At 36.7% G+C, this 234,414-nt stretch overlaps 33 protein-coding genes, 1 long non-coding RNA gene, 1 other non-coding gene and 10 pseudogenes across 47 annotated transcripts in view; 14 read left to right on the top strand and 31 right to left on the bottom strand.

Moving 5' to 3' along the window:
* Positions 1-2,877, top strand: part of LOC147297276 (dihydroceramide fatty acyl 2-hydroxylase FAH1-like) — a 3,295-nt gene extending 418 nt beyond the window's left edge. The window contains exons 2-7 of one of the 3 annotated variants that reach the window (XM_086241928.1): positions 661-727; positions 1,268-1,360; positions 1,529-1,725; positions 1,838-1,943; positions 2,272-2,418; positions 2,545-2,877. In XM_086241928.1, coding sequence (XP_086098054.1) covers positions 677-727; positions 1,268-1,360; positions 1,529-1,725; positions 1,838-1,943; positions 2,272-2,418; positions 2,545-2,664 — 714 coding nt within the window. In that variant the 5' untranslated portion in view covers positions 661-676 and the 3' untranslated portion in view covers positions 2,665-2,877. Of the gene's footprint in view, positions 1-657; positions 728-1,267; positions 1,389-1,528; positions 1,726-1,837; positions 1,944-2,271; positions 2,419-2,544 lie in introns of those variants that run through there. The other 2 variants (XM_086241923.1, XM_086241934.1) reach the window with 2 other exon arrangements.
* Positions 2,878-4,204: 1,327 nt separating this feature from the next.
* Positions 4,205-11,462, top strand: MEE22 (maternal effect embryo arrest 22). Of its 2 annotated transcripts, none has more exons than XM_086229872.1 (9): positions 4,205-4,333; positions 4,547-4,602; positions 4,700-4,814; positions 5,200-6,500; positions 7,300-8,873; positions 9,054-9,181; positions 9,306-10,138; positions 10,552-10,664; positions 10,932-11,462. In XM_086229872.1, the coding sequence occupies exons 2-9, from the start codon at positions 4,549-4,551 to the stop codon at positions 11,239-11,241; spliced, it is 4,428 nt and encodes a 1,475-aa protein (XP_086085998.1). In that variant the 5' UTR covers positions 4,205-4,333; positions 4,547-4,548; the 3' UTR covers positions 11,242-11,462. The 2 variants fall into 2 exon arrangements, with proteins under 2 accessions (XP_086085998.1, XP_086085999.1); XM_086229873.1 differs by having other exon boundaries at positions 7,366-8,873.
* A 1,986-nt stretch (positions 11,463-13,448) lies between these two features.
* Positions 13,449-14,473, top strand: LOC147297278 (uncharacterized). The gene is made up of 2 exons (XM_086231156.1): positions 13,449-14,250; positions 14,343-14,473. Exons 1-2 carry the CDS (start codon positions 13,449-13,451, stop codon positions 14,471-14,473), a joined length of 933 nt encoding a protein of 310 aa, XP_086087282.1.
* Positions 14,474-19,206: 4,733 nt separating this feature from the next.
* On the top strand, positions 19,207-21,388 carry LOC147297279 (putative protein phosphatase 2C 28; annotated as a pseudogene).
* Positions 21,389-22,036: 648 nt separating this feature from the next.
* On the bottom strand, positions 22,037-23,680 carry LOC147297280 (berberine bridge enzyme-like 22). The gene has a single exon (XM_086235885.1). The coding sequence runs from the start codon at positions 23,627-23,629 to the stop codon at positions 22,037-22,039; it is 1,593 nt and encodes a 530-aa protein (XP_086092011.1). The 5' UTR covers positions 23,630-23,680.
* A 1,190-nt stretch (positions 23,681-24,870) lies between these two features.
* On the bottom strand, positions 24,871-26,481 carry LOC147297281 (tetrahydroberberine oxidase pseudogene; annotated as a pseudogene).
* Positions 26,482-27,251: 770 nt separating this feature from the next.
* LOC147297282 (monolignol oxidoreductase AtBBE-like 15 pseudogene) lies at positions 27,252-28,892 on the bottom strand (annotated as a pseudogene).
* A 1,647-nt stretch (positions 28,893-30,539) lies between these two features.
* Positions 30,540-32,456, bottom strand: LOC147297283 (monolignol oxidoreductase AtBBE-like 15 pseudogene; annotated as a pseudogene).
* A 1,245-nt stretch (positions 32,457-33,701) lies between these two features.
* LOC147297284 (monolignol oxidoreductase AtBBE-like 13) lies at positions 33,702-35,630 on the bottom strand. The gene has a single exon (XM_086236700.1). It carries the CDS (start codon positions 35,550-35,552, stop codon positions 33,903-33,905), a length of 1,650 nt encoding a protein of 549 aa, XP_086092826.1. The 5' UTR covers positions 35,553-35,630; the 3' UTR covers positions 33,702-33,902.
* A 7,233-nt stretch (positions 35,631-42,863) lies between these two features.
* LOC147297285 (berberine bridge enzyme-like 26 pseudogene) lies at positions 42,864-44,640 on the bottom strand (annotated as a pseudogene).
* Positions 44,641-47,139: 2,499 nt separating this feature from the next.
* LOC147297286 (tetrahydroberberine oxidase pseudogene) lies at positions 47,140-48,746 on the bottom strand (annotated as a pseudogene).
* Positions 48,747-49,341: 595 nt separating this feature from the next.
* On the bottom strand, positions 49,342-52,444 carry LOC147297287 (berberine bridge enzyme-like 21). 2 transcript variants are annotated; one of them, XM_086247865.1, is made up of 2 exons: positions 50,747-52,444; positions 49,342-49,496 (listed from the first exon to the last, which is right to left on the bottom strand). In XM_086247865.1, exons 1-2 carry the CDS (start codon positions 52,362-52,364, stop codon positions 49,393-49,395), a joined length of 1,722 nt encoding a protein of 573 aa, XP_086103991.1. In that variant the 5' UTR covers positions 52,365-52,444; the 3' UTR covers positions 49,342-49,392. The 2 variants fall into 2 exon arrangements, with proteins under 2 accessions (XP_086103991.1, XP_086103999.1); XM_086247873.1 differs by lacking the exon at positions 49,342-49,496 and having other exon boundaries at positions 50,453-52,442.
* A 3,352-nt stretch (positions 52,445-55,796) lies between these two features.
* Positions 55,797-57,657, bottom strand: LOC147297288 (berberine bridge enzyme-like 8 pseudogene; annotated as a pseudogene).
* A 742-nt stretch (positions 57,658-58,399) lies between these two features.
* LOC147297289 (tetrahydroberberine oxidase pseudogene) lies at positions 58,400-60,299 on the top strand (annotated as a pseudogene).
* Positions 60,300-60,741: 442 nt separating this feature from the next.
* Positions 60,742-62,310, bottom strand: LOC147297290 (berberine bridge enzyme-like 14). The gene has a single exon (XM_086243422.1). The coding sequence runs from the start codon at positions 62,308-62,310 to the stop codon at positions 60,742-60,744; it is 1,569 nt and encodes a 522-aa protein (XP_086099548.1).
* A 990-nt stretch (positions 62,311-63,300) lies between these two features.
* Positions 63,301-70,704, bottom strand: LOC147297291 (berberine bridge enzyme-like 4). Its single transcript, XM_086231455.1, is given in 6 exon segments — positions 63,301-63,557; positions 63,560-63,865; positions 63,868-64,064; positions 69,624-69,994; positions 69,996-70,378; positions 70,677-70,704. Coding segments are annotated over 6 exon segments (1,533 nt in total). The 3' UTR covers positions 63,301-63,309.
* A 1,231-nt stretch (positions 70,705-71,935) lies between these two features.
* Positions 71,936-73,540, bottom strand: LOC147297292 (berberine bridge enzyme-like 7). Its single transcript, XM_086250402.1, has one exon. The coding sequence runs from the start codon at positions 73,538-73,540 to the stop codon at positions 71,936-71,938; it is 1,605 nt and encodes a 534-aa protein (XP_086106528.1).
* A 1,942-nt stretch (positions 73,541-75,482) lies between these two features.
* On the bottom strand, positions 75,483-77,274 carry LOC147297293 (berberine bridge enzyme-like 8). The gene has a single exon (XM_086239642.1). The coding sequence runs from the start codon at positions 77,243-77,245 to the stop codon at positions 75,635-75,637; it is 1,611 nt and encodes a 536-aa protein (XP_086095768.1). The 5' UTR covers positions 77,246-77,274; the 3' UTR covers positions 75,483-75,634.
* Positions 77,275-81,388: 4,114 nt separating this feature from the next.
* Positions 81,389-83,582, bottom strand: LOC147297294 (Sec14p-like phosphatidylinositol transfer family protein). Its single transcript, XM_086249091.1, has 4 exons — positions 82,409-83,582; positions 82,193-82,317; positions 81,952-82,096; positions 81,389-81,857 (listed from the first exon to the last, which is right to left on the bottom strand). The coding sequence occupies exons 1-4, from the start codon at positions 83,438-83,440 to the stop codon at positions 81,600-81,602; spliced, it is 1,560 nt and encodes a 519-aa protein (XP_086105217.1). The 5' UTR covers positions 83,441-83,582; the 3' UTR covers positions 81,389-81,599.
* A 1,436-nt stretch (positions 83,583-85,018) lies between these two features.
* On the bottom strand, positions 85,019-97,567 carry LOC147297295 (toprim domain-containing protein). The gene is made up of 21 exons (XM_086249079.1): positions 97,112-97,567; positions 96,748-96,881; positions 96,121-96,176; positions 95,975-96,032; positions 95,753-95,863; positions 95,190-95,273; positions 93,896-93,976; positions 93,242-93,307; positions 93,038-93,154; positions 91,277-91,324; positions 91,105-91,190; positions 90,932-91,022; positions 90,222-90,404; positions 89,574-89,705; positions 88,132-88,193; positions 87,477-87,560; positions 87,085-87,216; positions 86,412-86,508; positions 86,200-86,334; positions 85,945-86,012; positions 85,019-85,519 (listed from the first exon to the last, which is right to left on the bottom strand). Exons 1-21 carry the CDS (start codon positions 97,368-97,370, stop codon positions 85,480-85,482), a joined length of 2,124 nt encoding a protein of 707 aa, XP_086105205.1. The 5' UTR covers positions 97,371-97,567; the 3' UTR covers positions 85,019-85,479.
* A 1,096-nt stretch (positions 97,568-98,663) lies between these two features.
* Positions 98,664-101,342, bottom strand: CLPP4 (CLP protease P4). The gene is made up of 2 exons (XM_086229897.1): positions 100,845-101,342; positions 98,664-99,361 (listed from the first exon to the last, which is right to left on the bottom strand). Exons 1-2 carry the CDS (start codon positions 101,246-101,248, stop codon positions 98,878-98,880), a joined length of 888 nt encoding a protein of 295 aa, XP_086086023.1. The 5' UTR covers positions 101,249-101,342; the 3' UTR covers positions 98,664-98,877.
* A 1,182-nt stretch (positions 101,343-102,524) lies between these two features.
* LOC147297297 (primase homolog protein-like) lies at positions 102,525-104,906 on the bottom strand. The gene is made up of 9 exons (XM_086231566.1): positions 104,823-104,906; positions 104,307-104,387; positions 103,984-104,064; positions 103,756-103,821; positions 103,551-103,664; positions 103,409-103,456; positions 103,244-103,329; positions 103,095-103,155; positions 102,525-102,643 (listed from the first exon to the last, which is right to left on the bottom strand). Exons 1-9 carry the CDS (start codon positions 104,904-104,906, stop codon positions 102,560-102,562), a joined length of 705 nt encoding a protein of 234 aa, XP_086087692.1. The 3' UTR covers positions 102,525-102,559.
* A 1,106-nt stretch (positions 104,907-106,012) lies between these two features.
* LOC147297298 (primase homolog protein-like) lies at positions 106,013-110,400 on the bottom strand. 4 transcript variants are annotated; one of them, XM_086249752.1, is made up of 14 exons: positions 110,191-110,400; positions 109,955-110,091; positions 109,713-109,768; positions 109,555-109,606; positions 109,345-109,449; positions 108,597-108,677; positions 108,355-108,393; positions 108,105-108,185; positions 107,920-107,985; positions 107,717-107,830; positions 107,534-107,581; positions 107,363-107,403; positions 106,933-106,993; positions 106,013-106,406 (listed from the first exon to the last, which is right to left on the bottom strand). In XM_086249752.1, the coding sequence occupies exons 1-14, from the start codon at positions 110,357-110,359 to the stop codon at positions 106,317-106,319; spliced, it is 1,140 nt and encodes a 379-aa protein (XP_086105878.1). In that variant the 5' UTR covers positions 110,360-110,400; the 3' UTR covers positions 106,013-106,316. The 4 variants fall into 4 exon arrangements, 3 of the variants coding, with proteins under 3 accessions (XP_086105878.1, XP_086105871.1, XP_086105885.1); XM_086249745.1 differs by having other exon boundaries at positions 107,363-107,448; XM_086249759.1 differs by lacking the exon at positions 106,013-106,406 and having other exon boundaries at positions 106,931-106,993; positions 107,534-107,585.
* Positions 110,401-111,951: 1,551 nt separating this feature from the next.
* On the top strand, positions 111,952-112,990 carry LOC147297299 (basic helix-loop-helix (bHLH) DNA-binding superfamily protein). The gene is made up of 2 exons (XM_086231671.1): positions 111,952-112,671; positions 112,793-112,990. Exons 1-2 carry the CDS (start codon positions 111,952-111,954, stop codon positions 112,988-112,990), a joined length of 918 nt encoding a protein of 305 aa, XP_086087797.1.
* Positions 112,991-116,585: 3,595 nt separating this feature from the next.
* LOC147297300 (Leucine-rich repeat protein kinase family protein) lies at positions 116,586-118,650 on the top strand. Its single transcript, XM_086229726.1, has 2 exons — positions 116,586-117,964; positions 118,062-118,650. The coding sequence occupies exons 1-2, from the start codon at positions 116,704-116,706 to the stop codon at positions 118,418-118,420; spliced, it is 1,620 nt and encodes a 539-aa protein (XP_086085852.1). The 5' UTR covers positions 116,586-116,703; the 3' UTR covers positions 118,421-118,650.
* Positions 118,651-119,063: 413 nt separating this feature from the next.
* Positions 119,064-122,861, bottom strand: LOC147297301 (alpha amino-terminal protein methyltransferase). 2 transcript variants are annotated; one of them, XM_086244478.1, is made up of 9 exons: positions 122,844-122,861; positions 122,442-122,687; positions 122,170-122,317; positions 121,829-121,887; positions 121,490-121,609; positions 120,804-120,905; positions 120,584-120,638; positions 120,299-120,396; positions 119,064-119,377 (listed from the first exon to the last, which is right to left on the bottom strand). In XM_086244478.1, the coding sequence occupies exons 2-9, from the start codon at positions 122,568-122,570 to the stop codon at positions 119,252-119,254; spliced, it is 837 nt and encodes a 278-aa protein (XP_086100604.1). In that variant the 5' UTR covers positions 122,571-122,687; positions 122,844-122,861; the 3' UTR covers positions 119,064-119,251. The 2 variants fall into 2 exon arrangements, with proteins under 2 accessions (XP_086100604.1, XP_086100596.1); XM_086244470.1 differs by lacking the exon at positions 122,844-122,861 and having other exon boundaries at positions 122,442-122,829.
* LOC147297302 (Pentatricopeptide repeat (PPR) superfamily protein) lies at positions 122,858-126,154 on the top strand. 2 transcript variants are annotated; one of them, XM_086244455.1, is made up of 3 exons: positions 122,858-125,373; positions 125,466-125,751; positions 125,847-126,154. In XM_086244455.1, exon 1 carries the CDS (start codon positions 122,894-122,896, stop codon positions 125,285-125,287), a length of 2,394 nt encoding a protein of 797 aa, XP_086100581.1. In that variant the 5' UTR covers positions 122,858-122,893; the 3' UTR covers positions 125,288-125,373; positions 125,466-125,751; positions 125,847-126,154. The 2 variants fall into 2 exon arrangements, with proteins under 2 accessions (XP_086100581.1, XP_086100587.1); XM_086244461.1 differs by having other exon boundaries at positions 125,860-126,154.
* Positions 126,155-126,476: 322 nt separating this feature from the next.
* On the bottom strand, positions 126,477-129,424 carry LOC147297303 (NAD(P)-binding Rossmann-fold superfamily protein). Its single transcript, XM_086229097.1, has 6 exons — positions 129,069-129,424; positions 128,390-128,539; positions 127,952-128,045; positions 127,724-127,806; positions 127,077-127,230; positions 126,477-126,843 (listed from the first exon to the last, which is right to left on the bottom strand). The coding sequence occupies exons 1-6, from the start codon at positions 129,240-129,242 to the stop codon at positions 126,608-126,610; spliced, it is 891 nt and encodes a 296-aa protein (XP_086085223.1). The 5' UTR covers positions 129,243-129,424; the 3' UTR covers positions 126,477-126,607.
* Positions 129,425-133,873: 4,449 nt separating this feature from the next.
* WRKY14 (WRKY DNA-binding protein 14) lies at positions 133,874-138,218 on the bottom strand. The gene is made up of 4 exons (XM_086239042.1): positions 137,497-138,218; positions 136,570-136,710; positions 134,090-134,555; positions 133,874-134,041 (listed from the first exon to the last, which is right to left on the bottom strand). The coding sequence occupies exons 1-4, from the start codon at positions 138,216-138,218 to the stop codon at positions 133,874-133,876; spliced, it is 1,497 nt and encodes a 498-aa protein (XP_086095168.1).
* Positions 138,219-148,718: 10,500 nt separating this feature from the next.
* Positions 148,719-153,834, bottom strand: LOC147297305 (uncharacterized). Its single transcript, XM_086236895.1, has 14 exons — positions 153,708-153,834; positions 153,356-153,584; positions 153,101-153,275; positions 152,920-153,003; positions 152,451-152,692; positions 151,976-152,213; positions 151,197-151,276; positions 151,033-151,117; positions 150,667-150,798; positions 150,470-150,583; positions 150,104-150,151; positions 149,769-149,853; positions 149,434-149,490; positions 148,719-149,335 (listed from the first exon to the last, which is right to left on the bottom strand). Exons 2-14 carry the CDS (start codon positions 153,562-153,564, stop codon positions 149,193-149,195), a joined length of 1,692 nt encoding a protein of 563 aa, XP_086093021.1. The 5' UTR covers positions 153,565-153,584; positions 153,708-153,834; the 3' UTR covers positions 148,719-149,192.
* Positions 153,835-154,341: 507 nt separating this feature from the next.
* TRNAG-GCC (transfer RNA glycine (anticodon GCC)) lies at positions 154,342-154,412 on the bottom strand. The gene has a single exon. It is a non-coding gene; the product is annotated as a tRNA-Gly (tRNA).
* A 4,849-nt stretch (positions 154,413-159,261) lies between these two features.
* On the bottom strand, positions 159,262-160,344 carry LOC147297307 (protein G1-like1). Its single transcript, XM_086237298.1, has one exon. It carries the CDS (start codon positions 160,098-160,100, stop codon positions 159,348-159,350), a length of 753 nt encoding a protein of 250 aa, XP_086093424.1. The 5' UTR covers positions 160,101-160,344; the 3' UTR covers positions 159,262-159,347.
* A 3,884-nt stretch (positions 160,345-164,228) lies between these two features.
* Positions 164,229-164,888, top strand: LOC147297308 (uncharacterized). The gene is made up of 2 exons (XR_015120061.1): positions 164,229-164,429; positions 164,531-164,888. It is a non-coding gene; the product is annotated as an uncharacterized LOC147297308 (long non-coding RNA).
* A 2,372-nt stretch (positions 164,889-167,260) lies between these two features.
* LOC147297309 (protein CHUP1, chloroplastic-like) lies at positions 167,261-170,854 on the bottom strand. Of its 2 annotated transcripts, XM_086228884.1 has the most exons (8): positions 169,885-170,854; positions 169,381-169,741; positions 168,794-169,350; positions 168,391-168,522; positions 167,965-168,146; positions 167,773-167,884; positions 167,551-167,694; positions 167,261-167,447 (listed from the first exon to the last, which is right to left on the bottom strand). In XM_086228884.1, the coding sequence occupies exons 1-8, from the start codon at positions 170,671-170,673 to the stop codon at positions 167,367-167,369; spliced, it is 2,358 nt and encodes a 785-aa protein (XP_086085010.1). In that variant the 5' UTR covers positions 170,674-170,854; the 3' UTR covers positions 167,261-167,366. The 2 variants fall into 2 exon arrangements, with proteins under 2 accessions (XP_086085010.1, XP_086085009.1); XM_086228883.1 differs by having other exon boundaries at positions 168,794-169,741.
* Positions 170,855-171,348: 494 nt separating this feature from the next.
* On the top strand, positions 171,349-177,520 carry EMB2279 (pentatricopeptide (PPR) repeat-containing protein). Its single transcript, XM_086248938.1, has 9 exons — positions 171,349-172,641; positions 172,725-172,916; positions 173,551-173,632; positions 173,757-173,948; positions 174,484-174,597; positions 175,426-175,516; positions 175,591-175,748; positions 176,199-176,630; positions 177,087-177,520. Exons 1-9 carry the CDS (start codon positions 171,623-171,625, stop codon positions 177,486-177,488), a joined length of 2,682 nt encoding a protein of 893 aa, XP_086105064.1. The 5' UTR covers positions 171,349-171,622; the 3' UTR covers positions 177,489-177,520.
* A 423-nt stretch (positions 177,521-177,943) lies between these two features.
* LOC147297311 (large ribosomal subunit protein uL2x-like) lies at positions 177,944-179,768 on the bottom strand. Its single transcript, XM_086240969.1, has 2 exons — positions 179,269-179,768; positions 177,944-178,529 (listed from the first exon to the last, which is right to left on the bottom strand). The coding sequence occupies exons 1-2, from the start codon at positions 179,706-179,708 to the stop codon at positions 178,187-178,189; spliced, it is 783 nt and encodes a 260-aa protein (XP_086097095.1). The 5' UTR covers positions 179,709-179,768; the 3' UTR covers positions 177,944-178,186.
* A 5,217-nt stretch (positions 179,769-184,985) lies between these two features.
* On the top strand, positions 184,986-191,259 carry MUR4 (NAD(P)-binding Rossmann-fold superfamily protein). Of its 3 annotated transcripts, none has more exons than XM_086253706.1 (11): positions 184,986-185,282; positions 186,075-186,225; positions 186,605-186,729; positions 187,224-187,337; positions 187,438-187,545; positions 187,639-187,730; positions 188,953-189,094; positions 189,195-189,289; positions 190,081-190,210; positions 190,406-190,550; positions 190,663-191,259. In XM_086253706.1, the coding sequence occupies exons 2-11, from the start codon at positions 186,165-186,167 to the stop codon at positions 190,899-190,901; spliced, it is 1,251 nt and encodes a 416-aa protein (XP_086109832.1). In that variant the 5' UTR covers positions 184,986-185,282; positions 186,075-186,164; the 3' UTR covers positions 190,902-191,259. The 3 variants fall into 3 exon arrangements, with proteins under 3 accessions (XP_086109832.1, XP_086109823.1, XP_086109840.1); XM_086253697.1 differs by having other exon boundaries at positions 184,987-185,165; XM_086253714.1 differs by lacking the exon at positions 184,986-185,282 and adding an exon at positions 185,320-185,471.
* Positions 191,260-191,984: 725 nt separating this feature from the next.
* LOC147297313 (Coatomer epsilon subunit) lies at positions 191,985-194,950 on the bottom strand. Its single transcript, XM_086244503.1, has 6 exons — positions 194,569-194,950; positions 194,308-194,459; positions 193,678-193,813; positions 193,433-193,588; positions 192,976-193,055; positions 191,985-192,298 (listed from the first exon to the last, which is right to left on the bottom strand). Exons 1-6 carry the CDS (start codon positions 194,830-194,832, stop codon positions 192,205-192,207), a joined length of 882 nt encoding a protein of 293 aa, XP_086100629.1. The 5' UTR covers positions 194,833-194,950; the 3' UTR covers positions 191,985-192,204.
* An 800-nt stretch (positions 194,951-195,750) lies between these two features.
* LOC147297314 (CASP-like protein 1B1) lies at positions 195,751-196,629 on the bottom strand. Its single transcript, XM_086229727.1, has 3 exons — positions 196,397-196,629; positions 196,168-196,291; positions 195,751-196,061 (listed from the first exon to the last, which is right to left on the bottom strand). The coding sequence occupies exons 1-3, from the start codon at positions 196,627-196,629 to the stop codon at positions 195,843-195,845; spliced, it is 576 nt and encodes a 191-aa protein (XP_086085853.1). The 3' UTR covers positions 195,751-195,842.
* Positions 196,630-197,483: 854 nt separating this feature from the next.
* LSD1 (LSD1 zinc finger family protein) lies at positions 197,484-202,225 on the bottom strand. The gene is made up of 8 exons (XM_086252109.1): positions 202,157-202,225; positions 201,995-202,068; positions 199,887-200,000; positions 199,113-199,223; positions 198,431-198,543; positions 198,161-198,241; positions 197,979-198,050; positions 197,484-197,786 (listed from the first exon to the last, which is right to left on the bottom strand). Exons 3-8 carry the CDS (start codon positions 199,996-199,998, stop codon positions 197,745-197,747), a joined length of 531 nt encoding a protein of 176 aa, XP_086108235.1. The 5' UTR covers positions 199,999-200,000; positions 201,995-202,068; positions 202,157-202,225; the 3' UTR covers positions 197,484-197,744.
* On the bottom strand, positions 200,222-202,213 carry LOC147297316 (Ubiquitin carboxyl-terminal hydrolase family protein). Its single transcript, XM_086252106.1, has 3 exons — positions 202,157-202,213; positions 201,995-202,068; positions 200,222-201,782 (listed from the first exon to the last, which is right to left on the bottom strand). Exon 3 carries the CDS (start codon positions 201,651-201,653, stop codon positions 200,520-200,522), a length of 1,134 nt encoding a protein of 377 aa, XP_086108232.1. The 5' UTR covers positions 201,654-201,782; positions 201,995-202,068; positions 202,157-202,213; the 3' UTR covers positions 200,222-200,519.
* Positions 202,226-205,112: 2,887 nt separating the features above from the next.
* LOC147297317 (lysine-specific demethylase JMJ18-like) lies at positions 205,113-211,357 on the top strand. Its single transcript, XM_086237113.1, is given in 13 exon segments — positions 205,113-205,246; positions 205,778-205,822; positions 206,302-206,373; positions 206,461-206,538; positions 206,669-207,163; positions 207,266-207,490; positions 207,609-207,770; positions 208,071-208,439; positions 208,599-209,700; positions 209,815-209,918; positions 210,067-210,264; positions 210,740-211,087; positions 211,089-211,357. Coding segments are annotated over 12 exon segments (3,222 nt in total). The 5' UTR covers positions 205,113-205,246; positions 205,778-205,780; the 3' UTR covers positions 211,116-211,357.
* A 1,517-nt stretch (positions 211,358-212,874) lies between these two features.
* Positions 212,875-213,687, bottom strand: LOC147297318 (uncharacterized). The gene has a single exon (XM_086231775.1). The coding sequence runs from the start codon at positions 213,685-213,687 to the stop codon at positions 212,875-212,877; it is 813 nt and encodes a 270-aa protein (XP_086087901.1).
* Positions 213,688-216,391: 2,704 nt separating this feature from the next.
* On the top strand, positions 216,392-216,876 carry LOC147297319 (large ribosomal subunit protein uL15x pseudogene; annotated as a pseudogene).
* Positions 216,877-223,922: 7,046 nt separating this feature from the next.
* Positions 223,923-224,407, top strand: LOC147297320 (large ribosomal subunit protein uL15x pseudogene; annotated as a pseudogene).
* The last annotated feature ends 10,007 nt before the right edge of the window (positions 224,408-234,414 follow it).

Below are 234,414 nucleotides of genomic sequence, written 5' to 3' on the forward strand. Positions count from 1 at the left end.
TTTTGAGATTTTGTATGGTGTTGTCTGAGATATTCTGTTTGGCTGCTGGTAAATAGAAGGAAAAGGAATGACAGAGTGGGTTTTCAGTTTTGTAGTTGTTTTGGTTTAGTGGAAAAAGAAAAAAAAAAAAAAAGAATGGATCCCATCTTAAACGAGTTTGCTTTGTTCTCAAGATTCTTCTTTGTTTCTAATCATTTCCTTTAAAAACTGATTCGCAGAAAATGTTACTTTAGTTTGTGGTGCTGGTTAATCCTTCACCGTAATAAGAAAAATTTTGACAATTTGAAAAGTAATAGTTGTGGCCATTAGGCAGGTGTTAGTTTTCAGGTGGGAACAAGATAATTTTACTTTAAATTGTCCTTATCAGTCCCCATTAGACTAAGCCTCTGATAGTTTAATTATTGTAGCTCGAAACTAAAGTTTGATATCAGATAAACCCTAGATCTAGTATCTTGTAAACAAGATGATTTTGATGGTATTTTGTAGTCAATATAATGCCTGAAGATGTTTTCATAAAGGGATTTCTGTTGCACATAATAATGGATATCCACTTACAGTAGTGTTGCTGAAATTGGGCCAGAGATCATAACTTATCACATCTTACAAAGTCCTTATTTGTTCTTATCCAATCTTTCTTTTATGTGCTTGCTCCTTCAGCAGTGTTATAGGTGACAAGATGGTTGCACAGGACTTTCAAGTTGATTTGAATAAGGCCCTTGTATTCCAGGTAAGGTTGCATTGTCAAATGTTTTTAATTTTTTGTATTTGAGCCAATTATGTGCTTTTAATCACTGCATTGTGATGGACTGAAATGACTATATTGTTACATATATGTCCATTTAGATCTCGGAGTCATAAATATCGGAAATACCACTTTCATTGATTCTCAATAATGATTTTCAATTTTTTTCCTCAATATAAATTTATAATTGTGGATAAAATATTGAAAAATCTGCTAAGCAATAGCGGAATGGGTTAAGAAATACACAAGAATATGAAAAAGGCTTCACCTAGTCTGAAGATTTTCAGTCTATTTGCACTCCAAAAGTGATTGTTCGTCAATTCCTAGGGACATTTACTGCATATATTTGGCACCTCCTTTTCCTTCTTTGGCAGTTCCAAACGTGCATACATTTTCTCTTTAGAATTGCCTTTCTTTTTCCATAAATCTTGAGCAGCATGCTCTCTTTCCGTCTGTCTCACTTTATTGTATTTGATGGTTGTAATTAGTTTTATTATACATTTAACTATTGACAATCTTTCCCAGGTTGGCCATCTTGGAGAAGCGTATCAGGAGTGGGTTCACCAACCCATTGTTAGCAAGGAAGGCCCTCGATTTTTTGAAAATGATTTCTGGGAGGTACTGCCTGCCTCTTTGTTCATTGTTGGTACATAGTAATCCAATTGGCATAAGGTCATATGCATTTTCTCTATGTTTATGGATGTGCTTAGTTACTAGCTTAAACTATACTTTTTACTGAGAATTTGTAGAGCTCCACTTCTGACTCATTTTTACTGCTTGAAACAGTTCTTGACCCGCACGGTCTGGTGGGCAGTTCCTACCATATGGCTGCCAGTTGTGCTCTATTGTATCTCCATGTCTGTGCGGATGGGTCATACATTTCCTCAAATAGCTCTGATGGTTGTCGCTGGAATTTTTGTGTGGACATTGCTTGAATACACATTGCACCGCTTTCTCTTCCACATCGAAACAAAGAGCTACTGGTTAGTTTCTTATCTCTCTCTGTTATTCTTTTTTATATATTTTTTGTGTATATATACATACATTTTAAAAATCTTTGAGAATAATGTTTTAATTTTGTTCATATTGCTTTAGGGGGAACACCGTACATTATCTTCTTCATGGCTGCCACCATAAGCACCCAATGGATGGCTTGCGACTCGTTTTCCCTCCAGCTGCAACAGCTGTTTTATGCATTCCAGTATGTCTTTTCTTCCATATCCTTGTCACTATGCTTTGTTTAAGAATACAGTGGCAGACATGGTTAATGAACTTCCCAAGTCTTTGAGTAGTTGAATTCATTATTTTTTATTGGAAAGAAAAATTACATGCCCTACGTGGTAATATACCATGATACCTTGCCTTGAATTTGATTATATAGGATAGCTGAATAGTCTTCAAGCTTAAGATTGCATAGTATAGGTATGAAATTGTTCACTTGTGCTTGTATGAATTTTCTTTCCTATTGTTTAATCAAAAGAAGAAAAGAAAGCATTTCCAATTGTGACTCTACTTTGAATTGTTGCCAGTTCTGGAACTTGGTTAAGCTGATGTCCTCTCCTTCTGTTACTCCTGCTTTGTTTGGAGGTGGTTTATTGGGTTATGTGATGTATGATGTTACCCATTACTACCTTCATCATGGTCAGCCGTCAAGTGAGGTCCCTCGAAATCTGAAGGTAAAGATCAGTACATGTTTCATGTTTGCAGTAATTTTTAGTCTTGATCAGAAATTATAAATCTTTTGAGGGAACTGGTCAATGCTGACATGAATGAGGTGGTGTTTTGTTTGCTTGTTCTTGCAGAGATACCACTTGAATCATCACTTCAGGATCCAGGATAAAGGCTTTGGAATAACTTCAAGTCTGTGGGACAGGGTGTTTGGAACACTTCCTCAATCAAAAGCAGCCGGGAAAATTAGATAAATTTTGCTAGAGTAGCATCTTGTAATCGGTTAGGATAGCAAGAATCAGGGAATTCAACATATTTCGATTGCTAAATATTCTTATATAGTTGCTGTCTCCTAAATTTATTTGTCTCCAGGGTGGCATGTTATGGAGGTGTCAATTTTTGTGCTGCTGTCATGTGTAAATTACAATGATTCATTGTTTATGGAGGAGACTTGTTCTAGTTGTTTATATATTGCCTTTAAGTTCCTCTTCTTGCATTGCATGTTTTCTGAGACTTTTCCCGAAGTTTACTTTCTTGTATTTTTTGCCTTGGATTTTTGGTTTGACTTGTATTATGTTATCAGTGTCGGCCCTAAGTAAAACGATGATCATTGAGAATATTATGGCATATTACTAAACAAAGTCGTTCATTTAACTGCAACGAAATGCATGCGATTATGGGTTTAAAAGCTGCCCTCCATTTGGGTTTTCGTTATGTTATTCTTTAAGTGGTGGCTCCCAAGAATCAAGATGAGAATGAGTGTCTGATGGGAGAAATTCTTGAATATGATACAATCGTACATATTAAATTCTTGTCATATTGTATTTTGTGTATGTAATCAAGCGGTGCTTAGTAAGAAGTGCTTTGAGGATGGTTTACATTCCTGAATAAAAGTATAATTTCTCTCTTGATTAAAAAAGTGTGAAACATATCTCAAGTTCTCAACACTCAGCCATCCATATCTGATATATTAATCTAAATTATTAGATAATATATCGTCCACATTAAAAATTATTATTATATGCAAAACCGGCCTCAAATATATTTTAGGAAAAATTACAGTTTAGTCTTTCTAACATTTTTTATTTGAAAAAAAAACTTTATGACTTTTTTTTTTTAAAATAAAGTCCTGATTTTTTCTAAATAAAATCCTTTGATCATTGCCTTGTCAAAAAAATATGTTATTATTTTTTTTATTTTTTGAGGGTATAGGGTACGGGTTAACCTCATATATTCTTAGGGTATAGAATAAGGTTTGTGGAGATTGCATATTAGGTTTTAACCGCTCAAAATTTCAGAGTTAAAACTTAATATAAAACCGACAAACTAGGACTTGACAAATAAGTAAAAATGCACTGCCAAACAATCGAAAATGACCGTTGACCGCTCGGCGCCTGGTATGTGTGAAAATAATAGAAAATAATGGACTAATATTGTGTAACATGGAATAGTTATAATATTATTGAATTTTAGTTAAAATTTTAAAAGCCATAAGACTTTATTCAGTATATTATAAAACTAAATAATCTAAATAGAAATCTCCCTAAATTTTAATGTCGACCCATATTGGGCTTGGGCTAATGAGTGCCGGTCTGCGTTCGATTTAGTACTCCATGGCCTGATCCATAAGATACATGATCTTTTGGGTTTCTTTTTTAAAAGATCCAACACAAACTCCTAGAGAATGAAAATTGAAAAGACGAGGGATCAGGGGTTTAAGGATCCAAAGGATTCGGGCTACCGACCCAAATAATTAGGGTTCCTTGCTCTGCCAGTACTCGTAGTAATATAGGCGTTAACTTCTCTTCTTCTTCGCTTCTTGCTCTCTTTGCGTTGAGAGATTAATGAAAAGCTTGGGGTTTTAGGGTTTTGTTGCTCGTTAATGGACCACTTCAACACCTTCGTCCCACTGCAATAAAACTAGTACGACTTCCTCTCTCTCTCTCTCTCTCTCTCTCTCTCTCTCTGTGTTACTGATATAGCCCTGTTTTTCTGTTTGATTTTTGATAAACTGACGGAAAACCTACCATTTCAGAGAAGTGTTCGAAACTTCCTATTTTCTCTCTTATTTTTTGTTTTCATTTCTTTGCTTGACATACAAATTTTTTTTTATCCTTTTGCTTTGCCGACTTGTAGCAATGGCGGCAGACGTGCCAGTGAAGCCTGATGTGGTCAATTCGTGCTGCACTGCGGTACGGATTTCAATTTTTTTTTCTTAATATTAATTTGAATTTATGCAAGTGGTATTTCGATTTTGATATTCAACTAATTTTATGCTTGCTATTGCAGTGGATAGAGAAGTACTCGAGGCTTGAACAGCGACGGTTAGCTCTGAGGAGCGCTGTCGATATCCTTAAACCACAGATTGAAATATATCACGCCGAGAATGAAAGACTCAAGAAAGGTAACTTCTTGTAGGATCTTTCAGATTTTAAGGAATTCATTATTATTTAGCAAGCTGTTGAAATGATAATCATGTCATAACTTGATTCAATGGGATTGTGGATGTTAAACATGGCGGTGCCATGTGTAAAATTTTAGAATCAGAACACCGTTACCCAAATGTATTTTTAATTGAATGATTAGAATAAAAGAGTGCAATGCTAAGATATGGAGAGGCCAAGGTGGCAAGAGTAGAGTAAAAGTTTTTTATGAAATGATTTGCTGAAGCGTACTCGTTATGTTATGCTTTATTAGGTAGTGTGTTCTTTCTCTGTTCGAGAGTGTGCTTGTAACTTTGCTAAGTGAAAAATCTCATTTTCTTCCCTTTTTCAACTTTGTACTTGCAGCATTGGAGGAAGAGCAAGCGCGAGCAGATATTGAGAAAGAGGAGAAAGTCAAAGAATCTGCTGCTAGGGTATCTTTGGAGAATGAAATTTCCAGGTTGATGTCTGAGATACTTTCTCTAAAGCAGGGAGGAAATGCAGATACTCAAGATAAAAATGAAGCAAAGCTTCTTAAAGCTCATGTCTCCGAAGGGGAAAAGGAAATTAATCACCTGAAGGAGCTTCTTGAGAGAGAGAAGAAAAGGGCAGACTCAGAGAGTAAGAATGCAGAAGTGGAGAAGAAAAAGGCTGCCGAAGCACGGAAAGCTGTAAAAGTTGAACAAAGTAAGGCTGATGAAGAAAGGAAGCGTGCCAATATTGAAGGAGAGAAAGCTGAGAATTATAGGCTCCAGTTGGAGGTATTGAAGAAAGAAGCTGATAAAGCAAAATCTAATTTGGCTTCTGAAACATTAAAGCTTGTAGAGGCAAAAAAAAAGCTTGAAGCAGAGAAACAGAAGGTCGTCAAGGAGAGAAAATGTGCAAATTCAGAGATGGCCAAAGCAGAGGAGCAAAAGAAGCTTGTGGAAGCCAATAGTAAGAAAGCTATGGAAGAAAAATGTCATGCTGAAAGTTTGTCTCTGCAATTGGTTGAGAGCAGAAAAAGGATTGATGAATTAAAGAAAGAGATAAATGAAATTAGATGTTCTAGAGATTTGCCTGAGGCTCCTGGTGGCACACCTGAAAATAATAAAAAAGGTTTAGCTTCCAAAGAGATTTTAATGAGAGACGCAGATGAATTGAAGTTGGTTTTGGAGCATCCAAAATATAAGGAAACAAAGAAAAGGTATGAAACTGAAAAACAGAAGGCAATCAAGGAGAAAAAACGGGCAGAGTCAGAGATGGTGAAAACTGAAAAGCAGAAAAAGCTTGCAGAAGTGAATTGGAAGAAGGCCATGGAAGAAAAATCTCGTGCTGATCAGCTGTCTGGGCAGTTAGACGAAGCTAAAAAGAAGATTGAGGAATTGCAGAGGAAGATAAATGAATTTTTCTCTTCTAGAAAATTAATTGAGGTATCTGCTGTTGAACTTGACAAAGGTATGGGGGCTGAAAATGCAAAAGTGAGACTTTTGAAGAAACAACTAAAGTTTGAGAAAATGCAAACAAAGCATGCTAAAGAAGTGGTCAAGCTGGAAAAAAGTCGTAACAGCATCCTACAACAAGAATTAGGTCGTTTGAAGTTGGAGTTGGATCAATTTTCACAGCGCCTGGGTATGCTAAATAAATCTTTGTCACATAGTGCTGAAGGTATAGATGACCCAGAAAAGGTTAGTTTCCTCTGTCTAATCTTTATAGTTGTCATGCCTCAATTTGAGTTTGTAGTTAGTAACTTAATGCTGCTAGTTTTGGTGATATTGGTGAGAGAATCTAAACTTGAAATATAGCATACATATTTGGCATTTGCTACTTTGCTTTGCTTCAGGTTGATTTTTTTTCTTTTTTCAGGCGTGGTTGATGACAAATGAACCTTGTTCATCTGATGGCTTTTAGTGTTGTAATCTGGTGGGTAGAGCATAAGCTTGCTCGTTATACTACTTTAATGCATGAAAAGTTTTAAAATAATACCAGAAGAACACTAATAAGGTTTAAACTTCAAAAAAGTTGTCTTAGTTGATGAATCATTTGTTTGAAGTGCACCCTTTAGCTCTGCAACATTTCTCCTACCACCACCAAAGAATAAAAAGAGGAAAAAAAAAATTCCTTAGCTTCTCTCTATCATTCTCTTTTATGTCTGGTGTGCTCAGATTGAACTGAGGTTTTAAAATAATGGGAAAATCATCACACTTTTACTCTCACACCTATCCTGCTAGTCTAGTCAGAGTTTTGTGTTAAAGAGTTGCATATTTGCTCTTAGATGTGACTTACGTCAGTTAGCCTTTCAATTCTTTAGTTTGGCTTACAAATACATGGTTTTTTAATTTTAATTAAATTTATGAGAAATTCTTATCGTTAATAATCATAATTTTCTGTGTCTTGGATCTTTTACATCATTTACCCAATGTTATAATACTTGCACAAGTTTCTAGTCCTATTACGCTTACTGAAATGGCTTTATGCAATTTGCAGACCTGGAACATGATAAATATGCAAAGGTTAAACATGAAGAATTATGATGGGTTAGACTCTTTGCAGATGAACCTTCGAAGCGGAATTGAACTTCTGAAGCCTTCCTGCCCAGTTTCGGATACATCTGATCTATTCAGTGGAGCCCTGCAACATGCACCATTTCTTGCTTTATCTGGAGGAAACTGCACTGAATCTATTTCAGGTATTGATTCTAAATTGGAGTCTCTAGTCAGAGGCTCTAATAGAAAAATGTTACAGAGTTCTGCAATAAATTCAAGTACGGCATCTTTTTCTGATAGACAGTTGGTGGGCTCACAGGAAAAGGGTGCTTTTTCTGTTACCGCATCGGAAAAATTGGTTGAAGAGAATGTGCAACCAACAATATCAAACTTGTCTGCTGAGGTTACAAAAATGAAGTGCAATGAAAATGTTGCTGTGGTGGCTGAAAACAGTGTCAGAAGTCCTGTTAGAACTGATGGGGTTGGAAGAATTAATGACCATAGCAGGAAGAGAAAGAGGATAATTGACGCAGTTGAATCAATTGAGGATCTATATTGTGAGGGTAAGAAGTTGCACCTGCAGCTAGATGAGAAGCTATCTGTTCTGCATTGTTTGTTGAGCAAACAAACAGTAAAACCCTTTGAAGAAGGAAGATATCTGCTTCTTTGTCCACAGGGTAATTCATATGCAAAGCATGAAAGACTATATGAGAAGAAGGCAGTTCTTGAAGAGAAATTAGTAATGCAGAATTGTGCCGACAGTAATGAGCAAAAGAAGGCAGATGGATTTGAAAATGAAGTCTGCGGATGTGCAAATGTCTACCAAGAAGTTTCAGAAAATGCCAATGAGCTGATAGGGATTGCTCAAGCAAGCAGAGAAGGCATAAGTGATTTCGTTAGTGATTTCGAAACCATGACAAATTTTGATGAAATAACTGATGGGAACTACCTGAAACTGTTGGACTTGGATAATGCTGCTGATGAGGAACGCTACAGGATGGCAATGGAAAGGCCATTGTCTCCAGCACTTCCTGAGATCAAGGTTCCAGGTGTTGAAGCATCTGATGCAGATTATATCAAACCTTTAATAAAGGAAACCTTTTGTGAAGGATTGTCAAATAAAGAAGAAAAACAGTCACCCCCTTACAGCTTTGATGTAATTGATGTGGAGATAAATTCAAATAACTTGAATAATTCATTATTCGGTAAGAATGGAGGCCACATTGTTTCTTTTGATACATTAGGGAAGAATGGAAATGGTTCCGGTAATTCTCTAGCAATGGGAAAAGCTTGTGATCTCCAGGTCCAGAGCTCTGGTGCTGAACTGATGTCTGATGCACTTATTTCGAGAAACAAGGACGCTATATTCCCATTTGGAGTTGAAGTTGAATATGCGGGTGACAGTATTCTTAAGTGCTATGTTGCGTTTTCTAATATAACAGACAGTAGCAGCATTTCTAGGATACATTATGCTTCCAGAACTTGTATTACACAGTGCTCTTTGGCTACTCATACAGAGTGGATGGTGCGAGAGATTCTTTTTGCTCTTAATACAGAAGAAAAACTTTCCCACAAGTAAGTAATTAAGGTCATTTTATGGATGGTGCACTTTGTTCATTTTCTGATAGCTCCTCTCTCTCTCTCTCTCTCTCTCTCTCTCTCTCTCTCTCTCTCTCTCTCTCTCTCTCTCTCTCTCCCCCCTTCTCCCTAGTGGATATTTGTGCTAATTTATTCATTTTTGGTTGTCTTGTTTAGGGAAAAGGTTAGTGTATTCTTCTCATTGTTGCTGCTTAACTTCTCCACTGTTGCCTCGAGTAAATTTGGCAACTTGAATTGGAATTCCAACCCCTGCTTGGATTCTTTTGCTCAACACATGTGCTCAGGTCTGTTGATTTGTTGCTTGATCATGTTATATTTTAAGATAGAATGTGATTCTTAGTTTATCCTTGATTTTGTTCATTAACCTCCTGTTATTTTTGGTTATTTTTTTCTTCCCTTCTTGTGCAGTGATGTCTGATGCGGAGGTTAGGAGCATTTTTGCAGAATTTGGTTGTTTGGATGAATCGCTTAGTCTCATTGAGGATTTCCTAATAGATGGAGAAGTTGTAGTGTGCAAGGATGCATCTTCTGAGACATCGGTCAAATGTTGTTCTAGGTTCAACATTCTACTTGATGGCCTACATATATCCTCTCGATCAGCATCAGAAGATGATTTGGTGGCAGGGAGCATTGTATTGGCATCAATATGTTCAGCGTTTGACCAAATTGGTTTTATTTGTGAAACATCCTACAGCATTTTGCGGAGTAGCAGGTTTAGTCATTCATTGGTTCTGACTATTCTGCATGTTTTTGCTCATCTGGGTGGGGTGAAGTTTTTTAGTTTTAGCAACAATTTAATGACTGTCATGAAATCTTTAGTTACATTTCATGAAGGAGTATGCTTATCAGATTCTGCTGGTCGTTGTATTCCATCTGTAAGGAATTCTCGAACTGAGTTCTGTCCATGTGCCAAATGCCCATTTTCTGAGGATGCTGTATCTGTAGATACTGCTACATCATTGCTTCTAGAAAAGCTCCAAAATAATGATTTGTTGGGAACCATGTATCAAGATGTGCTGATATCAGGCAATTCGAATTCAAATTCCCGTCTTCTGTTCAACAAGTATAAGGCTGAACAAACTGCAAATCCTGATAATTGTAAACTTGATGTGCAATGTGATGTGTCCTGTTGTTTAAACAAGCATCCAACGTCAGCTATTCAATCGGACTCTTCTACCAATTTCACTCTGTGCAACCTCAGTGATCTCCTATCATTGGTGGAGCTGATTGCGTTCAACATGGTATGTTTTAACACCTTTTTTAGTTCACTGTCGATACTGTTTCCTCCCTCAATTTCCTACTCTGTTGTGCTGATGACTTTAGAGATTGATCACTAGTAGCTGCTTTGCTTGTTGGCCTTCAAAAGTGATTGCCAATTCCCATTTTCTTTAAATTGAAATATCATCTTATTTTTAAAAATAAATTAAGTTATCATCCTAAGGGGCCTTACACTTGATTATTCAGCTTTAACTTAGTGCGATCAAAGGTTTCAATATATTTATTGCTGCTGCCAATAAGACTTAATTTTATATTAGGAGTTCAGTAATTTTTTCATCTTGTGCTTGTCTTTTCGTTCTTGAAGAATGTATTGTTTCAAATGGTTCTTAGGGACTAATATTTGAACTTATCTGCCTGTTTTCCTCTTTTTTTGCAGAGCTGGGAATGGACAAATGCCAAAGTTGTCCCTCGGCTTTTGAAAATTTTGGAATCATGCGAGGGTGAGAATGTCATTGCTGGAATTGTTGCTCTCCTTGGTCAACTTGGGAGGTATGTTTTCAATTAATTTGCTTTGCATTTTCTTTTTTCTGCGCAGGCTTTGCATCATATCTTGACATTTTATGTTATTGAATTTTGAGTTTTTACTTATCAACTGTGTTTTCTATCTTGGGAAGATATGTTAACATTGTTAACATTCTACTTGTTGTGTGGAGCTCCTTTACTGTCGTTCAGTCTTATATTAGGCCAACTTTGTAATGCTACTGGTGCCTCTGTTTTTTATGTGTTAAGTTTTAACAATATGTTACTAATTTTCAGGCTTGGAGTTAATGCCCTTGGATATGAAGATAAAGGAGTAGAAATCTTGAGGCTTGAATTGTCTGCATTTTTATGTCGTGATGCTGCAATTAGTGTGGGTCTTCCAACTCAAATTGCCACTGTTACGGCTTTGCTGGGTCTTATGTCTTGTGATTTTGAAACAATTGTTCACAGTAATGTGAAGCCTCCAGTTGTTGCAACTCAATCTGGTCCGGCTCAGACTATAAGGAAGTGGTTTTCTTTGCTGCCAAAGAAGCAACAAGACTTGTCTTTTAGCCTCTTAGATACAGCTGGTGTAAATAAGACCTGAGACTTGTTGCAAGTTGTTATATTAATTAAGAATATTTCTGTTTGGGAAATTGAGAATTATTAACAGAGGGTGGGAGATTTTGTCAATTTCCACCATTTGAGTAGGCTTCTATCTTGTAGAAATCTGACTTGTAGGTATTTTTGTTATCTGCCCTTTCATTGTAGAACTTGTAAATTTCTGAGCCAGCTATTGTTAATGCGCCACGTCAGTTCATGTTTTTAGCAGTTTGTAAATTTTCTTATGAAAACATTGTTTCAGATCAGCAAATTGTTGTTGTCTTGTGACCCCTCCTGCAAAGATATGTGAGATTTCAAATGCATATTTATATGTTGGAACACAGAAAAATTTGTTTATTTTCTTTCATATAGTTGGAAATGTCTTAAACAATTGAAGACAACAGAAATTTGATAGTTAACTAGAAAAGAAGAAATTCCTTCTACAATAAAGGATTATAAAGAGGTACAAATTTTATTTATAAATAATTTAGAGGGTAAAAAGAACAAAGAAACAGAAAAAGAAAATCGAAGCAGTTCATACATGTTTCTCATCAAAATATCTTTCGCATTATGACAGAATTGAATATTGCTTAGTAAAAGAAACCTCGTGGTTTGGGTTTCTGTTTCACCTTTTCCAAAAATACAGCCAGTGTTGTAAATATATTGTTATATGTGGCTATTCCTGTAATTAGTTGTAGGGGCATACTAGTAAATATTCTAAACCTAGTAAACCCTACCTCTATATAAGGATATTTATAAGATGAATAAGAAGATGACTGATATATTCTCTCTGCCTCCTCTTTTCCACAAACCCTAATCTCTACATATTTTACAACACGTTATCAGCACGAGAAGCTCTTTGGATTGTGGATCGCTAAACGAAAGAGGATCATCATTCAATTTGTTCTTCAACCAAGTAGGTTTTATAAAATAATTTTATGTTCATGATTATTTAACCTTGATTGATTGAAAAATCCCCATGAAGCATGAACCCTAAATCTATGTGATTGATTTATTTGGGATTACATATATTTTATTCATGTATTTGGGTTGAATGATTAAACAATAAAAAGAGGAAATTTATTGGGGTGATCGGACACCACCCCGCGCGGCCAGCAGCCGCCAGCCCCCTCACCCACGCGCGCTGCCTGCAGCAACCCTTCGCTGCCAGCAGCAGCCTTGCTGCTGCCTTGCGCTGACAGCAGCAGCCAGCCCTCGCGCGCGCAGCATCTTGCAGCCTCTCAGTCCTTCGCTGCCAGAAGCAGTCCCTCGCGGCAGGCCTTGCTGCCTTGCAGAGGCGCAGCCCAGCAGGTCTTGCAGCAGCCCAGAGGCGGAGCCCAGCAGGCCTTGCTGCAGCTCAGCAGCGCAGCCCAGCAGGCAGCCCAGCAGGCCCGTGCAGCCCAGCAGGCCCGTGCAGCCCAGCAGCCTCGCAGGCTCAGCAGGCCTCCCACGCTAGCAGCCCAGTAGGCCCGCCATGCAGGCGCCACGTCACCGCCACGCTGGCAGCCCAGTAGGCCCGCCACACAGGTGCCACGTCAGCGCCACACTGGCAGCCCAGCAGGCCCACCACGCCACTGCCACGTGGACGCCACGCAAGCGCCACGTCAGCTGCCACGCGGACGCCACGCAGGCAGCCAAGCCGCTGCCACGTCAGCGCCATGCAGGCGCCACGTCATTGACACGTCAATGCCACGTCGCTGCCACTCCCACGCTGACACATGGCGAGCCTCCTGAAACTTTGTAAAAAGGAGATGTTAATTCTTGCCATGCCTGGGGTTTGAACCCATGACCTCTTGGGTACCAAGAGTGCACCTTTACCACTGTGCTGCTGATAGTTTATTGTTAGTATGCAAACCATTTAAGATATATACCCTAAATGCTAGAAATTTTTATTCAAATAATTTTGTGATATTTTTCTGTTCTACTTGGGTATATGAATATTTTACTTGTTTAAATTTTTGCACTAGAGTATATGTGTAGAAATTGCAGGTAATTAATGAACCAGTAGTTCATACATAAATATTGAACCTGTAGCTTCAATAATGCCATATAAGGAACCTGAAGTTTCCTTTATAATTTCACCATACATGATAAAACCAGTAGATTTTACATGTCTATACCATGTTATAGAACTTGAAGTTCTTATTTATTGTTTATGGATATTATTGCCCGAAGCACTAATCATGATTATTTGTTCATTTCAACCAAAGAATGTCAAATCTCAACAAGCTTGATTTCGTCGCTTTGGAAGTTTCCGGAAGAAACTATCTAAAGTGGACTCAATATGTTAAGCTTCATTTGACTGCCAAGAAGATGAGATCGACAATCAATGCAGACAATGTTGTCGCAGAATCTCTTAAGGCAAGTGCCATGATCTTCATTAGGAAGCATATGGAGGAAGCGCTCCAAGTTGAGTACCTCGCTGAAGAGGATCCACGAGCTCTTTGGGTTGCTCTGGAAGAGCGGTTTGACCATCAAAAGACCATTTTCTTGCCTGAAGCAAGACATGATTGGCAGAACATTCGTTTCCAGGATTTCAAATCCGTGAATGAGTATAATTCGGAGATCTGCCGGATCCGGTCGCTCCTCAAATTTTGTGGGGAGGAGCTCACCGAAGCTGACCTATTGGAGAAGACTTTCTCCACCTTCCCTGCCTCCTGTTTGGTCCTGCAGCAACAATACAGGGAGAGGAATTTTACCAAGTTCTCGGCATTGATCACCACTCTGTTGCTCGCTGAAAAGAACAACAACTTATTAATGAGAAATGATCAAGCCCGACCTGTCGGTACTAAAGCAGCACCATTGCCTGAAGCAAACGCTGTTGCTTATCGCGATTCAAACCGCGAAAGAGGATACCGAGGTCATAGAAAGGACGCAAAGTCTGACCGCCCGAGATATGGAAGGAAATGTTCTCAGAGGAATGGCCTGTATGACGGAGGCCAACGTGGCCATGGCCCACGTGGTAGAAACCACGGTCCCTCGGCCCTAAGAACTCGAAATGAGAGGAACACTGGTCCAGCCCGTCGCCACCAGAATCAGAATCAGAATGTCTCTGTTACCGATGTGGAGGAACTGATCACTGGTCTCGCACCTGCCGTGCATCAGCGCAAGCTGTAAATGAGTATCACGCCAGTCGCGGAACTCGAGAGACCAACCTCATTGAGGGATCATGTCCTATGGATACCACCTTAGAGGTCACTGATTTCCAGACTGCTACTGGACACTTTGAGGACTAGAAACTCGATGACATGGATATGATCGGCGCTTGTGCCGTATTTATTTTCTGAATAATGTTTTTCTTATTCATATTATTTTGGTGATTTATGATTTGGATTCTTTGTTTTGGAAATTTGGTTATGCTCGAATATTATTTAATTCAATTAAGTTATTTTCATACATGTGATCTATTGAATTAAATTTATGAATAAGCATGTTTAGTGGGGAAGTTAATTTGTTGTCTGGCAGACAGTGCTACTACGCACACCATACTTCAAGATCGGAAGTATTTTTCAAACTTATTGCTTACTCATACCTCTGTGACAACCATATCAGGCCAATCCAACCTGATAGAGGGCCATGGCAAAATCCCATTTTTATGTTGTCCAATGGTACTGAATTACCATTAATGAGGCCTTATATTCTCCAAGTTCCAGAAGAACGTTGTTGAGTTATAAGGATATTCGAGCCAACGGTTATCACGTTGAAACCACTGAGGAAAATGGAGTGGGATATCTTTGCATAACCTCCAATTTGTATGGCCAGAAGCGTACATTGGAGAAATTGAAATGTCTATCGAGTGGTCTCTATATGACCACCATTAGATCGATTGAGGCAAATCACATAGTTAACCAGAAGTTAACCAATTCGAGCAGTTTCTTTCTATGGCATGACCGGTTGGGATACCCAGGTCAAAGTATGATGCGCCGTATCCTCAATTCATCACACGGGCATCCCCTTACTAATAAGGATCTTGTGTTTAGTGACACACTATGCCAAACTTGCTCGCTTAGAAAGTTGAATACTAGACCATTATATGCAAAGACTAGTAAAGACTCCATCCTTTTCCTGCAAAGGATACAAGGGAATATTTGTGGACCTATCCAACCACCATGCGGACCATTTAAATATTTTATGGTTTTGGTTGATGCATCGACAAAGTGATCACATGTTACACTATTGTCCACAAGAAACGCTGCTTTTGCTAAACTTCTCGCCCAGAAGGCTCACCACACGGATTATCCTATAAAGTCCAGAAGATTTGATAATGCCGGAGAGTTTACATCGAAAACTTTCGATGATTATTGCATGCTCCTAGGGATTAATGTTGAACATCGAGTTCCCCATGTTCACACCCAGAATGGTCTCGCAGAAGCGTTCATTAAAAGATTACAAATGATCGCACGAACCTTGGTTATGCGCACCAAGCTTCCAATTTCTGCGTGGGGCTATGCAATCTTGCATGTAGCCATGTTGGTCCGGTTGAGGCCCACTGCTACCCAACCTTACTCCGCGTTACAGCTGGTGACTGGGTACGAACCTGACGTTTCGTACTTACGCGTATTTGGGTATGCAGTTTACGTGCCAGTTGCGCCGCTACAACGTACCAAAATGGGTCCTCAACGAACGATGGGCATATATGTCGATTATGAATCCCCATCCATTATACGCTTTTTAGAGCCCTTGATAGGCGATCTCTTTACCGCTAGATTTGCGGATTGTCACTTTGATGAGACAGTCTTCCCGCCGTTAGGGGGAGATATGAACGTCACCGTTCCTGAAGAACGACGTGAATTGACGTGGAATGTCCCCACTATGTCTCATCTCGATCCCCGAACCGCACAATGTGATAGTGAAGTGCGGAGAATTCTAGATCTACAGAGTATAACTCATAATATGCCAGACGCATTCTCTGATCTAGCTAAAGTGACGAGATCACATATACCTGCTGCAAATGTGCCTGCAAGGATATTCGTCCCCGAAGGACGTGTCGTCCTAGGAGGACGTGTCGTCCCAGATGGACGAGGTACAACAATAGTGGCTAACTAGTCATATGTCCCTGCCCAGAAGTGAGGTTGACCACTAGGTTCGATGGACTCTTATCCCCGGAAGAGGATACATTTGGCACAAATGAGTCCCCTTGACATCGCGATCTCAATCGATCCATCTCACGAAATAGTTTCGGATTATGGGTCCGTCCCAGAAGAGACGACGTTGGGGGACGCTCCAACGTTAGAACCCACTCTCGAGAACATAGAGATCTCTATAAATTATGCATGCTTAAGTGAGCTCTGGAATCGAAACGAGATTATCATCAATGATATATTTGTATTCGCGGTAGCTACCGAAATCATAACTAGCGATGACATCGAACCTCACTCCGTTGATGAATGTCAACGTCGAGACGACTGGCCAAAATGGAAAGAAGCAATCCAGGTCGAATTAGATTCCTTGACAAAGAGAAAGGTGTTTGGGCCTGTCGTTCCTACACCTTCCCCATGTTAAACCTGTAGAATTTAAATGGGTATTTGTAAGGAAGCGTAATGAGAAAAACGAGATTGTGAGATACAAGGCTCGTCTAGTGGCGCAAGGATTTTCTCAACGCCCTGGGATTGATTACGAGGAAGAGTATTCCCCCGTAATGGACGTCATAACGTTCCACTACCTTATCAGTTTGGTAGTTTCCGAAAAACTGAGTATGCAGCTTATGGATGTGGTCACTGCTTATCTCTATGGGGATCTTGATACAGAGATATATATGAAAGTTCCCGAAGGACTTAAGACACCCGATGCAAATAGTTCCAGACCACGGAACACGCTCTCCATTAGTTTGAGGCGTTCACTTTATGGATTGAAACAATCTGGACGGAGGTGGTATAACCGTCTAAGTGAATATTTGATCGGGATGGGATATGTGAATAATGTTCTATGCCCTTGCGTGTTTATTAAGAACAAGTTCCGGCTTTGCTATTGTAGTTGTTTATGTCGATGACATGAATCTAATTGGTACTCTTGAAGAGATCAAGTAAACAACTAAACACCTGAAGTTGGAATTCGAGATGAAAGATCTTGGGAGAACGAACTTCTGTCTCGGCCTGGAGCTCGAGCACCGTGCAGATGGAATTTTGGTCCATCAATCGAATTACATCCAGAAGATGTTAAGGCGCTTTAATGAGGATAAAGCGAAGCCTTCTAGCACGCCCATGATCCTCCGTTGTCTAGATCCTAAGAATAATCTGTTTCATCCCGTAGATGATAACGAAGAGATATTGGCACCAGAAGTCCCATATCTAAGTACAATAGGCGCATTATTGTACTTGTCTCAATGTACTAGACCGGACATATCATTCGCTGTGAACTTGTTAGCTAGATGTAGCTCTGCGCCAACACGCCGCCACTGAAATGGCATAAAAGACATTTTCCGCCACCTTAGAGGTACGACGGATATGGGCTTATTCTATCCCTAGCTACGCATCAAGGAATGAATCGAACCCCCTCGATCCTCGGAATGATGCCCGCCTTTTGGATATGCTGACGCAGGGTATCTATCAGACCCGCATAAGGCGCGTTCTCAAACTGGTTATGTCTTTACCATTGAGAATACAACAATATCTTGGAGGTCTACGAAACAGACCTTTGTTGCTACCTCTTCGAATCATGCTGAGATTCTAGCCCTTCACGAAGCAGTTCGTGAATGTATATGGCTAAGAGCAGTTTCCAAGCATATTCGAACTACGTGTGGGCTGAATTCCACCACTGATGAACCAACGATTATCTATGAGAATAATGCCGCTTGCATCCAGCAGATGAAGACAGATTTCATCAAAGAAGACAACACCAAGCATATTGTACCGAAGTTCTTCTTCAATCAACAGCAACAAGAGCATCAGATGATTGAAGTCAAGCAGATCCGATCTCAAGACAACCATGCAGACCTCTTTACCAAGTCACTGCCAAAGTCCACGTTCTTGATGCATGTTCGAGGTATTGGGTTGCGTAGATTGGCTGATTTACCTAGTATGTAGTCTTCAGGGGGAGTCGACATTAGGGGGAGTATCCTGAAGCATACTCGCTTGACCATCGTGTACTCTTTTGTCCTTCGTCCAGGGTTATTTTGTCCCACTGGGTTTTGTTACCTGGCAAGGTTTTAATGAGGCACATCTTGGCATGGTCACCCTACTCATACTACATCCTGAAGATGTGTTGATCTGATATATATGCATTTGCTCATCTTTTCCCTTCGACCACGGGTTTTTCCCATTGGGTTTACCGGGCAAGGTTTTGGTGTAGCAACTCTAATGCACCCCGCTCCCATTGACATACTATTTGCTTATGATCCAGAAGATATGACTTCACCTACTTTCGAGGTTCTGATGCGACTACTCCACACTCATGCGCGTTGCACTCTTTTTCCTTCGACCAGGGTTGTTTTTGTTCCCACAGGGTTTTTATTACTTGGCAAGGTTTTAACGAGGCAACTTAGAAGCGCATAGCAGAGACAACACTAATGACATGGAATATCCAAGAGGGAGTGTTGTAAATATATTGTTATATGTGGCTATTCCTGTAATTAGTTGTAGGGGCATACTAGTAAATATTCTAAACCTAGTAAACCCTACCTCTATATAAGGATATTTATAAGATGAATAAGAAGATGACTGATATATTCTCTCTGCCTCCTCTTTTCCACAAACCCTAATCTCTACATATTTTACAACAGCCAGCAATTATTCAATGGCCACTTGTAGTCTCGCACACAAGCGGTGGGGGACACTTCTTCTTCTTCTTCAAGAACCCTCGTGCGTGTCTCTTTCTTGCCCATTGTGTTGACACGTTGACACAACAACAATTAAGCTAGCCTTCCCTCTCTTTGTACAATCTCACTCATACAAAATCCAATTGTGTGTTTTCAGTAAGTTTAGATTATATGTGTCACCTGCTCTCTGTTCTCAAGTAAACTGACCAAACAGAAATGAAAGTAAGTCCATTTCCCTTAACTAGTGCCTTGATGTATTCAATCTTATTTGATTTAGTACTTTATTTTATTTTTTTTCCAGTTTTCCTAAGTATATATTACTGTCTACTCTGTGACAATGATGCTAGTATATAAACTTCCGTGGTTCTTATCAATCTTTGTTCTGATAACTGTATTCTATAGCCTTCCAAGTTTTATGTTCTAAAAGAGCTTGTTGTTATTTCTCACTCAATGAAAAGTCCCAATACGTTATACTGTTTTGCAAGGCCATGGCTGGATGAGAGAACAGGAGGAAAGGAAACTTTGCCTTATTTGATTGCATGGTTGTTTCCTTATTTTAGGGTCCAAATGTTAGCTAGATGCTAGAATAAAAGTTTTACTCAAACTCTATTAAGTGCATTATCTTGTTTGCAGAGGAAGTCAAGCTTAAAAGTTGACGAGGACTCCCATAAGGTGAAGGTACACAAGTTTCCAGTTTTTCCATTGTGGTATTATACATACATACATATACGTGATTCAGTGATTATATACTTCCTAGCAAAAATGTAATAGTTAGGCTAGGTTGTAGAGGTGCCACTGTGTTCCTATAATTGGCTAACTATTATTTATGAACTTGAGTTGAGGTATCGGGTCAAAGTGTACTTTCAGAGACTCATAGTGTTCCTATACTTGGCTTGCTATTTGATAAAGGATATGATCATAATTGACAATCATCATACATTACTGTATGAATTCTCTCTATATGATATTTATAATAAGATGCCTTGCAATTGCATGCTTACTTAATACTAGATGCTTTTGCTGCAGAGTACAAGACATTCTTCAAAAGCTATATTATTGAACAAGATGATGAAGGTATGTCCTCCTATATATGTGATTACATGCTCTGACCTTATACTGTAAAACATGCATGTTTTGCACAGTTAAAAGGGACAAATTTTCTTTTTGACTGTAAGCAAATAAACTGGTTGTCCAGGGTATAATCAAATTAATTGTTTGCTTCCTGTACTACAATTCATAAGTACTAATTTATTTGAGGGCAGCGGTTTCTCTCTCTCCATATTTTTATTTTTATTTTTCTGAGAATTAATTCTCCATTCAATGAGGATATGCGTGAGTATATGTGATTGTAGGAGAAACCAGGACGTGAATTGTCTAGGGAAGACGCAAAAGATGATGATAAGCAGCCTACTAGTAGAAAAGTCACCCATGGAGTTCATTTGGTCAAGGGAAAAATGGACCATGGAATGGAAGATTATATTGTGGCAGAAAAGAGAAAAGTGAATGGCTATGAGTTGGGTTTGTATGCAATTTTTGATGGCCATTCAGGTCGTGAAGTAGCAGAGTACTTACATGGCCATCTATTTGATAACATATTAAGTGAGGTATTGACATTTAGTATTGTCAATTTTTATCCTTATGCTATTTATCTGCAATATACTTTTAACTGGAGACTTGTGTCTTTGCAATATGCTATGAATTCATAGCCTGATTTTTGGACAAACCCAAGACAAGCAGTCAAGTGAGCTTATAAAGCAATAGATGATGAGATTTTGGAGGTGGTGGTCAGTTCACGAGGAGGCTCAACAGCTGTCACAGCAATAATAATCAATGGAGAGAAGCTACTAGTAGCCAATGTCGGGGACTCTCGGGCAATTTTATGCACAGATGGTGTTGCAAAACAGATAACTGTGGATCACGACCCACAGAAGGAGAAGGATCTTGTTGAAAGCAGAGGTGGTTTTGTATCTAAGAAGCCAGGAAATGTTGCACGTGTGGATGGCCAACTAGCAATGACAAGGGCATTTGGGGATGGAAAGATAAAGGAACACATAACTTCAGAACCTGATATAAGGGTCAAGAAGATTGACAACAAAACAGACTTCATCATTTTGGCAAGTGATGGCTTGTGGAAAGTAAGCTTGAGATTTTCTTTTCTTAAAGGCTCTAGCATAACTTGCATTGAATAGTAGAGATTTTGGGTTATATGTTGTTGGTGAAGGGAATGTGATCCCAAGAAACTATTTATTTGTTTATGCAGGTGATGTCAAACCAAGAAGCTTTGGATTGCATTAGAGAATTTGATGATGCTGAAGGGGCAGCCGTGGAGTTGATTGAAGAAGCTTTATCTAGGAAAAGCTATGACGATATATCCTGCATAGTAGTTGTCTTCCAGTGAGTAACATGCCCTTCTCTCAGCAACTTTTGTCTCATAAAATGTAGTAGCTGTCATAGCATAGTTTTGGCTGTGTATCAGAAATATATTCTGAGAAAGAGAATATTCAGTTGGAACTTATTTGGCGTGTCAAAGTGAAGAGAATAGTCAGTTTAAGTTTCCAATTTGCTGCATTTTGATATTGTAGCGTGTACTTCTTACACCATGGTTAATTGATAAACCAGAGCTACAATTTTTATAACGCTCTATTTTTTTAATGTGGGACAATGCGTGTGACTAATTGACAATTGGCGAAGAAGTCCAATATCTTATAAATTATTATAAAAGGCTATATTTTTTGCAATGTGGAACAACAGATAAAAGGTTCAAAAATTATGTTTAAGCATAAACATTAAAGTATTAACATTGCTGGTATATGTATATCGTATATTATAGCTGGTTATATATAAAAGGTGAAAGCTACATTACCCTTAAAATAGCTGAAAGCTACATTATCCTTGAAAAAGCTGAAAGCTACATTAGCCTTGAAAAGGCTGAAAGCTATGATGACTGATGAGAGGCATTGCTTGTTGTTAAGCTTACTAGCCGCATAGGAAAGAGCTCTTAACTTCACAAAAATTAGAAACCAAACCCAGAAGGAAGTTTTGGTGCCTAAACTTCATTGATGCTAAACAATGCAGGAAGAGGTGGAATACTCTGTTCATTTCTGAAGAAGTTGCCTGGATCAACCCTGTGCTTGACTTGTGCAAGTCTCTTGAAGTTACCCTTGAAGTACTTTGTACCCCAACCACTTGCTTCTAAGTAGCTTGTGTTGTGTTGCTTGTTGCTCCCCAAATCAAGGTCCTTATAGTTGATATAGGCACCCCTTGGAGACCTGGAAACATAAGGCTGCATGAACCTGTAAAGCATTCTGATCCAGTGCACATGCCTTGCCTCAGCCTCATTTGCACCCCACTTCACTATGTACTGTATGTTGTACAAGTTACCTTTTCTATGGGGAAAAGGAATTTCACATTCTGAAATCTCACTCATCTTTCCACCATAAGGATCCATTATCATGAACACAAGTTCTTCTTCCAGAAACCTCTTCCAAACCCCTTCTAGTACAAACTCTGGTATGGGTTGTTGCACAAAGTCAGATTTAGCTTTGAAATTGCTCTTGTATAGGGCCTCCCTGGACAGCAAGACCTCTAAGGACTGGTCTTTTTCATATCCAGCAAAATACAGGGTAGATTGGCCCCAACTCATTTCAATGCAGTCTTTGGCCTGCAATGCCAGCTCTGGAAAGCTCCAACTCATCATTGGGATGAGTCTGTCAATTCCTCCAAGAAACAGTGAGTTGAAAGATGCTTGGACGGTTTTCTGATTCCCACTGCCTACATTTTGAATGATGATTCTGATGAAAAGATCTTCATGTAACTTGTCTGCAATGTACTGCCACCTGTGGATAAGGTTGGTAGCACCTTGAGCCAATGTTTTGTGAACTGTGAAACCAGTCACCATTTCTGGGACCCTGACCAATTTGATTTTCCATGAGAGTATGATCCCAAAACTTGCTCCACCACCTCCTCTAATGGCCCAAAACAGGTCCTCACCCATTGTTTTTCTGTCAAGGACTCTTCCATTGACATCAATTAGTTGAGCATCTATGACATTGTCAGTTGCTAGGCCATACTTCCTTATCAAGGTACCAAACCCACCTCCACTGAAGTGCCCACCAATCCCCACAGTGGGGCATAGCCCTGCTGGGAATCCATGGATTTTAGTACTTTTCTTAGCAATATTATAATAAAGCTCACCTAAAGTAGCTCCTGACTGAACCCAAGCTGTTTCATCTGCAACATTGATATCAATGGAACGAAGATTGATGAAGTCAATGATGATAAATGGGGTTGCACAGAGGTAAGATAGGCCTTCATAGTCATGACCTCCACTTCTGACCCTGACTTGTAAGCCAAGTTTTTTGCTACAAAGAATGGCTGCTCGGATTTCAGACTCATTGAAAGGTGTAACAATGAGAAGAGGTTTTGATGTGGAATTTAGCCACCTAGGATTTTGTTGTGAAGATTGCAAGAGAGATGAATAAAAGGATGAGTTTGAGGTGTGAATAATTTGTTCAGAAGCTCTGGTGTAGGTACTGAATTGGGTTGTCATGCACAGCCTGAAACTTTCACTACTTATGGAACTAGAAGTTGCCCATGAAATTGAAACCAAAAACAAAGAAACTAGAGCAATGAACTCCATCTCTATGAGGAACTTAGGCTTCTAGATTTGAGCTTGAGTTAGAGTTTGGCTACATATATATATGTATATATATTATAACTAGTCTTGTCTTGGTAGGGTGGAATATTTGCCTAATCAGTAGATATTCTTAATTCGGCTGGGTTAGTTCTACGCTTAGTGTCCTCTGTCCTAGTGTGCAGGGTAGGAGAGTGACGTAGTGGTGGATATAGGCCTTGACTTGGAGGTCAGAGGCTGAGTTGATCACGTGACGAATTTTGCGCATCAACATATATTATAACTAGTCTTGTCTTGGTTGGGTGGAATATTTGCTTAATCAGTAGATATTCTTAATTCGGCTGGGTTAGTTCTACTCATCTGCAAACAACAAAAAGAACAGTAGTGATGATTCCCATGGAGTGGATGAAAGCTCTACCACATTAATACCAATTTGTCTTTCACATTTCAGTTGGCACTCGGCAAGTAAAGTTGACACTTGCCGTTTTCTTGTTCATGTGCAACTCACAATGTGTCAAGACGTAAGTCACCCAAGTCCCAACATTTTTTCTTTTTTCTTGCCATTTTTCGTGCTATGTCGTAATCGTAAATTGCAGAGGAGTCAATTGAATGCATTCTTATTAATTGACGTAGATGCCCACCCACTTCCTCTTATTTTTGCAATTTGGGTAATGCATGTGGGACTTCCATATGCTTTGCGTTGCATGGTTGCAATGTGCCAAATACCTATTACACCTGCCACCTTACAAAACTCCCCTATCAACATAGTTTAATAAGCTCTCTCTCTCTCTCTCTCTCTCTCTCTCTCTCTCTCTCTCTCTCTCTCTCTCTCTCTCTCTGTGCTGAAAATGCATGACTCTATCCTCTGTTTTTTTTCTAGGCTTCTAGGATCGCATGTGTTGAATGAGTCATACCTGCTGACATTTGCAAATGTGATGTGGCAGCTGATGTGCATGCCATATCAGTTAATGTAGTTGATTATATTCTTATTTCTTAAATTCAAGCGTTTCCAACCCTTTCTTTAATTTTCATCTAGCATTGAGATGCTAGAGAAAAAAGGTTTTCATGAACAACACTATGTATTTTTCATGTATTTGCTTGAAAACAAATAAGAGAATAAAATTGATGGTTCCAAATCAAATATAGTTCTTGCATGAATGTGGAAAATCTGTGTTCTGTCTCATATCATCTTATTACGTACTACAAATTACAATTTTGATTCTAAACTCCAACCAAAAAATGTTTTCTTAAAGAGGAAATGCTACAATACTTTGCTCATTCTTGAAGAAGTTTTCATGATCAACCCCACCTTTTATACGTGCTAATTTCTCAAAATTGTGCTTGAAGTACTTTTCACCCCAAACCTTGGCTTCTGAGAAAGTTCCATTGACATTTTTCCCGATGTCCAAATCCCTGTAGTTGACATATGCAGTTCTTGGGTTTTTGGACACAAAAGGACCCATGAAGTTGTAAACTCTGTAGATCCATTCCAAACGCCTCTTCTCAACCAAAGCTCCCCCCTCTTGCCACTTTGTGAAGTACTGGATGTTGTATAAGACCCCAGCTCTATGCGGAAATGGAATTGAAGATTCTGATATCTGACTCATAATTCCACCATAAGGGTCCCAAATCATTATGCCAGCCTCACCTTCTAGCATTACCTTCCATATGGCCTCTAAATTTGTTTCTGGAATGGGTTCAGTCACAAAATCTGATTTGGCTTTGAAGAAGCCCTTTTGAACATGGTTTCTGTCTAACAAAACCTCTATGGCCTCTCCTGGGTTTCCACCATTAGAGTACAGAATAGACTGAATCCAACTCATTTCCTTACAGTTCTCAGGCTTTAAACCCAACTCAGGAAAACCCTTTTCAATCAGTGGGACTAGTTGATCAATGGTTCCAAGAAACAAGGCATTGAAGTTGGCCTGGATTGTTCTTCCACCATTAAAATCCTTGCCCACAAACATGATCACTCTTATAAACAGATCTTCATGCAACTGATGAGCAATCTGTTGCCACCTGTGAATCAATTTGGTTGCATTTTGTTCAAGGGTCTTAAGGATGTTGAACACAGTCACCTTAGGAGGAACTGAAACCAACTTGATCTTCCATTCAACTAAAACACCAAAGCTTCCACCTCCACCTCCTCTAATGGCCCAAAACAAGTCCTCACCCATGGATTGCCTGTCAAGTATGTTCCCATCAGCATCAACCACAATTGCATCTACAACATTATCAGCTGCAAGACCTAATTTCCTCATCAATGTGCCCTGCCCCCCACCACTGATATGCCCACCAGCACCAATTGTAGGGCAAAGACCAGCAGGGAAACCAAGGCCTCCTCTGCTCAAGGCTTCCTCTGCTCTTGGTTGCTACATTATAGTAAAGCTCACCAAGTGTAGCACCAACTTGAACCCATGCAGTGCCATTTTTGCTGTCAACTCTAACACTACTAAGGTTGACAAGATCAATTATGACAAAGGGCACATCTGATTTATAAGACAGGCCCTCATAGTCATGACCACCACTTCGAATCCTGACTTGCAGGCCATTCTGTTTACTGCAAATCACTGCAGCTCGAACGTGAGAACAGTGATACGGGGTAATGATATATTGAGGGTTTTGTTTGCAGTGCTGTTAGTGAACCTGAGGTTTTGTATAGAGGACTGAAAGACTGATGAAAATGAAGGGTCATCAGTGGTGTACACCAATTTTCTGAGGTTGGTTAAATGAAGTAGAGAAGAGTAGGCTTGGGAGGCAATGCAATGAAGAAAGTTGTGTCCATGGATGAGGTCAGGTGTTGTAGAGAAAACTGAGAACAAGAGAGAAAATGTTGCATAGGTTAGAAAGGAAGCCATTTTTGCTTCCTCTCACTGCAATTCATTAGGCTGTGACTAATTTATGGTAGAACAAGAACTCGTTTCAAACATCCTCTTAACTGTCATTAATTTCTCTCTTAATTAGCATCCAGTAAGAAATTGTAACCGGGAGGAAATCAAAACAAATGAAACTGAAAAAGTCGTAAATCAACATTAATGATATTCATTTAAACAAGGATTCTGATTTTATGTTATAGCTAAAACGCCACTAGAATGTAAATATATACCCATCTTTTCCTTATTTAAATAAGAATTGGGTCTAGGAAGAGACGGGATTGAGCCTCACAAAGTTAGAGCAGGGTTGGGCTAACTCAACCCATTGAAATAAAAAGAGAAATTTGAAAAACTAATCTATTTTAGTTGTTATTAAAGACTTTTAACGCTTTTCAAAATTTTAACTCTCAAATAGTGCTTGAGGGATGTTCGAGCACTTCTCGAGAGAAGCTCGAGAGTCAAAATTCAAAAATTTAAAAAAGAGGTTAAAAGTATTTAATTAACTTCAATTGAATTAGATTAATTTTTCAAATAAAAATTAAAGAAAAGAAATGATTAACTTATTGCCTTAAAACAGGTATATCATTTTAAATTCTAAACCTAATATCATATATACTTTTCTAGAGCAGTTGAATGTTGAACGCTGAGAACAAGAGGATTTTATTCCAGTACATGAAATTTGACAAACATTCTCTTAAACTAAGGACATTAGGTCAAACCAATTAAAGCCTTACTGTACAGTCTGTACTCAAGTTCTAGACTTTCTTGCCGAGTGGAAGAGGAGGGATGCTCTGTTCATGCCTGAAGAAGTTACCAGGGTCAACTTTAGTCTTGATGTTTATCAACCTGTTAAAGTTGTCCTTGAAATACCTGTTACCCCAAACGCTTGCTTTAATAAAGCTTATGTTGCTCTTCCTGTTAACACCCAAATCAAGATCCCTATAATTCACATATGCTTGCCTTGGGAACTTTGTAACATAAGGAGCCATGTAATTGTAAAGCTTCCTGATCCAATCCATGTGCTCTACCACTTTTTTATCTCCATCTTGCCATAATGTGAGGTACTGAATTTTGAAGAGAACTTTTCTGTGAGGGAAAGGTATTGCAGACTCTGAAATCCTACTCATCATTCCACCATATGGGTTCCAAATCAACAGAGAAGAGGGTTCTGCCAGCATCCTTTTCCATAGCCCCTCAAGACCAGTTTCTGGAATTGGGTCTTTGACAAAGTCTGATTTGGCTTTGAAGTAAGTCTTGGTTGTGGATTTTCCTTGAAGCAAAACCTCAGGAGCAGTTCCACTTGGGTAACCTGCTATGTACAGCACAGATTTGATCCAACTTGTTTCAGTACAATCCTTTCTTGTCAAACCCAGTTCAGGGAGGCTTGTTTGCATAACATGGAGGAGTCTTTTAGTACCTCCAAGAAACTGAGCATTGTAAAGAGTTGTGACAGTTCTCTTACCACTTTTGCTGTCAGCTGATACTTGTATGATGACTCTAATAAAGAGATCTTCATCAAGCTCAGTTGCAGCCACTTGTTGCCATCTATGGAGGATCTTTGTGGCACCTTGTTCCAAGGTCTTAGCAACTGAAAAAACTGTCACAGTTGCTGGAACAGGAACCAACTTTATCTTCCACCAAAGTATGATACCAAAGCTTGCTCCTCCACCTCCTCTAATTGCCCAAAACAGATCCTCTCCCATGGCCTTCCGATCAAGAACTCTGCCGCTAGCATCAACAATTCGAGCATCAATGACATTGTCAGCAGCAAGACCATATTTTCTCATCATACTACCATATGCACCTCCAGTTATATGCCCTCCCACGCCTAAACTCGTGCATAGCCCGGCAGGATAGCCGTGAGTTTTGCTTTTCTCTGCAATTCTGTAGTAAACTTCACCAATGGTAGCCCCAGCTTGAATCCATGCACTGCCGCCTTGGATATCAACGTTGACTGATCGAAGCTTGGCAAGGTCTACAACAATGAAAGGTGTTTCAATTTGGGATACGTAGGAGAGGCCTTCATAATCATGCCCTCCACTTCGGACCCGGAGATGTATTCCAAGCCTGTTTGAACAAATAACAGCAGCTTGGACATGGGAATCATGCACTGGTGTGAAAATAAACTCAGGCTTTGGCATTGAAGGGGCCAAGTACCTGAGGTTTTCTGCAGTTGATTGAAGGACAGTAATGAATGTAGAATTATTTGGGGTGAAGAAGGCTTTAGAGAATGGAATGGAAATCTTAGTATTATCTGTGAGGCACTGTTTAAATTTGTCTTGGATTGAAGATGGGGGATGTGCCCATGAAACAGATGAAAGCAGAAGAATAATAAGAAGAAGAACAAACAGTGAAAATATTGGAGATTTTGGAAGCACCATGCTGCCTTGTTTGTGTCTCTTTAGGTGGTGATGTTAAGGAAGCAGCTTAGTGTGTGTTGTTTTATAGAAGCATGAACGTCTATATGAGCTAATGGGAACGTCATGTGGGGATGGGATCATTTGGGTTAATTGTGTCCATTTTAATTATGCAGTGTGTGTAGTGGAATGTGATGACTCATATCATATATAATCGGAAAAAACCTCCCTAGCAGGCTAGCACATGATGAGAGATAGACCAAATGTGTTTATACACCCCTTATGTGGAATTTTTACTCCATATGACTCATACCATTCGCCTCCTCTCAACCACAGCTCCCCCCATTGACCACTCGGTGAAGTAATGTAGGTTGAATAAGACTCCAGCACTATGCGGAAATGGTATTAAAGATTCTGATATCTGACTCATTCTTCCATCATAAGGATCCAAATCATTAGGCCTGCTGCCTCCCCTTCTAGCATTACCCTCCATGTGGCCTCTAGATTAGTTTCTGAAGAAGCCCTTTTGAACATGGTTTCTGTCTAATATTCCCATTATCAAAGTATAGAATACACTGATATCCAACTTATCTCCCTGCAGTTCTCTGGCTGCAGATCCAACTCATGAAAGCTTTTTGCAATCTGTGGGACTAGTTTGTAATGGTCCCAAGAAATAAGGCATTAAAGTTAAACTGGATTGTTCTTCCACCATTAGAATCCTTGCCTACAATTATGTGATTCTTATAAATAAATCTTCAAGCGACTGGTAAGCATCTTGTTGCCCCCTGTGAATCAATATGGTTTCATTCTGCATTTTCTTTAACACAATCAATGATCAGTGAACTGGGCATGCATGGTGTTTAATTGAGAACAGTTTAGCAAGTTGTGCAAAGAGAAGGAAAAAAGGTAGAATTTTGTGATAATCCTTTGTTTTATAAATGCGTACTTTTCCTTAGCCAGAGTGAAAACTTTAGTGAGATTACAACTGTAAAATAAGTCTAGAACTGATCATTTTTAATTTTAACTTAGTTTTGGGTTTGACTTTCCCACATACATAGAGACATTATTCAAGCTGCATAAAATTAATACCATCTGTTCCATATTTATATCAGAAATTTTAGGTAATTCTGACTGCATATAAAAAGGTGTATCTATATCCCAAGAATTTCAAGAGACAACTAAATTCATGCCTTACAAGTGCCACATACAGAATCAAGTTTGATACCTGGAAGATTCTGAATACTCCTTTCAAGAGACACTTTATGTAATCAATGGCTTCTTTCTATTTCCTTAGAAACGCAATGTTGTGGTGATTGTTTGTAATGTAATGCTCTGCTGTTAAGCAGTTTCACTGTTTGTTCTATCTGCTTTTGCAGACTGTTTCTGTGGTACAATGAAATCAAGAATTCATTCAACCTACTATTTGACTACAACCCTACATGTACAAGTTTATTTTATTTATTTATGAAATTAGGTTTTGTATAAGGTGCAACCCTACATGTATTAGTTTTTTTTTGTTTTTAGTTTCATTTTATTTATGAAATTTTTTTATTCATTCTTCTGAAATTATTTTATGACTACAACCCTACATGTACAGAGTTAAAGAGCAGGGTTCGCCTGATCCAACCCACAGAAATAAAAATGAAAGAAAACAAAAGATCAACACATGCCCTCAAAGAAGATAATATCATATTTAGATTATCTCCTATATTACACAAATATTGAAGCACCCACATCAGTTGCATTACATCACTTTCTCCAGCAGTTGAATCTTGAACATTGAGACCAAGAGAATTCTTTAACAAGTTTATTCCACTATATGAAATTAGTCAATTGTCAGAGATTCTCCTAATAAAAATACACTGGTTTGCAAACATCACATATCCAGCTCCTGGCTTTTCTATGATGACCTCAAGTTCTAGATTCAGCAAGAAGTGGAAGAGGTGGGATGCTCTGTTCATGCCTGAAGAAGTTATCAGGATCAACATTGGTCTTAATCTTTATCAACCTGTTAAAGTTATCCTTGAAATACCTGTTACCCCAGGCACTTGCTTCAATAAAACTTATGTTGCTCTTCTTGCTAATCCCCAAATCAAGATCCCTATAATTCACATATGCTTGCCTTGGGAACTTTGAAACATAAGGAGCCATGTAATTGTAAAGCTTCCTAATCCAATCCATGTGCTCTGCCTCATCTTTATCTCCATTTTGCCATCCATTCAGGTACTGAATTTTGAAGAGAACTTTCCTGTGGGGGAAAGGTATTGCAGACTCTGAAATCCTGCTCATCATTCCACCATATGGGTTCCAAATCATCATAGAAGAGGGTTCTCCCAGCATCCTTTTCCACACCCCCTCTAGCCCAGTTTCTGGTATTGGGTCTTTGACAAAGTCTGACTTGGCTTTGAAGTTATTCTTGGATGTGGATTTTCCTTGAAGCAAAACCTCAGGAGGAGTTCCACTCGGGTACCCTGCTATGTACAGCACAGACTTTATCCAACTTGTTTCAGTACAATCTTTTATAGTCAAACCCAGTTCAGGGAAGCTTGTTTCCATAACATGGAGGAGTCTGTCAGCACCTCCAAGAAACTGGGCATTGTAAAGAGTTGTGATAGTTCTATTCCCACTTTTGCTATCAACTGCTACTTGTATGATAACTCTAAGAAAGAGATCTTCATCAAGCTCAGTAGCTGCTACTTGTTGCCATCTATTGAGGAGCTTTGTGGCACCTTGTTCCAAGGTCTTAGCAACTGTAAAAACTGTCACAGTTGCTGGAACAGGAACCAACTTTATCTTCCACCAAAGGATGATCCCAAAACTTGCTCCTCCACCTCCTCTTATTGCCCAAAATAGATCCTCTCCCATGGCCTTCCGATCTAGAATTTTGCCTCTAGCATCAACAATACGAGCATCAATGACATTATCAGCACCAAGGCCATATTTCCTCAACATGGTGCCATATGCACCTCCAGTTATATGCCCTCCCACGCCTAAACTTGTGCAGACCCCGGCAGGATAGCCGTGGGTGTTGCTCTTCTCGGAAATTCTGTAGTAAACTTCGCCAATGGTTGCACCAGCTTTAACCCATGCACTGTTGTCTTTGATATCAACATTAACTGATCGAAGCTTGGCAAGGTCTACAACCATAAAATGTGTTTCAATTTGGGATACATAGGAGAGGCCTTCGTAATCATGCCCTCCACTTCGGACCCGGAGATGTATCCCAAGCTGTTTTGAACAAATAATAGCAGCTTGGACATGGGAATCATGCATTGGTGTGAAAATAAACTCAGGCTTTGGCATTGAAGGGACTAAGAACCTGAGGTTCTGTGCAGAAGATTGTAGGACAGTAATGAATGTAGAATTTTTTGGGGCGAAAAAGGTTTTAGAAAATGTTATGGAAACCTTAGAATTATCTGAGAGGCATTGGATGAATTTGCCTTGGATTGAAGCTGGGGGATGTGCCCATGAAGCTGATAGCAGAAGGAAAAGAAACAGTGAAGAAATTGAAGAGTTTGGGAGTATCATGTTGCCTTGTTTGAGTCTCTTGGGTGGTGCTGAGGAAGTAGCATAGTGCCTGTGTTGCTTTATAGAAGCATGAAGGTCTCCCTCTGATAACATCGTGTATTTGAGCTAATGCTAACACCACTCATTTGGGTCCATGCACTCCATTTCAGTTATGCAGTGTGTTTTGTGGAATGTGATGACTCATATCATATGACTAATAGTCTAATACCATACTGTATGTAATTATGGAATTACCCTCCATGTGGCTGTCCTGGGTTCACATAATCAAAGTATAGAATAGACTGAATATCCAACTTATCTCCCTGCAGACCCAACCTCGGGAAAGCTTTTTGCAATCAGTGGGACTAGTTGATCAATGTTCCCAAGAACAAGGCATTAAAGAATCTTCAATGATGATTCTTATAAGCAAATCTCCATGCGGCTGATAAGCATTCTTCTGCCACCTGTGATCAGTGAGCTGGGTATGCATGGTGTTTAATTGAACAATTTAGCAAGTTGTGCAAAGAAAAGAAAAAGAAGTATAAGATTCTGTGATAACCCTTTGTTTTATGAATGCATACTTTTCCTTAGCCAGAGTGTGAACTTTAGTGGGATTAGAACTGTAAAATTAGTCTAGAACTGATCATTTTTAGTTTTGACTTAGGTTTGGGTTTGACTTCTCCACAAACAAAGAGACGTTACTACTTATCTCTTTTTGGTCAAATCAGCCGTACAATTGAAGAGGCATAAAGTTTTTACCATCTGTTCGATCCATATTTATATTAGCAAGTTTTGGTAATTCAGGCTGCATATATAAGTTGCATCTATAACCCAAAAATTTCATTCAAATCATGCATGGAGTCAGCTAAATACAAGTGCCACATACAGAATCAAGTTTGATACCTGGAAGAATCTGAATACTCCTTTGAAGAGATAATTTATGTAATCATTGGCTTCTTTGTATTTCCTTACAAACGCAATTGTAATGTAATGCCTGTGTTATGTTAAGTAGTTCCACTGCTTTTTCTATCTGCTTTTGCAGACTGTTATTGTGGTAGAATGATATCACTAATTCATTTATCTTACTATGTGACTACAACCCAACATATACTTATTTATTTATGAAATTAGTTTATTTATATACTAAAGTTAACTTTTTCTTTACATAAGTTAGCATGGTGATTATGCCCTGTGGCCTAGGCAGAGTCAGGCCTGGGCTTGACAAAGTTAGAGCAGAATTGGTCTGACCCAAGAAATTACTAACTCTTGTCCTTTAAAATGTAACATAAATTTTTTTTTTTTTAAAAGGTAATATCATACTTAAAAGTATCTCCTATAAACTATAAGAAACCAATTATTGCAGCACCCATATCAGTTACATTGCATCACTTTTCTACATAATTTGAATCTTGAATGTTGAACAAAGACACTTCTTTGACAATTTTATTCCAGTATATAAAACTAGACAAACATTCTCTTAAACAGAGCACATTGGTCAGTCAAACCAATCAAAGCCTTACCGTGCTGCAAACATCATTATATCTAATTCCCAGATTTCTTATGATGACCTCTACTTCTAGATTTTCTTGCAGGGAGTGGAAGAGGTGGGATGCTCTGTTCATGCCTGAAGAAGTTATCAGGATCAACTTTGGACTTGATCTTTATCAACCTGTTAAAGTTGTCCTTGAAGTACCTGTTACCCCAAGCACTTGCTTCAATAAAGCTTATGTTGCTCTTCTTGTTAACCCCCAAATCAAGATCCCTATAATTCACATATGCTTGCCTTGGGAACATTGTAACATAAGGGGACATGTAATTGTAAAGCTTCCTAATCCAATCCATGTGCTTTGCCTCATCTTTATCTCCATCTTGCCACAATGTGAGGTACTGAATTTTGAAGAGAACTTTTCTGTGAGGGAAAGGTATGGCAGACTCTGAAATCCTACTCATCATTCCACCATATGGATTCAAAATCATCAGAGGAGAGGACTCTTCCATTAACCTTTTCCATAGCCCCTCAAGCCCAGTTTCAGGAATTGGGTCTTTGACAAAGTCTGACTTGGCTTTGAAGTAATTCTTGAACGTGGATTTTCCTTGAAGCAAAACCTCAGGAGGAGTCCCACTTGGGTACCCCGCTATGTACATCAAAGATTTCAGCCAACTTGTTTCAGTACAATCCTTCTTTGTCAAACCCAATTCAGGGAATTGTGTTTGCATAACATCAAGCAGTCTGTCAGCACTACCAAGAAACTGTGCATTGTAAAGAGTTGTGATAGTTTTGTTCCCACTTTTGCTGTCAGCTGATACTTGTATGACGACTCTAATAAAGAGATCTTCATCAAGCTCAGTAGCAGCCACTTGTTGCCATTTATGAAGGATCTTTGTGGCACCTTGTTCCAAGGTCTTGGGAACTGTAAAAACTGTAACTGTTGATGGAACAGGAACCAACTTGATCTTCCACCAAAGGATGATTCCAAAGCTTGCTCCTCCACCTCCTCTGATTGCCCAAAACAGATCCTCCCCCATGGCTGCTCGATCAAGTACTCTGCCACTAACATCAACAATTTGAGCATCGATAACATTATCAGCACCAAGGCCATATTTCCTCATCATGGTACCATATGCACCTCCAGTTATGTGCCCACCAACCCCTAAACTTGTGCAGAGACCAGCAGGGAAGCCATGTGTTCTGCTTTTCTCTGCAATTCTGTAGTAAACTTCGCCAATGGAGGCGCCGGCTTGAACCCAAGCGCTGTTGTCTTCGATATCAACATTGACTGATCGAAGCTTGGAAAGGTCTACAATAATGAAAGAGGTTTCAGATTGGGAGACATAGGAGAGGGCTTCATAGTCATGGCCTCCACTTCTGACCCTGAGATGTATTCCAAGCTGTTTTGAACAAATGACAGCAGCTTGGACATGGGTTTCATGCATTGGAGTGAAAATGAACTCAGGCTTTGGGGCTGAAGGGACCAAGTACCTGAGGTTTTGTGCAGAGGATTGCAGGATGGTGGTGAATGTGGTATTGTTTGGGGTGAAAAAGGATTTGGAGAATGGAATGAAAATCTCAGAATTGTCTGAGAGGCATTGGATGAAATTTTCTTGTCCTGAAGCTGTTGGATGTGCCCATGAAATTGATGAAAACAGAAGGAGAAGAAGCAGTGAAAAAATTGAAGAGTTTGGAAGCGCCATGGTTGCTTTGTTTGTGTTGTGTCTCTTTGGGTGGTGGTGTTGAGGAAGTAGCTTAGTGTGTGTGTTGCTTTATAGAAGCATTCAAGCATGGAGGTCTCTCTGTGTGACACCAACGTGTATTTGAGGTAATGCAAACGTCATGGTGGTGATGGGATGGTTTGGGTCAATATTGGTCTCCATTTTAATTATGAGTGTTGTGGAATAAGGATCATATAATATGAACTTCTGCTTAGACTGCTTGGACTATGGAGTATGGGCGAATTCATCGGTCAGCTTCTTGATGATGATCTACCAATATTTCTATTCAATCATGTTCCTTCAGAATTAATGTCACAAGTGTACAAGCATTGTTTTGTAATGTTCTTACTTTAAATTAAAGTTCACGGGAATTTTCCAAAGGGGTTTAGTACAATAAAAAAGAACTTCGAAGCGATAGAATTGTCCTTTGGATGAACGTGTAATATACTCAATCTATATCTATTTTGATATATCTTTTATTTATCTAAAGGTTTAAGTTTTTAAGCTATAAGAATACTATAGGATTCTTTATCTTGATGTTTCTACAATCAAGATCAAATGAATTTTAATTTTATGACAGTACTGTATATTAATAGTTTGGTTTAAAAATAAGAGAATCTTAATTTTAAATTTATAATTCACAATATATGTAAATTTTATTATTTACAATATATAAGTCGACTTGAACCCAAAACAATTGATAATTAGACAAATCGAGTTTGTGTTAAGTTATTTAATAGAGTTAATTATACTTACACCCTCTGAGATTTATCGTCTTTTCACATACACCTCCTAGGGTTTCAATAATTACACATACACCCCATGAGGTTTTGAAACTGTTACATATAACCCCCTATAGTGAGACGAAAATGATGAGAAATTATACAAAAAAGCATGTTAAGGGATTAAATAGCCTAATAAGATTATTCAAGGTGTAAGGTCTAACCTGAATATAAATATTTTCTTATTTATTTATTTATTTATTTTTTCTTGTAGGGGTTATATGCAACAGTTTAAAACCTCAGGGGTGTATGTGTAATTATTGAAACCTCAGGAGATGTATGTGAAAAGACGATAAATCTCAGAAGGTGTAAGTGTAATTAACTTTTGTTTAATATAATTCGATAAACATGTCCGTTTTAAGATTATCTAATATACATATCCCACATAAACTAGAAATGACGCAATCCAAATACGATCTCATATGATTAAATTGCTATTCCTAGTGTTGGAAACTTGTGAGGCTTAGCATATTCACGTTCATGTTTAATTAGAATATGGCCTAATAAATACATAATTAACACCGTAGATTATGGATATACTGGGAAAACTTTACCACATATGTAACACACAAAGGATTCCCACGAAAAAAGAAAATCCCATACAAAAGATTAAAAAGAATTAAAAAAGGTAAAATCAAGCAATAAATATGGTTGTTACTCAGAAACAGCCCCACTTCGATCATAAAGCAAAATAAGGAACATGAAAAGAAGGAAAGAAAAAGATAGCGATAGGAAACCGACACATTTAACAACTTTGACAATTCTATCGTAGCAAAGAAAAGAAACTTTCACAATTGGAGATTTAATTAAAGAGTGTTGATATTTGTACATTTTTTTTTTCTTTTTATACTTTTTTTTTCTCCTACACACCCCTAATTTTTCTAAAATTTAAAATTTCTCTTAACACACCTCTCCAATTACCTTAATACTCTTATTTTATTTATTTCAAAAAATTTATCAACACAACATACCCCATTAACTCAAAAAAAAAAAAAAAAAAAAAACCACACATAGTCCATTCTTCTCCCTCACCCTGACCACCTCACCCCCTCCCTCACCCCGACCACCTTACTCCCTCCCTCACCCTCACCCTCACCACCTTCATCCCTCCATTTATGTCTCTATTCGGCGACAGCAACCTCGACCCACCCCTTCCTAGCCCCTTCTTTTCCTTCACCCCGACCACCTCCCTCCCTCTCCCCCTCCCCCTCCCCCTCCCCCTCCCCCTCCTTCATTTTCTCTCTGTCCAACTCCAGCAACAACCCCGGCCCACCCCCTCCCTGCCCCTTCGGTGACCACCTCTCTCTCTCTCTCTCTCTCTCCACCTTAAAAAAATAAAATTGCAGGTGGTGGCTGGTTTGGCGGGCCAGTGTCGAAACCAGTGGTTTCGCTCGACAGGTACCCGCCGAACAAAACCATAGGTTCCGGCGAGTTCATCGTTTCCGGCGACGAGGAAGAAGAGTAAGGCTTGGGAGAGAGAAAGAGAGTGGGTTCGGGAGAGAGGAAAGTGAGGTGAGAAAGAGTGGGTTCGTGAGAGAGAAGGAGAGTGAGGGGAGAGATTGGGTTGGGGAGGGAGGTGGTCGGGGTGACTGGTGAGGGAATGGGAGGGGTTGCTGGGTTAGGTTTGTGTTTTTTTTTTTTGTCTGAATTGATTGGGGGGGGGGGTGTGTTGGGTGAGGGAAGGAGAGAGTAGGAAAGAGAGGGAAAGGTGTGTTTGGTTTTTTCTCTTTGATTATTATTTTTTTAAGGAAAAAATACATTTTTAGTCCATGTGTTTTAACTTGCAATCAATTTTAGTCTTTGTGTTATCAAAATTGTCAATTTGGTCTATGTGTTTATGTTTGCAAGCAATTTTAGTCGACCACCACCGATTGTAGCGGCGGGTTTACGGTGGATTTCACACATTATGCCCAAGAGAGAGAGAGAGAGAGAGAGAGAAAGAAAGCTGATTAGGGGAAAGAGGGATGGAGGGAGGGTGAGGATGGTGGTGATGTGTTGTTGTCAGTGGTGGAAGGGAATAATAGGATGATTTTGGTGGTGGTGGACTAAAATTGCTTCCAAACATAAACACATGGACTGAATTGGCAATTTTGAAAACACAAAGACCAAAATTGATTACAAAGTAAAACACAATGACTAAAAATATATTTTTTCCTTTTTTTAAATGGAGTGTACGAAAAGAAAAAAAAAATGCAAATAATAGCTCTCTAACTAAATTGACCATTCGGTGTCAGTGTGTCACCACCATGCCTCGTTTGGAAAAGCATTGTCCTTGTCAAATTGTACAATGGGGGTGCCCACAATCAATTTCTCATGTGGGCTCTTAATTTAGCTGCGAACCAAATTAACGGTGTGTTAGAAGCCATTTAATTAATGAAATCTGCGCGTATTATGAGATTCATATCAATATGAATATTTCAAGATTATTATTCATGCGTACGTATATAAACGACTATGGGTAGCATTTTTTTATATGACTATATTACCCAGCTTTTGATGCCACGAGAAAAGAATTTCTGAACTTTGAGAAAGCAGGTATCTGATTAATAAATAAAAAAGGAAAGACTTTGAGAAAAGTTGGTTTAAAAGAGAGATTGTGTTTCGATGTGGCATATCTTAAAAGATGTGTGTAAATTTTACCAGTGCATATATATATTTCCACAATGGAGATCGAGGGCATTATGTCAACCTTACGTAATCTATGTATCCCCCATTACATGTTTAAACACATGATTAATTACTTAATTACTCGCTAATGGGAGACTTCTTAATCCTCTTTTTTTTCTTGTCAAGTCATAAGGTGGAATATAAAGGTAGAATATAAACTTGCACGACAGAATTAAAACAGCTGATTTTTTGCTCTCTATTGCTTGAGGCACCTCTTATTGCCAATATATGAGCCTATGACTTGAAGCTTGAGGCACCTCTTTATCGCGTTCACTCGATCTTAAGGTTGCTTAATTATTTGCTCAAGCTAATTAAGCTTCTAGCTACCTTTTCATATAATTGCTTAATACGTACGCTTGTTTGTATTTGGTGATCGAGCCCTTCATAATGTAAATTGTTGCTATGTTTATTAGTTTTTGACAATTATACAGTCATTACCGACATTTATCCACAAAATACTATTATTTTGACCCCAAAAAAAAAGTTTGGCCCAAAAATTCGATCATACTAATTTACCATATCGATCATATAAGGACCGGTCATTTCTTCCAAACTCAGTGCGACATATACTGACATGTTATTACGGTCAGATAAAATATTTTTTTGTAAAACTATTATTTTTTGAATGAATCCTAATAAATTATATATCCTCACGCGCGCTAAATCTGGGCGCTTAATGCGCAAGAGTACCGGGCAGACTCTATTTGTGGAAAAAGCTTTGGTCGTCAAACGCTGAATTTGCGCGAAAAGTATACACTGATGAGCGATCGAGAGGGTCCAAACTCCAAAGGAAGCTTTTCTTTGCAGCCCTATTAGCCACAAAATATCTGCATCATGCTCCAAATGTCAAATAAAGCAACTCCATCACTTACCCAACGCATAAGCTCTGCCTGATATTTATGGTGAAAATTAATGGTTTATGGCCCAACATACCAATACTTCAAATCCATCTTCAACTTTATTTAATTGGGTTCGTGTACTGGCCACTTTCCAGTCTTTTAACTGGTCAATGCATATGCTTTTAATTTGTTACATCTATATTTATCACCATGGAACAAGTCCAATATATATTTTGTTTGTGTACCTACCAATGTTTCCCAATATTACATATACAGATTTTAGATCATTGGATCGATCGGAACTGTTATCTTCTTTGAATTATGGCATATATGGCCACTTAATTGCTTGGATGTCACAGTGGATCGAATAATATTTAGTGGATAGTTATTGGGAACAAAATTCCACCGGGGTATATTAATAATTAAGCTTGGCACACCAAGTTAGAATCAATCAACTAATATATGGTGATGCCAGATTTAATTCATCAGTAGGTGAATTATGATCGAATATGGACAATAGCTAGTTTATAATGTTTCCGTAACTATGGTAGATTAAATTAATTTTTTTTTTTTTTTGACCAATGGTAGATTAAATTAATTAGTTACTTTTTTGCTCTTCATCTGCTCCCACAATAACCTTCAAATTAATCATTTCATGCAGACTCGTGAAGGGTACTTAGAAAGCTAAAGCACTGCTTTAAACATTAGTTAATTCCTATTGATTGATTAACAGTCCATACAGAATGTAAAGAAGAGCGTTCGCCCATGTGATCATCTTTATTAACTTTTTTATATTACTTTGATCTCTCTGGATTAATATTGGCTTATTTACTATTTTATCCCTGAAATAACTTCTAATCTAATTTTACCTCCTAAGGTTTATTTTGTATCACATTATCTCTTGAAACTAATTCTCATGTATCATTTTGTTTACTTTTTATTTTTACAAACTTTGAAAATTAATTAAAAAAAACTCCGGACTCAAAAAAATACATGGAAAATTTTTACGGATTTGTCTTGACTAGTATTAATTTACTATGAGGTCAAATTACCAATTTTTCATCCAAATGTTTCTAGAAAATTAAAATACATTTTACTCTTTAGAAATTCATAAGATAATCTCCTGAACTCCAAAAAATACGAGGTTTACACCGTTGGTCTTCTAAACATTAACACTACCTTTCTTGTGAACACTTGCTACCCAAAAGACCTCTCGGTTTTAGAGGAAAATAAATTTCCCTTTATAAAATAAATTCTAGAAAATTCTAGAATTTCCATAAAGTCTTGGAAGAATTCTCTGAAACAAGTTTTTGGTAATTTCCAAAAAATTTTGAGAATTCATCCGAAACTTTACATAAATTTTAGAATTTTTATAGAGGGAAATTTATTTTAATTTTCTAGAAATAAATTAAAATAAATTTGGATTTCCCAAATTTTTTAGAAACTCTCAGTAGACAAATTGATAATTTGACCCCATAGTAAATTAGAACTAATCAATACGAGTCTGTAGGAATTTTTCATGTATTTTTCTAAGTTCGGAACTATTTTTAATTAATTTTCAAAGTTTATAAAAATAGAAAATGAACAAAGTGATACATGAGAATTAGTTTCAGAGGATAAAGTGATACAAAATAAATATTAAGGGGTAAAGTTAGATTAGAAGTTATTTCGGGACAAACTAATAAATAAGCCATTAATATATCTACAATGTGATCACCAACTTTGGCTTTGATTTCAAACAAAAAAAGACATCTGTATACATATTACTTGCTACCTAATCTATAATTGTTTGGAAGCGAGATTCGTGGATTTGTTAGTATCGAGGTGATGCCATGACAAAGTACGTGTTTAATTAAAGAGATAATATTAAGTGGAAAAAAAAGGGGCAGGCATTTCATCTTATTGATTGATTTCTTTGCTAAGGTCCAGAGGGTTCCCGATCGTTCAGTTGTTTGATGAGACACCCTCATCATTTTATCACTTTTATCCCATTCTATACGTTAAAGAATCACAGAACGTGTTTTGTACCAAAAACAATTAAAAAAAGGAACAACATAATTAAAGTGCTTTAGATTAGCGCACGTATGATATGCATGTTATGCATGCATAATATACGTCACATCATAACAAGGTCTGATTTGTTATAAGATGATCAGTTAAATCGTAGTTATTATTTTCTCTCTTTTTTTTTTTTTAGTAAAAAATCGTAGTAATTCATATATATGTGATTCCAGGCTTCCCGCTAGTTAATATCAACAGTTACCATCAGGCATCAGCAACTGTTAGAACTTGCAAGCAAATAATATACAGCGATAAAAAATAAAAAAAAAGTTAATGACCATTTGGTTGGGAAGAAAACTTATCTATAACAGAGATATTGACTGACTTGATATTCCAAGAGATAGATTTTACCTTGAAATTAGAGAAATTGTTATATGATAAAGTAAAAAAGCATAGATGTCATCATGTTATTGAATTGAGATAACAAATCAGTCAAATACATGTTGTACGAAAGTTTTTCTCTTGGTCTCATAGATGACACTCAATTTTTTTTTATCAGAGTAGACCCTGAGTTTAAATCTTATTAACGACAATTAATTAATAAATTAAAAAACAGAAAAAATATCATATTGCGGGCCTGGAAAATAATGTATGGGTTGCGCATTTGGGCCCTTGGTTGTGCTGCTGTCCACTTTCTCACAATCTCAGCGTACTGGACTTTTTCTTACATTTATAGTGCTTTGTGTTTCTGTTTGGGCTGTGCCTTGTCGGGCTTTGCTCTTTCTATTAGTTTGATTGGGGTTTTTGTTTTTTTTTTGAGAACTTGATTGGGGTCTTTTAATAAATTCCTCTTTCTTAATATTATATAAATTGTAATTTGGTTCCATTTTCTCTGTTCTGAAAAAAGAGAATTTACCTTAGAAGATAGTACCAAACAAGCCTTGATTATAAAGAAAAAAATTAGCTTGGTAATCAAAGCAAAAAAAAAAAAATCTAGAAACTGGTTGCCAATAAAATCATACTATATATTAATTTGTAAATGAACCTTTTTTTTTTTGTAAGTTGTAACATGATGATGAAAGGCAACAATGGATCCGATTTTATTATTCGTTAGTATGAATGAATGAGAAACGGAAGCCCAACCCATCTATTTATTTGTACTTACCCAAAAGAAAGCCCTCTATTGCTTCCTAGATGGCAAAACAGGGATGCTCTGTTCATGTCTGAAGAAGTTACCAGGATCAACCAAGGTCTTCACATGAACAAGTCTCTTAAAGTTATTGTTGAAGTACTTGAAACCCCAAATGCTTGCTTGTGCATAGCTTGTGTTACCATCATTGTTGTTCCTCCCCAAATCAAGATCCCTATAGTTCAAATAGGCACGTCTTGGGGACTTTGACACATATGGTTTCATGTATGCATACAGCTTTCTCATCAACCCAATGCGCTTCTCAGTTTCCTTATCATCATCCCAAAAGCTCAAATACTGGATTTCAAATAGGTTTCCTTTTCTATGTGGGAAAGGAGTTTCTGAGTCAGAAATCTCAGACATAATTCCACCATAAGGTGCCATTATCATCAGAGCCTCAGTTTCAATTAGTGTTTGCCATAAACCCTCCAGGCCAGCCTCGGAAGTGGGTTGAGTGACATAGTCTGATTTGGCTTTGAAGAATCTCCTGGATTGCTGAGTCCGCTGAAGCAGAACTTCTGTTTCGTTTATTGGGAGGCCAGCAGAGTTAAGAACAGACTCAATCCAACTCATTTCAGTGCACTTGCTGCGGTCTAAACTCAACTCTGGGAAACTCTCTTGCATCAAATGGAGAAGTTTCTCAACCGACCCCAAAAAGAAGGAAGTGAATTCAACTGTGATAGTTTTGCCACCGTTTGTGCCTGCTTTGTTTGAAACACTTAAACCCAAGTGTAGCAAAAGGTCTTCAGGAAGCTTATCTGCAATGTGTTGCCATTTTGAAACAAGTTTTGTTGCACCTTGTTCTTTGGTCTTCACAATTTTGCAAACAGTTACAGATGGGGGAACAGGAACCAACCTAAGCTTCCATGCCAGGATGACTCCAAAACTTGAGCCTCCCCCTCCTCTAATAGCCCAAAAGAGCTCTTCTCCCATGGATTTTCTGTTCAGAACTCTGCCACTGACATCAACAATCTTCGCATCAATGACATTGTCAGCTGCTAGACCATATTTTCTGAATAGGCCCCCAAATCCACCTCCACTAATATGTCCCCCAACACCAATAGTGGGACAAGACCCTGCTGGGAAGCCATGGACTTTGCTCTTTTGTGCAATTTGGTAATACAACTCTCCAAGAGTGGCACCTGACTCCACCCATGCACTCTCATTCTCTATGTCAATATCAATGCTTCGAAGATTGAAAAGATCAATGATGATGAAAGGAGCATTGGATGCATAAGATAGGCCCTCATAGTCGTGGCCCCCGCTTCGGGTTCTTATCTGTATGCCCTTTTTGTTAGAGCAAATTATGGCTGCTTGAACGTGAGAATGGTGAAGAGGAGTAATGATAGCTTCTGGTTTTGGTGTTGAATTGTTTAAGAATCTGAGGTTCTGTATTGAAAATTGCAAGACTGAGGAATAAGCAGAGCTGTCTCTGGTGAGAATGATTTGGCTTGAGTTTGAATGGCTCTGTATGTGGGAGGAAAAACATTGAAGGAAGCTTTCAGAAGTTGATTTTGAAGATGTGGACCAAACTAAGCTGAGAAGGATAAAAAGTAGTGGAAGTGGTTTTACTTGTAAGAGGGCCATGTTTATTTCCTCTGCATATATGAAATGGAATCAGCTCTTAACTCACCTATATATACAGACATAAAATATTGAAAAAATATTGCAGCCACTGGATGTCTACTGAAGATAAAATCAAAATAGTCAATGTTGCATGTTTGTCTTTCCTTTTGTCAAGTGATCAATGCGTATACGTAAAGACAGAAAGCCAAGTCCTATACAATTTAAAGACTTTTCATGAACACTTATCTTAAAACTGGAGATAAAAATATTTAATAATTGCATTGTGAGTCATGTGGTCTATTTAATTCTAAATTTAATTCCATGGAGCGTTCATCAGTTTGTGATATATATATATATATGTGTGTGCGCGCGCGCGCACATCTAAATGAGAAGTAAAACCAATATATTTAAAATTATTTTCTAGTTCTTGCATGGTACTTGCTTTCATTATCTTTTGTTATTTTCTAATATATGATAATAAAAATAGTTGTATGTATGACTGTATGAGTGTATGACTAATGAAAGTAGAATAATCATAAAAGGCAACCGGTCTTAATTGTAGATTTTTCTGGTCATTTTCAATTTGATATGAGTGCTTATATTCTCATTCTCATGTTCTATTTTTCCATCTACCTTATTTTTACACCCCCATTAAAAATATAAAAAGACTTTTCTCACCTTCCATTATTCCTACAGTATTCTTTGATATATCAACTTAAACACTCTTCCCACCCCCTTAACTATCATCTCACCCACTCATCTTTTTTTATATATAATTTCTTTCTTCTATAAACCCTAGTTCTTCACCAAAACTCAAAATCAATGATACTATTTGGTTGATGCATATACATCTATTAAAATGTATGATTATTCTATATCTTACTTTTTAAATTATTTTTTTATAGTTTTAAATCAAGAATTCATTATATTTTAATGTTTCTTTTGATTTAGAAATTGAGTATTGATTTTAGGGATGAATTATAAGATTGATATAAGTTTATTGCTATGCAATTGTCAAAGTGATCGAGAACATTATTCAACGATGCCCAATTCAGCTTTCATTGTAGGAGTCGAATCATTGTTTGTAGATTTCACTTTATCTATCTTAAAATTGTTCTTGTTAGTTTGTAGGCATAGCTTACTATGATACTAGCAGCCATAGAGGAGCTTAATTAACACATTTGCCTCATGGTGTTTGGTTCATGTGATCCTTATCATGTGATTACTTCTAATGAGACTTTTGACAACCCAGATTTTAGTCGTTATATCATCTAAGCTTATATGGTATGGTTTTATGTTCAGTAATCAAAGGATTAATGATATGAAAAAAAGAGAAAAAAAAAATTCTAGGGTTTATGGAGTTTAATTCGTTGTAGAGAGGTAAGTGAGTAGAGAATGAGTGAGTAGAGTATATTTATTTATTTAGTTAAGTCCTTAAAAGTCATTTTACAAAAAGATAAATTTTTTATTATCAATTTTATTAAAATATAAGTGAAAAAATAAGACAAGCTAGAAGTGAGAATATAACCACGTACTCATTTTATATTAAACAAGTGACTTGTTACAACTTACAAGTCCTTCTAGAATTGAAAAGCCAAATTGTACACTTTGAGTTGCATCATTATTTGTTTGTTTGGGAAGAAACGAAGCTGCATTAATGTTTGGACAACTAGAAAAGTCATGCAAGTCAGCCCCAATTAATTTAATGCTTAGCTATGACCATATGAGTCATCCAACTCAATCCTCAAAAGGGTCAAAGGCTGATGCTGAAGATTATATTTCATATCCTTATGTTAAAGATTTGAAATATAGAGCATACGTACGTGTGTTTCATCTAGAAAGTGCCCTAAGGATGAGTTTCATCCTCTGGTGTGCCATCAAGGCTGGCGGGCCACTAATGATAGAGTCCAAAATTACTCTCCTAACACTATTTTTCTGTGCTTTACAATTCTAGGATTGAATCCCATGATTACTTAACTTTTGAGTACATCTACTGTTTGATGGCATATGTTCTAAGCTTCTGGATAAGTGTGGTATGCTTTGGTTGAGGCAGCCTAGGCCAAATTATCAGCTGGGCCACATTTGAGGGGCAAAATGCTGCATACAATTGTGAAGAAACTCTGCTTATCTGTTACCATTTACTCTATCTGGAGAGAGAGAGAGAGAGAGAGAGAGAGAGAGAGAGAGAGAGGAATAATAAGAATCTTTATTTATGATAGTAACTTCTCTTTGTGGTGCTGCAGTTCCCTATTAACTCTATCAGATGCAGGATCACTTCACATCATTTCAAGCCTTCCTCAGCTAATCTCTCAGTGTTCCAGCAATGGAGCCTCCCAGGCCTTAATCCTAACTGAGTTGGTTTCCCTCCTGGGAGTGCTGCTATTTTCTTTTTCTTTTTTTATGGTTCTTCAGTTTTAATTTCTCTGGTTGTCAAATTTTTTTATTTAAAAAAAGAACTAAATAAATAACAATGAAATTATTTTTACTCTTCATTTGGCCCAACCCATCTATTTATTGTTGACGTTCTATTTTCTCATGGATGGGAACACAGGGATACTTTGTTCATACCTAAAGAAGTTACAAGGATCAACTAAGGTCTTAACGTGAACAAGTCTCCTAAAGTTTTTATTGAAATACTTCAAACCCCATATACTTGCTTGTGCATAGCTTGTATTACCATCATTGTTTCTCCCCAAGTCAAGATCCCTATAGTTCAAATAGGCAGCTCTTGGGGAATTTGAGACATATGGTGCCATGTAGGCATACACCCTTCTCATCCAGCCAATATGTTCTCAGTTTCTTTGTCATCATCCCAAGTAACCAAATACTGAATTTGAAATATGTTTCCACTTCTATGTGGGAAAGGAGTTTCTGAATCAGAAATCTCACTCATTCTTCCACCATAAGGTGTCAATATCAAAAGGGATGTCTCTACTTCAAGTAGTCTTTGCCATAAACCTTCCAAGCCAGCTTCTGAAATGGGTTCAGTCACATAGTCTGATTTTGCTTTGAAGAAGCTCTTGGATTGCTGACTCCGATTAAGCAAAATTTTTAAGGAATCGCTTCTTGAGAAGCCAGCATAGTACATAACAGACTCAATCCAACTCATTTCAGTGCAATTGCTGCGGTCTAAACTTAAGTCCGGGAAATTGTCTTGCATCAAAAGGAGAAGTTTATCAACCGGCCCGAGAAACAACGAATCAAATGAAACTTTAATAGTTTTGCCACCATTGGTGCCAGCCTCATTTGCAACTTCTACAACCAAATGTAGGAAAAGGTCCTCATGAAGCTTATCGATCTGCTATAACTTGCCATTTCAAAACAAGTTTTGTTGCACCTTGTTCCTTGGTCTTTACAATTTTGCAAACTGTTACAGATGGGGGAACAGGAACCAATCCAAGTTTCCATGCCAGAATGACTCCAAAGCTTGAGCCTCCCCCTCCTCTAATAGCCCAAAACAGTTCTTCTCCCATGGATTTTCTGTCAAGAATTCTGCCATTGACATCAACAATCTTAGCATCAATGACATTGTCAGCTGCTAGATCATATTTCCTGAATATGGTACCAAATCCACCTCCACTAATATGTCCCCCCACACCCACAGTGGGACAAGACCCTGCTGGGAATCCATAAAAATTACTTTTTTCTGCAATTTTGTAGTACAACTCTCCGAGAGTTGCACCTGACTCCACCCATGCACTCTCATTCTCTATGTCAATATGGATGGTTCGAAGATTGAAAAGATCAATGATGACGAAGGGACCATCGGATGCATAAGATAGCCCCTCGTACTCATGGCCCCCGCTTCGGAATCTAATTTGTATGCCTTGTTTCTTGGAGCAAATAACTGCTGCTTGAACATGAGATTCATGAAAAGGGTGATGATAACTTCTGGTTTTGGCGTTGAATTGTTCAAGAATCTGAGGTTCTGTATGGAAGATTGCAAGACTGAGGAATAAGCAGAACTGTTTCTAGTGAAAATGATTTCCTTGCTTGAGTTAGAATGCAGTATGTGAGTGGAAAAACACTGAAGAATGCTTTCAGAAGTTGAATTTGAAGTTGTGGACCAAACTGAGTTGAGAAGGATGAAAATTAGTGGAAGTAGTTTTAAGTGTAAGATTGCCATATTTAATTCCTCTGCATATGAAATGGTAAGAGCTCACTTGTATATATATCTGCTTGGTGTACCTAATAGTCCCATGAATTAAAACAACATTGCAGCCATTGGATGATCATTGACAATTTCGAAGAAGTGGAAACTTCAAAGTGAAGAAGATTCTTGGATGAAATTTGGAATATGACATAGTGTTGTCTTGGATACATCAGCAAACAACTCATCTCTACTACAATGGCTGCACTGATCAGCTTGTCACATACTATGAAGTGCCGTATATTTTCACAGAGTGAACTATTTGCGTGGCTTAAATATCTGTCCTACGTTAACCAGAGAATCAACTAGGCCGCCTTCAAGTAACGTGAGGCTTAAGAAACAGGATATTTCTGCTGGTAGATTACTATATTGATTTTCAACCCAGCATTAAATATATATGCTATACAAATAGTTTACCCTTGTTCCTTTTTACTCCATTTAACATAATAATGAAAGTTAAACAAATTATCAGGTAAATGAGAAAGCAAAGTTACTGAAAAACTGATCAACTTAGTATTACCATGCAGTACAAAATTGAGGAGTTACCGTGCTAATAACTTTCTAATACAGAATAAATAATATGAAGATCCTAGTCTAGTGGTCTTGGCTATGAAGGCATTCTGTGTGATCAACCTCCAATAAGCAAGTATATTAGTAGACCCAGTAGCTTCCCCATTGCTAAGTTGTAACTTGACCATCCTGTCACAACTGATGAGACTGATAAGTGGAAACCTGCAATCAGCAACCAAAGTGAGTGCCTTTGAAGAGCTCAGGTGGAGGACAGCATTGACCATCCAAATCAAACAAGTGGTGTTTATATTCTTTATTAATTTGAAGGCTCTGTAGAATCATCTCTAAATCTCAAATGAAAAAGCCCACAAGGCCACTAACTTAAACCTTATCCCCTGCAGCCACCAGCACCTACCTGCACTTTCTGAAGTGGCCACCATATGGGTTGGGAGTATCTTTGAATACATCCAAAGTGATTATTGATGGCTTGGAATCACCAACAATTTGACAAAATGGATGCAAAAATGTTGTGCTATTTACAGATGAACATTTGTTTTGTATTTCCCTGTACTTTTTGATGCTGTATAAATTGAAGTTACATAATAATAGCAGTAAAGCATATCAGAAGGTATTACATAAACATTGAAATACCATGTGATAGCCCACCAAAAGAAAAGGCCAAAAGGGTCATCTGCAGATGCACACATGGGAACAAGACACAGTCATAACTAGGGACACAGCCTGAGGTCCTCTTTTATTATTGTATTCCATCTAATAGTGGATGGGATCCACACTCATAAATATAACCCGTGTCCACAACCAGAAAGACTAAAGTCAAGACCTACCGAAGGTTCTTTGCAGTTGAAGTTTTCAACCACAGGTTTCTTTCACACTTTTAATGTATGCCATTGTGACTTGTGAGAGGGGTATACATTCTGACTTTGTGCAATCTAGATCAGAGAATTTTTAGAGTATGAGGTGAAGAATTTCCATGCATGGTTTAATTCATATCGACAATAAACAAAAAAACATTAATGATAAGTTCATAACCCACCCACCCAATCATTTCTTTTGCTTTTCTTTTGAATGGTTGAGAGCATCTTGCACGTTATCAAATAGTGAGTGACATTCATAGGAAGCAACCCCATTGCACAAGAAAGAAAGGCAAGCCAGCCATAAAGACAAAACACCCGTCAATCTTGCTAGTGTTTTACCATTCCAATTAAGCTAACAATCAATGAATGAGATTGTCAACTTATTTTCTTATACATGTCACATCGATCTATCATAATCTTAAAAGACAAAAGAGTAAAACAGATTGATATTAAGAGATGTATTCACTGTGACAATAACTGAATCAAAACTAACCGAATGCTTAGCCATGTGGCATTTTTTTTACTTATTCATATAATCAATCAATAATAACCAATCCAAGCTGGTTTTTCAATTGGTAAAATTCTTCTATGCCTTACTTGGAAGAGGAGGGATACTCTGCTCATTCCTGAAGAAATTTTCTGGATCAACAGCAGTCTTCACCTTCACCAACCTATCAAAATTGTCATTGAAGTACTTCACCCCATAAGCCTTCCCTTCTTCAAAGCTATCTGTACCAAAGTTATTGACACCAATGTCAAGGTCCCTATAATTCAAGAAAGCACTCCTTGGGCTCTTGGACACAAATGGGGTCATGTAACTGAAAAGCCTCCTACTCTGTGTGGTAAAATTCTTCTCTGCCTCATTCCCTTGTATCTCCCAATTCACCGAGTACTGAATCTTGAACAAGTTCCCGGCGCGGTGCGGAAAAGGCGCCTCCGACGCCGGAATCCGGCTCATTTCGCCGCCATATGGGTTGAAAACCAACCCTACTTTCCCCACCTCAATCATCTTCTTCCACAACCACTCCAACCCATCTCTCGAAATTGGGGTCTGAACATAGTCAGACTTCCTCTTCAAGAAATTAGCATTATTAACGTTTCGATCAAGCAGTACCTCAGGGCTGGTCGCGTTATCATAACCCCACCAAAGCACAGATTGAATCCAGTTCATTTCTATACAGTTGTCCTTCTTCAAACCCAGTTCAGGAAACTCCTTCCCCAACAAAGCCACAAGCTGCTCTGCATTTCCCAAAAACTCAGCCAAAATCGAAATTCTCACAGTCTTCTCACCCTTCTTCACTTTGGAACTCACCGGCTGCAAAAGCATCCTCAACCACAGACCATCATCTGTGGTAGGTGCCACCTCTTGCCACCTCACAACGACGTCGGTTGCATTCTCTTCCAAGTACCTCTCAACCCGAAAAACCGTAACCGTTTTCGGTACAGAAACCAACCGCAACTTGAAGGAGACAATTACTCCAAAACTCGCTCCACCTCCTCCTCTAATTGCCCAAAACAGGTCCTCCCCCATCGCCTTCCGGTCCAGAAGCTTCCCATTTACGTCGACGATCAGCGCGTCGATAACATTGTCGGAGGCGAGGCCGTACTTCCTCAACAAGTTGCCGTAACCGCCGCCGCTGATGTGACCGCCGACGCCGACCGTGGGACAAATTCCGGCGGGAAAGCCGTAGTCTTTCGTCTTCTCCCAAATCCTGTAGTACAGTTCTCCGAGCGTGGCGCCGGTCTGAGCCCAGACAGACTTGTCTTCAACGTCGACGGCGATGTTCCGGAGATTGAACATGTCGAGGACGATGAAGGTGTTGTCGGAGACATAAGAAATACCCTCGTAGTCGTGCCCGCCGCTTCGGATTTTGAGCTGTACGCCGAGCTGTTTGGCGCATAAAACAGAGGCCTGGACATGGGACTCGGTGGAGGGGGTGACTATGAGGATTGGTTTTGGTGTCGATGTTTTGTTGAAACGCGCGTTTCGGATGTAGGCTCTGAGCACAGAAGTGTATTCAGGATTGTTTTGGGCGAAGAGTATGTTTGACACTTGGCCTGTTGAGTTTGTTTTGGTGTTCAGGCATTGAAGAAAGGTGTCATAAACAGAGTCCGAGGCTGCCCATGAAGCAGAGACACGAAGAAGAAGAAGAAGAAGAAGTGGAAGAATCATGGTAGACACCGAAAGATGAGAACAGGGGATTGCTTCTCTCATTGGGTTTGTCAAATTTTGCCTTTGCTTTTGGCTGTGTTATAAAAAGAGAGGAGGGGGCTTGGGTTTATATAACTTTTTTTTTTTTTTTTTTCTAGTACAGATCGAATAACAAGAGGGAGGTTTATATACTTAATATGGATATTATTGTATGTAATTTAATGTAGAAAAAAAATCGTAAGTTTGCGAATGAAAAATCAATTTCATTCTCATGCTTAGTAAGTACAAGAAAGATAAATTAATTCTTGGTCCAAAAAAATCTATTGCTTTTATTGGGGGAAAACAAAATCTTTATTGAAGTAATGAAATTGATTTTTCATTTTTAGAAAAGTATTTATTGTTTTTTTTTTTTTGACAAAATTAAGTCTACTATTATTTTAAAATAAATAATAAATTAAGATATAATTAAAAAATTGACCAAACATAACATTTATTATTTTTAATTTCTAGTTTATTTTTTCAAGTTTATCAAATACAGGAAAACTGAAAAACAAATTTTCACATTTTCTTATCCAGACAGATACAAAAGAATTTCGTCAACCAAACGAACCGTTTTCAATGGTGGTGAGAAAATTCAATGGGAAAATATTAGAAACGGAATATGTTACGTATGTATTGCCGGTTTTGGCCATTCGGCACCAATCATGGGCATACTTTTCTGAATTACTAGGTGGAACGAATATGACCACACGAATTTGTGTATATTTTGACTCTTCTTTTTGTTTTTGATAAGATGTGTACATTTTGGTTGACTTTGATTAAATGACTTTGGACAGAGAATTTTTTGTGCACAATTAACTACCCATTATGTAATTTATGTGGGCTAAGTCTTCATGGAAGAGTCTCTCATTTATGTGTTATGATTTTTTGGGATGTTCATGTACTAGTCAAAGGTTTATGAATTTATTACCAAAAAAAGGTTAACAATTTTTGTTCGATATAATCCAAAACAAAGAATCCTAATGTTTCGGTAATTATTTAATGAGAGATTATACTTAACAAACTCTATTGATATATATTGGCTTAAGATACCTAACCAAGAACAGAAAAGAATTCACTGCACTTTTGACCAGGAAAAAAGAAAACCGACTAAGAACTAACAACAAATTTCCTATGTCAGAAACAAAGAAGGGTTATGAAATTACTGTATCGAAATTATTTTTCAGAATTTTGATCACAATAATAAGATAATCTCAAACTTATGATTCTCTGACACCCGACAACGAAACCCCTTGACCGAAAAAAGACAACTAAACGTCTGAACCCAATATTTACGAAGGGATTGGAGAATGTGTAGATCTTGGCTTTTTTGCCAGTTCCCATCCCACATATAATTTTGTTATGGGATAATTACCAAAAATTATTCCCATATCAGTGAAAAGTATGGATTCTCTAGCGGCAAGGGAAGCGTTGCCAGCCAAGACGCTGTTACGTGGTTGGGTAATTTATTACAGTAATAACTAATTAACTGAGCTTATTTAAAGTTATCGCCTTTGATCTTCTATGAAGTTATTTTCTACTAAATAAATTTAAAAAAAAAAAAAACTAATTAACCAACTGATTATACATTATAGTCCCTAGTCCTCTTGCAACGGCCATCATGCAAATACCATCCCATCACGAATCTCATCGCAACCTAATATGCGTAAATAATTTAAAATTTTTATATATCGAGTATATGTATTGTTAATGCAAAAGATAAACAGACACATATATAATGTATATACATAGAAAGTATGACCATAAAAATTCATTAAGTATTCGCCGTATATTAGTACTGAATTTAGGCCGACTCTGTAATATATATGACCCATTTATACACGGCTCCTAATAACTTTGTCTTAAATTCCTTTTATATATAGGAAGTTTGTCTAAAATAATGTCAAAGATGCACTTATAAGTAAATTTTCAAATTTAATTTCTATTCATATTTTCTAATAAATTTGAACAATTTAGAAGGTTGACACCGACTAGCATGAAGTCAAACAAGAAAGAGAATTAGTAAGTTTTGGGTGGGTTAATTCATAGTATTAATCAACTAATCAATCTTTTCTAACAAAAAAAAAAATCAATAAATTTAGATTTAAATTTAGGGCGATAATATTGAACATTTTTATAAGCATTGAAATTGCTTTCTTTCTTTTTTGTTTCTTTATAATTTGGGCCTGAAAGAATTCTTTCTTAATTGGGAGAACATAACATAAAAGAACTCGATCGATCATAAAATTAAAGGAGAAGACAGAATTAGTACTTAATTATTTGATTTTTTAGCATTATTATTCCAATATTAAATCATTAAATTTATAGCAATGTTCATCTTTTTCTCCAAATGCATGGATTGTTAATTAAGGTCATTGCCTGTTCAAAGACATTCAGTCACCTCACCTAGCTTGTTCCGAAATGTAAGAACGTGTTGAAATTAATTAATCTTGTAAATTTTACAAGTGAACAGCTAGGTGCATGTGCATCATGAATGTATTGATATATATATTGTAGAGAGAACAAATTTTATAGTTGTATATGTAGCAGGTAGGTGTAACATGTGCTTAATTATGATATATGGTCGGCAAAGCATGTATCTAGAGCATTTACCACTATCCGCATGCACAAGTCAATGTTATTAAGCAATATAGTGTGCCATTTGAGAGTTCAGTTTTGGAAGCCAACCATTGTCAACTTGCTGAATTGCCCAATCGGTGGGTGTTGTGCCTGCCTAGCTAGCTAGCTTGCTAGATAGATTTTGAACTTTTCAAATTAGCGGCCACTTTTAATATGTGGGCACAACAGGGTTTTGACTTTTGAGTCTTTGACTTGCTCTTAAAATTCTTTCGATATATACATAGCTATTTTTTATTTTTAAATTTTTAGAAAATTATCTAAAAATTCTTTAAAATAAAAGGTAATGCTAGGAAGATTATTTCATTGTACCATATTTGTGGTACCACATGATGTGGCTTCCTAATTTAAAAATAAAAAGAGAGAGAGAGGGAGAGAGAGATCAAGAGAGTGACTAAAAAGTCACATCATATAGTATCACAAATATAGTACAAGACCCGGTCCCTTTTAGTATTTTCCTATAATAAAATTGGGTCTAGTAGGTCTGAGTGTCAGAAAACTATAGTTAGTTTAAGGCCCAAACTGCTACTTACTAGAGTCAAGTTGTCTTTGGGCTTGCGGACGCTTGAAGTTTTGAAAGTGTTGAAAACTTGAACATGCTGTGATTTTATAAAACTCAAAACGCTTGTTTTTATTTTATTTTATGCCAGAAAACACTCTTTATTTTTTAAAACACAAAATTTGAGCAATTCAATGTCAATTGTCAAGTTTGCACTTCAAAGGAAAGTTTCTTGAATTGTTGAATGACATTTTGGAAACTCCAGCACAATGAAACATACAATGTAAATAGAACCGGACCTTATTCTCCTCAAACAGAAGAGCATGTACAACAAAAAAGAATATTAACGGGTTTTTTTTACTCATTTTATTTTTATGCAATCCATAATATCTTATACAAATAAAATTTCATTCCTTAATCACTGATTCTTGTTTTAGTATAGTCAGCAAGCTAATAGATATAAGTTAATATACAAAGCAGCCTGCTTTACTCTGCCATTTTACCTTCCCAAGCTGTACTAAGAGATGGGATACTTTGTTCATATTTAAAAAAGTTTCCTGGATCTACTGCAGTTTTCACTTGTACCAACCTGTCAAAATTGCCCTTGAAGTACTTGTTCCCCCAAACACTAGCTTCTGAGTAGCTTGCATTGCCATTTCCATTGGTACCCAAATCAACATCTCTGTAATTCAGATATGAACACCTTGGTGACTTTGACACATAAGGTGTCATATATTCATAAAGCCTTCTTATCTGATCAAGATGTTGATCTTCAGCCTCCTCACCTTCCTCTTTCCAATTCACTGAGTACTGGATTTTGTACACATTTCCTGCTCTATGTGGAAATGGGGTTTCAAGCTCAGAAATTTCACTCATTTTTCCACCATAAGGATTGAATGTAAGCACTGGCTTTCTCAATTCCATCATTTTCTTCCACAGTCCTTCAAGACCCTCCTTTGAAATTGGTTCTTGGATGTAATCAGATTTCTTCTTCAAAAACTTCTCTGATGCTGGTTGTCTTTCAAGCAAAACATCAGTGGAAGTACCAATTGGGTAATTAGACCAATACAGGACTGATTCTATCCACTTCATTTCAATATAGTCCTCATGCTTCAAACCCAATTGTGGCAAACTCTCATCCATCAAAGCATGAAGCTTTTCTGCATTTCCCAGAAACAATGCAACAAATTTAGCTTTCACACTCTGATGCCCCTTTTTATTCACAGGCATCACAACCACCCTAATGAAAAGATCTTCATGGGTTTTATCGGCTACATACTGCCATTGATGAACAATGTCGGTGGCACCTTGTTCCAAGGTCCTTTCAACTCTAAAAACTGTGACAATTTCTGGGACAGAAACCAACTTGATTTTCCAAGAAACTATGACCCCAAAGCTAGCTCCACCTCCACCTTTAATGGCCCAAAAAAGGTCTTCTCCCATTGACTCTCTATCTAGAACTCTTCCATTAACATCAACTATTTGAGCATCAATGAGGTTATCCACAGAAAGACCATGTTTCCTCATCAAGTTTCCATACCCACCTCCACTCAAGTGTCCTCCAACCCCTACTGTGGGACAAACCCCAGCTGGGAAGCCATGGATGCTGCTCTGCTCTGCTACTCTGTAATAAAGCTCACCCAGTGTTGCTCCAGACTCAACCCATGCGCTCTCATCTTCTGTGTTGACAGTTATGGATTTTAGATTGAACATGTCGATGATGATGAATGGAAGGTCCGAGACATAGGAAAGGCCATCGTAGTCGTGGCCGCCGCTGCGGATTCTGAGCTGGAGGCCATGGATTTTGGAGCAGAGGATTGAAGCTTGGATGTGGGACACATGGGTCGGGGTGACAATGAAGAGTGGCTTTGGAGTTGTGGGGGTTGTGAATCGGAGGTTTCTGATGTAGGAATGCAAGATGGGTGTGTATGAAGGGTTAGTTGGGAAATAGGTGACTGCTGAGATTGGTGGGGAGGAATATTGGGACAGATTGGAAAGGCATTGGAGGAAGGTCTCTTGGATTAGATGTGAAGCTGCTGCCATGGAAACATGGAGAAGAAGGAAGGACCCAATTGCTAAAATTGCAGAACTACTTGGAGTTTTCATGACATGAGAGTTGGGTTTTGTTGGATTGGCCGAAATGTGCTTGGGACAACGTACAGCTAATAAATCATTAGGAAGTTTCTGCTTGCAAGTTTCAATCTAAAGGTTGGTGTTTGATAATTGAAGAGAGAGAAATTGGGGCGGTCTAACTCAAAAGTCTTTGATCATTAAAGTTGGGCCAGGAGCCTTTAGGGCCCAGATTGCATGCAGGCCAACAAGCAATGCGAGTATTAACATGATGTTGATGACTATGGATAAAAACATATTCATACCAAAAAAAATTTATTATATTAGAGTGAAACGAACTTTTTCGGATCTAACTTAATCATAACCCTTATCTCACCTACTTTCACCGCTTGGGTTACCCTTAAGGCTTATGTTCATACAAAAACATGCAAAGAAAAGATGTCCAACAGCTTATATATCCACTACAACTAATCCCATTCTTAACCTACGTGGAATTACAAGAGGCACATAACTGCAGTTTACAATTATATGTATGTATATATTAATAATGTTGCACTTTCCTTTATTGAGTAATAGTTTTGCACTTCTTTTTTCCATGAATAATAATTCTGCACTTAGGTATCCGAAAGGTGGCTTTAGAAGAAGGTAAATTCTTTGAACTGTATGAAACGTAGTTTTAGTCTCTTCCGTGTTGTTCAATTAATCTTGCAAAAGCCACTTTTTAATTTTGCTTGGCTTTCCAGGACCTCTAAACAGCACAAACAAGATAAACATTGAACATAGCTGGAGCCAATTGCTGGCTTGTCTCCAGTGGACATCCAATGGTTTTCAATTCATATACATAGCAAAAACATCATCAGATTTGTATATAAATAAAGATTATATTAGTGATCAGCTCCTACAATCTCATTTGCAATTTTGCAGAGGAAATAAATATGGCAATCTTACAAGTAAAACTGCTTCTTCCAATTCTTTGCATCCTTTTCAATTCGGTACGGTCCACAACTTCCAATCCAACATTATCTGAAGCCTTTCTCCAATGTTTTTCCTCCCAGATACACCATTCTTACAACTCAACTAATCATATAATTCTGACCAGCAACAGTTCTGCTTATACCTCAGTCTTGCAAGCTTCCGTACACAACCTCAAACTCTTCAACATTTCAACCCCAAAACCAGAAGCTATCATCACTCCTTTTCATGACTCTCATGTCCAAGCAGCTGTAATTTGCTCCAAGGAAAAGGGCATACAGATAAGAAGCCGAAGCGGGGACCATGACTATGAGGGTCTATCTTATGAACCCAGATCTCCTTTTGCCATCATTGATCTTGTCAATCTTCAGTCCATTGATGTTGACATAAAGAATGAGAGTGCTTGGGTTGAGTCAGGTGCTACTCTGGGAGAGTTGTATTACAAAATTGCAGAGAAAAGTAAAGTCTATGGATTTCCAGCAGGGTTTTGTCTCAGTGCTGGTGTGGGGGGACATATTAGTGGAGGTGGGTTTGGTAACTTATTTGGAAAATATGGTATAGCAGCTGACAATGTTATTGATGCTAGGATTGTTGATGTTAATGGCAGAATTCTGAACAGACAATCTATGGGAGAAGAGCTCTTTGGGGCTATTAAAGGAGGGCAAGGCTCAAACTTTGGAGTCATTCTGGCATGGAAGCTTAGGTTGGTTCCTGTTCCCCCATCTGTTACAGTTTGCAGAATTGTAAAAACCAAAGAACAAGGTGCAACCAAACTTCTTTCTAAATGGCAAAATGTTGCAGATAAGCTTCATGAAGACCTTTTCCAACATTTGGTTATCAGAGTTGGAAATGAAGCTGGCACAAAAGGTAGCAAAAATGTCAAAGTTTCGTTCGATTCGTTGTTTTTGGGGCCGGTTGAGAAACTTCTGCACTTGATGCAGGACAATTTCCCAGAGTTAAGTTTAGACCGTGGCCATTGTTCCGAAATGAGTTGGATTGACTCTGTTCTTGACTTTGCTGGCATCTCAAGACCCCAGTTCTTAGAAGTTTCAGCTAGGCGGACTGATAAGCTTGAGCGCTTCTTCAAGGCCAAAATATCAGACTTTGTGAGTGAACCCATTTCAGAATCTGGCTTGGAAGGTTTATGGAAAACACTACTTGGAGTAGAGACATCCTTATTGATATTGACACCTTATGGTGGAAGATCAATGAGTACTGAGATTTCTGATTCATCAGAAACTCCTTTCCCACGTAGAATTGGAAACATGTTTAGAATCCAGTATTTGGTGACTTGGGATGATGACAAGGAAACTGAGAAGCATATTGGGTGGATGAGAAGGGTGTATGCATACATGGCACCATATGTCACCATATGTCTCAAAGTCCCCAAGAACTGCTGCCTATTTGAACTATAGGGATGTTGAGTTGAGTAGGAACAAGGATGGTAATGCAAGCTATGCACAAGCAAGCAAATTGGATTTGAAGAATAACTTTAAAAAACTTATTAATTTTAAGTCCTTTGTTAATATTGGTAACTTCTTTAGAAAGGAAAAGAGCATCCCTGTGCTTCCCATCCAAGGGAAAATTTGAAGTTAATAGATGGGTTTGGGCAAAAGAAGAAAGCAAAAAAAAAAAAAAAAAAATTGTGATTGAGGGAGCTTGCAGTTGTTGCTTTTGTGGGCTGCTTGTAATTTAGTTTCCTGGTGCCGTTTGTTTGGTCTGGTGCCATGCTATTTAATTTTCTGTTATGGCAGTTAGTTCCTTGGTGAGCCTTCTTCTTTTTCCCCATTTTGGGCTGCTTGGCCTTGTATAGTGTATTTGGCCATTGGTCATGAAATAAAGTATTGTACAACAATACAAAATCATGCATTGAATTATATTGATAGCACCATTTGAATATGAAGCTTTTTTTTTTCTTTTTTTTTTTTGTGTCGTTCGTGAACTTTATTTAATAGAAGAACCAACTAAAACCCTTTTCCTGTGTTTGGCTGTCTGGTTCATTTTTTCTGTGGGCTTTGCATGTGTTGAAGTAATTCTACCCAATGATTTAGTACCAAATTATAATAAAAACAGACTAAGAAAGAAAAGAAGAGACAAAGGATTTGTACTAATATAAGTACTGGAAGCTTAATATTCTCTAATCCCAACAAAATTTTGTGTTAACTTCTTATTTATGCACTTTAAAAAAGCATAACCTAAGCTCCCTGTGCTCCTCCTTTATAATTACTTTGATGGAAGAGTTGGAATACTCTGTTCATTCCTAAAGAAATTATCAGGATCGACCTTGGTTTTAATACGTACTAATCTCTCAAAATTATCCTTGAAGTACTTAATCCCATAAACCTTGGATTCATTGTATTCACCCTTTGAATTAGTACCGATGTCAAGGTCCCTATAGTTGAGAAAAGCCTCCCTTGGATTCTTGGATACATGAGGAGTCATAGCTTCATAAAGTTTTCTGGTCAAATTCAAGTACTTGTTGGTAAGCCCTCCTTCTTTCCAGCTAATTGAGTACTGAATCAAGAACTTGTTGCCTGCTCTATGTGGAAATGGAGTTTCTGTTGGTGAAATCTCACTCATTCTCCCTCCATAAGGATTCCACACCATTCCAACTCCCCCAGCTTCCTTCATCACCTTCCACAAAGCTTCCAAATCTGGCTTTGAAATTGGTTGTTTCACATAGTCAGATTTGCGCTTCAGAAATGTTTGTCCCTTGGGGATCCTACTGAGCAAAACATCAGGGAATGTTGCATTGCGGAGATTGAGCCAAAACACAGTTGATTCAACCCAACTCATTTCAAAGCAATCCTTTTTCTGCAAACCTAATAGTGGAAAGCTTTGATTCATCAACTTCAGAAGCCTCTCAGACTGCCCCAAAAACAAGGCAACAAATGATACCTTGTTATTCGCTGGTGACAGCATCAGTCTTATGAACAGATCATCATCTATCTTATCAGCAACTTGTTGCCACTGCACAACCATGTCTGTTGCACCTTGTTCGAATGTCCTTTCCACCTGAAACACTGTCACCGTCTCCGGAACCCGAACCAACTTGATCTTCCAAGCAAGAACCACACCAAAACTTGATGCCCCACCTCCTCTAATGGCCCAAAACAGATCTTCTCCCATGGACTCTCTGTTGAGGACCCTACCCTTCACATCCACAATTTGTGCATCAACAATGTTATCCACAGAGAGCCCATATTTTCTCATCATGTTCCCATATCCAGCTCCAGTGAAATGTCCACCAGCCCCAAGAGTAGTGCAAATACCAGCAGGGAAGCCATGGACTTTGCTTTTCACAGAAATCCCATAATAAATTTCACCGATGGTTGACCCAGATTGAACCCATGCACTCTCATCAGCCAAATCGATATTGATAGACCTTAGATCAAACATGTCAAGAACAATGAAGGGTTTGGTGGATACATAAGAGAGGCCCTCATAATCATGGCCACCACTTCTTATTCTGATCTCCAAGCCAAGGCTTTTGGCACAAACAACAGCGGCTTGGACATGGGATTCATGCTTGGCCGCCACAATTAGCAGCGGTTTTGGGGTTGTGGGGGTAAAAAACCTTAGGTTTCTAACATGTTGCTGCAGAACAGAGGAAAATGAGGCATTGTTGGAGGTGTAAATGGATTCAGAGATGGGATTGGAGGGCTGAGAATGTTTGGAAAGGCATTGGAGAAAATTGGTTTCATCAACTGAGGATGAAGTTGCAATACATGACCCTGATATCACAGCAAGGATTGAAAACATAGAGAGTGTTGCATATTCTATAGCCTTCATTTTTCTTGTGGAATGTTGTTTCTCATCTCAAGGTACATATTAGTGCCTTATAAAGAGGATGAAAAACATGCATGGTTATTGTGGTATGAATTCAAGATACGATTTATAATGGTAATTATGAACTGATGACGATATAATAACAAATTTAAAGAATTAATTGACCTTGATTGTAGGATAGAAATATTAGAAATCTTTGTTTTGACCAAAAAAGAAGCAAAGAAAATTTGAGAGATTTTTTTCCATAGAACATGGCACATTAAATTAATAATTCAACAAAAGATTGAAAGAATGAAGAGTGGTAAGCTTGGTACCTTCATTGTTTGTGGGATATGATATTCTCTATTTTTACAGAAAGTTGGCAATATTTATAATAAATCAAAGCACTGACCTTTTGAACTTTTTTTTTTGGGTACATTGCATTGCATTCAACATATTTGGATTTTATTGTTAAAATGATGTGAAAAATAAAATTCTCTGTAAGAAAATTACTTTTGTTCTAGATTATCTTCCTTTCACGAAATTCATATTTTGGAAAGACTTGTTAAGACAGACAGACTCATGATCTATATAACACTATCTAGCAACAACAAAAAAAAGTTAATGTAGATATATTTCTTAATGGAACATAAATCACTTTTTCACATCAGAGTAATTTATTTAAACGAGCATCATTTCATTCTCTCTTATTCAAAATTCAAATAAAAAAAAAAAGCAAGAGTTGAACTCTTGTCGTGGATGTAGAAAAGTGTTTCTTACCACCGGAGTTATGAATCCTACATCTAAAATTGATGTAAGACATTATAAAAAGCTGATTTTTTTTTTTGTGCGATAAATTAATTATTCTTACAAGGAAAGTTACTTATTGTACAAATACAGGTGTTAAGTTCTGTTATATCAGTAACAAGAAACTTCAAAAAATTATTTCATGTGCTTAATACATTCCTCTGAAAATTTCTCAACAAATTTGAGCTCCCCATCCTTTTTTCTATCTTTCTTTCTCTAATGAGGTGGGATACTTTGTTCATTCCTGAAAAAATTGTGAGGATCAACCGCGGTTTTCACACGTACCAATCTATCAAAATTGCCTTTAAAAGACATGCTTCCATAAACTTTAGCAGTTTGAAAGCTAGTCTGGTTGTGCAGATTGGCCCCAATGTCAAGGTCCCTGTAGTTTTGGAAGGCCTCTCTTGGGGTCTTGGACACAAATGGAGTCATCCCTTCATACAATTTTCTCGAGAGGTCAAGGTGGTCTCATCTTCCACCCAAAATGTAAAGTACTGAATCAGAAACAGGTTTCCATCGCTGTGAGGGAATGGTATTGCTGACTCAGCAATCTCACTCATTCTTCCATCATATGGGTTCCACTGCATCCACACATTCTCAATCTTGAGCATCATCTGCCATATGGATTCTATTCCAGCTTTTGGAATTCGTTGTTTCACATGGTCTGACTTGGCTTTGAAGAAAAATGGTGGGCCTTTGGGCTTGTTGAGCAGAACATTTATGGAAGTTCCAACTGGGTAGTCGGCCCAAAACACAGTGGACTCAAGCCACTCATTTCAAAGCAGTCTTTTTGCTGCAAACCCAGACCAGGAAAACTCTCATTCATCAATGCAAGAGGCTTGTTAGTTTGTCCCAAAAACATACCAATGAATGACACTTCCACAGTCTTGTTGCCCTTAACAGTATTCTTGACTTGAGGCATTGCTCTGATGAAGATGTCTTGAGGCAGCTTAGGTGCTACAAATTGCCACCTATTGTCAAACAATGTGTTTAGGGTTTAATAATTTCAGCATATTTCATTAATCACATAAAAAAGGTATTTATATTTGTACAAGTGAGGGTCTAAATAGCAAATACATCTATTCCTATAATTACAAGAAAACCCATATAAACTAGGAATTTAACACTCCCCCTCAAGTTGGTGCATAAACATCACACATGCCCAACTTGATAAGTGAACAATCAAATATCCTACTTGACACAGCCTTGGTAAGAACATCAGCCAGCTAGTCTTCAGATTTCACAAAAGGGAAATCAACAATCTTAGCCTCTAATTTCTCCTTAATGAAATGACGATCAATTTCCACGTGCTTCGTACGATCGTGTTGAACCGGATTATGAGCAATCTCAATCGCAAATTTATTATCACAAAATAACTTCATAGCGACCTTGGGTTTATACCCCAAATCTATCAACAACCTCCTTAGCCACAGGAGCTCACAAATACCATTTGCCATACCTCGGTACTCCGCTTCGGCACTGGATCTAGACACCACCTGTTGTTTCTTACTTCGCCAAGTAACTAAATTACCACCAACAAAGGTGAAATACCCAGCTGTAGACCTTCTATCATCTGCTGATCCTGCCCAATCAGCATCTGTAAACCCAATAACATCCAAATGGTCATGTTTACTAAATAACAACCCTTTACCTGGTGCGGATTTCAGATACCTCAAGATACGTTCAACTCCATCCATATGTAATATCCGTGGGTCATGCATGAACTGACTCACCACATTAACAGCATAGGCAATATCCGGTCGAGTGTGAGCTAGATAAATTAATCTCCCCACAAGTCTTTGATATCTTCCTCTGTCAGTCGGAGCAGAATTGTAGCTTTCAAACAACTTATGGTTCTGCTCAATAGGAGTTGCAGCAGGCTTACAAGCAAGCATACATGTTTCTGTCAAGAGATCAAGGACATACTTTCTCTGGGACAAAAAAATTCCATGTGAAGATCTCGCTACTTCAATCCCAAGGAAATACTTCAGGTTACCTAATTCTTTCATCTCAAACTCAGAAGCCAGGTAAGTTTGTAGCGAGGCCATCTCCTCCTGATCATCTCCTGTCAAAACCATATCATCCACATATATAATGAGTACAGTACGCTTGTTACCTCTTCGTTTAATGAATAGTGTATGGTCTGAATTACTTTGTTTATAGCCTGCAGCTTTCATAGACTTGGAGAACCGTCCAAACCAGGCTCTAGGTGATTGCTTTAGGCCATACAATGCCTTTCTTAGCCTGCACACCATACCTGACTGTTCCAGTTCAGGAATTCCAGGAGGAGGATCCATATAGACCTCTTCTTCAAGGTCGCCATGCAAGAATGCATTCTTGACATCAAACTGAAGAAGAGGTCATTCCATATTAGCAGCTAGAGACAACAACACCCTCACAGTATTCAACTTTGCTACTGGAGCAAATGTCTCCTGATAGTCAACTCCATACGACTGAGTGTACCCCTTGGCAACCAACCGAGCTTTATACCTCTCTATGGAACCATCAGCTCTATGTTTAACCGCATAGACCCATCTGCATCCCACAGGTTTCTTCCCTTTAGGTAACTGAACCAACTCCCAAGTCTTATTTTTCACCAATGCCTCCATTTCTTCTGCCATTGCCTTAGTCCATCTTGAATCTGCTAAAGCATCCTGCAAATTTCTTGGGACAGATACAGAAGATAATTGATGCACAAATGACTTATATGACTCGGATAGCCTATGCGAAGACATATGACTATTTATAGAGTATTTGGCTTTGGCGTTAGGATCTGGTTCATAAGATGTAGGTGGAATACCTCGGGTTGACCTATGTGGAAGCTTATACCTAGAGGTGTCAGGCTCAGACTCAGATTGGATACTCAAATCATCAGAAAAAGAAGGGGAAATAGGATGTACCTCATGAGACGCCTCTGGAGAAGATTGTATCAGTGGTGAAGTATGAGGACTGAGAGTTGTACTATCATCAAACAAACCTCCAAACACGGAAGAGTCAGAAAGATCACTGTCACACTGCACCGCCGAGTCTGTAGGTAAGCAAGATTGATCTACCAGAGGAGGTATTTCACCCACCGTACCCACTGAGCGCTCGATACTACATTGCTCGTCTTTTTTGTTTTTTGTCCTGTAACCTGAAACCATTGAAAAACTCCATATCTATGGCGGCATTCGTCCCTTCACCAACGTTCTCCCCCTGAAGGGAAGGTGCGGAACACTCATAAAAAAATTGTTCCTCATGAAATGTAACATCCATAGAGACATGGAACCGACGAGACGGAGGATGATAGCACTTGTATCCTTTAGTAGCACGACCATAGCCAACAAAAACACATTTCAAAGCCCGGGGCTCCAATTTGGTACGTTGATGCCCATGTAAATGGACATACACAACGCAGCCAAACACTCGAGGTTCCAAATGCAAAATAGACGGAAGCTCACAAGAATCAGCAAGGACATCCAATGGGCGCCGAAAATCGAGAACACTAGATGGAGTGCGGTTAATTAAGTACACGGCTGAGCTAAGAGCATCGCCTCATAAGAAGGTCGGTACCCGACCGCCAATCAACAATGATCGAGCAATCTCTAGTAAGTGTCTATTCTTCCGTTCAGCCACCCCATTCTGTTGGGGAGAATAAGAACAAGATGTCTGATGGATAATGCCATGTAAACCAAAGTAATCTGTCAATCCTTTGTTAACATATTCGCCGCCATTATCCGAGCGGAGAATACGAATCGAATGATTGAACTGAGTTTTCACCATCTTATGGAACAATTGGAATACTCCACATACATCACTTTTATTATGAAGAAAATAAATCCAGGTCATACGCGTGCAATCATCTATGAACGTGACAAACCATCGAACGCCATTACAAGTAGAAAGAGGGGCAGGTCCCCAAACATCAGAGTGAACCAAACCAAAAGGAATTCCACATTTATTATCATTAGAAGAAAACACTATTCGGTGACTCTTAGCCAACACACAAGTTTCACATTGGAAATCCTGGAAATTACAACCACGAAACAATGAGGGAAATAACCGCCTTAGATAACTAAATGAAGGATGACCCAACCGCTGATGCCAGAGCCAGATCTTCTTCTTATTTGCAACTAACTGAGTACCACTAACATGATGAGCCTGACTAACACCATCCAGACCCAAAGTATCACCATCCAGATAGTACAAGTCCCCATCTCTCCTACCACTGCCAATCCTCTCCTTGGTATGAATATCCTGAAAAATACAGTGAGTAGGAAAGAAAACAACAACACAACCACGAGATGCAGTTAGTTGACTAACAGACAATAAATTGCAGTTTAAGGACGGAACAAACAAGGTATTAACCAAGGTAAGAGACGAAACAGACACAGTTCCAATGCCAAGAACTGGAGAAGACACACCATTGGCATTAGTGATGAATGGTTTGGGACTACTAGATGACAAGGATTGGAATGCATATCTATCACAAGTCATATGATCGGTGGCACCTGTGTCAATTATTCATGTATTTGTACAAGAATTAGCAGGAGTACGCAAAGCACAATAAGATATACCTGACTTAGCAGCAAAAATAGAAGTATTGACCAAATTTCCCTTGGGAGCCGGTTGGGTAGCCTTAAAAGGAGAGTCCCCTGGAGATGCCTTCATGCCTTTCGGATGCCATTCCGGATACCCATGAAGTTGAAAACACTTCTCTACCACATGATTGGTACCATTACAATGAGTACATTTCCGAGTCTCATTCTTTCTAGAACCGAACCGGTTACCACTCGAGGGTCTGGCCACCATGGCCATGCTAGTATTAGTAGGACCACCAAGCATGACATCCTGGCGATTAGCTTCAGCACATACTGTAGCATAAGCAGTACGAAGATCAGGCAGAGGAGAGGTAGCAAGAATCCTTCCTCTAACACTATCCAAATGCGAATCAAGTCCAGCCAGAAAAACATATAGCCGATTAGCACTAACAATATCATTGTACAACCCAATATCTCTCGAACATTCCATAGGACAAGGTTGAATTGCATCCACCTCCTGCCAAAGTTTCTGCAATATACCATAATATTCAATAATAGTTCGACCATTTTGACGAGTGGAAATAACCTGACAATGGAGTGAATAAGCCTTGGAACCATCCTGACTCACAGAATACTGCCTCTTGAGAGCGTCCCATATCTCCTTGGCTGTCGCCATACGAATGAACAATGAACGCACATCTTTGGTCATTGCATCCAAGAGCCAAGACTTAACCATGCAATTTTCATCTTCTCAGGCCTCAAATTCAGGTGAATCACGATCCGTAGGCATAGGATGTGAACCTGAAACTAAACCCCAGCGCTTCCGGCCTCGGATCTTATTCTGTGCATTTAAAGCCCACTCTCCATAGTTTGTGCCATCAAGCTTTTCTGGAGTGATTACTGAGTCATTAAAAGTAACCGGAGGAAGTGTAGGAGGTGTACTCAATTCAGCCTTCTTGCCATCAGTCTTGGAAGAGTCGGCCATGATACCAAAAAACTAGACCAAGAAACGGATTTGTAGCAGCGGAACAAGTCAGAGAAGAGATCACGCAGCGGCTGATCACGCAGCAAGGGAAGCCGTCACACAGTAGCAGCAGATATGATGAGTACTTGAGTAGTATAATTGAGGTTATGCTTTGCCCAAGACAACACACGAACAGCAACCAATGTAGGCACCGCGGTGACAACACCCGCAATCGAAGCAGCCTTGAATCCTTCACGAACACCCTCTTGGGTGCAATGTTTGGCTCTTAAGATCTTCTGGTCTTCAGCAGGCGAAGGAATCACGAAAGCTTTTCTGTGGTCTTCAAAGAATCGCCGGCGCTGCAAGCAGGAGATGGACGGCGGCGCAGCAAAGGAAGACGGCGGCGCAGCAAAGAAAGAGTCGTCGTCGTCCCTGGATGGAGGAAAGGACAACGGCGTTCCTGGATGGCGGCGGCGTCGTCGTCGTCGTCTGGGCAGTGGCGTCGTCGTCGTCTGGGCAGCGGCGTTGCAAGCAAGAGATCAACGGCGGCGCAGCAAGGGAAGACGGCGTCGTAGCAAGGCAAGAATCGTCGTCGTCCCTGGATGGCGGCGGCGTCGCCTTCGTCTGGGCAGTGAGTCGTCGTCGTCTGGGCTGATGAAGATAGTTACAGAGAAAAAAAAAAAAAAAAACTGATAGTTGTATTTTCTCAGCAGGCAGGTGTGGAGAAGTCACGCAAGGAACAAACAATAGAGCAAGATTAATCCCATGCACACAGCAATAAGGATTTACACAGAGATTCCCACGTAAGGAACAAGAAAACAGATCAAGATCAACCCTAACACACCACCAAAAACCTAAGTCTGACGAATAGGAGTTTGGGTGGCTCTGATACCATGTCAAACAATGTGTTTAGGGTTTAATAATTTCAGCATATTTCATTAATCACATAAAAAAGGTATTTATACCTGTACAAGTGAGGGTCTAAATAGCAAATACATCTATTCCTATAATTACAAGAAAACCCATATAAACTAGGAATTTAACACCTATAAATGACATCTGTAGCACCTTGTTCTAAGGTCCTTTTAACATTGAACACAGTCACATTGGCTGGAACTGGAAGCAATTTGATCTTCCATGAAAGAATGACTCCAAAGCTTGCCCCACCACCTCCTCTAATGGCCCAAAAGAGGTCTTCTCCCATGGACTTTCTATCAAGAATTGTACCATTCACATTAACCAGCTTGGCATCTACAACATTATCCACTGTGAGCCCAAATTTTCTCATCATGGGCCCATACCCACCCCCACTAAAGTGGCCCCCAGCACCAGCACTTGGACAAGCTGCAGCTGAAAACCCATGAACCTTACTTTTTTCAGCAATATTAAAATAAAGTTCACCAATAGTAGCTCCGGAATTCAACCCAAGCGCTCTCATCAGTGACATTAATGTCAATGGACCGAAGATTAAACATGTCAAGAATGACAAAGGGGACCTCTGACACATATGAAAGACCCTCATAGTCATGGCCACCACTTCGGAGTCTGATGTGCAAGCCATGTTGCTTTGCACAAATTACAGTTGCTTGGACATGGGATTCATGTTTGGCTGCAACAATAGCCAGAGGTTTTGGTGTTTTGGGTGTGGAATATCTGCTGTTTCTAATGTATGCTAGTAAAGCAGATTGAAATGTGGTGTTTTCGTTGGTGGTGATGGCTTCAAAGATTGGGAAGGTGGGAGATTGTTTTGGGAGGCATTGGAGGAAGTCAGTGAGGAGTGGATCTGAAGTTGTCCACGGTACTAAATATTGAAAGGACTGAGAGAAGCAAGAGTAGTGCAGAGCTTGGTAGCTTCAAATTGTTTGTAGGATTTTTTCTACTACAATTTCTTGGCTCTAGTTCACTTCTTGGGCTTATTTATAGTGAGGTCATAGCACTGAGCTTCTTTTAATGGTACAGTGCCCCAAGTATTTTGGTAAAGTGGAACGAATTTTTACATTTTGTTGACAAAAAAGTGAATCAGTTTTAGATTTCTTTTGCTTTTTGGTCAAAACAGCTATAGATTTCCAAGATATAAAAGTTATGATTGGATTTCTTACCAAAATTAATTTCCACTGTTTGACTCATGTTTCGAATATATTTTACAATGAAAATTAATATTAGAGATCGATTCTATTAGGCAACATGATAGAAGAAAAATCAATGTATTTTTAAAATATTGTGTACCAACTAAATTTGGGTTTCAAATGATTTTGCATATACCGCATTATCATTTTTAAGTTATTTAAAAACAAACCTCAAAATTAAGAAAATTAAGGTGGATGAACTCTAAGGGTCTGTTTAGTTCAAGTTTTGAAGACCTGAGAATGAGAAATTAATTACATTTCCATGTTTGGTAAGTACATGGAAGGGAAATCAATTCTTGGCTCAAGGGAATCTAATGCCCTTATTGGGGAGAACATGAAACATTTGCTTCAGCTTGGGTTCTGTTTTTTCCCTCTTGGAAAAACATTTATTACTTCTTTTTTTAACAAAACTAACTCTGCTATTATTTTAAAATATCATATATATTGTCATTCATTAAATAAATAATAAATAATGATATAATTGAAAAACTGACAATTTTCATTTTCAATACCCACACAACCCAAATATGGGAATGGAAATAAAAAGTTAATTTCTGGTTTACTTTTCCAGGATTACCAAACATAAAAAAGGGAATTTGATAGTCAAATTTGGTATACAAATTTGTAAAAATCCTAAAAATAAGGTGATTGAATCCTAAATGGTGCCATGTCATTTGAAATCCAAATTCAATAAACAAATTTGAGATCCCTAACATTATTATATTGGATAAATACATTTGCAAAATTACAAAGACTTCCTTTTATTTGCAAATGCCGATGATTTGCATGCACACAAGGTTGCATTAGCACAACCATGGTATAAATGTAGAGCCTACGAGTAGCATTCAATTTCTTATATAAAAAAAAAAAAAGGAATTCTTAGAGAGATTTTTCGGTGTAATTGATACATCGTCACGTGATATAATTAGTATATGTGTCATAATATGAATGAATGTTATTAATGTTAAACCCTACTAATATAAATATATCATCCAATAATATCCTTACATGTTGAATTGGTTACACTACGTAGCAGTATATCAGTTACATTAAAAAAAAACTCTCGAATTCTTGAACAAAAAATTGGTTGAATTGTTGAAAACTTCAAAAATGATTTCATATGCCTAGAATTTCTCCACAAATATGTGTAAGAATTCATGATTCAATCATCCCAATTAGCAATATTCTTGAAAGAAAGAAAATTATTCCCCATTTTATGTCTCTCTATAACTCTAAAGTGGTGGTATACTCTGTTCATTCCTAAAAAAATTCTGAGGATCAACCACAGTTTTCACATGTACTAGTCTATCAAAATTGCCCTTAAAATACTTGCTCCCATAAAATCTAGCAATTGCAAAGCTAGTTTGATTATGCAGACAGGCACCAATGTCAAGATCTCTGTAGTTTTGGAAGGCCTCTCTTGGGGTCTTGGACACAAATGGAGTCATTGCTTCATACAGTTTGCTCATGAAGTCAAGGTACTGCTTGGTGGTCTCTGCCCCATCTTCAAACCAATACCCCATGTACTGAATCGAAAACAGGTTTCCAGCTCTGTGAGGAAATGGAGTTGCTGACTCAGCAATCTCACTCATTCTTCCACCATAAGCATTCCATTGCATCAACACTTTGTCTTTCTTAATCATCATCTGCCATATGGATTCTATTCCTTGTTTTGGGATTGGCTCTTTCACATAGTCAGACTTGCCTTTGAAGAAATTTTCTGGGCCTTTGGGCCTGTTAAGTAGAACATCTATGGGAGTCCCAATTGGGTCAGCCCAAAATACAGTGGACTCTACCCAACTCATTTCAAAGCAGTCTTTTCGCCTTAAGCCTAGTTCAGGAAAACTCTCATTCATCAATGAAAGAAGCTTGTCAGTTTGTCCCAAAAACTGACCAACAAATGATACTTCCACAGACTTGTTGCCTATTCCCTGTTTTGCTGTAGTGTCAGTAAAATTCTTGACGCGCGAAATTGCTCTGATGAAGATGTCATCGGGCAGCTTAGGTGCCACGTATTGCCACCGATGAGTGACATCTATGGCACCTTGTTCCAAGGTCCTTCTAACATTGAATACAGTCACATTGGCTGGAACTGGAAGCAATTTGATCTTCCATGAAAGAATGACTCCGAAGCTTGCTCCCCCACCTCCTCTGATTGCCCAAAAAAGGTCTTCTCCCATGGATTTTCGATCAAGAATCGTACCATTCACATTCACTAGTTTAGCATCTACAATATTATCCACTGTAAGCCCATATTTTCTCATCATGGGGCCATACCCACCACCACTAAAGTGGCCCCCAATACCAACAGTTGGACAAACTGCAGCTGAAAACCCATGAACCTTACTTTTCTCAGCAATTTTAAAATAAAGCTCACCAACAGTAGCCCCGGACTGAACCCAAGCGCTCTCATTTGTGACATTAATGTCAATGGACCGAAGATTGAACATGTCAAGAATGACAAAGGGGGCATCTGATACATATGATAAACCCTCATAATCATGGCCACCACTTCGGATTCTAATGTGCAACCCATGTTGTTTTGCACAAATCACAGTGGATTGGACATGGGATTCATGCTTGGCTGCTACAATTGCCAAAGGTTTTGGAGTTGTTGGTGTGGAATATCTGCGGTTTTTAATATATGCCAACAGAACAGATTGAAAAGTGGTATTTTGAGGGGTATAAATGGCTTCAGAGATTGGTTGGGCTGACTGAGATTGGCTTGGAAGGCATTGGAGGAAGTCAATGAGAACTTGATCTGAACTTGTCCTTGATACTGAAAACGAAAGGACAGAGACAATGAAGAGTAGAAGTGCACAGCTTGGTACGTTCATTGTTTGTGGGATTCTTCTACTCCAGGTTTTTGCTCTTTTGTACTCATTGACTGTATTTATAAATTTATAAATGCATTCAAAACACACTGAACGTTTTTTTTTTTCGGTACATCGCACGAAACAAAAAACGAAGCAAATCAAATCCCAAGATATATATTAACTTATTAAGGCGATACTTATAATGACTGATTTCTTTTAAAATTTTACTGCATTTGAGGTGACCACAGTTATTAACCAAATTTATGGGCCAGATTAAGTGACTGGCTAGCATCAATGAGATATACTTGCCATGATTTCGTAATGATTTATGAGCCCTTGACATGTTTAATCTCCGGTCCATCGACGTAGACGTTGAAACTGAGACTGCATGGGTCCAGGCTGGATTCAAGGATGGTTGAGAAAGTGACCGGATTATGGGCCGCTCAGAGCCGACCGCTGGTTCAGTTTGTGCACTCGCACATGGCCCACCAAGCTTAAGGGTCCCCTTAGACAGCCGGCCCATACAAGCTCTAATACTGTCCTTAAGTTTGTAAAGGCCCCACAGCTAGTTTCTCCTCATTTTTTCCTTTTTTTTCTTTTATAAAGCTACGGCACTAAGTAGGTAATTAATTGAGAAATTTATTATGCAAGGGGGTTTAATTATGTTTTTACCACCCATAGTTTTAGTCAATTTTCACTTTACCATCCAGATGTTTATTTATCTCATTTTACCATCTATAACTTTTCTTTGTGTCCCAATACTACATAAACCTTTTTACGTCTATTCATTCACCCAAATTGTCAAAATTGCTGACGTGGCATGTATATTTTAAACTTTTTCACACAATTTCGACCATGCCACATAGTTAAAAGTCAGATTTTCTTATGCCATGTGGCTGCGTGAGTGTCAATGTGGTCAAAATTGGGTTAAAAGTCCAAAATACACATGCCATGTCAGCAGTTTTGATGGTGTGGATGATAGACCGGATATAAAATGGTTTATTAGGACACTAAAAATAGTTATAGATGATAAAGTAAGACAAATAAATATATGATTGTTAAAAGTGGAAATAGATTGAAATTATGATCAAGTTGCATTCGAGCGCTAGCTACAAAATTATATCGTTAATTTCATACTAAAATGATAAAGAAACAAAAGCCTACCAAAGCACTTAATGATCAACCTTATCATGTTACGTACAATGGAGCTTTCACAAAGAATAAGACGTACACCAACCCTAATTCATAAGTCAAAAGCTAATATATTAATTAAGCTATATATACGTCTACACATTTTTTAGTTCTTGCTTATATAATCTTCTAATTAATCTATTGTTTAGGAATATATTGTCACGATGGATCGGTCAAACGAAATTCCTTATAAATCCCCACTCATAGCTATGGTAGAGAGAATACAAACACAACACGTACAATTAATTACTTTTCCAGACGTAAACACAAAATATAGAGAAACTGTGGATATATGCAATATTGGACAAGCTAATTATGATAAATTGAAGATATGTTATTTTTTTGGTAAACAATTGCAGATGTGTATCTATATCTAAATATTATAACTATCATAATCCCAAGCAATCAATCAAATAGCTCATAAATTGAAGGCAGCGTATAGCATGCAAATAAAAAAGAATTTAGAGAAAACTAGCGTTAACCCTTATGAAAAATCTGGAGTCCACCAGAGAAATGAGAGGAATCTAAAGGTTTTTGATTGAAAAAATGATAAACATCATACAAACAGTTAAAAAGTTGTTTAAATATTTTCACAATCCTAGACGTTCGAAATTCGAAATGAAAATAAAAATAGAAATAAAGTACAATTTATGAAATTTATTCAAAATCACTAAATTGCTTATTTGAAGCTCTAAATAAAGAAATTTGACCAAAGTAGGCCATTCGAATTAGTATATCATAAATCCATTTCTGACACTAGCTAGGTCGAGTTGAAACTAGTTCATTTTCTTAGCCATGAATCTTTCTGCCATTTGTTTTACATCAGAAATTAATTAATACATCAACAAATTAATTACACCAAATTACAATCAAATCAAACGATACCATGCATCCTAGCTAGCTAGCTAGCTATATATACTTCCTCTAGTATGGAAGAGTTGGGATACTCTGTTCATTCCTAAAGAAATTACCAGGATCAACCTTGGTCTTAACATGCACCAACCTATCAAAATTATCCTTGAAGTACTTAATCCCATAAACCCTTCCCTCAAAATAGCTTGCCTTACCATTACTATTATGGTTGATCCCAATGTCAAGATCTTTGTAGTTGAAAAAGGCCTCCCTCGGATTCTTGGAAACAAATCGGGTCATGTACTCGTGTAGCTTCCTTGTCAAATTGATATAGTGCTCTGCTGCCTCAGTCCCTGCCATGACCCAATTTGTTGCATACTGAACCTTCCAGAGATTCCCAGCTCTATGTGGAAATGGAGTTGCAGATGCTGCAATCTCACCCATTTTCCCACCATATGGGTTGAAAGTCAACATGGGTGACTCCAATTCTATCATTTTCTGGAAAATGAACTTCAAACCAGCTTTTGGAATTGGGCTTTTGACATAGTCTGATTTCCTCTTCAAGTGGGTGAGCACTTGAGGTGTTCTGGAGAGCAAAATCTCAGGAGCTGTACCAAGTGGGAAGCCAGTCCAGAAAAGTATAGATTGGACCCAACTCATTTCGATGCAGTCCGATTGCTGCAAACCCAATTCAGGGAAACTCTTGTTCATAACTGAGAGAAGCCTCTCTGAGTCTCCAAGAAACATGGCAATGAATGAAGCTCTCACAGTCTTGTTAGTTGAAGTAGTAGTACTATTCACAACATCCATGGTAAGCCTGATGAACAAGTCATCATCGAGCTTAGCCGCGACATGTTCCCAACCGTACACAATGTCCGTTGCGTTCTGTTCTAGGGTTCTTGCAACCCTGAAAACAGTAACTGTTTCTGGGACGCGTACAAGATTAATCTTGTATGCGATCACGACTCCAAAACTGGCTCCACCGCCGCCTGTAATGGCCCAAAAAAGGTCTTCTCCCATGGATTTTCGATCGAGGAGTCTGCCATGCACATCTACTATTTGTGCATCAATTATGTTGTCAACTGATAATCCGTACTTTCTCATCATGTTGCCATATCCACCTCCACTGAAGTGGCCTCCAACACCAACTGTGGGGCAAACCCCAGCAGGGAAGCCATGGATTTTGCTTTTCTCGTAAATTCTGTAGTAAACCTCGCCGAGGGTTGCTCCGGCCTGGACCCATGCAGTCTCGGTTTCAACGTCTACGTTGATGGACCGGAGATTAAACATGTCAAGGATGAAGAAGGGGACTTCAGCCACGTATGAGACACCCTCATAGTCGTGGCCTCCGCTTCTGATTTTCATCTGCAGGTTGTGTATTTGAGCACAAAGAATAGCTTGTTGCACATGGGATTCGTGCAAGGCGGTGATGATGAGATAGGGTTTTCGGGTTGAGGTTTCGTTGAATCGGAGGTTTCGGATGTAAGATTGCAGAACCGAGGAGTAGGAAGCATTGTTGGGAGTGTAAATTGCTGGGCCAATTGGGTGAGAGGGATTGAAATGGCTTAGAAGGCATTGAACAAAGTTTTCAGGAGCTGATGAAGCGGAGGCTGCCCAAGAAATGGAGAGTACTAAAAGAATTGGAAGCAGAAAGAGCTGTGAAAGCCTTAGATTGATTCCCATTTTGTAAGAATATTTTTGGTTTAAGTATGGAGAAGTTTTTGGTTTTGTGTTTGTAATCTCTGTATTGGGTTGGGATTTATAAAGGGTATGGGTTTGACCGAGATCATAATAAGCTCATAGATATGAAAAGATGCAAGTCACGATACCGCCTCCCTTTAATTTTGACCTGTAGAAAATATATTCAAAGTCATTAATTTGTTAAATAATTAATAGTATTATTTAATTACAAGGTAAGTTATGTATACATGTGCTTTTTGATCTTTTATTTCCTTTATGATTTAAGTACAAAAGGACACGTATATAATTTTATACAAAGACTGCAAAATAATTGCACAACATGCAGTGTGCACGTACATAATAATGTACGAGATACTGGACACCCCATTAATATTTACCGAATTACTAAAGAGAAGAGCTATAACTAGCAGCTAGCTAGCTAGGTATATAGCTAGGTTTCAAGCTCACGGGACAAAGATGGAATAGTCTCATGATCGTAATATATGCATCCATATATGGGATTCAAATCTTTGTACTCACCTCCATATACCAAAAAAAGATCTTTGTACTCGACCCCCTTACAAATATATTAATTACAGCATTTTCTCTCATACATATATCATATATGAAATACTTAACGTACAGTTATAATGATATTCATATATATGCACTCAATTAATTTTTAGCTTATAAGATGGGGCTCGATCACCATGCATGCATATTCATAGCTAGCTTAAGTATGTATAGCAATTTTTCTGTAAGTTAATGTGTTCTACGTACACTAGCACAAAACACTTACGTGAGACCCATCAGATAAGTACATAAAAATGGACTTTCAAATAAATGACGTTGGATATATAAGCAAGCATGAATTATAATTTTTAAATTCCACAAAATGGCTAAATTGAAGATAATATTGGCTGAAGATATAAATTCATCAAAATAATAAAAAGCCTCCTTGCTGAACATTATTGACATCGCTCGATCATTATTAGACAATGTTCAGTTTGAGTTCAAGAGACGATTAGAAAACAGAGGTTAGCAATCAAACTATGCATTTGATTACGTCCTTAATGCATACTTGTTCATTACCAACAGTTTTTCTCAACCAATGCAACTATATAAAACAGATGAGCTAGCTAGCTAGGCAGCTAAGTATGCATGCATTGTTGCAATAATATATATTATCCTTTCACTTTTGTTGATATCTTAATAAAATTAAAATTAATTAAGCATTTCAAAACCAACTGTCAAATAAACGAAAATAAAACCATATATATAATGCAGCAATTAGTCAAAATGACGAGGGTACGTAACTATTTCAATATATGCCATATATATGTCAAAATTAAGTGAAAACTGAACAAAGATGTACATATAGATTTATATGCTAGTGAGATACTGAAAGACGTCACACAAAATTAAACAAATACGATCGATCTTGTTTGAATGTTGTTAAACAACTATTGTCAATACATTATACATATATAAAATCTCATGTACGTTATGACTAAATAATCCAGCCTATATATATGATTGGTGAATCAGTAAATAGTCAACCACTCGATCATTTTCCTAGTAGCATGCAGCTACAGGTTTAATTAAATGCTACGCGGCCGGCCAATTCCAAAAGCAATATATATATTCAGAGTACTGCCGTAGCCTGCTACTAGTTGTAGACTTGTAGTATTTTTAAGTTCTTACTTCTATAATTTACAAATTAAGAAGAATGATTAATTCTTATCCCAAAAAAAAAAAAAAAAAAAAAAGAACATATTCTTATATAAGAAGAATGATTCAACGGGGACATCCCAAATATATTACATGAAAAACGAATTTCAAGTTATGTGCCGAATTTCTAGAAGTTGACCAAAATATAACTAATAAAAGAAAAGAAAGAAAGAAAGAAAGAAAGTTTCCTTAAAAACATTAATTTTATATTTTTACATATTTTCTATTTTTTGGCCAGGTATATTTTTACATGTTTTCAACTCTCAAGGTACGTATATATGACATAGCTTATAGCTAGGTTATGTTGAGGTGCAGTGGGCTAGCCTGGACCATCTGGATGGGATCATATCAAATTCTATATCCAATTGTTTGATGTGATATGCACTCTAATTTTCAACAACCCATTGATGCACGATGGAGACATTGCTCAATCATATTTATCAGTCAATTACTCTTTCTCTTTGTGGATATATATGACCAAAATTTACAGCCAAACGCCTCCCCAGTCCTCAATCAGTAGAACAGCTACAAAATCAATTTGAACGTGTATATGGGATCTCCATCCTACTATTTATTTATTTAATTTTTTTTTTTTATCTTGGTTTTACCATTAAACTGTAAAACAATATCGTTAATTTAATCTGAACAATAATCACAGTATGAATCGCGCCCACTTATCCTTTGCCACAGCTATGAGTTTTTATCAACAACCCAACAATGTCCGAAGATAAGGTGTTTGACACCTCAAAGAGAGGCTGATAAGGCCAATTGGACAAGCTGCAGCATGCATGGGCTAAATACGCTCAAATCTGATGGCTGCAATTTTAATTAATTAATCAATTATTCCTCTTCTTTTTTTTTTTTTTTTTTTCTTTGCCATGAGTCAAAAGAAATAAAAATTTCTGGGTCCGCCATCTATTCCTATCATATCAAACTAATTAAAACCAAAAATGATTTACTTATATATAAACAATTAGGCTCAAGAGTTGAGATTGTCATTGTGGACTGGGCTAGCTTCTCAATTTCTAATATAACAGCAGACTCGCAAACCCAGTCAACGACCTTCATTCTGCTGCAAGCAAATTGCCTAATTATAGTGCTATATAAATATATTCATAGTCAAACAACCGTAGGAGTTCTGACTTCTGATATTGGAAAATCAATGTAATTAATTAGCTACCATTTTTCCCAATGTGAGAGTTATCCATCCCCCAGTGCCATTAGTAGCCTATATGTATTTTGCTTTTTCTTCTTAAGTACAATCCCATTTATTGTAGTCTACATTTTGCAGCTTCATCAAGTGCAATTTGGTTTAAGTTTTATGAAAAACGTGATAATATTGATTAACTTCAAACTATACTATTCTGCGCCGTGAATAGTGGCTAGCAACACTATCGTGGCTGGTGGCTACATCCACAAATTAAGTTGACTTTTCATGTTGATCTATATACTATATGATTCAAAGTCCAATATTAATATAAGAAAATTTTATATTATTGGTATTCGTAGTTTGATTTTGAGAGATGAACATCTTGTTGGGATACATAAATATAGAGTCTTTCTCCAGAGAGGACATGTGCATACATTTCCTGGCAGATAACAATGAAGCTATCTTGTCCCTTAAGCAGAAGCAAACTGAATACTATTTGTAACAGTCCAGGCCTCTTTCAAAAGTATCCATTTGGTGTTTAGACTCTTTCACACCAACCCACTTCCTAGGCCCAGCCCACCCAAACTCAATCCTGACTTGGCCACAACTTGGAGTAACCATGGATGAAGTTCCAGTTTAGATAAACAATTACGTCTTTCTTTGTCCTTGATAAGGTTGTCAAGTCATCAACCACGCATCTTTTCTTTTGAAGATTTTCAAAAGTATATCCCTTACGCAAAGCCTTCAGCTAGCTAGAAATTAAGCAAAACCTTCACCTCAATAGTCATCTTTGTCTACACCAACTTTTAATGAAGTTCTCTGAAATTAAAGGAACCCACCCCTCTCTGGCTCTCTCTTTTCTACAATTACATCAACCTTCTTTGTCATATTTAATTTCAGAACTTTGACAAAAAAAAAAAAATTCAGAACTATATTTTAGTGCTTGATGCTATTGTTTCTAGCTTAAGACCAATTCTATATCAATTTTGGTATTAAAAGTAGAAACTTCACTTTTCTTAAGAATTATTACCTTGTTATATATAAGAAATGCTAATGGAATTCTGAAAAAAAAAAAAAAAGAGGATCAAGATTTAAGTCTGTCATACTAAGGGATTAAAGATTTAAAGGGTTTAAGTTTGTAAGACTGTAACTTTCATTTAGTTCATTGCTCTGCTCTTCACAATCCCTGCTAAGCAAATGGTATTCCAAACCAAAGTGAAAAGACTAGAGAGAGAAAACCATTCAATCTTTTAAAAATTTTCTCTAAAGAATAAACCAACATATATTTCACTCTCAAGGTCTGCAAAATGAAAATCCCAAAGCAAAAAAATACACATCAAACATATCAAATTACAGACAGCATCATAGTGATCCTGCAAAAGAATGAACTATCAATCTCTCTATCCTCACTCATTTATTGTCCCATTCTGAAAGAATAAAATTGAATTATGTATGTGAACTTTTACAGTTCAACTCTCAGAATGAGGAGCACTTCTTGGACTTGTGCCTATACAGAACCCTCTTCTTCTTGCTTGAGGTGTTCTCAATTGTAAGGACAACCTTCCCAGGTTCATTGCATTTAAAAGTGTTGCGAATAGGTCCTTCATGAGACCCAATTTTCTTCCTCTTCTGGACAATAATGGTGTAGGACCCCTCATCAGTAGGAACAAATTCCTCCTTGTAATTCACTTCCCAACCCAAAACATTCAGGTCCCAGACTAATGTGTCATCAACCTGTTATCAGACAATATCACAATCAATCATTTTGTGGAAAGCTCAAAGAGAAAGAAAAGCAGTCTAACAAAAATCTAAAAGACTTCATTAGTACCTCTGCTGCATCTATCTCTATGGTTTTGGTCGATCCGGCCTTAAGAATTAGCTCTGAAACAGCACTATCTTCAGTGGAGAACTCATAGTCATTGTCCCTCTTGAAGCCACCATACTGAACAGGTATCTCCTCAGCTGGAATGTACCTGTAAATGTAATATGCAATTGGAGTTCAGTTTGCAAGCTTCTAATGGAGTCAAAATGATACATTTGATGGGTAACAATGGAGATAAATCACTTACTTGAGAAGGGTCTCAGTGACCTTAGCTGGGCGAGCAACCACAAACTTGCTCTTGGTTCTTTGAGTCAAGAATGGAGACAAGAGGGCATTGAGTGCGTAGTACCAGAAAGGAACATTTATGAAAATCTGCCATCAAAATCATAAGCAACCCATTAAAAGATATCCAAATATCCAATTCTTAGTCTATTGCTAAAAGTAAACATGTAAAAGAACTTACATTTTTGGCAACCAACTCAGGGTAATTGTCCTGCAAAAGATCAACAGCTTGTTTTGTGGCAATTCTGAGCTCCTTCTTGACAGGTCCTGGTGAGTTCTTGAGGTCATTGACTTGAAGCAAAGAGGAAGCACCTCCAGGCCTCAAATCAAGCTTCTGAATGCTCTTCTCCATCAACTGAAGCCTCCACCTCAAGAACTGCCCTCTCTTCTCCTCAGTCCCAAACGTCTTCTGATAAAGCTCTTCATTGTCAAACACTCCAAAGATGTTGTAGCAGACAGGGTGGCCTTCACGATCTACGCCATTCAAGTAAGCAGCCGAGCTCAGATCAGCACAGACATCCTCATCCAAGATTGAATCAATCCCAGACTCCTTCCTCCATTGAAGGGTCTTCTTCAGCATCTCAAAGGCTTCATTGACCTTGAACTCCCTAGCCCTCAGGAACTTTAAGAGGACCACGTCAGTGCCCTCACAACCTTTACCAGGGAAAAGGGGTACACCCCAAAGAGAGATATCCTTGTCGACTTCACAGCCTTTTTCATCGATACCCACATCGGGTTTCTTCTCTTCTTCACATTCTGGGGCTCCTTTCTCTTCTTCTCCAGCTTCTGGTACCTCTGTTTTCTCTGTTTGCTCTGCTTCCTCTTTCTTTTCATCAGCCTCTTCCTTCTTCTCTTCCTCTGCAGCTTCCTCTTTCTTTTCAGCTACTGGCTTTTCTTCCTTTTCTTCATTTTTTTTTGGCTCCTCTTTTTTAAAGATGTTGTTGCCAAGAATGGCTTCTTCTAGCTTCAATGTCAGCTCACTCAAAGCCTTCCTCTCAAACTCTTTGAGATCAGAAAGGTAGTTGCTTTCCTCCTTATAAGAAGAGCTTTTCTCAACAGCTCTGACCTTGGATTCAGTCTCATCAACTTCCTTCACCTTATCATCATCTTCTTCAACAACCTGCTTCACAACCTTCTTGGGCTCCTCTTGAGGAAGAACCCCAACTACTTCAGCCACCTGGGTTTCTTCAACCTTGACCACCTCAACAGTCATTTTTCTATCAACCCAAAAGCTTAAGAAAGCAAGAAAATGTGAAAAACACACCAGAACAAGGAGAGAAGTTGCTTGCCTTGTTTGGTGAAAGAGAAAGTGAATGAGGTGAGTGTAGGATAGTAGGAGACTAGGAGTGGCTGTGTTTAAGAGTGAGAGTTTGGGGTTGCTTGGGATTTGTGAAGGCTTTGTAACGGCTATATATTTTTGAAAAACTCCAAGAGGGTGGACCCCACCAACGGTCACATATCTGTAAAGCCACCGCAGAGGATAGCCGTTGGGGATTCTTCTTCCCAAGGATTTTTTGTTTGCTTGGCTGGAAGCCAGCAAAATGTGGCGTGAAAGAATCACTTTTGGGCCCACTGCTCCGTCTTTGCCAGAGAGAAATGATCATGTACGCTCCATCTCAAGTTCCTTAACTACATGCCCACCATTCATTGGCCCAACCATAAAGACAGTCAGACCACAAAGAAGAATATTTTTTCTTTGACCAATTCGTCATAGCACATTAGCACCATAGACATTGATTTCGTTCTGTTACTACCTGGCTTTTTCATTTTTATTTTAAATTTTTTTCGTTGTTTTCTTTTGGTTCTTGGTAGACAGCTAGATTTTCTTTAAATTTTTTGTTTTCAATTTTCATATTTCTTATAACCGTCATTAGTATTCTAACAAAAATGATAGATTGATTAGCAAAAAATAATGATAAATTAATTATAATTGTCACTTGACATAATGCATATTATATTACTTGGAACATTTATGTTAGCATCAAAATAAGTATAAGAAAATGACAATATTCCAAGTTCTTCGTCATTTTTGTGAGACCACATCTCATACTTTAAGTCGTTATATAAAAATTTACGGATTAAGAAAATATATGTTTACTTACTTATTTTGAACTTGGTTCATCATTTAAATTCTTATACAATTCAAAACATAATATATAACTTATTATGATAATTTAATACTATATAAGAAAAAATTTCATAACGCGGTCTTATAAATTCATTGTATTTATCGCGTTACAAGTCACATATAAAAAAGACAGACACATAACACATATAAGATCTATTCTTAAAAGTTTTAATCTGTTTATGTTTTTTTTTTTGGTGTAATTTATTTTAAAAAAAAATCTGTATGTAGGTCCAACACCAAGATATTTGTCCACCACTTCAGCAATGGGATTTCCTGAATTCCCGGTTGATTGCCTTCTTAAAGCAAGCCATCTGGCAAGCCATGATTGGCGGTGACGTGCACCAACTTGTTTGTCTTTGGCCTTAAGTCACATGATAAGTTGGTTAAGCGGCAGCTGCATGTGGTAGATGATTTTGATTAGAGTGATTTGGTCCCCACTAATTGATAATTAACCTAGACCGTCCTTCAAGACTCCATGTAAATAATTCGAGTCTCCTAGATTTCTACCACTAATTGCTTAATCTCGAACATGTTATTGTAAAGCAAGTTGAAAATTTTAACCGAATATTTTAACAAGGAACTCTTTGGAGTATTCACTGGAGTGATTTGTATGCAATCACAATACAGAATCACAGAGTGCGAAAAGATAAAGAAGAATGCTAATTGCGCCAGCCATATCATAATATGAATGCTGAAAGACTTGATATTTCCACCCTATATTATATGCTCATTCCATCAACTACTTTTTCCACCCACCACAAACAAAGATGAAATGCCCACATCTTCAATAATTGGATAAAAAACTAAATACAAAATTGAGAAATCCCAGTGTAGAAGAACACATGATTTTGGTTTGAATTCATTATATTGTTGAATACAACTTGATCACATACACAAGTCACTACATCCACATCCCCAATAATTGAGAAAGAAAGTAACATACAAAGGTTAATCAAGAGCCATCTGCAAAGCCTTTTCATTGCTGTTTCATGAAATGAAAACACCCACAGGGCATCATCAGGAATCTCACCACTCACCAGACACCACCCCCAGATGCAAGTAGATTCCACTGTACAGGGATGTTCTCAATTGATCACATAATTGCCTATATGATAGATATCCCCTCATTCGGTTTTTCCAATATCCATAAATTGACCAGTTGCCCTGCTCAAGCACAACATTGAAAACATCATATACAGCCCAAAGGATGCTCATAAGTCATAACTATTAACTTTCACACATAGTGGGAAGAGAGAATGAGCGAGCACGTGAACAATATAAAGAAAACTAAGCAAATGGTTCAACAGAACAATAACCTCAAAGGCCTCAAGTAGACTTGCAAAAAAATATGCCTAAGAACAATTTTTTTTTTCTTTTTTTCCTTCTCAGCATAACCTGGTATGCTACTACTGATATTTCAAAACACAAAGTAAATCTGATAACACACAGCATTCATAATTCATGATTAATTATAATTTCAAATATAATTCTTCCTTACTCAGAAGTCAGAATTAAACTTGGATCCCTAGCCAAAAAAAAAATACTTGGATCTATAACACCACAATATATAAAGTTTTATCATACCATACCTATCATATGACAAACAGGCATCACCTATGGTTCCTGAGACCTTATTCCGTACCTTCCGAACACAAACCTGTGAGTTGCAAAGTTGTCAAATAGATAGCAACACTTAACATCAGTCACAACGACAATGAAAACAATAACAAAAAGTAATGATACAGGTGATGACCATGACCATAATGGGGTGGAATCTTTTATGGGAATAAAGATGATAATACGATATTGTATATTTGTGTGGAAATTCTAGGCACAATACTCACTTGTACTTGATCGATGTTCCCAGCCTCTGGATCTCGATTACGATGAATTACGATTCCATTGTCACATTTATTTATGAAATGTGCGCTCCCACTTATATCATAGAGATTAGGAGGACTCCCGACCCAATTGTGCAACTGTTACAATTGGTATGATTAGAGAAACCAAATGAAACTTAAAAAAAAAAGGCATGGTCGAGGTCAGAGTAGCCAACCTGTCTAGGATGTGCTACAAACCAAACATGGCAAGAGTGATGCTGAGCAAACCGTCTGATCTTGGTAAGCATCTGACTTACATACTCTGTTTCTGTCCTGTTACCAGTAGCAGTAATAATCTTTAAAATGAAACCAAAAATAATCTTTCAAGTGAACTTATAAATTGCTCCAAAAAAGGAAAAGACTGTAGAATTATGGCATGCAACTAAAACAAGGAATTCTTAGGGCAGCATAGCTAGCATGGTAAGAGATCCCTATGAATAAGAACGGTTCACTCCTAATACTTTTAACAGGATGGCTATCCCCAATTTTATTTTATTTTTCTCCAAAATGAAATATTAATCCTAAGCAGAATAAACTTATATTAAAGGGAGAAAGACAGTAGGAAAACAACCCAACAACAAGCAATAAGATAAAACAAGATTGAGCACAGCTAATTACTAATCCGTACATGTCAAAGGTTATAATAACTCTGCCATTTTCCTTTACTCAATAACATAATTCCTTAAATGTACACTAGCGATAATTTTCCCAAAGTCAGAAAGAAAGAAGAGCTTAATATAGTTAAAACTCAGAAAAACTCAGAAACTTAACTGTTCTGGTTCACATGCACAACAAAACAGCAACAAATTATAGAAAATACAACATAAAAGATGTATTGAAAAGACTCACTGGTTTGCAGGACGTTGATGATCAAGCTCGTTGTAAGGATCAATTACAAGTCCACGCACCCCATGCCTAAGTACTGCTGCTCGTGCAAGATCAAGAACCCAAGTGATATTTGGAAGGGAATCATCCTCACACCTATAACATGGCCACAGGAGTAAAATAAAAAAGGCACCAATATGATCAGTACTCAGGTATACATTAAGTTTCATAATTGATAAACCTCATAACATGAGAAATCAAAGATATAATCTGATTGTTCTTGACATGCTCACATTGCAATACACTAGTAGGCACACTAGTAGGCATGGGGTATATTTTCCAATACAATAATTAATCATAAAAAAATTGTATGGTTTTGTCATAGTCCAAACAGTTCACTTGATACTGCAACCTACCTTATGAGATAAAACGTTTCATTTAACCACTGTTTGCCTTGCTCAAATTCTTCGACACTCATCCGCTCAGCAGCACCACCATAACTATAGTCAGCCAAAAAATCAAAGACAGTTAATGATCATAACATGCAAAATTGATAGTTTGTTAGAAAGAAAGAGTAGATCTAAGGATATTGGAAAAGCACCATAGTACCAATCTATAAAAAGAAAGGGGAAATACAAAATTGAGAAACTCATAGAGGATTTTAAATTGATGAACGTGACTATTAAATTACAGGAAAAGGTAATAACACAAAGATTAAGAAAAGAATCAAAATTGGTAGGTAACCAATTTAGATTTATGCTAGGTAGAGTTACAATGGAGCCACTCTACTTATCATAGACTTGCATATGTAGCAGAAAAATCTGAACACCACAAAATGAAAATCATCATATTATAATTATTATTAGAGCATATATACATATCGGCATGCAGGAGATCTTTATACTTTGCTTGATTTTGTTTTGTTCATCCTTCTTTTTTGAGGAATAGGGTGTACGATAATAAGTGAGCCAGATTTTTGAAAATGGCTACTGATCACTCGACTAAAATTTCGGTTTTGGAAAACCTTACTGAAATAATCAGCGATTCAATTTTTTTATACTTTAAACTCACCGTGCATCAAAGAAAGGCTTCTTTATGTGTTTCTCCAGCAATTTTCTCGCATGCTCCCGAACCTGTAAATCATTTATGAGAAGGGTATAATATGAAAGAGAGTACACAAGGAGCAAAAATGAAACTATGACATAAGAGAACATGGTTAAAAAGATCTGCTAATTACGTCTATAATAGTGCACACTCAGAATGGTACTAGAGTGTTGGGTTTCGTGGACCCCTCCTGAGTGGAGGTTAGGTCAATTTGGAACAATAATGAGTGCATTGAAAAATCCAATGCATGGGAACTAAACTCAAGGCCAACCATTTGCATTACTGGTGGCTTGAGTTATTTGTAAGCTAATTATACCTACCTCTAAGGCAGTAAGACTATGTAAACAGGAGGGTTATTTCCCATTTAATTATCAACTCAAGGTGTCTTCAAGTGAGAAAAAAAGATGGGAGAGAGAGAGAGAGAGGTGTGTAAAGTGTTCTTCACTAGGTTTGAGAAAGGGTGTACAAGGGGTATCCAATTGGATACAATGGCTCGGGTTTGGGATTATCTCTTGAGCAGTGATTCTTGTACAAGTTTATTTTCTCATATAGTGAAGGTGAACACTCTCCGTGGACGTAGGCAGGATTTTGGTGAACCACATATATATTGGTGTGCTCTTATGATTTTATCTTCTTGGCTTCTTTACTTATTATTTTTATATTTCTATTGTTATTAATATTTGTCATGACATGAGGATTTATTCCCAACACCGAGAACCAGGCACAGTGACAGCAAAATGATCACCACTGAAATGCAGGATTAGGGCACTATGAGTTTCAGCTGAGAATGATTGACCACTGTGGCAGCCTGACCCATTCAAAAAGGAGGATATAAATAATGCATGGTTAATAAACTCTACACAGTCTGAAACAGAGTCATAAAGTCAAGGTCTAGGATGGTAAAATTGGAAAAGAGATGTATCATTTTCAAGGATGTTTCTTGTCACATAGAATAAAGAGGTTTGGATCCAGAATTGTTCTGAAGTATATAGGGAAATCTTCCAGGGATTTTAGAGGGCAGATTATATTCTGTAAATGCTAAGGACGTTGGTCCTCAACTGGGTGGTCTATAGTTAAACCTCTGCTATATTCTGGACAGCAAGCTTCATATAAAGAGTTGCAGTCCTATTTTCATTGTTCTCAGAGAGAGAAAAATAATATGTTTGTATGCAGGCCAGAGAAAGATTACTGGAGTTAGAATTCTCAGAAGTTAGTCAGACTCTAGTACAAGAAACAGAATAAGAAAAATATGAAGATATTCTTCTAGTTTTCAACTCACAAAGGTTTTAATAACTTCCAAATCCAACGTTTGTCTAAGCCATACTCTGTCTACAAATCACATATAGAAAGGACAGGAGGATCCATATAGAAGAAACAGCACATGTAAGCTCTTTAATTAATTAGCTTACCTTGTTCTCCATAGAGCAAAGTGCAAATTTCCACCCAGCCCTCTCATTGATATTGCACAAGAGAGCATCAATCCACTCACTCTTGCCTGAATTAGGGACCCCTGTTACTATAGTCAACTCACCCGGCACAACCTTAAAATAACAACATAAGAATTAGAAAAGCATGTATCTTCACAACTACTCATCCCCATCAGATCTTTCAACATATCAGAATACAAAAGAAGGAACCAGATGTAAAACACGCTCTATAAATATACTTGTGATAACTCATGATAACGCTAAGAAAAGGAAACACATAAATTATTTATTTCCTTTATATTTGTTTTGGTACATTGGATGCGATAGCCTATCCTAACGCTAACCCTTTCATTTATATCTTTTTTGCCATCAACGCATAGAAAAAGAATAACAAAACATCAGACCAGATCATTTGGCATAATTGTACAATATATATACCTAGGCCATATATAAGTATTAATTCCATTTAAATGTGTAGACCTTACAATAATAATTTAATGTATAAGTCCTCTCTTGTTATGTTCTCATACACCTTACTATAATTATATAACCCAATACATAAAAAACAAGAATATATATGCTGAAGTATTATTTGTCACTTAGAAACGTGTAACCCCGGTCTATGCTTACATTGTACAAGTCATTCAGATCTCTCCACCCAGTTGAGACACCAAACTCATACCCAAGAGTCCGATGATAATATGCATCAATTTCATCAAAGTACTTTCCAAATTTGAACAATCCACGTATAGGATATAACTCAGCATTCTCAATGACTTCCTTCAATACATCAGAACCCAAATACATGAGAACCTGTACAGGCAAATTACAAGAGAAGGTAAGGATTGCTACAGTGATTTCAGAGTAAAATATCAAATAAATTTAGAATGGCTCTTCAGAACAAACCATATGAGCATTACAAAATACCAATGATAAGATCTTTTTCAGTTCCAGGGAGGATGCATGATACAGATCATTGCAAAGCATGACGCAAGACACATTATCAGAAATTTATTGCCATGCAACCTGATTAAGAACAATATCACAAGAATGTGCTATTATGCAAGGAAAAACAGAATTGTACCAGCTTCATATGTATACATATGTTGGAACATGCAACATGAAAACTGACTGTTATCCCACAAATCAACTCAATCTTCAGAAGAAATATATATACGCACAAGCACATGTGTACAGATATATTTCGAATGACAGAAACTATTGTAAGATGATCTACACTTTATTATTATATGTATACATCGAACATATAACAATCGGAGATAATATAAAAATCCAATATCAAACTAAATCCTCATCACAATATATGCAGTGTCTCTGACCTCATTTGCATCTTTGAAGTGATCAGTGGCATTTTTCCCGTTTTTTAAGTGAACAATGTTATATTTCTTTGGCCAACTGACTCGCCAGCATCTGCAATCACATGGATAGCAAGCCAAGATCAAGATAGTTTCAATTTAAACAGCAAACAACAACAGGACACAATCATGGAAACCTTTCTCTTCCAAGGCGACGTGCAAGCTCTTCAGCTAGGGCTTGACCAGGACCATCTCCATCAGTGGCAAGTATAATGCGTGATGCCTATCAAAATTAATAACATTATAACCAAATCCCTGGAAATCCTTAATGACGTGTTGTAATTAGTAGCATCAAACTTATTTACCAACCTTCTGTAAGTACTCTTTGCAGTTCCACAGATATTGATACTTTGTATCCTAGCTTTACATAATAGACAAAAGGAGCATCAGATCCAAATTTTCCTCACAAAGAGAAGCAGATATTGAAATTGTCTAGTAATTAGATGCAGAAGGGATATTCTAGCTCCACCTTCTCTGCAGTGCCCCATCACAGTACAAATAAAAACAAAACCCATCACCCAATATTACCAATCTATCACCGCAATTATGAACAAAATTTTCACGCAAAAGAATTATGAGAAAATGAATGGTCATACAAATGATATTTAACACCAAATTTGTGATTGAGAATAGGACTAAATTCAAGTTTGGAAAGAAATTTGGTACAGCAACTATCTTTGCACTCTTGTTTCTTTATTTATATTGGTTATCTTTGAATCATAATACAGTAATTTTCTCCCTAGGTGAGAAGGAGTCTATTTCCTGGAACTTAAACATTAGAAGGGACATGAATGACAGAACTTTCAGATTTGTTGCATTGATTAACAATATTATTAAAGCCAATCCAGTCTGACAAAAGATGTTGGAATATTCATGATTTTGGGGGTCTTTTAATGTGAATCCTTTTTTCATTCTATATTAGAAAATCCAGCCAATCATGGTTTTTAACCATATAGGAGGATTTGGAAGAGTGGTTTACCAGCCCAGCGGATGTGATACGGACAGGCAGCAAAGCCAAATGGCCAATCCAACCTGACCTGATTTTTCTGGCCCAGCCAATGTTATAAATCAGTTGGGCCAGCCCATGGAGGGCTTGGCTAGGCTTCAGTCAAGGTTTCTTGCCAGACCCAATAGGCCAGGCCAGAGGCTCAGCTTATGTATTTATGTTATTATAAATATTATACGAATAATTTTTATTAGTTACATGAGCTTGTTTATTTGTTATAGGTTTGAGTTAGTTTTATTTAATTAATAACTTAAGTTTAGATAGCTGAATTATTTAAACTAAAAAAGTCAAAAGATTGGGTAGAGCTTGGCTGACCCTAACACCCATCTTGGGTTAGTATTAAAGGAAAGGCCAAGCTGACCTGAGCCAGTTAGCAATCAAGCCTAATTGGAGCTGAGTTCAGCAGGCCTAGCCCCTCTCAAGCCAGGCTAGGCTGACCTGGGAAGAATGTTGCTTCAGCAATGGTCTTTCACATCACAAATTTGGATTAGATTTTTGCATTTGTTTAGCCAATAAATAATTGTGAGGATATTGGGTGTTGGGGCCAAGAAGAAGACTATTATGTGAAAAGAATAACATCATATTTGAGAACAAGGTAGCGGAGGTGGATTTTATTGGGGACAGAGTCAGATACTTAGCTTTTCTATAGGAGTCATGGTCTAAACACTTTAGAGATGTTCCATATAGTTTAATTCATCTTTAATTGGTGGAGGTTGAGTTGAATGTAACTTAATTCTCGTTAGGCTTTAGCAGTCGGTAACGTATAGATGGACCGGATGTCCATCTTTTTCTTTTTCTTTTTGAGAAGAGGATGTCCATATTTTCTTGTAACTCATCTTTCTTTTATTAAATAAAAGTCCACATTTCCTATAAAAAAAAATGTAAGAGATATTTCATTGTTATTTCAAGGAGTTTTTTTCACGGGTAAACATCGCATTGGATATGCAAAATTCAAGTACCAAATTGATATCTGTAGAGTAACCCCCACTGCATAACACTTTCTGAATAAATTGGACGAGTTAAAGTAAGAAAAGGTTATAGAACTTCTTAAGGATGACACAAACCTTCTCTTCAGGTGGCAACTCCTTTGAGGAAACCATTGGAGGAGCGCCATCAGGGACACTCACGCAATTACGAAAGCCAGCTTCTTCCATTGCAAGCTTATCCATTTCTCCTTCAACCTAAATTATAAAACAAATATAATAGATATCAGGTTCCATATAATTTTTGAAGGCATCATTCACTGCAAAAAAAGGTGGAAGCCATACAATGATGATATCATTAGTTCCCTCTATATCATCCAGCCCATAGAAGATCTTTTCAGTATCCTTTTCCTGAGATAAAAGCAAAATAATGAGATCCAAATAACAATATTACTGAAACCAAAAAACTATATATATATATATATATATATATAATCAGAAAGACATGTTATGAGGATATCTATGCGCGCAAAGGCATATATAAAGTAAGATTGTAGTAAGTAAATAATATAACTAAAATAAATAACTAATCCTGGACCATTAGATCCATGATTAATCCCCCACTTTAAGTATTTTAATCGTGACCGCAAAAAGTATCGAAAGGATTGCTTACTTATTTTAGTTACTTATCAGAACCTCTATCTCTCTCTACACACACACGCACACACACTGAGTCAGACATAAAGAGTGGCCTGGTGCGCCAAGTCAATGCAGGGTATGGGGAGGACAAGATGTAAACAGTCAAAACCCTGCTTCTAGACAGGTAGTTTCTGCAACTCAAACCCACGACCACCAGGTCACTTGGGGCAAGCCCAACTATTGCACCAAGGTGCACCCTCATAAATACACACACACACACACAATATATCCTCAGCATTTCAACCATAGCTTGTTTAAACACTTGGTTTAGATATACAAAATATCAATTATTGCAAGAACCTGCCAGAAGTTCTTGTTGATGTCCCGATACTTGCAACTAACAAGCTTTCCATTCCTCCAATAAGTAAATGCAATGGAAATCTGCATATAAAATTTCAGAAGCAATTAGGTAAGGCAAGATAATAGTCACATCTAGGTCGAATAGACTTAAATGGAATATCTGCTTCAGGACTGAGGTGATTTTGCTTGGCATCACCCTAAGTTTTCTTAATTCATGTTATCGAGAATAATTGAATCACCACTCTCTAATAAAGGGGCAGTAAAGTTTAAATGCAACTTTTTTCGGTTGTATACCTTAAGTATAACTTCATCAATACAATGTTTTGATATTCATATGCTTTATATATAACAAATAGAAGTCAATTATGAAGATCTGGAACTAATTAGAATATCCAATCTATGAAAGGTTATTTCTTAACTATTTAAACCATAGGATGCAGTTAATTTCAAAGTAAAATACACATGATGCATTAATTTATGTGAGAAAAGAGACATTTCATATACAGGAAGTAGAATGCCCAAACCATTATGAACCATTCCGATGTTTATGATTAGTAGCTACAACAATGTCTTTGAGTATTAATGACTCTTTCCATATTTCTATAGTATTTCATATTTCTATCGTATTTAATGAGCCTTTTGTTATTTTTCGAAGTCTTTTGGGGATGTATCTGAAGCCTATAAATAGGATTGTTTGCTATAGCCGAATCAGATTTTTATGAATGAACATCAAGTGTTGATGAAGGCTCTCTCTCTCTCTCTCTCTCTCTCTCTCTCTCTCTCTCTCTCTCATTTCTCTAAACTTACAGCAGCCTAAACCCTCTTTGTTCTCTAAAACATTCTATTCCTTAAAAATTCTATCATCTTAAGCCCACCATAGCCCTAGGCCAACACCCACCTTGTGTTGTCCTGCATCAGTTTATGAATTATGATTAGTTCGAACCATGATGAATTTAGAGAACTGTCTGATATTCTAAAGTTCTTCACTCTCACTTTTTTGTGGGGTTTATATTAGGCAATCTAATGTTTTTTACTGAAAAAAACCTAAAGCCAAAATAGATAGCCCTATGAAGATCTATTTCTTCACGTTTGCAAACAAAACTTCTGATTCCATTTCATCTGTCCGGTTCAGTTGTGATGGCTATAGGTGGAAAGAGAATACTTCTAAAGTCTAGTTATTCAGATCATTTTATTACTCACATAAACATCTTGTTCTAATTTACACAACTAAGATCATGAGCATCATAATATAAAGATGAAAAAGTAATAATTTTTTTTCCTTAGCGTCATGCACCTGATCACCTGTACTTTTTTGCATTACAGCATTTCTCTCCAATGTTTCCCTTGATATCATTCGCTCCTCAAAATAACCAACAAGCTGAAACAAGGGAAAAATAAATATGAATTCACTATTGTTGAAAAGAAAATTAAGAAAAGGAGAAGATAATCTTATTTTTTCTTCGTCAATTGACCAATTTACATAGCCATCTATAGCCATACATCAAAATAATAATAATAAAATAAACAAAAAAAACAAAAACAAAAAGTTACAGAAAATTTCTTAGGAATCATCCAAATCAGCCCAAATCAGCTCAAAAAAATAAACTAAATTAGCTCAATTAACTAAACCTAATCAACTAAATTGGCTCAATCATCCCTAACACAACGCTGTTTACAGCCCATATCAATGACAACTATGTTGTACTAGGAAAGAAAAACATAAGTTTACTGATAATATTGCTGGTATTAGTGTCACAATCCAGTACAATAAGCACTCATACTTCAGAAAATAATAACAATAAAAAAGGATTAACAAGAGAAGCACACAAACTTCAGAAAATAATAAGAAGTTTTAACCTCCTCACAAAGTGGTTCCAGTCCTAGGCTTTCCACTGTGATTTCCCTTATGTTCTTAACTTTGGTGATTTTATTTGGAGTTTCATATGACGGCCTTCTTTGTGCAAATGCCTGCACGAGAAAGGGTGGCCCTATGCCAAGTCACTCTCTTATCCATGGATTTTCAATATAATGTAATAGAAATCTATTCTAAATCAAACTTGGATATAGAAACAGTCATACCCTTGTGACACCTTTCCACCCACATTTTCCACGAAAGCAATTCCAAGCTGCAGCACCCCTAAGAACTCATAAATGACAATATAAGTATGATTTTCAATCTGTTAATAAGTAAGAAGAAAGCTTGTAAAATACTAGCAGAAACATACCCATCTTCCGAAACAAAAAGGGAGAAGCTCTTTTCCTCTGTTTCGCCACCTTTGCACTAGCATATGAGAAATCACTTCAATTTAAGACTGGAAATTCGTTTATTTATTTGACTCATTTAAAAGAAAAGCATGTCTACTGGTTCAAACCAGTCTGTAGTACATCATGTCTACTCCAATTCCCAAATTTTCTATCTTAAATAATTGCTAAAATGTTCAAAAATTGTCCTTAATCAGCTTAATCTACTGCACTGAAAATTTTCCATTATATGTGGCCTTTTCCACCCTTATATGTGTCTCCAGCCCTTATAAAGGGAAATGTCAAGAGAGATTGTTTTTGGTGTTCTCAAATGTCATTGTTATATTCTTATTTTCAATAAAAAAAAATTGCCTTAATTTCTTTCCCGCAACTAATTGTTTATATATAAGAGGCTTAGCATTTGAGGGATATTAGAACATCCTATAGATTTCATAAACTTAAATAATGAACAAAAATGGCACATAAGCTTATACTTATACAATTACCATCTTACAGATTCAGTAATTAATACAATCCTAAACAAACCAAACTCCAAAAGATTTTCTGAAATAAACTATAATATAGGGGGCAGAAGTAATACTATAACATACCATTGGACATATCAATTTGTCGTACTGCCCTGGTAACCACATTTCACCGTCGATGCCAAGCTCCGTCAATTTCCGCTTCAAAATCCCCAATTGGTTATAATCCACTTTCTGGTCTTCTGGGGTTTCCAAACGAGCTACATACAAATTTAAAACAAATAGTATTTTTATAATCCTTAAAAAAAAAACGTCCAAATGTACACACGCACACACACACGCATACACATGCCTACCTTCTTCTGGGGTTTTCAATTGAACTTCAAAAACATCATACAAAAAATAATAATTAAACAAAAATCTAAAGCACCATATTTTCTATCCTTCTGTGTTAGCTCAAGTTTATGCACATGAGTCTGAAGGGTCATACCTGGTGTGGGGGCACTGGCATGGGAGGCATATGAATATCCATTAGTCCTAAGGCAAAGTGGCCCAGTTTTAGACATGGGTTTTGACGGAAGAGCAGAGAAAATGAGTCTGTGGGAGTGAAACGGGTGTCTATGTAAAGAAGGGGTTAATGGGTTGGAAAGGAAAGTGGACTTGAACAGTTTCTTAGAGCCCATTAGAGGACTAGAGGTTGAGGATAAAAAGGAAAGCTTGCGAAGAGGTCGAGAAAGAAGAAGACGCATATCTCTGCAAACTCGCAACTGGGTTTTGAACAACTTGTGTGTCAATGGCTTCCTACTCTTTTCTCTTGGTCTTCAACTGGGTTGGGTTCCATACAGTGAATAAGTGGGAAGAGAAGAAAAAAGGTCAGGTCAGGTAGGAGGGGTTTAAGGGGCGCCGTCTGGTTGCGCGCTCGTTCTCAAAATCTTTAATCAAAATTATCTAACCTGCCAACCCGTACCCGACAATAAGATGCCTGCCCCAACCCGGAGCTATACCCTCAATTAAATTCCTATTTACTTTGAAAATTACTTTATAACCCATCATCAAATTTTTATCCCCTCATCTTTTTTAAAAAATTTTAGAAGTTAAAAAATAAATCATTGCTAGTCATGGCCGTGCACAAGAAGAAAGATGATGGAAAGACATAAATATTTTTTTCTTTTTCAATTTTTATTTAGAGAGTAAAATTGGAATCTAAAAATTATAAAAAAAAAAAAAAAAAGCTAGCATTACAATTTGTATCTTTTTTGTCAACATATAAACCAATTTGTTAAATTATCTTGAGTGCTAATGCTATATGATGTTTAAGGCATAAGAAAGACACTTTTTTACGATTTAGTCCATATGAGACATCCTCTCACAATAAGGTGGGATCTCATGTGTTGTGATTCTCACAATCATTGGAAAATGATGCCTTGTAAGGTTTGCCCTAGGAAAACTCTCATATTTGTGATGATCATGAATGCAACAGTCTAATTTTCTTATTGAAAACCCGAACCTACCCAAAATCTAGTCGGCTCACATTATCAACGGTAAAGCCCAACCCCGTATGTAATATATAGCTTTATCAGTGGTGGTATATTACACATTCATTATCAGTTTATCACTATACCAGACAGACCATGATGTACAGAACAAATAATCTCTAGCGATCCCCCAATCACCTTTGCAGCTTTTCCATATATGTCAATGCCCTTCGGCCTCAGAGAGAGAGAGAGAGAGAGAGAGAGAGATGCAGTTGCAAGTTAGCAGTTTAGCTGTGATCCTGTGCACTCTGTATTTGGAATGAACTCATTTCTGATGTAGTTGTGTCATTGCTCCTCCTACCTCATCTAGTATGCAATCTGAGAACATATCCCTGCTTTGTAGATCCTAGATCCTAAATCCTACTTCCCGAGCAGTCCAAACCAAATCAAGAAGTTGCAAGTTCATGTCCGAGCAACACTTGTTAACCGAAAGTCATCTAAAACTCACAGTAAAAGTCATCTTAAACTCACCAAACTCACCAAAAAAGGAGTCACTGGGACATAACATGCAACCAAAATGAATCCAGGTCATATTATAGCTGTTTTCTTAATGACCATTAACTGAAATAATCACTAAACTTTAGAATAAAAAGGTATCAATGCTTTAATTACACAAGTTCTGCGTTTCTCAAATTTCATGGCTTAAGCACAAAATTCTATGTAATCAACACATAATCAGAAAGCCGTCAGAATGATCTACCTCTCAATCAAATGGCCAAAACTAATATATCTCGTCATCAGGGACGTCTGGCGTCAAGAATTTCCTTGGATCTTTACTAATTTCTTCATAATTCAGTCTTCCTTTCACCCTTTCTGGGACAGGCTCCAGCGGAATAATGCTATCTCCGTCAATAACTCCATCAATTATTCCATATTCAACTGCTTCTATGGGGGACATATAGCGATCCCTGTCAATATCTTTTTCTACTTGTTCAAATGGGCGACCGGTGACACCTGAAATAATTCTTGTGACATTGTTTTTATTATGCATGACTTCTTTGGCTTGAATTTCCACATCTATTGCCTGGCCACTAGCACCTCCAAGAGGTTGATGAATCATAACCCGTGTATTGGGCATTGCAAACCGCTTGCCTTTGGTGCCACCACCAAGGATTATAGAAGCTGTTGATGCTGCAATGCCAAGTGCAACTGTGGAGACATCAGCCCTCACAAGTTGAACGACATCATAAATAGCCATTGTAGCACTAACATAAATAACAGGAAAGACAAGTCAGCAAGCAAATAAGAAGACTAAGAACAGTGACAACATGAAAATATATACAGCAGAATAATGTTTAACATGAAAGCACATGAAAGCATATACAGAAAAATAGTTTTCCACATGGCAGGAGCTACTATTTTTCATCTCCTCTAGTAATTTTTTTTTTCTCGAGCAAAAAAAGACAATTGGTATTATCTCTAAACTCTTTACAAACCAATGCCCACATTGTGAGTATCCCAAAAGCACGAAACCTACCTGCTCCAACATTTTCCTTCAAAGACCCTAAAATTCATTTCCAACCAAATCACCTAAGAAACAACCAAAACGCCACAGCTCCTAAAAACATGTCCTCCACCAAAAGCACAAAATTATTAACAAACAGAGAAACACATGATGCCGGATCACACAACTCAACCTTGCCTCCCTAAAAAACTTATGCCATAATCTCACTACACCTAGACAATGGTGGAACAAATGGTGAATATTCCCAGTTACTTCCTTGAATATAATAGATCAAGAAAGTAATATACAAACCTTAGACCCTTCCATGAGCAATTATCCAAACATTGTTGGCTGCTCCATGCCCAGCTGATTTGCAGATAAATATCCTATCCACCTCTACATGGACAACTTAGGTTACTTGGGTCTCTACCAGCCAGGAATGACAAAGACACTGAAGAATCAAAGCCTAAACCATGTGTTAACATATGTGTATGTGCACTAGTACCCATGTATTTATGCATATAAGTTATATAATTCGTACTGTTACTTGACTGTTAGGAGGCAAAAAGTATCAGTGCAGATGCTACAAAAATATGTTAACATTAAAGTACACAGGCACAACCATTGTGACTAGAAAAACTCCAATTTAACCATGTTCGAAACCAGAAAGTTATGCAACTGGGAGCATGAAGAGAGAGTGGCAGGGTACGTTAAGTATGTCATTTCCACTAGGTCACTCCCTACCTTAACTCAGAACCGTATCTTAAACTATATCAAAGTAAACATGCTTTTGTTCCTAATCTCGACCCAAAGATTTAGCCTTTCTCTATTCTCATAACATATTCAACCAGAAACACTTTAGTCTCCATGATACATGAATAAACCATCTAAATCAATTTTCTTATCTATCAAGTATCAGTCTCATCCAAACACAAAGCAGAAGAAAAAACATACCATTCAAAAGTGCAAATAAGATATAATGAGACATCTATATAAGCATATTTCACAATGTTATCACCATATCAAAAAATTAAACCATACTTACTAAACCAAATAGAAAGTCGAACACCCAAATACAGAATCAATAATTAATGATGTCAAAATCAGTGTCTTTCCCCAAACATGACAAATTACAATGAAATCCAATAAAATAACATCATAACCTAAAAAGGGTCCATTTTCAATGTTTTCAAGCAACTAATAAGAAGCAAAGGAAACCCAGAAGCGAAAAAAGCATGTAGAACCTGAGAGAGCCACCAGTGGAGTTAATGAAGAGTTTGATATCCTTTTTAGAGTCCTGGGCATCCAACAAAAGCAACTGGCTAATAATAGCGTCGGCCACAAAGTCATCTATGCTGCTGCCCAAGAAAACAATCCTCTCCCTGAGCAAAAGCCCCATGGCGTCGCCCTCGGCGCCTCTCATGGCCGTGCCCGGCGTCTGAGGCGCAGAGGAAATAAGGAGCGAATGGTCGAGTGCTTGGGACTTGGAAATGAAAGTGGGTTTTGGGGTTTGGAGAGACAGAGATTTGAGTGTGGGGGTTCGTAAAGAAGTGGGAAAGTAGGAGATTGGTTTGGGACGAGTGCTGTGAGAGAGGTTGGGAGTGGGGGTGTGAGAGAAGAGTGGCGTTGAGATTGAGAGCACGTCCATGGTTGTACAGTTGGGTAGTGTCTGATAACAGAGAGAGAGATTTGCGCGTTTAGTTGTTGATAGAGGAAGAAGGTAAATGAGAGCGGAGGGCAGGTCTAGTGGCCCACTTACACCTTGTATCCGGTTTAAGGTGACCTATAAATCTCTTTGGGCTTTTCGGGTTTGGGTGACCCGAAATTTGAGAGTTTGGCTCTACTTCTACTTATTAAATTTTTTCTTTGAAAAAAGAAATTTACAAATAAAGAAACCCACTTTCCATTACTTGTTAGAGAAAATATAAACTGTACAACATATAAAATGGGATGTATTATTTTAGAATTAGGTCTCATGGTCTTGGCATTATTTGATTTGTGATGTGAAATACATGGTTAAGGTTTATTTTAATTTAAGGAGACTTACAGTACAGTCTATTTTATGAATTTTTCTTATACTAAGACCGGTAGTGATTTAGGGTTTTTAATTAAATCCTTTTTTTTTTTCTTTGACGGTTTTATGTTAGGTAATCTCGGAGTTAAAACCTAACATGCAGCCTCTAGAAAGCCCACTCTACACCCTAGGAGGGGAAATACTCTTCAATAGGAGAAAATACCCTTCAAATTGGGGAAAGACTTTATTATAAATTTAAAAAATTTTCTTATAAATTAAAAGGGCTTTTTTATAAATTAAAAGAATTTTCTTATAAATTATTATGAATTAAAAAGATTTTCTTATAAATTTTAAAACACTCCCGGTCTCCATCTAAAAATTATTTTCCTAAAGTAATTAAGCCTAATTATCTCTTTAATTTATTTAGGCAAAAAAAATTTGAATTTCAAACCTCTCTAACATTATGCAGAGAAAGACCATTATTTATTGATGTATTGTTGCCTAACTGTTCATCATCTACTATCAACATATAAAATGGGATGTCAGGATTGAATTTAGAATTAGGTCATATGTTGGTCTTGGCATTACTTGATTTGCAAGGTGAATTTTTATATCACAAATCTAACAAACTTTATGTTTGGTTGGTTTCCTTTTTTTCATTTTTCTCAGAAGAGTTTGGTTGGTTTCCTTTTACACTAGTACACAACATGATATAGTCTTTGCATTTGTGACATAAGACTTAGAATGAAATTATGAAACTCAAACAATGCCAAACATAAGCAGAGGACAGTGTCCATTAAGATTATTTAAATCCACTCAAATCTGTAAAATAAGTTCCTTCTACACAAACTAAGCAATGATTGTTAACCTTTGCAGCCTTCATGTGCACTTTGTGTAATAAGAATCCTGTATTCTATCTGTGCATATACTTGTCTGAACTTTATACTACTTGGGCTGAGATGCAAGCTGATAAGGTTCTGCATTTTCAATTACCTTCCTCAAAGCATCAGGTCCCATATACTTGAGAACCTATGATCATAATCCAAACATTAGATAAAATTGCCTGATCCTAGGAAAATCGTTATTTTTCCAGATGCTGAAAGCAAATATATAAGAATATTATGTTTTGTAACATTAAAAAGATGGTTTGGTCTTATGGGCAACAAAGATTCTTCCAGTTTGGCACTGCCAATATTGATGATGCATTACAGATTCTTCTATCATTTGCAAACATTTTAATTATTTTTTTTTAAATATTTTTTTCTCAAATGTTCAAAAGTATTCTGCCTTCTACAGTTCATATTCTGTATTTGGGATCTCAAGATATCAGCAACCTTGGTCCAGCAAAATGTACATATAGCAGTATATCTAGTCCTCGTCCTCCCTACATGTACCAAACCTTAGAACAACAACTAGTAGTCTAGTAGCAATAAAAAACAACCTGGAGTAACAATAAGGAAAAAGAGTGGAAGAATTATACCTCATTAGCATCTTTGAAAGAGCTGAACTCATCTTTCTTTGGCCAACTTACTTGCCAACATCTAGAAAATACAATACAAAAGTTGAGTGCACAAACAGATTGAAGGATTTCTCAAATACAATACAAAAGTTACAGAAAATTCCTTTAACCTGTGTGTCCCAAGGCGGAGTGCCATCTCTCTTGCCAAAGCTTTGCCTGGTGCATCGTCATCGGTTGCCAGAATAATGCGAGAAACCTAACAGGAATAAGTGTATAAAACAACAGTTTACACATGTAAAAATGTTTGATTGAAATGCAGATGGAAATTAACATACCTTATCCAAATACTGTTTGCAGTTCCACAGATACTGGAATGCCTTGTCCTATATTAACACATGAATGCATGCAGAGAAGAATTCTCAGCTACCAAATATTGATATTAAATCACAAAGAAAGGCTCTAAAATTTAACCCATACCTTTTCCACAGGTGGCAATTTAACAGAAACCTTTCCTGGTGCACCACTTGGAACACTAACACAATTGCAGAAGCCAGCTTCCTCCATTGAAAGCTTGTCTATTTCACCTTCAACCTATTAGCAGCATCAGATTCACAAAAGTAAGTTGGGGCCTGGGGGAGAGAGAAGGGAAACAACAGCACAAAGAAGGGGAAATGGAAGTCACAATGATAACTTCAGCTGCATCATTTATGTCATCAATTCCATATAATATTTTCGATGAACCCTTCTGCTGAAAATTAGAAATTGAAACCAAATTCAGATAAGAATGCATCCACATCTCACCTCATAGCCACGCATTCTATTAGGCTAGAAAGATTAAAAAAAAAAAAAACACCATGCATTCTATACATTTGCCAATACAAAAATCCTGGGCAAAGTTTAGCACATGTACCAGCTGAAATTTTTTTTCTAGGGTCCGGTACTTGCAGCCAACAAGCAGTCCATTCTGTCTATAAGTAAATGCAATGACACCCTGCAAATCTCAGTAGTTTTTAAAATAGATAAAATGTTCACCGATCATGGTTTTTATCTCAACTGGTTTCTCTTGGAGTGAAATGTCAAACTTGGCTAAGTCACAGTGAATTCAAGCAAATTAATGACAGAGAACTATGAAGTGAAAGACCTTCAGTACAGCAAACTATGAATAGTAAAGACTTCTCATAGTCACCCATTAGAAGTAAAATAGCAAGTCCGGTAACTGATAAGTTCAGGTACCTTATCACTAGAAAGTTGCATTACAGCATTTCTCCGAAGAGTTTCCTCACATACCTTTCTCTCAAAGAAGTATGCAGTTAACTGAAATAATGAGAAGAGTGAATAATTGTTTATTGAGTCAGGTTCAAAGGACACACACAATCGAATACACAATATGTTTAGGCATATAGCAGAAATTAAAACCATAGAAAAACAATGATTACAATAATACTATATCTATGTTTCCTGACCAAACTGCATAAAATCCTTATAACTCTGCATATTTATTAACCAAATTGAGACCCTTTTCTTGGGCAGATAGCAATGTCACGTCCTTGAGTATCTTACATGCTAATTCCAAATAGAACAATAGACAGCAAAGGACAAGCTTTAGAAAGACCTCTAATTACTAATATAGATAAGAACAGAACAGAACAGATCAGACAGGTCAAGCAATTGAATTATGGGTCATTCTATAAACAGAAAGTTGTATGCAAACATGAACACACATTGGTAGACATAGGTCAATGTAAGTACCTTTCCCCCAATTGGTTCTAACCCAAGGCTCTCCTCTGTCATTGGTCCAGAGGACCCTGTCACTTGTCCAGAGGACTCTGCCATTTGTCCAGAGACTGGACTTTTCTTCTTCACCCCGTTATGGCGTTATGTGTTATTGTGTTGTCAGTTGGTGGGAAGGAATTTGTAAAACTGGGATAATTTTCATTGAGTAGTAATTACATATTTATACAGGGCTTAATCCTACTATACAAGGAAAACTTAAACAAAGTGCAAGTCAAGTATAGAATTAAAACATGCAAGACTCGGAGTGCAAGAAAAGTAAATAATTGTTCTTTTGGTAAGCCAAGAAACTAGAAAAGTAAATAATTAAGTACAATGAATTAGGATTCCTAAATATCCGGTTTAAGGTGACCTACGAATTTCCTTGGGCTTTCTTGGGTTTGGGTGCCGAATTTTGAGAGTTTGGTTGAACTTTTTTTTTTTTTTTGGAAGGAACGATCGAACTTGGGTGCAGACTAGACAATTTCACGGCCCTTCCAACTTAACAACTGCGAGTAATTTGGTTAAACTTACTAACTTTTTCTTAAAAAAAAAAAAAAAAAAACAAGTTACAAAGAAAAGTTAGCCATATCACATTAACATTAGTGCAGATGGAAGAACTGATGTCCACTTTCCATTATTTTTTAGAATAAAATATTTCTTGTTTTATTTTAATTATTTGGAGAGGGACAATTTAAACATGGAATAGTTGACGGAGATATGCGAGTGTAAAAAAACGATAGTTGAGGTACTTCTAAGCAACTTTTTTTTTATTGAGGTACTTTGTTGAAATGAAGTATCTGCATGTAATTTGCTCTTAAAAAAATAAAAAAATAAAAAACTCTTCAACATTATGAAGAAAAAGATTACTAGAAATAGCTAGATGATTAAGGAGTTAGTAACAAGTGGGAAGAAACTCATGAGTAACTATTCATCAGCGGTACAACATATAAAATAGGATGTTCGGATTGAATTTAAAATTAGGTCTTATGTTGGTCTTGGCATTACTTGAGTTGCAATGTGAATTTTATACCACAAATCTAAGAAAAGTTTGATTGGTTTCCTTTTACACTAGTACATGATATAGTCCTTGTATTTGAGATACAAGACTTAGAATGAAGTTATGAAAGTCAAACAATGCCAAAGATAAGCAGAAGATCAATGTCCATTAAGATTAAGAGGAAAGGGCTCCACATAGAGTTAAGAGTTAATTTACAACAAGATCTTGGGAGGTAAATCCCTGCAGCACTAAAAACCTATTTAAATCCATTCAAATCTGTATAACAAGTTGCTTCTATACAAAATAAGCAATGATTGTAAACCTGTTATATCCTTTTCTTCAATATCAAGTTAAATCAATTTAAACCCCTGCTATGAATCACAAGTAAAATCTTGGGTAAACTTTGCAGCCTTCATGTGCATTTTCTGTAATAAGAAGCCAGTATTCTGTCTGTGCATATGCTTGTCTGAACTTTATACTACTTGGTCTGAGATGCATAGCTGATACAGTTCTGCATTTTCAATCACCTTTCTCAAAGCATCAGGTCCCATGTACTTGAGAACCTATGGCCATAATCCAAACATTAGATAAAAAGGCAGGCCAAGGATCTTTAGAAAATCATTATGTTTCCAGATTGTGAGAGCAAGTATATAAAGAATATTATATTTTGTAACAATATACAAATTCCTCTTTCTTGTAAAACAAACAAAGCCATAAAAGAAAACCACATTCAGTGAACCACAAAGAAATGTTTGTTCAAGGACCAACAGTAGAAAAGAAATCATGTGCAACAAAGATTCTTCCAGTTCGACACTTCCAATATTGATGATGGACTACAGATTCTTCTATCATTTCCAGAAATTTTATTTTACTTTTTTGACAATTTTATTTTCAAAAAATTTCAAAACTAATCAATGTCTTCTACAGTTCAAAGTCAATATAACGGTATTTTGGGATCTCAAGATATCAGCAAACTTGGTCCAGGAAAATGTACACATATTTGTATATCTAATCCTCCCTACATGTACCAAACCTTCGAACAACAACTAGTAGTTAATAGCAATAAGGAAAAGAGTGGAAGCATCATACCTCATTAGCATCTTTGAAAGAGCTGAACTCATCTTTCTTTGGCCAAATTACTTGCCAACATCTGACAGCCAATGAAAGTAAAAGGAAATAAGTAGACACACACAAAGAACCCCCCATATAGACAATTGTTTACATTAAGTTCATAGATGTCATAAATTTTAGCAATCTAATCCAGTGGTCTAACAATTGGCTTTCTCTAGCACAATTTCATGAAGCAAGAGTGAATGGTAATTGTTCTGATCTGATCACCTTTACACTTAACACATGTTTAGTTCAGTCCCATGAAAGTTTCGGGTTTCAATCAATCATTTGGAAAATGAAAATTGTAGCCACTTATCCAATGTGTGTGCATACAAAAATTGAGTGCACAAACAGATTGAAGGATTTCTCAAATACAATGCAAAAGTTACAGAAAATTTGTTTAACCAACCTGTATGTCCCAAGGCGGCGTGCTATCTCTCTGGCCAAAGCCTGCCCTGGTGCATCATTGTCAGTTGCCAGGATAATGCGAGAAACCTAACAGGTAAGCATATAAAAGTGTCCTAACTTCATTTACATATGTAGAAATGTTTAATGGAATGGGAGCCCGAAGTTATCATACCTTATCCAAATACTGTTTGCAGTTCCACAGATATTGAAATGCAGTGTCCTAACTTCGCACGAATGCATGCAGAGACAATATGTAAATAAACATATCAAGAAGAATTCTCAGCTACTAAACTGATATTAAAGCATGTTAACAAAAACCCGTATGAAAAGGCAAGGCTCTAAATTTAACCCACACCTTTTCCAAAGATGGTAATACAACAGAAACCTTTCCTGGCGCACCACCAGGAACACTGACACAATTGCAGAAACCGGCTTCCTCCACTGAAAGCTTATCTAATTCACCTTCAACCTATAGACAGCATCAGAATCACAAGAATAAGGTGGGGGCCCAGAGGAGAGAGAAGGAAAACAGCACTAATAAGGGGAAATGGAAGTCACAATGATAACTTCAGCTGCATCCTTTATGTCATCAATTCCATATAATATTTTCTCTGCACCTTTCTCCTGAAAATCAATAACAGAAATTGGAATCACATTCTGATAAGAATGCATTTCACTTCATAGCCACACATTCTATCAGGCCAAAAAAAAGGTCATGCATGGGAAAAGTTTAGCACATGTACCTGCCAAAATCTTTTTTCTATGGTCCGGTACTTGCAGCCAACAAGAAGTCCATTGCGTCTATAAGTAAATGCAATGACATCCTGCAAATCTCAGTAGTTTTTAAGATAGATCAATCTCTCCATGATGAAGAGGTTGAACTTGTAACCCAAAAAAGTGCTTGAATTGAAGAGTGTGTGTGTGTGTGTGTTCACTAATCAGGACAATTATACAATTGCAAATGTTCACTAATCAGGGTTTTTTAATCTCAACTGGTTTCTCTTGGAATGAAATGTCAAACTTGGCTATATCCTACAGAGTCACAAACGATTCATGCAAATTAATGACAGCAAACTATGAAGTGAAAGACCTCAGTACAAGTTGCTGACAACTACAATAAATACAGCTGTCCAAGAACCTTTGTGGAGAAGTTTCTTTCACTCATGCCTGTATGTGCACAAAATCTTGGTAAATAACTGAATGTAGCAAGTCCAGCAATTGATAAGTTCAGGTACCTTATCACTAGAAAGTTGCATTACAGCATTTCTCCGAAGAGTTTCCGCAGATATCATTCGCTCACAGAAGTATGCAGTTAACTGAAACAATGAAAGAGTGTTTTAATTGTTTTTTTATCTAAGAAAATAACATGTCAGAAGTAAGGCAAAAATGGAATTTGAGCAAGAGAGAGAGACAGAGAGCTTGATGTGGAAAAATACAAGGAAATGATTATAAACCTACTATTTGGGCACATGTATGTCCTCCTTCAACTCAAACATTAGTATTGGACACTCTAATTTCAATTATCTAGACATGAGGACATGGGTATCATATGCATGTCTTTGAAATAAATAAAATCATAATGTACTCCATGGTTAGGCAAATAGCAGAAAAACCATAGAAAAACAATGATTACAATAATACTAAACCTATGTCTCCTGACCAAACTGCATAAAATCCTTATAACACTGCACATTTATTAGCCAAATTGAGACCTTTTTTTCAGCGGATAGCAACATCACATCCTTGAGCATCTGACAAGCTAATTTCAAAAAGAACTATAGAAGTGTCCAACAATACATGTAACCATGATTACCATTGTCGTATGACAGAAAAGGACAAGATTTAGAAAAAACCTTTAAACACTAACATAGATAGACAGAACAGATCAGAAAGGCCAAGTAATGAAATTATGGGTCATTCCATTAACAGAAAGTTGTATGCAAACACAAATACACATTGGTAGACATAGGTCAATGTAAGAACCTTTTCCCCGAGTGGTTCTAACCCGAGGCTCTCCTCTGTCATTTGTCCAGAGGACTGGACTTTCTTCTTCACCCCATTATGTGATGCCCTGCCATCTGCAAACACCTAAAACCTAGTAATCATTACTGATGTCTCCTCAGTCCTGACTTCTAAATTCTTACAATGTTAAACATTAAAAAAAAACACAACCACACAGTTCTATTATTTTACCTTGCCAGCCCAACTACAATCAGTTCGAAAACACCTCCACATTGCGAAGTCCCTAATGGCATCCAATCACCAAAGTAATTACAACCCAATTTCTCAAACAATCCACTGGCCGGAAATACAAAGTGAGGCATACAAGAAAGCTAGCAGAAGCAGCATACCCATTTTGGACAATGTGAAGAGACAAGCTCCTCTCCATTGACTGCCCACCTTTGCACTGTTTAACCAACACATAGAAAATATTAAAATGCCCTCATACATATACAGCCAAAATATTATGATAAAGAGTACTAATAACCAAAATAAACTCCACTTAATTGAAGACTCACTTTGCACTATAGTATTTACATCATATTTATTCAAATTACAAAAAATAAAAATACTTAAGTATTGAAAACACTACCTTGGGACACACTATATTATTATAGCGTCCAGGCACACATGAAGTATCAGAGATAATCCCAAGAAGCTCCATTTTCTGCTTCAAAAGATTCACTTTCGGCACGCCAATGGTCTGCTCCTCAATATGCTCTACATTAGCTTCAAAAACAACAAAAACCCAAGTCATGGAAACAATAACAAGGGACTAGGAGGAGCTTTCTCATAGTATAGATGCGTTTGAGAACGGCAAAAGGGAACCTGGTGTATTGGGGACGTTGCTGGAATGAGAGGAAGAGTAGCACCAAACATGGGCTAAAGTAATGGTTGATAAGGGACTGCTAAGCAAGCGGCGTTTGGAGAAGAAGAGTGCTATGTGGTCCATGTGGAGAGGACGATAAAGGCGCAGAATTGATCGAGTGATGAGCATTCTTGGTTTTTGGTTTTGGGATTTTTTGGTTCCAGCTTCGCGCTTCTATCTATCCCTTTGTATATTGTATCAGATATTTATGATCAGGCCACCGTTTTATTGAAGACAAAGTTGTAGTTATTCTTGTTAATGATCAGGCCACCACTTGAATTTAGACTGACCTGACAGGCCCATTTTCCTTTTTGGTATTAACTGACGGCCCATTTTTTTGGGTATTAACTGACAGGCCCAGTTAATTGTGGCCCGCAATGGCGCAATTAACTGTTTTTGCAAAATACTCGGTACACCCCATAGTCCCAAACACATTGGTAAAACCTCAATACACAAATTGGTCCAAAAAAAAAAAACCCTCAATACACAAATGTTGAAAAGGTTGGACTATTGCCTTAAGAAAACACATGCCAACTACCAATAATTTCATGGATTTGCATTATGAATAAGACTAGTTATACCATAAACATCTTTTTTTTTTTTTGGATTAAGATAAACTTAATTTATTGATAATCATATTTATTGAAATGCATGTAGCTAGAATTCACCTATATCATCGCTCTATCTTCATGAAACACGTGGTCACTAAATATATGATACATTATACATATATAACCTTACTAATACTCTCGTCTTGTAAATTGTAATTCACATGCACAACCTCATAGCGCGCAGTTATCTAAACATATATACTCATTTTATTATTTGTAGAATTGACATAAGTTAAGCTGCCTATAGAAAAAAAGAAAAAAGAAAAAAATCTGAATTCATGCTAGCTAAGCAGTAAGCAAACAAAAATATTGAATTAAGAATGCAAAATCAATCATAAAAAAAGGTTCTTATATAATATATATTCATGACAATTGACATAACAAGGTGGTACGTACGTACTTGAAAAATGAAATGGGTACGTTATTAGTGAATTAATAGCAGCCAACCAGGAGTCATGAGTAGAGATGACTGAGTAACGGTTAGAGAGAGAATAAAACCCTAGAAATAAAAGGGTTAGTGTGAGTGTGCATGCGCTATTAATTAGGAGAGATGGTTATGATGACCTCCTTTATCTGCGCCAAAAGAAACGAAACCAAACTGCCCACCTTCCCGCATCTCTCTCTTTCTCTTCCTCTGATCGAGCTCTTATAACTGTGACCGGCCGTGTGTTTAGTTGCATAGCAGAATTAATTAAGCAGTAGTCAGCAGGAGTAGTACTTGTTGATCAGTTGGTTAACTTGTTTATATGCTAACTTGATAAGGTTTGTTAGTATAGTACTGTACGTACTTTAGGTCTTCTGCCATTCAACAACCAAAAAGGTCTGCAGACAGAATCTAAACAACCATTTCTCGATCAGGTATCTCTCTCTCTCTCTCTCTCATGCATGTCTTAAGGTTTTCTCTTGTTTTAGATAATTTCATTTCAAATTCAAGATTGTTTCTTTGTCTGATCTTTCTCTAGCTTTCATGGGTCTTTCTAGCATTGCTAGCTAGCTAGTCTTTGGCATGCTACTAACAATTAAGTAATAAAACTGTAGCTAGCTGCAAGCAGACCTTGTAATCTCTGTACTACTGAATTCATCAGGTTCTGTACAATTTCCATATATATGATGGCTGCTATGAGTAGCAGTATTTGCTCAGACTACTGGGGGTCTCTTCAGCTTCTCAACCCAGATCAATATCATGATGATCAGATGATGATTCGCTTCCAAACACAACAAGAGCTGCTGGACTATAGCTTAGCTATGAATCCAGACACTGCTTATAACTGCAATATTAATAATGATTCATTGCTCTTTCAAACCTATGACAATGATCAGTACTCCTCATCTTCAGACAACTGCAGTGCCCATGATCTCTACCCATATTTCTATTCTCCAACAGATAACATTAACTTAGTCTCCCTGCAATCACCAGAAATCTTTCCCACTCTTGATCATCATGATCAATATGATCACTACTTCTCCTCCTACCACTACCCAAAACGCCAAAAGATCACCCATGACCCCATAATCCATTGTAATAACTCAAATTTTATTGGTCACAATATTCCCGGTGGTTATTTCAATGGGCAGTTTGTTCCGGTTAGTCCTCAGGAACCTCAGATTCAGCTGCAGCAGCCAGCAGCCGTAGTAAGCCAACTGTCTCCACAGAGCCTTGCTGCACGTGAGAGGAGGAGGAGGATAACAGAGAAGACTCAAGAGCTTGGAAAGCTCATTCCTGGTGGCAACAAAATGAATACTGCTGAAATGTTGCAATCTGCTTACAAGTACGTTCAGTTCTTGCAGGCACAAGTTTCCCTTCTCAAACTCATGGCCTCAATTGACCAGGTACGTAACTGTTTCCTAGCTAGATATCAATTTTCCGTTTGATTATTATCTTTTTAATTAATGTTATTGATGAAATAATTTGATTAATGAACATTTTTTTAATTAATGTTTCAATTATTAGCAGGAAAAGAAGGAAGAGCGGTTGCATGTTGAAGAACTGCAAGTTGTTGCATCCTCAATTGTGCAAGAGAAGCTCTACTCGGAAGAGAAGTGCTTGGTTTCGAAAGAGTTTGTGGAAATTCTAGCAAATCATCATGACATTCAATCCAAACCGTTGGTCAAAGATGGTATTGTTCAGTTGCTGTCAACCAATGGCTGATAATTAAGAGTCGACGTACATATTTCTAGTCAATGATCGAAGACCCGGTGCCTAGCCTTGTTTGTTTCTTAAATATTTGTTGTTGTTGTTCTTAATTTTAATTTGTTGTATTAATTTTTAGGTGCTAATCTAACCAATTTCTTGTAAATTTCTTGTTTCCAAGAAATATATTGGCGTTATTAATTATGTGAGATTTGTCTGTCAATCTGGGAGTGATTTGTTTTTTCTGTCTGTTCTTTGACAAAAAAAAATTATTCTTAGATTGTTGAAACTGGATTGTTGAGCTAGGCCAGCATTGGATTGGGCTCCCTGCTTGATACAAACGATCACGTAATGGGCTTTTCGAACTCTCCGGCCCAGCTGGGTCACATCGATCCACAACTCATTTTCTATTTGACCCATTGACACGTGGCACTCCTTGCATGAGCAAGCTTCAATATCAGTTTGATTAATTAGTAGCGAACAGTTGTCTTGCATTTGGAAGTAAGGATGAGGTAAATCTGCATCCGGAGGTCTAGATCATACAACAAAACATACATAAGCTGATGATGTATGTTCTAAACCTCAGGATGCAGATTACCGTATCCTTGCCCAAATATATAAATACATGATAGTATATTAAGCTCAATGAGAATCTATACAAAGAAGGAAGCAAATTAAGCTGTGTTGCATTGGCAGTGAGGAGGAGGTAATCTGCATCCCAAGGGCTAGAAACACCCATTGAATATAATATATATAAGCTGATGATCTAAACCTCAGGATGCAGATTACCCAATCCTTACCCAATTTTTTATCATTCTTACTTCTTAGAAGGTTTGAACCTTGAAGCTGCAGTTGGGTCTGAGGCCAATCTGCTTGGTGGGTAGTCAGTATTTATAATATATATGGTATATTCTCTCAGTGTAGATTAATACTGGTAAAGCAGAGATATATGGAGGGGGGCTCTGTCTTGTGCCATTCCCCATCATGATGCTTGTGATGCAATCTCACTTTTGAGGACTGATGATCTTCAACATTTCTTTGACTGTTCTAAGGATCATCAGCAATTAATTAAATTGGAATATAATCTATTTCACTTGTTGCAAAAATAAAAGTTTTCCATATCATTTTCATGGTCCTAGAGTGCTGTCTTGCTGCAACTATAAGATTGGAATATAATCTGTTTCACTTCAAATCTGGAAATAACAAATAAAAGGTACTGTTCGACATCATTTTCGTGGTCCTAGGTAGAGCCAATTAATGCAGGGAATATATATGTAGGATACACACACAGTCTAAAAGTTGCATCACAGCATATCATTTCATATATGCAGAATATGTATAGAACTCCCCCACTAAACGCCTAAATCCATTCATATGATCTACATGCAAGTGTTTCAAGGAAGGCTCCTACAGCTAGTTACTTTACTTGCAGGACCTTATGGAAAAGTTTCTTTTCTTTTATTGCATCTATTCCAATGTTGGAATGAACGAGTTGCAGGTTCAGGCATACAAAATTACAGTTTACAATTACGAGGGACCAAATACCATCATATAAGAGAGTACAGATAAAAGATGCAACCCTTAATTTGTTTGGCTTATGCATGCATATATAATGCATAGTCCATCCCATTTGGATCTAGGAAGTAGGAGTCCAATTAAACACTACTTTGTGCCAATTAATGAATACATATGTGATATGGCCATTAACACAGTGAAAATATGCAGAGTATCACAGTCAAAATTTGGAAGAATTGCTTTTAACTCATCTATGGATAAGAGCCAAACAATGAAACAAACATGAAACATGCTCTGTGGCTCTGAGCTGGGGGATATTATGGTCCCTTTCAATAGCCAAGGGAATAGAGAATATGCTGGTACTGCATGCACATGCCTAAAAGCTGATTAAGACCATGAATGAAACCAGATACATCTAAATGCGGCAACCCTTTCCTATTCAGGTAATCATCTTTGAAAGAGAGCTACCAAGAGAATCCCACATCATCAGATACTCATATATACATCCCATTTAAGATAAATTCCTCAATTATAATTGGTATGCGTTATGTGTATGTGTTTTTGTAATCTCTTCTGTTTCTTTAATTTGAAGTATTTACATTTCATACTGAAACAATTTGGATTGGAAAGGATCTTTTATAAAATAGATGGCACACCTCCTACCATAATCTTCTTAGAAAAGCAGTCAATAGAAAACATCAATGTCTTTGAAAAACAATATTCCTAGTTCCTACCTTATATAATTGGTTATATATTCATGGAACAAAATCTTGTTGATTCCTAGATTCTGCGCTTTATTTTATACCATGCATGCAGCCTCCTTAATTTACACTAAATCATCACTCTATATACACTTATTGGAGAATATGTATTACTTAACTTTGAGAACCATTATAAATACTGACTACCACCATGCAGATTGGCCTCAGACCACCTACTACAAACCTTCTAATTACATTCTATTTTCATTTAATCTTAATTAATTAATATCTTCGTAGAATTTATTGATATTGGGTTAGGATCGGGTAATCTGTATCCTGAGGTTTAGATCAGCTGCTTATATATGTTGTATCTAGCCCTCGGGATGCAGATTACCTCATCCTCACAGCCAATGCAGGATTTGTTAGCTATAGGTAATCAAACTACTAAAGCTAAACTAGATATGCATGCAATTAAGCTTTGCTTAATGTCTTCTATCTGTTGCAAAATTTGGCTTTCATATATACCATTCATATTGGGTAAGGATCGGGTAATCTGCATCCTGAGGTTTAAATCGGATCATATTTGTTGTATCTAGCCCTTGGGATGCTGATTACCTCCTCCTCACTCCCAATGCAGGATTTGTTAGCCACAATTAATCAAACTTCTGAGGCTCAACTTGATAAGCATGCAAGCTTTGCTTAATTTCTTCTATCTGTTGCAAAATTTGAGCTTCATATATACTACTAGCTAGTTTTAGCTAAGTCAATATAGTTGACAAGAAAAGGGTTTCATGAAAAGGCAAAGGTGTGGTAAGTTAAACGAAATTCTTGTATAATTGGAAGGTTTTCAATTTTTCATGAATTGTTTTAATTCATGTGTCAGTAATTCATCATGTATACATATTTTCAGTTCATACAATGTTATGCTCAATCCAACATGATAACAGTAATAAAAGCATTTACTTTATTGGATCAACCAAAAAAGTACATAGGCAGGGGCGGAGACAAGATGCTATGCTTCTAGGGCCGAAACATAAATGTTTAATTCTCATAAATATCTCAGAATATAATTTCAATAGTGTCTAAAAGTTGTAGACACTATGTCTAAATGTCTCACAACCTATCTGTACATAGGTTTTGGAGCTCTTGCTCTGCAGTGAACAAGACATATGGGTTAGGTTCAAATTTCTCTGTTTCTTATATAACTAGCTAGTATATATTCTAGTTTTTATTATCTTGCAATTTTCTTGAGGTGGTGTTTGGATATGTAACTCAATGCATTCTTTTATATTGAATAGAGGTAATTTTTGCAAAAATATTAATAATAATAATTAAAAAAAAAACCAATTAAACTATTATTTCAAGGTTGTAGTGTGTAGTGTAACCACCAAAATTAGCCTTCAACGTGCAAAAGTGGACTCCCCACTTCTTCTTCCCCCCAATAACCTGCAGTCTGTATGCACATGTCAACCGTTTGAACTCTGTTTAGAATTTAAATATCTCAAAGACAGCCAAATGCAAACACAAACAAACTTCTCCATGGCTTCCATTTCTGCAACTTTCATCCTCTTCTTCATCACAATGTCGGCCTCAGTTTCTTCTACTCTCTGTGCATCAGTTATAGAAGACCTCAGAAGTTTACAACCGCCTCATGATTTCAACTCCACAATCATGAAAAACTGTCTTCACAACCCATCCCTCAGATACTGCAGTGCTTCCTCTCCTGACCTTGATGAAATTTTCAAATCCACCATTGTTGCAAGCCATCTTTGCAACGAGTCCAAGAACCCAAACTGTGTTGAATCATTCCCCAAGATAGACCTTCGGAGCCGCCCAAAGATTGTGCCACTCTACTTGTCATTCAATTTCTTTTGGAAGTACTGCCCTTTAAGCATCTTAACCATTGATCTGTCCAATAATTCCTTGAAGAGCAGTTTTCCCATTGATGTCCTTCAATGCACCCAAATCCAAGCTCTTGATATGAGACATAATGACCTCTATGGTGACGTCCCAATAGAGAGCTTCAATCCCCTTACAAACCTCACAGTTCTGAATTTATCATATAATCACTTCTCAGAGAGTAAAATCACCGATACCCAGTTCTTTAAGCGGTTTAACTCTTCAAGTTTTCTTCATTCGGGTCTCCTCCCAGATCACAAAAAGTTCAGGATCAAGGCTGTGATTTTGTTGGTTGGTTTTCCAATCTTTGTGATTCTGATGGTGTGTTGCTTGGGGTGGCTTTGTTTTCGTAGGCCTGATTTCCTCCCAAGAATGCTTCGAAGAAAGCACCAGTTCACGCCAGCGATGCTTAAGGCAGCAACCAACGCATTTTCGAGTAAGAATTTGATGGGGAAGAGTGAAGAGGTTGATATTTACAAAGGAACTCTGAGAGATGGTACTGATGTCAGGATTGAGATTTACAGGGGAGAAAGCCACAGGAAAGCCATAGAAGAAGGCAAGGTTCTTGTTCAATTATGCCACAAGAACTTGATTAACATTTTGGGTTGGTGTAATAACCGAAGGTTGAGGGCCATTGTTACTGAATGGATGGAAGGAGATCATAGCGTTGAGATGTGGCTCCTGGGGTCAAATAGTACACCATGGAACCACAGGTTGAGGATATTGATGGGGGTTGTGAAAGGCATGTGTTATCTAAAGGAGCAGTGGCCTGAAGTTGGGTATGATCTAAGGACAAGCAGTATCTTCTTGTCTAATCACAATCTGGAGCCGAGAATTTCAAGGTTTAAGGTTGGAGATCAAAGCAGTAGCAGCAGAAGTAAGTCAATCTATGAGCTGCACATCAATTCTCTTCGTTTGCTTTTACTTCTCTGTGGTTAACTTCTAATCTGAACATTTAAACTTCGGCATTTCAGAGATGTACAAGTTTGGAGTATTACTACTAGAGATGATGGTAAACAGGAGGCCGCAAGAGGAGTTCGAGAGAGGTGAAGCTGGTTTTATTGAGTATATTAGAATGCATTATCCTGGAAATTTGCACAAGGTGATAGACCAGAAGATGGAATTGACTCAAAATACTTTTGATCAAGCTAAACAAGCAATAGGGCTAGGGCTAATGTGCACAGATCTATCGACCAACCAACAACCAAGCTTGGGTCAGGTCTTCGATATTGTGAGTAGAGCCTACCAGTCTTGCAGGGTTATAGCATCTCATAATCATACAAGATTACATGCAGGGAGAGGTAAGGGACACAGGCGCTTGCAATCTGGATGAACCTTTCAATTTATGGAACTTTGTAAATCCGATCCCCTGAAAGAGACATGTCCCTCATGCTATTAAATGTTCAATTTAGGGGTTTTTTTTATTAGTACTTAGAAAACGTTTCCTAATGCTATTATCAATACCTAATGTAAAACCAACTTGTATGAGAGTCATGATAAAAGTGGACAGCCAAGGGCATCACAACCTGCTTATTAAACAAATAATATTTTTAGAGTTTCAAAAAATTTTACCAACCTGGTGAGGGCAACCTATAAAAAAGAGGCACTATATCAAATTAATACTTATTATATGCTGAAAGATAAGTAGAAAAGGTTATTGTGACAACCGGCCAACTGACCCTCCTATGATCTAACTCGTATAAATTAATTGTAATTATAAATTTTAACATTGGATATTTCGAGCATATGCGAAATATGTAGTTGTTAGAATAGTCTAGTTGGAAGAGCCATATAATTACTCCTTACATATACATTATTTAAATGATAAAGAAAAAAGGGATTTTTTTCGTTTTTTGATAAATGGTAAAAGAGAAGGTAACTCAAAATAATCAATCCAATAATACATCAAATCTATCTAAATTTGTACTATATTTATCAACTTCATTGCCAATATATTCTAAAAAAAAAAAATCATTATTATTAATAAAAAATGCTTCAATATCATTAAAAAAAATAAAAAAGCTATAGGGGTCGGTTGACCCCATTGCCCCCACCATGTCTTCGCCACTGGTAGCACATGAAAAGGGGAATGAAATGGCATATTACAAGAATTCAGGAGTAAAAGGCAAAAATCTGTGGCTATGTAAGTTCAAGATGGGATTCCTCACTTGATGATTCCGGGTCTGTTGGCTTGCATTTTAGATCTGGTGCGATGGACTCTCTTTGGCAAATCAGTAGTTAATGCATACATTTTGACAGCAAATAATTCCTGAGGCCATCCTCTTTGATCCTGATACAAGGCAAAACTGGCATTATAAAACAAGTAAATTTTGATTCCAAAGACGGGAAGATTCTATCAAAATTCACTCAAAGAATCAACATTGTTCAGTTGAATGGAAAAGAGGCTTCCAGTTGTCAAACGAATTAGGTAGCATATACAATCACATTTAATTAACCGTGGCATCAAACTGAACCAAATTACTTGGTTTTAAAGTAATGTAGCATTAAACTAACATCAGTTATAGTCTTATAGATAGTAAATTTCGATCTTATTAAGCAAATTGTTGTCAATAAGTGCAACAAGTTCTGAGGAAAAATCTCACAGGTGGTATGGGTGATGTGTTAAGACGTCTAAATTGTGTGTGTGTGTGTGTGTGTGAGAGAGAGAGAGAGAGAGAGAGAATGGAAAGGGAGGAGGCTAGTTGTGAGCCATTTTCCATAACTTGCTCTTATATGCATAAGCTAATTTCTATTCAGTTTAGGAATATAAAAAAGGAATATAAAAAGAAAGTCCCTTCAATAATTAATATGGCATGAATTCACACATAAGTAAGAAAATCTTTAGTGACCATGAGAAGCCATTCTATTTAGATGCCAATAACACTGGAGTCACGAAAACCATTTCCAAAATTTAGTTACCAAATGATGTCGTAGATGACAAGAATCTTACTTGTTATAAATAAATGAGATTCATAGTGAGCCTAATTTAGACAAGTGAAACACTATCATATCAATTGAATTCTGGAATTTTGAGATTTGATTTGTTATCTCTAGAATTACTCTTTAGAAGCTGTGTCTGTGCACATCTTAAATCATTTCTTCCTCACTTCTAGACTAATCAGTTATCAGCAATAAAAAAAACTGCAGATAGCTAGATAAGGTCCACATCATATTCTAGAGCTAATAGCAAACTTGAAATTGCACATTTAACCTTTGATTTGTAAAGATGAAGTCCACACTGACGAAAGAGCTCCTTAAAGTACAAATCAGACCTCGTGATGCTCCGATCTTCTTTGTCTAACACAAAACCTACAAATCGACATAATTAGTTCAGAACTATTCATTCTTTTATTGCAAATTGTTCCCGTCTATCAAATTGAGTCTAGAAAAAGAATGCAGATTGCAGACAGATACACTTTTTTCAGCATGGTAAACAGGTGAAATGAAAACTTTATCATAACCAAAACGGCAGGAAGTGAAACAGAATGCGCATTACCGGTTCTTGCACAATTTTCCTTCAGGACAAAACATCCATCAGGTTTTAATCCACCCTAGAAATAAAAAATTTGTTAGTACATGTAAACCAAATAAAACTGATCATTTTTCATCTTTAACAGTCTACACTTGATTATGAAATGATAGTGAGACAATCCCCAGTAGATACCATGATATCTCAAACATAATTTTACATTAAGATTCAAGAAAAACAGTTTTACCTTTGCTCTAGTAAAGAATGACACGAAGTCATCATCTGTGAGATGCCCAATACACCACTGAACCCATATAATATCATATCTTCCTGCTTCTGGTGTGAATTCCTGAAAATTAAGGCAAGAAAGTGTTTGTGAAGTTAGCAAAAGAATCAGCAAGAGTAATAGATGGATGTTCAGAAAAAGTAAAGAAAGGCAAACACTTAATGAGCATGTAGGGGACAAACTAAATTGCCTGGCAGGGGTTTCAAAAAATCAATAACGAAAAAGGAGAGAGAGCGAGAGAGAAAAGAAAAGAACACATTGGTTTTTGTAATTCATAAGTATATAACTACTTACAAATATAAATTTACGAGTCAAAAGTTTATTATCAAATATATATATTCTTAAAAATAGAATTATACATCCAATATGGATTCTACAAATAAGGAAGAAAGCTATGCTAATGCTTCTGGGCATATAATTTCTACTTGAGTACATTAGCTGAAGGCGCAGATAGAGGGAGAATTACAAGAAGAGGGACACAGAAAAATTAGCAGCTTTGTGCATAAAGACCATGTGTCGATGCATATGGTTATAAATTCAGTATTTGAGATTCTGAGTATTTTACCTAGGCACAGAGAGAGAGAGAGAGAGAGAGAGAGAGAGAGAGAGAGAGAGAGAGAGAGAGAGAGAGAGAGAGAGAGAGTTACCTGAAGAGGCACACAGAGAAAATTAGTGGCTTTGTGCATATCAGAGACCATATGATTTTCAGGAGACAAATTTTCACGAGCAGTTTCTAAGAAGTGTGATACAGGCTCAAGAAGATCAACCTGGGGTTTCAAGAAAACAGAAATAAACAATCAAAGAGATTAAATGTGGTGAGCTCACTTGAGAATGTTACAAGATAATAAGCTACAAAGTCTGATGGAAAATCCAAAATAAAAGATGCCTAGTTAAAGGTAATATTTTAACTTTAAAAAAATCTTCATTGACAACATACAGCATGAGATACAAGTTCAGTTAAAGACCTCAAAGAAAACTGAACTCACCTCATTGAAGTATCTTATGAGAAGATTTTTGGAGACTCTCCCAATGCCAGAACCACAATCTGAAGAAAATTAAAAATTAGTAATAATTTGCATTGCCTACAAATCCACATATAAAGTAGTGACATTCAACAGCAGGGAGCCCAAATTTGAGTTTCAACCCTTCCCAAATTTTTAAGCTTGACAGCAAGGCCCTAAACAAGACTGACACAAAATGAACTTATTCAATCTAAATTCAACTTGTTTCCCAGATAAATATGGTTCTTTAACAGCACTCAAACAATTTAATAAAATGAACAAAACAAGTTAATTATAGTTCATGTACAGAGAGAGAGATGATGTACCAAGAACAACAAGATGGCGTTGGCTATTTGCAGCATTGGGAAAACGTTCAGAGAGAAGCGTATTAAGAAAAGCTTCACTATCCGCTATGTCAGCTTCACTCATATGCCCAAAACCTCCCAACACTCCATCCGTCGAAGCCTCCACACCCTTTTCTCATCAGAAAACAAGAAAACAAACAAAATTATCAAACACTTTCCAAATGCCCACAACCGCTCGACGAAATGACTCTGAAAAACGTCAAAAAGAGAATATCGAGTAACAAAACACTGACTTCCCAGTAGCCGACGCCTTCACGGTACCACTCGGTCTTCTTGCTCTGGTCTTCCCCGACCTGCTCTCTCCACATCTCCTCCGCGTTCTTGAACTCTCGGCCGTCATTGTCTGAGCCACCTTTCTCCATTGCGATTCGAGCTTTGAGCTTGTTTTGGCGGCTGTTGGCTCTGTGAAACGGCACAGCAAAAAAGACCAAGTCTTTTCTGAGCTGCTCGGAGTATAAAAGGGAGTAATAAGAGAAATGCTGCATGAATTGAAAACCTAATCAGTGATTTCGACGATGATCCATCTATTAGCAAACGAAGAAGGCAATAATAAATTAAATAATAAAATAAATGCCAGCCTGGATTGCTTTCGTCTACGTGGCGTGTTGTTAATGGTGGAACTGAAGAAAAGGTACTGTATTTTATCGTAGTGTTTGTGTTGAACGTTGTCTGAGCTTTGAAAAGCATGGAAGGCGGGACTACGCGTTTAGCAAATCTCTTGCAGGGTTGCATAGACAAGAAGGCTCATTTGGCTGGCAAGCTTATTCATGGTTTTATATTTCGTAATAATGGTCTCTTGTCGGATACTTTCCTATCCAACCGCCTCATTGAGTTGTACTCCAAATGCGGTAACATTGGTTATGCCCACCGCTTGTTCGATAAAATGCCTCGGCGAGACGTGTATTCTTGGAATGCTATTTTGGGTGGTTACTGTAAAGTTGGGAGTTTGGAAGATGCTCTTGATTTGTTTGTGAAAATGCCTGAGCGGAATACTGTTTCGTGGAACACACTGATAAGTGCTTTGGTCCGAAATGGGCATGAAGAGAAGGCACTGGGTGTTTATGATACAATGATTTTGGAGGGGTTCATGCCTACCCATTTCACGTTGGCAAGTGTGTTTAGTGCGTGTGGAGCATTGGTGGATGTGGAACATGGTAGGAGGTGTCATGGTCTTGTTGTCAAAATTGGTCTTGAGGAGAATATGTATGTGGGTAATGCTTTACTCTGCATGTATGCTAAATGTGGACGGATTGGGGATGCAATTCAGGTTTTTGGTGGCATGGCTGAACCCAATGAGGTTACTTTTACAGCTATGATGAGTGGGTTAGCGCAGACGGACAGAGTCAAGGAGGCTTTGGAAATGTTTAGACTGATGTGTAGGAAAAAGGTCCGTATTGATTCTGTCTCATTGTCGAGCATCTTGGGTGTTTGTGCCAAAGGAGGATGTGGAGAGTTTGGTCATTATGATCAGAGTGATGGGTTTCCATGTAATTCGAATGGGCAACAAATACATGGTCTTACAATTAAACTTGGACTTGAGGGAGATCTTCATTTAAACAATTCATTGCTTGACATGTATGCAAAGAATGCGGAAATGAATAGTGCTGAGAAGGTTTTTGCTAATCTGCCCGAAATCAGTGTAGTTTCTTGGAATGTCATGATATCTGGGTATGGCCAGATATACCAGATTCCGAAAGCTATGGAATATCTTCAAAGAATGCAATCTTGCTGTTTTGAACCAGATGAGATCACTTATATCAATATGCTTGCAGCTTGTGTCAAGTCTGGTGATATAAAAAATGCGCGTCAAATGTTTGATAACATTTCATACCCAAATGTGAGTTCATGGAATGCCATGCTCTCTGGCAATTTCCAGAATGGGGACCACAAGGAGGCAATCAACCTTTTCAGGGAAATGCAGTTTCAAAGTGTGCAACCTGATCGAACTACTTTGGCAATTGCCCTCAGCTCCTGTGCAGCAATGGGGCTTCGGGAGGCTGGAAGAGAGATCCATGCTGCCTCGCAAAAGGCTGCCTTTCATACAGACGTATATGTTGCCAGTGGACTTATTGGCATGTACTCGAAGTGTGGTAAGACAGAGATAGCAAAGCATATATTTCATAATATGCTGGAATTAGATATTGTTTGTTGGAACTCTATGATAGCAGGTCTTTCACTCAATTGTCAAGATAAAGAAGCTTTCACCTTCTTTAAGCGGATGCGGCAAGATGAGATGATTCCGACCCAATTCTCTTATGCTACTGTACTGAGTTGTTGTGCAAAGCTATCTTCTTCATTTGAAGGGAAACAGGTTCATGCTCAGATAACAAAAGATGGACATATGAATGATGTCTTTGTAGGGAGTGCTCTCATTGGTATGTATTGCAAATGTGGTGATGTAGATGCTGCCCGGCAATTTTTTGATATGATGCCTAGTAAGAACACTGTTACTTGGAATGAAATGATACATGGGTATGCACAAAATGGATGTGGAGATGAGGCTGTTCTTCTTTACAGGGACATGATTGGATCAGGTGAGAAGCCTGATGGTATAACATTTGTTGCCGTGTTGACTGCTTGTAGCCATTCAGGATTGGTCGATGCAGGCATTGAAATATTCAACTCAATGAAGCAAGAACATGGAGTGGATCCAGTTTTGGATCATTATACATGCATTATTGATTCTCTAGGCCGTGCAGGTCGTTTTCATGAAGCAGAAGTGCTAATGGATGAGATGCCATACAAAGATGATCCAGTTATATGGGAGGTTTTGCTTAGTTCTTGTAGGGTCCATGCTAATGTGAACTTAGCAAAAAGAGCAGCAGACGAACTCTTCCGCTTGACCCCACATAATTCAGCCCCTTATGTGCTTCTAGCCAATATTTATTCTTCTTTAGGAAGGTGGGATGAGGCAAGGACTGTGAGGGATCTAATGCGTGACAAACAGGTCATTAAGGATCCAGGTTATAGCTGGATTGAGTATAAGGGAATGCAATCCCATATGGTGGATGATAAATCCATGGTGATCGATGATGAAGTTGAAGTATTAAGTAATAGAAAATCTTGTTCTAATGCCTAGCACAATGTCAAAACGTTGCTATAGGGGCGGGGCCTTGGTACGTTTTCATGGGACACTTGGTATTAAGTGAAACTCTGTCTCAAGAGGTATAACTACTTAGCATAGATTGCTACATCACCTTTTTCTTTGTTTGTGTGTCCATCCTCTAATCTTGTTCAGAAAAATTTGACACCATCAGGTATGAATGCTGCAACATCCAGTTCTCAAGACGCTCAGCAGCCCTGTGAGGTTTGCATCACTGGCAGGCAGGGTTTGGCTGGCTACTTCTAGTGCTGCATACAAAGTGAAGGGAGAGACTTTCTCAAGTTTTTCATCTCACAGGCATATTACCTTTGTTGATGGTGTTTGGTTTTCATTATCAAGAACACATTATATTTTGCAACTGGCTATTTTTGCATGATCCATCTAGAACAACTGAATCACCGACAACATTTGATGATGCACCTTCGTATTGGCTTGAACAGGTGAACCGATCTCCCTCCCTCCCTCCCTCCCTCCCTCCTAACAATTCTTCTTACCTAATCCCTTTCCTCACATCATTTTGTTTTTTATGAACAAGAAACTATCTTCAGTAGAAAAAAGCTGCAACAGAGCACCCCAACAAAAGGCCTCGAAAGGCTGCAGAGAGAAAGGAGGGAGGGAAGGCAGGCATTCATACGACATCAATAATTGGAGGATACCAAATCTCGTAGCCATGAGTTGCTATCTTCGATTGTATCATCATGGTTCGTCAGAGAGAGAATAGCTTTTTCTAGAATTATTGCTTATTTATTAGCAGTTTGATACAAAAATGCAGTTGTTCACCCATAACACTATGTAACATTTTTCAACCATTCAATGATTTTGGTTCAAAATAATTTCTTATAGAAGGTCAAGAAGTAAAACCACTTATGTTTGAAATTCTTATATCAATTGAAGGTTCAAAGAGAATTTTTAAACAGAATTATTTAATTATTAATACTGAAATTGCTTCGTTTCTCTGGGGGATAATGTTAAATTATCTCCTGGACTTAAGGTCAGTTCTGGTAGGTACATGCCCTCAGTGATCTAAGCTCAGCTCACTCTACAATATGCAGCAGGTCATTGGCTTTAATCCTTCCTCTTTTTAGGTATTCTTAAAAAAAAATAATAATAATAATAATAATAAAATAATTAACGAATAAATCAACATAAAAGAAAAGAAGGGGAGTAATCAATAAATTCCTACTTTTATTTGATAATGTAAAGCAACAGTTTGATATTTGACAGACAATTGGAGGCTTAACTCAATAAAAACTTATATTTTGTTTTCTATATATAAATAAACTGATGTTCTGATGTTCACCAAGGAATTTCTTGACCATCCCAGGCAAAGAACTTTCCATTATCCTGGCTTTTTGCATTGTGGATGATGCTTAAGAGCTTCTGTACTGAGAATTCTCTTGTGAAAAGCTTGTCTTTAGGAACATTTCCCTGAAATGGCATGGAGAGATCTGTGTCCACTGTACCTGGGTGCAGTAAGATGCATATAATTGGATCCCTTTTTCGTCCAAATTCCACTGATATAGTTTTTGTCACTGCAAAGCAAATACAGTTGACAAGTATTACAAAGTTGAAACATACTATTTAAATTTAATTGAACTACTATTAGTTCGTTTTCATTTATATAACTTAACCCAGACCCAGTGACAACTGAAAGGATGCTTAGAATATGTTTAGACCTATGCATGTAAAATGACTAAACTGCTTGAGAAAAGTGGTCAAGGGACATAGTTATATATGTTAAAAGACCTCAAGGAAGAAAACTCACATTGATTAAGTGCAGTTTTTGAAGATCGATAAGAATGCCAACCCCCAAGGCGGTTATCGCCTATGGATCCCACTCTGGCACTTACATTGGCCACAACTGCAACATCCCTTTCAGTTCCCAAACTGCCTCCAACCTTTAGGAGAGGCCACATATGCTGCTAGCACAAATTATAGATTACAATAATTAGTCAACTGCAACATGCATTCATACTAAAAGTTATTGATCCGAAAAAGAAAAATCTGCATGCACTGCTTCTTATAGAATGATATTCCATATTGGAAGACTAATGTTATGGAACCAACAAGGAAATCGCTTATGAAAGAATATAACAGTCACCAAAAAAAGTAAATAGTCCACCTTATGAATCTATTCATGCAACATCTACACCTCTCTCCACACTAAAATAATGATCAAAGAACTACCCATATTTTGTTTATAAACCATTTGAAATATGGCAGATAATAAAAATGTGTACATCTTGATCAATTGAAACAGTTACTTAAGGGATGCTAGTACGTCATTTTAAATGAAGAGATGATAGAAAGAGGGGGAAAAAGTAATGCCTAAAGGGATGTGGCTATGAGTCTATAAACATTTTGTACAAGAACAAGTCAAGTTTGAAAAATGAAACTTAAAAGTGAGCATACCTTGATCACTAGAATAGGACCTACAGCATTAACCTCGTAAGCAAGCAGCAAAGATGACTTCTCTACTTTGCTCAATGTCGTTTCTGTACTGGAAATAAAAGAATACAAATGACAGTCTGCGACTTTGACTACAAATGATAAACTTCTGAGAAAAATGCTTCAGTTTTATATCATGATTAAACAATAAAGTGTGTATGCATCGTTTAAGCAATGACCCAAAGTACATACCTGGTTGCAATACTTGAGGTATTGAAAGAATCCCCGATGCATTAATGAGCAGGTTTAACGAGCCATATTTTTCTTTAATAGACTTTGCAGATTCCTGAAATTCAAGAGACAAACAAAACATTTAGAAACTAATTTGTTCCATTTATGGACAAGAAGTATATCATTAAGTTTAATTGATGCACCATGTTCATCCCAAAAAGACAAAGGAATACCAAACATTCTTTTTTCTTCAATAAATTACTACCACACAGTTAAGAGTTTTCAAGAAATCTCTCAAAGTGCCAAATTAGGATACCTTCATTGCTGACTAGAAGGCAAACTAATTTACCAAGTGTTACCAGAAAAAGAAAAATGGTGTTGCATCTAACTCCTAAGGTTACTTTTCTTTTGGAATGGAGCAAGAGAAGAAATGAACTTGCAGAAACAAAGTAATGTAACCTCTATGGTGCTTTCATTGGTCACATCCAACTGTAGAACACTAAGGCGTTCCGCAAATTTACTTTTCAGTTGAAGAAGACCTGTTGCCCCCTCAGGATTACGGCAAGTAGCAATAACATGACCATTCTCCTTCTCCAACAACTGTTTAACCTATGTAAATACAGGAAAAGAAAAATGTCACAATTTTGAGACAAAAAAATGTGCCAGTCATGCTAGACGAATCAAACCCATCAAATCACTCTTTCAAAATTCCAACCCGAATGCACAAAGGAAAAAAAAACCTTTTATCGATTTTTTTGAGTAGTGGGAAGCTAAAATGTCATGATTTCAACATATACTCATGACATTTTGCATTATGTATTTTCCAGTGAAGATTACAAAAGATCATAATTTCTAGTTTTACTGAATTTCCAACAGCCAAATCCCAACCTGGCTTCATGAAAGCATTGCCAATAGTACTCTTCTATTGTGGTAATCAATGTGATAGCACAATCATCAAAACGAAACTTTCTTAAAGAATACAATGAAATGGGAAATTTTGGTTCTATTTGATTTACTTATTGTGGCACTTATCAAATGAAATGATAAATCTCAAGCAAACTCTCCACACGAAACAGAGCAACCCATTTGCACTATCAACAATATAAACGCAAATATTCATAAAGAAAAAGAAGCTCACAAATTCAAGGCCAATTCCTCTGGAAGCTCCCTGCACCATGGAAACCCCACCTTCCCATTTCACAGCAGAAGAAGAAAATGAGGCCCTTTGGGTCATCAGTCGCATCAGGCTCAGAGATCTCATCGTCATGAACGAGCATTGCTCGTTCAGAAACAAGTGTGTCAATTTGTACATTCTTGTTTTGCTCGCCAAAACCCAAATAAGAGACCAACTGAACAAATTTGTAGCTACTACTGGACTATTGGCAATGAACCCATAAAAATTTGGCTTTCAACAGCTGATTGCAATCAATGTGATACTTACTTATGTGGCTGACAACCCGCCACCCTTCACTCTTTTTCTTAGAGCTTCCTATATTTCCACTGAACCTGTCAACCACATGGAAAATTGGTGCAATTTAATCAATGAAATTAAGGATCAAACTGGTCCCTGTCCAACTGTCAAAGTGGCGGTTACAAACTTTGGGCCAGAGGTTGTGAGTTGGGCCAGCTTATTGTAGGTTTGGGTTCTACTCTCGCCTCTGGGCCTCCTAAAAGCCCAATACAAAAAGCTTGAGAATTTTGAAAAGAGATCAATGCAATTGACTTTTTCAATTTTTTCAATAGGTAATTTTGTAAATTTGCAAGCTTTACATCCTAAGCTTCCTTTACACAAAGTCAAATTCTCATCACCAAGAATCCTTATTAAGAGAAAAATGATAGTTACATGATCATCACTTGTATCAATTTATCGAGTACATTAGTAAAATTACCTCAATTGGTAAAATTGAAAAAGTTAATATCTTATTTTTTCAAATTAGAAGTCTTGATAACAAACTGATACAAATGCAATAATCTGCAGAGCAAAATGACACTTATACCTTATTTTCCATTTTCCACATGTTCCAATTTTATACTAGTTTATTTTTACAGATTCTATGCCTTAATCTTTAGAACTATGCCAGGTCAAAGAAAGTGACCCACTTTTATTCCCAACCAATCTATTGACATATGCTGAATTAAGCTCAACCAAGAAAATCATCATCAGTTTGTAATCAGGTCAAATCATATTTTAAGGATCATCAAATCTCTGAATTAATTACCTAAAGTATATTGTGTGCACGACAAAAAATTTCCATGTTTAGGCTTAAGAGCCTACACGAGTAACACATGGACAAAATTAATGATCATAATGATAGTAATAATAAAAAGTTATTTAATCAAAGTTAATTTGTTGGTTAAAACTTGATAATATAGTAATTGATGGCCAACAAACACCAGTGTAGTAATGCTCAAAACGACTGAGGTTGATGCGACCGACGGTATAGTTAAAGGTCCCACACTAATAATAATAGAACACATATATATATATATAATTTATATAAGAGAAGGTCATGAACTAATCCTTGTTCTCACCAAACCAATTTGAATGGTTACTGCATGTATCATGCATGCACATACATGTATACGGTGATCTCAACACATAGTAATTTGTTGCTTTTTGATCTACTAAATAATTGAATTTTAGTTGAGATCTATATGGGTTCAAAAGTTCAAACAAAAGATGATGAAAATTTAGCTGAAAAAATTAGGGGCGGCCATTATTTGAGAGTAATAAAAATTATGTCACTAGGTCATTTTATCTTCAAATACACAAATTTCCAATACATTAAAATTTTATGTTAATTAAAGAAAAGATAGTAATATTAGGCTCACTAAATAAAAGTGACAAATGATTGGACACTAATCCAATTAATTAGTTCTTAATCGTGTTCGGTTAACCCACATGGCCACATATGTTGTGAATTAAGAACTTGATTTTATTTTTCTTGGCAAGCTAATTCGAACTTAAAATTAAACTAGCTTGAGGTATCCCAAGTACACCTTGACATGATATGCACCTTGAAACATTGTGTGGTGCACCTTAAACATAAGAAGTGTAAGTGTGAGACATTGAGACATTCAAATTTGATGAGTTTAGCAATGCCCATAAAAAAGCTTCAACCTTAATGATGTGCTAGCATTATTACTTCCATTAATACTTGACCAAACATATACAAAGACATGGAAACGATCTTTCATGTCAAAATGATTAAATGCATGTTCAAAGATTTAGGGTGAAAAAATTCTGAAAGTGCATATCAAGAATCACCAAACGTACATTTCCAGAGGAATCCTAAAATGGTCATGAAACTTTATGTATGCCATCAATTATAACTCCAATTCATTCTTTTCAAAATCATGATCACAGTCACTTCCATTAACCCAATTGCACCCAATTTCCTTGAAATACATAATGACTCTTATAGTCTTACCCCATCAATCAAGAATGTGAAACCATTTAAGGAGAACTTTTTGGACTGTTCCTTTTCTTCCCTATTGATGTGCCAATAGAAAGGAGGATATATATAAAAAAATGTCCATTAAAGTTGATGGATTTGACAGAACTTAGTGTCACTATTTCTCAATAAATTGAGTGAAGGTTGCTTCCATTACCAAGGGAGGCACAAAATGTTTCCAGATACATGCAAAGGCAAATCATGACATGTGTAAAAGAAACCAGATATATACTATATATATATCATTAAAATGATATTATAGGATTTCCAATTCAACATGGAATTATGTATTGGCTTCAATTTTGCTTTTTTTTTTTTAGCAACTTGCTTAAATTCCTCATTCAAGAACCTACAGAACTCTAAATTCTGCAATAGGAATTGTCAATTGACCTGACTTAGTTCCTGTACCTGTAAGAAAGAAAGTCTCAACTGGAATCCAAAAAAGAAATGGTAAGAAAAACTTACTATCAATCAAATACTCTTAATAAGGCATCACATCAAGTTTTCACAACTCTTTCAGAAGATGAGTCTTGGAATGTTCCTTATTACCATTTCATCCACTTACGATTTTAGTGCCTCTACTCTTTTTTGATATCGTTCTTATAATGAAAAGTTGAAAACTATGTTGTACTCATTTCAAACCTTTCCTTTTATTTTTAATGTACACTTTAAAATAACATTCTCAAACGTGCACCCTAACAACAAGACTGTTTTGGTCATAAAATAACACCAACACATAAAAAATAAAATAAAATAAAATAAAGAGATAATTAGACTTAAGTCTTTTAAAAAAATAATTTTTAGATGAAGACCGAAAGTGTTTTAAAATTTATAAAAAAATCTTTTAAAACATAATAATTTATAAAAAAAAAATTTTTAATTCATAATAAAGTCATTTTAATTTATAACAAAATCTTTTTAATTCATAATAAAATCATTCCCTAATTTGATTTGAAGGGTATTTCTCCTCATTGGATATAGAATGGGCTTTGTAAAGACTGCATATTCCGCCCAAAATATCGGAGTTAAAATCTAACATAAAGACGTCAAATAAGAAAAATAAAAAGACTTAATTAAAAATTCTAAATCACTGCCGATCTTAATTTAAAAAAAATTTATAAAATAAACTGAACTCTAAATCTCTCTAAAATAAAAAACATCAATAATAACAAACTTTTCATTTTACAAGCAATACACGAACACTGAAATCCCGCATTGAAGTCATTATACATTTATACGTATATATATAATATTACTTCTCGTGCAATGTATATGTTGAAAGCTTTAGTTGTCTAGTAATTTTCAAATCAAATCTATTTTATTCTTCTATAATCAGCTTAATTTCCAGAGGCCCAGAAGCTTGTCAGAATAAATAAATAAACTAACTAAGAAAAAACTTACGTGCATGCTTCATACAATCCACAGGACCACAAGTAGCTAAGTAGCTAGCTAGATGATGACCATTTGACATGCAAAATGATTAATATATATATTCATGATCATCATGTTCGATGAGACTCATCATCAATAGTAATTTTGTATTAACTATTAAGTAATAAGACACTTTAATAAATAAGTAAACATCCAAAGTAAGTAAAGTAAGCACAAACAACTTGGATATATAAATCGATGGATAATAAAAGAAACAGAAAGCTGAGGAACCCAAAGCATGTATTTTTATCTCCTCAATTACACATCCCTAGACAAGACTGATAAGAAAGGTCAAGCAAAGCTTTTTCAAGTATTAAATCTTTCTTTCTTCCTAGATTCTTTTGTCATCTAGCTCTCACTTTCTTTTATTTTTCTTTTGCCTTCAAATCTCTCTCAGTCTCACCAAAGCAAAGCAATAAAAAAGGGTTTTTCTATTTTTTTTTTCTTCTTTTCGAATACCCACCCACATATCCACATGCATGACCCAAGGTTGCGGTTGAATAATGGTAATAATAATAATTTTCCCCACTTTAAAAGAAGAAAGGAAGGGCAAGTTAAAGGCATGTCCCATCTTGCTGTCCATCCAATCCTCACTCAACTTTCTTTCCAGTAGTCATGTCTGTGTGTTGTGTGATGGAGATGTACTTGTTTCCACTGTAGAAACCTTCTGTTCCTCAGCTTTCTGTCCCATCCACCAAAATTCCAAAAGGGAATGTGGGACTCCCAAATCAACCAGCACTGCACTCTCTTTCTTCAACTCTTTCACTCAATATGACTCATCAGCTCTTCCCCCTATTAATCCCCCTGAGTCCCTGACTATATTAATCTGGTAATTAAATAACAAGAAAATAAAAACTGCACCACAAAAACTAATTAGTACTTAAAAAAAAGGAATACCACTCTCTTAACTCTTGATTTAGTGGGGTTCTGGGGAGATCTCAAATGTGTAGAACATCTTCAATTCAATTGATCAAGCTAGCTAGTTAGATGTTGTTATAAACGCCTCTTAATTAGCTTGATCACCAAATGAGGTGGTGGTGTTGTTGTTGTCCTCTGACTAATCAAAGAGACTGAATGGATCCAAGGCAGAAGCTTCTGATGCCTTGCTTCCTCCCTTTTGCTGCTGCTGCTCATCTGCTGTAAAACACTGTGAGAACAATAGGTTTAGCGGGTCAGCCTCAAGTTCTCCCAAATCAGCAAAGAAGTCCTCATGATGAGACTGAGACTGGTCATTATTAATATTACTATTGCACTGATGATGATCATGATCAACGTCATTAGGCATTGATGGTCTATAAGGAAACCCTTGATCATGATGATGATCAGTACTCATGAATTGATGATGATGATCACTATGATCATGATGATGGTCATGATGATGAACCTCCAATTGCTTCTCAATGTCCTCAACCTCTTCCTTCACATGAGATGCACTCACTGTAGTGCTTGAAGTGCTGCTCATCCCATTATGCTCGCTCATGCTCTCCCCCCTTTGTTCTTCTTTTGGGCTACTTGTCTTTTGTTGAGGCTGAGAATGATGGCTCGGGGAGGTCTTTGAAGCAGCACTGCTTTTAGATGGTTGGGATCGGGTTGAGCCGGCGAGAGCGTTTCTCTGGGTTGGCCAGGGATGGTTGTGTTCAGAAGTGTAGGTGATGACCAACATGTTGGGATCAGTCCGGCTGCGCTCTACTTGTTTCCTTGCTGAGCAACCCTTTGAGCTGCTGCATCTATAGTAACCCCTGCACATTCAATCCCACTCATAAGTAATTAATGAACCATGAATTGTTGATGATGACAAACCCTTTGATTTAATTAATTAACTAAGTACTTACCATCTTTCCTTTCATCATGTATCAGTACTAGTAAAAGTATTGACAGGAAAATATTCTAGCTCATACACATACAGTCTAATTATTTGTCAATATATATGAACCATTGATTATATGGTCAATTCCTATTTGAATGGATGGTTTATAACCAAGGAATAAAATTTCGAGTTTCGAGGAAATTTCGATGGAAATTTCGATGGAAATTTCGACGGAAATTTCGAAGATTTTTAAATTTCGACAGAAATTAGATGGAAATGACGGAAATTACTATCAAAATACGGAAATTTTGAATGAAACTTTACCATATGTTTATTTAACATATTATCTACTTAATTGATAAAAAACATTAAAGAAATCAAATTATATAGTAGGTTTCATGTAATATAAGGTAAATATAATGCGCGCTGTAACAAATACTGTTAAATAAAATTAGTATAATGAATAAACAAAATTAGTATATTCTTAATTTATACTATATAATTTAATTATACTTTAAAATCTAAACCCTAATACTCTATATATTCTATATACCCTAATACTCTATATCTATACATTAAACCCTATATACTCTATATTTTTTAGGATCTTAGGTTTTAAGCCTTTTAGGATACTTTTAATTATTTTTTTATATAGAAATGTATTAAAGTTTAAGGTTTAAAATAACTAAAAGAAATCTCAAACCTTTTTTTTCTTCTTTCCAATTGCCCAAAGGCCCCAAACCCCCCCCCCCCTTTTTTTTCTTTTTTTTTATTTCCTTACCTTTTTTTCCCCGTGCCTCTCTTCAGTCTTTTTTTTATTTTTTTTCTTTCCTTCCTTTTTTCCCGTGTCTCTTACTTAGCCAAGCTTTGTCTTCACTAAGTGTAACAACCCAAATTTTGGCTTATGGTAATTTTGTTACTCAAATTTTTCAAATTTGTTTTAAGGTTTGTTTAAAGGAATTAGAAATTTCTTTAAATTTATTTTAACTAACTTAGACCTTTGGTTGTGGTTCTAGAGCTTAGTTGTGTGGAAATGAATTTTAGAAAATGAAAATTCAAGAATTTGACGATTATTATTTTTTTCAGAATTAAATTATAAGAGTAGGATTTTTCATAATTTTTTTGAAAGCAATTTGACTATTTTGAGGTTATAGGAAATTAGTACTCATCAATACGAGTTCATAGAATTTTTCGGTGAATTATTTGGAGTCTCGAGCTATTTTTGGTGAATTTTTGAAGTTGGAGAAAATGGAAAATATGAAAATTTCGAAAATTTCGATAAATTTCGGTAAATTTCGATAAATTTCGATAAATTTCGGTAAATTTCGGTAAATTTCGGTAAATTTCGATAAATTTCGATAAATTTCGGCGAAATTTCGAAAATTTCGGCGAAATTTTCCCGAAAAATTATTAAACATGTGTTTCGATTTCGACACCCTAAAAAAACGAAATTTTCGGCGAAATTTCGCCGAAAATTTCGAAATTTAATTCCTTGTTTATAACATAATATGTTGGTGTCGAGAAATGTATCGTAAATTAATATTGTTTTGAATTTAGTTTATAAGTACATTTTAGTGCGGTGATTGTATGACATATATATAACCACATCTAAGAATTAAGATTTATATACTAATAGTAAGAAATAAATTCGTCAACATTTAATAATCAAAATTAGGTACTTGTATAGCTTCCATAATTCATAGAAAAACTTCTATGGCACCCATGCATAGTGAATTTAAGTCACTCTACTTTAGATATTGCATTTAATGCGAATAAAGATGGTAAAGAACTAAAGGGAACAAAAACTCTTCATGGTTGTCAGTGAAATACATGGAAATGGCAGCCCTATATATAAGGCTGTGTTTGTTTTATTTTAAGGAATGAACTTTCTGTTGTGGAAAATGAGGATGATGGACAACACAAGCAAGTAAATAAGTGAGACTAACCTTGGATAAGGCGAACCTTTGATGGGTTTCTGACCGTACTTTCTCCATGCCCACAGATCAGATGGAACTACTTCTCCAGTTGGCCTGCTGTTTGCAGCTGCTGGCGCTGGAATACAAACCACCTTCTTCGCCTGGCTCTTCCTGCAGCGCATATACATATATAACTTTATACAATGCTAGCCAATTAGATAATGATACTAAATTACTTTGTTATCTACAATGATATTTTGATTAGTGGGCGCCAAAAACGTGTCTCATTTTCCCCCACTCTTTGGTGGAATTGAAATCTTTTGGGGCAGGAAGAATATATAAACAGTGATTTCTAGCTTTCAGGTGGGTTTGGGGAAGAAAAGTAGCTCAAGAGATAAAAGATAGAGATATATATGAAAGCTAAGTCTGTGATTGTTATTGTGACACAAGATAGCTAGCGAAAGACCCCCCTCTCCACCTTTTCTACAGTTTGATTACAACCTACAATGATATCATGTATATCATGTTTAGGTAGCTAGCTAGCTAGAACAATGTTGACACTACTTAACAATCTCACCTGAAAAACAGTCATAGCTATCTAGAGAGAGCTAGCTCTTCAAAGACTTTATTATGGTCAACCTAAGGTCCAAGGGTTGATAATAACCAAAAATATCTATACTTTATAACAAACCCTATTTCTTAAATATCTTCACCACATGTATGGTTTAATGAAATTACTCAAGTTGCAAAAAAAAATCCATTCAATGGATCATTAATTATGGATGTTGATCTATGATGATGATGGTGATCATAATGTCACAATTAATATATGATTAAGTAGTACATATATTAATATGAAGATGATGTACTGTTTGAATTAATTTAATTGATGGAAGGAATCATCAAGTAGTCGAAATATTAAATGATCTGATCATGTTCACACACACACACACACACCTTCGCTTGATACCCGGATTCCGTGGAGATGAGATCTGCATCCCCCCTCCGGTGTTGTCGAGCAAGCAACCTTTTGAGCTGTTGCCATTAATCATGTCGCTTGGAAGCATAGCAGCTGCAGTAGCTGATAATGAGCCCTTATTGACTCCCCTAGGCGACGCCGCTGCACCCATCACCGGCGAATCACATGGCGACACGACAGCAGCACCACCACTCGGAGAGATCTGAAGCATCCGCGAGAATATGTTGCACGGCCGCTTTGAAATTTGATCAACATGATGAGGACCAAAAGCAAAAGCAGCAGCACTAGTAGTACTAGTAACAACTTCATCCACATGATGATGATGAGCACTTATATTAGTCATTTGTGATGAATTGGGGCCACTGAAAAACCCGGTGGAAACCGACCCGGATAGGTCCAGCTCGTGAAGAAGCGGATCTCGCATGTAGGAACAAAACGGATCGCCGAAATTGTCCCGGGGTTCTTCTTCTTCCATGGCAGATGGTGATGAGAATTTCATGGAGTGATCAGAGGGAAAGTGAAGCCAGTCGACGGCAGCATTGATATTAGGGTCTTGGTTATGATCAGCTACTTCTGCGCCTCCGCTGCAGCCATAGGGTCCACCAGTAGCAGCAGCAGCACCACCAGCTCTTAGTATGTCTGTCAAATCACCTTGGTAATTCTCCATAATCCTTGTTGATGGCACGAACAAGCTGCACATGGCATGATACTACTTGTATGGCCAAGGCTGATTCGTTACTGGGATCATTTGATCATCAAGATATCAACCCTAGTGCCAAAGACAGACGTAAAAGGCATGCAATTCTTGGGTTTAATTGCTATTTGGGTTTTTGGGTGTGTTGTGTCTGATTAACTCACCCAACAAATTATAGATGGGTTTTGGCCGCGTTTTGATTATGAGGAATGAAGCAGGAAAGCAATAAAGAAACGGGCTTTTAGAGATGAAGGCCGGTGATGATATGATGTTATATATGTTGTTATGTGTTTCTGTGATCTTCTCAAGAACAAACAAAGTGGACATGAAAGAGAGAATGGTTTTGAAGAAAGAAGGAGATCGAGAAAGAGAGAGAGTACTAGACAGGTGGGAGCTGACTTTTCATACAAAACAGCTCTTCTTCAAACGCAACAAATAGAGAGAGAAAGAGAGACATCAGTTTTAAATATGAAATATTGCCGAATTGCTAATAATAAACTAATTGTCATCGAGCTAACTGTAGTGGCAGGGCTTGTTTTTCTATTTTAATATTTTTGTTTTTGTCTGTGTCCCAAAATAAAAAAGAAAAGACTTTTTAAACTAAAGTCTTTTTCCCTATTTCCTTTTTCTTTTTGGTTCGAAAACAAGTGATAGGAGAGTAAAGAAGGCGGCAAGTAGCCGCATTTGTCGGAGAAACGTTTCGAAGTACATGAACACCATTCTTCTTCCATTCTTTCAATTTTAGCTTTCATCTAAATACCAAAACGTTTACAATATATGAGGAAGCAATATCTTTCATGGTGATTGGTGAGGTGTAAAGAAAGAAATTTGTATTCCAACTCACACATTCGCAGCCAACATTCAAAGAAATGAAAAAAAATTATTATGTATAACAGTAATCTATATTATTAAGTATATCTTATTTTTGTAAGACAGAGACACGATGTGTTCGTTATGTACAAATATTTTCATGTTTAAAGATACACAATTGAGTATACCTTTGTAAATCAATTATACTATATTTACTTACTACATTTTTTATAAGTTGAAATTTATGTGAAATTTACTTCTTCTTCTTTTTATTAGGGGGATAAAATTTGGGAACATGAGACAATTCAACGATCCTTCTAACAGAAATAAGAGCAAACGACAACAATGATCCTTGAACTTTACCCTTAATATTAGTTTGGTCTATGAACTTGTTTTTTGAATTTTATAGTCTACGAACTTTCACTTGTGTATCACTTAAGTTCATTTTGTGAATTCCATCTACTTTTTCCGTTAATTTTAGTCATGTTGCAAACATGTGAGTCACTTTTAAAAGGTAAAAATGGTAACCTATCCCCTCTTTCGTTTCTCAACGTGATATATATACGTGACTAAAATTGACAAAAAAATATAGATTAAATTTACGGATCGAATGGACTAAAGTGATACATGCACATGTGAAAGTTCGTAGATTATATAATTAAAAAAACAAGTTTGTGGACCAAAGTGATACTCGAGATAAAGTTCGAGAATCATTAATTTCTATAATCCTCTCAAAAATAATGTAGTCAGTAAATTTTGTATTACATAATATTCCTCACAAAAATAATATAAAAATGCTAATTATTAGATTTTATGTTTATTTTAAGCCAAAAAATATATATTCAAACTATATCAATTTTATAAGGTTGCGTAAAGGGAAGAAAAATGAACAACATGAATAAGCCAAAATCACGAGCTATTACAGTGCATGCTGCTTTTTACGGCTGTATTAGTTACCAAGAAATTAAAGCAAATTAAAGCAAATTAAAGCTACTCATATATAGCACCATTGCTTTCAGAGTTGGTCTAAGTTTCTAACCAAGCTAGCTAGGAAAGTACAAAAATATTTTGTATTTGAAGTGACTGCAACCTATTTTTCATAATACATATATATCTTATGACAATTAACTCTTGCAAACCTTCTCATCCACAAAAATAATTCTTTAATTAAAAATATTTTGAACATACATATATATATAGATTTGGATCCTCTACTAACCTTTTGAGTGTTAATTCCGTATTAATCAATATAAATTAATTAGGCATTTTTATAATGTAGGCTATAGGCTCATAATCAGAATTTATAAAAAGGAAATTAAGCATTACATTTTGTAATGGCACCAATCTATTGAAGTGTCTTTTTCACCATATATAGTTGCATGCTTGATTAGCAGGTACTTATTCCCACTAGAGCATCCAAGATGCATGTCCATTCTTTACAACTTCCATCAGTAAAATAAATATTTAAATTTGTGAATATAATAGCACTGATTTTATAATAACATTTTTATTAACAATTCACTAAGAACAGCATGATAACACATGCATTCTTTAAATTATAATTCAATTACTTGCCCCATTAGGGTCGAACTGACAGTCCGTCGTCTCTCACATAACAAGAAAGAGAGGTGCATCCAATTATGAGTGCTGGTAATTAATTATATATTTAAATATGCACACTTGATACCAAGACCGAAAATATAAGTTTATAATAATCTCAATATAACAAGACTATTCGAAATTATTATACTATGTAAAATGAAAAAAGAATCATGAAAAGTCATTGTTACTTCTAATCAAAAGATTCAAAAGAATCAATAAAACCTTCAAAATGGATCTTGACCTGAAATATTCCTTTATGTGCAAAGACATTGTAGACAAATATAAGCTACTCCAAACTTCTCACTGCAATCAATGTTATCAAAGTTATTTGAGAACCATAATGAAAGATAACAAAATTGTTGCTCAAGGACAAGTTTTTAAAATTAAGAGTCTTTAATTTAATTATGTATGTCACAAATAGCACTTGAAAACAGTTTAAATTGCCTAGCAAAAAACGTCAAAAAAAAAAAAAAGCCTCTATAGGGACAACTTAGCGATAAAATTATTCTAAGATCTCCAACTCAAGAGTAACACCGTACCATAGTAAAATCCACTTTTCTTTTCTGAGTTTGAACTTTGAACCTATGCTTATATTTTCTGTGATGATCGTACCTCTATTTAATTCTTCAAGGTCAATCACAAATTATGAACCCTAAACACACACAACTTAATGGCATTGGTGATCTTAACTTAAATTGTTGTTAAATTGTGCTTGAAGGGGAAAAACAGAGCAATAAATCAAAGAGTTGAAATAATTTTCTTTAGATAATTAACGAGACGTTTGGTATTCTAAAAAATGTTTTAAAAGATTTTTTTTTATTTTGTCTATAAATATTAGAGGCGGCGAAAACAAAAAGCAGTTTTCGAGAAGATACCAAACGAACTAGCACTTACATTAATTTTTTATATTGATTCAATAGAGTTTATTATTTAATATGAATATATATATATAATTACGTCATAACACCCTTTATTATATGGGATGGGACAACAAGGACAAGGACTAGGCCAGATCAAAGCCGTCCGGTCCAGACTCTAGACAATGAGATGATTAGATTCTCGACTTGGATCAGTTGGAGATTCTCTATGCGACTGTGCTATATGATACATAGAAGGCATAAACTCTAAACATGACACACAATAATATTGGAAGCAAAATTAAGTTCTTAATATTAATACCAGGATTAAATAGTCCATATAAATATTGATATTAAGGAAGAATATCTAACTTAAAAAAAAAAAAATTTTGATAATTGTCATAGTCATCATCATCATTATTAACTTAATTTATTTGTTATCATTCAATAAGAAAAATTACATTTCCTTCCACCTTCATGGAATTCAAAAGGCGCGCGCTTATACTAGTACTAGAATTAGAAGAATTGGCATGAAAGAAAAAAGAAATTCTAAAAAGAAAACAAAAAAACTAAGGGCACTATAGGGTTGGAAAAAAAAGAAAAGAACAAACAAAAATTGGAAGAGAAAGAATAGTAAGCATGGAGATACCTTTGACAGTGAGAACTTTCAGACTTTGAGAAAACTTTGAATTGATCCTTTGTTTCCTTCAAGACAAAGCTTAAAGCCGAAATGAAGATGAACTGCGCGCCTAGAGTTTTGAAATTTAAATGGGAAAGCATTGGAGTTTTCTTCAAGAAAGAACTTTGTTTTCAAAATTGTGTTGTTCTTTTGGTAATTACTAATTAGATTAAAATTGGTATATCGAAAGAGGGAAGAAAAAGAGTGGCTTGTTCTATTTTGGAGGGTAATATATATTTGGGTTTATTTCATATTTAGTACATAAACTTTGACCTTTATCTTAATGTGGTACCTAAATTTTTATTTGTCCCAATTGAGTACTTAAACTTTTATTTTGTGTCTAATAGGTACCAAAATGAATTTTTGTTAAAATTGTCAATAAAAATTAGGGGCAATATAGTCAAAGTATATTTTAATTATTTTCTTTATATGTTTAAAATTATTAAAAAAAAACACACAACAAACAAAAAAAATTAAAAATTAAAATTAAAATATAAATATAAATTTTTTGAAGTGACTATATTGCCCCTAACTTTTGTTGATAATTTTAACAGAAATTCATTTTGGTACCTATTAGACACAAAATAAAAGTTTAAGTACTCAATTGGGGACAAATAAAAGTTTATGTACCACATTAAGACAATGGTCAAAGTTCAGATACTAAATATGAAAAAAACCCTATATATTTACGAGTGATTTTAGGGTGGTTGTAATATTCATGTGAACAAATTTGTAAAAAGAAATATATATTCATATGGATCCCATGCATTTATTCCTGTACCAAAACTATCTATATATAATAATATTGTTATCCTTTTTTCGGTTTTCATTCCATATGAAGTAAGAGGTTATCATATGACTTGGAATTTAGGCCTTCATGTTACTTTTTTCATATTAATTATTTTTCACTTTTCTCGTATGTAGTAATTCATGTGTTATCTCTTCTATTGAATTCAATATCCACATGATTTATGTATATATATATTAAGTAAACTCAATTGTTTTGTGCATGAGAACTAAATCCGTAACATTTAATTATCTATAGGAAAAAATATTTTGTATAATTGTAATATTATCACATGATGTAATCAATTCACATGCTATAATATAATGTGGATGATTTTATATTTTTAGAGTATAATATTAATAAAATTCACCGATATTATACTATGTGGTTTGATTAAATACATAATAATTTTTCTATAGATAAGACTTATCTTTTCCAAATATAGTGTTTGTCTCATGCTCATCTTTTTTATTCTTGTCCGTCCGAATTAGTTTAATGACTTTATTTTCTGAACTTGTTAGTATCGCCATCGTGTATGTGAGCTAGTACTGTTTGATTGAATATAGGAGTCATGCACCAACCAACAAAACGACGATGGAATGTGAATGTTGCGCCATATTAATAATTAGCAAGTATTATTTAGGAGTTGTGCTAGCTAATAAAGTATGGCGTTATTATATATCTACCGAATCGAAGCTAATGATGATAGAGAGAGATGTTTCCCTTTCTTAATTAATTTTTTGATAGTCTAGACTCTCTAGAGAGATATATATGTTTCCTTTCTTGATTGCACTGAGACAATGAAACCATAATTCAAGGTCAACATGGGTTGACCTCTCTGGCCATCACACGATGAAACCTTGATCTCTGGCCTTTAAGCTATGGTTTCCTGTTGTGACTTGTGGGTCATCAAGACTTGATGGGTTTCCTTTGCATTTTTCAACTATTTCAGAAGCCACTTCTGATATGCACAAATTGTAGTTGTTTGTGGTAACAACTTTTTTTGTTTATATATATATATATATTTATATATATATCAAGGCATTTAATTATAGTATGATAAATTAATTCATCTTTCAACAAAAAAAAACAATATTTAGAAAGAATGATTAATTAACATTTTAACAAAGGTGATTATGATGAAAGTGAGGCACATAAACTGGCGTCTGATATAACATGTCGGGATGATGAAGGACAAGGATTATAGTTAGAATCGTATAATGAAGTATGTAATTTATTATATATATAATTAGGATTTAGTTTATTCTTTTGTTGTAAGAGGTCAGATGAAAATGCCTTTTGTTTTGGTCCAAAAGTTGGGCTCCTTTTTGGAGTCATGCATGTATGACCACTTCAAAGATCAAGAGAGATGGTGCTATACAAGTAACATCATAATAATATGTATATCATTATCGATTAATATCATATTTGTCATTATGAATTTATGATTAGACATTTTTAAGGGTGGCCCAAAATTAAAGAAGAAATATTAGGTTTGGGTCTCTCTCTCTCTCTCTCTCTCTCTCTCTCTCTCTCTCTCTCTCGCTGCAATATGATATTGAAATAAAAAATAATAGTGTTTTGGGGATGATATGTTGTGGCCCTTGTGGGGGAGGGTATGGTGGCCTTTGATTAGAAATTTGAAAGTGTAATGGGCCAATCATCATTAAGGGAATCGCCGACCACCATATACGTGTTTGATGAGACATTTTGAGAATCTCTACCAAAGCTAGCAGCTTCTCTCTCTCTCTCTCTCTCTCTCTCTCTCTCTCTCTCTCTCTCTCTCTCTCTCTCTCTCTCTCTCTAAGGTTTTTGGCTTTGGAATTCTTCCAAAGACCATGGTTAACCATCCCTATCCCCTCACTATTTTCTTAGTACTTTCCCTCTCTGTGTGGCACATGTTTATACTGTACCCTTCACTAAAATAATGGGTGGTGTGAAAATGATAATAATTTCAAAAATGCCCGCGTTAGTTCTTCTTATATATGTGTATATATATATGTTTGGTAATTATTGATTAATGTGAATGTCATAATAAGTTTCATAATTAGTAGTCACATATATATATGCAGGGCTGGCCCTAATTATAAGGGTAGGCGAGCTGGGCGATCGCCTAGGGCGCACCCACCCAAAGGGCCTCCAACTTCTAAGTTGGGCTTCTTAATTAAAAAAAAAACATTTTTGACTATTCCTACTTTTAATCTTAGTCTCCTTCATCCATTGACTATTTCTCTAATCATCTTCATTCTCTAACTATTCCTTGTCAACTATTCATTCCTCTTCATCACTCTCAGTCTCATAGTCCAGGGCATCCTTCATCCATTCGACTATTCCTCTTAGTTGCTTTACACTTTGCCTCATTTAATTAATATCAAGGAGTAATAAAGCTCTCTAAATTGGTAGCAAAGGTTTGTTAGTAGAGAATTTGAAATATAGATTGCCAAGAAGCTTACTACTTGCAGCCTAAAGCTTGCTACATGTATTACTTATCTTTAAAACTGACTCCAGCTTTTGTGTACTTAAAGATTCTCAATTAATTCAAATCAATTCTATTTTTTTAATTTCTCTTACTAAATTGATGGGTATCAAGTTAGAAATTACTTATTGATTTTTTGGTCAATTAATTTTAGTTATTGAAAAAGCAAAGGGCCTCAACTTTTTTTCTTACGTAGGGCCACCGGACCGGCCTTGTATATACGTATAATATCAACAGTTTTCATGATTCATGCATACTCTTGAACTAAATAAATCTCCACAAGAAATGGGCTTATTAATTAAGTGCTATATGTATGGCCAAGTTTTAGCACTAGTAATTTTATAGGAATTGAATAAGCTGATACATTTATGATCAAGTTGGCCATGGTGACTTCTCTGGACCATATATATATATATATATATATATATATGTTCTATAGGGCTAGCTTCATAAACAAAAGTCAGATTTTGAGGGTGGTCCATGCTATAAAATCCCATAAATATATATATATATAGGGTATAGTAATTACTTTTTTTCCAAACTCATTATTGAGTGACTGGCACTGAGAGAAACACTTGCCCCACGTTGTAACATGACAAGCCCTCCCACTCCCCACAACCCACAAGAGAACAAACCCCAACTGGGATTCTCTGTGCAGTACTCTACAGGCCTTTTGTCTTGAATTCCCACAAGAATCCCTAGCATCCTCCCATGTGAACCACCCACATTCTTAATATATATATATGTATATTACCTAATTTATAATAATAATATTAACAATAATATTAATATCAATAATAACATTGCAAGCTTGCAACCCTTGGTGGATGAGTAAGAATGCCCCTGTAATTAAATTATACATAATACAGATCATGAGGTGTGTTTGTATTGGGTATGCATATTTTATAATCCCATGAGTGATTATGATAACGCTATTGATTTGCACGCATGACACTTTCGCTTAATCTGACACCTCTCCTCAAGTCTCAACGTCACCACTCTCATCTCCTACTGGCAACCTTACCGGTCAGTCTGACATCATGATCAATTATCCTCTAGCTACATGGACGGCTGTGATTTACTTACTTGCCACCGGCCAGCTGTCCCTATAACAGGGACAGGTAAGTTATTTTCCACATAATAGCTATTGCATTCCTTGCACCCCCCCTGGACCCCACATCAGCAAGGTCCAAGTGGGGGTCCACATTACATTCGATTAGAACAACATAACATAACATAAACCCATCTTTCAGCTTTGATCCCCTTTGAACATTTTTTGAGGTTGTTCATGAATCAAGAGTAATATATAGTGCTTAATTGATCTGCTGATTCTGGTCCAGTACTCTACATGAGAGTACAGCAATGAATTATGGACATTCCAGGCAACCAATCACAGCATAACAAGTTAAACTCCACTTGCAATTCTTCAATTATATATATAGTCCTTTGCTTAGCAATTCCCATGGTTTCTTCAGAAACGTGCAGTATCAGCCTATGAGCATGTGGGGTGGGGTTTTGGCTCATCACCACCAACCACAGTGCCTATTTTATAGGCTTAATTAGCTAATATATAGCTATCTACATGCATATCAAATTTTAAGAAAAAAGAAAAAAGGGTCTACTCTTATATATTCTAGACTTTGGCTAGCTATATATTATTAATTTATTTATAGGGTTTGGTCCATATAATGTGGCAGAGCTTAATTAATCTGCATAATATATATACAATGTATGAAACAAGGGAGCTTCTGTTCTGCTTCCCTTGGAAATCCAAAACTTCTCTTGTCTGAAGTCTGGGGGGAACCATGAAAACATGCATGAGACTAATATTGTAATCATGTAACGAATCCCATACATGGGGAACTGCAAGATTAATTGTCATCTTTTAATTAATTAATTAATATTGTGATTAAATTAAGGGTGGAGCCGTGGAGGTGGTCCGGTGGATGATATGATATATAATTAAACCCCTTGAATGGTGTGCCACGTGGCCCTTTCCCATGTGATCATAATGACTTTACTTCCAGTAAGAAGAAGTTAAAAAAGGCTTTTGGTCTTTATTCTGGGGATCAGTTTGGAGATCCTATACATGTAACATGCCCCTTTATGTGAAGTTCAAGTTGAGGAAAACCGTAGTCTTGCTTGCAAACAATCCTTGCATTGCATGATTTACTTTGTGCTTCTTGTCTTCTTTGTCACATATTGACATATATATAATCAAGGTTCTAATTCTATGCAATCATTAACTTGGGCAATAAATAAAGGGTATGCAGTTGTTGACAGCTGAGTGGACAGCATATATGGAAGTAATACTTAAAATGCACTACTTTAATGTTGTTTAGTGCGGGGAATTTAATTACTCTTTAGTTTCCTAACACGTTATATTGTTAAATGATTAATTAGGTAAAAAACTTGTTTATGTTTGTGCCATGATTTCAATAGATTCCAACATATATGCAATTTATGGGATTAATTCGTTAATTGTTTAGGTAGTTTTGGTTTTCGAAATAATGAAAAGAAACTCACAACTCATTTTCATTGACTATAAAACGCTAAACATCAGATACGTTCAACTTCTTGGGAAGAACATGAATATTGTTGATGCCAGAAATGGCCTATTTTCTTTTTTAACTCATTGCATTATGACATTCGATCAATATATGGTTAGTTATGTTCCACAAAATATTGATTTCTATATTCTTTACGAATTTATACACCAGACCCTGCTCATACGTGGAACTATAAATTGGGGTGTTAAATGAAAAAAGAAAAACTGATAAATGGTGATCATATATAAAATAGAGTAACTTTGCAGAAGAAAATGGAATAATTTAAGTGGGTGGTCAAAAGAAGTTGAAATTATATGAAAAGATTTTTAGCCTCTGCTCGGCTATTGGTTCTTGAGTTTTTGATGGGGTAATACGAAGAAGGGAGCGACCAAGTAGATTGTTTTGCTACATCAGAAATTTAGAATAGTGGAGAGACTAAAGCTTAAATTTTGAAGACTTGTACTATTGTGGGCCCAACCCTGAGAGATTTAACTGGTGTGGCCAGGCCACAGGCTCTGTGTAGATTTGGCCGGTTGTTTTGATTTCGGCCTTTGGCCCCCATCACACCAAAACAGAAAAAGAATGGAAAAAAAAAAATATATTGGAAGCTTGTTGAGTTGTTTCTGCTTTTTGAACAATATCTCAGTGTGCTTCGATTTTTCAAGACATTGTGGTTGTCGAAATTTTTAAATGCTAAATGGATGCCCAAAAAAAGGTCCTCGGTCAATGATTAGAACTTAGAAACAAGTCAAAAGAAGCGTCTTATGGTCGATTCCTAGCCTCCATACATGAAAATGCTCCTGGTTGCACATGGAGTTTACAATTATAATAAATAAAAAAATAAAAAATTTACATGGCTTGGGACTTGGGTATGAGGAAATAATTATGTGTCCCCTGAGTCCCTGACTCCTTCTAAACCATATGCTTTGTCAGTAAATCTCTAAATGAACAGAAAACATGATGGCGACAAACCTCACTATAACCATGGAAGTTGCCAACAATTTTTTGACATAATTGGCTATATAACCTATCAACCTATTCTATAAGCAATGCAACCATTGTGGCAAGTGGCAATCCATAAACAAATCATTGATCAGAGCCTAAGAAGATTACTTAGGAAATCACTTAAACTAAGACTTACAATATTCAGATACCATTTTCCTATCTTGCCTTTACTTTCCTTCAGCTGGAATAGTAACTTGTAAAGGGCACTTTGCTTGTTATCTTCGTGGGGGTTTGTGTGGATGTTGTGGGGGTCTGGTAGATTGCCGTGCAGGCTCTGAACCTTCCGAAACATGCGACTGGGTGGGCAAATGATTGGTAAAGGTTCCTTGACTTGGTGGTTCTGGAGGATCAGGATTGTCTGGAAAAAACAAAAACCAAGTGGAGGTTTGAGACTGCAAACACAATCTAGAACTAACCAGATCATATTCAGGAACTCCGATGGCAAGGAGCACATACCGAACATTGTCTTAATAGATGGTCTCTTTGGCTTGTTATTCTTTTTCTTCAACTCAGCTGCATCAAAGTGTGCATTTAATGGTCAATGAAACTCTAAAATTATCCCAGCCAAACACCCCTCCGACAACCCTCCACCCAAACAAGAATGACGAAGAAAAGCTTCACTTTAGAATTTAATGAAGATTCAAGAATAATATGCTACGAATTCAAATATAGTGATTTATTAAACAGTGTACATGGTCACTTTTTCACTATGGTCTATTTATATATTATGTGAATATTAATACTTATCATAACTAGTTTCGTTATTACACAATTTACTGGTTAATACTTACCAATGCCAGGCATATGATGCTCATTGACAATTTCAAAATTCTTGTATGTATAACCGACAAAATTCGTATCCATTGAAGAAATCATCTGAAATGAATGAAACATGATTCATTAGCCAACATAACAGATTACTAGAATAGAGTAAAACAGACCAATACAGAATACCATAAGAGGAAGCCATAGCTGCATTTGGCATGTGTACCAAGCCCAGTTTTGAAAAGAAAAATTCAACCCAGGAAAAAAGTTATATGATATAACCTTTGAAAATTTATATAATAGCTTTTTCTTTCTTAAAAAAAAAAAAGCTCCTTTAATATTTGTATATGTAATTACTTGCCTTTCTCCATGGACCAGATTTTGATGGAGTTTCTACTGGAGCCCCCAACTGCAAGCATGGAAAAATGGGAGTTTATCCATAACAATGCCATAAGAAATCATCAACCAACAAGCAAGAGATTGGAGCTAAGATGTCAAATCATGCAGAACAAGTTGGAATGAAAAGTATGCAAGCACAAAACCCAATAATGTTTGTTCAATGATCCAAACAATCCAAGAAATTTCTTGAAAGCCAAAATAGCTAAAATCAAAACCAGGGATCATAGATTCTGATATCCTCTTATAAATAAATAATCAGGAACAGTAGAGATGAAAAATATTGCATGAACATAACAACCATATTGGAAAGATATTGTCATTTCCATACCTCTTCAAACTTCTCAAAGTTTTGAGTATCTAACTCGTTGTTAACCTCTGGTATAAAAGCAGCTTCCATCTGATATAATCTATCCCATTGTAACCCTTTAAACCATGGGTGTGCCTAAGATAAGGAGACTCATGTCAACTTTTTTCTTAAAAAACATATATCATGCGAGAGAGAGTTCATGCGTCATGCATACTAACTTTTATTTCATGAGCTCCTTTGGTACCAAGCCTCTGTTCAACATTGCAGAGGAGCTTGCAAATGAGATCCTTAGCTTCAGCAGAGAGCTTTGCTTCCTCTGGGAATTTCAGATGAGTTCTCCAGCTTACAATCTGCATGGCAAAACTAACCACTTGTTTAATAAGAACATACAAAAAAGATGTCAGCAGGGGAATCCCTGAATAATACTGCTTAAGAAACTATTGAAGTTCCAACATTTAAGTAGTTAAGAATTAATAAGGATTTATGGAGAGTCAATTTCTTGAATCTGCATTGTAAAACTTATTCAAGAACCTGAATGCCCCATATTACAAATCGTAAAACAAAAATTCAACATTTCAATTTACCTTTCTGCATGTTGACATTGGTTCCTCAGAATAGAATGGGGGAAATCCCACAAGCATCTCAAACATGATTGCTCCAAGAGACCACCTGATACAAATATCTGGTTACAAATTATATCACTATTCCATGTCATAAGGTGAAATATGTGCAAAAAAATATAACTAACCAGTCACATTCCATTCCATATCCTTTCTTCAGCAATACTTCTGGAGCAATGTAGTCTGGAGTTCCAACCGTTGAATAAGCCTAAATGACATATGACAGGTCTATTTATATGTAAACAACTGAATATTCATTATGAACACTTGAAAACAAAAGCATCTCCCAATTAATGGACGAAAGAAATGTAAAAGATGTCCATGTCTGATATATATATATTTTAAGCAACAACACAAAGCAAGACAAGTAATCTTTCTTCCCTATAAGCAACAACGCTAATCCTGTTCTGCATCTGATATATATCCATGGCCATTCTATGACTGCCAGGAACCAGCTTAAGTGATTCCTGGATAATAAATTTATTTTTCCTAGTTTCCTCAAAGTTCAGAAGCAATATAGAAAGCATAATATGGCATACTACCACAGTAACAATCCAACCAAAGTTCTAATTCATGTCCCAAACCAAGCAAACTTTTCCAACACAGCAAGCAGGCACTAGGAGTCTAATTATATTATTACGAGTCTTCAGAAGATAGGTACACAGCTTTGCAAAGGGAAACACAGGCAAGCAAGTGCCAGTAACAGAGGCAGCTTGGCTTGCCAAACAAAAATCCAAAATTGCTCTTTCAGTTTACAAACTAATCCTAATTTATGTATTAGTTTCTTTACTAATGCATGTCCCCCACCAGAAACAACTCTAATTGTAATCTAGACAGAAAAAGAGGAAGAAGAAGCACTCACAACTTTAGATCTCCAAAGTCAATACAGAAAAGAAAGAGAACATACCAACATTCGCCTGTTCTTTTGCCAGTGCAATAACTGTTCCTGCTGGGTTCTTTTTGGCGTAGCAGGGAGGTTAGAATGTTTATCACTCATCAGTGGGGATTTTAAGTTCCTTCCAACTGAAGAGTCATTCTCACTAAGATCGGGAAAGCTATTACAGCCCAAAGGCTTACACAATCCAAAATCTGAAAGCTTCATGTGGCCATAACGGTCGAGCAGTAAATTATCAGGCTTAATATCCCTATAAAAGATACAAAAATTCATGTTGACATAGCATTTGAATTAAAAAAACTCAGAAGCAAATAAAACAAACACAGGCATACAATAAATTAAAAACCCAACAGATAGAAAGCTTAAGGGTAATTTTCCGATGATTATATAGGACTGTGCGTACGACTACATGGCTAAAGGTTGAAATCAATTATATCATAATTAAATATTTAAGTCTAATCAATGGGTGATTGAGTTGACATAAAACCTGTGGATGTAGTTGTGCTTGTGAATAGACTCAATGGCAAGGACCGTCTCTCCAACATAAAACCGGGCTTCCTCTTCAGTCAAGATATCCTTGCGCATTAGTAATGTCATCATGTCTCCTCCAGGAAGATATTCCATTATAAGATACAGAAATTCATCATCTTGAAAGGAGCAGTAGAGCTTGACAATGTAAGCACTATCAACTTCAGCAAGAAGATTTCTTTCCGCTTTAACATGTTCCACCTTCCAGTAAGAGATAAAAGAATAGAACTATGAATGAAGATGCATTTATGAATGACAAAACAAAGAAACAAGTACATTTCTTACACATTCCGTTTTTTCGGGGGGAAAAAGTGCATATCACACAATTAAGATGAAATTCATAGTTCTTCAGCAAGATTTTACCGAGACTTAGAGATTTAATTTGGATTTTTATATGAAATAGCAGTGGTGCCTGGTATACAGTATACCTGGCCTCTTCTGAGCATTTCTGATTTCTTGAGCTTTTTCATGGCATACACCTGACCAGTAGCTTTTTCCCTGCAAATTCTGACCTGCATTTTTGAAGCATACAATATAAAGGCAATGCATTGGAAGTAAACTAACAAGTCCACTGACAACAAGACAATGATAAAAAGCAAAGAAGAAAACCTCTCCAAATGCACCCCTTCCTATAATGGTCAAAAGCTGAAAGTCATCAACACCCATTTTATGCCTCTGAAGGTGCATATACTCTGTCTCCTTCTGCTCCAAATACTTGAGAACATTCATCTGATCCTCCTGCGAAACATCAGCATCGGCGAGCCGCCTTTCCAGCATCCAACGTCTGCAAAATGAAACCCCAAACACAGCATCATTAGCTTCAATAACCATATAGAATTTGGCAGAGAGAGAGTTGTAGTTTACCTCTCCTTCCTATCCTGCAAGCACTTCATCTGAGCCTTGTAGTGGTTCTCAATGTACTGCTTAGCCGCCTCAACCTTCTGTTTGGTTACACTGGAAGGCGCCTCGTCCACTGAAGAAGGAGGGTTCTCCTGCGCATCTCTTGCATTCTCCCTCTCCTTCTTCTTCGCTCTGGGCTGGAATTTCTGGAACCAACTCCTTGCAGAATCCATCACTAAACTCAATCACAGCCCTAAAATTCAATCCAATTCAACTCAATCCCAACCAAATTTCCAAATAAATATTATCAAATCGCTATCAGAAAATAAAAAATTCGAATGATCAGAAGCAATAATAATTAAATTAAAATACTAACTGTTTGCAGAGATCGCATCGAAAGCTCACGTGGAAGCAGTTGAAACTGAATCAAACGGAGCAGAGCCAAGCTGCCTAAGAACTTTCTCTACTGCTTCCTTGTTACTCAGAACAAGACTCAGAAAAGAAAGAAGAATAGTTAATTTCATTTAAACCGAATTAATTAATTGATAGGTTTCAGTGGAATTACGAACGTACCCTCTCATTCGCCGTTGAGTATAAGAAGAGAGGTCCAGTAGTAGTTAAGGGGTATTGTGGGAAAGTGAGAGTTTCCGATGATTATTAGGAGTCGTGAGAGTCACGATGACGACGACAGGGGAGTAGCCGTCGGGTTAAGGTGGTCCTGCCAACCGGGAGAGGAACTGGAAGTTGGAGGTTTTGGACTGACACGTGGCGGCGAACGTGATTGCACGAAAGCGGATAGGTCTGCCCACGTCGGGTGGGAATAAAGGCGCGCGAAGTGCTTGACGCGTTTTTGAGGGTTATCGAATCGTGGTCGTACACGTGGTGGGACAACAGGTAACCTGAGTTGATCTTTGCGTTTGAAAACGCGTGGGAAACTAAACCATGGTTAAGAATTTTGGTGGGTATTTTTTATCATGAATGACATAAAATAAACAGAAAAATGATAAAAATGCACCAGCCGGGAATCGAACCCGGGTCTGTACCGTGGCAGGGTACTATTCTACCACTAGACCACTGGTGCTTTGATGTTTACTTTTGCCTCGTTCTCCTACTAATTTCAAGTTTGTGATTCGCATGTTGACATCATATTTTGAGGTGCTAATTATGTGCTTCTATTGAAAACTATATTATTTGGGTTTAAAAGCTAAGTGTTTTAGGTTTACATTTTAATATTTAAAATGTATATTAAAAAGATAAGTTTATATAAATAAAAAGTAAGTCAAGGTTTGATTTTTGGAAAAGTAACTTTGTCAAGTGCATGAACCTCCACAGTTTGGACCATGTAGTTATGAGTTAAAGTTAAGACAACCTAATCCCTTAGTGATTCCTGCACATGTGGGCCTTGACAAACTAATTAAGCATGAGAGATATTAATATCAGTCTAGATTGATTTTTGGCATTTGCAATTACTTAGATATCAAGTAGTCGCTGCACATGCTAGCTAGCTCGAATGTTGTGATACTGTCCCAATGCAACCAAAAGAAGAAGAATAAGAAGTGACTTCTACGTACCCAAATAGTTACAAAATATCTTTCTTGTACCTCTTGATCATAAGATATAACCATTTCTGTGGAGAGGAAAGAAACATCACTGTTCAATGATGTATCGTACGTACACACCATTAATTATATATATGTACTACTGAATACTGATGACCAATCATTTTCCCAACATCACTGACCAATCTACCTACTACTTCTATAATTGCCTATAGGCCCTCCACTTACTAATTAAATTTACAGTCAGGCAGATACCTATATGTAAATATCCATTGTCCATTAAGACCGAAGGGCGTAGAAGAAGCTAAAAGCTTCCCAAACCCACCACCTTCTGTTGCTTAAAGTTAGGACAGGACCCATATGGCCATATCCATATTCCATGGACCTAATCTCCTTATCTTACCAGAAATTATTTCATGCGTAGCTTTAATTAGGTCCTAATCAGAATCATTTGTCAAGTTATTAATTCTTTATAATGTTTGTCAATCAACCACCACATAAATGAAAACATGCGAAAAATTCACAACATATGCATATAAGTACAACATGATGCATTTCTTGTAATCACCTGATGGATATCTAGTTCATTGCTCATGTGACTAATTATCATAAAAGATATATGGAAAAGTCTTACATACAAGTATACAACATCTAAACTCCAACTTGGTAATAAATTTGAGTATGAATTTGTAGTTAGCGAGAGTCAAACTCGAACGAACCTGTAAAAAATTAATGTTAGTAACTAATAAGCTCTCAAACTCGATAAATATTAATATTTTTCAGCTACTTTTTCTTTATCGGCAAAATGCCAAAATGAATGAATCACATTAATTTTGTAATTAAGGAGATAGGAATAGTAGACCTATTAACAAGCTAAGGAGCCCCTACACCTAACCCAGTAACCCCATTCCAAAACCATTAATTTCAAAGTGAGCCACTTGGCTTGATCTGCTTGACTCAGTTACAGTTTAAGTTAGCCCGCCCCCACATGTGTTCAGCAGTTCAGGTATCTGCAACATTGATTAATGTTTCGCTTCTGACAATATCTATCATATATATATTAATTTTTAGATCGAGTTTGATAGATGTGTGAAATCCCAGCTGTTTGTGTTGCGTTGTGTGATCCAAGGAGGAAAAGAGTACGATGGGATGGAAACGCATAGCACAATTGAGTCATTGAGTCGTGACCAAAGTTGGACAACATTAGTTGGACGAAAAATGTGTCCAAACATACTAGAAGCCTGTTCTCAACCACTACGTACATTGTCAAGATAGGGAATGAGAGGTGTCCATACGAGATCTTAGTCTTCCTAATTAAATATATGCGTGGATATAAATATATGTCTCAGTATATGAGACAACCCTTAGGTGAATTAAATAACTTATCCTAATTAATCAACTTTTATATGAATTTTTTTTATTGAGAATTAGAATCAGTTAAAAATATTTATACATATAAGCTAACATTATTTTATCAATTGCAAACAATTATATATACAGTAAGAAAAAGTTAATTGGTAAATGCTTTTACGATACGCCTAAGTTGGAATTTCAACATTGTTGTTACTAGTGTAACATAAGAACATACACACTCTCTTCCCTATATGAGAAAAAAAAAATCATTTCCTAATTACTTGTTTGATTAAGAAAAAGAACATGACTTAGAATCATGACTCACTTTACATTATGGTAAAAAATAGAACTCACCGTCCTCTACCTTCATCTACTAGAAAAACAAGAAAAAGAATCCTGATTACTCAGTAATCTTTGAATGTTTTTTCGTAATATTTTTATTTTAAAATTATAGAGATGAGAAATTAATTAGAAAGATAAAACAGGGGAGGTTTCAGATGAGAGATACGAAGTAGAATGGAGGAAGAACACATAATATTTCTTACTTTTAGTTTATCTTATTCTATCTCGATCTCGATCCGACCAACAAAAAGTTTTTCTATATATTAATCACTCTCTATATCCTTTTCATCTCTGTGTGAATGTATCTATCATCTTCCTTTCCTCTCATTTCTCTTTTGCATCTTTGAAAACATAGATCACAAAACCAAAAACAATGATATATGCTATCAAATAAATCCATTTTTTATAGTTTTTCGTGTCTCAATATTTACCTCTCCTTGGTCTTTTCGTTTCTCTATCACCCATCTAGCTAGAACCCAAAAGGGTACTTATTGATCTGCCATAAATGTTTTTTATTAGTTACGATATTGATTTGGAGAATCTTTAAAGAAACAATGGTTAATTTTTAAGTACTAATATATATACATAAATTTAAAATATGATTTCTTTTTAGGTATTACAGATAGATGGATATATACTTGGATATGCTTATGAATTAATCTCTCAATCAATAATGCTTTTTGCAAACATATATGGTACATTAAAATTAATTGAAAAACACTATTTTTTTATAAACATATGCATAATATAATGTTTCATAAGTATTAATTACAACTATTAATATTCAAATTTTTTTATTTCATTAACTTATCATAATCCTAGCTTATTAATATTTGAAACTTATATATTTCAATAATGTAAGAAATTATTATGTGTAACCGTAACAGTAGGTGGTGTTATCAATCCACTTAAATTGTAACATATGTATAATAATTAATTTATAAAACCCTAAATCTTAATAAATATCCTTAAAATTGTACATGTGTTATAATTTAAATGGATTAGTAATACCACGTCATATGATGACTTGGTATCATAGTCACGTACAATAATTTTTTCAATAGTGCATTTCAACATATCCATTTCAATAATGTTAGGGATCTCAAATGATGTGTCATTGACTCATTATAAATGTCAATGTTTTACTTGTTGTGATATAAATAATCTTTAAGGTAAACCATATATGTATGAATCAATGAAATACTAAAACATTATTTGGGATCATTAGCACTACTCTAATTATTTTATTAGGTCCATTCCATTATGGGATCTTTAAATAATTATATTTAAAGGATCCCTTCTGGGGCCCATTTTATATTTTATTTCAACGATTTGAACAGTTTATTTGTGGATATTTATTTAAAGATTATATCTGGAAAAAATTAGACAAATTGAAAATCATTAAAATTTGAATTTTAATCAAATAAATTAACAAATATAATGTTTTCAACAAGCATTTGAAATGATGAGCATTTTATCAAACGGTTGAATGATTTATGATTTATCTAATTGTTTGCAAAGTTAATCCTTAAAATGATACTTAAAATATGGACAAATTTAATCGTCGAATTACACCCCACAAGAAATCTTTTATTTACCCTTAAATGAGGGATCCCACATTAGAACGAGCTTAAATATTTTATTACTCTATCACATAATCAACATATAATGCATTACTAGGGGTATCGTTTCGGCTGGATCGAATCATAAATAGAGTGTTATAATTTCAATTCAAAAATTTTGGGATAAAATTTCTATTCCAAAAAATCAGAATTTCTACATCTCATTATGATTTTTAATTTTCATATTTTCTTATATTTGGAATATTTTTTCGACCATCTTTGGATTATTTTTTTTTTTTGTGAATAATTAATGATGAAATTAATTGCCCCATCTTTGATCTCCCCTCCCCCTAAATAAAAAATAATAATAATTACAACTACAAAATGTGTGTTTTTATTAGCATTTATAGTATTATGAAACACATATATTTATAATATACATATATTTATATTAATATTAGTCATTTTTTTTAATATATATGTGTATGTTTGAAACAAATACCAAATTAATAAAACATATAATAAAAATTAAATAAATTATAAAATATATAATATTGAATATAAATACATAATAAATTAATATAATTTTACAAATATCAGATCGGAATGCTTGGAACATTTGCAAATTTTTTAGATCGAAATTTACATAAACATTTTAATCCCAATCTAATCTTTTTTGAAATTTTCAAATTTTGGATTTGATTTGGGCGTTTAAAAATTGAAAATTTTCAAATTGAAATTAGTGGGATTCATTTTCCAATCCAAATCACATCCGCATTACTAATTATGTCATAAAGCATTACCTTTTGGGCGATATACATGAAAGACGTTCCAAACTCAATAATGCTAGCCAGTAAGACCTAACTGAGGCAGTGTCATTTCCCGCACAACTCAACTAAACAATAATACTCAAGATCATGATCTCTTAAGATGCATGTGTAATAAGAATATCATATGAAATACAAATAGATACTTTGATTTTGCAAATTCCTTATTTTTGTTAGTTGAGTGGTTCGTCGATCACTTTGTTCTTTGGTTGCCTTAAACGTAATTAAAGCTATTTGTTCTTAATGCAATTACTTTTAGCTGATTAAAATTAAGAAAAAAAAAACTACATAAAGCATTAGCTAATTAAAGATCTAATATACATTAAACTAAAATTTAAACACAAAATACAAAAGCCCTTGCACATAGGCTGAGCTAGTTTAGCACTGATAAAGGTCTCATAGAGCCTCCTCTAGCAGCAGTTGATGACGAAGCCCCAACGAGCATGACCCCATTTGACTCGGACGAGTCACCCCCAAGACCACTATAACCAGTACTACTCGAAGAAGACTGTAACCGTGCCACAACTGCCTCAGACGACGACCCATGTTGCTCATGATCATGTTGATGTTGCTGTTGCTGTTGCTGTTGGGGTTTCTTCCTCTTCTTCTTCTCATAAGCTATGCCCCTGGCCTTGGCCTGCGTGTCCCTCACCTCCCTCAGGAACAGCCGCACGGCGCGTGCGCCGAACGGGTTGGTCTCTGGCTGCCCGCCGTTCTCCTCGAACGCCGCCCGGAGGCGTCCAATGAGCGCGTCGAGGCTGCCCCAGGCCTGGCGCAGAGGGCACGGGCAGGGAGCGGGCGGGTGCGGGTGGCCGTAGAACGGGCAGGCCTGCGCGTGGACCTTGGTCTTCCCGAATTGGTCCAGGTACCTCAAAAACTCCAGCACGTGGGCCCCGCTGCACCGCGACAGCGTCAGCGGCGGACGGTGGTTCTTGAGATACTGGCCGAACGTGATCCAGTCCCGGCGCTTCTGCGACTCGTAGCGGCTGAGCGGCGGCGCCACTGCTGGCAGAGCGGGTGTCATGAATGCATGCTGGCGGTAATTGTCGGTGGTGTTGGAGCTGCTGTTGGTGGAGCTGGACCGACACACGGCGGCGGCGGCGGCGGCAGCCGCTGCTGCTGACATGTCAAGCTATAGGTATTTGGGTAGGATGAAAATGATGAAATTGGGTTTGGAGTTTGGGGTTGTGATCAGGTGAGATGGGTTCAAGCTACATATATATATCTTGTTCTTGTATTTTTGTGGTGGAGAGGAGGGAGATATATAGAGCGGTGTAACCATGTAGGAAAATATGAAGTGGGGGCCGGACTTGGAAATTAAGGAGGTGAGGAGACATTATTATCAGTAAGACAGTAGAGGAGTGAGGGGGGAGAAGAGGCCACGAAGGAAGGAGACAAAAGAGGGCCCATGCAAAGAGACAACCACGTCGGGCAAGTGATGACAGTTTGAATATCACTTCCAAAACGTCATATCCATCCCTTATACGAAATATTACCTGCTTTAATTTTCTTTTGTCTCTCTCTCTCTCTCTCTCACTCTCTCTCTCTCTCTAGCTAGGTCCTTAAAATGGGAATAGTAAAACACTAAAACGTGGTCGTAATTAAACTGATTAGGCAGCGGACGTGACTCCTTGGTAACCTTGGCAACCTAATTCTGGTGCGGCAATGTGAGCCCTCACCTCACATCCTTTTCAGTTCCACTAGCACTGTGCTCATAGTACACTTATTTCCCAAAATGAAAGTACTCTTACTGTGCTACCTATATATATATATATATATATATATATATATATAGCCTGCTAAGGGCTGAGTAAAACTTTAATCGAACAGCTGGCCGGGTACAATATTCATTACGTCTTATTTGCCTGTTTAGTCATCAAATCAGACAACTTTTCTTCAATTAGGACATAATAACCTTACTATATATGCTTTGAAAAAAAATTCTTATAGTTTCAGAAAAAATCTTTACATAAAAGAGATATACCATGTATACAACATTCCTCTTATAAATTACATGATTAATGCCTAAGGAATAATTTTGAGAAAGAAAAAAACATTATATGTTCATTCCACAATTAATGGATATATAAGTGCAAGAATTCCCATTTTAAAAGTACTTAGCTTTTTGGTGAGGATAGGGATTTTAAGCTTTAATTTATTAGGCAATTATATGAGGGGGGAGGGGGGGTGGGGTCTAGAAAGGGTTGAAAAAGAATGTGGATATGAATGAAGAAGGCCCTATATCTATAATTAAAGAAGACCAAAAAAAGAAAAGAAAAGGTCAAAAAGTAGTAAAATGGGCAAGAGAATCCTCAAAAGAAGCATAAATTTATGGAGGGGTAATCGAACATGATTACTTGATTAGAGTACACGGATCACATTGATATATTGAATGACTGTGCAACACACCAACAAGACTTTTGTTGCTTCTTTGAATCTATTAATTGTACAGCACTGAGTTGGGTAGAGGTGGGGGCATTGTTACATCTTGTCAAACATGTCAAATCTGATTAGAGCTAGCTAGCCAGGCAGTCCTCTCTCTTCTTTTCTTTTCCGTCCAGTAGTACTGCTTCTTTGGCTTTGCAATTCAATCAATCACCATTCACCATTATATTGCATGCATTTGCCAGATTTAGTACTGGACTTTTGCACGTGGGTCACCAAGATCTCAGCTGCAAGTTCCCTTATTTTAGTTTTGGGTTGCTGCCTTTTAAATGCTGAAACATGCCCACTGTAAAACACTGTGTAGGTGCCTAAAAGAGACTCATCCTCCTATAGCTTTTGAAACCCAGTAACCAATGTGTATGGTTTAAAGAAATTACCTGCATGAGAGTAATTTTCATGCACAAGTACTATACGTTTACAGTATATATGGACAAACTTGCTGTGATAGACACTCACATCAATCATGAAGTTTCAAATCTCCAGAGAAATAATGAAGTGAGTAGTAATTAACCAGAAAAATTGCATACAGTAACATCAATGAATCCAACTCTACATATTGCTCAAAATACAAACTCCCGCCTCAATTATTGAATAAGCTCCATCTTTAACGTTTTTCACCAAATGAGTAATTAAATGTGTACTTGGGTGATGTATGCAACACTTGGTTTTTCCTTTTTATGATGGATAGTTTTATCACTGCTTTTATTCATAAATTTTAGACAAGAGAGTTAAAAAATATAGTTGTGAGACAACAAGTTTGGGATATTAGGATATTAGTCCTTTAAACTAATTTTTCATAGAATCTATCAACATTATTTTTTTCTTAATAGTTAAAGGCTTAAAGCCCATATTTAAAATTTTTCGTCCAAAATTTCAGAGCCAAATCTTAATGTAATACCTCAATTAAAGTCATTCTTACCATAAAAGAGAATACGGTGAAAAGGTAAAGATTTACCTTCTAAACATACTCGCCTATGTAAAAAATCATTACTGAGCATTCAGTGTCAGATGCCAGGTTCATAGTTGATTGAATATATATATATATATGAATTCTTATATATAAAGATAAAGTACATAATTAGTATATATGTAAGTTAGCTAAATTTACTAGTGTAGCTGTCGTAGTTGTAGTATATTTTGTAAGTGTAGGTTCCTTATTACATATTTAATTATGTAGGTTCTTTATTAATTTATTTTCTATAAGTTAGTATTTATAGATAAATTATTTGGAGTTTGTTTATGTTCGACACCACCACATGGAAATAAATATCTTTTTTTATTTTTCAAGGCCATTTGTTTTTAGAATAATTATTGTGGTTATTTATTATTGCAAGATCAATTATCAACATTAAAAGCACCAAAATTTAAGGAGCAACAATAACTGTTTTCCAAATTAAATTGTCAAATAATGAAGAAAACGTCTATAGTTAAGGGCATAAAAGAGATTTCAAAATTTGAATTTAAAAAAATGTTGACTATAAAATATATACATGGAAAGTGGATGAATTGGCAACTAGGGCCTAACATATGAAAAAAACGAATTAAGAGATAAATTTTAATTGGATAAATATGAATTTGAAGGTGGTTTTTCTAATTTACTAAAAAAGTTTTTATAAGTGATAAATAGATATATATATACATGCATATATATAAACAAAAATTTGAGCATTTAAAAGTATTACCTTTCAAATGTCACTTTAACCTATTTTGTTTGTTGTGTTTGTTGGACTTATTTCGATCTATTATGGCAGGACAAATCAATATTGATTTTTTTTTTTTTGGTTACATGGCAGGCTAAGAAGCCCAGAGGCAAGAAAGAACCTATCTAGCCAAGGCTCTGGCCCTGCCTAGATCCAAAAAATGAGCATCTAAGAGGGGAGCAAGAGAAGTGGGAGGGGAGGCAAAGACATGGAGACCCAACTCAAGATCATGAGTCAACTTAGCTATAAAGTCAGCAGCACAATTGGCCTCTCCAAAAACATGGCTAATAGAGCAAACCCAATTCTTTTTTATGAGACTTTTTTTTTTTTTAATTTTTTTTATGAGACTTTAACAGCAAGAAATAAGACTGAAAAGGGGTGATTCACATCAACTAAGGTAGAGACCATATCTTTTGTATTTTTATTTTCTAGAAAGATTATTTTTGAAGTTTAATATTTTTTTGATCAGGAAATCAATTTATATGTTAAGAAAATACTATCAGAAATCACAACCGTCTTTGACAACGTTGACCAGAAAGAATAGTTATGAATTGGGCTGGACTGGGCCTGTTGTATGTTCAGAAACTGGGTCCAAATTGGGCCAGGAGTTCACAACAGAGCTTCAGCCTTTCAGTATTTCTCACGGGCTCCAAGCCCACTCCGTTTTCAACTATAACCGAGTTTCAGTTTCACAATGTAAAAGTTAATTACACTTACACTCTTTAAGATTTATCGTGTTTTCACATACACCTTATGGGTTTAAAAAATTACACATACATTTTATGAAGTTTCAAAATTATTGCATATAACCTCTAGAAAAAAATAAATAAATAAATAAAAAATAAAATATTTGTATTGAGGTTGCACCTTACATCTTGAGTTATCTTATTAGGTCATTTTTATCCTTTAGTATGCCTTTTTGCATTATTTTTCATTATTTTTCATCTCATTATAAATGGTTATATGCAACAATTTTGAAACCTTATAAGATGTATATGTAATTGTTAAAACTCCAAAAAAATACGTGAAAAGACAGAGTATAAGTGTAATTAACTCTGTATGTAAACCTCTCTACGTGACTTTCAGTGCAAACGAAAAACAACCTCTTTTGTCCCTTTTTATTTGGAAAGTAAACAAAGAAAGAGAAGGATTCCATTGCTGCATTGATTGCAATTGCATCAAGCTTTCGCTTCTCCATATAGAGTCCTTCAAGAAGAAGAGGCAATCCATCACACGTAATTTGATGTATGTATATTGCGCTCCAAGGCTTCTGAGCTTTTTGTATGATCGATCATCAGCCTTAGACTTTGGTAAAGTTTCTTTCTTTCTTATTAAAAATTATGCGTTGATGTATTATGTATATACATATATATAATATATTTGATATTTCTGATTGACATCGGTGATTCAGGTGTCGCTGGTGTTTATGGCCTACTGTGATGCCCCGAGATTGTTGTTGGCGGCTGGCGTTTGGTGTGCTGCTTACTTCGCTGTTGCAGTTCTTGCTTCTTGTCGCATCTTTAACTTTGTCTGCGGCTGCGCACTTTGAATTTGGCAGTGAAGCTGCAATGGGTTATTGTGGTTCAACTTGTTCTTGGCCCAGGAGCCACTGAAATGGTGATTCACAACTTTTATGCTATCACACTCAAAACGGATCGCTTGCCTTGTTTCTGCAATGCATTGATTTTTTGTATTCTTATAATTCACATCAAATGTTATTTGTACAAAGACTGGTTTCGTAGTCTAATCAATTTATTACTGCTCATTTATGCTCTCTTTCAAACTGGTAGATCCAAATTTAGTTTTTAAGTGGGTGTATGGCATCTCTTTCTGCAATGCTCCAGCTTGATTTACCCCATGTTAATATGCTCTCCAAAATGGATCTTGTCACTAACAAAAGGGAAATTGAGAAGGGATCCCCTTTGCCGAAGTCCTTCAACTTGTATGCTTCTTGTTTTTTTGAATTCGGAGTCTCACGTTTCGTTGCAAAGCTAAATATGCTATGTCATTGATTGAACTAGTGAACACTTAAGCTGCTGAAACTCCAATGTCTACTTGGTTTTCAATCTATTGTGATAGGTTCTGCTGTGCTACAGGATTCTCAGTATGACCCTTGTTGGATTAGTGCCCTGATCTTCCATTTTAATTTGACCAATATTAGTATAATTTCCGTTTTGGGTTTAATTAGACCAAAAGGAAACTGTTTTTCCTATCCCCAACAAGAATTCTTTTCAGGAACTTTGGCAATGTATGTGATAACCTAACCATTAGGCTATCAATGTGTGTAAGAGTTTTCTGGATGAGATGTGAGATCTAGGTAGGGAGCACTTGGGAAGCAGGGGACTTTTGGCTGTGACTGACAGAAACTCTGGCTTTCCATGGCTCAAGTTTAGGGTGTTAGATGTTGGCAGGTTTATCTGAACTACATTATGCTGTTTTATCTTGTATCTTATCATTTTGTTATAACTTGTACTTTTTATGTCTATGAAGCATATAGATGGTCCGATGGATATGTATGCCCTCATGCTTTGTATATACGAAGTACTGACATGAATGAGTGAAGGCATTAGACTTTTATGCCTAGTGCGTGTGTATAATATAAATGTGGAGTGCATTTATCTTAATACCAGGCAGTGCTGTATATAGCCCTCATGCCTTCATGCCTAGTGCCTGAACGGTCAAGGTCAGGAACATTTTATCCTGATACCTGGCAAGTCCTGTGAGGCTTAGACTTTCATGAAGCTGGTAGTCCTGTGATACCAGGCTGTGCTGTATATAGTCCTGTGAGGCTTATTCTGGATTTGTGAAAATACTGTGCAGGTCCAAGGAAAGATGTTATTCTTGTTTTCATTCTTATGTAGGGTGGCATTTGCTCTAATTTTATTAATTTATTTAATAGAAAATTTTCAAGAATCGTCAATCTTTTATGAGCATCTGATGAGATTTATCACAACTGTAGCTACTTTGGCAGCTCGGCCAGTTACTCAAGATTTCCGATTATACTATTTTGTAATGCTAGCAATGTATATAGCGGCCAACTAGGACCATTTTTCTTCTCATGACCTTTTTCTTTTTCTCATCATGTGTGTTACTAGGAAAAGTTGTTGCATCTACCATGTTCTTGTTAGTTCCCTTCGAATCAGGTCTTTCTTACTACTATTTTTGCTCAACTTTTTGAAGTCATCTTATACTCTGGAGAAAGCCAGTGAACAATAAGGCTTTGGAGTGATATCACCGCTGATTATCTTTGACTTGTTCATTTCTGTAGTATACAGCTTACAGTATGGAGAAGATGCAGATGTGAAGATTGGGGACTCCGATCCATAGGATGATGACTAGGCCATTAAGGTTTATTGCTTGAGACATGTCACAGTTGCGGGAATTTCATTGCGTAACAATATACAAGTTTGATAATGAATATATTGCTTTTATGTAAGTGTGAATGGTTAAATGAAAATGAGTTGGTATCAGCAAATAGCAGCATATGGAGTTAATGACCTTTGGATCCTTAGTTAAAAGTTTGTGGAATTTAAAGGGTGCAATTGACTTCATCTATATATATCTTTGATTTTGGGGTCCAATAAAGGAACTTTATGATGTATAAAGGAAAATGAGGTACTAATACACATGCATAATGTCACAACCACAGTCACCATTCTACTCATTAGTATTGCTACTACAACTACCTCCCACCTCACCATAGCAATGATGCATCAGATCACACATTGCCATCACCAATGACACTCTCATATCAACCACTATTTAGCTGTCTGCCACACCCACCAGTATAATACCTAACCTATCTTCCCCACAATCTTAAGTAGTTGCTTTTCCCCACCACTGACAATTTTATGAGTTTTTTGTTGGAAACTCAGACCAGGACTGCACAAGATCCCCAGTCCAACAGGCAGGTACTTAGAAGTTAGAACCACGTGCATGTGTGTTGTTGAATAATATGAATATGAAACTGTGAAGAACTTGTATAATTCTGAATTCATTTTATAATAAGCATTGCATTACACTCTCATCAAGTTTTCTTTTTTTAACATTTTACCTCCTGGTAATTTTAAGTATTAACCAAACACAAGTCCTTAACTATTTCCCACACTTTTTTAACAGCCAACACAAAACTACAGCAAAACATGTCTCACCAGATTGCTTACTATGGAACGTATACATATTCCCATATGAAGCTTACTGAGATGGTAAGCCAAAATTTTCCCAACATGTCTTCCACCTTTCCCTCTTTACTTTTTGTTAAGAAGATGGGCTAGGTAGCGAAGTTCCTCAAAGGCATGCATTGTGTCTGCATCAAATCCTCCTGCAAACTGCATATCAAGCAAAATACATGTCTCAATCTTCTACACATTCAAAGGAAACCCAGCATATGCCAGTAGACGGCACAAATACTTTTGTTCTTATGCCACAAACCTGATGAATTCTGAAAGCGAATCTCACTCCCTGAAGTAGCATGTAGTCCATTGCAGGATCTTTCTCCACTGCAGCCTTTGAATGAAGTTCCATAGCCACCCTCTTCATGTACATCTTTGCCAACTTGACTGAGCCAAACTTTATCTGCAAGATTGGCATAGAATTATATATATGTGATGCAAAGACTTTCAGTATTCATTTACAGACAATAACAAAGTATACCTTGCTTAAAATTCCATTGTCAAGCATCCAATCTGTGGGTATTCGGAATTCCTTGCAATTACGCATCAAGGACTCCCTTGTCCGGAGAAGGTTATAAACTGTACGCTCCATCCTGTAAGAGAAGCAAACAATTAATAAGTTTGTAGCTACCGCAGATTAATTGCTCGGAAAAGCACCGATTATGGTCCTTACTTCTCAGACAAGGCAACCATTTTCTTCAGTGCAATATCACAAGGCAGTCGAATATCATCCTTGTAAGAAGACACTTCAGACTCCAATTTCTTGAGATCTCTATAGCTGAATGCTGCTTCTCGCAGTGTGTCAGCTTTCTTTTCTGGCCAATCAAAGTGCTTTAGGACTGCCCTCTCATCCACCTTCAACAGGATTCAAGCATCATAATAAGGAATCAGCAGATCAGACATGTAGTAATATTGAAAAGCATGCAGATCTTCCTGCTATCAAGTTCCTTTATCAATGAAATATATCTCTGCCTTATTCATAAGCTTAGTATCCCTAATGCCTTTTAAAGCAAATCCACCATTATAACACAGTAGGTCAAGCTATTGCACAAACAATTTTAAAATGGTTTTGATGGTCATGACAGAGATTAAGACTTACAAGAAAGCAAAGTTCGTCGTCGAGCCACTTCACAAATGCCACAACATCTTCAATGTTCTGATAAACTGCATTGTTCACCTCTCTTATCAACGAGTTCACAAATTCTCCTTGAGTCTCAACATCTGCCTTTATCTGCACAGGAAATGATGATTACAATCAATAATGATTTGCACTAGTTCCCAGAGATTGACTTCAAAAGACAAACTTTTGTCCTAGTCCATCTCATTACTGAGACATGGGAGAAGAACTATATGTTTTTTTTATGGCACCTCCAATCCCACATTGTAAAAACAGCAGTTTGACTGCTTGGAAGTTGCAAATGTTTACCGAAGGAAAATTATAGCTTCAGTAGAAAATGAACAAACAGACAATACAGCAGTCAACTGAACAAGCCATCACTTACAGCAAGCAAATGTGAAGAGCGGTTCTCAATTTCTCCAATCATGTTACTACGAACATTTGCAACATCTGGGGCATCACAAGTTCCTCCATTTGAAGAATCTTTCCTAGAATCTCTCTTCATGAGTGAATGATAAAACTCAACTACCTGTGGAGCTCGTTGTACTATTCCTGTGGTACTAGTCCTCGTCGCAAACTTGGGAGGAGGTGGTGGGGGCGGTGGAGGCGGTGGTGGTGGAACTTGGGCCGAAGCAGCAACTTTGATTCCACTAGAAACGGAACATGAAGGCCTCGGAGGTGGATTTGGAATACGCAAGGCCCTTTTCTCAACATCTAAGGAAGCTGGAATTTTATTAATTTCATGACAATTTTCAAAGAATTGTGACCTGTGAAGCATACCCAAATCATATTTTTGAGAAGTTACTGGCTCTGTATCCTTCTCCATTTCTTGGGCACACATAAAACCATCAGATTGCCTTCTCTTATTAGTCTGCACCAACTCTTCTGCACTGTACTTGGATCCACTTATTGAGTGTCTTCTTCTAGGACTTCTTCCTTCCTCTGAATCAACCCAACTTTTTTCCAAGAGACCACCTGGGTATTCTAAGTTAGGCAAATCCTCATCAGTAATAGGCCATTTTTTTAGCTTCTTTATTAGATTCAATCTCTTTACACTTTTGTATTCTAAGTACTCGTTGCTTCTACATGACAATGCTCCAGCAGATTCACAACTCCTCTCGACTGAATGGGGGCTTAGCGACTTATCAGAATTCACTGTGGAGCATGAGTTCTGCAACTCATTTCGTAAACATGAATTGACCCACCTCAGGTAGGCTAGCTCCTCAACCTCATTCAACCTGCTGATCTGTAAACCTTCAACTTGTTTACACAAGTCTTTGTTTGTATCTCTTAGCAAAGATGCCTCAGCTTTGATCTTCTCAACAATGTCACTCTGATTATAACCAATATAAATTGCAGTAAGGAAACAAAGCAAACCAGGACAACCAATAATCCAGTAAACTATTGGAAACTAAATCAATCAATGTGTTTGGTTGCAGAGAAAAATAGAAAAATCAATGAACTTAAAAGTAGTACCTCAGAAGCGTTTGCTAGAGAAGCCAACTGGGATGTCACAGAAGAAAGCTTGCAAGCAAGATTTCTCTTCTGAAGCTGTAGCTCCTTGTTCAGGCGCCTCAACTCTACAACTTCCATTTCCACGCTCCCTGATGCCGATGACACTGAACTTTCGTGGTCTTCTTTTTTCAGAGTCTCTTCGTTCCTCTCCGAAATCGATGATAATGCTACTACTTGCTCAGACAGACTAGTTTTCTCTTCTTCTAGCAATTCAACTTTTCGAGCTAGACCATCAAGTTCACTCCTTTTCACCTCAAGCTCACTCTCAAGGTCCAAAACTCTCGGGTTTCGCTTGCATTCCGATAACTCAGCTTGTAACTGGAACTCTCTCTCCTTAGATTCTTGAAGTAAGTTTCTCAAATGATCAAGCTCAATAAACAAGTCGCGGGATGACTGTCTCCGGTGGGTCTGATACACTTGAGGATGAACTTGATTAGCATTCACCGAGCATGACAAGTCGCCAATGAGAGACCGCTTGACGCGTGAATGAGAAGGCACAAATGGGTTCTTCTGGTTCGCCATATCAGAGCCCATTAGCGGCTGCTTCTTGGTTGTGACTGTGGTCTGCTGCTGCACCTTGGTCTTCTTGTCTCCAGCAAACCCTTTTACAATATGAGAACCCCATGAAGAAGCAGACCTCAATTTCGATGAATTGCTGTTGCCCTTCACATTCTGACACTTTGGTATCTGATTTTGGTCAGAAAATTTGGTTGCTCTTGCTCTGTTTTCTGATGGGTTCTCTTCTCTCATAGTGGACAACCAAAGTGTTTATACAAATTTCCCTAAAAAATTGGCACTGCACTGAAACATGGGTTGGTCCTAAACTCCACCAGAAGCTGAGGTATTCAAAAATCAACCTTAAATAATACTGAAAAACCTACTGGAACTGAGAGTGAGCTTAGAGAGTGTTGTGCAATAAATGGAGTAGGAAAGTTCAAATATTTGGGACCAAAATGAAAGGTGTGAGTATGAGGGTTTGAACTTTGAACCTTGAAATGGAGCTAGGTTGTAATAGTAGTGATTCTAGTGAAAGCTCCGATTCCAAGAATCAGCTGAGAGATTTGCTACAAAAGTGGCAGCTTTTCTTTATTGCCCCGACTTTGAATTTTTGAAATTTGAATGTCTCTCTTAGTACGAGGGTAGGCATGCAACGGTCGTGTTCTGTGCCCGGGACCCACACCAGGGGTTGTTGGGGTCCTGCCGTCCTGGGGATTAAGTTTTTTGACAGGGGCATGTTTGTAATTCAATATTCCTTTTAAGGGCCATGTCCAGTTAAGGCCCAAGGCACGGGCCCGTGCACTCATGTTTACGGCCCAAATCAGGACGACATAGGCACATAGCCCATTTTAATCTTTAGTAATTTCTCTGAAATTTTTACAAAATATCTCGAACGATAATCAACAAAGTACACTTGCAGACTTGCAAACTTGCAGAGGTATATGCTATATGTCATCTTTCTCTACTTGAGCTTCAACTAATTTAGGTCCTCTGGCTTTTCGGAGAGCATAGTACGTGGTTTTATGTCTGTCTATCAGTAACCATTTCCTCTTAGAGCTGTTCTGCTATAAACTTGAAGTTCATAGTTCACTCGCTGTATAGGTTGTGTTCTTTTTCTTCTATGTATTTTTGTAGTTGATTCACTCCGCAGCTCAGCATGGCCTAAGAAAGTTTGAAGGGAAATTTGTTGGATGAATTGAAAATGGCGGGGATGACTTTGACAAATGCGCAAATTGGTGTTTCTAATTTTCAGAGAAATGGGATTTTTGCTACGAATTGTAGCCCAAAACCATTTCCTTTATCTGGGTTTTTGATTTCCCGGAGACCCATTTTCGGTATTGGCTTCTATGAGAAGAATGTGAAGGAGAATCGGGGTTTCGGTATTAAATTTCTGAATCGTGGAACAGTTATTTGTGCCTTGTCGAAGGAAGGGTCTGATAAGCGGTCAGTCGGTGGTGAAATTCTAGAGAAAGAATTTGAATTTAAGCCATCGTTTGATCAGTACTTGAAGGCTATGGGGTCTGCTAAACTTAGAAGTGATGAAGATAAGAAGCTCAGATCAAAAAAAGAGAATCCAAAGCATAATTTGAGGAATAAAGGTGTTTCCAGGACACAGTTGTCTGAGGAGAATGAAGAGCATGTGAAATTGGGGAAGTCTGAAGGGCATTTGGATCAAAAGAAGGCTTCAAAATTTGCAAAACGTTATGAGTCAGTTAGAAATACAAATGGAATCACGGAACGCAGTAAAAGGTTTAGAGAGTTTAAGGATGAACATGATAGCACACAGAGCAACAAGTATGAAAAGGAAAAGAAGAGGACAATGAGAGATACAGGAGATGGGAGGTGGTCGAAATATAGTGGTAGGCTAGAACCAGAATTGGAGTTCAAAGGTAAAAGTGAAATGGCACGAACTGCAAAAGAAGGCCCAAGAGATTACAAGTCGATGGATAAAGCCTTTGAGAGAGGGAAAATTGGTGTTAGAAGGGAATATGGATTTGAGAGCAACCACATGAATGCTGAGATTGCCACTGATAGAGGTTTTGCTCCTAGAAGTGGGAAATTAACTAAGGGTGGTAGAGATTTCCCTAAAAGGGTTTATGACAATAGTTTGGAGGTGGAAAGAGCTGCATTTAAGAATTTTGATGAATTCGGTGAAATTATGGACAAGCCACGAGTTTCACAAATGGAAATGGAGGAGAGAATCCAGAAGCTAGCAAAGTGGTATGTGCTCTACGTATTTTTCTCTTCCAGTCTTATTGGATTTCTCGTTAGCGCATTAATGTTAAAGGAATTTATGTTAACAGGCTGAATGGTGCAGACATTGACATGCCTGAGTGGATGTTTTCAAAGATGATGCGAAGTGCACAAATCAGATTCACAGATCACTCAATATTGAGAGTTATCCAGATATTGGGAAAACTAGGAAACTGGAGACGGGTGTTACAAGTCATCGAGTGGCTTCAAATGCGTGAGCGCTTCAAATCCCACAAGCTCAGGTATTTTTCCCTATAAAAAGAGTAGAGCATTAAATATAAAGTTTGGCATACACTCCTGCTTATTAAAGTTTGAACAATTTCCTTGTAACTTTGAAGTCTCTTTAAACATTTTCATTTAGTTTCACTGTTTTGTGTCATTTAATGGGCTGGCAGTTTAGAGCTACAACAGAGTTTCATTAAAAAAAATGCCACAGTCAGAGGATAGAGTCATAGAACTTTTAAGGAGTGAATTTTAGATATCACCAATATTATTTTTAATATCTTATACGAATCATCTATCATTGGCAGCAATTCTTTCCAATTGTTGCTATGTCTGATTAGCATGCTCCTAGGGGCAGTTCAATCTTTTCCCTGTGAAACAGAAATTACCATCTTTCCAATTTTTGCGTTTTTTATTCAAGACTTGTAAGAGGATGGCATTTGCATAAATAATTTACCTAATTTTTGGAATTTTGAAAAATAATTTCATTGATTTATACACTATGCTGCTTGAGATTGTAATTTCTTGGAAATACTTTTTTTGGAATGAATAAGTGGTGCTTGTTACTACTCTCTTTTTTATGACATGATAAGAACCTTGTCATTAATCATTACATGTGAGAGCGATTTGAAGTGTTTCCTCTTTAAAATTCAGATACATATACACAACTGCACTTGATGTACTTGGAAAGGCAAGGAGACCTGTGGAGGCACTTAATGTATTTCGTGCTATGCTGGTAATTCACATAGATTGTTATTATTTACCGTATGCTTCTTGCTCATGGAAGACACTTTTAGTTAAAAGGGAGAAGTAATACATTGACCAACCAATATTATCTTTTCTTTTTCTTTTCTCTCCAGCAACAAATGTCCTCCTATCCTGACTTGGTAGCTTATCATTCTGTTGCTGTAACTCTTGGACAAGCGGGGCATATGAAGGAGCTTTTTGATTTAATCGATACTATGCGGTCTCCTCCCAAGAAGAAGTTCAAAACAGGGGCACTTGGGAAGTGGGACCCTCGGTTGGAACCAGATATTGTTGTCTACAATGCGGTAAGTAGTACTTGGTGATAATTTATGATCTCTAACTACATCTCTTTGTTATTTCAGGACCCACCTGAGTGACTATTAGTTGTCTGACACATATTCAAATCTCAAGACTCTTTCAAGCTTTTTCTAGTTTTCATTTGTAGAATGCTTCTATAGAAAAATCTCCTGTGTTGGACATTTATGATTGTGACACTTATGTTAACCAGTGTGCTACACTCAGTTGGACCCTTAAAATGTTACCCTTGAGTTTCTTAAAAGTACAGAGTTATAGAGGTTTGCACATTATTCATGTCTTCTCCTGTAATGAATCATAAATAGTTTGATATCTATTAGGATAAAACGGATGTCTGCTTTTTATGAAATGAATAATAATTAACTCCAATTACTAATAGTAACAGTAGAGGTTCTTAGTCCACTGAGTGATTTAAATTTTTCTAAGAGATGTGTAATTGATGTAAAAAAGGATGGAGTTCTATATATTGCCATGGGCATCTCAGATATGATATACACTGGTGTAATATGTTATATATTTATGCAGGTATTAAATGCTTGTGTTCAGCGGAAGCAATGGGAAGGAGCATTTTGGGTTTTACAGCAGTTAAAGCAACAAGGCCTACAGCCTGCCACTACAACATATGGACTTGTGATGGAGGTAATAGTTGCCTCTAGTTTCTTTCTTGTGGTCCATTGTATTTTAAGTTTTTAACTGATATATTAACTCCTCAAACTCTATTAATTAGTTTTCAAGTATTTTCTTTTGTCATGAAAATTATCTATGTGAGTTTTTATAGTGGTTATTCATTTGCTCTTCTAGGTTGCTTCAACAATTTCTCTGCTAGCCTAAAATGTTTCAATCTAACTTTTATATAAAATTGATTGGATACTCTATGTTTGTAGCAAGCCCTCTTCATTTCACATGAAAATGGAGAGGAGCCAGGACCTATGAAATCATGCTATAGATGTTGAGTCACTAAAAATTGTCATAAAGAAGCCACTCTTTAGTATCAAACCTACCCACTTCTATCTGCCTTACAGCCTGAGGCTTAAACCCTTCAATTAGACAAATGGTCTCTTTCAGTCCAAAAAAAGACTAGGTTATGAAATGAGCTCGTGGTTTCATGTCTGGGCTGGTTTTTTGGTATTATCTGCAGATATTCTGTTTCATTTTTAGCTTTTAAGGAAATAGGATATACACTTATTGAACATAAAGTAAATTTAAGTAATATCCCCTCAATTATTTTAATTTTAATATGGTCATCTGCCCGTCTAACATCTTATCTCATTATTGGGTTACTTATCTGCAACTTTTTGAGCGAATTTAGGATTATCCATAACTCACTGAACTGACACTTCAGCTGGACAAAGAATTTCATGAAGCTCATTATTTTATAGGATTTGTGAAGCTGGTACCAGGCTGCTAGATTACCCTGAATATCCATTTCGAAATTTTAGATACCTGAAATTGTTTTTGCTGAATCAGGTGATGTTTGCATGTGGCAAGTACAATTTGGTGCACGATTTTTTCAAGAAAGTGCAGAAATCTTCTATACCGAATGCTCTGACTTACAGAGGTATTTGACTGGAATACTGTTCACCTGGTACTTTAATGTAGATTGCTAATATTGGTGGTTCTTTATACATACAGTTATTGTGAAGACTCTTTGGAAAGAAGGTAAAATAGATGAGGCTATATTGGCTGTTCACAACATGGAAAGACGAGGAATAGTGGGTTCTGCAGCTCTATATTATGACTTTGCTCGATGTCTTTGTAGTGCTGGAAGGTGTCAAGAAGCACTAATGCAGGTGATTCATGCTTAGTCTGTTTCAGTTATATCAGTGAAATGCATATTATGTATTTATCGTTTTCAACTTTTTTACATTTTTTTTTTTTTTGCTTGGCACTTCAGCATGCATTATACCTTTGAGATTCTAAGAAAGATTTTGCAACACGCTGCAAAGTCAGATCTTGCCAATCATAATAGTTTTAGTTTGGCGTCCTATTAAAAAGTCTTTTAATGATTTTCCCTTGTCATGTTAATCTATCAAATCTTATGAGTAAATGGAATGGCCAGAAATTTATCACTCTCAATATTCATCTTTTGGCCTGTGATCTTAATATTTAGTGTATGGGTGGTTACATTATTCAGATTTGGCTAAACTATAACATACCTAGAAGGTTACATAACATGTTCTCACATTTTTTTCCATAATTAACAGTTGGATCACATATTATGTCATTCTTTCTTTTCACAGATTGAGAAGATATGTAAGGTTGCAAATAAACCTCTAGTAGTGACTTACACTGGTTTAATCCAAGCTTGTTTGGAATCTGGAAGCATTGAAAATGGGGCATATGTTTTCAGCCAAATGGAGAACTTTTGCTCCCCAAATCTTGTTACTTGCAACATAATGCTGAAAGCTTACTTGGACCATGGGAGGTTTGAAGAAGCAAAAAATCTGTTCCAGAAGATGTTAGAAGATGGGAACAATATCAGCAGCAAATCTGATTTTAAGGTTCGGGTAATACCAGATAACTACACGTTCAACACTTTGTTAGACACATGCAACACAGAAAAGAGGTGGGATGATTTGGAGCATGTGTACAAAAAGATGCTACACCATGGCTATCACTTCAATGCTAAACGACATCTTCGGATGATAGTGGATGCTTGCAAAGCTGGAAAGGTATCATTTTTTAATATTAATGTTTTACCTCTTGGGTTATAGTCAGGACTTGCTTAGAAATGTGTAGGAAGTAAAATGGTTTGCATATAAAGTTTCTGTTGGAGTAAACGGCTAATCTCCACAAATGATGGCCATAATATTGAGAAAAAAAGAAAAGAAAAGAGAATTTATCTTTTAAATTCCAACCTGATCTTCTGTTTAATTTTGATAAAAATATTTTGTTATACATTAGGTAAACAACAAAATCTTTTATTGGATATTAACGTGGGTATAATCAAAACCTTGTTGATACTCTGGATTGCAAGTACTAACGGGTCTGGATGCCCGGCTGTGGTTTGTTTAGTTATCTTTTTTCTTTCTCCCTCCACATCCCCAAAGAAAAAGAAAAATGGAATTTACATATATAATTTAGATTTTATTTTTTATTCACTGGTGGAATCCATGCATGGTTTTCAGGGTGAGCTACTGGACATAACCTGGAAGCACTTGACTGAGGCAGACCGGATTCCACCCGCCCCTCTCATCAAGGAATGGTTTTGCACAAAGCTGGAAAAAGATGACTATGCAGCTGCTCTCTCCTGTATTACCAATCCAAATCTCGGTGAGCTGCAGGCATTCTCGAAGATGGCGTGGTTGAATTTGTTCAAGGAAAATGCAGAAAGGTTTCAGAAAGATACTATTGTACGGTTAGTTTGTGAGGTTAGCATTCTTGTTGCAAAAACTGATAGGCCGAACCCTGTATTACAAAATCTTTTGGCATCTTGTAGAGAACTTGATAGAACCCGTTTAATGGGAGCTGGCATTAAACCAAGCGAAACTGTATGTTCAATTCAAACTGAACCAGCTTTGAATTCTTGATGAAAATATTCATATTTAAAGTAATTTCTTTCTGGTAAATTCTAAACTAACAAAGAATCCAAGTGGTCAACCTAGAAAATAAAGAATTTGCATTGCATCTAGCTTTCCATGTAGAATATGTTCTAGCCATGAGAAGAACTTATTCCAACTCTGGCAAAGAAGCTGATTTTGTTGGCCTTTTTCGCTCTTGGGCAAATAAATGTGTCCCAAATCCCAATAAATTTTTTTCTTTTTTTGAGAAACAACAATAAAATGTTACCGCCAAAAACAACTGTGCCCACACCACACGAGCAACACACCGGCCAGGTTGCACAGGGGTACTCCCTTGTGAAAAGCCCTTTGTGACGAAAGAATCAAATTGTTAATAATATGTTTAAATTAAGTGGGATGAATAGTTTTATAGATGATTAATGGCATCCATATGATTCAAGCTACTCTGTTGGCGACAAGAGACATCAATAAAATACAGCAACATTAAAATGAGTTGTAACCCTGAAGGATATCTGTAAAATGTAACTTGAGCATAAAACACAAGAACAACCAAACAAAATTTCTACCACAAAATGAACCCACTAGTCCTGGATAAAAGCTTAATTGAGAAAGTAAACGATCCCAAAACATAAAGTCTAGATAAACAGAAATGGAGGCAGTAGCTGCAGCTTGCCCTTCGGCACACTTATGAGCTTTAGCAAGTAATCTTAAGTCTTATCAGACTTGGAGGCAGTAGCTGCAGCTTGCCCTCTGAGTCTACCAGTTCTCCTCGCAGCAATCAGACCAACCTTCTGGCCAGGAGGAGCATCACGCCTGACTGTACTTGCATGTCCAATATGCTGGTGGTTACCTCCTCCATGAGGATGCTCAACTGGGTTCATAGCCACACCACGCACCTTAGGCCAGCAGTTCCTCTTAACTCTGAATTTGTGGTAAGCGTTACCAGCCTTAAGCATAGGCTTCTCAGTTCTACCCCCACCTGCAACTTGTCCAATCATGGCACGGCAGCCACTTGGAACAATCTTCTTAGCTCCAGAAGGAAGCTTAACCCTATAAGAACAAGTGCAAACAGTCACAATCATCTCTTAAACTAAGCATTTAGGGTCAGACAATGAAATATAACAGTAAGCATGTCACACAATATCATGCATCATGTGAATCTGCATAATTAATATTAACGCAGGCAAAAGATGGAAAGTACTTTCAACAACCAGAAAACAGAAAACCGGATTAGTATTGTGGCCAACAATACCGAAAATATGACCTTTTTACTAACTTCTACAATCTTCTGTAACAATATAAACAGAATCAAGATCGAAAGTCCGTTCAATCCCAGCTTTCAATAACCAGAAAATAGAAAATTGGAAAGAATCTAATGTTCATGTTGGATTAGTATTGTGGCCAGAAATACTGAAATTATGACCTTTTTACTCTTACTTCGGCAAAACAGGACCTCAATAACAGCCAATCCACTAATCATTTATAGTTGTGAAGATGCAATAGACGGAAACTAAACAAAAATGCCACCCAACCAAAATGAGCCAATAATCATTTTTTAGCTTCTCCTTGAATCTAATGCCAATATCGTGAGACTGTGAATAACAATACATACTGAGCTAATGACAATCACCCTACCAAGGAAAAATAGATTTTCAATAAAAATCTCATCTTTTAGGTATCATTATCGAATAAAAAGACAAAGCAAACTCTTACGCTCCAAATATGACAATGAAGAATACTCAAATCAAAGACTGAGACAGAAACAAAATGAAGATATAGACTGAGAGACCTGGACGTATCGTTATCTGGGTTGTGGCTGATAACAACAGCGTAATCACCAGAAGCCCTAGCGAGAACTCCACGGTCACCAACATGGTGCTCCACGTTGCAGACCACAGCTCCCTCCGGAATCGATCTGAGAGGCAACACGTTCCCTACGACCAGATTGGCCTTCTTCCCACAGTAGACGAACTGACCCGTGTACATGCCCTCGGCGGCGACGAAGAGCTCGTTCTGCTTCTTGTACCTGAATGGGTGGCGGAAGCTGACTCGGGCGAGTGGAGCTCCACGACCCGGGTCGTGGATGATCTCGGTCACCACACCTTTCAGGTACCCATTTCGCTCGCCGTAGTCGAGGCTCCGGAACCGGGCCGGACCCTTGCGGTGGTGAGTGTGGGACTTGAAGACGGACCCGGCACCCTTACGCTGAGCTCTGATGACTCTCCCCATCGCTGAGAAACTGAGGGTCTCTCTTCTCTGCTAGCGGCAGCGAAATAGGGTTCTTCAGACCCTAGAATTTCAATTTATAAGGACCAGAGAGATGGAATTTGTCGTCTCTAAAACCCTAACGAGATGGCCCAAAATGTGAATATCTGAATTCACATTCACAACAAACTGGGCCTAATGGTTAGAAACCCAAATGCAGGGGAGGGAATGTGAGGATTTAAATTGGGCCAAAAACCCAATTTGGCGCTACTCCAAGGCCCAAAATAAATAGAGCATCGTGGATCAGTCTTTACGGCAAAATGAAAAGTTACAAAACTTCCTACTCCAAGTCCAAACCAACTATAGCAATATTCGAATATTATTTAAATATAGATACTTGTGGAGCAGCATTTTTAATTTTTTCAAAATAAATACTAAAGAAAATTGTCAATTTCGACCACACGTGTAGTGCTCACACAAACATAAAACTCGTGTGTGTATACACAAGTAGTCAGGATTGTCATGGCAGTGACTACACGCATTTTCCTTTTCAGATTAGAGATAGAGAGGCCCAATACCAAATCAAGTATTTACAGACTTAATCTAGTTTGGGCGCCTAGTCCTATCTAGAGTTTTGAGTAAGCATCTAACAAAAAAAAAAAGAGTTTTGAGTAAGCATGAGTGGGTGCTCAAACTTTAGCAGGCCCAAATCCATAACAAGACTGATCTTTGCTAAATCCCAACGCCTATATTTATTCTTTGGAAACAATTGCAACACAAAACAAATGCACCATTTCCTGATATGGTTTAGCTTTGTCTTGGACCTTTAGGACTAGAAGAATGCTCATGCTCTTGGCAATCAAACATAAAATATATTATTGACTGATATGGTTTCTCATCAATAATTTGATTTTCAAGGGTATCTTCATCAATAATTGCATGCTGTGCAAGGCTGCCACACTTATAATTCTTTTATTTTTTAGTTTTTGGCCAGACACTTATAATTCTTTAAAGAATGCATCTTTCTTCAAAAAAATTTGTTCTTTCCAACATGCAACTCACCTGGGGTGGGAAGATGGAGCTTTTTGAAACTTGAAATTTCCCAAGCTACCATTTTTGTGGGGATGGATCTAATTAAGAAGAAGTCCAAGAACTGAAGAAAGAGTCTTTTGGCTAGAACTTTCTATTTATAGCCAAATAAAGAGTCTAATTTATTACTTTTAAGTGCCAAATGGCCTTGATCTGTTGACAAAAAGGTAGTATTCTTGTAGACAACTGCACTCTAAAGTAATAAATGATGTCATAACTTAATTTAAGAAAAAATAGGTTGCTAAGGATTCAGCAAAGGGTGAATTCAATATCAGAAACCTAATAAACGCACAATTTCAGATTTAAAGATATATAGCAACAAAAAAAGAACATTGTTGGAAATATCATGTACTATAGAATATGCATTAACATATTGTAGACTTGCAGCACATATATCATTCAATTGGTATCATGCATGGAGGCAATGTAAGGCATCTATTGATGTTGAGCAGCCTTCTTAGGTATACATCATTTTTAGTTTAATTAACATGTAATAAAGACGATCTTCTCTTCATGAATTTAATTCAAAGTTAGATACATGTACACCCACTGACCCACCATTATTAGGATGGCTTAGCTGCTAGCCCATTTTGGAGGACTTGTATAGCTACTTGTCCTTGCTTCGTCACCATGATTGATGGCTTAATTGGCTTACAACTTTTCCACTTTTCCCGAGTTGTAAAGAAACGTGATAAAGTGGTCTTTTGCACCCCATTTTGGCCTTTTTATAGCTTTTCAATATGACCTTTTACCTATATTACCCCTTGGGAATAATTAAACCGACTTTTCTTTAGTTCTTCTTTGGAGGCTCATTAAACTTAATTATAGGCATAGACAATAAGACAAAGAGAGAGGCTTCTCTTTTCGCTAAGGATTGCATACATTCATTGTGTTTAAATACATAAGTTATATACACTGGTGACGAAAAAAATTTCATTTTTAATGATCGAAAACCTTCCATGCATCATATATGAATGAGAGCAATTACAGTTGAATTCAATCCCAATAATTACAATGACACTAATTAAAGAACTTAGTTGCCAGTAACTAAGCTAGAGCTAGCTCAACACATATTACTACACTAGATAAAGTGACTATATATATTGATCTGTTTTGTAATGTTAGATCAAAATTTCCAATCAAGGCAAAGTTATTAAATATAAAGTGATACAGTGAGCCAAGGTATGAGCTTTGCTTCACGTTGCGTTGCATTTCCTTTGCTCCACTTTACAGAGGTTCTTCTTCAAAAAATAAAATAGAAAACGCCACATGCATGCTCATGGGTGTGGTCATGACGTACAGCCAAACATGCATGGGTTACATATTTAAATAATTACAAATTGGGATTAAAGATATATAATTAGTTTTGAAGCAACTCAATTTTTCTGTAACATGCAACAATTCCCCCATCTTTGTTTTCTTATTTTCCAACAAAAATGGAATTCAGTATATAAATATTTTCCTTATAAATAAAAAATCGAGTTATATAGTCTCTCTCTCTCTCTCTCTCAATTTGCTATTAATCAATTTTATATATATATAGATTAGTGGGAAGTATATATCTTGAAAAAAATTAGGTACTTCCCAAGCTAAGTTGGTTGACATTGGTGGACAGGGTACAGACCAGAAGTAAACATCAAATTTGGTAAGTTTTAAGCTATAGCTAGCACTTACACATCCAAAAATAAAAAGACACCTAGCAACTACCATATATATAATATATATTATATTAATTCCACGTAGATGCATGCTCTCTTAAGATTAAATATTCAAGACTGATGCTTTTGGTAGCTAAATTAATATATTAAACTAAGAATGAAAATTACCTACAATAAAGAACTGTCGGCAGGAATAGGCTCTAACCATATACATATATATAGACTATTTCTATTGAGGTATATATTAATTTATTTATATTGAATTATGACCTTGTTGGGGCCCACATAAGTTGTTTTGTGTTGATCCGAACCGTCTTTGATAAAACAAATAGACGGTTTCATCGAAAATATTTGATTCATCCATTTTCGATTAGACAAATGACTTATGATTTGGCTAATTTTTTACAAAAATGATCTATCAATTGAGATATAAAAAATGAACGATTTGAATCAATACAAAACGACTGGTGTGAGTCTTAATAAAGTATATCTCAACATAAATAAGTTGAGATATATCTCAATAAAAGAAGTATACATATATATAAGAGAGAGAGAGTAAAGTTGTACTGTGCAATGTGCATGTGAAATTTATTAAATGATTGCTAGTTCGTGGTTGAATTAATTCATCGGTTGGGTGTGGCACGTACAATAATGAATTAATGCAGCGACCCGTGAGATGGGCCAGCAGTAATATTACATGGACCAGAAGTAGTGTACGTGACATATATATATATATATATATATAGCTATTAGCTAGCTAGGGGGTCCAGGCATTTGGGTTTGGTATACCAATTTCCAATTATAATTAGGCAACTCACCTTTTAAGGGTTCAAAGTTCAAACCAAAAACAGATCCACAAACTTCATCTACATGTTTGGAAATGATAGGGCACTTCCCATATATATATATATGCACCTATCTAGCACCACCTGTCCATCTGATCCTACACTCATTACCAATCATCAAGTGGTATTCTTTCTGTTTTTTTTTTTTGGCCACTAGTGGTATTCTTTCTGTTTAATTGACTTTCTCACAACACAACGTGCGAGCTAGGTTCAAGGGCTTGTAAGAGGGAGTGCCAAAATTTTTATTCGGAGTTAAGTTTAAGATGTTGTTGACTGATCTTATTATGCAATAACATGGCCATAAGTTTTTTCCTTACATAATTTTAGATTCGATTATTTAGTAAGCGCATATTTTGAAAAGTTAGAATTCAAAATTTAAACTTAAAATCTAAGTAACAAATAAGTATTAATTGACTGACGAATTTTAATGTATTCAAGATTGAAAAAATTAAATGAATCACATATGTAGTTAATTGTATTTAAAAGTATTGTAATCGGTATATAATCACAAGTTAAGCTTAAGCAAATACAAATTATGAATGATTAAGAAGCGGGCGATGGAGAGCAAAGTGGAGTATATTATGATATTGCTTTTATTGACTCGTTCCTCGCCCAGCTCCCTCTTAATTCCTCTCTGAAAATAAATTGCAGAAAACATATACGAATATAGCATTAATGCATATGCAGGGAAGTTAATTAATACGATGAATGATCTCAAAGTGGAAACACACAAACTTGACAAGTGTAAAGTGGCTTACGTACTTTCCACATGCTCGCATGTGAATGCAAATTAAATTCATTCATATATTTGTGATTATTTTTTTTCTCGAAATGCATATAGTTGTGATTTTTGGAATGATTTCAATATAAACCATAAAAAAAAAAACGTTATTAATTTATTAATTTTCATATAATAAGTAGAGAAACGCTACTCACACTTTTTATAAAGTTTCTATACTTCTTCAAAGCAGTGTAAATAACAACATCATTAGAAAAATGTTATATGTGCTATTTTCAAAATGGCCTATAAAGTTTTATAAGCAGCACTTTTCTCATTAATATCTTATTTCTTCATATATAATTTCACCCATTTGACCAAAAAAATATATATAATTGCACCCATATTTGCAACAAAGTGATCAAGCATAATCCTATTTGTTTCAAGTGTTCCAACCTCCATGACCCCAAAATTGTCCTTTAGCAGAAAAGAAAACTCAAGTGGGCACAACAGTACCCTATACTTCCATTCATATTTATTATTTTCCAAAAAATTTGAGAGCAAAATATAAAACACACAATAATCAAACTCTTGAAAAAAAAAAATTCACCCAATGAAAGAAAAAGAGAGGACTTGATTTCTAAACAAAAAATCTTGAAAAAATAAAAAAAATACATGGTCCCACAAAAGTGGTGGGTCCAACAAGTTTATATAAAGGGAGGGAGGGACATGACATGGTGGCATGTAATTGGTGGGTGCATTTTGCATTTAGAAGGTAGACCACATTTGTCGGTCGAAAGACATTCAAGGGAAGCAGATTGGATACGGAGAGAGAGACTCTGAATGAATGAAACAATATTTGTAAAGTATTATAATGTTTTCTGTTTTGTTAATAAAAATATTTTTTAGTTTTTAATTTTAAAGAAACTCTAAAAAGAAAAGTCTGCGATATTTTGTTTCGTGCTCTTCTTTCTCTTTCTGTTCTGGCACAAACAAAACAAATAGCAATACGACTCAACTCAAACATGAACTCCCTGAGAAATCTCCGCCTATTAGGAGAATTACAAGCCTCTCCTTTTCTTTCTCTCTCTCTATTTTCAAACGCAAAGAAGGCCACAGGCCACAAAGACCTCAGCTTGAGAGACCCTCTTCCCCTTTTCCTCTGCCCATCGTACGTTTCCCTTCTCCCTTTCTCTCTCGTACGTTTCAGTCTTCGTGGGTTTTACTCAAATTGTGGTCAACTTGTTTGTTTTTTCTATTGGATTCATGCAACTCTAACTTTAAATTTGTGAGCTTTTTCTTCTCCTTGTCCTAAATTCCTAATTTTGCATCTGGGTCCGTTCAGTTTTGGTCCTATTTTCTCCGCATCAGGACCTATTAATGCTTTTGGCTTTTCCTTCAGTATTTTTTTGTTTATTGAAAGAAATTTGTTTTCTTTTTCCTTTTGCTAAAAGTTATTTTATCCCAATCTCTTGAGGTATGATCATCATAGAGCAAATGGGTTGTTCTTACTTTTTATGTTTAATGAATCAAATTTTGAGGTGTGTATTGCCGGTGCGTCTATTTAGATCTTAAAATTTTGAGTTGTTCTGTGGGGTTTGTTCTGGGTCTTCTTCATCTTGTTGGGTTTGTTTTTGATCAGCTATTTCAGATTCCTGATCAGTGGTCCTTCGACTCCTTCTAAGTTCGTCTTTTTCTTTATTTATTTTTCTCTGGGGAGACATGTTCTGACAACCAACCGATGTGCATGTTTATTCCGTATATATGAGAATGTATGTTGGGCTTGTTGAGATTTTTTTTTGAATACTTATATGGGTTAGTTCTTCCGGGTCTCTTTGGATCTTGAAATTCTGAATCCGTCTCTTTCTTCTGTTTTGAAATTTTAAGTTGAGTGGTGAAATTTCCAGGGCATCTATGTGTGGTGTCTTTCAGTTATAATTTTTTTTTTTTTTCATCTTTGGGATTATAACCTTTTTGTTTGTTTCTTTTTCTAGATAGGACTCAGTTATAACCACTTTTGAGTTCTAATAATTTTACCATGATTTTTGAATTTTGCTGTTGTGTTTGGTTTTCACTGCAGTTCATTACACCAAAAGCATATTCAAGAGGAGGTTATACTTGGTCGTTGACGTTGGGGCATAGGATTTGAATCCTTGAAGAGATTTTCCGAATGTTAAATTTTGGCAGGGCCAGAAATCAGGCAAGGTCCAGTAGATCCATGCCGCTTGGAGGTGCGATTTCCTTTGCGTTTGAATATCTAATCTATTCTGTCATGTGAATTCAATTATGTACATAGGTTCAAATGATTTTAGTATTTATATAGCTTTTCTGGGTGGCTTATAGTTTAAGCATTTCAATTTCACCATTCTGAAAGAATGAATTTTGGTATTGCTTTTTGTGAAAAGAAGCTTGTAAGGAGGTGGAGCTTGAATAAGAGCTGCTCAAACTATTTTGAATTGTTTTTATTATGTAGGTCTTTTTATTCAAAGAGTCTGCCAATTTATATGTTTGTTTTCCATTTTTTCTACTGCATTGTGTTCAATTAAGAATTTTCTGCTGGAATTTTCTGGAAGTTTGAGCGTGTGTATTGAACCCCTGATGTGCTTGTAGGCATGGATTATCCTGATCCCAAGAGGAAGAACAATTTTGTAGGAAAAATTCTTTTGGCTGCTGCCCTAACAGCATTATGCATTATCATGTTGAAACGATCCCCATCTTTCAATACCACAACAACGGTAACTCCTTGATCTTGTATATACTTCTTTTTGGCCTGGGATCCTGTATATACTTTAACACATGATTATTGTATTAGAGTGACTATCAGCTTAATGATCATTTTCAGAATGTTAGCTTAACATCTTATCATCTTATCATCTTTGCTTCTTTTGACATTATGAAAATCCAGTGTATTATCATATTGCATGTTGTCTATACCTGCTTCGGTGCAATTGAATTGTCTTTTGCAATTTCCTTGATGTTTGACTAGATCTCAGAGTGATATTGTATATTTCCTTATATTTCTTTCCCCCCCCCATTTCTATTTTCATTGTTGTGTACTTTGGATAACATATGAAAGCTTGGATACTAGCATCTTGTTGCTGTTGCATTTTCTTTTATAACATTTTGCAAGTTCTCTTTTCCTTTCATTTGTCTTCTATGAAATAAGGAAGTTCTATGAAATTTCAAATATCTAACTTTTTCTTACCATGTACAATTTATTTCCGTCCAGTTCTCCCTTCATGAATCAGGGGTAACTCATGTCCTAGTAACAGGAGGTGCTGGATTTATTGGTTCACATGCTGCATTACGACTTCTAAGGGATTCGTATCGTGTAACTATCGTGGTAGGTCTTTTTGGATATGTGGGAATCTTATTTTTACAACTATCTGCATCATGGTAATTCCTCTAGATCTCTATTGTCTAATAATTCTCCTTTTTGGCAGGATAACCTCTCACGGGGAAACCTAGGTGCAATCAAGGTTCTCCAAGAATTATATCCTGAACCTGGGAGGCTTCAGTTTATTTATGCTGACTTGGGGGATGCAAAATCCGTATCCTTGTGATGTCCTTTATTAGTATTGTTCAAATTATTTATGCAAATTAAAAGGGCTAAGTGTCAATGTAGCCTTAACTGAATATTCCAGGTGAACAAAATATTTTCAGAGAATGCATTTGATGCTGTGATGCATTTTGCAGCTGTTGCATATGTTGGCGAAAGCACTCTTGATCCACTTAAGTACTGTTCCTGAGCTTGATACTGGTTACTTTTACTTGTGTGATTTGTTTCACCTGTGGTAGTAAAAGTCAATGAGTTTTCACCAGAACTTTTTTTATTCAAGAAACTTCTGATTCTTTTCCTTATTAGTGCTATAAGGATAAGAATCCATGTATTTCATCCAAGGGTTCGGAACTTAGATAGCATTTCTTATGTGGGATGGGATTCGAGGAATCCCATACTCATTCCAAGGGTTTTTTTAGAAATCCATGGGATACAACATTGCCATTACAGTGTTTGGAAACGTTAGGATCAGAATGATGCTATCAAAGATATCAATGGTATTTTATATTTTGAAAGTATAAGTATAGAGTATAATTTCCGTTATCATTTATTATAAAACAAGGACATGAGAATGGGAAACCCACCTCCTCCTTTGGGAATTTTGGATACCCTTTTGTGGGTTTTGGATACCCATGGGAATGTGAAACCTACCCTTCCATTCCTATGTTTGCCCTCACCAAACACGGGAAATGAATCTTGTATCCATTCCCACAAAACAAATGCTACCTTGGGGTGATTTTGGGTGTTGACCTGGCAATTTATTATCTTGCTGTGAGAAAAGAGTAGTCTTGGGCTTCCTTTATCACGAGGCCCAAAAATGGGGTCTATAAAAGTTTCCAATGACGGAAAGACTGATTTTCTGGAATTTCTTAGAAGCATGCTTCTTTTACTTGTGTGCTCTGTAATCTATTTCACCTGAGGTAGTACAAGTCAATGATTTTTCAGTAGAACTTCTTTTATTCAAGAAATTATTGGATTTTTTTTCTTTTGCGGTAAGGATAAGAATACAAAAATTGCAGCTAAGGGTTACAGGGTGATGTTGGATGTTGACCTGGAAGTTTTATATATCCATGCTGCTCATTCTAGGCCACAAGAGGAGGCCTATAAAATTTTAAATGACAAAAAGACTGATTTTCTGGAGTTTGCGTGATTATGGAGAATTACTTGAACAGTTAGGGCTGCAACATATGTTTTTCTTAATTCAATTTTGCTCTCCTAAATAATATATAACTTTTTCCACATTAGAATTTTTAAAGGTTGCCACTTGTGCTGAATCATATCATCTTTGGTGTATTACTTGTTATATGTCTCCTTTATTATAAGCAATTCAATGGTGCATTTTCTGCTAAAAAACATTACATATAATTTTATTAATGATATTTTTTTACCTTTTGTACAGGTATTACCACAATATTACATCAAATACCTTGGTGTTATTAGAGTCAATGGCTGCACATGGTGTGAAGACATTGATATATTCTAGTACGTGTGCAACATATGGGGAACCTGAAAAGATGCCTATTACTGAAGAAACTGAACAGGTGGGAGTCCTAAACCTGGGTTTTTGTTCCAAGAAAGAAACTTGTTTAGTTGTTGACTTTGATGTTCTGGCTATAAATTCACATTATTGCATGAATTCAGGTCCCAATTAATCCATATGGAAAAGCTAAGAAGATGGCAGAAGATATTATCCTGGATTTCTCTAAGAATTCAGACATGGCAGTCATGATCCTAAGGTTGGTGTCCTAGTAAACACATTTTTACTAACCCTTTCACATTTTTTTAACTTGTTCTTACGTAGGTACCTTCCTGTAGTGACCTTGTTTTAGTAACTGCTTTGGCACAATTGGTTTAAGTTATTTTGATTTGTAAGTGAAACATGAATCCACATTACAATATTGTCGTCTTCAACTCTTCATAGCTTCAAGTTTTGCTTTTGCTCTAAATTAATGTGGTGGTTCAAACTTTGGTGCGCCTCTTGGGCTTTGGATGGGGATTTTGTAGAACTTTAGAACCTTTCCATGATTTTTGAGGGGTATGGCTTTAGTCCATGTTCTAAATTGGCTCTCTGCACAGCTAGTTTCTTTTACCTTTTTTCTGCTAATAAGCTAGTAAAATTCTTTTATTATTAATGCTGTTCATAGTAGCAAATTTGCCTTCAAATTTTGTTCGCAATTATATTTTTATTTTTTATCTATATTTCTTTGGGTTGAGGAAGGTCAGCAACTTGTCTCAGTTCCTGTATTATAAGCATAGAAAACATTTAAGTCCATGCCCATGTGATATTTTCTGTAAGGTTCTTCTTTGTCAAATTGAATATCAGTACTATCTGATAGGACCTTCATATGGTCTGTCTTATATCTAAAGTTGTATTATTGTGCTAGCCATTGGGCACGGAGGATAACAACCAAACTTTGCCTCCCAAACCATCCTTTAATATAAATTTTTTTCATAAACTAGTATAAACTAGAATAAATTGTCCTAACTGTCACAACGCTTTTTTTATTTTTATTTTGAAACCTTCCAGGTACTTCAATGTGATTGGATCGGATCCAGATGGCAGGTTAGGTGAAGCTCCTAGACCTGAACTTCGTGAGCATGGACGAATATCAGGTGCTTGTTTTGATGCAGCTCGTGGTATTATTCCTGGGCTAAAGGTATGTGTTTCTGTAATTAACTGATAAAAATCACCCGCTAAAAAAGAAAGCAGATGTTTCGGATTTTAAATAAAAATACTTATCATCATCGTCACACTAGTATGTTGGATGTTTTTATCTATTTTGATGATTTGACAGTTTACTCATTTCATCTTTTTCCATTGATCTCACACTATTAATTAATGTGCTTTGCAGGTTAGAGGAACAGACTATAAAACAGCTGATGGAACTTGCATAAGGGATTATATTGATGTCACTGATCTGGTTGATGCTCATGTGAAAGCTCTTGAGCATGCAAAGCCCAGTAAAGTGGGAATCTACAATGTTGGCACAGGAAAAGGTAGGGTAAATGGAATCAATATGATTTTAATTGCATTTCTTATTGTGCAAGAGATTTTGCAGTTATCACCAAAAATTTTTCTAAAGCTTTGTATATGGGTGTCTATTACCAGGTAGTTCAGTAAAGGAGTTTGTGGAGGCATGTAAGACGGCAACTGGGGTGGATATCAAAGTTGATTTCCTTCCCCGCCGACCTGGCGACTATGCTGAAGTTTATAGTGACCCAAGTAAGATCCGACTCGAACTCAACTGGACAGCACAACACAATCTTCAAGATAGTTTGCAGATTGCGTGGAGATGGCAAAAGTCACATCGTGATGGATATGGCACCCCTTTGGTGATGTATTCTTGAATGGAACCCCTTTGGTGATCTCTTCTTGAAATGGTCACAGCATTGCATAGCATGAAGATTGACTCACTCAATATCCCTTGCAATGTTGCTGAAGCCACACACGCTTGTTTAGCGCAGTAAGAAGCAGTGGCGAAGATGGTGGGGGAAATGGGGTCTACCGACCCCTATAGCTAATTTTTTATATTATATTTATTGATAATAAAGTTGATAAATTTAGTACAAATTTGGCTAAATTTTTTGTAATCTCGGATTGATGATTTTGAGTTCTCATCCCTTTTATCCATTTATAAAATTAAAAAAAAAAAAAAAAACAAAATTCTCATGTACCCATTTTTTTGGGCAATGATATCTTTATCCATTTAAAAATGTACATGGATTTTTTTGAAGTCACATATTTCACGGGCAATGCCACATCTAGTAAATCTGTTCACCAAATTCAATTCACTAAATGATATGACAAAATTTCATTTATTCTAGTTTGGATTCTTAGACCGTTGAAAAAAAAAAGGGTTTGGATTTACTATGGACATCATATGTATTACGACACATCATTTGATAACAAGAAATATCAGCGGATGAATTTGACTAAGGTCTCAATATATTTTTTTAAATTGGGGAGGGGGTTCGAATTTGAGAAATTTTCCAACAAAGTTAGTAGGAATAAATAACTAGTTGGTCAAATCAAACAACATTACTTATCTACCAAAAACAAGGCTTGTGATTTTGAATTGGCGAAATCCTTATAAATTCCAAGGTTACTGTTTGGGATATGGAACAATAAAACAGTGAATGCCCACAACATCTAATCAAATGTTAAACTCCAACTTTTAACCCCACCCCATAATTTGTTTTAGGCAAATAGTTATGTTTCAGTATGCATCTCTTTAATTACGATTCAAAGTTCAAAAGTATATAAATAAATGTTAGACCCACTCCTATCAATTTCTTACATGCAATCCATGGCAAATAAATGAATCACAAAACATACAAATGAAAAGTATTTTGTGAAAAAGCAGAAAGCGAGTGCCATTAAACACAAACTTGGAATACACATTGTTGAAATCATGCAGCCAAAACACATAATTGACATTTCTGAAAATTTTTAATATATGAAGTACCCTTGTCCAACAATGAGATTGAGAACAGATACCATTAAGGATTTGATTTGTGTCACCAAATACATCTTTTCAATTCAATTTATATATTATCAGCTTACAAACTCAAAACAAGACCCGTCACAAAAGGTGTTAAGGAGTATACAGAAGCACTAATCAGCTCTTGTGTAAAAACCACCCCTGAGATTTCAAGCGACTGATTGAACAGCTCTGTCAAAACTCTCTTCTGCAGCTGAGGCACGTTTGATGAGCACATGGTCTGGGTGCGCAAGTTTCAACTGGCTGAAAAAGAGTGACAATTCAATCATTCATTTAAAATATACAGTAGACCCTAAATCATATTTCCCCCATTTAAAATAAGGGGAATAAATAACATAATCCCAGTCCTGTTATGAAATAATAAAATTTATGGAATAAACATAAAAGAAATTTTGTGTTCTAATTGCATGACGCAGTAGTCTTTTTAGTTAAATCCTCACTACCAATTCTATGCTATCACTCCTTTTGGACAAAGACCTATAGTCATGACTCCCCAATCCCATCTGAAAATAGACCTGAAAATCATTTTCTGTTGAAAATTTGTAAACATATGCTATGAGCAGTAATAACATCTGCGAACTGTTCCAGAAGAAAAAAATCACTCTTGAGAGGCACTTTTGGACTTGGTTGCGGCGTAGGGCTCACCGGTGACCATTTACAGAAAGCACAGAATATATATATATATATATATATATAACTCAAAGGAAAAACCAGCAATATTTTTAATTGCTTTAGGTCTCACCGTCCCAGTAATCTAGCCATCCTGATTCACTACTGGCCTCCTTTTCCGTCTGTCAAAGTGACCTTATAGGTTTTGTGCGACCATTCCAAAAATTACGAATTTAACATTTCAACCTTTTTTTTTAAGTTTATTCTGTATTATATATTCCAAGAAGTAAAATTTGTGAAGTATTATTTACCTGAGGAAACGAGAAGGTGGTTTTCCAAGGTGAAGACAGCATACAACCAGGTTGGCTAAAGTTTCTGGATCCTTTGCATCCTGTGACAAAAGACCAAATGACTCTACATCACTCTAAAATTTTAAACAAACATGTGCAATCCAATGCCACTTTTACATAGTGGCCATATCTGAAAGCTCATACATTTAACACTACTAATCCCATGACTTGGGAGTTAATTGGAAAAGTAGATAATTCAAACAACAATGCAGAAAATGCACGCAAAATAGCTGGAGAACAAATTTATATCAAATCTAGAAAAATAGGAAGTGTGATAATAGGAAACAGATTTGAGTTGTTCGAAAATAAGGATGTAATCATGTAATTTTGTATACTATAACTTAGATTTTTGAAATTTGTGAAATTGACTGGATACAAAACTGTAGACACCTAATAATCGCTTTGTTGAGATACTTGCCTTGTTCAAGGCTTCAAGAAGCAGTGTTTCAGCTTCATCAAAGTTTCCCATGTGTATGCAGCAAACAGCCTTTCCATTCAGGATCAAACTTGTGGTCTGATACTTCTCAGAGAAATCTTGGAAGATGAGATATGCCTCCTGTATCTTGGAACCACCCTGATTTCAAAGAATGTGAAATTACAAACATGACTACATCTTGTCTGAAAGGGAAACTAAAAAGGTTAAAAAAAAAAAAAAAAAATTACCACTGCCAGATTTAACCATGCATTTGCAAATTGAGTTAGTGTGTGGTCCTCGTCAACCTGTTGCATGACCCTCAGCTGTCTCTCAGCATAATCTGACCTATGCATTTTAAGGAATATCTGGATATTCAATGCATTCCTGCAAAAGCATAAGCAGCATGTATTTGGCTTGAGAAAGTAACGAGATCATCAGCATTGATATTTCTGCTTTCCGCTTCAACACTAATATCATGTGACTACATGGTTATTGAATTAACAAGTAAATGCACAACTTTTCATCGACATTGTTATAGATTACAACAAAGAACACAGACTTTTCATTTATTGTTAATCATGCTAAAGAAATTAAAATGTGAAGCATTTCACATGCATCCCGTTTAGAGGTAGTGATAATGTAAAAAGCATTGTGATGAATCCCATTGAAGTGCCAAGAAGGTAGACACACTTGAACATGTTGGAAAAGGTCAAAATCATAATTCATATAAGCTTGAAAGCAAATCTAAGAGTGAATGTTTCCTTTTTAATTATAATGTTCAATCCAAAGAGGTAGCCAAACTCTACAGAGCCCCATGATCTTCAGTGTAATTAAAATATGAAAGGCCCAAGTGAAGTTAGCGTCAAAAGTAGACGTACAGTTCCATAGTGCCTCCAGCATTGGTGTGTTTGAGAGCTTCATTGTAGTCCTGTTCATGCATGAATACGGTCCCAGCAATCAGCCTCACAGTAGGGTTGTTTCCGATGGCCGGATCGGTCAACAACTCCTTCAGACTCGAGATCGCCGATTCCTGCACAATCCGATACCATTCATCACATATTCAATCCAATTCAATTGTCTAAGGCTGTGTTTGGCAATTCAAAACCATAGATCCATAGAGAAAGATTAATAGAGGGAACCTTGTAATCGGGGCCGGAGAGGTAGAGAGCGAGGAGCTTGACGGCCTGGAGAGGCGTGGCGGCGGAGGAGTCGATCTCATTGACGACGAGCTGGTAGCTGCCGAGGGCTATGTAGGAGCGGAAGACGAGGCAGTCACGCTCGACGACGTCGTCTTGGGAGAGATTGGGGAGTTCGCTGTTGTTAATGGCGGCCTGGTAGGCTCCCAAGTAGAAGTTGTTCCGAAGATTGAAGAGGTGGTCTGGTCCCGATACCACTGCTGCCATGGCGCTTGTGTTTTTAGTCTCTGATTGCTGAGGAGTTACAGATCTGAGAGAGAGAGAGAGAATGGAGGAGAACAGAGGCCAGAGGGCTTATTAGTCCTTATTTTTATTATAAATTTATGAAATTCATGATGCTTACACAAAGATCCAATGCCAAACTTGGCCCAACCCAAAACTAGCCCAATATGTGAGGGTGCTTATAAACATTTTTATTTTATTTTTATTATAGGTACTTGCTCAATATATTCACTTTTGTTTTCCAGGAAAAAATAAGAGTCCAGATGATTTAATTTAAATCAACAAGTTCTTATACCAATTCTATTAAAATTATCATTTACAATTCACGAATTGATAATGAAGAAAATTCTCACGACCCACTCTTTTATCGAGTACAAGATCTTAAGATAAACCTTAAATGCGTGCAATCATTTACAAACCACATGAATCAGATAAATTAGTCAATTTTTGTGGCCATAAAACTGAGTGTGTATATGTTTATGGTAAAAAAATACATTGAATAGTGTAACCCCCTAGATGTAGTACATGAATTTTCATTTTTTAAGAACTTTTCTTAGTTTATAGATTATGTCAATCCCTCTCTAAAGCAAAGTCATTCAGATTTCATAAATGAGCAGGTACCAATTCTAAATACATTTGCTCTCTTTGCTTTAAATAAAAATTTCTATTCACATGGATTTTTACTTAATTTAAGACCCAAAATTTGAAGACCTGATATCCAATTAATTCATCTTTTATTTTATTTTTTTTCCCTTAATCAGAGCAAATTGAGACCAATTCATAGAGAGGATGTTCTAGAGAAATATATGTTCAAGAGAATTAAGTAATTTTATAACAGTTCATGTCATGCTCTGTAGATACAGAGGTAGCCATCCCCATATGCTGAGTCTGGGGTTCTAAAATAACACCACAATACATTGAAGAGTAAACACACACAACACAAGCAATACATTTAGTACATGAAAAGGGAATGACTACAGCAACATCATATTGCTCTATTTTTTTTTCAGTAGTTTGACAATGGACAACACTGTGATAACCAGCAAGAGAAGGAGGCCGATATAGGAAGCAATGAGGGCACCCCCACCATGGTCACAGAACTTGTGGAACTTGTCACAGATTTTGTTCCACCTTGCGTGTGAGTTACCATTCTTCCCTAGCTGTGCCATGAAAGTTGCTGCACCATCTGCAGAAGATGCCAAGGCCACAATCATCTGCATACGATGGTTAATAATACAATTTAGTTGTCAGACTGTGAATCTGGATCATACGTACGTTCAAATAAGATGCTACCAATAAAAGAAATGTGAATTTTATTACCATGTCTAAAATGGCCACCATAACAAGGCGGAGGCCCTTGTCCTTGAACTTGTCTCCAAAGAAGTGCACTACTATCATAAACAAGTTATGAAGGCTGGCCATTCCATTAGCTATCACAAAGAACCTGTATGTATCATCATCAACCACGAAAATCAGCCCTCGAATTCTTTAATTTATGCTTGTTTAGGAGGAAGAAAGAAAATTATGAGAGTAGTGTGATGAGGCTTACACAAATGCTGGATTGTGTTGGAACTTGGCAGTGAGAGTGGCTGTTACTGACGTAGTCCCAACAGTGGCAACTACCAAGGATTTGGTTTCTTTGTTGAGTGCCATTACAACAGTTGCAGACACTGTGGCCAAAAATGCCACCACCCTCAGCAAGATTATAGTCCAATCCGTCGGCTTTGTCACGCCTACAAAAGCAGACCCATCCCCTGGTTTTTGTCCATTTTCTAGAGCCATGGAGACTGAGAGAGATAGAATTGAATATGTTGTTGCCGGATAGAGGGCTTATTATATAGTGTTTGAGGAGTGAGAATGGATCAACCAAAATCATCAGTTGTTGATTTTGAGTAGACTAAAAGTGCAACTCATAATAAGCCAAAAGTGGAGCATATATCTACTTTCTTTGAGTAGACTAACTATCCCCCAACTTTTGGTATACAAGTTGGTGTAGGTAGTTTGGAAAGCTTAATCTCATGCCTTTTGGTAACTTATGTGGTTGTCTAAGGAAGATGCTTATACTATAAAACTGCAATAAGGGGAAAAAGGCCTCCATGCTTGTGTCATGCTAAACTGTAGAGTCCATTGGACTAAAACTTGTAGCAACTTTATCAGTTTAATCTTGTTTCTGCACAAACACATTAGCAATTTCGATAATATTCAATCACGAGTTCTCTCAATGGCCAAAACAAATAAAAAAATGACGATTCTCTCTCCGTCAATTGGTTTCATAAAAAGATTTAGCGATTCACAAATTTCTATTTTAGACAAGTCTATACTATAGAACTTTCCTTCCATGGAAGCCGTTTTTGCTTTATTTGCACAATTTCATTATTGGGTGGGTAAAATCATTGGTTGAAAATACTTAGATCAAGCCTATTAGAGATAGGACAAGTGTTAACCAAAAAAAAATTGACATGCTCTACAGGGGCTGGCGCCATTATTCTAAAGAGGCTGAATTTTTTGTAGTTTACTTGCTGAGTAATCCCATTCTAATTTAATTGTCTGGTTGCAATTTTTTTGCAATAAATAAATTATATAAAAGTTGAATCGAGAATCAAGATACAAAATAATTGGATCAAAAAAACCCACTCTTAACAAAAAACAAAGCAATCTCGATCAATTAAATGCAAAAGAAAAATAAATCCATATTACACATAACCATAAAGGTCAAGTATATGGTGAGGTTTGGGTTATATGGTATTTGAATTAATTCACTAAGAATTCCAATTTCGAGAATCTCGTAATATTCATGAGAAGAATAGAAGGGACAAAATATTTTTACAAGTGACACATATACTCAACACAATGGGGTATATAAGGTAAGCTGATTTTTCCCTGAGAATCCCGATGTACTATTTTTTTCCGGTTGTGACACCAACGACAACATTGCTCACCTGTGAGATTAAGAATATTATCATCAGCAAATCTTTGTTTCCTCAAACAACATAAAGGGAATTTAAAGGGAAAGCAAAGGCAGATGAAAGGATGCATAATTTGAATCAATGTTTGTTTATTTGTTCTGTAAATATAACCAATACAAACCATAAACTAGAACAGAAAGTTTATGGTTCATTAAATCAACCTACCAATTTCCCACTTTCGTCAACAGACATAGGGTTCTCAACGACAACAGTCTGGCTCTGAGAATGAGGCATTGCCTGGAGGAAATACAAGGAAAACAAAACCAACAAGTTCATTAATCATTGAAGTCACAACCACAGAAGTGCTCTCATCTGGGAATATAAATAGTATAGTTTTAAGAACTTACTGCTGAAGTAGAGGGCATCATTCCAGAATTGGCTGTCCCATTAGGTCTGTGCACTGTAATTGGAACCCTCACATTGCTCATCTGCAAAATGTACAAAAATGCACGTGTGAGAGAGAGAGAGAGAGAGAGAGAGAGATGAGAGTGCTCTTATCTAGCACTGAAATTAAAGCATGATTTACACCATTTGTGATACACTCATAAGTCATATTAACTACAGATCATTGAGTAACAGTGATATGCCAAAGGTTCAAAAAATTTATATATACTTACACCAACATTAGTAACAAAGTGACAGACTGCACATTTAACTGAAGGAGCTCCATATGGATACATAAGCATTGTCCGGCAGTTCCCACAGTTGATGTGGGATACCTGATTGGATGCTTTTTCACAATAATAAAAACCCACAGGAAAGGATAAGTCAATAAACAAACTGAGGAAGTAAAACATTAATGCAATATAGAAGAAAATTAAGCTCAATCATAAAATATAGTAATACAAGATAAATAAAGAAGAATGAACCCAAAGTTAAAAATAAATATATTGGTTACTATCAATCTTCTAAAATCTTGTTGAATAACACCCAAGGCAAATTTCAGCATTTGGTTTCCGAAAGAACAGAAATCTGAAGCTTTGTTATTGATAGAAAATATTGCTGCCAAGTTCTAGAAGAAACATGAAGAAAAAATTAACTACATTGCTATAGAAAGGGAATTCTCCTTTATGATCTTTCATTTAATAAAATAATATGGAGATGAAAACAGTTATGTTTCAAAAATGACCTCTATTAATGTCCTCAGAAGGTAACCTCATGTTTACTTCTTTGGAAAACATTGCAAGAGTGAACAATTTCCTTTTCTTTCCTTTTTGTTTTTTTTTTTTTTTTTGGGGGGGGGGGCGAGATTGTAGATTGTCATGCTTCATATTATACACAAGAGAGCTCATAAAGTACCTGGCGCAAGATTCACTGTATGACAGCAGGAGCACCTCACACTTGTTGCCCCACGTGTATGCATTAACAGCGTCCTGCAACCCCCACAGATAAGTTGAGCCATTTCAGTACCTGCAAAATTATTGTACAAACTTTTTTAAATCCAAACTTATGACTCTCCAACAAAATTCTTCTAGTTTTAGATAAGAATCTATCAGTGTCTGGTTCCCTAATGATAATACACTACATATTTACCCTCCGATCTGACGTACATATTGCAGCTAATAAAAAAGTATGTTTCTGTGGGTGCTCCTACATATGATATTAATAGCTGACATGCTGCATATATGATCTATCCTCTCACTACAAGTGGCGTGTACCAGTGCAGCTACTAGGCTACTACCAAGACAATCAGTAAAGTCATTGCCCAAGGGACAACTATACCTTAAAAGTGCAACTCATAATCTGGACTGAAGTTCATCTTTAGCTATTAAATTTACAGTGTTTTTTTGTATTGACAACAAGGATAAGCAAAGAACTAATAGTAATACTTGGACAACCTAAGTTTTTTTCCCTTCAAGCAGATACAAATGTAAGTTCTTTGATCGAAGTTTTCATAAAAAACCAAACTGATTATGTTTAGTCTCCATTTTAGTTTACCTTGGATACAAAAAGACCTGGGACTTGATACCAATCACAAGCCAATCGTTTTAAGCTACCAAACTTCATAAACAGTAAACAAGAACAGACTTAACCAGTAGCAATTAAGACAAAGGATAAGGAAAAGAGACATACCAGGAGGGGGGACTGGGGTAATTACATTGCATAATGCACAGCAAACATTGGTAGCTCCTCTAGGATATAGAAGAATGCTCCTACATCCACTACACACAAGCTGGCTCTGCATAGCTGTATCGTTTAAATAAACACAATGAGGCTTTACCAACAGAATCAAATATAATTAGAGAAAATTATAGCACTCCACAACTTAAATCTTTATTATTAGGCTAATCTGCTACACATTGTTGCATACTGCATTCCATCATGAATTCTGAAAAAACTGAAATAAATTTTCGAAAAATAACCTGAACACTATTCCCAAATACAAACTAAAATAAAGATAGCTAAAATAAGTATGAAAGCATTATGACTACAAATAAACTTTCAGCAAACATCCTAGCATTTCTTTCAAGGCCACACAATAATACAATGAATTGCATAATTTCTTCAGCCAAATAAAAGTGAACCACCGACGTTGAAGGTCACGCTATAAGGAGATCAAAACCAAAGAATTTCTAGCTAGTAAAGCTTAAAGTTTATCAGGTTTACAGGAAGGAAAAACTAAAGTACTTAATCAGGGTTACAGGCTTCTCCATTGTGCTATTCCAGCAACTCAGCCTCCTTGCTGCTACCAATGTTCTTCAGCTTTCAGTCATCAGTAAACAAACCATGACGTCCCAAAACCACAAGATCCAGAAGCTTTCTCCTTGCACTATAAACTGGATTTGGGTGAATCAAGCACCCCCTCTCATAAGCTTCTCTCAAAAAAACAGTGTGTCTCTTTCCCTTGCTCGACAAATAAAATATCCCAGGGTGATCCAAGAACAAATCCCTTATATTCAAATCAAACCCAAACCATTTCCTGAAATGGCTGATTTTCTCGACTTCAACCATCTTCTCTACTGTCAAGCTTAAGAATTCGTGAACAATTGCAACTGCTCGTTTCTCCACAGCCATCACTCTGGCCTTAGACGACCTCTTCTTCTCTGGTACCTCATCATATGGTCCCACATATGGCAACCTCTGCCATTCCTTAACCTGGGCCCTAAAATTTTTTCTTAACCTCATCCCCGGAGGATACCCATGTTTAAAACTAAACTGAACTTCAGCTCTGTCAACACTATTATCCTCCTTGCAAAATTCCTCTACCCTCCAATTCTCAACAGATGCAGCAAACTTGTCAGAAATTACATCAACCAGTTTCAAGATATGAGTGTTGGGTTCATGAGCATCACATAGTTGAAAAACATTGAAGTTTTTGGATATTACAGAGTCCTCAAAATCATCAGGTAGCCCAAGTTCCCTGGAAACTTTAAAAATGGCGCGGAGTGGCAACATGTTGGAAGTAGACATCGATAGAAGCCGAATCAATCGATCAACAACAAGCGGCAATGAGGAATTAATAGCCTCTTCTTCTTCTTGTGTAATTTGAATAGCAGTGTCAGTTAATCTGCACAAGGTCTGAGACTTCATGGGGTCATGGTAAATGTGGAAAATGTGAGGGTATTTTCGGAGGAAGGCGACTGCACCACGATTGAGATGGAGCTTTTGGGAGAGCCTGGATAGAAAATCAAGGGACACCGCAGGGTTGATGGGGTTTGCAAGGATGAGATCTTGGACAGCAATGACTTTGATAAGGTTCTTGTACTTATCCATTAATTTCTCAAACGTGGGGTCTCTGGCTCTTGATGCTACATACTGGGATGAGGTTGTTTTCAATCGGACAGCCAAGAAATGATGGTGGGGCTGCTTCATTACCAATCTGGTAAATTGGGTTCCCATCTAAACTGACACAGATTATTCTATGTTTCAGACACAATCAGCCTCCTAGAATTTAGGTGTTAACTGAATCAGAAGCATGTCAACTCTTCACCAAATAAAAGCAAATCATCAGCAATGAACAAGCCCGTGCTATATAAGAAAATCAAAACCTAAATAAGTTCTGGCAGGTAAAATCTCAAAACCTAATGCCGAAGTCCATGGCAAAACATAGAGGAAAAACTACAATCATAATGATACATTGAAAAAACACAAAACATGCAGTAAGACGTAAGTCCCTAACACCATTAAAATCAATTTGGAAACACCATAAAGAACAAGAGTTTAATTAAATAACAAAATACCTGATTTCGTTTAAAAAGACTCGACCTTTGCGATCCCTCCCGCAGTTGGAACTGTATTCGATGCAATCGAATTGCTGCCACCAAACAAAGAGCTTCAATTATACCAGGTCAACGAAATAGAAATTTATGTATCAACAAAAAAAAAATCGTAGAAATTAACACCTGAAAGCGTGTGCCGAAGGTAAAATCCCAGACCAAAATATACAATTTGGGGGATTTTGGGAATTAGATCCGAAACGTGGAATTGGGTCAAAGCAAGAAACGGGTTTTCGAATTTTAAAGAGATGATAAGGAAATGTCTAAGGAAGAAAAGAAGAGGAAAACGAGTTTTGTCGTCGTTGAAATTCGTCAATTTGAGATATTGTTGTGTTGGGAAGCCGGGAGATATCGGATTTTTTCAACGAGGGAACCTCGTTTATATATTCTAAACAAAAAACAGCCTTTACAGTAGGAAATAGGATAGTAGAGGGGCCTAGAGGCTAGTCTGGCTAAAACCATCCCAAAGATTTTTCTCTCTGTTTTTGGGTCCCATAAGTGCCCGAGGATTTTGTTACAGGACAAAAGAAAATTAATAGGACAGCCTAGTGGATAGCAACAACTAACAAGGGTAAATTTGATGGAAAATGCTTCTTGTACCAAACTACCAACCAATAATTACTCACAACTCATCATCGGCCTTTTTTCGGTTACATTTGTACATGTATATCTAAATTTATATGGTTTCGATCTTTCATTTGTTTAATTATTTGTCTGATACAAATTTTAAATATTAAACATTTGTTATAACACTTATTTGCTAATTTTTGAATGACTTTTGACTCAATATCTCATTAGAAAATAATAACTTTTAAATGAGCTGATTTGAAGAATTGGATATGAAAAAAATTTATGGAAATTCAAAGTGTTTAGATGAATTTGATTGACATAAACTAGATATTCAATTTAGGATACAATTGTATCTTAGAATGAGTTATAGATTGCTTACTTGTGATTTTCAAGATGAAGAAAATGTAGGTCCTATTGTATAAATTAAATGAGTGAGCGTAAAATAATCTTAAGGAGTACTTTGAGACCTTTAAATTTAATACGAACTTTGGTGTTAGATAACTTGTGAATGAACTTAATTTATGAAATAAAATGAATTGAGGTGCGATTGCATTAAGTTTGATAGTTAAATTGCCTACGTTGCGAGGCCAATTCTGGGGAGAGTCAAGTGAGGCAACTGCCAAATTTCATAGACTTCTTATATATTGCTTAGACTCAAGTAATTTAAATAAATAAATAAATATCCAATCAAAAAATAAAAAATAGCATAATTCAAAGATGCTCACTTATAAGCAAGGAATAAAATTTCGAGTTTCAAGAAAATTTCCATGGAAATTTCGACGGAAATTTCGAAGATTTTTAAATTTCGACCAAAATTAGACGGAAATTGCTATCAAAATACGGAAATTTTGAATGAAACTTTACAATATGTTTATTTAACATATTATCTACTAAATTGATAAAAAATATTGAAGAAACCAAATTATATAGTAGGTTTTATGTGATATAAGATGAATATAATGCACTCTGGAGACAAATACTGTTAAATAAAATTAATACAATGAATAAATGAAATTAATATATTTTTTATACTCTATAATCTATACACTAAACCATATATACTTTATATACCCTATTACTCTTTATACTCTATAATATATACACTAAACTCTATATATTCTATATTCTTTAAAATATAGTATAAGATATTAGGGTTTATGCCATTTAAAGTATTTTTAATTATTTTTTATATAAAAATGTATTATAGTTTAAGATTTAAACATAACTAAACGAAACAAAAAAAAAACCAAACAAAACTCTAAATCATTTTTTTTCCTTCTAATTGCTCAAAGCCCCAAATCCCAATAAATCCTACACGGCTAAACCTTTTTTTTTTTTTTTTTTTCTTTCCTTCTTATCCTTCCCGTGACTTTCTTCTTTCCTCTCATTTATCTCTGTCCCAGCCACTGTGTTGCAAACTTGCAACTTGCATATATGATATATCTCTTCTCTCTCCTCCATCTCCATTCTCTGCGTCAATCCTTCTAGATATTCTCCCCATCTCTTCTCTCTTCTTTCTCTTTTCTCTCCTCCCTCCCCAATCACGCATTTAGTCGAAATTTTCCGAAATTTAGTCGAATCCATATTAAAATTTTAAAACCCCTAAAAAACGAAATTTTTGACGAAATTTCGCCGAAAACTTCAAAATTTAAACCCTTGATTATAAGCCATTTGGATTAGTCTAATGGTGAAGAGAAGTGAGATATTGGGTTAAAATTAAGATAGGTTAAGAATTTTAGATTTATTTCAATGTAACTAAAAAAGTCGAGGATAGATAGTCGATTTAAAATGGTGGTAAATTACTAGAATTATGTACAACACACTCAAATTTAATTTATTCTCTCCCTTTTGCGATCGGGCCAGCCTGGCCCATTTTAGGCACATATCCGAATTGCTGAAGGTTGGTTTGGTTTGACTGTGTTTTTTGATAGACTTGAAAACGCTGTAATTATCTACCAAACCAGTAATTATTGCACCGTTACATAATACATAGTACACACGCCAAAACGAAAGAGCATAATTATTGCACGTTTCACCCAATAAACCTCCCTATTTAATAATTCGCATTAAAAATTAAAAATCGAAATAAATAAAAGGAAAGGAAACAAAGTACAACTTGGAAATTCCGACGTACGATACAAATACTCGAACCGAAGGGGTTACGTTACGTGTAGAGAGCACTCGTGTGTGTTGTTACATGTGTTGAGGGCCCCACTTGAGATGTGCGGTTGGTTAGACTTGGAGTGTTGGACTCACCGCTTTCTGTTTCTGTTAATACTGCGTGCGTTTGAGCAGGTTGACCCTCTCTCTCTCTCTCTCTCTCTCTCTCTCTCTCCCTCTAAATATTTGTTCCATAAAATACATAATAAAATGAGAAAATTGAAAAAAACAATTAATTAATTTTGTTTTCCTTTTAGTATTAGATCCAAAATCCTCGTTCAAGCATGATTCTTTACTCCACCTCCTTTTGTTTTGTTTTCTTACTATTATTATGCAAAATAAATATCTAAAATACGAAGATTTTATTTCGAATATAAAATAATTTGGTATTGGAAGAGAGGGAGAGGCAGAGGGTTGCAGACAAATATACATATTTTGCCTACACATCAAGTCATCACCCTACCTGGAATCTTAGACGTTCTCAAGGTACCCTTTTTGAATTTTTAATCTATTTTTCTATATTATTTTAATTCTGGAATGTGTTTTGGGTTTTTGTCTGCTTTCATCCTCATTGTTGTAGACTATTCAATTTTTTTCTTCACTTTATTAATCTTTCTAAATTATTTTTTTTTTTTTTGGGTTTACCAAGTCAATTCTTTTGCTTTAATAGGAAAAAAAACTGAATATGATGGAATTTTTAGGCGTGTAGAATATATTTTACCAAAATTGTAAGAAATTGGGCATGGTTAGATACATGCAATTGAATTTGAAGTTATTGGGTTTTTGTTTTATTTTGTTCTGATTCAGAAAGTAGATAGAAATTGTTTCTGGTGAATGCCTTTGTTGCTCTGGGGAATTAGGCATACGTAAATTGTGTTCTTTGGTTAAGCTGGTTTGGTTATCAGAAGTAGGAAAATTGTTTTGATTGATTGGGTAGTTATTGGATTTGGATAGGTCAGTATAAGGTTTTTCTTCTGCAAATATTGTTGGTTAATCAGGTTCTCATTATTTTTTCAGTCAATGGAACAGTTGAATTTAGCAGCAGAATCTCAGCCAAAAGAGGTTGGGTTTCTAATCCCTTCCGTTGTAAATTTGTAATTTGTCTATTTATGCCATATATCCATGGTGGATACCACTCATAGGTATTAATATGTTATATTTTTTCTCATATTTTCAAAACCATCTGTATCATTGACCTGCAAGAAATAGCAGATCTGTGTTATCTGTTTCTTACCTATTGTAAAAGCTATACAGTATATGTTTAACTATACATGGGGTCTTGTGTGTTTCTGTAATTTCTGTTATTTATTGTGTTGTATTTTTATGCCCTTTTCTTGGCTATTCATTTTTGTTAAATGTGCTTGTTTACAGCTGAATGCCTAGTCTAGGAAGAGAAATTTAAAATGTAAATGATTCAAAATAGATATTTCGAAGGATCATTCATACTACAATGTATTTGTCTTAACTGGATGCCTAGGTCTGTCAAAGAAACTTAACTTGAAGCCATTAAGTATTTTATTCTTACAGAAAATGCTTTTCAGGATCATCCTTCTAAGAACAACCAGAGAAGTGATAACACACTTGAGTGCTCTGGCAGTCCTCGAAGTCAAAAGGTACACAGCACTTTTACATTATCCTTTGCTTTTCTCCTGCCGCCTCATGATTCTTTTATAACTGATTTCGTTATTGGCCTTTTCCAGATGTCAGCTAGATGGGATCTGCATGAAGCATGCAGGCCTGTCATTGATGAAGCACCTGTATTTTATCCAACTGTTGAGGTATTAATTCATTTTCTATTTTTTGATGGTAGCATTGCTTTGATTAGTATCTTTCATGGTAGCATTTTTGTATCATTGGACTCATGGTATTTCCTTAAATATTCAATTATGTGTTGCTTTTGTCTGTTAGGAGTTTGAAGATACACTTGGTTACATAGCAAAGATACGCCCAAAGGCTGAATCTTATGGTATATGTCGGATTGTCCCTCCACCTTCCTGGATCCCTCCCTGCCCTCTAAAGGAGAAAGACATGTGGGAACATGCTAAATTTTCTACACGCATTCAGCAAGTTGACTTGCTTCAAAATAGAGAGTCCATGAGAAAGAAAAGTAGAGGTCGGAAGCGAAAACGAAGGAGGCACTCAAGAATGGGAACCAGAAGACGTTCAGAAACTAATGTTGCTTCTGATACTGAGGAGAAGTTTGGGTTTCATTCAGGATCTGACTTTACACTTGAAGAGTTTCAGAGATATGCCTATACTTTCAAGGAGAGTTACTTTGGAAAAAATGATGCTAAGGAGGGTTCAAATTCTGGTGGAACTAAAGTCAAAAGATGGGAACCCTCAGTGGAAGAAATTGAAGGTGAATACTGGCGAATAGTTGAGCAACCAACGGATGAGGTTGAGGTATGGAACTATGGTTTTTGAATACCTTTAATTGACTCTTTGATTGTGGTATGCACACTTATGATTGTAAATGGTGGATGCCGTTCTCTGTTCATATTTCAGGTTTACTATGGAGCTGACTTGGAAACAGGAGTATTTGGAAGTGGCTTTCCTAAGACATCGTCCATGGTAACTGAAAGTGATTCAGATCAGTATGCAATGTCAGGTTGGAATCTAAATAACTTCCCGCGCCTGGCGGGTTCGGTACTATGTTTTGAAGCAAGCGATATCTCAGGAGTTCTAGTCCCATGGCTCTATGTTGGGATGTGCTTTTCTTCATTTTGTTGGGTATGTCATGTCACCGTGATGATTGAAACACAGCCCTCCAATCTTGTTCTTTCTTGTGTGTAATATTTGGGTTTACTTGTTATATTTATTTGCTCTATTTTGTTGTTGTTTGTAACAGCATGTTGAGGACCACCACCTCTATTCCCTAAATTATCTACACTGGGGTGACCCAAAAGTTTGGTATGGAGTGCCTGGAAGCCAGGCTTCTGCTTTGGAACATGCAATGAGAAAGCATTTGCCTGATTTGTTTGAGGAACAACCTGATTTACTCAATGAACTGGTAATAAGAAGATTCTCGTTCCACATAGTTTTAGTTTTATTCAATCTAATTATTGTGATCGTTTTTTGATTTTTTTTTCACACTTACCAAACAATGAAATAAATGTTTAATTTTAGTTTTCTTCACTTTGGTTATCAATATGTATTTGTAATAAATGAGTGACAATATTAGTTAATGCACCTTTCTAAGCATTAGATCAATTTTGATCACTTCCCTGCACATGTCTGTCCATGTCATTGGGCCTCTGGGTGCCTATGTTTCGATTTTGATCACTAAGATTGTGATTATATCCTTGGTCAGGTCACTCAGCTATCTCCTTCAGTTTTAAAGTCTGAAGGTGTACCTGTGCATCGAGCCGTCCAACATTCTGGGGAGTTTGTTCTTACCTTTCCTAGGGCATACCACTCTGGATTTAATTGTGGCTTCAACTGTGCTGAGGCAGTGAATGTGGCCCCTGTTGATTGGTTAGAACATGGGCAAAACGCGGTTGAGCTCTACAGTGACCAGTGTCGCAAGACATCAATTTCGCATGACAAATTGTTATTGGGATCAGCTCAGGAAGCCATACAGGCCCTTTGGGAACTATCAGTTCTCGGAAAGAGAACTACAAGAAATATGAGCTGGAAAAGTGTTTGTGGCAAAGATGGTGTGCTCACCAAAGCAGTTAAGGTAAATCTCTCTCTCTCTCTCACACAGACGCACACACACACACACACACCCTCCCTTCCTCCCTCTCCCCTTTCTACCATATAGCATACAAAAATAGCTACATGAATTAAGGCATGCTTGTCCTCTTATGCATGTTTTGTATATTTTTTACTTCCACAGACACGAGTTCGGATGGAGGAGGAAAGACTAGACCGTCTTCCAATTTGTTGGAAGGTGCAAAAGATGGAAAGAGACTTTGATTTGAACAATGAGAGAGAATGCTTTTCTTGCTTCTATGACTTACACTTATCTGCTGCCAGCTGCAAGTGCTCTCCAGACCGATTCTCATGTCTCAAACATGCAAAGATTTTTTGTTCATGTGAAATCAATCATAGATATGTCCTTGTCCGCCACGGTATTGATGAATTAAATATGCTGGTTGAAGCATTGGAAGGGAGATTAGATGCCATAAAAGTATGGGCGTCAGAGGCCCCTGGAGTAGTTTCTATTGACAATACTGATGTGGGTGCTGCTAAGCTGGATCCAGAAAGTGGCATGTATGGAATCAAGTCTTGTGATCCAAGGGAAACTTCATCTGGTTGCCCGGTTCCAGAAGAGAAGGTGAGCATAAATACATCTTGCAGTTCGTCTAGTCATGTTTCTTCTGCAGTAGTACAGTCAGGGTCACAGCATGGAGCTTTTAGTTTAAGTGCGTCCCACATCACTATGGATAGTCATAACAACAATGAAACTGTGATCATGAATGATGAAGCAAAGTTGGGGCATGAACGCTATTTTGATTTGAATCTTAATTATATGTCTGACGAACATGAAAGCAGGATGATGAACATATCTGATGACTGTGATAACAAGGCTGTTACAATTGAAGAGGAGACATCCACATCCGTGTCTAATCAAGAGAAAGTTTGTAGTTTAGATGTAGCCAGAGACCCAGATATGATGAAAGTTGATAGTGACTGTAATTTAGCTGTCTTGGAAGTTCTCAACAATGAGTACCCTGCGTGTTCAAGAGACGTCAGGAATAATTGTGTGTTTGATGGAAATAAGTTATTCGGTGTTGATCTTTTCTTACCCCAGCCTTCTTCAAATGTACCATCAATAAAAACTGAAATTGTCAACACCTCAGGTGTAAAAATATCTGTGACTGACCAAAGCTATCAATTACAATTGGAAAAGTTGAATCCTTCTGTTGAGCCTATAAATTTTGGTTCTGTCGTGTCTGGAATGTTGTGGTGCAGCAAGCAGGCCATATATCCAAAAGGTATGCTGGCTGCAGTGTGATGCTTGCTTGGATTCTAAATTTTTCTTTTCCTTTTCTTTTTTTTGTGTGGTTCCTTCTAATGTCTTTCCTATTAATAATGGTTATGTTTTGCAGGGTTTAGAAGCCGAGCTAAGTTCTATAGTGTGCTTGACCCAACAAAAATTTGTAGCTATATATCTGAAGTTCTTGATGCTGGACTTCTTGGGCCTCTATTTAAGGTTTGTTTCTCTCATTCCCTAAAAAAAGAAGGGGGGGGGGGGGGGGTGGGGGGGATTAAACACCATTATACTTCTATAAAAGGCTTTATAAATCGTTCATTTTCTTTCGCTTGTGCATTTTTCAATGATTTTGTGTCATGAATTTCAGGTTATATTGGAAGAATGCCCAGGTGAGACTTTTGCAAATGTATCACCAGAGAAGTGCTGGGAAATGGTACTACAGAGACTAAACCAAGAAATAAATAGACGGAATAGTCTAGGGGAAAATAGACTGCCCCTTTTGCAGCCCTTTCAGACCATTAATGGGCTTGAAATGTTTGGATTTCTATCCCAACCTATAATTCAGGTACAGCCACTGTTTTCCCTGTAGCAGGTAGGAGATATGTGGCTCTATGTCATTAGTTCCAATGTTTGCATAAGAAAATAAATTATAGATCTTAAATCTCTCTTGATCATGTGATAGACAGTAGAAAATGCATTGGAAAAATATAGATGCCTGAGCTGTAATTTTGAAGGCATCTCTGTTCTTGCTTTATTTCAAAACTAAAAACTTTTGAAACAGTGTTTTGGAGTTCTACTTTTCTATGGGGTAGAGTTGAGGAGGCATCTCTGTTGTTGTATATAATTTTCATATCTATCACATACTTTGGAAAATTTGAAACCATCTTCTTATGGACATTAACCTTGTGGGGTGGTGCTGGACAGGCAATTGCATGCGCAGAAATACAGATATCTGTTTTAATTTTATTTTGGTCCCCTGCATTTGATATTTGTCACAATGAAATTAATCATGTATCTCGCTTTGATTATATTCCTCCCAGGCTATTGAGGCCCTTGATCCCGACCATCAATGCGTGGAGTACTGGAATCACAGGCTTACGGTAACCCCTTCGATGCTTGGCAGTGTTAGTGAAATCAAGCAGCATTCGACTGAATCAAGTTGCTCTCTAGGAGAAATGAAGACAAAAGTTTTTGGTATAAATTTGACAAAGCAGGAACAGGAGGATGGCCCATCTGTGGGAGGTCATCATTCAATTGAGGAAGAGATGCAGTTACTAAGAAGACTTTTGAAGAAGGCAAATTCTGAAGAGTTGAGGACACTGCATAGAATATTATGCAGTGAGTCACAAAGTGCGAAATCAAGAGTGGCATTCACAGCAATGATTGTAAGAGATCCAGAAAAATGTAGATAAATAAGGAAAAGTAGTAGGTCCCCCATCATTCTTTCTCATTCAAGGTAGCTTCTTATATTATTTAGTGATTCATTAGGCCTATTCTTTGATCAAAAGGTTCATAAAAAGGGAAAGAGGGAGTCTGGGTCTTGAGTTGGGCACCAATTATTTGCAATGTGGCTACTCATGAACTGGATCTAGAAATTCTGGGTTTTGATTTTATGAGGCCAATGCCTTCAATCAGTCACAGATATAAGTCTTTGTTCATTAGAAATTTCTGCTAACCTCCTAACTTTATTTTCCTTTACCTAGATGTCATTAATCATGAAAAGAAAAATAAGGGTATACAATGGAAGGTGCTCGTTCAAATTCATCAAATAATGGTTATACAACTTATACTTGTAAGTAAGCAACTATAGTGCATATGCAACCAGTTTTTTGTTGAATGAATGTTGTTTGCATATACAACAGAATAGTACATGAAGTTCCTTCGCATACAGCAGCTGTAATTACATAAATTTATCCAACAGAAAGTCAACAACAACAGAATATATAGCAACAAGACAAACAAGCACAAATTAAACAGGGTATTTCCTGTCCAACGTACAGTTGAATTTGTTATTTTTCATTGTAGAGTTCGTAGGCTTCTTGGTTTTACTTGTTTGAATTTCGTGGATATATTTGGAAATGGAGAAAAGAAAAGTAGTTTGAAGAAAATGGTGGCTTATTGTAGCAGCAGCAAGTCGCCAGTCACAGAGGAGGAACTGTTGAATTAACAACCAAAATCTTTTACTGCTAGAGAACTTGAAAATGCCACAAAAAATTACCATAAGAGAACCGTTTGTTAACGAGCTCAAATAATTACCTCGAGGTGACTGTTGTTTCTCAAATCAACCACAGAAATGTGGTAAGACTATTGGGTTGTTGTTTAGAGACACCAGCGCCTTTACTTGTTTACGAGTTCATCACCAATGCCACCCTTTTTCATCACATTCATAATGGATAGGGCAAAGGGACATTCCTTTCATGGTAATTATTTGGGGATGGATGGATGTATGTTCTCTAATTCAATTCAATGCAATTTAGATTTATATCAATTCAATCAATGATATAATTGTTCTGTCTTGTTCATGGTGCAACATAACATTAATTTTATATATACTACTCCAATCTCCAGACTAAATTTCACTTCCTCATTTTGCTAATTAATTTATCCGCAACCATATTCACAAGGGGTTGGTAAGTTACATGACAGTGGCTTCTCTTCTATCTTGACATTGAAAATGAACTACAAATTCAAAATTTTTTTTGTGTTTTTTTTTGTTGGTGCTAAGATGATCTTATATGACCTTATTTTGTATGGTTTTTTTTCCTTATTATTTCATGCATAGTGGGCTGTTCTACAATCTAGCTTATCGTCCACACCAAATTATGTTGACACTGACTAACTATTTCAAAAAAATTCCCATAAGAAATTTGGCATGTAACTGATCACGTACTCAAAGTCCAAAGACCTTGGAGGCTTGGACTAGTTTGAAAGTAATTTAGTATTATTGGTAGATATAAATTATATAATATAAAGCAGCTTTGGGGATTTGGGAAAAAAAAGGAGATAAAGAACAGAATTTCATTTTCGTGAAAAACAACATATCATTGATATTGGCTAATTGCATTCAAGAGAAGGAATACAATCAAAACGAAATTGAAAAAATTAATAAACCGCCATCCACAAGAAAAGAATCCCAAAGTCCGATTCTTGATCAAGAATATCAGATCATCAAGATTTACCAAGCATTCCTCTGAATCTTGAAGCCCAAAATCGCGCAAGCAACCAAGAACCCAATCGGAAACTCAAAGCAAAGGCAGGGCGGTGCTGCGTCGGACCTCAGCCGGGTCATTTCTCCAGTGGGTGGAACCCCTCCCTGCGGCGGCGGCTGCTCTGAAATGGGCCTGGGCAAAAGGTTAAGCCCGTCACCGTAAACCGAGTAATCAAGAATAGCTCCGACGCCGTGAACCGCTACGGTGGTGGTGAGGTAGAGGTCGGGCTGAGTGAGCGGAGAGTCGTCGACGGTGAAGTTGGAGTGGGAGTTGTTGGTGATGAGGATGGACTTGCCGGGGAGCAGAGTGGGGAGGCGAGAGTTGGGCTTGAAGAGCTGGAGATCGGCGAATGTGAGACGCTGAGGGACCACGTGGTAGGGGAACATCAATGGGTCGGTGGTGGGAAGGCGGTTCAGGGTGTCGTCTTCAGGGATGAAGAGGGTGCCGCTCAGAGGAAGCACCAGTGGGTTCGCGCCGGTGATGATGTTGATCCAGTTCTCGAAGTCGCCAGCTCCGATGAGTGCGTCGATTATGTTGTTCAATTGCTGCGGGGGTGGGGATGGCGGAGATGGTCGCCGTGGCCGGGATTGCAGCGGCGGAGGAGGTGGGGATGATGGTGGCGATGGAGGCTGCGGAGGTGGGGAATCGGAGAAAGGTGCGGGAGAGGTAGAGGGTGGTGGTGAAGGAGAGGCTGTGATGGGTGTGGAGTTGATGATGATGATGGTGATGAGAGTGGTGAGAAAGATGATGGGTAGAGAGGCTTGGTGGTTGGGCGCCATGTGAGAAATTCAGAGAGAAGCTTGAGAGTTGAGTTGATTGGGCTTTCTTGATTTCGAATGAGGATGAGAAAATGGGAAGAGGGGGTTGGTTACTTGCTTTACAGTTAACTGAGTTTGTTATATGCTGCTAACAAACTCTTGCCGCCAAATCCCTTTGGACTTTCACTTTGAAGAAGAAAGCAAGCTTGTAATTCCATTATCAAGGTAAGGGTATTTTCGGCTTTTCAGGACTAGCGGGCATCCAAATCCCGCAGCCCAATTCAATACGTTAGGCCTTTTCTATCACAAGCCCAGTAACTGGCTAATTGGGCCGAAATCCTAGACGAGCGAATGTTCATTAGGCGCCTATTCTCTGATCACAAGGTTTAATCAGCTGATCACAATGTAATAGGGCGGGCTTCAAGCCCGAAAACAACCAAAATTACAATAGGATAGACCTACTGTTAGTCTTAAAATTTAATTTTTCTTTTTGTTGCTATTTAAATGCTTATGGATACAAGAAACCTTATAATTTTTCTTTTTTTAAGTGACTAAGAATGAAATCACTCTTTTACAACAACCCAAAAAAAAAAAATCACTGTTCAAAAATCCACCAAATTTATTGCATGCAACCATTTTCTTCCAAGAACGTACGTCATGTTGATGAATTTTTGTAAATGCTTGATAATTGAGACTCAAGGTATAAATTAAGGATAATGGAATTGGGTCACAAGGAATCCCAACAGCATCAACATATATTACCAAGGTACTACCAACCCATTGTTACACCATATACAAAATGTTATGTAGCTTCAATTCTTGGGCAAATGGGGTTGAGAAAGGTGAATGAATAATAGGGGAAATAATACACTTTTGAAACGGCTTCATTCTTGTTACACTATATACAATTTTGTAGTGTATATATGTAATAAGCTTGCCTTCCACGTGTGTGTTATTTACGAACAATTTATTTTTTAAATTTTTTTGACTTTATTTATATGGAAGGTGGAACCAAAAGACCTAAGGTGTAGGAATTTTTTTTTTCTTTTTAATTAGAGAATGCTTTTACATTTCTTGATGTTGTGTAAGAAAACATACACGTGTAAGCATATCAATTCTTCTTCTAAAAAATATATCAATTTCACTCATGTAAAGCAGTAAAGGTTAAAGTAATAGTTTTGTTTTTCTAATTTTTTTGTAGTGTAAAGATTTGTTTCATGAAAAGGGTATTTAATATTACCTTCACCTATTCACCTCTTAGTGAGTGACCCGTTGGATGGGTGGGCTATAACCCAGCCCAAGTTCCAAAAAAGAAAATTGTTAGGCATGTAATCTAAAGTCCAAAGCCCAGCACCGGATGAGCCCAGCCCAGCGACCACTCTTCCTATTCTAAATATCTAATATGCATTCACAAAATTCTTATGAATATATTTTAAGTATAGTATCATTCAAAGAATGTGTCATACCATTCATACTAATTATATGAGGATTTAATATATGTAAATATTATGACTTTGTGTTTGTGTTTGTTTTATCAAAACTGTGAAAATGGTTGTTGCTTGTAGATATATAGTTGTCACCTGTACCCTACTATTTCCTCAAATTGTGCGATTCATAACTCATTCTTACTCGATTCAACAGTTTGAAGTTTTGAACCATCTTAACTCATTATCTAACTTATAATATTTCTAATAGATGTAAGACTACCATGTAGGATCTAGACAAGTAAATCATACTTCTATTAAAGAGAGATAGTTAAAAATTTAAAATGATCTTTTTCTATATATATAAGTATCCAAATTTTGCGTAAAAAAATATATACACCAAAATTCTTTACATGTTATAATTTGAAACTAAAGCCTACTCCAACAAAATAAAAACTAATATTATTAGATCAAATGATAATTGACAAATATTGTAAAGCCACTAACATCATTACACCAATGATCATAGACAAAGAGATCAGTTGAAAAACAAATAGTTCAGTTTTTGAAACTCATGCATAGGATCTTGGCCTTGTTAAGAGGGATTCCTTTTTACTTGAACCATAAAGATCCTGACCAAAAAAAAAAAAAAAAGAACCATAAGGGATTGTATAAATCTAGCTATTTAATTTTTAAATGTACATTTAAAATCAGTTTTGCAAAAAAATCAGCATAATCAGAATTTGTTTGATCATTTGATTATTATCATAATTATTTTAATATTTATTAAAAATATTTTATTCGTTTATTTATTAATCACAGTTAGATAATTAAATAGTTTATAATTTAATATATAAAAATGATTCTTGAATGAAAATATAACAAATTGACGGTTCAGATCATTCAATTGCATTCCTATACTATTTTTGTCAAAATGAATCCCTCTTAAGAAACTTATTTCTATACATATAAAACACAGTTTTATTTTTGCTAACTAAATACTTTTTTATAAAGAAGACTTTAAAAAACCATTGTGTGTTTGTGTGTCGGGATCTCCGTTGAAAGTGGACAAAATTATTGAGCTAGAAATAAAAAAGGAATAAAAAAGAAAAATGTGGGTGTTTTTATATGACAGGGGGAAAAGGCTGAAAATACAGATTATGGCCAAGGCTCCAAGCTCCCTGTGATGCTCTCCAAGGGAAAAAGGTGCAACTTTAGTACAGTAGCATCCTTTTGTCAGAGTCAGAAGCACACACAGCGAGCCAGGCTACCAAATTAGCCAATAATGACCCTCTCATCCCGGAGGTCGGGGAAACGCCGGAGGCATGCACCACCACCGCATCCTGTTCGACAAGTACCATCCGGGGTATTTTGGTAAAGTGGGCATGCGCTACTTCCACAGGCTCCGCAACAAGTTCCACTGTCCCATTGTCAACGTGGACAAGCTCTGGTCTCTGGTTCCCCAGGAGGTGAAGGACAAGGCCACCAAGGACAACGTGCCGATGATCGATGTGAGTCAGTTTGGGTTCTTCAAGGTGTTGGGTAAAGGCGCGTTGCCCCAGAAGCAGCCTGTGCTGGTCAAAGCCAAGCTCATCTCCAAGACAGCTGAGAAGAAGATCAAGGAGGCTGGTGGTGCTGTTCTTCTCACCGCCTAGGTTTATTAGTTATTTAGATGTTTTGGATTCTAATAGATTTCAAATTAATGGGTTTTTGGTTTAGTTTTTGCAATTTGTACATTTTGATTGGATTTTGCTTTATACAATATTATGACTTTGTGTTTGTTTTAGACTTTTAGTTATCCGATTTGAGAAGCATGGTATGCCTGGAAATTGAATGTGGATGTTTAGTTTATGTTGCTATGCAGATTCATTTCGCTGCACTATAAGAATTTGTTTTCTTATGAATGTACACCTTAATTTTATGGCATGTCCCATTGTCACATGTACCCTGTATACACTATGCAGTTGAAAATGTTTTAATTGTGGGTGTTTTAAAAAAGACATTTTAAAGCATCATCAATCAAGTATAAAAGGGGACAATGAAAATGAATAAAGGCAGGAGAATGAAAACGAAAACAAAAAAAAATCATATGAATTTTGGACAATAATTAAGAACATGAATAAGTAACTTTTAACACGGTGAAGACCTCACTACCCCATAACTGAAGAGTGCGCAATTGTTGGGCGTGATACAGGGGGGAAAAGGACAATATGTAAGTACAAGTTTCCACACGCACATAAGAGACAATTTGTACACACAGCATATCAAAAGGAACAACAAAGGGCCCCATGGGAGAGACACTCAACCCAAGCAGTACAAAATCTTTTCCAGTCATAAACTAAGTACAAGTTTCCACACGCACATAAGAGACAATTTGTACACACAGCATATCAAAAGGAACAACAAAGGACCCCATGGGAGAGACACTCAACCCAAATCTAGTAATATTTACTCTAGAATTGAAGCTATCATATAGTAAAAGAAATGAAGCGTAAGACCCAAAACATCACAATAACTTTAAGTAGTACTAATTCTGCTTGGATCAGAACTGAAAAACCGCTGCAAGGTGTAAAATGAAACAGAGAAAGATAAAAGTAAAGTAATTTCAGAATTCAGAGAGTAAGAAAAGCTTAAAGGAGTACCTTGGTTTGTGAATGTTCAACCTCCCTTTAGCAACGCTATGTTTGAAACCCTTACTGTTGCTTCTCAACTCAGTATCATAATGAGCAGCAGGAGCTTCTCTAAGAGTGACAATATACTGAACTCTCAAGTTTGCCACCTTTTATAGAGAGAGAGAGATATAGAAAGAGAAAGATAAACAACTCTAGCATTTCTCGTGACTACAACATGTGATGAGATATAGTGGTCCCACACTATATTGGTCCCACACTTTGACTGGTGCTGAAGATGTAGTGGTGGTTTGAAGGTGAGATATCAATTGAAAGTTTATTCTTATTTAGTTATTTGACAATCACAATTGTCTTTTCCTTGATATTACTCTTCTTCTTGACATTTTATGGTACTTTATCTCATACTTGCTTGAGTCAACATTTTAACAGACATTTTCAACCTATAACACAAATCATACTTTGCTTCTGACTTCTTGTACCATTAATTTATTATTGATCATCTATTTAAATTGTGTAAAAAATTATGACATGTTAGAATCTGACGTTTTAAGAAAGCATTAACGCTTTCACTAAGTTGAGTTGTTTTCATTCCACATGTCCATGCTCGCTTAGCATATGCATAAGCTCATTTTTCTCTCAACTCATATATGATATTCAACCAAGTATTATCACAAGTACTGTATTTGTCAAGCATATCATCTCAACCAGATATAAACTTATTTTTCTCTTCAGTATAATCCATGATTTTCGATAAAGCATTATGTACCACACAACGACTTTAACATTGACTATTATGTAATATTGAAATGTTTTATTGATTTAAATATAATTTACTATATAATATATATGAAGGTTGAATGTTATTTGTTAATTAAAGATTTCATGCAAATTGTTGTTGTTTTTTATTTTGTTCTATATGGCATTTGGTTAATTAGTTCATTGTGAACTGAAAGACAACTCGGACTACATGTAGTTTTTGAGCTTTAGTATTGAGAATTGAATTAAAGATCCTGTATAATATATGAAATATTAATTAATTAAGGGTCACTTCAAGGCACACAAAAGAACACATATTTTGACACCAACAAAATCCATACAATGCGTTTTAATCCTATTGTAATCTTAAGTCTAAAAGTAGTATCAAGGCACTATTTAACATACATCCCAATTCGATCCACTCCCTCTTACTTTTCTTATACTATTATTTTATATAGTGAGTGACCTGTTGCAAAGCTAAAAAGGGGGGTGATCATTGATCAAGAAACGTACTATATTTGGAGATCGATTATCCCATCTTCTTCTCTTCATACATCAAGGACCACTCCAGCAGCCTAAAGATGGAAAACAGGGACTCCATCTTCTTCTCTTTATACGTCAAGGACCACTCCAGCAGCCTAAAGATGGAAAACAATACCAGTGGCCTAAGCCTATAGTCCTCTGCTCATGCTTTATATGTACAATTAATTGATGCTCCAAGCAATTAATTGATACCAGTGACCACTCCATACGAATCCATTATAAAAGGGATGGCTAGGTGGGGTTGCTGTGAGCCACAAGCAAGGAAGTTTCCTATTATTTTTGCTTTGCTTCAAGATGAAGAAGGAAACTGAGGTAACCTCACCCAACAGCATCAATCAATGAAGGCACATACAGAGAATTCTTTACCTTCTCATTTCACCTTCCTCAGCCAAGCCATTTTGCTGCGAGGTATGAGGACAAGACAGCCGATGTTGAATGCCTAAATGAAGACATAAGGATTTAAAATGATGGTTAACATACTCAGTACCACCATCAGTTTGAATAAATTTAATAGAGGAATTAAAAATATTCCGAACCATAGCAATGAAAGTGTGAAAATGAGTAGCGACTTCGGATTTGCGTTTCATTGGATAAATCCAAGAGAAACGTGAAAAATCATCAGTAAATAATAAATAATACTTGTACCCAGACGAAGAAGCAATTGTAGACATCCAAACATCCGAATGAACTAAATAAAAGGAATGCAGGGCACGTTTATTATGAAGAGTAAATGGAAGGCTAGTAGTAGACTTGCTAAGAGCACAGCTCTTACAAAATGAGTCTTTATTACATAATGAAGAACCTAAACTAGAACCTAAACGACGAAGAATCGAAGAAGATGGATGACCAAGACGATTGTGCCAGACAGAGGAAGAGAGAGATGCAGACAAAGCTTGAGGAGAAGAGGCGAAGAGATCGAGGATATAAGCCATCTCTACAAGAGCCCTGAAATAGAGTTAAACCAGAATGGATGTCAACAATGCGAAAACCAAACAGATCAAAAATAAATTGCACATAATTATCCTTAGTAAATTGGGCAATAGAAAGTAAATTTTTACGCAATGAGGGAACGTGAAAGACATTTTGAAGAGAATAGATCTTAGAACCCAAGGTTAATGGAAGTTTACCAGTATGATGGATGCTCATAGTGTCACCATTACCCAATAAAAAGTTGTTGTTACCATTATAGGGAGTCGAATTGGGTACAGGAGAGCCAGTCATGTGATGAGTGGCACCAGTGTCAGGAATCCATGGCATCTCAGAGAAGAGAGGAGTTGGAGAAGCTGCTTGATAACCTGCAAAGTGAGGGGTAGAATCCGGCCCGACGTAGCGATGAGGGCACATGTGAGCAGCATGTTGATGTGTGGAACAAGTGGGACACCAAGGAGAAGGAGCAGCACCCAAAAATCCAGGAGCAGGAGACCAAGAACCACGGCCCGACGAGGCTGGCCAGGAGGGCGACGCAAAGGGAGGCAGACCATAAGAGGAAGCAGCGGAGGGAAAGTGAGCCATTGATCTAGGGCTCAAGTATTTCATCAGCTAATACTTCTACTTTTAATATGAATCAAGACCATGTAACTGTACAGAAAACTAAGAAATGATAGAAAACATAGGAAATTGTATAGAGATCCATTTTATGCATCAAATTCTATTATTCAACCAGAAACAACAAAGACAACAGCAATAGCGAAAGTGATTTAGATCTAGATTAATTACCGTGAACGAGGAACCATCCCACTTGCATTTCCAAAACGATGCCCAGCAACAATCACTGGAATTCCATGGTTTCCTGCAGCAATGGAAGCAGTGTGCCTGTAACTTAAAATTAGTGAGCCATCAACTGCTGTTTGAAATGGATGCTAACCACATGAAAGCAGACATAACTACATTTCATCATTCATTGGGATACAATGATACATGTAGGCACAATAGAGTACTTTCTCTTAGGAAAAGCAAGAAAACTCACGTGCCATGGCCATCACCATCAAATGGAGAAGCATAGTCCTGAGATGAATTGAAAACACCCCTGGTTATTGCAGATGCTGCAAAATGGCGGGCCGCAATAAGCTTCCTATCGCATGAACCAGATGGGAAATCCCGAGTAACCTCACAGACGCCAGAAAAATGAGCCGGAACTGGATATGGATGTTCAGATGTATCATCAGCAAAAATAATGTGTGTTGGATCAATGGAAGTATCAATAAACCCAATCACGATCCCTTCTCCGGCTGATTCATATCTACCTCCTTGAACCCATGCTCCTTGTGGTAAACCCAAGAACTGAGGAGTATGGGTGGTGGCAGTTCTAACAGAAAAATCCAAAACCACATTTGCTACTTCTCTCCACCTCGAAAGTTTATCAACCTCCAAAATTCAGAAATATCACCAAATTAGGAACTTACGATCAATTACATCTTTTCACTTAGGGATAGGACTATGAACCACAAAATGTTACATTATACAAGAACATGTGATGTTCCAAATTACACTTATATATAGACAAGCAAAAGTAAACATTCAAAAATCATGTTTAGAGCAGCACAATTGTATATAGCACAAAAATTATGAAAAATATAGAATAATAATTTTAATAATAGTAAAATTTGACTGATGGTTACCTGATCTGGGGTAACAAGCACATCAAATCCGTTAATCAAGTAGTGGTAGCAGTACAGCTTCAGATATTTCTCCCCTCTCAAAGCCCTCCTCAATAATGAATCATGAACTCGAGCAATATCAGAGCAATGCCTACAATCTGTTCTTGAAATATTTAATCTAAAAAAAAAGACATTTTAAAGCATCATCAATCAAGTATAAAAGGGAACAATGAAAATTAATAAAGGCAGGAGAATGAAAAAGAAAACAAAAAAAATCATATGAATTTTGGACAATGATTAAGAACATGAATAAGTAACTTTTAACACGGTGAAGACCTCACTACCCCATAACTGACGAGTGCGCAATTGTTGGGCGTGATACAGGGGGGAAAAGGACAATATGTAAGGACAAGTTTCCACACGCACATAAGAGACAATTTGTACACACAGCATATCAAAAGGAACAACGAAGGATCCCATGGGAGAGACACTCAACCCAAGCAGGTACAAAAATCTTTTCCAGTCATAAACAAGACCTAGTAATATTTACTCTCGCATTGAAGCTATCATATAGTAAAAGAAATGAAGCGTAAGACCCAACACATCCCACAACCCTGTGAAAGTACCCAAATTGATTTCACCACATATGACTACCTATTTGAAGGTGTATAATTCAACATTAGAAAACATCACAATAATTTTAAGTAGTACTAATTCTGCTTGGATCACAACTGAAAAGCCGCTGAAAGGTGTAAAATGAAACAGAGAAAAATAAAAGCAAAGTAATTTCAGATTTCAGAGAGTAAGAAAAGCTTAAAGGAGTACCTTGGTTTGTGAATGTTCAACCTCCCTTTAGCACCGCCATGTCTGAAACCGTTACTGTTGCTTCTCAACTCAGTATCGTAATGAGCAGCAGGAGCTTCTCTAAGAGTGACAATATACACAGCTGTGATGTTACAAGATACTTGCTCCTGGATGTGTTGTTGGACATTCTTTCAAGACTCCCTGTGAAATCTTTGAAGCGGTTCCAATGTGTTTGCAAATCGTGGCATCATCACTTGAGAACCCCGGGTTTTCTGACCCAACACCTCAATTTCCACATCAAAAACAACAAGAATAATTGTTTTCTTGTTTCACACATTATAAAAATCTATGAACTCAAAATAAACACCTAAATGATACCTCCAAAACCACTGCTCAGAGGAGTAAATAATGACTTCAACATATTTGTAATTAATCACTTTCAATATTTAGGATTAGTAATACAACTTGGGTTAAACACATAACTAATTTAATTCATATAAAAAAGTATATATCGAAAAGAAACCTTGCATATAAACCCACTTATCAACCTCAATTTAGTCTTAAGATTTTTTTTTTTTTTTTCCGGCAAGTGAGCAGGCTTCAACCCCCAAAATAACCAAAAATTACAATAGGGGATAGACCTTATTTTTTTTTATTGACCCCTACTAGTATATCATATCAACAATAAATGTCACGTTAGTATTGTCTGCATAACACTTAATAGTTTTTCGGATAAAATTTTTAACATAAGTGCTAATTTGTAGGTTTTTGATAATTGATGTATGCATTTGAAATTTATTATAATTAATTGATCAATTTAAAATACAATTTATAGTTGATGGATACATTTTGTAATTAAGCCGAAATTAATTAACAATGCAACAAAAAATGTATAAAATCGAGACAACCCCAATTAATAAACCGCAATCTACAAAAGAATTCAAACTTGCAATTCATTTGATTATTAACATAATTATTTTAATATTTATTAGAAATATTTTATTCATCTATTATTAATCACAATTAGATAATTAAATAGTTTATAATTTAATATGTAAAGATGATTCTTGAATGAAAATATAACAAATTGACGGTTCAGATCATTCAATTGCATTCCTATACTATTTTTGTCAAAATGAATCCCTCTTAAGAAACTTATTTCTATACATATAAAACACAGTTTTATTTTTGCTAACTAAATACTTTTTTATAAAGAAGACTTTAAAAAACCATTGTGTGTTTGTGTGTCGGGATCTCCGTTGAAAGTGGACAAAATTATTGAGCTAGAAATAAAAAAGGAATAAAAAAGAAAAATGTGGGTGTTTTTATATGACAGGGGGAAAAGGCTGAAAATACAGATTATGGCCAAGGCTCCAAGCTCCCTGTGATGCTCTCCAAGGGAAAAAGGTGCAACTTTAGTACAGTAGCATCCTTTTGTCAGAGTCAGAAGCACACACAGCGAGCCAGGCTACCAAATTAGCCAATAATGACCCTCTCATCCCGGAGGTCGGGGAAACGCCGGAGGCATGCACCACCACCGCATCCTGTTCGACAAGTACCATCCGGGGTATTTTGGTAAAGTGGGCATGCGCTACTTCCACAGGCTCCGCAACAAGTTCCACTGTCCCATTGTCAACGTGGACAAGCTCTGGTCTCTGGTTCCCCAGGAGGTGAAGGACAAGGCCACCAAGGACAACGTGCCGATGATCGATGTGAGTCAGTTTGGGTTCTTCAAGGTGTTGGGTAAAGGCGCGTTGCCCCAGAAGCAGCCTGTGCTGGTCAAAGCCAAGCTCATCTCCAAGACAGCTGAGAAGAAGATCAAGGAGGCTGGTGGTGCTGTTCTTCTCACCGCCTAGGTTTATTAGTTATTTAGATGTTTTGGATTCTAATAGATTTCAAATTAATGGGTTTTTGGTTTAGTTTTTGCAATTTGTACATTTTGATTGGATTTTGCTTTATACAATATTATGACTTTGTGTTTGTTTTAGACTTTTAGTTATCCGATTTGAGAAGCATGGTATGCCTGGAAATTGAATGTGGATGTTTAGTTTATGTTGCTATGCAGATTCATTTCGCTGCACTATAAGAATTTGTTTTCTTATGAATGTACACCTTAATTTTATGGCATGTCCCATTGTCACATGTACCCTGTATACACTATGCAGTTGAAAATGTTTTAATTGTGGGTGTTTTAAAAAAGACATTTTAAAGCATCATCAATCAAGTATAAAAGGGGACAATGAAAATGAATAAAGGCAGGAGAATGAAAACGAAAACAAAAAAAAATCATATGAATTTTGGACAATAATTAAGAACATGAATAAGTAACTTTTAACACAGTGAAGACCTCACTACCCCATAACTGAAGAGTGCGCAATTGTTGGGCGTGATACAGGGGGGAAAAGGACAATATGTAAGTACAAGGTTCCACACGCACATAAGAGACAATTTGTACACACAGCATATCAAAAGGAACAACAAAGGACCCCATGGGAGAGACACTCAACCCAAATCTAGTAATATTTACTCTAGAATTGAAGCTATTATAGTAAAAGAAATGAAGCGTAAGACCCAAAACATCACAATAACTTTAAGTAGTACTAATTCTGCTTGGATCAGAACTGAAAAGCCGCTGCAAGGTGTAAAATGAAACAGAGAAAGATAAAAGCAAAGTAATTTCAGAATTCAGAGAGTAAGAAAAGCTTAAAGGAGTACCTTGGTTTGTGAATGTTCAACCTCCCTTTAGCACCGCTATGTCTGAAACCCTTACTGTTGCTTCTCAACTCAGTATCATAATGAGCAGCAGGAGCTTCTCTAAGAGTGACAATATACTGAACTCTCAAGTTTGCCACCTTTTATAGAGAGAGAGAGATATAGAAAGAGAAAGATAAACAACTCTAGCATTCCTCGTGACTACAACATGTGATGAGATATAGTGGTCCCACACTATATTGGTCCCACACTTTGACTGGTGCTGAAGATGTAGTGGTGGTTTGAAGGTGAGATATCAATTGAAAGTTTATTCTTAATTAGTTATTTGACAATCACAATTGTCTTTTCCTTGATATTACTCTTTTTCTTGACATTTTATGGTACTTTATCTCATACTTGCTTGAGTCAATATTTTAACAGACATTTTCAACCTATAACACAAATCATACTTTGCTTCTGACTTCTTGTACCATTAATTTATTATTGATCATCTATTTAAATTGTGTAAAAAATTATGACATGTTAGAATCTGACGTTTTAAGAAAGCATTAACGCTTTCACTAAGTTGAGTTGTTTTCATTCCACATGTCCATGCTCGCTTAGCATATGCATAAGCTCATTTTTCTCTCAACTCATATATGATATTCAACCAAGTATTATCACAAGTACTGTATTTGTCAAGCATATCATCTCAACCAGATATAAACTTATTTTTCTTTTCAGTATAATCCATGATTCTTGATAAAGCATTATGTACCCCACAACGACTTTTACATTGACTATTATGTAATATTGAAATGTTTTATTGATTTAAATATAATTTACTATATAATATATATGAAGGTTGAATGTTATTTGTTAATTAAAGATTTCATGCAAATTGTTGTTGTTTTTTATTTTGTTCTATATGGCATTTGGTTAATTAGTTCATTGTGAACTGAAAGACAACTCGGACTACATGTAGTTTTTGAGCTTTAGTATTGAGAATTGAATTAAAGATCCTGTATAATAGATGAAATATTAATTAATTAAGGGTCACTTCAAGGCACACAAAAGAACACATATTTTGACACCAACAAAACCCATACAATGCGTTTTAATCCTATTGTAATCTTAAGTCTAAAAGTAGTATCAAGGCACTATTTAACATACATCCCAATTCGAACCACTCCCTCTTACTTTTCTTATACTATTATTTTATATAGTGAGTGACCTGTTGGAAAGCTAAAAAGGGGGGTGATCATTGATCAAGAAACGTACTATATTTGGAGATCGATTATCCCATCTTCTTCTCTTCATACATCAAGGACCACTCCAGCAGCCTAAAGATGGAAAACAGGGACTCCATCTTCTTCTCTTTATACGTCAAGGACCACTCCAGCAGCCTAAAGATGGAAAACAATACCAGTGGCCTAAGCCTATAGTCCTCTGCTCATGCTTTATATGTACAATTAATTGATGCTCCAAGCAATTAATTGATACCAGTGACCACTCCATACGAATCCATTATAAAAGGGATGGCTAGGTGGGGTTGTTGTGAGCCACAAGCAAGGAAGTTTCCTATTATTTTTGCTTTGCTTCAAGATGAAGAAGGAAACTGAGGTAACCTCACCCAACAGCATCAATCAATGAAGGCACATATAGAGAATTCTTTACCTTCTCATTTCACCTTCCTCAGCCAAGCCATTTTGCTGCGGGGTATGAGGACAAGACAGCCGATGTTGAATGCCTAAATGAAGACATAAGGATTTAAAATGATGGTTAACATACTCAGTACCACCATCAGTTTGAATAAATTTAATAGAGGAATTAAAAATATTCCGAACCATAGCAATGAAAGTGTGAAAATGAGTAGCGACTTCGGATTTGCGTTTCATTGGATAAATCCAAGAGAAACGTGAAAAATCATCAGTAAATAATAAATAATACTTGTACCCAGACGAAGAAGCAATTGTAGACATCCAAACATCCGAATGAACTAAATAAAAGGAATGCACGGCACGTTTATTATGAAGAGTAAATGGAAGGCTAGTAGTAGACTTGCTAAGAGCACAGCTCTTACAAAATGAGTCTTTATTACATAATGAAGAACCTAAACTAGAACCTAAACGACGAAGAATCGAAGAAGATGGATGACCAAGACGATTGTGCCAGACAGAGGAAGAGAGAGATGCAGACAAAGCTTGAGGAGAAGAGGCGAAGAGATCGAGGATATAAGCCATCTCTACAAGAGCCCTGAAATAGAGTTAAACCAGAATGGATGTCAACAATGCGAAAACCAAACAGATCAAAAATAAATTGCACAGAATTATCCTTAGTAAATTGGGCAACAGAAAGTAAATTTTTACGCAATGAGGGAACGTGAAAGACATTTTGAAGAGAATAGATTTTAGAACCCAAGGTTAATGGAAGTTTACCAATATGATGGATGCTCATAGTGTCACCATTACCCAATAAAAAGTTGTTGTTACCATTATAGGGAGTCGAATTGGGTACAGGAGAGCCAGTCATGTGATGAGTGGCACCAGTGTCAGGAATCCATGGCATCTCAGGGAAGAGAGGAATTGGAGAAGCTGCTTGATAACCTGCAAAGTGAGGGGTAGAATCCGGCCCGACGTAGCGATGAGGGCACATGTGAGCAGCATGTTGATATGTGGAATAAGTGGGACACCAAGGAGAAGGAGCAGCACCCAAAACTCCAGGAGCAGGAGACCAAGAACCACGGCCCGACGAGGCAGGCCAGGAGGGCGATGCAAAGGGAGGCAGACCATAAGAGGAAGCAGCGGAGGGAAAGTGACCACCACCACCGCGACCACGCCCACGGCCATGACCCCAACGACCACCGCCACGGCCACGAGAACTACCACGGGAAGAAGAGAAAAACTGCAGTGAGTGGGAAGAAGGGGGAGGCTGAGGACGAGGTTGCTGTTGCGCAACAAGAGCATGTGAGGAGGCCTCAACAGGGGAAGAAGAAGGCCGAACAGCATGGGACTCAAAGGAAAGAAGCCGAGAGCGAAGGTCCAAAAAACTAAGAAGCGGATCAGTGTTGAGGATAGCAGTGACGAGCATATCATAGACAGAGTCAAGACCACGAAGAGTAGTAGTAACAAGATCAGGATCAGATATGGGCTGCTCAATGGCGGCAAGAGAATCCGCAAGAGATTTAACTTGCTAAAGGTACTCAGTAATAGACTTGGTGCCTTTCTTGATTCCAAGAAGTTGAAACCGAGTGGTGGCAGCATTGGCGATGGACCGCTGAGAAAAGTGGCGTTGAAGGCAATCCCATATAGCCTTCGAAGAGTCTTGACCAACAGCCATAGCAAGAATAGGTTCAGAGGTGAGATAACTCATAACAAGTTGGTCTTTTTGAAACCATGGGAGATAGGCTGGATTAACCAAAACTTCAGTAGAGGGAGGAACGAGGGAGGAACAGGAGGAAGAGTCCTGCTCGGAGCCGGAGAGGAGCCATCGATGTACTTCCATAAATCATGACCAATGAGAAAGGGTCGGAGTTGAGTCGACCAAAGAAGATAATATGAGTCTGTAAGTTTGAGGAAAGTGGCGACATTGGGACCAGAGGGGGAGGAATGTTCGGAGGTCGACATGAGAGAAGTAGGCAAGGAGGCAGCAAGAACAAGGATTGGCGGGTGAGAGAAAAAGAAAAAGGCCTAGAAAAGAGACCTAAGCGTCTGATACCATGTGAATAATTGATTCTCATTAACCAATATGTGGTTTACAGCAGGTATATATAGAGTATAAGGATGAGGGCTTGACTTAGTCCCCAAGTAATACAATACAGTAAAGGGAAAGTATAACAAGACTAGGATCCTAGTGCTACAAGACTTCGGTCATTAACATATGTATTGTATAAATATTATTTAATGCTGTATATTCATATTTAATCTCTATTAATGTTACCTTTGTGGCTCAAATTGTCAAACAATAGGCACCCATTTGGGGAAAGAAAACCCGAGTCACATAGATAGATGTCTCTCTGCTTTTCTCAATGTAGATGCATTGTCAATATTGTCATGCATATGGCTTGTACAAATTGAAATTTTTATTCAAAAAATACAAAGAGAGATTATATAATTTGCAATTTACTTATCGTTATTGAGCAAATTTGCTCTCGATAATATGAATGATTAATGAAGTATATACTGTATATAAATTTTCTTGCAATTAGTGAAAGGAGAAAGATTGGCAGGAATTATAATTATCTTTTAATATTTCTTTCTTGCTTTGATGATTTGTATGATTCCTATATGTAGGAATTAATTGAAGGAAGATTCATATTTGACTTTCTAGGTGGATACATACATTAAAAGTGGTATGATTATTGGGTTGGGGTCTGGTCAAGCTTCTGGGTATTGTAATAGTATTGTAGTATCCAATTTCTAATTACTTTTTTAAAATGGCGGTTCTAGATGCTATTTTGGGTCTCTTAAATTTTAAGCGAAAACTATTGCCTTTAATTTGAGCAGAGGATGTGGTTTTAGACACAAAACTGCTCTGTACCAGTTTATTTTCTTGATTGAATTTTTTCAAATTTTGTGTGGTTTTAGACACATACAATACACTATGGCGGATGTGTCCAAAAGTAAAAGAGCGAGATTGGAAACAGGAATCTGGGGAGTAAAGCTGTTACTGCTGTGTGTAGGGATAGTATCCACAGTGGTATTCTTCAAAGTGGCCATAATATTAATTCCTTTACCTGCTGAATCTCGCTCTTTCCACTGTTCCCCACCTTTGGACCTCTTTCAGAAGCTGCTGCCTATCTCCACTTTACATCTACATCATTCTCAACTTTATCGTCATCACCATCGCTGCCTCCTCCACATTCCAAAACCAAAGCATCACCCTTCCTCTACTTCTCTACCCTCCAGCTCCATCACCAATGTTTCCAAGACCCCAGACATTGATGACACACATATTGATACCCAGTCCCAGCAGCACAAGATTCAGAGTCATGATTCCAATAATGACTCTGAGGAAGTCTCTAGAATTAATTTTGTAGTATTTTCCAATAATGTGCATTAATTTTCAACACCCACAATGCAACTGTTCTACTTCCTTCATCATCTGACAGTTACCATTTATCAAATGAAACCAGCTGGCATGACATCAACATATTAGCACAACCCAAACAATACCAGGAGGAAGAAGAATCCATTTCTATGACCATGCCAATTACTTTAAGCACTACTTCAGCCGACCCTTCACCAGAAACGTCGGAGGAAGACGGGGAGGACAACACATTGGACACCACATGGAAGGCCATCATGGAGGGGCATCGAATTCTTCAGAGCTTGTCCGCCATCGAATCATATCTCAGGTACCTTAGAATCTTAGATAAACTTCTTCAATTAATTTGTTACATAGAAATTAATTAGTAACTCTTAGAGAATTTGGCTCCATCGAATTTTGCTGTGTCATAGATTTTGCTCTCACTTTTGATTGAATAGGGTAATACAAAGTGCAGGTTTTGGAGTTAGAATTGTGGTTCATTCGGTGATTATTGGGATATCTCTTGGTGCTTGTTAAAGTCCACACACAATCAAGCCATTGGTGGCAGCATTGAGTTTCCATCAATTTTTTGAGGGCGTGGGACTTGGTGGATGTATCTATCAGGTACTTAATTAGTTCTAACAAGCAAAAGTTTGGTTCATTCAGTGATTAAGAAGTGAAGAATTATGTTCCAAAACCCCTACTCTGCATAAAAACCAATTTGCAAGTACCTAGCTAGTCCAAACCAATATGAACCACAAGGTTCATATTACTAGCACTCTCTCAGCCTCCCCTGTTACTCTGCTATTGGTTGGGCACAACCATCAATAGCCATGCGTTCTAGTAGTTTCAAATGCACCCTTCTTTTACAGAGACACCGAGTGCTTGTCCTTCCATCCAAATCTTCATATCTTTCTCCCTATAAATACCGAAGCTTTGAACTTTAGCTCTCCATCACTCTTTGCTTTGTCATCTACTAAAGACATGCATGTCTTCTCCAAAAATGCCTCTCAAAATGGGATTGGTTCTCATTTGCATGTTGTGTCTGATTATGGCTGCCAAGCTTGTGGTGTGGTACTTCATGTTGAAGCACGCCAGTTTCAACAACAGCCTGCAGAGGTATCAAAACCCCAAGAAGAAGAAAATGGAAGAACTTGAATTTAACAAAAGCCTTGCCTGTAAGGCCAGGAAAGAATAAATGTAATTAGTCCACAACTAAGTTTAAGCTTGAACAAAATTAATAATCAAACACTAAATAAAACATGAAATCATTTGAAAAATTAGTATATAGCCACAACAAGATGCTCTACCTTAGTATGGATTAGAAAAAGTACTGCATGGTATCATTTTTGCCTCAACCTTTTCATTGAGTGCACGCCAAACTAACTGAGGAGAAAAAGGGATGTAGATTAAACAGAATGTCTAACACTAGGCCAGACCACATTGGCCCTAAAACTCCAGTTTTTTACTTCATCCAGTAACCTAGTCATTTCCCATCCAATTTGGTGGCTAGAGAACCTCTAATATGAGAATGTTTCTTTTAAAGAAAAAAAGATGATACATTGCATCTTGACATTAAACTGGCTTTTCACACACATTTGAGTTTCAATGATTTTCTTTGATTATCTTGTAAACGTCCAATTTTAGATGCATCAGGGAATACAACCTCTACTTCTGATGATGCATAGGATGGATCCAGATTGTCTAGTAAGACCAAAGCGCCAGCATCTTGAGCTGTCTGCAGTCTTTGCTCCCAAGGCTGCAAAATTTGAAAGGAAAGAAATCTGGTAAAGACATTACAATGCATTGTTGATACATTCCCTAACAGCTAAGTTCTTTGGTTTTGGGAGGTCTGGGATTCGAAACCCCTATCCCCTGTATGTTGCGTAGCTGCTTTTCCAGAGTCTTGTTTGTCTTCTTTTCAAAACTTTCCTCCTTAGTACAAGCTACACCATGTATACCTATCATCTTCTTATGAGGACCAGTCTCTGATGTGCGCATAGGTGGTAGATCCGAAAATCCCACTTTCCGTTTTCCTTTAACTTGACTGCATGATATTCTTGCAGACTCAATCCCATTTCCATTAATACCAGTATTAAGCCTTATGCATCCCTTCACACCAATTCGAATTATTGCTTTCTCCGACTCTGCACATGCCATAAACAATCTTATTTTCATGTAATCAGTTGAATTCAGAAGTAAAATGCACAGTTGGCATTCTCAGAAATCACCTTTCATGGCTCGTTTTTAACTGGAGAGGGCCAAGAGGCCACCACTTTGTCCAATCCTAACTTGGAAAACACAGTTGATGGTCCAACTTGGTCTCTAAAATTTGTCTGGAACTTGGGAGTCCTGATGAGCTTTTGACTTTTTCCCCCATTAAAAAAGCACTCCACTGCATTGCATATATGCAAAACATTGCCAGACCATGATAGATATTAATGTCAATGAAGAAAAAATCATATAAGGAAAGTATAGTTATTGGGAGACATGAATTTACGATAAATAAAAGATTGTTGAAATAGTGCACTCATAATTTAAAAATAAAAGAAAAATAACCTCAGATTTGTTTTTTTTTAAGAAATTGACTTTGAAATTCAAACAGCTATTACATACACTTCAGGCTGTTGTTAAACCCCTTCAGTTATCACTATTTGGTTCCCAAGTACCATGAATGAAATCTAGCCCCAATTTTGACCAGGATCTCTCACATCAATTTTCTTTAAGTGATCACATTTGTTAGGGGTATTTGATTGTTTCTAGGAAAGGAGGTAGCAGTCCTTGGGAGTTGAGGCTAAGACTTAAAAATCCTACCTTGTTACACCTGGCTCAAATAGTGTGCTCACTGCTCATTTGTTATCAGCTACTACAACTCTACAAGAAGACGTAAATGCATGCTAACATGCCTCCTAGAAGTGAGAGTGATCTCTTTCAACTGCTACCTAATCTGGCAACAAGTTACTCAGTTTTACTGCTCATTGCCTTTTAAGAAGGCGGCTTTGAGACTGACAATAGCATCAACATAGAAATATTAATATAAACCAATTTCATTATTTGTCATAAAACAAATGAAATCTAGCTGCTCAAACAATAAGCGATGATTTTTAACTAAGTTTGTGTGCTTCTCTTGTTAATCCTTTCTTATTGTTATTATTTTCTGAATTTTGAGTGCTTATTGTACTGGATTGTGACACTAATAACAGCAATATTATCAGTAAACTTATGTTTTTCTTTCCTACTGCAACATAGTTGTCATTGATACGGGCTGTAAACAGCGTTGTGTTAGGGATGATTGAGCCAATTTAGCTGATTAGGTTTAGTTAATTGAGCTAATTTAGTTGATTTTTTTGAGCTGATTTGGATGATTCCTAAGAAATTTTCATAGACTTTTTGTTTTTGTGTTTTTGTTTTTTTGTTTGTTTTATTATTATTATTATTATTATTACTATTTTTATCTATGGCTATAGAAGGCTATGTAAATTACTCAATTGATGAAGAAAAAAATAAGATTATCTTCTCCTTTTCTTAATTTTCTTTTCAACAATAGTGAATTCATATTTATTTTTCCCTTGTTTCAGCTTGTTGGTTATTTTGAGGAGCGAATGATATCAAGGGAAACATTGGAGAGAAATGCTGTAATGCAAAAACTGATGCAGGACAACACAAGGTGGGTGTTGGCCTAGGGGGCCTAGGGCTATGGCGGGCTTAAGATGATAGAATTTTTAAGGAATAGAATGTTTTAGAGAACAAAGAGGGTTTAGGCTGCTGTAAGTTTAGAGAAATGAGAGAGAGAGAGCCTTCAACAACACTTAATGTTCATTCATAAAAATCTGATTCGGCTATAGCAAACAACCCTATTTATAGGCTTCAGATACACGCCAAAAGACTTCGAAAAATACCAAAAGGCTCATTAAATACTATAGAAATATGGAAAGAGTCATTAATACTCAAAGACATTGTTGTAGCTACTAATCATAAACATCGGAATGGTTCATAATGGTTTGGGCATTCTACTTCCTGTATATGAAATGTCTCTTTTCTCACATAAATTAATGCATCATGTGTATTTTACTTTGAAATTAGCTGCATCCTATAGTTTAAATAGTTAAGAAATAACCTTTCATAGATTGGATATTCTAATTAGTTCCAGATCTTCATAATTGACTCTTATTTGTTATATATGAAGCATATGAATATCAAAACATTGTATTGATGAAGTTATACTTAAGGTATACAACTGAAAAAAGTTGCATTTAAGTTTTACTGCCCCTTTAT

Source organism: Dryas octopetala, chromosome 1, assembly GCF_963921425.1.
Source record: "Dryas octopetala chromosome 1, drDryOcto1.1, whole genome shotgun sequence".
Classification (NCBI taxonomy): Eukaryota; Viridiplantae; Streptophyta; class Magnoliopsida; order Rosales; family Rosaceae; genus Dryas; species Dryas octopetala.

Excerpts from the sequence above, each read along its gene's own strand:
- LOC147297314 (XM_086229727.1), bottom strand. The coding sequence starts at position 196,629 with ATGGCTCTAGAAAATGGACAAAAACCAGGGGATGGGTCTGCTTTTGTA. Across the intron at positions 196,292-196,396 it reads CAACACAATCCAGCATTTGT|GTTCTTTGTGATAGCTAATG; the intron begins GTAAGCCTCATC and ends TGATACATACAG. Across the intron at positions 196,062-196,167 it reads TGGTGGCCATTTTAGACATG|ATGATTGTGGCCTTGGCATC; the intron begins GTAATAAAATTC and ends CATCGTATGCAG.
- MUR4 (XM_086253706.1), top strand. The coding sequence starts at position 186,165 with ATGTTAAATTTTGGCAGGGCCAGAAATCAGGCAAGGTCCAGTAGATCC. Across the intron at positions 186,226-186,604 it reads TAGATCCATGCCGCTTGGAG|GCATGGATTATCCTGATCCC; the intron begins GTGCGATTTCCT and ends ATGTGCTTGTAG. Across the intron at positions 187,338-187,437 it reads CGTATCGTGTAACTATCGTG|GATAACCTCTCACGGGGAAA; the intron begins GTAGGTCTTTTT and ends CCTTTTTGGCAG.
- CLPP4 (XM_086229897.1), bottom strand. The coding sequence starts at position 101,248 with ATGGACGTGCTCTCAATCTCAACGCCACTCTTCTCTCACACCCCCACT. Across the intron at positions 99,362-100,844 it reads TCCACTGGTGGCTCTCTCAG|TGCTACAATGGCTATTTATG; the intron begins GTTCTACATGCT and ends TATTTATGTTAG.
- LOC147297313 (XM_086244503.1), bottom strand. The coding sequence starts at position 194,832 with ATGGCAGCAGTGGTATCGGGACCAGACCACCTCTTCAATCTTCGGAAC. Across the intron at positions 194,460-194,568 it reads TCTCCGGCCCCGATTACAAG|GAATCGGCGATCTCGAGTCT; the intron begins GTTCCCTCTATT and ends CGGATTGTGCAG. Across the intron at positions 193,589-193,677 it reads CATGGTTAAATCTGGCAGTG|GGTGGTTCCAAGATACAGGA; the intron begins GTAATTTTTTTT and ends CTTTGAAATCAG.
- WRKY14 (XM_086239042.1), bottom strand. The coding sequence starts at position 138,218 with ATGTGCAGCTTGTTCGTGCCATCAACAAGGATTATGGAGAATTACCAA. Across the intron at positions 136,711-137,496 it reads AATCCGGGTATCAAGCGAAG|GAAGAGCCAGGCGAAGAAGG; the intron begins GTGTGTGTGTGT and ends TATGCGCTGCAG. Across the intron at positions 134,556-136,569 it reads AAAGGTTCGCCTTATCCAAG|GGGTTACTATAGATGCAGCA; the intron begins GTTAGTCTCACT and ends TTGAATGTGCAG.
- LOC147297298 (XM_086249745.1), bottom strand. The coding sequence starts at position 110,359 with ATGCTCATCACTCGATCAATTCTGCGCCTTTATCGTCCTCTCCACATG. Across the intron at positions 109,450-109,554 it reads ATTGTAGTTGGGCTGGCAAG|GTGTTTGCAGATGGCAGGGC; the intron begins GTAAAATAATAG and ends ACTAGGTTTTAG. Across the intron at positions 107,449-107,533 it reads GCAAACAGTATTTGGATAAG|GTTTCTCGCATTATCCTGGC; the intron begins GTATGATAACTT and ends CTTACCTGTTAG.
- EMB2279 (XM_086248938.1), top strand. The coding sequence starts at position 171,623 with ATGGCGGGGATGACTTTGACAAATGCGCAAATTGGTGTTTCTAATTTT. Across the intron at positions 173,633-173,756 it reads ATGTATTTCGTGCTATGCTG|CAACAAATGTCCTCCTATCC; the intron begins GTAATTCACATA and ends TTTTCTCTCCAG. Across the intron at positions 173,949-174,483 it reads ATATTGTTGTCTACAATGCG|GTATTAAATGCTTGTGTTCA; the intron begins GTAAGTAGTACT and ends ATATTTATGCAG.
- LOC147297290 (XM_086243422.1), bottom strand. The coding sequence starts at position 62,310 with ATGAAGGCTATAGAATATGCAACACTCTCTATGTTTTCAATCCTTGCT.
- LOC147297292 (XM_086250402.1), bottom strand. The coding sequence starts at position 73,540 with ATGAACGTACCAAGCTGTGCACTTCTACTCTTCATTGTCTCTGTCCTT.
- MEE22 (XM_086229872.1), top strand. The coding sequence starts at position 4,549 with ATGGCGGCAGACGTGCCAGTGAAGCCTGATGTGGTCAATTCGTGCTGC. Across the intron at positions 4,603-4,699 it reads TCAATTCGTGCTGCACTGCG|TGGATAGAGAAGTACTCGAG; the intron begins GTACGGATTTCA and ends TTGCTATTGCAG. Across the intron at positions 6,501-7,299 it reads GTATAGATGACCCAGAAAAG|ACCTGGAACATGATAAATAT; the intron begins GTTAGTTTCCTC and ends TGCAATTTGCAG.
- LOC147297301 (XM_086244470.1), bottom strand. The coding sequence starts at position 122,693 with ATGCAGCATTTCTCTTATTACTCCCTTTTATACTCCGAGCAGCTCAGA. Across the intron at positions 122,318-122,441 it reads AAGGCGTCGGCTACTGGGAA|GGTGTGGAGGCTTCGACGGA; the intron begins GTCAGTGTTTTG and ends TGATGAGAAAAG. Across the intron at positions 120,639-120,803 it reads CATTCTTTACTAGAGCAAAG|GGTGGATTAAAACCTGATGG; the intron begins GTAAAACTGTTT and ends TTTTATTTCTAG.
- LOC147297278 (XM_086231156.1), top strand. The coding sequence starts at position 13,449 with ATGTCAAATCTCAACAAGCTTGATTTCGTCGCTTTGGAAGTTTCCGGA. Across the intron at positions 14,251-14,342 it reads TCGAAATGAGAGGAACACTG|CGCAAGCTGTAAATGAGTAT; the intron begins GTCCAGCCCGTC and ends GCCGTGCATCAG.
- LOC147297300 (XM_086229726.1), top strand. The coding sequence starts at position 116,704 with ATGCAAACACAAACAAACTTCTCCATGGCTTCCATTTCTGCAACTTTC. Across the intron at positions 117,965-118,061 it reads TCAAAGCAGTAGCAGCAGAA|AGATGTACAAGTTTGGAGTA; the intron begins GTAAGTCAATCT and ends TCGGCATTTCAG.
- LOC147297316 (XM_086252106.1), bottom strand. The coding sequence starts at position 201,653 with ATGGGAACCCAATTTACCAGATTGGTAATGAAGCAGCCCCACCATCAT.
- LOC147297311 (XM_086240969.1), bottom strand. The coding sequence starts at position 179,708 with ATGGGGAGAGTCATCAGAGCTCAGCGTAAGGGTGCCGGGTCCGTCTTC. Across the intron at positions 178,530-179,268 it reads CCAGATAACGATACGTCCAG|GGTTAAGCTTCCTTCTGGAG; the intron begins GTCTCTCAGTCT and ends TTGTTCTTATAG.
- LOC147297302 (XM_086244455.1), top strand. The coding sequence starts at position 122,894 with ATGGAAGGCGGGACTACGCGTTTAGCAAATCTCTTGCAGGGTTGCATA.
- LOC147297294 (XM_086249091.1), bottom strand. The coding sequence starts at position 83,440 with ATGACTGTTGAGGTGGTCAAGGTTGAAGAAACCCAGGTGGCTGAAGTA. Across the intron at positions 82,318-82,408 it reads CTGAGTTGGTTGCCAAAAAT|ATTTTCATAAATGTTCCTTT; the intron begins GTAAGTTCTTTT and ends TTTTGATGGCAG. Across the intron at positions 82,097-82,192 it reads GTCACTGAGACCCTTCTCAA|GTACATTCCAGCTGAGGAGA; the intron begins GTAAGTGATTTA and ends TTACATTTACAG.
- LOC147297309 (XM_086228883.1), bottom strand. The coding sequence starts at position 170,673 with ATGAGAGAAGAGAACCCATCAGAAAACAGAGCAAGAGCAACCAAATTT. Across the intron at positions 167,885-167,964 it reads ATGGTTGCCTTGTCTGAGAA|GATGGAGCGTACAGTTTATA; the intron begins GTAAGGACCATA and ends CTTCTCTTACAG. Across the intron at positions 167,695-167,772 it reads ACAATGGAATTTTAAGCAAG|ATAAAGTTTGGCTCAGTCAA; the intron begins GTATACTTTGTT and ends CCAATCTTGCAG.
- LOC147297284 (XM_086236700.1), bottom strand. The coding sequence starts at position 35,552 with ATGGCGCTTCCAAACTCTTCAATTTTTTCACTGCTTCTTCTCCTTCTG.
- LSD1 (XM_086252109.1), bottom strand. The coding sequence starts at position 199,998 with ATGCAGAGCCAGCTTGTGTGTAGTGGATGTAGGAGCATTCTTCTATAT. Across the intron at positions 198,242-198,430 it reads ACTTTGTTACTAATGTTGGT|ATGAGCAATGTGAGGGTTCC; the intron begins GTAAGTATATAT and ends TACATTTTGCAG. Across the intron at positions 198,051-198,160 it reads TGATGCCCTCTACTTCAGCA|GCAATGCCTCATTCTCAGAG; the intron begins GTAAGTTCTTAA and ends TATTTCCTCCAG.
- LOC147297297 (XM_086231566.1), bottom strand. The coding sequence starts at position 104,906 with ATGGCAGAGTCCTCTGGACAAGTGACAGGGTCCTCTGGACCAATGACA. Across the intron at positions 104,065-104,306 it reads TGCAACTTTCTAGTGATAAG|GGTGTCATTGCATTTACTTA; the intron begins GTACCTGAACTT and ends TGAGATTTGCAG. Across the intron at positions 103,156-103,243 it reads CTCCGCCTTGGGACACACAG|ATGTTGGCAAGTAAGTTGGC; the intron begins GTTAAAGGAATT and ends TGTATTTTCTAG.
- LOC147297305 (XM_086236895.1), bottom strand. The coding sequence starts at position 153,564 with ATGGATTCTGCAAGGAGTTGGTTCCAGAAATTCCAGCCCAGAGCGAAG. Across the intron at positions 153,276-153,355 it reads TTGCAGGATAGGAAGGAGAG|ACGTTGGATGCTGGAAAGGC; the intron begins GTAAACTACAAC and ends TTCATTTTGCAG. Across the intron at positions 152,214-152,450 it reads AAGCACAACTACATCCACAG|GGATATTAAGCCTGATAATT; the intron begins GTTTTATGTCAA and ends TATCTTTTATAG.
- LOC147297295 (XM_086249079.1), bottom strand. The coding sequence starts at position 97,370 with ATGCGTCTTCTTCTTTCTCGACCTCTTCGCAAGCTTTCCTTTTTATCC. Across the intron at positions 93,308-93,895 it reads TCAACAAGAACTTCTGGCAG|GAAAAGGATACTGAAAAGAT; the intron begins GTTCTTGCAATA and ends CTTTTATCTCAG. Across the intron at positions 87,561-88,131 it reads AAGCCTTTCTTTGATGCACG|TTATGGTGGTGCTGCTGAGC; the intron begins GTGAGTTTAAAG and ends GGCTGACTATAG.
- LOC147297293 (XM_086239642.1), bottom strand. The coding sequence starts at position 77,245 with ATGGGAATCAATCTAAGGCTTTCACAGCTCTTTCTGCTTCCAATTCTT.
- LOC147297307 (XM_086237298.1), bottom strand. The coding sequence starts at position 160,100 with ATGTCAGCAGCAGCGGCTGCCGCCGCCGCCGCCGCCGTGTGTCGGTCC.
- LOC147297318 (XM_086231775.1), bottom strand. The coding sequence starts at position 213,687 with ATGGCGCCCAACCACCAAGCCTCTCTACCCATCATCTTTCTCACCACT.
- LOC147297287 (XM_086247865.1), bottom strand. The coding sequence starts at position 52,364 with ATGAGAGAAGCAATCCCCTGTTCTCATCTTTCGGTGTCTACCATGATT. Across the intron at positions 49,497-50,746 it reads GAGTATCCCTCCTCTTCCAA|GTTTCCACTTATCAGTCTCA; the intron begins GTAAGGCATAGA and ends TGCTGATTGCAG.
- LOC147297299 (XM_086231671.1), top strand. The coding sequence starts at position 111,952 with ATGGCTGCTATGAGTAGCAGTATTTGCTCAGACTACTGGGGGTCTCTT. Across the intron at positions 112,672-112,792 it reads TCATGGCCTCAATTGACCAG|CAGGAAAAGAAGGAAGAGCG; the intron begins GTACGTAACTGT and ends TTCAATTATTAG.
- LOC147297303 (XM_086229097.1), bottom strand. The coding sequence starts at position 129,242 with ATGTACAAATTGACACACTTGTTTCTGAACGAGCAATGCTCGTTCATG. Across the intron at positions 128,540-129,068 it reads GAGGAATTGGCCTTGAATTT|GTTAAACAGTTGTTGGAGAA; the intron begins GTGAGCTTCTTT and ends GTATTTACATAG. Across the intron at positions 126,844-127,076 it reads AAAAACTGCACTTAATCAAT|TGACAAAAACTATATCAGTG; the intron begins GTGAGTTTTCTT and ends TTTGCTTTGCAG.
- LOC147297280 (XM_086235885.1), bottom strand. The coding sequence starts at position 23,629 with ATGGAGTTCATTGCTCTAGTTTCTTTGTTTTTGGTTTCAATTTCATGG.